This window comes from Falco cherrug, chromosome 6 (assembly GCF_023634085.1).
Source record: "Falco cherrug isolate bFalChe1 chromosome 6, bFalChe1.pri, whole genome shotgun sequence".
In the NCBI taxonomy this organism is placed as follows: domain Eukaryota; kingdom Metazoa; phylum Chordata; class Aves; order Falconiformes; family Falconidae; genus Falco; species Falco cherrug.
Genome location: NC_073702.1, coordinates 19,426,123 through 19,714,480, shown reverse-complemented (window position 1 = coordinate 19,714,480; position 288,358 = coordinate 19,426,123). Strand labels below are relative to the sequence as shown.

Genomic DNA, 288,358 nt, shown 5'->3' with positions numbered 1-288,358 from the left:
TTTTCTAAAGTTAATGAAGCATTCTTCTCCTTCCACAGCAGAAAACTATTCTGGTACAAAGAAAAGGGAGATGCATTCAGTCAAATGTTTAGAGCTTTCAGCTGAATCAGTTGTTAAATAAGCATAATCTGTAGTTTTCACACTCTGCTGGTTATTCTAGCTTAAAAAACAACCGACGCATTATAGTCCTTGGAGAAAATACACAGTAGAAAGGCCAGAGATGGTGCCAGAAGCTGCTTTTGGTTCTGAAGTAGATTCAGAAGCTGCCTTCTGGATTTTCAAAATGTGTGACAAAAGAGAGTTGGAGACTACAGCAGGATGGATTCTTTTAGCTACAGCTAAAAAGGGATCTGAGTCACTTTGTACCGTTTTGACTTCATAAAACCTGTAGCATGCTGTCAACCTACACAGAAGTACAGCCTTTCATCTAAGTAAATCTAGCTGCAGCAAATGAGCCAAGTCAAGGTCACAATGTAGAGGAGAAATCTTGGATTCAAGGTCCCACATGGAGCCTCTCTTTGGGAACACACAGAAGATTCCTCCTGTGCTAGATAGCACATACAAATGGGAGGTAAAGCAATACATGAAGGGTAGTGTTAACATCTGTAAAGACATTACAATTATGGAATATTTCATGCAGTACCATCAGCAGCCATTTATAGCTATAAAACCTTCACAGGCTGGGTTTGAACTTCCACCAAAAGGCTCCTTAGTATATGTACATCTACAGGACCTCCTAAAAAAGGGCAATTGACATAGGCATTAGTGCTGAAATATGGTACCTCCTTCACATCTAAGAATGGGTCATGTCACACAGACAGCCTACAGGATGGGGCTGACAAGTCAGCCAAAAAAGGACAGCGAAAGAAATAAGCATAACATGAAAGTTACATGAAGATATTTTTTTTTTTTGGCCTTGGATAAACAAAATGGAAATTGAACATAGACTGTTCTGGTTTTGGCTGGGACAGAGTTAATTTTCTTAGCAGCTGGTGCAGTGCTGTGTTTTGGATTTGGTGTGAGAACAGTGTTGACAGCACATGGATGGTTTTGGTTGTTGCTTGGGAATGTTTATTCTGATTCAAGGGCTTTTCAGTTTCTTGGGCCCTGCCAGCGAGAGGGCTGGAGGGGCACGGGGAATGGGAAGGGGACACAGCCAGGACAGCTGATCCAAACTAGCCAAAGGGGTATGCCATACCATGGGATGTCATGCTGAGTATATAAGCTGGGGGAAGAAGGAAGTGGAGGACATTTAAAGTGACGGCATTTATTTTCCCAAGTAATCGTTACACATGACAGAGCCCTGCTTTCCTGGGAATGGCTGAACACCTGCCTGCCCATGGGAAGCGGTGAATGAATTCCTTGTTTTGCTTTGCTTGCGTGTGCAGCTTTTGCTTTTCCTATTAAATTGTCTTTATCTCAACCCACAATTTTTCTGACTTTTACTCTTCCAATTCTCTCCCTCATCCCACTGTGGGGGGAGTGAGCCAGAGGCTGTGTGGGGCTTAGTTGGCAGCTGGGGTTAAACCACAACACGGACCTAGGAGTAGTGATCACAGGCAGGGAGCTGTTTCTGTGCTGCTCTTCAACAGCTTTCGTCATCATTTCAGAAACTCACTGCCACGTTTGTCCACCAGAAAGATGAACACTGGGTCCTACAACCTTAATGTCAACAGCTGAGTCAGTGCATTGCCAGGGAGGGAAGGCAAAGGAAATGGTGGGACCACAGTGAGTGGCTTGAGGCAACAAGCTTAGGAAAGGGAAGATGCCTGCCAGCATCCTTGAGATTTATGCTTTTACCGGTTGCAGGACCTGAGGAGTCCCAAAAGGGAATTTTGATAGTGATGAGGTAAAGAAAAAGCACTGGAATTTTGTCATGTTGTTATAAAACAGGGTGAGGCAGAACAGAGAGTGCTCTCCTGGCATGAAGGAAGCTGCACTCAACTCAGTTTGTCATTCAGACAGACTGGGAGACTGCAGCTATGTTTATTCTTTGGGACACAGCTAGTTCCCTGGGTCTAAAAGCAAGTGGCACAATGCAACATGTGTCCATATGGCCCATGTAATTGTGGCGGTATCCCCCCTGCCCCATCCTGCCCTAACAAGGAATGACTGTATTCAGCTCTAGGTGGAGTCAGCAGTTTGACCTGAGCAGCATGTCTATCTCACAAAACAGATTACAGATGTGGTCTAACAAGGAAACTGTGTGGTGCCCAGGGTGAAGGCCAGGAAGACTCCTGAACATCTGTAGCCGGAAATCTGTATCTCTTCCGAATCCTCCCTGCTCCACACTGAACCATCGGGCCCAACTGACCTTCCCGAACTGAGACCTTGTGAAGGGCCAATGGGTACACTTAGTCCCACCTCACCATGAGTATAAAATCCAGAATTTTAGAATCTTTTTTTTGGAGGACAAGAATCATAAATATGGGATGGGTCGACGGGCCTGGACCACTTTCCTTCCCAAGCAGGGATGCCTCTGTGGTAAGATTTGCACCTCCAACTAGGTTGTATGTTTCCCAGGACAATATTACTAACAAAAGTGCTGTACTCTTAACTCAATTTTTACAGTCAATGTATTTCTCAATAGCAATTCCAAACATGTTATGTGTCACCTTAATAAATCATCTATTTTTTCTATTTTTTTCAACTTTGCAAAATTATTTCAGTGAAGGTCCTTAAACTGGTCTCTGACAGGCAAAAGTTGACTCTGATGAGTGGCTGTACATATAATCCTTAGACTCAAAACCCCTGACCAAGTCTGAGACTAGGATTGGATCTAGCCACACCTAGACTCCTCTCTGAGGAGGAGTTTCAAAAGAAAGGGGGTCCTTTCCGAACCTCATGACTCAACAGGAGGGCTGTCTGCCCCCTGCCCCTGTCACTGGCCATTCATCAGACTCTTAACACGACAGTAATCTCCCAAACCGTGGCCGAATATGGTCTAGGAAAGAACAGGCTGGCACAGGTCAGAATTGTGCCAGGGAGCTTAGGGATAATGATACATCAGTGCACAAACTGTGCATTGGCACAGTGATTTTATTTACTATAGAAGCAGTTTGTGGGACTATCTTAGACAGTAGGAGGAAAACTGCTATTAAAGACAACATTATGTTATGACAGGGCAATGCAACATGTGAATATAACTATGAAATGCACTTGCAATTGCATAGCTGTAGTATTTGAAGTGTCTGAAAACTTATGAAAATAAATTCCTTTACTCATGGGAAAAAAATTCCCTTACACTGTATGCCAGGTGAGTGGTAAATAGCAGACCACTATAAAAACATAGTACTCCGTACTAGCATGGGAATTCATCATTGTATAATTGTCTAGAAGGGGCAACAGTTGGGCTTAATTTTGGTGTATATTATGAATATATAATATTGTGCATTATATAGTGAAAACACATTCCCATAAATTACTGGAATTATCATATGGGGATACAGTAATCTTCTACTGGATTAAAGTGATATATGCAGGCTTTGCAATAGGTTGCAGCAGGTTGAGGAGATTTGTAGCACCTTTTAGGAAGATGTGCTGGTGGCATGCTCTTCTGGGAATGCAGAAGAGCTATATCATTCAGATAAGTCACTGAGAATTGACTTTAAATTCTCAAGCAGTTTACTAAACCACAGGACATTATCCCTTGTTCTGACAATGAGTGATAGTAAATAGGAAAAGTGAGAAGGCAATAATAGTGTCTCTATCAGAGGGCATCCAAGACAAGCTCAAGCAGATTTTGATGAGCTTGTTTATGGGAATGTGCATGCTACTTCTGGAATTATAAGAGATGCATCAATAGAAGCCAGTCCATATTACCACTTCACCAGTGCAATTTCTAAGACAAATGTAACAGCACATCACAAGATGGTCATGAACTAGAAACAAGAATTGCCTTGCAGCAATTCAAAGCCAGACACATTACCTTTTCAGCTCCATGGTGACTATTTGGAGTTTATCTATTCTATGAGGGTCAGGTAAGCCCATAGCAGTTCTTAGTTCCTGGAGATGTTAATTGCGAATGTTTCACTTAATACCTACAGGTGGGTAAGCAATGACACTGTGAAGAAGAGAAGCTGTCAGTTATCTCTGTTGGAAAGGCTTTAGTGATGTTGAACTAAAGAACAAGAAGATCCATAGCTGTCATGGTCAGTTTGTGTTCAGGAGATGGTGGGAGCCACCCCAGCAGTACGCTGCCGTATGGGTTAGCAACATTTCCCTTTAGGTGCAGCTGATACGCTCAGACACAAAGATCAGTAGCACAGTTGTTTATTGTAGGTTATACAAGAGAAAAGTAAAAGTTTGCAAACACACAAAGTTGTCATCCTAATCATTTACCTCTGTCACATAAGGGTCAGCACCCCTTACCCCAGTCCTTCTTCCAGTGAAAGAAATGTGCTAGGGCCTGTAAGTGTTCTATTCCATGTTTCATTAGTTTTAACTGATATCCAACCTGCATATTTCTTTCTGCAATTTAGTGAAACATGTTTGGTTGTAATAAGATTGTCCTATTCATGGGTCCCTGGCTGCTTATACTAGTCCAATCAGCTGAAGGCCTTGAGGTTATACAACAGATCCCTGCAGGATGAGGGAGCGAATGGCACCGCATCAAACCCCAATTAAGCCTTGATTCCTGTACAGAACTTCACTTTTGTGAATTAAGCCAAATGCTACAAATTGTTCACAACTGATAACCCAGTTCTTGTTTTTAAATGCCATGCATTTAACTAGAAGGTATTCAGCAAAAACGTTACTAATTCTAGTATTGCCAATCAGCTTCCTACTCTAAGTATAAAACTTAGACCTTCCTGTTTCTGGAGGGACCTCAAAATTCTGGATTTTGTCAATACACTTCTACTTACATTAATTACATTATATTACATACAGAAATGATGGTGCTGCTCTAAGATATGTTGATGCTGTCTGTGGTGTTTACCTCTGTGGTTGTCTTCAGACTATATTTAAGCTCATGCCAAAAAGCCTTAGGAAATCAATGAAGCTGCTTCCATTTACATTATTTACCAGCTTGTCTAAAATTAATCTGAGTAGAATTTACATGGACTAACAAATGAAAGGGAATTAGTATAAATGTTAAATGAAACAATTAAAGTAAAAAGGAAATGTTTTTAATCACATACAGAGATTTGCAAGCAAGAAGTGCATTTGACTGAAGACAGAGATCAAATTTGTCAAATGTGAACACCTCAGATTTGGCATGGATATACATATTGGGCAAATAAGCAGATGCATATCTGATTTTCAGAACTGTTGAGCATGTGCAGTCTCCATTGATTCTCTGGGAGTTAAACAGATTTGGTATTTCAAAGAGATGAGAAGACATTTTTATTATGTGTTTGAGTAATACTATATTGTGCTGCTAAATTTATTATTTTAGTATCATCGGAAGTGGTTTAAATGATACTTCCTCACACACAGTCCCATAAGTGCTAGTGTGCTGTACTATCCCAAAATAACTGCATTTAAAGAACTTTGTATTTGAATGCTGCCTTGGTTCCTTCATATTTATTGTAGGGTTGCATCTGTTCATACTGGGTGAACACAGAGAATGATTACTGACATGATAAACTGGGCAGTTGCTCTTAAGACCTTCATTTTATGGCACAGTTCTAGATAAAACTAGATCAATTATATTGATATTTATTTATATTACAGGCCTTACAGGGACCACCCAGAGGTCTATCTGCTAAGGACTGAAGAAGCTGGGTTTTTAAACACTAGCACTTTCAGTGCTACTAAAAGGAAGGAAATAATAGAATAAAAATCCTAGGAAAAAACACCTAACAACTCAAGACTAACACTTCATTCCAGTAGTTATCTAGATATCTGATTTCCTTTGCTTTGTGTCAGGCACTTAGCATTATTTTTACAGTTAAGGGAACTTTATGAGAGTGATTAAAATAAAACTTCTTGGAGGAGAAATGTCACAAGAGACTGCAGCATCACCTGGGAAGTCATTTATCTACTGTGAAAACACAGGTCTCTTGCTTTATTAAACATCTCTGTACAAGCTCCACTTGATGTCAGGGGCCAGATATTCACCTGGCACAGTTCCACTGAAATCAATGGACCCATATTGATTTACACAAGCTGAAAACCTAAACCTCTGAGTTTATTACAGCATCACTAAATGGGGTGATTAATTGTAGCATAGCATCACAATATGATAATAATGCTCAGAAACCTCTCCAGAGTGGAATAGAAATACATTATGTCTTTCTGCAAAGCATTTGTTTCATGCAGGTTACCTCTGTTTAAGTTGTGGGGCTTTTTTTATTTTTAAAATACAGATGGTAATCTTGTTGCCATCTCAGGTTTACCCTGCAAAACAAATCATGACAAGGTAGTAGAATATATTTGCTGACATCCTGATTGTCACTGGGCTCCAGGTACACAGTGATCCTCTTTGAAGAAAAGTATGCATTCTCCATTTGACAACATCCTACAGAAAATGTGGCCTTCTTGTCCTGCAGGACAGATGAGTCTGGGCCCTGCCCGCACCTCCAGTCTCAACTTCTGCCCCCCACCCCAAGGTTCAGCTGCCTGTGCTGGTAGCCATCCTGAATACAGCACAGCCATCTAAGCTGGGATCAGGGTGCTGGGAAAAAAGCTGTGCAGGAGAGCCATAAGAAGCCCTGTCAGGGCCTCCTCCTGCATGCATTTAACCTGTAGCTGTTTCCCTTGCTCCTGGCCTGAGCCATGTTGGAGATATGCCTGTGCCTGCCCCTCGTCATGACCAGCTGACTGGACCTCAGACCTGCCCCATCACCAAGGATTTGCCGGGGTTGTGACTGACCCTGGTTACTGTCACTGGACCTACCCTGCTCTCCTTGCTCTGGCATGGTGGCCCTGTGACCTTGCTGGCGCAGACACTGCCCCTCCACCTTGCTGTCACCCTGGCTTCTGGCTCACCTTCCCTGGGGAGCAGCCTGCTCTTGTTTCCTGAGCAGGTATAAGTGAAAAAGCATATGCTGTTATTTGTTTTGAAAAACAAAAATGCAGAAATGTGCTTTACAGCACCACTCTCATTTCATGTTAAATTTAGCAGGAATGGTAAAAACTGAGCCTCCTTTTTTTTGGTTTTGCTACACAGAACTCTTCTGTTTACTAAGAACAGAGTTTATAATCTGAGAAGATGAATGGCAGAGAGAAAATTGCATCCAGAGCACCACAGTCCAAGCAAACCATTTTTCTGCATTTGCTTCATTTTAATAATAAAAGTGGGCATGGGCATGTTTCCCAAGCTATAGACCTGTCAGCTGTTCTGCAGAAGTGTGATACATGGTCAAGGGTTCACCGCAGGCTAAGGTCTCCTGCAGAGTCCTTGTAGTTCACATAGCTGCGATGCAGAAACCAAGTCTACTTTCCCCACTGAGAGACGTCATGTGTGAAGATACAGAAGGGCAGAGGAGATTGGACCCTGCACTGTAGAAAACATTGGGCCTCTTCATGCAGCATCCCACACAGAAGTTGCAAGAGAAGTCATGCTTACCCCACTGCAGTCTCACACCATTGCTCCTGTCCTGTCACAAACTCAGCACAGGGAAAGGAGCTGAGCTGGTGCAAAGGGCCAGGGATACGCCTATATAAGGATCCACCTTGCCATGTCTCATAGTCTAGGTCAGATAAAAAGTGGAGGTCTGAATCAAACCACCCTTGACCAGCTCATTTCCTAATTCCCTGCTTCATGGCAGATTTGGGTCAGGAGAGGGAAAAATGAAACAAAGCAAAGGTAATAAACTTAATGCATGAGGCTCCAGTCCTGTCTGCATAGTTTAATTCTGAAAGGACAAAGCCTGAAGCCCATTTATAGGTTTGTAAAAAGTCAATAGCAATGTAAAGTCAAAACACTTTCATCAGACAACTCTTCAAAGAATTAAACTGTTGAAAGGACAAATTCTCTTTTCACAGAGGAGTTTAGTACAGTGCTGCACGCTCACCTTAGCAGCTGCACTAAATGTTAGTAATGTGAAGAAATTAGGTGCTAGCCTGACATTTTGGTCTGAAGTGTCTCAGCATGAATAACTCCCTGAAATGGCAGTGGGTATGATACAGATTCAGCCTAATACAGCTACTGGCATGAAATGGTGCTGAGAAGTGTTCTGGGGAGCCAGGCTGGCAGCAAGGCTCCCATCAGAGGCACCCAGGTTCCACTGCGTGGCAGAGCCAGGGCACTACAGTTCAGCAGCTCATTAAGCATTTCAATCATGCCCAGTAGTTCTTTGAATTGTGGTCTTTTCAGTACATCATTTTTTTTTTTCTTTAATTATATTGATTTTAGCAAATTGCAGTGTCCTTCTGTTGATTTTCAGCTATGTACAGCAAAAACTTGGATTGTGAAAGGAAAAACAAAATCATTGTGCTCCAGCAAGTTATTTAATACCATTAGACCTTTCATGGGACGAAACAGAGATTTCAGAGCTAAGAACGTATGAAAATATTAGTTATTACAAAAATAAATAGCAGCTAAGTTTCTAAACGAATATAGGCTTTACATTCATCACCCAGAAAAATAAGACCACTCAACTGTCTGGAGCACCAGCTCTGTAATTACATGCCCGTTTATTTTCAGTGTGTGGAGGGTGTAATTGCCTGTGCCCAGTTTTATCTTTGGGTCATCACAACAGACCGACCATGCTGCATGCCAGCACCTGCCATCTGCAGGCTGTCCTCCCACACCAGAGACCTGAATGCTAGCCCACTCTGCTTCCTAAATCACATCTTAATAAGGCAGAGAGCTACTAAAATCTGCTCCATTAATTAAGGGCTGTCATACAACCTCTAGCAAACTAGCAACGCAATCCCTATTCTGTTTCTTCTCCTTGTAGATAAGCTATGATTCTCCCCTACACTTCCATTTTACAAAACATTTCAGTAATTGCATTGATGAATCATGCTAAAGGTAGGACATCTACATTGGTGTAAATGCAGTAAAGTCAGTGCAACTAAATATTATAGCACCAGTAATCTCATTCATGGTGGGAAGAAGAGAAGGGGTACTTGGGTGTTTGGGGAGTGTTTCTGTTCCTGCTTCTCTGGTCTTTTTACTCATTTTAGTGAATTATTTACTCATACAAAATACTTAGGCAGCTCTTAGAGCCAAGAGCAAAGCCCAGAGTGAGTGCTTTAACAATCCAGCCAGTACCAAGAGAATTTTAAAGGAGAGTTGAACCCTGGTCTGATCATTCAAGAATGCATGGGCTACATACAGCCGAGTGCTGCCTTTGTGAAAGTAACTCCCACATGGTGGGAGATACCTGGCTCATCACTGCAGTTAAATACCTTGGCTTTAGAGAAGAGTACAACACAAATCGCATCTTTCTGCAGTATTCCCTTCTGGTTAACTCTCTGATGCTTCTAGTTCAGTGCTTTTAGTTTAGTAAAACAGTAAACCAGTCCTTTACTAGATTTAGTTCACATACTTTACAAATTGTTTAGATTTTTCTTTCACCAATCAGTCATGATAATATATAAGAAAAGTTTATTCTTCTGTTTCTTTGTTGTGGGAGAATTAATACATGTTCACTTAACTGGGGTTAATCCAGCATGTAGCAGGCAATTTACTCTTACATTTTTCTGACCTTTTTATTAAATATAAAAAAAACCAGAAGGGTACAGTTTGTAGTTAGTTACATTTCACTATTGTCCTTGGTATGCTTAGCCCTTATCCCAAGACTTCTAGGTGTATACAAAGGGCAAAATAATTTACACAACACTTAGAAGCTTGAAATGACATGTTTAAGGGTATACCACATAATTTGCACTTCTTTGTGTTTGGAAATTCCTTTTCTCTGCAACTCAGTAGACACCTTTACAGGATTTATTAAAGGGTCGTACCAGCTTAATAAAAATCTGTAGCTTCAAAACTTAATTTAAAATCTCTTCAGGTAGTTGTTACCCACACTAAAAATCAATAGACCAAATCTCATACATCTCATATATATCACCAGAATTCCACTTAAATCAAGGAGTTGCCTTAATGTAAGTGAGAAAGGTATTTGCCCAGTGGGGATGTTCATTCAAGTAATCACTGCAGGTTTACGGCTATCCTTGTTAAGGCTCGTCAATCATCAATGTCAAGTTAATTAATTTATTTCCTTTCAAAAAATTTTCCCCATCAGTGAAAAAATTCCAGGAAATAAGTAAGGAAAAACTACTGGAAATCATTATCTTGTAAAGATAGGAAGGGTGTCTTACCTTCTGTTGTGGCCTGCACTCTACTGCCAAAGGGACTGAGAAAAACACATTAGTGGTATCAATTGGGGCATACCACCCAGTCTCATGAAAGCAGTGGTTAGGTCAGGTCCCTTAAAGAACTGCCAGCAAAGGGTTTAAGTGCAACAGGTTTAATATGAATTTGTGAAAATGCAACTGCACAAGACTCGATGGCAAGGTTCACTCTGTTACTTGTTACATGGAGTAAATGCACAGAGATAAATCAAATTGAAATCAAGTCAGAATAGAGTTGGAAACAGTTTTAAAAGATCAAAGGTATAAAAGGACATCCTTCCATTGAGTCACAAGGTATAGAGTAGATCCCCTTGCTTTCTGAACTATCACAGAGTTTAGGTGCAGCTGGATCCAGTCTTAGTCTCAGACTTGTTCAACATTTTATGTCTAAAAGGGAAAGACAGTAAGTGAGGTAAAGCATAAGGGAGACCCTTTTGCTGAGTCATGAGGCTCTTGCTTTCTAAACTTTCATGAATCCCTCTTGCTTCCTAAACTCTCACAGAATTTACGTGTGGCTGGATCTATACCTTGACTCAGACCTGGACAATGGATTAGTTCTAGAGAAATATAAAGGATAAGGGGGACTCTACCATCAAGTCGTGAGGTTCGGAATAGACTCCCTTGCTTTCTAAACTCTCATGGGGCTTAGGTGCATCTGGATCTATACCTATTATCAGACTTTGACAACAGATTAGATCTAAAGGGGAGAGAGAGAGAGAAAGAAAAAGTTTGTTCCCAGATCAAGATTATTTATGATTGTAGCATCAAATTAATTTGTTTTACATCACAAAATTACATAATTAAACTACTTGCTTCAAACTTGCAATATGTATTACAGCAAAGGTATACCTACTAAAAGTTTGCCCTCAAGTTCAGCGAAATACTTCTTATGCCTTTGCATTCCTCAACAGGTGAAGTGTTGAGACTTGAGGAGGAGGGATATCAGTCCAGGCCCCATCGCTGAGTTTCCATGAAGGTCTCCCTCGTATTACAAACTTGGTGGTTTGCAAGCTCTGAGCAGTGTCCTTCTCAGAGGGAGATGCTGGTCACAGCCTGCTGTGGTCCATGAAAGCACCAAAAGGTCTCACTGTGGGACCACTGTTTATAAAGCTGTGAGATTACTGGCTTTAGTCATCAGCAAATTTCCATTCTGACCACAACCCAACTTGGTAATCTTAAAAATTCAAGGAACAATATATCATTCCACTGGGTTACCACTCTGGCTATAAATATTCTGGCAGGAACATTCCAGGTTTGTCAGGGAGTAACTGATTGTTTCCACTCTTCTTCCCTGCTTTGACCAGTCAAAGGATTTGCAGCACAGGCAGTGCCATTCTCTGCCTTAGTGGAGTAGGAGATACTGGTACAGTCAAGGAGTGCTTAACCACCCAGCTCATTACTGAAGGCACCGAAGCCTAGCCAGAAGCTCCTGAGGTCATAGAACAGCCTGGAGAAGGGGGAGAAGTGCACCACCACAGTCAGCTGCCTTTGACTCCAGTTTGTATTGAAGTTCTAGCATGTCCAGGACAGCAGCACTCAGTGTGACTTCGTTCAGGCCACAACAGTCTACTGTTAGTCTCCACTCTCCACTAGACTTTCACACTGGATAATTAAGGGTGAGTGAGTCTTTCTGATCCCTCTGGGATCTCCAGTTAATGAATCAGTTTATGGACGGGAATCCAGGAGTCTCAACTGGTGCAATATTGCCACCAGTGTACTGTTGTAGTAGCCATTGGCACCTGTTGTTCTTCAGCCTTCAGCAACACCACAACAGAAGGGTCCTCATGTACACTTGACTTCATCTGGATCTTTGGATAACTGCCCATTGCCCAGGTCATCATAAATGACAGCATGGCTAATTCATCAGGTACTGGATACCTCTCTCCATGGTGGTCAACTTGCTTGGGTGACATAGGACATCTTTGTTGAAGGGATACCTTTCCCTCATGCCTGATAGGAGTTACCTCCAGGGCTGAGAGGTTTTTCAGTGCCCCCTTCCCTAGAAAAGGGTCATAGCTGCTTGGCTTCCCTACCCTCTAATTTCAGGCTACTGACCCCATTTATCCCAGCATCGGAGCAGCCAGGTGACAATGTGCTTGCCTGGACAACAACTGATTTTTTTTTGTATATCTAGCAGCTCACTGAGGGATAAGAATCGAGTAGCTACCACCTTGTTTATGAGTTCTGCCTCTTCCTCCTCTTTTCATTATGGCCCTGCTTCAGAGTAGCCTGCCTCATCCACTTCTTCTTCCTTCCCCTTCTTAGTATGAGTTTTCTCCCTTACTAAACAAGATGACATTCACATCCAGTGCTAATTCTTGTGTATAGGGGTGACTGACACCAGGCACAGGTGGGTTCTCTGGTTCAGCAATAGGGCCTGTTGCCAGAGCTGGAGTAGCCACAGTGCCCGTTACCAGGGTAGGAGTAGCTGCAATGCCTGTCATGGGAGTTGGAGTAGTCTCAGTGTCTGTCACCAGGGCTGGAGTAGACAGAGGCCTGTTGCAGGGGTTTGAATGGCTGCAGTGCCTATCATTTTGTCTCTGGATCTGATGAGACCTCTTCCCCTTAAGGGTAATGAATAATGTTGAACAGGAGTCAGTAGGCATGAGCCAAGTTGCAGTGATTTGTGTCCCTCTGGAATTGCCAAGGTGACAGCATTCTTTTCCCAAATATTTTACTAGTTTTTCAGGATCTGCACTAGTTCAGGAGTGAAGTTCCAAAATATCGGAAGTGCCCACTGTCCTAGGTACTTGCCCATACTATCCCACACACCCTGCCACTCATAACTATCCAGCCTTGGGGCAGATCTCTGGCAATATTCTTAAATAGTTGTTTAACCTTAAACAAGACCTGAAACACATTCAGGACACATAGCAATAGGAACATGCTGGTTTGAACATCCCAAGGATATTAAAAATTCTCAAGAGCTATTGTACCTAGCCTGGAGGAGAACGGGAAGTGGAAGGAGCAAGGAAAAGTGTGTCCCCCCCTTGACTCCCTCATAGACTGGCTCTCTGAGGAGAAAAGTCAAAGACTGTAATTACCAGTAGGTTCTAAGAGACGGCTCCTGAAGTACAGAGATGGTAGAAATGGTGAGTGCAAATACTACATTAATCTCACAAGCAGTAATTGTATTATAAGCCAGTGTCACATAGTACAGCAAAATGATCACCTTAATCCAGCCCCCCGAAATGTAAAAAAGTGCAAGAGGGAACATATGCAGGAAGTAAGGTATTACACAGCACATCTCTGAGAACAAGTGCAACAACACTGAGAGCAAATCAATCAACATTGTGACCAGCAACTATTAAAGTAATGTAATGAAAGCTTACAACAAATTTGTTTTAACATGCTCTGGTTAGATCTGTCATTATCTGAACACTTTGTGCTCCATGTTGGGTGCCAAAAAGGACTGTTGTGGTTTAACCCAGCAGGCAGATAAACACCACGAATGTTCGTTCACTCACTACCCCCACAGTGGGATGGGGAAAAGAATCAGAAAGAAAGATAAATTTTTTGGGTTGAGATAAAGAGAGTTTAAGACAGAAAAAAAAAGGGAAAATAAATAATAGTAATAATAATAACAACAATAATGACAATAATAATAATGATAATAAGTGTTAAGAGAATATAAAAAACAAGCAATGAGCCATGCAATTGTTCATCACCTACTGACCAATGCCCAGCCAGTCCCTGAGCAGCCAGCTGCCAGCCCCTGTCCAACTCCACCACAGTTTTATTGTTTGCCATGACATCATACGGTGTGGAATATCCCTTTGGCCAGCTGGGGTCAGCTGTCCTGGCTGTGTCCCCTCCCAGCTTCTTGTGCACCCCCAGCCTCCTTGCTGGCAGGGCAGTATGGGAAGCTGAAAAGCCCTTGACTCAGTGTAAGCACTGCCTGGCAACAACTAAAACATCACTGTCTTATCAATATTATTCTCATCCAAAACACAGCACTGTACCAGCTACAAGGAAGAAAATTAACTCTATGCTGGCCAAAACCAGGACACCTTAATTTCTTTCCCTCTTAACCTCCTAGCTGACAGCACTGAATTAGCAAGACTATACCTCTAAAGTTTAGGCTGTATCTTAGACTTGGTATTCATGAAGGGCTTTGGAGGCTAAGGAGCCATGTGCCTAGGAAGATGCTGTGGTAAAAAGCAGTAAAGCATGGCCAGCAGTAGAGAAGCAGAGGGAAGTAATCGCAAAGACTAACCAGTCCGGGAGACACCTGACCTTCTTCTCTAAACTTCTTTATGCTGAATGGAGGATAATTATATAACAGATAAGTCAAAGCAGAAACCTAACTTTAGGGTCTCTGAAACTTCACCTCCAGAGGAGCTTCTCTCCCCATCACAGACTTCCACATCCCCAGCTCCAATGTCCACATTTTAAAAAAGGATGTTTTAAAAGTAGATTGTGTGCTGAAGGGAGACACAGAAATTGTTTAAGGACTGGAGAAAATGCCTTTCAGCTTGGTTGGTTTATCTTATCAGAAAAGAAAATTAGGGTGTATAAGTGCTTTCATGAGTAAAAAATACTGGGTACTAAAGAGGACTCTAACAGAGAAATGCATAACAGGAACCAATTGGTTAGAAGCAGAAGTCAGATAATTCAAATTAGAGATTAAGCACACATTTTCAACAGTGAAAGTGAATAGCTACTGGAACAGACTACAGAGGAAAATTTTAGGTTTTCACCTTATTCAGGCTTTCAAATCAGGACTAGATGCTAGGCTGAAAGACAAGTTTTAGTTAAACTATGGGTCTCAATCTGGCATTACAGCCTGTTCCTGGCCCTGTGGCCTGTGATATTCAGGAGATTAAATAGTCTAATGGTCCTCACAACCTTAAACACTATGAAGCTAAACTCTACGAATCTGTAACAGCCTGCAAGGGGGTTCAGATGTAGGCTTTGTGCAAAAAGATCATCCACCACTTCTTTAACTCCAAAGTTTTGATAACTTCTGGTATCTCACAAAACTGACTGATTGCTGAAAGATTTCTGGCCATAACATCGCTGCTTCTGCTGAGAACTAAAAAGCTGAATGTAAACTGAATATAAGCTGGATACATTTGTTTTTTTATACCAATAACTGTTTATTAATAATGGGACTGTTTTCTATTCTATTATACCAGTTCTTAAAATCAATAAGGTGGCTGCAATTTTATGGCATACATTACCATATTTCTAGCAATAAATATGATGTTCAACAGCTGCAGCTCACCTAGAAATCAAGCTACAGAAAGGGATGCAGATGATTATACTGATGTGATTTTCAGATATTCATTAACTGAACGTCACCATAATACTGTGAAGTGAGTAACTATTATTACCTGGATTATCTTCTCTAGGTGAAGTGGCTTGTTCAAAACTATATAAAAAGGAGAAAAAAAAAAAAAAGAAAAAAAAGACAATGGGGAAAAGAGCATTTAAACCCATATGGGAAGCCCTGACCCTCTTGAATGTATTTGCAGGTTTGTATCTGACCTGAAAACTTGTGCCAAAAGAAGTATAGTGATCATCCCAGATTTATTTATTTTCTCCTTTTTCTGCACTATGTTTTGTTTGACAATACACTGAACTATCAGATGGAAAAAATCTTTACTCTTTTCCCACTTTATAATATTTTAAATATACTTCCCATGAGGGTAAATTGAACTGAGATTCAATTCTGCTAACAACAACATTTGAAAATCCATGAGAAAAATGTACACGGAGAATGTAATTAGGCCTTTATTCCTAGTACTACAGTTGACTTCAGCTGTATTCTTCAGCCAAGTTAGGCAATAACATTTTCTTTGTACTCAGAAAAAAAAAAACAACCTAAAAATCAAGACAAGGCTTATGAATTAAAAGTGATTAATGTTAAATGAAGAACCTAAATGATTTTGTGTGAAAAACAAAAATTCTATAACTTATATAAGCTCTTAATGCATTTTGTTCACAGTCTTACCAAGGATGGAGAGGTTATCCCAAATAATACAACATAGGCTGTTAAACATTTTTGGAGATGTTTTAAGTGATTTCCAACTCAATAATTTTGGCTACCTTTGACTTGAGCTACTGGGAGGAAGGACAAAGACACTGTGATTCAATGTCTCTTTTTTCTGCCATATGGCTGCACCCTCTCTGCCCACGTGCACCCTTGCACTACCCACACATCAGCGTGGCTTTTCCCCACCTTCATACTAAAGACAAGAAATGTCCAGGAAGTCATCACAAAACCATGATCTCCACCCTTTTGTCAGTGAAGACCTGCCCTACCCTGGCCCTCAATGTCACACGTTTCCTCCCCTTAGACCAGGATCACAGTGCCTTCCCTTCAGAGGCAAAACTACAGTAGCTGAGACAAATTATTCCTCGATTCAACAGGCCACAAAGCCTTCCTTCCTCTACCCTGGACTGTCCAAGCACAATTTCCCCATCATTTCTACAGCAACTCCTAAATGACTTTGTCTATGTCTTTTTGCTCAAGAACTATTCAGATTATCTGGGGCTCAGGAAAGTAAGCAGCAGTTTCCATTTTGGTTACTTGCAAGCCATCGGAAGTCTCTCTTCCCAAGGAAATGTCATGCAGAAAAGTGCCATGTCACCTGGAAGAAACAGACACTTTATCTTGATTTCCCTGCAAGGTCATTGTGTAAGGTATTCCTACATTTGCGCTACTTTCTTTATATCTAACAGTAATTATTTCACTTCACCATCTCCTTCCAGTTCTGTTTAATACCTTTATCAATGATCTGGATAAGGGGATTGAGTGCACCTTCAGTAGGTTTGTAGATGACACCAAGTTGGGTGGGAGTGTTCATCTGCTTGAGGGCCAGAAAGCTCTACAGAGGGATCTGGACAGGCTGGGTTGATGGGCTGAGGCCAACTGTATGAGGTTCAACAAGCAGAAATGCTGGGTCATGCACTTGGGTCACAACCTGTGACAGTGTTACAGGTTTGGGGAAGAGTTGCTGGAAGCTGCCTGGCAGAAAAGGGCCTGGGGGTATTGGTTGATGGCCAGCAGTGGCCCAGGTGGCCAAGAAGGCCAAGTGCTTCCTGCCTTGTGTCAGAAACAGTGTGGCCAGCAGGACTAGGGAAGCGATCATCCCCCTGTACTCGGCACTGGTGAGGCCGCACTTTGAATAATGTGCTCAGTTTTGGGCCCCTCACTACAGGAAAGACGTTGATGTGCTGGAGTGTGTCCAGAGAAGGGCAATGAAGCTGGTGAAGGGTCTGGAGCACAAGTCTTACGAGGAGTGGCTGAGGGAACGGGGGTTGTTTAGCCTGGAGAAAAGGAGGTTCAGGGGAGACCTTATTGCTCTCTACAACTACCTGAAAGGTGGTTGGTTGTACAGAAATGGGCGTCAGTCTCTTCTTCCAAGGAACAAGCAATAAGGCATGAAGAAATGGCCTCAAGTTGCACCAGGGCAGGTTTAGATTGGATATTAGGAAGAATTTCTTCCCCAAAAGGGCTGTCAAGCATTGGAACAGGCTGCCCATGGAAGTGGTTGAGTCACCATCCCTGGAGGTATTTAAAAGACATGTAGATGTGGCACTTAGGGACATCCATGGCTTAGTGGTGGACTTGGCAGTGCTGGGTTGATGACCGGACTCTATGATATTAAGGGTCTTTTCCAACCTAAATCATTCTGTGATCCCTCTTCAGGGTTTTCTTGCAATATTTCTCCAAGCAATCCCTTCACCTCAGGTGGGTATTGCCGGAGTCCACAAATGGGCAATACACTGTACAAAATGTGTCACAAAGGAAACTGAGAAAGTTGAAAATAAACAAGGCAAAAAGTTAGGAAATACCTACAAGGGAGGAGGTTAGCAAGAATGAGACTTTCCTTCTTCTGGCTGCAATATAGAAAAAGGACGTGAAGGCAATAAAACTTAGATAGTGTTCTTCCCAGTCCAAAAAGAAATGCACATTAAATTTAAAAATCAGCACCTAGAGTACAAATTAACAGTATCGCACAGAGAGAAAATAGAGTAAAAGTCAATCCCATACTACGATGTCAACTGGAAGGATATGGAAAGTATCCATCTGCACAGTTGTAAAATACAAAATTAAATGTGCTGTAAAATCTCTTGCCTTTATTTTTCCAGCATCATGTGACTATGATTCTGTAAAGCAGGTGGATAAACAAATGTGGGTAGAGAAAGTCTTTATATTTGTTAAACTTGGTAGCAGTCCTAATGCTAGTGGCATCCTTAGCAGCCCTGAAAGAAGTACAAAAAGGAATCAAGATAATTGCCAGTGACAAGCTGCAGATCCATCAGGGCTATTGGTGACAGAGCTGATGCTTTACCAGCCCATGAGACAGAACAATCAACACAACAATGCAGCCTCGCTCTTACTGCATACTGCTGAGAAGGTGGGCAGGTATAATCCCCTACATGTCTTCTGTAAATCCAAACCTGCCTGGTAACACCAAACGGAATAGGGACAAAAATCTATTAGGTCTTGTCCCAAAAATACAGAGCCTAAAACTGGTCAAAGGCCAAAGCACAGTAAAACACAAACAGTGTTAAGCACAGAAGCATCACCGGAGCATGATCCAACTATGATGAAAGTTATAAAGCAGTTAAACATTTTTGTATTTGGAATAACAATATACACTTACAAGTTTTGGATAAAACTTAACAGAAATAGAGTTTAAAACTTTACAGAAACAGAGGTTCTCTTCAGAAAGTAGGAAAAGTGAAGCAACCATTATTACAGGAATAGCAGTGCCAACAAAGCCATTCAGTATGTAAATGAACCCATTGTACCTGTACAAAAACTAAAGTACTACAATGAAAGACATTGACTTCAGGAAGACAACCTCACAAGCTGCTTTGCTTCCTTTCTGAAAGAACTCCTTTCAGCAAGCAAGAACACTGGGACCAATTCGCCAGAACTCTACTCAACAGAAAACCAAAGTATATGACATTATCAATGAGGGTCAAAGGCTGAATAAGTTCACATACACCCTGATAGATCAACAAATTTGTGAGAATGTCTTTCACAAACATGTAATTTCAGCACCACTGAGATTACACCCATGACTTTGAAGCCATTAGTGTTAGCGTTAGCATTAGTATTAGTAATGAAACTCAAGAAAACTATGCTTCATAAGAAAAACATCTAGATTACAGATTGTCAATATCCCCTGAGCCTGTGAGTGACACCTCCGAAATGCTAAGCAGAAGCACAGAATAGTAGACTTACGTGAATGCACATCATAGAAATATTCAGAATCACTGCTCTCCACAAATGTCTGATTGAAGGATACAGAGAAGACAGAGCCAGACTCTAAGCAGAGGTCCACAGCAGCAGAATGAGAGGCAATTACCACAAGTTGGAACACTTCCCTTCAGTTGGAGCTGAAGGCTTAGAACAGTTCATTGGTAAAACAGCTTCTCCTGAATTTCAGTGCTGCAAATGACAGCAAAATAAAATCAGGCAGATCCTTCCACAATAAAATCACTTAACTTATGGCTCAGAACTTCAACAAATTTCAGTCTTATGATAAAAAGACAAGATGAATGCTGGCACCTTAGCAAAGTGGTTGAATCAGTGAGATGACCTCCATTCCATGCAAAGAATAGCCAGTTACTTAAGCAAAAACAAAGTACTTGACAAAAGTCTGTAATAATCAAGCACGCATCATGGAAAACCCACACAGTGAGGTGAAAGCGTAGCTGAGAACACCCACTGTCATCACTATAGCCCTGAGAACCACCTGTTACACATAGAATCTTAGAATGGTTTGAGTTGGAAAGGACCTTAAAGATCATCTAGTTCCAACCCCCTACCATGGGCAGGGACACCTTCCACTAGACCTGATTGCTCAAAGCCCCATCCAACCTGGCCGTGAACACTTCCAGGGATGGAGTACTGAACCTCATGAGGTCTGCACGGGCCTGCCTTTCAAGCCTGTCAAGGTCCCTCAGGATGGCATCCATTCCCTCCAGCATGTGAACTGCACCACTCAGCCTGGTGTTTTCAGAAAATTTGCTGAGGGTACAATTACCAGGGGCAAAGATGTTGAACAGTACTGATTCCAGTATGGACCCTTGTGGAACATCACTCATCACTGCTCTCCACTTGGGCATCTCTTTCAGTGCAACCATCCAGCCAATTCCTTATCCACCAAGTGGTCTGCCCATCAAATCCATGCCTCTTCAGTTCAGAGTCAAGGATGTCATGTGGGACAGTGTCAAAAGCTTTGCACAAATCCAGGTAGATGATATCAGTTATTCTTCCCTCATCCACCAACACTGTAACCCTGTTGTAAAAGGCCACCAAATTTGCTAGGCACAATTTGACCTTAGTGAAGCCATGCTGGGTGTCACCAAACACCTCCTTATTTTCCATGTCCCTTAGCATAGTTTCCAGGAGGACTTGCTCCATGGTCTTTCTGGCACAGAGGTGAGGCTGACTGGCTTGTCATTCCCCAGGTCTTCTTTATTTCCCTTTTAAAAATGAAGGTTATGTTTCCCCTTTTCCAGTCCACAAGTACTTCACCAGATTGCCATGACTTCTCAAATATGATGGATAGTAGCTTAGCCATTTCCTCCACCAGTTCTCTCAGGACTCATGGATGTACCTCATCAGGTCCCATGGACTTATGTGCCTTCAGGTTCCTTAAATGGTCTCAAATCTCAGCTTCTCCTACAGTGGGAAGTTAATTTTCACTGTCCCTGCCTTTGCTTTTCATGACTTGGGCAGTGTGGCTGGAGCACTTACTGGTAAAGACTAATGCAAAAAAGTCATTGAGTACCTCTGCCTTCTCCACAACCCAGGTAACCAGGTCTCCTGTTTCCTTCTGGAGAGAGCCAATATTTTCTCTAGTCTTCCTTTTATCACCAATGTACCTATAGAAACTTTTATTGTTGCCCTTGACATCTCTGGCCAGATTTAATTCTATCCGGGCTTTAGCTTTCATAACCTGATCCCTGTCTGCCTGAACAATTTCTCTGTATTCCTCCCAAGCTACTTGTCCTTGCTCCCACACTCTGTAGGCTCTGGTTTTTGCATTTGAGTTTTGCAGGAGCTTCTTGTTCATCCAAAATGCCAAATATGACATCCAAACAGCAGAATGTTGTAGCAGTATCTGTAACTACACTCTCAGCTTCTCTGAATGATGCTTTTCATGCATAGTTAGGTAATTTCCTTAGAAAGAGGCTTTGGAGATGATATTAGGATGTTCTTTCTCCCTTTGTATCTACTCTTATAAAAGTACCTATAAAAGTACACATACTTTTACCTAAAAAGGTAAAAGTATGTGTATTCTAGGCTGAAGTGCCGTGACTTGATTTTTTTCAAAAGCATTGCTAGAATGTTTGCCTGATTTTACCCTACCTAAAGTGAGTCTTCATTTGGAAAAACAAGTTGAACATAAACAAAGCAAGAAAAATAATTTCTTAACAATAAGATTATGAATACACAGTGCCAAACATATTCACAATGCTCTCCTAATATGAGTCATACTAAACCACTTTCCTCAAAGCATGTTTTTCTAACACTAACTTTTATGTTGGCTCTGTGAGCTGTCTGAAGAACAGACTTAGTGATTTCTAGCAACATGAACCATGTTAGCTTACAAGTCATTTAATCAAATTGCTTTTCATTTTTGAAATGTGTAGACTTCCTTTGCTGAAGTACCTGTTGGCAAAAGAATGCATGTTTAAGGTGTATTAAATATGCTAGTTACAGAAAAGAGAATGATGCAATTGTTATATTTGTACATGTAGGCACAGAGGTGAGTGGAAATTTAATTCTCCAGAGTGATCAGTTAGGATTTTGTATACAAAATTTGACCCAAAATGTTAAGCTTAATATCTTTTCCATTTCAGAATAGAAAGCTTTATTAATCTATCATCAAATATCCAAATATATTATAAATAGCAGCCTTTAAAACAATTGAACTTTTGTTGTGACTCTTAAAGGATGGGTTAGATAAACTAAAATATTAAAATTCCTTTCACTTTTCACTGTCAAGTGCTCTTCCCAAATGACAATAAGTAACACATGCAGTTTCACCCTGCAGTAATCTGTGCTAGAGCTGATATATTTCCTGTCAACGATAAACTTCCTGTCAAACTGTTTTTGCAAGGATCTTTTTCATTAAACCATCAAGAAGGGAGCCTTGGTGCTTCAGGCCTAGTCACGAGACAGCCCTGTTGTAAAGACAGCTATGGGCTATGCCATCTGGTGGGGCAGTGACCAAGACCGCAATGCAGCTAAAGGAGCTCCATGAAGCAGAAGAGAAAGGTCATTGCAGCAACTTTTCTCTGGTTAACAATAACTTTGCATTCTCATTTAAAATTCCAGCCAATCTATTTTCATGCTACCAAGGATCCAGTGCCTGAAAAACATGCTTCAAAGGTATGAGTTTGTAGATCTTCAGCTCGTTATGGTAAGAGCAATGGAATGATCCTTCATTCATGCCCAGTAGGCAAGGAAGGTTGCTGCATTTTAAATAACTTCCTCAAATGATGGTGATCAGCACATGGCGACGTCCCTGCAGAAACTGTTTCAGCTTATGGGTATTTGCCCTTATCTGAATGTCATCATGGATGTTCTCCAGGAATTAGTTTGTATGGCTATTGCTCTTTCTAAATTCACTTTTGATGAGTGCCTTGGAGAAATCGGGCAACTACTAAGTTAAGTTGTGCAGCAGTTTATTTATTAAACTTCCAGATGGTTCAAGATCACCACGTTGTGCAAACAGCTAGCTTAAACGACTGCTCGCTTTTATTGTCATTACCCTCCAGTTTCCTTCTGCCATCATCCTCTCGTGTGTGCTATGCTTCCTTGCTTTGGCTTCAGTCCAAGCATTATACGTTATTTGATATATCAACTTTGCCTGCTTATAAGGCCTCTAGAAGCCTTTGGAACCAAAATGGTAAAACAAAAATGGTGACAATGGATCATCAAATCAGAATAAAACTGTCCCTATGACCAGAAATATAGAAGTCCAACCAATATTATTGTATACAACTATTAGTTTTGAAATTGCTTAGGAATTAGGTAGCTATGCTCCTTACAAAAGTGTGTAATTTGTCATATATATATCTAACCCTAAAAAGCAGGAAAATGTGAAGTTAATGTGTTAGTCACAGCCTGTTGTTCACACAGCATGTTTCCACACAGCAACAGCTTCTGAGTCTCCAGAAGAAATTTTCTTCTACCTCCAGCTGATAATGAAACACACTACACACCACACATTAATCTCCCTCACAGAACAGCGCAAAACCTTACCTATGACCTCAGCAAAATAACAAGTACTCAGCCCTGAGATGTTTGCCAGGATTAGTTGTGCAGTGTTTTACTGTAACACCTGTTACAGTATAAGACCCCAGCAAACATTTTGCATTCTAGTGTGAAGAAGACCTGCATGTAGTCAGTGTCCATGGAAGATATAAAGCCTCAGCACCTTGTCAAGTGCAGATCCACAAGGAAACTTGAGTGTAGCAAGCTCCTTGACTCAGTTTCTTGAATCCCCAGTTTCCCCATCAGATATAACACATCTATAACTCAGTCAGGTTCACACTGTCCTAAGAACAGCCTGAACTCAGACATGCCTCATACTTTAGTGAACTTTGTTGCATGCAGTTTTGGGACCTCCTTAGAAGGCCCAACTTCACCAATACTGAGTGCATGAGATGGTGGCCAAGCATTGGAACAGGCTGTCCAGGGAGGTGGTGGAATCTCCATCCCTGGAGGTGTTTAAAAAATGTGTAGATGTGGTGCTTAGGGACACGGTTTAGTGGTGGACTTGGCAGTCCTGGGTTAACAGTTGATCTTAATGGTCTTTTCCAAACTAATTGATTCTATGATTGACTTGAAGACTAGTGCCAGACTTGCTTGCCCCAATCAACTCTGGTAAGGGTAAACATTTTGTGCAGCGCATGCAAGAACCTTCATAATGCTTATACCTGCATATGGTCAAGGATACAATACGATTCAAAACTGAATGTAACCAGGGTTCATACTTAAAATGTTGCATGTATCCACCTGGTCCTATCCATTGTGCTTTTACATCTGTAAGATGTTGCTGCTCTTCAGAACAGTGCCGCTACAGTGTGCCTTGGTGCATTTAGGTACTATTAACTATGTCCACTGAAAACTGATTCAGGTATTCCTATGCCCTGGTGAGGTAAACACTTTAAAAGCACACAACAGTAAATAGTTGCAACCCTGTTAATATTTCAACAGGGTGAAAATTATCTCTGAAGATATTTTTCAGTGTTGAAATTTTTAACCGATTACTCAAGATAATGATTTAGAGCACTTTTTTATTATTATTATTTTGCTACCACTGCTGTAAGTGGTGGAAGAAAAGCTTATAATTCAGATGAGTTACTTCTCTGAAACTGTCTAACAGCAAGCAATTATAGATGGTTCAGACAGATGGGAATCTGCCCCAACTATGCAAGATCCCAGTTATCTCCCCTATAAACTGCCATGAGGAACAAAAGAAGAATTAGGAAGAATAAGAACTTTAACAGGTGGATTTGTGTAAGTCATTCTGGGCTTACACCTGAGTAATGGTGGCCTGGTTGCTCTAAAAGGATAAGCCAGCTCATTAGTGGCATTGGAGCACTCAGTCACTGAAACATGACCACATATACATATGATGCCAAAAATATGTGAAATGTTATTAGTACCTTCAGTGGGAGCAGAACAGTAACTTATCCCCACATAGCTGGATAGCCTAGAGATAACAAAGCGTGAAAAACAACTACTGTGTTGTCCAGGCAATGCATAGCCAATACAGTATATTTATCATTCAGGTCATTGTGAACAGAAATGAAAGAAACTATTTGTACCTCCTATCTTTAGTGCTGGAGGATACTACTTCATACAAAGAGTTTCCATTTCTTATTTTCACACATTAATCGTAGTCATGCCTGAGGGCTTAAAAGGAAGCATCAATGAACATGAAAGGGCTCCAGCAGACCTTGTCAAACAAGAGACCAAGAAGGGACTCACCACTCACATGTTGGAGATGCTCAGAATTCCTTCAATTTCTTCTTCTGTGTCCCACTTTGACCTCTTGGAAAATATACTTGTTATGAAGTAGTGCCCTCCTTTTTGATATATAGGCTTTGTATTTCCAAAGACCATTTTGTATGTAAGTATTTGAGCTAGCTGAATCACTCCCTGCCTACACTGTACATTTTCAAAGGGACTATAACCACAGAGAAAGAAAATTACAACTTTTAACTGTATTGGAAGTGCCGTATCTGGCTCTGCTTTGTTAGCTAAGTGAATAAATGAATGAGTGTACAAACAACTAAGAATGGCATTTCAGTTATAGTTGCTAGCTTGGAAGCTGTTAATCTTGTAATTAAAGGGTTTGAGATTCCAAATTCTATTACAGTATTTCTGACAATGAAATATTTCCACAATAGCTCTGGGACTGGAACTTAGACGGGTAAGAACCATCTTGATCATTTTCTTTTCAGCTAGAGATTCAAGCTGGGACCTGTGTGCCCTCAAGCACTCATCACAAGAAATTACCCTGCAAAAGGAACACAGCCAGAGAAATGTTACGGTATCACTGTTATTACTGTTTTTGATTAAGTAACAAATATTTAAGAGAGTAAAGCTAGCCTACATGAAATGACAAATGAGCACACACCAAAACCCCACCTACTCGGCTGTACACCTTAAGGCCTCTTCTACCTGAAATAATCAGCAAAAATAATACTCTTCCCACTACTGTGGGCTCTTATTTTCCTTAACATGCCAAACTCTCCTTCAAAGCTAAGCTTTATCATGATATTAGTTACTTTTATAAGTGTTTCTGGTCTATTTCTTTCAGAAAACCAGAGCGAGGTTAAAACATTAGACAGCACAACATGGAGTGATTTCCATTGTAAAGCTAAGGATGCTTCTCAATCTTTTTCACTTTTCAGATCTGCAGGCATGTCTGAGAGAGATATAGGTCTTTGTAGAACAGAGTTAACCCTTCTGAACACAGGATCACATTTTTTAGATGCTTTTGCACAGAATCTGAAGGTAATTCAGATTCACAAAGACTCACAGACTTAGGAGTGAAATCAACAATTCTGTTCTTTTTCCATTCCCATGTCATGCTTAGTCATTCACTTACTGCCCAATCAGCTGGTAATTCTCTCTCATATTATTATTTGTGCAAAATTTTCAAAAATAGATAGTAAAGACACAATAATGGACTGTGAGGTATTTATAAAATTCACTTCCAAGTGACCCCATTATTTGATCTTTCACTACACTTTTCCTTAATGCAGGGAAGCAATATAAGTTTAAAAGGATGGGTATCGTATGGATCTTGGGAAATATTTAAACTTCTTAGAAGTTATTTCTAGTTATTTTAATATTTCCTTGTTTTTTATAAACTATCAAAGTTCTGCAAATAAAAAATTGTGATTTTGAGGGTTAGGTGGATATATAGTGCTTTCTCAGTCCTAGCTTTACATACATTTCAAAACAAATTCTATTTTGTATGTAGTAATAATAAAACAGATCTCAAAAATCCCAAATATTTTTCATAGGTTAATCTGATTGATTTAGATTAAAAGCCTGTTTTATTAGCAGTTTTTAAAATATTGACAAAATAATTGATCACTTCTGAAATTAACCTATGGAAGGTGTAAACTCCACAGATTTTAAAGAAGGTCTTATTTGTTTGTCTATTTGTCATGCAGCGAGGGCAATCTACATATTTGGTGTATCTGAAATTCTTCTGGTCATGGACACAGGAACAAGGAAACCCGTGGTGTATTGCCAATATTTCTAAAATGCCAACACTGCAGACAATCCCCTGCATGCAGTTTAGCCCCATCTGAACTATGACAAATTTACCCCTTCATGAATCAGGGGTGTCTGTGCCATTGTTCCAAACATCGGCTTTTCATTTTGTAACTTCTGCTTCTTTAAAAACACCTGTAATATAATCCGTTTTTATGCCACATTTTTATACCTCTTTTTTTCATGCATTTATAACTAAAGAAAACTTTTTACAGACATAACAAAATCTTTAACTATTATAGAAAAAAAACCTAAGAAATAAGACAATGAACAAGTGTTTTCTTGTCTGTTTACTACCATTATTGTTTTGCTCTAGAAGATCCTGGGGAAATTCTTATTTCAAATATATATTTCTATAAGGAATCAGAACATGGCTTTCACATAGACTGATATCTGACTCGAACATTATGAGGAAGTTCAGGAGCAGTAAATCTAGGAATGCAATCATATAACTTATTTCTAACAAAGTGTGAAGTGTGGCATAGCAAAGCTGCTGATAAGGATATGCAGTATAACTGTAAAGTTCTGGAAAGCCAGGACTTTGCTTGATTTTGACTCCACTCTGCAAAGGCAAATGCACATCTCTTTTGAGAGATCCAGCTGAAGCCCACCAAGAAAACTTGAGTGGCTAGAGGCAGACCCTACAGCTCATTTTTATAAAAGACGATTCCTTAGAGACTCTTGCCTTCAGAGGTATTGAATGAAAGACACATTAAACAGGGAACTTGCTTACTCCTTGAAAAATACAATCTTACAAGATCAGACTAAAAGAGCTTCTAGTAAAAAAAATAAATTCCTGTCTCTTTAGTTTGCTAGAGGTGGGCTGGATTCTGGCGGTGAGGTTAATAAACCAGGATGTAATGGTAACTGTGAGGTCATTTCCAAGCATAGAAAAACACTGGGACATTGATCAGATTCTTTCTTCTCAGGGTACAATTCCTATCTCCTTATAAAACAAAAGTTAACAAAATGCCAGATGTCACTTAAAATAGTTTCCAGTTTCAGGTTTCTAACCTGGACACAAGGCTCTGGGATCAGCCTGTTCATCCCTGTGGTGTTATCTGCCTGTGTAAGGTAGGTAGCTGCTCAACACAGCATACCTTCTCCCAGAGCACCTGTCACGGCCAGCACTGCCTCCCTGAGCTGTCCTACAGAGGGCTGCTGCTCTCTCTTCCTAATACTGTTTCAGGGCTCTCTGCAGCAATATGTAGACCAAAAAAAAAACGAACCCAAAAAAACAAAAAAAAATCCAAAAAGACAAGGAAAAAAAAAAAAAAAAAAGAAGCAGCTAAATAAAAGCACCAGGTACTTGTTTTTATCATACAGAAACTAAAAGTAAATTTTGACAAGTAGATACAAGATTTTATATATAATTTTATATTTACTTTATTTTTTAGTCTTGCCTTCTTATTGGCAAGGACTAAGTTTTCTCATAAGGGACCTTCCAGGTCCTGAGCAGACTCAAGCCAGCTGGGTACTATGGTAACATAAATATTAGACAATAGCTCGTACCTCCTTGTTCCCACAGGAATGAATCTTGGCCCAGACGTTTCCCTTGCAGGAAAGTTCTTTAAAATGTATTGCAATTGTAATCCATATTTACTTAATTCTCCCCCTCCAATATCATGTGATCTATAAAACTAAATAAAGCTTGAGGGTTTTTCTATATTCTTAATCTCATACTATGTAAAGCTAAAGCTGGTGCATACTGGGAACCATCTAATCAATAGTTTAGTGTGAATCTGAGCAACTGTGGAAAAAATGTAACATTTTCAGGCTAGTTCTGTGGAACTTTTCTTCAAAACTTAAGACAAAACCCACCAGAAATAATATTAAAAAATACATCAAGGAACTGACATCCAGTCATTTTTTTTCCAAACAACCAACATAGCTTCTGAGGTCCAACGCATGTGCTAAAAATGAAGACTTTTTTCTTTTAAACAATAGTCATACCTATTTAATTAAAACTAGATTGAAAAGTAATTTATGTAATGTGATAGAAACTTCTTGGTGGTTACTCTTGTGGTGATTCGGATACAGTTTATAATTTTTACTTGAAAGTTCATAAATTTAACCAAACCAACACAATCTGACCTAATTTGAATTTGGACTCCACAGAGGAATTGTACCAAGCCACCAAAATACTCACTTGTTTCAGATGTAAAAGGGTACAGCTTTGTGCATAGATATGATCTAAGGTGCCTAGAATTTTAGTCAGTACTTTGACCCACAGCCTTCTATGAATTAATTTTTATGACCTCCATATGCCAGAAGAGCGTGCTGTAAGATCTCTGTGTGATAGAGAGGCCAGAGGGAAAGGTACCCCATTGGTTTAGATCTATTGCTTATGGCTTATTTTTTCACCTCTTCTGTACAAAGACCCATGAAAGTAAGTCTGACCCAGAGTTCAGCATAGCTCTCTTCTGTACAATTAAGATCTGAAACTTTATTCAGGTTTTAAGGCATTTTTTTTAATAACTTTAAATATTTAGGTTATATTGAAGACTTAATGATGAGACTAACGGGAGTTAATAAGAGATAAGCAAAGAGATTTCAATTCAACCAGAGAAGAAAGCTCTTAGCTGTGATTGACAAAATAGAGATGCAGCATTATTATTGGTGGCATTAACTCATCAAAACAGAGGAGAGCCTGAAATTTCTATTGACCAGCTACTAAATCCAGGAATATTAATACAAGCAGAAATAAAAAGAACATAAGCTAAAATTCAAATTAATTCTGACATTCATAAAAAGTCTAGCCATAATACCTTGCCAGGAAAGAAAGAGTTTGCATTCTGTGGAGTATCAATGCAAAAAGCTTGCCCTTAGAGGAACTCATTTAAATTATTAGGTTTTTACTATTACTTTAAACTTGTTGTTTACTATTCAAACATTACTGTATTTTTATCTCTGTACTGTTTTGAATTTGATGTTTATGGTTTCAAATTCAATAATCAAACTGGAAGAAAACCAAGATGATAAACAAAACATAGCTCAATAAATGAAGAAAATTTGCAATATTTCTCTTGCAAAAACAAACTTTGGAGGGGGGAAGGAATAATGTGCCATGGAAAAAAGACTTTTCCTAACTACGAAAACTTCAATTTTAAATATGAACCTTTGTACACATTGAGACACCAAACAGGAATATTGTGTATTGCTCCAGTATTAGCATAGCATTAATACATGCCCAGAGCACTGTAAGTTGAGTTCTATATGCATAAAGCTAGTTGACATTTTTAGCAACACTTTGTTCAGAGAGCATCCCCGTTTCATCTGGGAAATTTCACAGCCTAATGTTTAATATTTCTGCTAAATTTTAGGACAAATGAGGTGGAAGAAAGGCTGTGGAAACTCCCAGTTTGTAGAAAGCATAACATATCATCTGCTCCCAGTAGCAACCTTGGGCTTTTTCTGTTTCACTCAAAACATACAGTCAATCCCTGAGTAGATGAGATTTTCTCTCAAAGGTCTCTCTGCTTTTCTCAAAGAAAAGGTGATAAGGAAAAAAGATACAGGGACAGTTAGGGGACAGATAGATTTTCATTTCTTTCATTTACTTCATCTCTAAAACTTCTGTCTAGTGGTATAGAAACTGGGAGATTTGACTTTTTCCAAGTGGTCAGAGAGGAGAGGTAGACAAGGGGTAGGTTTCAACAGATGTAACTGTAGTATTTCTGGGCTTAGCTCTCTCCTTGATGAAAAACCCAATTTGGAAAAAAAAAAAAAAAAAGAAACAGGGAAACTCAATACCAGAAACACTTAGAAGTATTTCACACTGGCAGTACCTGGTATATGCTACCATAACACCAACAACTCCTCTGTTGCAGATTATTAACATAGGGATTAACCTAGACCTTTCCCTATTAGAGTTTGTTGCCTAGTTTAGCTAGTCCCTTATGCTTTTCTTTGGTCACTGGAAGGACACACGCACCTCCTGAGATGGTTGTTTCCATTGCAAACAGGTACTTAAGATATGCAGGATGAATTACCTGGGGCAACTCCAGCACAGACTCCACCATGATGGGCCATCAAGATCCCTCAGCGACTGCAACAGTGACCATCAGGATTCTCCATCTCTTCCCAAGGAAATCTAGAAAGTGTACAATAGACAGTCTACTCTTTAGCCAGCTAATAGATGAAATGGAGCCTGCTCCATTTGAACTGATACTCAGTGGATACATCTCTCATGCAGTGATTCCTCCAAACAAAAATAAAAAAAACCACTCAAATGCAGGAGGCCTCTTGGAGGGACAGGCAATCCTGTTCTCGTTCCAAGCTTCTTTATTGTACACCTAGTGCCTGCCCTGTACACACAAAAAGACAGGCAGCCAGTGCTAAGGGACAGGAGCAGAGGTCACTGTGGTGACCCTGCATACCAGTAACACCCAAAGGCAACAGATCACAATTGACTGCACTGCTGGGAACTTACCTGTCCCCTGTATGCTTTACAGCTATGAGCCTGTGGGACATGGTTTCCTTTCTTTTTCTATTCCAAGCCATACAACAGCACATAGCAACCTTTGCATTCACATGAAGGAAATGAGCTCAGATTGTCACCAGCAGTTCTTCAGTTTCTGTGCCATCTCTGTTTTCCTGTCACCTCTAGGACTCTGGCCAAGGATGAAAGGCTTACAGTTTGATTTGACCACTGCCTCTAAGATCCCAGCTTGACTGGTTATCATGACAATGAGTAGATAGTGGTAACAAGTTACAGAAAGAAATCCATGTTTCCACCACTGAGCACTGGCTGCCATTAATAATAATTAAAACTGCTTTGGAAGCTACTGTCTCTGTCCAGCTGAGAGCTCTTGCCCAGAACTTTTGCCAGTTGTGTCCAGCTTGGCTTCCTCTGAGTTTTTTAAGAATTAACATGCTCAGAGTAATCTCCATCAATGGATTAAAATATTTGCATTAGAACAGCAAGCGTCTATTCTACCTATTCTGGAAGTATGTGGGAGCTTTATAGCCTGGTTTCCACAGTGTAAACACTTACAGAAAGCCCTGAAAAACTTGAGAGTTAAATCTAACAGGACTAAGGAAAGGTGACAAGCAGACAGAATAAGCACAAGGAAATAATGAAATAGTAGAGGTCAGCAAGAGAGTGCCATAACAACACACACAGCACAAGCAGCCACAGCTTAAAGGGACAGAGTTTAAAGAGTTGCAAATATCTAAGCAGCAGGAGTCACCTAGGAAGAGGTGGCTGAGTCCAAGAGTGGCATTTTTTTATTTGCCAAGGTCTTGGAAAAAAAATATCACAGATCTCAATTTATAGTAACAAGTAACATTTCCCTATGGGATAAATTTGCATTTTGGGTGAAGAAAAAGAAGAAAATGGAGGGAAGGGAGAACTATCACAACCGAGTACAATAAGCACTACAATGAGTAAATGGCCATCTTACTTGGGCTGTGCAGAAAGTCCTAATAGAGACAAATAGCACTGCTGCCTGGCATGATACATGAAAAAGAACTGCAGCATTTCCCTGAATCATAACAGTTCACCTAATGTAATGACTGTAGAGAAATGTTATCTGATCTAAAGGAGCATTTTATCTATGTGGGATACTTTTTTCATCCTGAGAACTGTCAGAATCACCAGCCACCTGAATCCCATAACCTATTCATTTGAGTTGAAGAACCAAGAATCATAAGTGTCTTGCCTGTCCTTTGTGTTCAACATGAAAAAGTGTCTTGCCCAAAAAACAAGCAAAGTGCCAATTTTGCAAGTCAAACCAAGCTTGACTTAATTTGAGGCTTTCAGTAGGATTTTGATCAGTTGCAGGTTTAACCCTACACATATTTCACAGGCACTTTTAGGACAGAAGTAATAAATTAACTGAATCCCTTTCAGACACATCTAGCTCAGTCCCTGCACCAGGATGGAAAGAGTGGATCTTCTTCTTCTGTCCAAAGAGCAGAAGCATTTCAATATAAAAAAAAAAAAAAAAAAAAAAAAAAAGAAATCCCTTGGCACACCTACCACATGAGTCTGTCCAGCGGTCTGCAAGAACAGCTACTAAGTGGGCTGGTTTTTGTGTCAAGGCAATTCTTGCCACTGACAACATACAACATGGTGGAAAATATAATCATTGTAAAAATTCCTGAAGTGAAATACACAAATATGTTAATAGAAGACACAGTGTTTAAAGGGTACTCAGGGGCTTCTCTCCTTTTTGTGTGTGTGTTAGAAAATTAGTCATGTTATCCTTTTTCAAAGATCCAAGTCACTGGTTTTCTTTTAATAGCAGTTCTACAGGTACAATGAACTGAATCAGTACATAAAGTTACCAGTATTCCCCTGGGAAGACAGCTGAAATCACATGCCAATTAAAATCTTTCAGTGTGTTCACCTAATAGCAAAATATTACAGCAGCCTACACAGCCCCATAGTGTTCCTTATATAAAAATAGCTTTCCAGAAATAACTACTCTGCTGTATTGGAATTTCCCAGAGGACCAGTTACTGTTGTTTTATACGTTAACACTCTTGCTGCAGAGTGAAAGTACTGAACCCAAATACATTAGCAGTAGTTTGCTTATTGCCTACAAATGGCATTTAAGCAACAGAAATACTGCTTTAGACTTGAAAGGCTTTTGCTTTCAGAATTTTGGCAAGTTGTTGGAATAATTCTGTGCTCCATTCCCAGTGCATAAATCTTAACACAGTGGGTATATATTCTCAGTCAAATTACTGTGAGGGGAGGAAGCCTTGTAGTTGTCTGAATGCAATGAGTTTGGCAAGATAGCTCTATTATTGCACTTTTTAATCTGACATATTTTTTTCACCGTTCAGCAAGAGCAAGTAATCAGAACAGAAAGTGATTCCAAAATGTAAATTAAGGTATCTGACAGAGGGATCCAGTGCATGTAAAATGTCTTGTATCAAAAACATTTCCTTTTCTAGTTCACTACTACTTTGAAATAAAAGAACTGCTTTTTTAACCCTAGTGTTATTTTAGTGTTTCTTTTAACAATGCAGCACATGGTCACATACATATCATGTATCTTTGTTTAGATGTTGTAGTTTATATTAACTTTAATTTCTTCTTTTTGTGACTTTAAATCTAGGGTAGCTTGAAAGCAAGAGTAGTTTCTATAAATGCCATACCTTTCTACAGATAAATACATGTTAAAGATGTCTGGAAGAGGTGTGGCTACAAAAAGAAGCCTTTTGTTAAGGCACAGCACTCCTAAATGAAAATAAATGGAACATCACTACTGTTGAGGCATCTTAATGTTAACAGTTTAGTCTTTTAGTCTAGTGAAGCACATATTCAAGACAGCTAAGACCAGAGATCCTTCAATCACCGCATCTTGAAAATGTCATTACAATTACTCTAATGAATGTGTTAAGAGTTCAGAATCTTCAGGGTCAAACCTTATAGTAATATTGACAGGCATTGCTTGAAATTCTGTTCAGACCTCTTCAATATTTATTCTGGCATAGAAATTTCAGGTTATGGTATTTAAATAAAATGGAATTAAGAATAGGAGTTAAGAATATACTATTAAAAATTCAGAATACATCATTTAGAAGATGTCTCACAATGTTGCTTAATCATTAATTTATAGAAAAGATAGTAGTTAATGTGTATGTAGCATCACTGAAGTATACAGACTACAAAGGATAAAAGCATTTCACTCAAATATGGAAGAGTGGATCAGTATGCTCACAGAGATTCATTGAACTCAGTAAAGATTCAAATATAGATCTGATTGCAGAAGTTGAGCTACAATTCGTGTTTTGACACAGTGCCATGTGATACAGGGAAAAATTTTGACCCCTATCCAATATATTATTGGAATCACTGTATATCCAGGAACATGTATTGCTTCACTGACTTTGTTGTAGCTACGTACAGATATTATTATTATTTATTATTTGCATTATGGTAGCTGCCATCAAGGACCAGGGCTTCAGTAAGCTAGTCATTATAGAGACATTTATAGAGCTCACAGTTTTCATGAGAGGCAGTATATCAGAAGAGACAAGTATGATTGGGAAGGATGAGATTACAAATGAATGAATCAAGCAGGGAAGTCTGCTGAAGTCACACTCTTTGTTTCTGTGTGTAAAGTTACAATCATCCTAAAGCATATTTCAAAACAGGGTTCTGTATTAGGCAGAAAGGAAAGAGGCATATCTACACAATAGAAGATTCTTAGTATTCTTGTTAAAGCAAAGTGCACATAATTTCTAAGACTTTTTTCACATTTCTGCATGCCTGTCATGCTTATATGGAGGGTTTTTTCTAAACTCATTTCAGTTTTAACAAATTGTGTTATGTATTTGGGTTGTGGACAGAATGAACCAATCATAGTCACCTAAATCAATTTTTGTATGTGGCATTTTTCCTTGATTTATTGTGATTATGTTCATAACAGTTTTGAAAAGAAAGTAACATTAGATCATTGAGATAAATAAATTCCAAACACCATAGATGAAACATCTATTTCCTGTTTGTGTTTAAATGAAAGTAGATGCCAAATAAAAAGATATTTAGCCTTGAATCAAACAATGCTTCTGGGAACAGCTGATCATTATTCTGTTCAACTGATTTTGAAAGTGAGGTGTTTGCCCTGAATGCAAGGCAAAGCAGAAAGGATGTCTTTCAAGTGAAAAAACAGCATGCTTCTGTAACAAAATTGTCAACAATAAGGACTAGAATCATGGAAAGACTGGAGCTCTGCATTTGGTAGCATGTCAGCATAAGGAAAAAAAATTAAACTTGAGAATTTTTTTATTAGAATTAGTAATGCTCTTTGACTATATTTTCAGCTATGCTTTAAGATGGTTAAAGAAGTTGAGGGTAAATCCCCAGATTTAAATTCTCTGAAGTATTAAGTATTTTGAAAAGAAATTTTTTATCCAGAACATCATTTCTGAAGTTAGCACTTTAAATCAATAGAGTAAGCCTATATCTTCAATCCAGGCACTAATGTACCAGTATAACCTTGACCTGATTTGAATTTTGCAGGTTTTGCTAAACACCAACTCCTATAAACTGTTCCAAGTATGATCTTCATAACTTACTACCCTCTTAGTTTTGAAAACTAAAAATCAAGCTTCAAAAGTTATTTGAAATTGGCTTTACTGCAAGTATTCACTGTGCAATGTAGCTAAAGTTATTCAAATCACCAAAAGTATCATTTGTTTATTCTCTTTTACCTCCTCTTTCAGATATTGCAATTATGCTTCATACAATTTGGAAAATTCAAGAATAGATCTGTTTTAACTGTCTCCATAGCTAAAGAAATTTTTTCATTCCATAAAAAACCTGTAGCAGGCAGAAAACCAAGCAAAATGAAGGGGAAAAGAAACCAAAGTCAAACAGTGCTTGGTAATATTTCTGATTTTACAGTGAAACTCCTTATATTAGATAGCTAAGCTTTAAACATACTTCCTTGGTTATATGAAAAGCCTAGCTTTCCTATTTTTCTTTAAATAAAAAAAAACCCAAAGAAATTTTTGTGTTGCTAACTTCTACTTGTGTAAAAATGATTAAAAATATATCCTAAAAGGCTCAAATCCTGCACATCCTTCAAAATAGCTCCAAATATTTTCTACAATCCCATTGCTTTAAAGCTAATGAGAATGGAAGTAAATTTTAGAGAGAAAACCAAGGCTGATTTCAGTGGTTTGGTGATATCCCAGGACTTGGGTGTTTGAAAACATAAAAAATTATAAAGTAGGAAGACCCACCCTGTTCTCTGACACAGCAAATACTCATCTTTTTACTTCATTGCTATGTCTTCACTGCAGACAAAACTTAACAGAAATTTACTGATGGGTTATGCACAAAAAGTTCTTACAAATATTCCTGTTGTAGTATCTGCAGCAAAGCTGAAAGGTTTTCCAAAAATCATAGAGTCATAGGATCATTTAGGTTGGAAAACAACTTTGAGATCATCAAGTCCAACTGTTAACCCAGGACTGTCACATCCATCCCTAAACCATATTGCTAAGTTGCTAAAAAATACTTGTACATATGAAGCAATACAGGAAGCTTTGTCTTAGAGCTTCAGTTTCAACACTGCCTGCGTAACTAAAACATCTGAACTTTCTCTGGACATCTTAACAAAAATATTATTGTAAATGCACCTGAATTTCAAGGTAAAAGGCAGAAAACAGATTGAGGGTGATTAACTAACACATCTTTACGCAACAAACTACATAGTAAGGCAATATCTGCAGGTAAGGGGAAACTCTAATATAAAGATACATTCTGCTATGGGCTTACACAATACATGAGGAAGAACTCCAAAATTTCAGCCTTCCTAACACTGATAATAGTAATGTTTTAAAAAAAAATAAGGAAAGGCATATTTCCTCCTACTTGGAATTTATTTTCTAGAATGGTTTCTACATCTAGTTGAACTACAATACATCTAAGCATGTTCTGGTGCAAGGCTGAGAATCTTTGAAGAGGATGACCAGATTACATGTTTTGCACTCAACAAAACTGTAAATATTTCCAGAATGGACAGTTTTGAAAACTGAAATGCTGTTAAAGGTTCTATAAACACTATGCTAAATAAATGTTGAATTTCTATTTCTAGAAAATGAAACATATCCTGTCACATTAAATACTATTAGCACAGTTACTTAGAGGTTATATCAGGGAAACATTTCTTGAGATCAGCAGTAAATTAAATCAAAGAAAACATGCAACTGATATTTTTAAAAGAGATCTTGAGCACTTTTCATTTTTATGATGGGAACAGACAATGCTTTTGAAGAGTCCGAGGCATAGAGCTGCCTGGAACCTTACCAGCCAGACGAATCAGAGGACCTCTCATGAATAAACAAAAACCATTTCTTTTGACTCTTCAGCAAAACATGTTATAGAAGCATTCAGGCTTCCTGTACAACTATAGGGTTAGGTAATTACATACATTGGTCACTAATTCATTTCTAACTACTTCCAGGAACAAACGCCTATCAGGATTGGCCTAAAACTTGAAGGAAGTAGATCAGGTAAATGACTTTCTGTGATTAGGTGATCATTGTCACATAGGATCATAGCCAAAGTAAAACATGTATTAATTTCTTGGGACATGCTTGCGCAGGCTTCCCCATGAATCTGAATACCGTGTATTCACTGACATGTAACGAGAACCTCAAGATATTTCACAATAACAAATCATTGTTATTTTTATGGACCTACAAACTGACATCTAAAACTGTATTTGTGCAGATCAGAGCAGAATAAGCATCTTTAGCATTGGCTAAACCTCTGCTGAATTACTTTCAGTCACGTTCATCTCTGCTATAACTTAATCGATAAGAATTTTTCTACAGCTAGAATGCATGTTGGTCTTAGAATAGCACCTAAATTTAAATGCACCAACTTAATATTATGTACTGTTTTTAATGCAGTACTAGACAAAGAAGGAAATGACAAGAAGAATTATTCTCAAGTTTGCCAGTCTTTTGCTTGTAACATTGCTGGTTGGTGAGAGAAACCTTTTCAGCTGTGACCAAAGGCAGAGAGCACTACTGAAGAGTCAGTTGCTAGCTTTCAGTAATTGAGAGGCTTAGCTGTAAATGGGCAAAACACATATTCTTGGACTTCTTCCTAGTATCATGTATTCCAAATCCCAAAATACAAATTCTGGTGTGGGATCTGAAAAAGTAATCTAAAATCAAGTACCAGGTTCCAGCCTAGTTTGAATCACTCATTATTTTATCTTTGTGATTATTAACTGTATTGAACCTACATACCTTTGTACTGAATCTACACACATCAGCTCAGAATCTCACAAGAGCATTCCTATTGCGTTTCTTTTGCTAATGCTTGCTTCTCACAGGTCTCACAGAATACCCTCTGTTACTTACTAAGGAACACAGACTGACACATCAAGTCTGTTAGTGATAACCTTACACTTTCTCTGCACTTGAGAATGTGCATGGCCTATCCAGAAATTTTTCATAGGTTTCACTACCTTTGCCAATCTCTGCACTGGTTTTACTAAGAGCACTGGAGTCAGGTGTGAACCAATAAACGTTTTTAAACAAATGCTTTTCTCCATGTCTCTTCTCCTCTGGGCCTGTACTCAGACTGTTGTATGAATTGCTGGGTATATCCTGCTGTTATTACCCTCTATGGAAGTACTGTCATTTACTTCCCTGCAACCTCGATCAGACTACAGGTTATATAGATGAAAGTTTCTGCAGGGAGGAGAATATTTTATTGCTTGCAAATACAACCTCATCACATAGTTCAAAGAAAAGCTAGGTATTAGCAAAGAACAACAAATATTTGACATTTACTATAACTCCTTGTCCTCATCATAGGGACACCACTAATAGCCACTTACCGTTGTCTTAGAACACAAAAAATGCAAAAATTACTCCCCATAACTCTAGGAAATGCCATAAAACATGAGTTCCCACATTAGAGTAGAAACTTAAACGTCTCTCTGTACTGCTCTTCATCTCTAATAATTCCCAAATTCTGGCAGGAAAAGAATTAATAATATGACTTGTTTTCAAGTCCCTCTAGATTGCCATGTTGTTGGGTGGTTGGCCCAACATCACAGCATTTTGCTACAGTTTTAAGCCTGCCATTTAGTCATTCTATGCAGTGTAGGAGCCTAGGGTTACTTCCTCCAGTAAAATCTTTTCCTCAGTGGACTTCTGGCACCAGCAAGTTGGAGATACACAAGTGCTGTAATGGAAAACATCTGGTTCATTTGATATGAAAAAAAAGTAAAATTAATTTATATGAAGATCCTCTTGAAACTTTGAACTGCAAAATAGCATTTATGTTCTGTTGAGAATTGCAGCAACCTTCTAATTTTTGCATTTATTTGAGGTCTTAAAACTCATGTCATAAAGCATTTAAATAAAATTCCTGTTGACATGATATCTCATTTACTAGGAAGACATATTTGTCAAGAAAAAGGATTATAACATTTTTTCATTTCACTTTCTTTGTTTGGCAGATATGTTATCACTGGTGCAAGAACAATTTCAAAGAGAAGGGTGGAAGCTGGCTTACCAAAGATGTAAGTGAGCTCCAGGAGGAAAATATAAATATCAAAAACCAAAGAGAGCATTTAAATGGTGCTGGATTAAGGCAACTGAGACTGTATGAAAGCAAGGAGAAGTCAGAGGCTGGAATATGAGAAAATTGAACCCAACTGGAAATGCAGAAGAAGTTACCAAAGGGATTCAACAATGAAGGTAATGGGGGACAGATAAGATAATTTTATGGCAGCTTTTCAGAGGCTGAATTCTGAAAGGCAAGAAATTGCTGTAATGTGGGACCAGAATAAGTCCATGTAGTAAGGGTAATGAATGCAGGGATATTTTTATGAGTAATCAAGTGTAACACATAATTCAAATGCTTTGGCAGACTTCATTTTGCACTTAAATTACAATTCTCATACATGCTAGGGAAGATTGCATATTACCTTTAAGCAGATATAAAGGCAAGTATTTTATTTGTTGTGAATCTTAGGCATTAGTATTTTGTTTAACAACTTAACCATTAAACTTTTCATTATTCAGAGAAAAATACTGTTTTCCAATTTACTTTTAAAAAATACCAGGAATGGAAGTGATGGGTCCACAACTAATACGAATATGTTCATGCATCAGAAATTTCTGAGGACTGCCCTAAAAAGCATTTAAGAATCAAGCAACCATGTAACTGAAGGCTTACACGAGGCAAGTAGATTACAGGAAGATACATAACACTATACTCCAAGCAAATGACTCATAAATGGTACACAAGCAATATTACAATAAAACAATATAAATTAGTGAGCAAAAGCAAAACTTATTCACACAGAAAAATAACTTTACTGAGCAACTTGTACCAGTCTAGTGGGTTATCTGTTTGTTTGTATTTGCATTAATGAAAATCTAACATCTCTACCTTTTCTTTCTCCTTTATGAGGGACAAACAGCTACAGATCTGCTGCAAGAGAATTTTCTGAGGGCCCAGCATAAGTAGGAAAAGCCCAAGAGAAAGAGGTGGGAGTCCACAGTGACTCATTGCTGCAACACAGAGAAATAATGAGGTGGATCAAGAGAACACAGAAAGAAGAAAGGTAAGAGAGCCTGCAGCTTCTAAATAGGCAGTATCACAGGTAGTGGCAATGTGAGATGGAGAGGAGATGATAAGTAAAGCAGAAGACGCCATAGCAGCATTCAGAGGTCTTGAATAAATGGCTGACAAGGAACTGCACAGAAAGCAGAAGCATGAACACGTGAATGAGGGAGAGTCTAAATAAACAGTGAAATAATGTAGGCAAAAAATGCAGAAATGGTGTGGTTTAAAATCTACTTACCAAAACACAAAGAAAGCAATATGAAAAGATAGCACATTATTTTTCATTAGGAGTAAGCTGAGGGAAAATATTGATCAATTAGGTAGGATGGAATGTGACTAAATAATGAATAACGCTAATAAAGTCAAAATATTTACTGTCTTTTTGGTCTGAGCCTTTGCATAAAAAGTTTAATAGCAAGCATGCATGTAATGCAAACTTTGTAATAGGGTAGCTCAGGCCAGCAGAGGAAAGAACAGGTTACAGAATGTAGAACAATGAGACGTATTCAAGACAATAAATGGGACGGATTTCACACAGTTTTAAAGAAAGCAGAAAAAGTGATCCCTGAATCATTTGCAGTTATCTAAAAGAACTTGTGGGGAGAGAAACAGAGGTGACGGTAAACACTAGAGGACTGGAGAACAGTAAATAGTCTTCTTTATTCAGAATGAGGAAAAAGTAGGACTGTACATAATGAACCCAGAAAGATATTGTGGGAAAATATTAAACAATCATTTAATTAGTCCCTGAAGGAACTATGATAGGAAACAGCTCAAAAGGAAGTATAAAAGCATAGCCTGTCAAAATCTTCTCATCTTCTTTGACAGTGCAGAGTCAATAGGGAAAGCAAAAGATATTTCATAGCTTTACTATGGAAATGCACTGCAGCTAAAATTATCTTAGAATGGTGAAAAGACTGGACGAAAAAATCCTGATCAAAGTGTAGTGTTCAGTAGTTTCTGGCTACCTTGGAGGCTGTACCTACCGAATTATTTTATAGGCCTGTTCTTGGTTTTCATTAATAGTTTGAATGCTGGAGGAAAGAGCACACAAAATATCTGCACTAACAGCAAGCTGGGTGAGTAGGAAGCACTTTAGGAAAGTCACATAACTACCTTCAGAATTATTTTGCTCAATTGACAAATAATCTGAAGTTCCTAAGGTAAGACAAAACTAAAAAGGAAAAAAAAAAAGACAAAATGGGGACTGATGGCTGGGAAGGAGCTCTACAGGAAAAGCTTGCAGCTAATAATGGTTTGTAAGTATAACAGGAGGCTAAATGGAGTTCAGTAAATATTTTAATCTAACATAAAACAGTCATGCCACTGTAAGGAAGAGTCTTGCTCTCCTGCTGCCACATCCTCCTTTTTGCAATGGAAAAATATTGGTATAGCTATCCTGTAAACCATATCAAAGATGCAATGCAGCTGACAAATAACTTCTTTTGGCAGGTTAGTTTTCAGCTCAGAGGAGAGAGATGTGGACAGAGAGAGAACAAGGCTGCAGCAGGATGGGTTTATTGCAAGTTAAAGTTTTTTTGCATTTTAAGCTGGGTTGGCATTGTGACACTTTTTAGAAAAAGTGATGTGGGATGTCCTAAGAGGAACACTGGATATAGGACAACAGAGGCAGCAAATCCCATGCGTGAGCACCTGCTTTCTAGCCCTCCACTGCAGTTCAGGAAAGCACAGGATGGCCCATCTAAGAAAGGGGTAGATGGTGTTGAAGGAGTCCAGAACAGTGCAGGGAAAATAAGTCCTTGAAAGGACTAGAATCTTCTAGCATTTATGGGGTTGTGGCTGGATCAGCATCTTACAGTCCTGGTACGCTGGATCCTATTTCAAGTTCTTGAGGTTCCTTCTAGGCATTTATTTTATAACCTTAAAATGTTTTGGGTTTTTTTGAAAAATACTTTCCATTTTTTAATTTACAAAAACTATATATATGCTTTATTTGAATGCTGGAGGAGTTACTCTTAAACCTGTTATCTCCATTCCGTCTAACACAGCAATGTCCACCAACTGTCCAGGTAGCTATGAGTTACATTCCAGTAGTCTGTAGAAATAATTTAATCTTATATAACTTTCTTCATTTCCTGAATGCTTTTGCAAAGGTTTCAAGATAAAAAACCTAATTACTTTATTACAGAATTTAAGCTATTTTCAAATCAGGCTATTTTTAATCATTTTTAACAACAGAGGTGCTGGCAAAATTTCCATAACTAAGACTTGAAAATGACAGAGTTTAATGGCAGAGTTACCAGAAAGCTTCAGGGAAGACAGCAATATGGGCAGAATTGTGACATTTTGACTTTTGCAGCTGCTAAGAGTAAATTCAAAAGGCTGTTGAAATAATGGCTCCAAAATTCCACTGAAAAGTAGTCTGCTGCCACCACATAAACTTCTTGGGTAAAAAAAGACTAGCAGCTGCCTGGAAAGAATCTTCCTGTGAAATCCATGTAATTAATTTTTAGTTCACTATTCTTAGTCTATTTACGGGACATATGGGAAAGACAAAAAGAAGGAAAAGGCCTTTAACATGGTCCCTCACAACATCCTTCCCTCTACATTGCAGAGATACAGGTTTGATGGATGAACTGTTTCCTGGATGAGGAACTGGTTGGATGGTCACATCCAGAGGTGGTCAATGGCTCAATGTCCAGATGGAGTTCAGTGGCAAGTGGTGTCCCCCAGGGGTCTGTACTGGGACCAGTACTGTTTAATATTTTCATCAATGACATAAACAGTGGGATCGAGTATACCCTCAGTGAGTTTGCAGACAACTCTGCAGACAAAGCTGAGTGGTGAGGTTGACATGCTGGAGGGAAGGGATGCCATCCTGAGGGACCCGGACAAGCTCAAGAAGTGGGCCCATGTGAACCTCATGAAGTTCAACAAGGCCAAGTGCAAAGTCCTGCACGGGGGTCAGGGCAACTGTCAGTATCAGTATAGGCTGGGGGATGAATGGATTGAGAGAAGCCCTGTGGAGAAGGACCTGGAGGTACTGGTGGGTGAAAAGCTGGACACAAGCTGGTAATGTGCAGTCGCAGCCTAGAAAGCCAACCGTATCCCGAGCCGCATCAAAAGAAGCATGACCAGCAGGTCAAGGAAGGTGATTCTGCCCCTCTGCTCTCATGACACCCCCATCTGGAGTACTGCATTCATTTGTGGAGCCCCAAGCATAAGAAGGACATGGACCTGTTGTAGCAGAACCAGAGGAGGGCCACAACAATTATCAGAGGGATGAAACATCTCTCCTATGAGGACAGGCTGAGGGAGCTGGGATTGTTTGGCCTGGAAAAGAGAAGGCTCCAGGGAGACCTTATTGCATATTTGCAATACTTAAAGGTGGCTTATAAGAAAGATGGGGATAAACTTTTTAGTAGTGCATGTTGCGATAGGACAAGGGGTAAAGATTTTAAATTAGAAGAGGATAGATTTAGATTAGCTATAAGGAAGACAGTTTTTACAACGAGGGTGGTGAAACACTGGCACAGGCTGCCCAGAGAGAGGGTAGATGCCCCATCCCTGGAAACATTGAAGGACAGGCTGGACGGGGCTCTGAGCAACCTGATCTAGCTGAAGATGTCCCTGCTCATTGCAGGGGTCTTTGGACTAGTTGACCTTTAAAAGTCCCTTCCAACGCAAACCATTCTATGATTTTATGGTTCTATGAGAATACTATAGGGCCTCCTGGGAATGAGATGTGGAAGGGAGCGCTGGAAGGAGCAGTCTGTGGTCTTGGGAAAAATTATCCTGTCATTTCCTCATGCATACTGTAAAACCTAGGCTGATTCACATAAGGACCACATACAAGTGACAGATGATTCTCAAGTGCAAATGAGTGGTTGCACGCTATGGAAGAGATTCCCTGCAAATGTCACTGTTTTAACAGTACATGGACATTATGGTTCAGGTATGCCCAAAACCAAAGTACAATCTTTTTGTACTTCAGAATGAAGAGACTGGAAAACATTTAAATTAATGATGTGGCGTACATTTGTCTCATGTGATTACCATGCCATCTCAGCAGTAAGAGTGTGGAGGGTGCCGTAAATGATGCTTGTTCTGGATTGCAAAGGTATTGTTAACTTTCTTAAGGTCCCAAAGAAACCCTTTCTCTTTTTAAGGGAGTATTACAGTTTTAATTTCAAACAGAAAAAAAACCAAACTTATTCCTTGCTGGTTTTACTTGAAAGAATGATTTAGGCCACTGTAAACATAGAAAATGCCTATCATCTCCCCTAATCCTCAAAGAATATTAATTTTAAATGTTGGGCTTGCTCTTTCAGAGACTCATCACTGTAAAAAACTTGTACTTTTAGAGCTGCCTATATGTGGAATACGTTATTATGCATCTTAGCTGAGTCCTGATAGACTCTACTGATGTCTATTTGACACTTTGCTATAGAATTAGTAGAAAATGCAAATGAAACAATAATTTAATACTTCAATATTTCATACCAGCCTGCATGCAGCAATCCTAGAAAAGGTTCCTACCAGTCCTGGTTCCAATTTCACAATTTAATTTACCCGCACTAGGACCAAAAGTTTTGCATCACAGGGTGGAAAAAAAGGTTTTCCCAAATTTGTTGATTCAGACAAATGTCCTTACCTCACAGGGATTAACAGATTTGCAAAAAAACGTAACTTTTACTTTGACCCAGCTCTTTTCAAATTAACTAATTCATTAATTTGTAATTTTTGGCATATTTTAATATATATTTTTTACAGCTAGTAGTAATTTTCCCACTCTACACTATTGGATAAGTACTAAGTAAGTTTGTATTTTCTTGGTGTATGCAAGAATCAGCAATGCATTTTCAGTGAAGTCTCTGAGGAGTACTACTCCAGCAGAGGAGATCCAGAGCAGATGATCATGCTGTGGGACCATGGGGATCTTTCCGTTAACTGGTAAAACTGAGAAGCAAGTGCAGAAAAAGAGAGGGTGCCCCAGCCCCACCCCCCAGAAGGGGAAGCTTGACACCCTGATGCATGGCAGCTCTGACTCTGTGGGCAGGGCCAGGAGTGAAGGTGGCCAGACCCCACACACACAAAAGCAGCCCCTGGGGTGCAGGAGCAGCCAGGAGACCAGCACAGCAGCTGGCACAGGGAGGGCATGCAGGAAGAGCACCCTCCCCGTAATGGATCAAAGAGGTGAGCTCCAATACTGGTCATTGTCCCCCAGAAGAAACCTAGCCATGATTTCCACTTGGCCAAAAGCCAGAGCCAGAAGGCATGGGTGACCCAGATGGAGCTCCCACATAACCATGCAGCTGTCCACATCACAGGCTGCAGGGTGTGCCTGAGCCTGTCACTGCTACCAGAGGGCAGCAGAGATAACACCTGTGTGAAGTGCCACCAGGTGGACGATCTGCCCAGCCTGGTGGCAAAGCCAAAAGGGAAAGTAGAAAGGTTAAAGGAACATCAGGGAGTGTGACAGGGAGACAGACTGGTGGAGCCACCTCCTACCACCACTGAGACAAACACACTGGACAGACACATCACAAGAAGTGGAGGATGCCCTGCCTACTCACCACCAGGCAGCAGGAGGAGACCTAAGTGATGGGGAGGAATGGGAACAGGTCTCTGCTTGGGGCAGCGGGTGAGTCACCCCCTGGCCTCCTTCACCTTCCCAGGTGCCCCTACACAAGAGGTACATGGCCCTGGAACCTGAAGGCCAGGAAAATTATGATCTGGACAAAAGTCTGTCCAGGTTGGAGGAGTTGCCTAGGGAGAGTCGGTCAACCCCACACATCAAGACCAGCTCTGCTAGGAAAAAACAGAAAGGTGGTCACCATTGGTGACTCCATTCTGAGAGGAGCAGAGGGCTCAAATACTGACCGGCCCCATCCCACAGGGAAGCCACCGGGGCCCAGGTAAGGGACGTTACTAGAAAACTGCTTTGTCTGGTACAGCCCTCTGATTGTTACCCGTTACTGGTCTTCCAAGTGGGCAACGATGTAGTCCAAACAACAAGAAGTCTGAGGGCAATCAAAAGAGACCTCGGAGCCTTGGAGTGACTGGTTGAGGAATCAGGAGCTCAAGTAGTGTTTTCTTCTATCCTGCCAGTTGCAGGGAAAATTGGGACATGTAATCAGAAGGTCACACATGAATACCTGGCTCCAGGCCTGGTGTCACTGGCTGAATTTTTTTTTTTTTTTTTGTTCATGGGTCAGTTTACACAGCACCAGACCTGGTGGCAACAGATGGGGTTCACCTGACTCAAAAGGGGGGAAAGGATTCTAGGTCAGGAGTTAGAAGGGCTCACTAATAGATTTAATCTATATTCAAAGGGGGAAGAGGATAAAACCAGGGTCACTAGAGATAAGCCTGGGGGCACCGTGGCAGGGGTGGAGGTGAGACTGACAGCACAGCTGAAGTGCATCTACACCAATGCCTGAAGTATGGGCAACAAACAGGAGCTGAAAGCCATCATGAAAGCAGGAGAACTATGACATTGTCGCTATCACAGAAACATGATGGGATAAGTCTCATGACTGGAGTTCTGCAATGGATGGCTACAAACTCTTCAGGAGGGATAGACAAGGAAGGAGAGGCAGTGGGGTAGCCTTCTATGATAGGGAGTGTTTTGACTGTTTGGAGCTTAATGATGGTTAAAACAAGGTTGAAAGTTTATGGGTAAGGATCAGGGGGAAGGCCAATAAAGTGAGTATCCTTGGGTTCTGTTATAGACCATCCAGCCAGGATGAAGTGACAGATGAAACATTCTACAAGCAACTGGAAGAAGTCTCACAATCACTAGCCCTTGTTCTCATGGAGGACTTCAACCTACCAGATGTTTTCTGGAAATACAAGACAGCAGACAGGGAACAAACAGTCTAGGAAGTTCCTGGAGTGTGTGGAACACAACTTCCTGACACAGCGGGTCAGGGAGCCAGCGAGGGGAGACATCCTGCTGGAACTGCTGTTTGTGAACAAACAAGGACTGGTGGGCGATGTTGTGGTCAGAGGCAGTCTTAGGCATAGCAGTGATGAACTGATAAGAGGTTTTGATTCTCAGAAGGAAGGAGGGGGTTCAGCGGAACTGCTGCCTTGAACTTCTGGAGAGCTGAATTTGGCCTGTTTAGGAGACTTGTTGAAAGAGTCCTGAAGGGCAAAAGAGTCCAGGAAGGCTGGACATTCCACCTAAGAAGGAAATCTTATAGGTGCATTAGCAGGCCATCCTCATGTGTCAAAAAGATAAGCCAGGGGGAAGAAGACCAGCCTGGCTGAACAGACAGCTTTGGCTGGAACTCAGGGGAAAAAGAAGATTTTACAACCTTTGGAAAAAAGGGGCAGGCAACTCTGGAGAACTGTAAGGATTCCATGAGGTTATGCAGTGTGAAGATTAGTGAGGTGAAAGCCCAGCTGGAACTCAGACTGGCCACCACCATAAAAAAGAACAAAAAATGTTTTTACAAATAAATTAGAAACAAAAGGAGGGCCAAAGATTATCTGCATCCTTTGTTGTTTGTGGCAGTTTGCTGCCACAAAGGATGAGGAAAAGGCTGAGGTACTTAATGGCTTCTTTGCCTCAGTCTTTAATAGTAAGACCAGCTTCCCTCTATGTACTCAGCCCCCTGAGCTGGAAGACAGGGGTGAGGAAGAGAAGAATGTAGTCACCACAGTCCAGGAGAAGATATTTGGTGACCAGCTTCTCCACTTAGACTTGCACAAGCCTATGGGGTAAGATGGGATTTACCCAAGGGTACTGACTGAGCTGGCAGAATTGCTCGCCAAGCCACTGTCCATCATTTATCAAAAGTCCTGGCTAACTGGGGAGGTCCCAGAAGACTGGAGGTTAGCCAATGTGATGCCCATCTACAAGAAGGGCAGGAAGGAGGATCTGGGGAAGTACAGGCCTGTCAGCCTGACCTTGGTGCTGGGGAAGGTTATGGAGCAGATCAGCCTGACAACCACCATGTGGCACATACAGAATAACTGGGGGATCAGGCCCAATCAGTATGAGTTTATGAAAGGCAGGTCCTGCTTGATGGGCCTGATTATGACAAGACAACCCACTTAGTGCATGAGGGAAAGGCTGTAGATGTTGTTTACCCATACCTTAGTAAAGCCTTTGACCCCATCTCCCACAGCATTTGTGCAATGCTCCAGATGTATGGAATGAATGGACTATGAAGTCCCAGTAGTACAGGATTCTAGTTTTGATCATCCTTAACTGCTTTGTTTTTTCTTCTCCTCAAACTTTAAAAATTAAAATAAGGATCTACTAACATTGTCCTTGGAAGTGTCCTCTATGGATCATATGAAAATTCTGAAATTTTCTAAAATTTTAAGATAGCTCTTATACCCACTATATCCTATGAATTTTCACAATAAATTTGAATTCCACTTTCCACACTATCAGTAGCCATTTATTCTGGGATGGTAAGCAGTCAAGTCTTTTACATAAAACATGTCAGAAGTCATAAGCAAATGGACGCCTATCCTTACCAGTTAGTCTTTATTATACCTCTTAATATGAGGGAGACTGTGAGGCAGTTCAGAAATGTTCAAAGGAACTGCAAACCTCCCTGGTTATCAGCTGAACGGAGCTCTTACTATCTGTTCCTCTTACATACTCTGCTAACAAAAAAAAAATAATCCGTGCACTCCCCTCTTTGGTAAATCTTAAACGAAAACATGCCATAATGGAATTACTTCTCTATCTCAGCATCCCACTTCAGCATAACATAGTCATGTTCAATTTACTGGTTTTGATGGCTAAAATTCTGGGAAATTTGCACTCTTTTGTGAGGGGAAGAAAAGGGAAAGGAGGGGGAAAAAAGGAAAGGGAAAAAAAAAAGTAAAGGAAAAAGAAGAGAGAGAAAGAAGAAAAGAAAGGCTTAGAAGTTTCCCTAAGGAAAAAAAGACAGAAAAGTAGTGAATTACATCTCCCGCTTTTACTATGAAGTGCAGTGGGTAAGTGTATTTTGAGGGTTCAGTCTCCAGTTCCCATTTCTGTAATCTTAACTTCAAAGTACATGAAAAGTAACTTCAGTGATGCCAAATATAAAATGCATGCTCAATCACAGGAGGTAGTTCAATGCTTTTGCAGCTATTGTTGACAACTTTGCAACAAGCTATTCCACTGGCAACTGTTAGGGCTGGATCAATAATTATCTTTATACTAAATGCTTTGCTTAGATGGAAGCAGAATGAAGAGTCATTCATGCTTCTTTAGTGAAGAAAACAGCTAAACAAATTGAAGGAAAACCAGAAATTTTATTAATTGTAAATATTTCTCAAGATGGTGATCACTGTCAACTGTTATAATAGTATTAAATATTCTTACTGGTGGGTTGCTGGGGTTTTGGAGCCCTGTTGATAGGGAGGAAGGTTTCACATTCCTCACCTCGAAACAACTTGCAGCCTGGCTGATCTCACTGGGGGTGCCCTGTCTCTGACAGTAAAGGAAGCTACATGAAGGAAGTTACAGAGCGAGTTGTTTATGGATCCCAGAAACACCCCCGCTCCCTGCTGCGAGCGCCAAACCACCCGTAACCTCATTAGCGGGAAAGCTCTGCTCCACCATCTCATGCTGGTGCTTTCAGTGAGGGCAGGAAGAAGAGCTGGGAAAATGGGGGGAAGAAAGGTGAAAGCACATGGCAGCTAATAAGTATTTTGCACTAAAAGAAGGTTGCTTTGGATCTGTGCAGGTAGCTCACAAGTCCACTCTTTTTACTAAAGGGGGTGCGAGTGATTTTAAGTTAGTACTTCTGCATAATTTCTTTGTGACTGCTTTGACTTGAGCTGCAAAAAGTAAAACAGAGCTCAAATGCTCATGAGCTTGAAATGTTTTGCAGCCCCCAAAGGCAATAATGGGCCTGACTGCCCCTGCTGACCTCCCCAGGGATCTCCCCCACACTCTGCCCATGGCCCAGGACACACATCAGCCCCGCGGGGCCATCAGCCCCTGCCCCAGTGACACCACAGTAGGGCCAGTCTCCAGTCTCCATCTTCCCACAGCTCTACCCTGCCTGGCCATGGTCCCTGTCGAGCCGGGCTCATCTGCAGGCCCGTGTGCTGGTCCAGCCTCAGCCCAGCCTTATCGCCAGGGAGGTGCCCCGTGCCTGAGGCTGGGGTTACCCCGGTGCCCTCAGCTGCCCCGCTCCTGCCTGGGTGGTGGGACGGGGCCCGGCTGCTGGGCCCTGCCTGTCCTGATCAGGTCTCCACTGAGTCCAAAGGAAACTTAGACCATTAGCTTACATGTATGTAGACACCTACATTGCAGACACATAAATACAGATGTCTTAATATGAAACTAACTCCCATCCCTGGAGGTTATTCCAAGAAAATGTCTAGTATGAGGTTTCCTGGGAAAAAGGTAGCTCTGACTTTGACTAATGTGAAGTTTTCATTGCTGATAAGGAACTTGATCTTGCACAGTACTACTTCATAAAACCCTCCTGTTTTCTTCTGGGTGAAATACCCAGGCTTCTGGAATCATTCAGCAAGATGAGTAATGACCCTGTCAATCAGCTTGATATCTTTTAAAAATCCATAGAAGTTTATTAAACTTGTGAAAGGCAATAGCTGCTCTCTAATTCTAGGAGAGCCTTTGTTGCTCTGAAGTGACCAGCAAGAATACTGGAGCAGAGGTATCTTAGAGATACAGCTGAAGTAATAAATGGATAATGATGACTTTTGCATGATCTCCCACGTTTTCCAACAAGTTTCTGCAACGTTCTTCTTTAAGACTGTATGAGCTCTGTATTTCAGTTGATACTGTTTGTGTTCCTTTGCATGGAATTGTTTTATAAACTAAAGATCTTACTTGAGTACCACAGTCTGCTCTCAAAATGAATTGACTCTTGGGCAGAAATAGACCTAACATATATTCTACAGTCTGATTGACAAGGGCTTTGCTAGCATTTTATTAGGAACAGGTAAAAGACAACATTGACAATTTTCAGTCTGACATGTCACCTTTTTTCTTGTGTAGGAGAATAGTAATTGTACCACTATAATCAACTGGTGTGATCTCATATTCCCAAATGGATACAAATCACAGTTTACGCCTGTGAATAAAAGCTGCAGCACCATAATTAAGAGGAGCAAGAGGCAATGCCTTCATGGTCTGGTGAGTGGTGACTTGAGCTGATGTACAGCTTTTTGATTTCTTCAGAAGATGGTGGTGCTGCTAGCACTTCAATTTTTTCTGCTTGTGGGGTTTTTTTTTTCTCAATTGCCCTCTGTAGAAGGTTAATAGTAGGTTTACAATGCCAAAGTTTTCTAGCCAGTGAATCACAATTTCAGATTTGTCAGTTAGTGATGTGAAACCAGCTGCTATTTTAAGTGGAACACTTACACTTCCCCCCTTCAAACCCCCCGTCCCCCCCCTGCCTCGGCCTCGCTCCACAGATGCTCTTCAGTTGTATGAAGAAATTGATCATTTTGTCTCTTCTGCAAGTCTTCAGAATGTCACTAATTTCTTATTTACCATGAATTTTTCATTTTGTGTAAGTTACACTGTAGAAGCATTACAGCTATCCTATATGCTCTGCACTGATCTCACAGCTGGATAATGAAAGAATGAATGATATCCAGCACAGAATTAAAATTCATAAGTATGGAACTTGTCATAAACATGAAACTGCATCCTGTCTGTAAATATCTTGTAATGATGCTGTGATTTAGTATACTTAAGTTATTTCCAGGTTAAAAATTCATTACTCCTGCTATGAAGAACAATTTACAGACAGATTAGTAAAACCAAGCTGATTTTACAATTATTATTTTCTTCTGACAGTCATGCTATTTACGTTTTGTGTTTCCCTCGACCTAGACAACTTTTATTACCAAATGTCAGCCCGAAGCAGCTGCACAGAGTCAGCAGCTCAGATCTGCACTGGTTTCCTTACATCTTCTGGGGTTTTTCTGCTCTCTGCTGCACATTACAAATATTAGCATAAGGGAGAAAGATGAAGTTTTAGAATTTTGATCATCCTCAGGAGGAGTCACTGTCAACAGAATTTGGCCAAAACCTTTCTATTCTCAGACCAAAGAGGGAAAAGCCTGTCACTACAGAATACTGACATTTTTAAGCCTGCTTGCTCATCTTTCTTTTTTTTTCACTCCTATCATTATGATACTACATCATACATGCTTCTCTGATCTCCAGCCTCCCTCTGCTCACAGATCATCCTACATTCAGCTTTTGACAGGTCATTGCAAGTGTGGAACATGGCCATAGTTCAGCAACTACAAAAGTGTCATTTTTATAAGTAATGGAAACACAGCTACTTTAAAATAAGATCTGACTCCACAAAAAGAGCTATGATTTAACTCATTAATTAAGGAAAATGTGAAAACGCGTTCCCAAAATTCTAATTAAAAAACTGTGGCTTTAAGTTAGCTTCTTCATGCTTCAGGAAGAACATTATAACCAGTTAATAAGCTTGAAATATGTCTCTGCACTGTGTCAGGAAAAAAACATCTCATAAGTGGTGAGATCCATGTACTCTGTTTCCAGTGTTGCTACCTCTTACCTTGTGTTCCAAACTGAGTATCAGTAGCAAGTAGTTGAAGCCCATCAGTTTAGATATTTTAAAGTATCTTTCAAAATACAGGCCAGATTTCAAGGATCCACTGCCAATGCCCTGCAAATCAATAGAAGAGCTAGGGAATATACATTTCTATCTTATATCCATCACTGTGGTACCTAATATCGTAGTTAAAATTTCTAATTCAACCTGAAGACACCTTCGCTAAATTTTAAATGCTTAACACCACCATATAATAATATAAAATAACACGGAATTAAGCTTCTCCCCCTTTCAGGCAAAATTAACTCTAATAAAGACTAGTTAAAAAATAATCAAACTAGTATTAGCTACTTCCCACTGTATATTTATATATTCTGTTTATGAAGACTGACACATCTTTGAGCTCTGGATAAAATTTTATTGAGACATAATATTAGCACAGGAATACAAATTGCCCCAGTTAAAGACCATTTTCTAGAGAAAGAGTTAAGCTAGTCATTCCATGAAGCTTGAGAATTTCCCAAGAAGTCCTACATACTTTTTAAGAGTAGACAGAACCACCAGATATATCATAGTTGTCCTGGCTTCAGCTGGCATAGAGTTAATTTTCTTCTCAGTAACTGGTACAGTGCTGTCTTTGGGATTTAGTATGAGAACATTGTTGATAACGCACCGATATTTGTAGTTGTTGCTAAGTAGTGTTTATACTAAGTCAAGGACTTTTCAGTTCCTCAGGTCCTGCCAGCAGAAAGGCTGGAGGGGCATAAGAAATTGAGAGGGGACACAGCCAGGACAGCTGACCCAAACTGGCCAAAGGGATATTCCATACCATACAACATGGTGTGCAGCATATGAACTGGGGGGAGTTGCACAGGGCCTGCTGATCACTCCTCAGGGACTGGCTGGGCATCGGTCAGCAAGTGGTGAGCAGTTGTATTGTGCACCACTTGTTTGTTTTTCCCTTTCCTTTGGATTTTATTCCTCTCCTTTTCTCTCCTTTTCATTATTATAATTATTGCTGTTGTTATAGTTAATATTATTTTATTTCAATTATTAAATTATATTAACCCTTGAGTTTTACCTTGTTCCTAATTCTCCTCCCTATCCTCCTGGGGGGGGATGGGGGCAGTGTCAGGGAAGTAAGCAAGCAGCTGCATGATACTTAGTTGCTGGTTGAGGTTAAATCATGACAGTAGTATTTGAGCAAAATAAAACAAGTATCTGATTTCTTTTTAAACCTGGCATAGACTAACTCTGTACAGGAATCATTGTCACTGGTATGGATGAAGGATAGATATCCAAAAGCCACTGGATTGATTCTTCATTTGAGTACCAGCATTTCTAGTGCTTTTTCATCATTTCTTCAGTTTCCCAGATTGGACTGGTCAGGAAGTATTATTAAAAACAGACCTTTGGAGAAAGTCTCACCTATACATCATCTTTTTTTTTTTTTTTTTTTTCCCTTCCGCTTCCCATCTTCATAGATCCTCAAAGTACAGAAGTAGATAAAATAGCCAAGAATAAAGTTTTCTGAACCTTAAGAATGTTTTGTCTGGATTTGATTCAAGGTTAGAATTGATTCTTGTTTCACACAAATGAGTTCATTCTTCTCAATATATCATGTCTGGCAATGTAACACGCATCCTAACAGAGACATGCACTTTAAAAATATTGAAGTTCAAATTAGTAATATGCTTTACGGAAATAGCTGTTTTGGGGAAGAGGAGCGAATATTATGCATCACCTATCAGAAGCATCTGAGATACAGTCTGAAGAACATGTGGCTGATCTGCAATGATTTATTAATACACTATATTGCCTAGCTGTGAAACGGCATAGCTGTATTAGCTTGCTAGAATGTTTAATACATGCATATGTTGATTTACTTTTATAAGAGAGCAGCTAGAAAACTGCCAAGAAGGCAAAATAAAGATTCTCAGTACCTTGCTTGTAAACATTTCAATGGCACTGTGAAATAATACCCAAATTATTAAGCTATTCCAGGGACAGACCAGGTCATTTCTTTTGCTAAGAATAAAAGCAGTAAGATTAGAACAAGAGTAACATGGTAAAATAGTCATTCTAGAAGGAGCGTTGAAGCTTAATAATGCAAGATTAAACTTCAAGCTTCTGACAGTGATAAAAAGAGGGAAAATTTCTAGACAAAAACTTTCTACTAAGCATTTTAACTCCAGTGAGGATGTAACCGACTGTAATTAGCTTTTCCATGGTTAAATTAACACTGTGGAATGTGCTGAATCCTGACCTTATTTGGTATAGACACTGAAGAAAAAATATCACTTCCAAACTGCCCTTTTACAAATCAAAGCCATTTTTAAATGAAGGTCAGACACATCAGTATATGCAGACAATGGCCTTTGGAAACCATTTTGTTCTTTGTAACTTAAGTGATCAAAGACTTATGACCAGTAAAAATAAATTGCATGGCAATACGAAAGGAGACATATTTTTTCTGGGTTTGCATTGTTACTTTTTCTCCTCCCTGCTGTTTATAGTACACTCTCCAAAGCTTAAGAAGGAAAACTGCTGTCATGGATTTAATGTCTTTCCATGCTCAGACTTCCCCCTTCATGAAGCATATTGCCAAACAACATCACTGCCCTCAAACTTTGATACAATGGAACTGAATTTTATTGAGTTAGCATTCACAAGCTTTTTTTCTCAACACACAGTTCTAACAGAAGCATGGACTATAGTTAAAATACAGGGATAGGAGCCACTCAAAATCCTTTAATTAGCAGTCACAGCATCTTTGTAAACAGATAATGTCAAAGGAATCAGAGGCAAGCAAGCATGAAATAGTAAAAACAAGTGGCTTCAGTGACAAGTAATCAGCATCACAATAGGGAATATTCAGGAAACAAACAGAATTAATTTTGAAAGCTCCAGACCTTTAACCCAACAAAATAAGGCACCACTTCTGCATACGCTTATACCTACTTGTATGAGTAGCAGCAAGTTGACTAGAAAAGTGCAGAAAGTTAAAGGAAACTTGCAGACATTTCCAGGAGCTGCACTGACATTCCAGTGGCAACAAGATCAAGCAAGCATGCAAATTCTGGGAACAAAGTCTAGCACAGTTAGATGGATACACTTCAAATCACAAGGAGTCTCTATTAATTCCACAGGAACAGAAACCAGGTTCAGTACATAGTACAGTCAAAACAAAGGAAATTAAAAGACCTAATACTCTACAGTGACTTTCCGAAGTGCTGTGTAGCTCTGTCTCAGGAGGTATGCACAACCCTGCATAAAAGAACAAAAAGGCAAAAAGAGTCCCAAACCCCAAAATATTGCTCAGTAAGTTGTTTCTGGCCACAGGGCAGAAATCAAAGCTCTATGAAGGCAACCAACAAGAAAGTAGCTGATAGGTCATGAGGTGTCAAAATACATACATTAATGAAACACTTTGTAAGCTTGAGAGAAAACTGGGTATAGCAAAGATAGACCCGAAAGTCCTTTGGGGTTTTACAGGAGACTCAGTATTCTGATCTCTCAACATTAGTGCTGCTGGTTTTACAAGTGAACAAATAGTAGGAAACTCACATTGATGATAACTTCATGAGAGTAGGGTCTCATCACTGAGAAAGAGAGGGACTTTGCAAAAGCAGAATTATCTGAAAGCATATAAGCAAGGCAATTTAAAACTCAAAGGGAGATACCTGACTAAGCAAAGCATATCTAAAAGGTTCAGCTGAGACTGTCATGCTGTATTTCAGCAGCTTTCTATACCGTATATTGTACTGACCTGCATTAACTTTGGTTTTTACTCTGTCCTGTATGATTTCTCCTGAGGAAGCATGACACACATACAGAATAAGCAGTTGCTTCTATATGAAAAAATTGAGCAAGGTCACCCCATACTGTGTTGGAAGAGGCATTAATGGCATCTCAGTATCTTCCAATAACAAGCCCATTTATGTATGTCATCACAGTAAAGTACTAAGCAGTCACAGCGCTACAGCGAAATTAATCAATATGCAATGTATTGGACCCTGAGCAAAATTTTAGTACTGTTTTTAAAGGTACCTTGAGGTATGCTTTGGTAAATGGTTACTTACTAAAGGTAGCCTGAAACCATAACAATGGGATAAGCACGCTTGCTTAATTTTCTTTTCAAAAGACTAAAGTATAAAATAGAAAAACATATATCATGCTTTACCTAAGCAACAATATCTTTTTGCGGCTGACAAAATACATGGAAGGTGTTTCTTAAACTCAAATTGCCTGCAGTCAAATATACATAGAAAATAAATTGTCTGTAGCTTGCGCACAAAGGGAATAATTTCCATTAGGTCAGCCTAATGTGATGCCCCTGATGACTTACAGGTTATACTTTAAGCATACCTCCTATTTCTTCAACTAATTTCAGGCTCTTGAATGCAAACACATAGGGAGGGCAAGTGTGAGGACATTGACTAGAGGACACAGCAACTTTTTGCAGGAATGCCACTTTTTAGTAATACTGCATAGGATCCAAACAGGACAAGTGTTCAGGGTAGACTGAGTACTTGATCCCAGTCTGACCGTGCATGTAGATATAGTGCACATAAATACACACTACAGTGCATATAAATATATAAATATATATATATATATAGTATATATCTAAATGTCCACTATACTGCCTTTAAACATGACACCAGTACTATTAAAACCAATGGAGTTACCAGTACACCTAATGACTGTACTGTATGGGACACAGAGCAGTCCTTTTTTCCCAATAGTTGACAACCTCCTGCAATTTTCTGAGGGTCAAATGCAACATACATAGAGGTACATAGAGTTCTTCTGCCAGACTTCTGCCAGGACTTGCTTCACATTTAGCTTTGACCTATGTTTTGTATGGGTTGCTCGTGCTACAAATTTCTTTAGCAGACATGAAAAGTGTTGCACAATTCAACTTCCTTATGTCCCATTCTCCTTTTCTCTAAACACCCAGAAGAATCCTACTGGTTCTTCAATAGGTTTAAACAAGGATGTTTCAGGACACTGTTTCTGTCACACAGCCCCATGAAGTTTTTGAATGGGCATTGATAAGCATGTGTTTTACTGAAGAAGAACAGGCCTTTGCTTCAAGTTCAGTATCATACTTAGACCCTTTGAGTAAGTATGACTTAATGATTTCTTCACTGACAATTACTGATTTATTTACTGATAATTGCTCCTCATGAGTTTCTCTGCAGTAATTTTCTATCTTCCATTCTTCTTTCCCTTTTCCCTACTCCCAGGAGTTTGGTTTTCCATTCTTTCTGTATGATATCCAAAACCCTTCTCTCAGAGTCCTAGGATATCCCTGAGCCATAGGAAACACAGATGGGCAGGTATTTCTCCCAACATTAGACTGGAGAGTCAGGGCTTCAGGAGACAACTCCATCCAGACAGAATCCATGTTCTGGGATCTTCCCTGGGATTGGGTAAAGAGGCTCTTCAGTTAGGTCTCTGGCTTTAGTAATTACTATAAATAGTATGTTAGATGACACCACTGTCATCATGTCCTGGTTTCAGCTGGGATAGAGTTAATTTTCTTCTTAGTAGTTAGTACAGTGCTGTGTTTTGGCTCTGATGTGAGAACAATGTTGATAGCACACTGATGTTTTTAGTTGTTGCTGGGTGATGTTCATACTAAATCAAGGACTTTTCAGTTCCTTGGGCCCTGCCAGTGTGAGGGCTGGAGGGGCACGGGAAATGGGGAGGGGACACAGCCAGGACAGCTGACCTGAGCCAGCCAAAGGGATATTCCATACCATATGATGTCATGCTGAGTATATAAACTGGGGGGAGAAGAAGGAAGGGGGTACATCTGGCATTATGGTGTTTGTCTTCCCAAGTAACTGTTATGCGTGATGGAGCCCTGCTTTCCCGGGGATGGCTGAACACCTGCCTGCCCATGGGAAGTGGTGAATGAATTCCTTGCTTTGTTTTGCTTTGCTTGCATGCGCGGCTTTTGCTTTACCTATTAAATTGTTCTTATCTCAATCCCTGAGTTTAACACTCCTTTCTGATTTTCCTCCTCATCCCTCTGGGTGAGGGGGAGTGAGCAAGGGGCTGCATGGTGCTTGGTTGCCAGCTGGGGTTAAACCATGACACATTGAAAAACAAGCAAATAAAAAAAATTCTCTTTGAAAGAATAATGGCAGATACCTATTGATAAGGTATTGTAGTTGACAACTGGAACAGAGAGAACAGCTTGGCTTTTCTTGAACTCTGAAAAAGGACGTCAGAAAGAACTGTGCTTTCGGGAGACACTGACACCTTTGGGCAGGATGTTGGGGTGTTTTGCCCATTGCTTAGTATTCCCTGCATACTTAATTGGACACAAGAAGCCGAAGTCTGAGGCACAGGTTCCTTTCAGGAAGCCACAATAGTCTCTGAATTCTGGTACACTTAGATCTTTCACTTGATCAACTTGCTAACCTGTAGATAATATCATGAAAATTATCCAAAATAGAAAGGCAAATAACCTCTCTTGTGTCCTTGTTTATGTGAAAAGTGTGGGGGCCTTTAAATCTTACTTAATTGTATTTTATTAATTAAAAATCTGAAACAGTAGCTTTACCCTGCCAATTCATGTCATGTACACTGGACACAGCACATTTAAACACCTTCAGGGGTTTATTGGATAAAAAGAAACAATGTCAATATAGTCATGATATTCTTACAATTTAAATTCATCTAAACTTGGGAAATAAAGGCAGGCAAGTAAGACAAAATGGGAACAATTACAACAGCAGACAAACAAGCAGCAAACTCTACTTAGGGGGAGCTGCTCGGCTGCTTTCTCTCACTTTCTGCACATTCCTTTCTTCAAGGACTTACTATCTAGGCAGCTTCCCTCAATGTGTCAGCAAGCTCACTTAGCTCTTCAGGGCTTTCCATCCTCTCTTCAGCAAAATACTTACCTTTTTTTTGTTTATTTAATTTTTATTTTGTTTTGGGGTATTTTTGCTTATTAGATTTTCAAGGACTAATAACTTAAGCAGAGTTTTTCTGTTTAAACAACAGAAACTACTTAATCTGGTATGGCAGAAACTAGGTCCCCAGCTAAATTTCAAAATCTGACTAATAAAGAGATAAAGGATTCACCTTTATCAAATAAAAGGTTTGTTTGACCGTTAGGGATTAGAGAAAAAAGTTAAGAATCTAAGCTAAACGTACATAAAAGGAAGAGAAAAGATGGAAGAAAAGAAAAGGGAGGTGAGAGAAACATAACTTTGCAAATGTTCTGGCTTCTTTCTGAAGCAAACACAGTATAAAACACTGTATGCGTTTGGGCCCCATCAATTTGAATAACCCAACTGTGATCAAAATCATTATTCACAAGAATTAAGTCAAATGCACACAGAAGTGTTTGCAGCACAAGAGCTGTTGTTGCAGCAAGATGACAGAAAGTACTAGCCAGAGTCAAGAAAAGCAGAACTTCAGCAACTGTTTGAATTCTTAAAAGGAAAATTTGTACTGAAAACTTGAAACTAGTGAGGAATCAATATTTTCCTCATTGATTCTTTCCTTTGCAATTTTGCGTGTGTTATATCACCAACATTTCCTTTTAACACAATAAATGGTGCAAACTTTCAACTGTAATTTTAATGTCATTGACTCTGTCATGAGTAGGGGGGAAAGATCAAATATTAGTTCACAAAAAAATTAATAAACTTGCAGTCAAAATCATTAAAACAAATATTGGAGCCTGACAAATTCCATGAGGAAAAGATATGATGTCCTGCTCTCCCTGACAGAATAATTGCAATGGCAGGTCAGTACATGTGTCTCTGAGTAGCTTAAGAAATGTCACCAATAACTTTTAAATTTAATATTAAATTTAAAATGAAAACACTGAGGGATCTAGAGAGAAGCAGTACTGTGGTTTAGTAATTTGGAATAAATTAATAAATTGTGAGGAAGCATTTGGACTAAGAGTGCTCCTAACATCTGCATAAGCACATTCTTTGAATACGTTAAGATTAACATTGTCAGTGACTAAAACATCATCACTCTGGCAATAGAATAAAATGGTTTCTCTCCAGCAGGATTATTTAAGTGATAAACCCATCTCTTGTCAGAATATATATATTACTTAGTTTTTAAAATAAAGACATTGATCTAAAAATAATATTGATATCTTTAAGTGCACAGAGAACACTGGACTATAAAATTACATGGTTGCAGAAGGGGTTGTTGCAAGCTTGTGCCATGAGATAATTAGTTTTACTTCCATCTTGTTCAAATTCACTTTGAAATTAAGGTGTTCAGTTCTGAATTTCTGCCAAACACTGCGACAAAACATAGGCTGCAGCTGAAGCATCAGAAAAGAGAGAGAGGGAGCTGGGAGCGATCAGGAAAGAAAAGAACATCATACTGCGATGGTGAAGAACTGAAGTAGGAGACAGCATATATAAAAAGAAGAAAATATAATAGTTGTTATGCAGAACCCTGAGATGAAGCCATTCGACATCAAGCAGAATAAAAAGGAAAAAGAGAAAGGAAGAATTTGGTTAACAATCTGATGATAGTTTCAAAGATTTTAACATACCCTGGCTAAGGCTACAAACAGTTGCCAAAGTGGCAATGAAACACAGTTCAGCAGCACAGAATATTAATTATGGCACTGACTGGAAGGTCTGGCTTAAAGTAGAGATGCATAAGCCATACAATGAGAAATACAATGGGAAAAAAGATAAGTAGGACCTCCAGGACAGTATAAACAATGTCTCAGCAATGATCTGGAAATGAAAGGAATGGTCATTTTCTCTTTCTTTATTGGCATGGAAAGGATCTGTCCCATTTACAGATACAGAATGGAAAACAAGGAAGAAAGACAGCATATAACATCAGAAAAGTTAGCCTAAGGTGGCAGTACCCATTGGTATATGAGCTACGTTGACATAAATTCCTAAGGGTCATGAGGCAACATCCCAAAGTCAACACAGGAATTGTACTTACTAGTTCTTTATGCTTGTAGTCAGGGTCAGAAAAGAATGAAGGCTAAACGGACATGGAAAATTGAGCGGCCCTTTCACTCTTGCAGGCAGTGTGTGTGAAAGAAGAATGCAGCATGTGGACAAAAGCAATATGAGGAATCCAACACTCCTGTTGACTGCAAGATTCTCACTTGTGCATAACGCAGGATGGATGGTCAGGCAAGCACCCTTCAAAATACTGCTTTTTTATTATTATTTTGCAAATACATTTTAAAGGGGTTGCAAAGCACTTGATAGTAAAATTAACAAATACCCGCTACCAACACTGAAATCATCTCATCAGCAAGCAACTGAAGGGTAAGTGTGATTCTTGCCAAATCCTACTAGGAGGCAGAGAGCTGTGAGGTCCTTGAAGGAATTTTTATTCAGATCCAGCAGAGGACTTGCAGGAAGGTCGGTTAGATATCACACACATTTGCCCTGAGAACAGTACCCTGAGCCAGTAAGTGTCATGCTGGTTCCCCTATGTAGCCCACACTGAGCAGGACTCACTCTTCTGATTGTTCACTGGGGCACTTGATGGCTGCATATTGCACTTAATATAACTGTCCAAAGGCTGGGGTGCTCAACTGGGGTAGGAAACACTAAATTTGGCATCATTTTATCCGGCTGTCCTACTCTTTTAAAAAATTACTTGTTGTGTGCACATGCTCCTCCGGATTGTGAGGGCAGTCCCATCAAAAAGAAGCTAAAGCAAAACAACTGTGTGCAGTATCACTGTAGGGAATGGTTGGAGGAGAGAGAGATACTTTGTACCCTGGGGAATGAACTGCAAGATGTGGGCTTTTTCCTTTCACTTAGCAGTTTTCTGTAGGTTTTAATTTGGGCTTTTTGGATTTGGGTTTTCTTTTCCCCAAAAACAATTGGAGAAAATCCAGTTATAAGCATCCAATGATGAAAATCCTATGATAAACACTGCTGTAGGGAAATAGGACATGTGGAGTTAGTGCCACCTTCAAAGCAAGAGAAAATTAGGGGTCAGGTTAATGGGATGGAACTCTAATCACGAAGCTATCACATGAGGTAGGGGCTGCTATTCATACGCTGATAGTGCATGACATAAAGGCTTTACAAATGCCTGTCAAACCAGGTCCTTTGACAATTTTGCAACCTGTTCAACCCATTTCTGGATCCTAATCACACTTAGTGCTAAAGCATGTGCTGATCTGCTCAGCACAGTGCAGTTGTACCCATGCTCAGATGAATCATCAGTGCCTAAAGAACTACAGGTATGAGCACAGAATGCACAGTGCATTTAAAATTTTGTAGGGACTGCATCTTACAGCAAGAACAAACATACGGCAAATGCATAGTAACACAGCCCAGGTTACTATAGAATTAAATAACTCATCAGCTAGTTTGTTTTCTTTGGTTTGTTATAAATCACCCCAAAACCTTTAACATCAGCACTTCAAAAATAGTAGGCATATAAAGCAAATTTTGAGTGTCTCTTGAAGTTAAATAAAATCATCAAGCAAATGTGTGTCTTCTCTAAAAGAACATAGAAATAAATATGTTATATAGATATATAAAAACCAAAGCTGACAGCTGCACAAAAGACTGATAACAGAGTAAGACCTGCTTTAATAAGTCGTATGTTGCAGGGCATATAAACTAGAATGGAATTTAGAGGGAATGTGTTCTCCAGTTCAGGTGAAGAAACATAATAAAAATTATTTTACCTGGGTCAAAAAATGTCTGCACTTTAACATCCAGAGCAACAAGCATGGATTAAATGGAATCAGTTGTCTCTTGAAATAATATACTTGCATGTTCCCACAGATATGGTTACTATTAACAAATGGAACGGTAGGATTTCATGAGCTGTCAAAAGTATATATATCTTGTTAGAAGATCTTGAAGGTGACCTAACCAAACTTTATTCTGTACTTTTCAGCACATATAAATTAGAACAGATTCCAGAATCATATCTTTAACTAAAGAATAAAGAAAAAAATGAAGCATTTGCCTAGTCAATGCTTGTTTTACAGCACTAATGTTCATATCTTTATATTTTCATTAACAATAATAATTATTATAATAAAAATATTATTTTCATTGGGTTTGTTATTGTTATCATTATTATCACTTATTCTGAAAATGCACTGGAAAATTTGGCCTCAGAATATCCTAAATCATTGCTTGGAGAAACAGGGCTAAGACATGCATATGCTGATACCATATGAAGCATAAGCAATGCACATTCTGCAAGTAGGGTGTCTAACCTGACTGAAAGCAATAAACTTTAAAAAGGATACATCAGAGTTACAGAAGGAGTTATCCAAATGTCAAAATTTCATTTTACTACATTTTACTACTACTGATCAAAATTAAATAGAATTTAATTTGTATTTAAAATGTCTTTTGTGAAAACAAATTCTAATAAGAAACTGGGCAGCTGACTTTTAGGGTAGAATTTATTTTCTGTAAGTTTAAATAGCTACAGTGTGGACATTTACCTCTGAGCTTCTCACTCTGGCCTTCCCATATAATCGATATAGAGCAACAGGCACACTCACGGAGTCATTCATCTGCTCTATTTCCAGTGTGTACTGTAGGATAACACACATCACACCCTGGGGAGGCCTATTTCTTTGCAATGACTATAAAGGGAGCTTCAGGTGACTAATTCATGAAGTACTATAGGTATCTACTTTTTTTCAGATGAAACCCACCTTAAATGTGTTCTTAAAGAGGAATGTGATGTATCTTAAGGCAAAGAGAATTATGCAGAAAAAGAAGAACATATTGAGGAAGTAGGTTAGAAGGAGAATGTAAATTTCCAAGATCAGTTGCTAAGAAATTACCATAATCATATCTCCCAGAAGTTCTGAACTATGTCTCGCTATATTATCAAAAACCAACTTTTAAAATGAGCTTATTAGCTTACACTGGCAGCCATGACCTGGTAAAATGTATGGAGACAACATGGAATGGTGAGACAGGATCTATAAGGAGCAGCTGGAGTAACCATTGCTCATCCAGGTATGAAAAATAGACCAGAAAGGGCAGGGATACTTGCTTCTTGATTTCTATTTGAAGACTGTGTAAAGAAGGGCTTTTACATTGCTAAAGATATCAAATGCATTCCTTTGACTTTCCCTTGCTCTGTTAGGCCAGCATAAACCAATCCTGAAACTTTCAATAACATAAATGTGAATTTTACTGAAATACTTCAGGACAATGTAAATAAATTTGTTTGCCTTATTTCTTAAATCAAATGGTTCACACATACTTAGTAAAAGGTAGGCAGTGCATGAATGCTGCTGGTTAGGATCTATTCACCTGCTGTGGGTGGGATATTCAGTTAGCTGGTATGGAAAGAGGAGCTATGATGACAGCCAAGTAGTAGAGAAAGTTGCCCAGAGGAGTTGTCCTTTCTCTGGTTTTCAAGGATTTCAGGACCTGATGGGATTAAATAAGTTTCCACAGTCCCTTCCAACCTATATGATCCTGTGCAAATGTGAGTTTCTCAAATATACACAGATATATATAAAACTATTCTGATTTACAAAATGTGCCAAAATAAATGTCTGATTTTCAAGGAACAATACAAATCTTCTAAATGAAAGAGGGACAAAAATTTAATCAACTATAGGTAAATTAATATAAAAATTCTCTTTGACACTGTACCTTTCTTTTTGTCTAACACTAAAAGTGATATTGCCAAAAAGGACTAAAAAAATCACACAAACACGCTTTTGTTGCATGTCCACACACAAAGGCGAGATATAAGACTCATCTCAACTACTTACAAGCTGTGAGTAATCGTTTTGTTCATGCAAATAGACGGTCCTCAAGTCAGCATTTAATTTATAGCTACTTTTCTTGGAACTAATAACATTTTGTAAGAATTGTCCTGATTAGGTTTATTCCTCTTCTTTTCTACTTACTTCTTTTAGGTCATTGTTCTTGCCATTCTTCCAAAAGGACAGTTCAGAAAAATGCAAAGAAAAAGCTATATCAAATTTACATTAGTATACACAAATGCTACTTATTCAAAAAGTAAAAACTTGATCTTAGGCTAATTAGTCATCTGAAGACTTTAGAAAAAGGTTATGAGCCACAAATCTTGTAAGTACACTAAAAATCTGCCAGTAAATTCATTCAAGAGGAGCAATATTTTGTATCATAAAGGTTATAGATTATACATAGACAATCTCTAACACACTTGTCTATATTTAATTTGGTAGTCTAGGATTAATGAAACAATGCTTTTCTCAATTGGTAAACTTGAATATATAGTGTAAATAATGATATGAAATGACAGCAATGAAATCAAAGTACATCTTTAAACGTATTTGATCAATTAAGGTTTTTTATGAGAACAGTAATAACAGTAGTAGTTTTTTGGGGTTTCTTTTTAATGTATATAATTTCATGGACCGTTGCTCTGTACTAACAAATAGTAAGCCATAAACTTCTGTAAACTCATAGAAACAAATTTGCATTTTATCATTGGAGTTGTGAATATTTTCTGTGGGATCCGATTCTGACTTCACACAAGCCACTACCGCTGTAGTTAAACTAATTTCAGTGTTATTGTACTTGATATTTTTTAGTGTGCCAACAAAATCAGCCCCTGAACTGTTGCATTCATTATGTAATGGCGGTCCATTAGTTAAATCTGACAGCCAGATTCCACTGACCATTTATCTCAAAGGTAAGTCTTTCCGAGGCAACTGGTTTAACCCCTAAAGATAATTTTGATCATTGTGGGTAGAATTCATCCACTTCATTTTAAATCTCTCAGAAGTAATCCAGGTGTCTAAACATGGGGTGTCTAGAGCCATTTGAGATCTTCTAGGGTATCTAAGCCACCTATATGGAGTTAGCAGGAATGACACAGAACCTACTTAAGACTGATATCTTTGCTGGTAATTGGAGGTGGGGATGTCTGGCACCCTTGAAATGACATTCAACACCTAAGTTTAAGCAACAGAATTCCATTTTGAAAAATATTTATTAGCATTAGTTTCAGCATTAGTATTATTGAAGTCTGAACTAGTTTCATTAGTGTCCCTTTATAGTCAATGTGAAGAACTAAACACTTCAGGATAAATTCTTATTAATTATTTTGCATATCTACACCTAGGTCAAATCATATGCCAGAAGCAGTCATTTCTTTCCAGTGAGTAGAAAGAAAACCCCAGTAATTGCCTACCCCTCTGTGCTTTCAAGCACTTACATATATTGAATATGTAAATACTGAAAACATTATCATAACTTATGATTTCTCCTATCTGAGCTAAGTGGCCAGGCCATTAGTTACTTCAGCACTGCATGATGAACACAGAGGAAGAGAGTAGAAAGAGTTAAGAGATGTCTGTTTTACACTGATAGCACACTTGAAGAGACAGAGAGAAGATTCATAACAAGGATGAAGGATGTCTTTATACTGTTTCACCATGTGTTGTGTTACACAGAAGCCTAATCACAATGATATTACCAAATTAAATACATCAACAAACATAGAGTATCTCCAGGTGCAGAATCAACATAAGAGTGTGACACATGAGACAAATGATAGTCTCAGTTGCCCCTTTCAAAAGGGGTTATTTCAGATATTCTGCTCCTAGATGAACCGTTTGTGATCACATGCTGGTTTGCAAATGGTTTACATTGAAAGATTTGTACATTGGGATTTTAATACAATACCTATTTTCCATCAAACACCTTCATTCAAATCTTGGTTTAAATAAATTGTGTTTAGTATGTCACCCTAACCCTCTGTGGATACTGACTACATCACACGTGCTAGAAAATTGACACCACTGACAATCCGATACGGGAAGTCGAGCTCTGCTGGTGAGTCAGGGATGAGGTTCGGCAAGATAAAATGAACAGTACAGGCTCAGCTCAGGTCACTGATTCCATTCTGCCATCAGATGTAGGTTATTGATCTCAGCAGTTTAAAAGAAGAGCATGTATTTGATGTAGCTGGCAGCAGCCTTCCAGTTAAATTGCTCTTCAGCTCGCAGACTATTCTATGAGCTTTGTTACAGGGCAGATCAGTAAATGCACACATTTTTTGTATTTCTCACAGTAGCTAAGACAGTGAGTAATCTGAACAACTATTTGAACATTTTCAGTGACCGCCTTAAACAGGTGTAAATGGAGCCTGCATGCATGGATCTTGCTGCTTGTCAACAACTGCTCAGGAAGGATTGATTCCCCATGCCAAGTGTGGTCTTCCATGCAGCCCAATAACATGTGCCAGAGAACACACTATAGAGAAACTCAGTGAGTCCATCACAGATTCGGGCCTAAAGTGCTTGGGAAAAAAAAGTCTTTGGTGCTAGCATATTGTTGATATGTGATATACATTGGCCCAGATGGTTCATAAATAGATTTCCACTATTAAAGATGCAGTCTTCCTTTCTTTTTCTTGTCACTCAAGAAAATTAAGGAGAAGAAAGGGGAGGAGAGAGAAGAAAGTTTTTCCTCAAAAAGCTGAAATGTAACATATTTCCAGGAAAGGATTATGAATGAGTTAGATCTCAAAAGGAAAATTCTGTGTATCTATCTGTATCTACTTCTTACAGAACCACTCCTGTCTCACATGTTGTTAATATAATACGTGTACAGAAATTAATGTATAGGCTTGTATGAAATTATCCCATTATTCCCTGCAAGAATTTCCAGCTGAGGTCTGAAGAACGAGAACACAAACAGCTAAAATCTGAGGGAAAGCTGAGAAGAGAAATACAAGGGCTATGCAGAAAAGGTAGTTGTCCAAGGAGAGACAGGGAGTGAGAAGAGGCTCAGAAGAAAAGTGACAGTTAGGAGTAGCCTCTGAGAAGGAAAAGCCCCAAAGACAGAAATAGCTCTTAGAAAACAAAATCGGAGTCTAGGAGGAGGAACAGCACTTGTACGAGCTCTCTAATGAGGGCATTCTTCAGATGTCTGTAAGAGATTTTCTTGCAGGAAGAGCTTAATGGATAGAGAAGGAATCCATTGATGGAGACAAATACAGGTAGTGTCAGATGAATCTTGCAGGCATAACACTACTGCCCCTATGAAGAACTCCCTTTGAAGTTGTAGGTGCATTTGTTAACACAAACTACATGGTTATCTGAGCAGAGACCACGTTTTATTTTGTGTATATGTAACAGCCCACACAGGGGCTTTGATCACCCAGTATCAACTCTTGGTGTTGACATGATACCAGTGATAACTAACAGGATCAAATGCAGGCAGCAAGTGAACAGCAGGAGAAAGGGGGAGAACTAGATGGCTGTGCAGACATTCTCCACCCAAGCACACCATGACAAAGAAGGACTAAATAGGAGGAGTTTTACTGTCTCCCCTTACGGCTCTTTCCTGGTCCAGGGAAGCCACACCTGAAGAACAGCAAATGTTATTGCAATAGCAGAAGAGTCTATCCTACCTGCTTCACCTGTTGTGTAGGAATTAGCACAGTGATATGCCACGTGTTTGTAAATGCTCATAAGATGATTATAAATATAAGAAAGTAAACAGCATGATTATGTGATAAATTACTGTAGTTTGCAGAAAAGGAAGCTGAACTCAGCTAACTTAGGAGTCAATTTTCATGTATGCTTATCCCTGTAAGTACATTGTGTCGCATCTTTCAACTGTTCCTGTGCAGAAGGCTGAAACCTTCGTGAGCAGGTCTAAAAGTTTGGCCTGTTCTGATTATATCGTTCCCAAATCTATTGTGCAGCCACTGCTGCTAACTGGCTGACATGATGCATGACCCCACCAGAGGATAATAGCTCAGCATGCTGCATGAAGCCCACTTGAACTGTACTGGCAAGAACAAGTGAGTCATTAATTATCCCACAGTTGAATCTATTGAAGACTTATTAACACTAATTCACAAGAAAGGGGCTTGTTTGATTCCCAGCAGGGATGGAGAAGTTGAATTAGACTGTTATTAAAATGCACCTAATACTAAGGCAGTACCTCCCGAAGTAATACAATTTTAAAGTGATATTAGTAAAATCATCTGAAATATCCTTGACTTCTCTATAAATATTACTATTGTATTACTATGCAATTACTGCTTATTGCCAAACCAAACTTCCCTTAACTATGACATTTAGGATAACCTTTAGAGCACCAAAATTTATCTGAACTTATTCCAGTTGTTCACAGCCAAAAGCTAAATCTTCCTGTTAGGATTTCTTTAATACTTATTTTAGATATTCAAACATTACCATATAGAAATCTGTCGTGAATTTATTCAGAAGGAATTAAAGAACATTTGCAAAGTAATTCAAGGAATAATCAGCTACTCTAAAAAATTACTATCACTGGTAATTTGAAAATTGCTGCCATAGGAAACCAGAAAGCAGAACTGATATTAATTACATTGATGATAGTGAAGAATTCTTCTGGATTATGAAAACCAACAGTAAATAAAAGCTCAAGGTTGAAACTGGAAAAAGAAGCTGGAAAAAATATTTTTTATTCCTTTAGGAAGTTTGAAAACCCAACAAAACACTACAAATGTAGGTTTATTTGTATATTTGCATTACAATAGCAGCTTCCATTCAAGCTGCACCAGTTTCACCTGTGTAAATCTACATGCAGACATTATTTTGCATCATAAAAACATAAAAAGCACCTTTAAATATTTTTTTCAATCAATAAAAAGGAATCAACAAGAATGATATAGCAACTTGAAAGTCTATAATGAGCTACATTTTCAATTTTTTAAAATACATCTTTAGACCATTAATTTAAAATAAATTTCAAAATATGTAATAATAAAAATAACTTAATTTTACTTTTAAAGTTAGTCATTGCTTAAACAAACTTTGTACTTTTAACTGAAATATTCCTTACCATGATTGTTTAATACAGTTTCGTGCCTGTTGGGATGGTTTGAGAAAAGCTGAAGCATCTAAAATAGTTAGCTGAAAGCTGCAGTCCTGAAAACTGTGTGGATGATGCAGAATCATAAAATTGAAAGTCCTAAAGAAACTGTTAATGCACCTCACTTTTTACTTAAAAGTTTCCCAAATCACTTTTCTGGCCGTAGTCTTTAGTATTCCAGTCTTATGAGCAGCCTGGTACAAAGCTGACACTGCCAATGAAGCATTCCTTTGCTTATATTCATTAACAAAGTATTCTCAGGGTGTCCTTAAATGTTGTTTAGGATAACAGTATCTATCTACATGCAGTGCAGGTTGGGGGTGGGGGTGGGGGGTGTTTCTTTCTCAAAATCCCAAAGGAAAAATAAAAGCCCCCAGAAGAAGATGGGATTCAGACACTTAAACTCTTTTGGTTTCTCCTAGTTCTTGTGCTCCTTCGAACAAGCTGGAAGCATTAGAATACTAAGCACACTATTTCCTGGAATCCTGTCCTGTGATGCCTAACCCCTGCCCTGCTCTGCCTCCATGTCTGACACACGGCTCTGGGGTCCACTTCAGGGAGCAGGCTAAAAGTCCGGCTCTTCAAAACTCACTGACTCAGTTCCTTTTGTTTCTAAATGAGATCGTTTGCCTGACAAAAAGAGAAAATGTTCCTTGTAGGATGAAATGACTTTGTCATTTGAATCACGGGTTTTTTTCACATCCGGATGAAAAGATTTCATAAGGCTCTTAATCATGCCAAAAATGTGGACAAACACTGCAGTTGGCAGCTGGAATGACATAATGCTGTATTATGATATGTGGAGTCAATACTCTGTAACACTCAAAGCACTATTTATACAGTGGAAGGCTGTGGTTCTTTAAGAGAGACAGAATGATCACTTTTAAAATGTGAATATATGGTTAGAGAACAACAAAGCTTTCTCTGAGCTGTTAAAAGCACCTCATAATAAAGTGATTATGTCTGGTTGTCTATTACAAAATCTTCCTGTTACTGAACCACTTTTAACATCCCACACTGAAGCTGCACGCTCAGGCTCTGCAAGCATTTCCAAAAGTGGCCATGATTTTCAAACTGATTATAGCACCCTGACAGAAACATTTTTAAAAGCTTGACCCAGCAAAGTGCTAAGCAGTTTTCTAAGGTGTTGGGCAGCCTCAAACCCAATTGGCTTTAGGGAGAGCTGTGGATACTCACTGAATTTTAGAAATACTCAGCGTTTTGCAAGATTTAACTCTGAAGATCCTAATTGAAAGTCAATGAGAGTTAGTTTCCTAAAACTTGGTGTCTCTAAAGAATTTCAGTACTTGAAATCAATGGAGCCAGCTCCCTAAGTGCCTTTGAAGCTCAGTTTTCACCTTGCAGAGCGGCAGTGCCATGATGCCTGGCTCTAACGTAAGTGCCCATAACATCTGAAGGATACACTGATGGATTTCCATGTCTGCCACCTTCTGCAACATTTTTATAAGTGCCAAGGAAACAGTAAATTTGGGGGGGGGGGGGGGGGGGGGGGGGGGCGCAGCTTAGTAATAACTCCAGACAATCTTTTATGTGTGCCACTTGTAGCAGAGATGCCACAATCTTGCAGTCTTAAAGGGAAGTAGAATGGAGAAAAGGAAAAAAAAGTTGACATTGGAAGATGACAAAGGAAACCTGGTTTAGCCATCCAAGTGTGTTCGTACTCCTTCTAAAAGCAATACAGATGCATTCCAGTTATTTCATATGGAAATAGTATGCTACTGTTAAAAATCTGAGATTTACTTTGAAAAAAAACAAGCATCGCTCCAGCACTTTTTCATAGGTAATACCAGAACTGGGCATTCAGCAGATACCGATCATTGGTCCAAAAGGAGTAAGCATATGAAATCTCTGTACCATTTGGCAGTAGTCAAAACTACCCAAAAAATACCAAAAATACACCATTATCATGTTTGAAGAGCCTGATAAAGCATTCTCTGATGGTCCCAGCTTTGAGTCCCTCATCCTCCATGACTCTCCTCTTCAGCACTTTACCAAGCTGAAGCACTTTACCACTTTACAAAAGGAGAAAAGGAAGAGGCCACCATCAACACGGTATACAATACCTGGAGAAATCTGAAGTCTCTCCAAGATACAGTCTTTAAGGGTCTACTGGGCCAAGCTTTGTCCAGAAGCTTCCTCAAGAACTTCCTCCTCTACTTACACTCCCAGCAGCATAGGCTCCCCCTCACTTCTCTCAAACAAGCGAAAAGGATTCCTTTTCCAAGCATGGGTAACTCCAGCAGTTTCGCCCCCAGGAAGATCGTTATTACTGAGAATATTTTCGAAAATCCTTGTTAGCATGTGCTAATAATCCATGTCATACATGTGCCAAGCCTTAGATAAACAGTTTGTTGTTGCCCCACACTGAGGCACCAAGAGCACTAGCCTTGCTGGAGCTCCAGCGTGGTGGGGCTGCCCTCCTCAGCTTTATCCTTCTGGAGAACCTGTTCAGGAACAAGAAGCACACAGGGAAGCCAGCTGAAGTGATGAGTTTGCAATGCGGTTTTTTTTCTCTACAAAAGCAGAGTTTAGCATTACAGATTTGGACTAATTTGGGGTAGGCGTTTTGTCATGCAATTAAAATACAATTAGACTACTGTCCTCTTGCAACATTGATTTTGTTTATAATCTGCTGCTTAAGTAAAATTGTTTTAATAGGATCTCTCTCTTGACTTTTTCTTCAGATACTACTTTTTATTACCACACGTATTTTAGGAAACATTTAATCTCATTTTAAATAAAAGGAAAAGCAACTGCAATACATATAAAAGCAGGCATTAACCATTTACACGGGAAAACCAATCAAGGTACAATCAGGATGACCTCAATAGCTATATTAGGACCATATCAAGGTTTGTCCTACATGGTTAAGTGTGGTTTATTTCTGTCCCATCAATCTTAGCATCTGGACAAAAATGAAAATAGTCTATGCTCTCAGCAGATAAACCCCAGAGCACTCAAAAACAGAAGAAATACTTGGACACCCTAAGCAAAGGAGTGAAGCTATGGTTCCACCTGCCCTACCTCATCAGCCTGCAGAGCATGGGGTTCGCTGTGAAGCGTTCTGGCAGCTGTCAGTGCTCTGTTCTTTCCTTCAAGGACATTGCATTTGATTTCAGATAATGCTTCCATCAGCTGCCACAAGAGCTTCTCTTCACACGATGCATAGCAACCTGGGAAAGTTGTAAAGCTACAATTTATTACTAAGTATTTGTGAGCTTAGGTCTCAGCTGAAGATGATGAGTCAAACGAACCCTAATGGGTGAATCACACCGTTTAATAATTCCAGCCTATATCTAGGTCTGCTGCATATGCTTGGGATTCACCACAGAAGCCTCACTAGCTCAAGCCATACCTCATCTTGCAGCCTCATGTGGTTAGAAATTAGGACAAGAAAGAACTCAAATCTTCAGCCTAATTATCTGAAGTTTAATCTCAGCTAGCTTTAGTTCCCTTTCACTTTCAAAACCAGGAACAAATCTTTTCTAACTAATTTAGAGATACTGTTGAGGATTTTCCTTCTCCAGTATAAACAAATCCTGGTGGAACAGGTAGTTTTGTACTGAAGTAATATTTTTAATATGTCTACTATCTTTTTATATGCACAGTTGAAAATATTTATGTAATATAGAGACAATTTAAAAAAATCCAGTTTACCTCTGAACAATATCATCTTTAAATAAGCATACATATTTGTGCATATGCAACTAAGAAAAGCTAAATCTGAAAAGCTTACTGTTTAGGGGGATGACACAGTAATTTTTTATTGCTTTTTCGTATTTTTTGAAATGATTTGAAAAAACAGTTCTCTTGTCAGTATTTATTTACACAGTGCCCAAAACTGTGCTATCTGCTCTTCAGTTGCTTGTCAATATGTTTATTTATTTAAAAATCAATTTTTCACCATTAAATCTACTGATGATGACAGATTTTTGTACATGTAATAGTGTAGTTTGTGTTGCTTACATATTTTTCAGGAAAAAATGGCCATCTCATATTGTTGCAACCATGTTAGTGTCATCTTCTACATAAAGTATTTTTAATAAAACACATTTTAAGTATGGTTTGAATCACATGGGATCAGCAAGTAGTTCATAGTGATGTCTGTGAAGAGATAGCTAGCACACATTGATTTTAACTTCTGCAGTAATAAACATAGTAAAGATCTCGATTGTTAAAAGCCAGGGTACTACAGAAAAAAAGCAAATAAAGTTTAAAAACTATTTACAGATTTTTCAAGGGTAGAGTTCATTGCTTCTGGCATCAAACACATTTCACCATCCAAAGAAGTTTCACTCCTACTTTACTGTTAGCAAAAATCACGTCTAATAGCCTCTACAGACTGAGGTAACAAATGTAAAACTGCATTCCTAAACAAGTACAGCACATTACAGGAAGGAGTAGTGAACGTTGATTTAGCCGTGACTGAGGCTGAGGTAGGTGCAGAGAAACAGAAAGGAAAAATTCAAGGAAATAACATGCTCATCCCTCTGAAAGTGGAGGTTGGTGTTAAATGAAAGGAGAATACCTTCAGAAATGCCCTTGATAGATGGAGGCCCATGCTTTCAATAAAGCCATAAAACATATTATACAGTGAAAAGTGTTGAGGGGGCATCTGCAAGAGCAAAATATTCCCAGTGTTGCTCATGAGAAATACATTTTCAGAATTGAACACAGAAGGCTCAAAATGTTATACATGCCTTTTTGTACTGGCAAGTGATATCTGGTGTTAGATTTACCCCTATACTATGTCAAGTAATTTCACAGATTTTTGAAGGATTACCTGATAAAATCCTAATTGATAACAAAGACAAATTTTGAAGGGAGCTAGAAGTCACATAGCACAACAGTCTGAAAACCGGTCTAACAGAATATATTTATCTCGGGCATAATATGAGCTGTGGAAGCCGACAATCAGATCACCAAATTAGATGCCAGGGTTAGAGCTGCTGTCAAAGATTGCAAATATTGGCCTTTGTCTGCAGTACCACCTAGTGTCAAAATCTCTTCTCTCTGAGCTGAAAAGAACTGGATTAAACTTCACCTATTGTCCTGTATTTCCTCAGTCCAAAACACCGTCAGACTATGTAGGAAGGGTGCCCCAAGGGCTGCTTCCATGTCGGTGACCCCCAGGAAGTGTCTTTCATACCTTGCTTTATGGAAACAGAATTTGGGGACTAAAAAGGAGTACACAGTTTTGGCACATCAGCTGAAAATTCCCCCAATTCTATGCACAATTTTAAGTATGGTTAATTTTTTCCGCAGTATAAAGCAGAAATGCTGTAGGGCTTCTCTGCACTGTACATGAGAGAAACCCTACAGCGAGCTAGGCTGGGGTGGCACAGTCCACGCACTGCTGTGCATTTCTGGGCAAGCCCCAAAGTGGAATCAGAAAACTTGCAAAGAGCGGCACTCTGCCTGCACACCGGGGGAGTCCTCATGCAGAACAAAACAGAGCCAGAAGCACACTGAAAGTTCATCCTCCTGCTGTCCGCATGGTAATTGCCCTGTGTAAACTTCCTTTCAAAACCAGAATGTTCTCCCAGAGATCCAAGTTCCCAGATTGCCTCGGGAGGTGGCCATGCAAGGAGCCTGCCCATCTGGCAGGGAAGCTTGTGCAGCACAGGAGCGGGCAAGCTGGGCCACCCCAGAGCCAAAGCACCTGCCTGCCTGCAAGAACCTGCGTGCCAAAGCTGGGCACCCAGCATTCCCTCTGGAGCAGACAGCTCCCAGGCAGCTGACAGGTTGTGGGAGCAGGGCAGCCCCATGTCCCCAGAACCCTGGGGCTGGAGAAGTGGCAAGTGGAGGGAGCTAGACTTGGTGGCCACCCACTCTGGGGGCTGCCAAGGAGTTGGGCAGCTCCTGAGCCTGGCAGCTGGGAACCAGCCAGGTGGGCAAGGTGGCAGGTTGCACATTAGCCAACCTAACCAGGGCTTTTTGGATCTGTCCCCTCAAACCCTTGCTAGTGGAAAATGGTTTTGCCCCAGAATTTCTTACCTGCTCTGTTTGGGACTTGCCAAAACATGGTATCTAGAAGAAGACAAGATCATGAAGTGACTGTAGGCACAGAAAGCTCACAACGTGAATTCAAATTAAGCTAGAACAGATACAGCAAATGTGAAAGGATACACAGGAGGCACGTTTACTGAACCAGAATGGAGTATGTCGACTGTGAATTCCCTGGAGATGCAGCCAGCCTGTGTACATGGGACTCGTGACTAATGAGTAACTGCCATAGCAGCTCCATGTATAGTTTGTAGAGTTACTTATAAATTTAATACAAGAGCAGTCCAGAGAAACAAGATAAAGATTAAATATATAACAAAAATTTGTAGCAACATCAGCTAATTGCCTAGTTGAGGCAGGAGGTGTTAATTACAATTATAGATGAGCCAGCTAGTAATTCACATTAGTGAGCATAGAGCAATTATCAACCTGCTGGTTTTCTTGCTACTCATAATATACATGTTTTCCCATTTTTGATGGAACATAATTGAACAATGTAGAAGAACAGTAATGGATATAATGCCCATTTAGGTAACTACAGCTGTGATGTGCAATATTATCACAAATATATTCTGTTTCATTTGGAATAAGTCACTACTCAGAAAGCTAAGTATTTCTACTGATAGGCTTGAGTAGAAAAAATGTCATGGGTATTTCACACATGGACAGAAACACTTTGTTTCTTGCATTAAGACTTACAAATACAAATTAACCTTGACTGGACTTGAGGCAAAAGTACAGTTTAAATTATGCACCAGAAAAAAATAAATCTAAGAGTATCAGCATCAGTACATCTGTTTCTAATTGGAAGAATTTCACTAATATTTGATTTAAGAAATACAGTCTCCAAGTCTGGCAAATGTATTATTCCTATGAGCTTCCAACTGACTTGGTTTAACATGGCTCACCCAGGAAAGACCACATCATCGTCGTGTTAGCAGCCTCATCATATAACACATCACTGTATGGGGCACTAGAAAGAAGGCATTAAAGACAAGGTGATCTTCTCAGGAATAGGTCACTTAGTGCTTACAAATCATACCCATATTCTTCACCATGCATCAATCCCATTGTCAAGGCACTGGACACACTGTTAGTGCAGAGCTTCCCAGGGGAAGGCAGAATGTTGGTATAGCCCAAGAGTCCTATAGATAGAGGATGGGTAAAACTATCCTTTCTCCATTTACAAAGAAACAAGGCTCTGTTTTACTCTACTGAAAGTTTGTGCTTTGTTCTATGTATACACTGCAGTGAAAATCCTTTTCAGTCCAAGGGGAGTTACGCATCTGTAACTAGACTTCTTTGGGATGAACTCTGCACATTTGTACTTACAAGATGTTCCACTGGTATGTTCCTCACAATGCCTTAGACTTGATCACACAAGCCTTAAACATATGGTAAAAAAACAGTATTTGCTTCATACTGAAGCAGAATAAGTCACAATCTGAAGATATAACACTGTAATTTCACATGCTTTTCATATATTTATGCCATTAGTTCAGTCACATTGAAATTCAATACAAGGATTTCAAGCAACTGTGCAATTTTTGTCTGAAAACTAGTATCTTTCTGGGCAGATGTTTATCAATCAACAGGTACAACTGGGATATTATAACTAAGCTACACATTTTCTGCTTGTTTAACAATAATTGAAGCTGAATTGAGTATTGTATGTGCATAGAGAACAAATGAAATCCCTCCTAGGTTCATTTACAAAACAAAACTTCACAGTATTAGCAACATTATTTTCTTACTCGTCATGATTAAGTATTTGTAAACTTCAATGGAAGGAATAATGGCTGGAACCAACAAAATATTTTGAACAAATTTCATGACTATTTGCTCAAATTTTAAAAGAAATTTGTTTTGAGTTGCATCTGTACCACTTCCGTGTTTCATTTCTGGATTATATTCAGCAAAACCACCTGCCCAACAGATTTATGTATTACATAAGTCAACATAGCTGCTATTTTGAGAGCTTAGCTGAGATATAAAGGGAGCATACCCTTAATACTTTCTATGCAGCAATAAATATACCTAGAAATATGATATATCTATGTGTGCTTCTTCCTCCAAGTATATGTAAGTTATCACCCTGTCTTAATCTGGGATTTTCTGATCAGCATGACTGAAAGGAACTGACCAAATAGTTCTGACATTATGTATTGTCCTGGACTTCCTAGATCCCTGAAGGTCTGACAGTGGAATCGGGATCACATTAGTGCCATAAACTGATAAATACTTATGGACAACAGTTAAATATCCAGCAAGACTTTGACACCAAAATTTTCTGTTAACCTGAAAAATAACTGTTCATAGACACACTGTATTTTTCTTAAGAAATTTCCAGATGAGGCACTAGCATTTTCAAACCTTTGAGTCTGAATGTGATTCAAAGCATGTTTCCATCATCCCTGTGCTGAAATTCTCAGTATCTCCGTGATGGCACAGGATTTGTGTGTTGCCAGAGCAGAGGGCAGGACTACAAATGGATTATGATTTTCATCTTTACTTCTTCCTTCTCTAACACTCAGATTTAGCAATGTTTTTACTTTCTTTGTTGTTGTTGAAAGATGTTTTTCTTGACCATAACTATAACTCATACATCTCAAGCCTTTCTGATATTACACTCTTAATCCAAGGAATAATTTCAAGTGTAACCTCACTCTATCAACCCACATAAATCAAGCCCCTCTACATTACATTGCACCTCAGATGAGTGATCTGTTAGCAAATGTTAGTGAAATTCAAGTACTGTTGTTGCTAGAAATGATAAAGGCATGGAGACCCTGAGCCACTAAAGCAAAAACTCATCATTGCCTGAGAACCACTTTCACTGGAGATGGACGAAGGCAGAGGAGTTGTCTTACTCCTAGTTAACCCCAGGTATCTCAAGCTTGCAGTAAGGACAAGTCTAAAGTTTAGAGGAACGTGAGAAGTATCCTGGCTGGCCAGAAGTAAACAAGAAATTTGCCAAATGTAACAACTGCCTCAGGATAACTAAACAGATATTCAATACTCTAAAATACTGAAGAGGACTTTACAGAGTTGAAGTGTGAAGTGCTGTCCCTACACGGGTCACTAGTAAAATCTTCATTGACTTCAGTAGAAGCAATATTTTATCTTCTCTGCTCATGCTTGATATGGACATAACTACATGTCCTATAGAGGCTCATGAACAACTAAAATATAAGGGAACAGTTTCAAATTTAAAATGTCATTGAGACAGAATGAAGTTTTAAAGTAATATTTCGGGCTAGTTACTATTGACAGTCAAGCATAAGAAATGATAAAATATAGTAGAGCTTAGAGATTAGTATTGACTATAGCTCAGATGTAAGTACCTTCCTCTGTAACTAAGCATCAACACTGCCAGTCACTGGAAATCAAACCCCCATCAATATATGTAAGAAAGCAATCATTTATCACTTTTTCCTTAGTGCCTGTTCAGATAGAAGCTACAATTTCCAAGGTATTTAATAGTGAATGAGGTTAACCTTAGCATCCTTGGATGACTCCCTTGATGAAGTTTTGATGTGTATAACTATGCTAAGCTGAGTCCACTCCAGCCATGAGTTCCTTAATGACATTCCCAACAGCTTCTTGTTCCCCTGTCTTTCAGTCCTGTGTAAAATTTTGCCTCTTGTTCCCCTGAAGCTGACAGGCACTTCATATTGCTATGTTCTGTTCCCAGTTCTATTTAGTTTTGCAGACCACCAGATGGTCCTAATTCTGCCCAGCTGAGAATGTGACCCCAAATACAGCTTTTAAGACCACTGCACTCACATACTAGCAGGTACTTGGAAGGGAATAGTCCAAAAGCCATGAGATTGATACACAATTATAAAGCTATCCTAGGACAACAACTAAGTAGATCATCTAATGAGTCCTTAGTTTTGCCACGTAGCACAAAGCCTTTGAGGAACTTATGGAGCAAAAAATCAGTAATGGAGCCACTAAAGAAAAGGCAGTTGTCCAGCAATGCATAATAAACAAATTCCTAAAAGCTATCCTGTGATTCAGTTCCAGAAATTCAAGGTGTAAATTCCAGAGCAAGCGTAGATGTCATCAGAGGGTGATGCGTGAGAGGCGAGTGGTGCAGAGTCACAGGGAACTTTTCACACAGGCTCTGAGTCATAACACATAGGTATCTTTCACTTGTGAACACACATAAAAACTAGAAAAATTATTGGTGCTTTTTTAAATCAATGCTGCTTTTTGGGAGGTAAGAAGATATCCATTGTTAAGGATAGGTCCAGTGTAATTCTCACGCTGTGAATGATGGATCACCCCAACCTATGTGAGATTATAGAAACCATCTATAGAGACCAGAGAAGACATCTTTGGCATTTTGTTTTTCTGGGCACAGTAGCATTTGGCTTGGCACTGCTAAATGTTACAAAAAGCAGTCGTCCAAGGGCAAAAGCCATACTTGAGGTGATCTGAGGTAGCTGAAACACTGAGCACAACCCACTGCCAAACAGGAATTGCCTGTGTTGAGGAAGTTTTACAGTACCCCTTGAGGCAAACTAAACACATTTGTGCTTAAATATAAAAGAGAAATCTAATGAACAATGCATTGGGCAGAGTCCTACCACAACATGAAGTTCTATGTAGAGTGCAAAGATGCAACACAAGCAGATTCCTTGTATACACTTGCACAAGCACCAACCCCAAGAGTGGTTGCATGGGGCATTTCAGCTCACGTGGGTACATCCCCAGCACAGCTCTGCTACCCAAAGGTGGCCCCTGAGTTTGGGCCCCTGAGCTTTCCTATTCCAGGATGGCAACAAGATGATGGTGAGGCTATTGCTTATCACCAAGAGAAACTTCACTCCCTTTCGAGGAGTCCTATCTCTGGCATTCCTGCCTCCAGCCAGCCTAACCCCATCTTGCAGTTAGGCCTTCTTCCCGTCCATGCCAGACCATTCCTCAGACAAATTACCACTGCTGAGCAGTTACAATTACTATTTCCCCTTCACCTGAATGTGCCAGGAAAGCACATTCTGAGACACAAAGCAAAACTCTAGGTAGGTTTTAGGTAACCCCTCCTAATTCTGACTCTCTGCTTTATTTAGTTCGTTTGTACTAGCACTCAAATTTAACTTTCCCAGGAGACATCTGTAGATTGAAATCAAGCTCCATGTAAAGATAAAGCATAAAAATATCATACAAAAATTGTCTGTAAATCATCATAGTAGCATTCACTCAAAACAGAAGACCTACTGTCTTCCAAACCTAGAAGACAGAAACAAATGACAAATTAAAGCTGCCCAGAAACCTATATAGCTACAATCAGATCATGCAGAACATGCCTCTTGTTTAAGCATAAAAAGGTTTTGACGTTTTTGAATCCATGTCTTGACAAAGGCATAGTACTGCAAGCACGTATCAGGCAGCACAGCAGTTCAGTGTTGTTTAGATGAACGGAAAAAGAGGAACACAAAATGCGTTAACAGAGAAAATTAGGGCAGACTACACCTGAAAGCTTTTAAATAAATTAGTGGAAAAACCTGATCACAAAACAACAAAAGGGGTAATTTTAAGACTTATTTATACATCCTAGTTACAAAATACATCTCAAACTCAGAGTTACTTACCAGCCTTTTGAAGCCCTTGGTGGTTGAGATTACAAGTGCATCCCTGTAGTGATCCTGCCCAGAAGACCACCGTACCTTGAGGAATTAGTGATCCCACCAACAGTTAATCCAAGTGGGCACCGGCCTGTGCTGTGCTATCATGCAGGTAGAGCCTGACCTTCAGGCCTGTGCTGTGCTGCACATACCCCTTGGCCGCAGGATAACTTCATCGTAACAGGGGAGCCTGTGGGCAGCTCCCACACAGTACCAGCCATTACATCAACTGTGTGACTCTGCCTTTAAAAAGCACAGCAAAACGTTCTCATGTTAACTTTCTTTTTTTTTTCTGACAGCAGAAATGAATAATTTTATTTTTTTTTTCTTTTAAGAAAGACCTATAAGATCTCAAATGACCAAAAAGGAATGTCCTTTCCACGGATGGCATCTGCACAGTGTGCTGTGCCCTAGCTGGAGACCTGCTTGATGACGTGCAACTAGCAGGTCCCAGCATCAGAAGGGACACTGAAATTATTTACACTATCTTCTTTTCATCTGTAGTGTTAACACCAAAAAATGAGATTTTAAGTAATACTTTACAGACTCTGAGTGCCTTTCTTTCTCAGATCATAAGAAATGAGCGCCTTCTGGTGCAAAAATACCACACTCTCTTTCTATAGCCTGCAGTAGGAAAGTAGGATTGCCTTTCATTTGTTTATGGGGCTTCATTTTGCTTTATTTTCGAACCTTGTAAGATGTATCAGAAGCTAATTCCTGGAATAAGTCAGGTATTAAGGGAGACAGTGGTCCTCAGTGTTTTCTGAGCATCCAAACTTCAGTTTTGTCAGCACTAGGAAATAGAAATCTCATTTTATTTTAGCTCCTTGGCACTTATGATCTCAGCATGTCCAACTGCTGGCAGAAAGACAAGCAACTGAAAAGCCCTGACACGTTGCAGTACAGGCATCCATCATTATGTCACCTTTCACTTTCACCTTTTATTAAAAACTAAATTAGAAGACTGACTTAAATGTTATCAAATTTTGTCAAAAGCTAACCTCTGGCCACAGATCTAGCATGCAAATTTTGAAGTAGAAAGAACAATTTCTAAGGATTTCTTAGGATAGGACATGGAAGGTAGGCTTATAATGAAAAAATACCCCTCTTCAGTAAATGACAGTGGTGTGAAGCATTATTAACAGCTCTATTTATACTATGGGGAAAAAATAGACCAAAAAAAAAAGAAGATGCAGGAAGTTTCAAATAAAAGCTAACATGAGATTTGTACCTAGGATAATTCTATTTCACTCTAAAAGTTTAAAAGTTTAAGTTAAAAGTGGCTGCTAAAATAGGCATTCTTTTGATATAAGACAGGGTGAGAGAAAAGATCTGAAGTAAAACATATTTTCAGATTTTCTGGAGCTTACCATGGTATCATTTTTGCTATTAATAACTATTCAGAGATGCACAGCACAGACACAGAAGCCCTAAGCACTTGACTGAGTGTGCAGAAGAGCATAAACACCATGTCTCAAGTTATTCTCTTTCCTTCTCTCCTAGTTCATGGGAGAAAGAAAATTAGATTTACTCTGGACCATCATTGGTAGCAGACTATTAGCCCTTTATATTCTTGCTCAGCTGTTCCAGGTAGGACTTAACAGGTAGAGATAAGACTGACTTGTAAGACAGAGCCCCTGCCCCTACCACTGTGCTTACAATACTCACATAAAACTCCGTGATCATTAGCGTAAGTCCAATAGTTTGACCAGGTAGTTTTACAAAGCAGGTCTGAAAAAGCAGCAATTTCATTTTTTTATTTTATCCATTTCCTTTTAGAAAAGTCTGAGTATGACATAAAATACTCAAGAGAGGTAAAGAAACGGTTTCCTTCTATCATTAGTGTTTGATGGGGGGTGTTTTTTTCCAGGTTTTTTTAAATTATTATTTTACATTTTTCTATTTCTATTTGTATTTATAAATATATTTAAAAATATATTTATATTTAATTTTACTGGTTTTAAAAGAATTTAAAACATTAGAAATCAAAACACTTGTGCTCTTGACTCTTTTGATGCTCTGCAAAATCAGTGAGAGAGGCAGTGACAGAATGGATGCCATCACATGTCTTTGGGGTGTGTGACATCTAACTAAGGGAAGAACAAAGGATCTGCAGTCTGGTTATTTTCCTTGTACTCACGGTGTATTTACATGCTTACCTGTGTGGTTAACTATTACCTTTGACTAACATTAGTTCATCACGCTTTTACATGCAAAGTTACCTGTGCTTTGAAGTGGATTACTGGACCACAGCCTAAGATTCTGTACCTTTAAATGAAAGCAGAGTAGGGACCACATATGCCCTGGAAATGACAGCCATTACCCAGTACCAAGAAATCACTTTGGCTTGCTAGCAATATAAGTTAATAATAAAGAACAGAAAAAATATCTTTTCACTAATATGCTCCTTCCAAATAATGAAATCCACCTTCTTGGGAAAGAAAAATAATGAAATTTTATCTACAAAAATTCAGCCAAATTTTATAGGCACTTATTAGTTTTCCTTAGTCTCTGGAAGCACACAAAGTGTAAGGACCTGTGAAACATTCAGCAACAGGAAAAGTTGAAAGACGAAATCCATAGTCTTCATTACTCCCATCTCCTCAAATATAATGCACACACTTTAGGTAATACAATTAATAGTTATCTCTTCCTCCAAAGGTCCTAATGACAGCAAGAGAAAATGTGCTATTCCCAGATCTTATGTTGCTATAAGTAACTGTTCAATCACTTAAGCAACTCTAAAATCGGTCTGCTTAAAGAAACTGCTCCTAGCATTTAGTAGTATGTATTACGCACAGGTCCTGCCCCTATCTGAAATGCTACAAATCAGGAATGAGGCTGTGTGCTTTTTTTTTCTAAATTGAGCACAGAAAGCAAAAAAAGTCACTAAAGGCAATCTATATTGTCCCAGTGCTAACACAAACAGCACTTTCAAAATAACCCATTCAGAAAGCTAATGTTCCCTCTAGTACAGGGAAGAGAAAACACAATGAATTGGAACCCTATAAAAAAATCTGATAAATATCTTATTTATTAGACTACTTCAGCAGGATCAATCTTGCCAGAAATCTGAGTGCTTTCAGAATTGGCTGGAACTGCCATTACCTGGCCACCAAGCAGTGAGAAGCAGACCATGTTCGTTTAAGCATGAAGTGTCTATCGGCTTCCCTGTAGTTCACTACAAATATGACCCGAGCTTTCCAAAAGGTCTTCAACCGTTGTTTCACTAAGAAAAACGCAAGCAGATCAGTTCTTAAATGGCTGATGACACTAGTGAAGGGCCTGTTATGTGGCTTGCACTTGACCTGTAATGGGCAATAAGCAGCTGCTTCTTACAGCAGCAATGCCTCCAGATCACGTTTTAGGATAGCTTTTTCTTGCTGAAGGCTGCCCTGTTTTACAGACTCTGTACCATCATATTGGCACAACAGCATTGGAAACAGATCCCCTTCCAGAGGAGGTGATATAAAAACTATCAGGAAGTCTTTAAGACAAATAGAGGAAGACTGTAGAGTAGAGCGGTTAGTGGTAGGGACTGGATATGTGTGACTTTTGTATTAGAATTGCCTTATACCGGTTCCATAGCCTGCATGCGCCTTTGCAGCTGGACCTCATCTTCCAGGTTTTATTTCATCTAAGCCCAATTCATGTGTACTAAGGACACCCTACAGTGTGAACTGAAGAAAGTAGCTGGGGGATGCCAGGAGGTTAACTTCAGAAGTTCACTCCTGACCTGAAATAAAACACTATGTCCGTATTGTCCATAAAAACAGGTATTTTCCTGATGGTGTAAATTTACTTCCCTTTAAATGATGTAAAGGCCATTATGTTCTTTTCTGCTCAGCTGAGATTTTTCATGCTCATATTCAAAGCCAGCTTGCTTGTATTGGCAGAAGTCTAAGTTTCATAAACCTGGTACATGAGTAGCATCAAAGGCAAATCAGCACAAAGTATTTCTAAACATGAGACAAAGATTCCTTCACGTACATCACTCTTGTAAAAATTATAGATATATTCATCATGTCACAGACAAGCAGAGCTGCTGACATGCAATGCTGTTTCTGTATTTTCTGAATTTATTAACATCATGTAAAATAGAGCATCAACAATTCAATGCATAAAATTTTTATTTGTTGGACATTCAGAAGAAAAAATAGAGAAGACAAAGCCTCTATAGGTATGTGTATGTACATAATTCTTTAAACTATGGCTTGCACAGCAACTATCATTAATTTTAAAGTGATCCTGTCATATTCTTCCACAAAGCTTTAAGAGTGTAAGGGTAAACTCACATTTACACAAGAATGATAAATGTATTCCTCTGCTTCACAGATTTTATATTCACCAGTGCAGTGCCCATTATTTTTATGTAATGCAATGCACTGTAATGACTTCTAAGTAAATAAATACTTTAAAATAAAATAAATCAGAGAACTTCAGGCAATAGCTTGTTGGGATTTTTCAGTTAAACTTTTATTATTTGGGAAAGCCCATTTATCAAAGGTTTTTGTGGGATTAGCAGGAATGATACTGAGAAAGGTTTCTGGTATCTAATATGGACATGCTAAAAATACAGAAAGAATTGTGAGCAACAGAAGCATGAGCAATTGCAGGAGGTCTTTCTATCTACCAGACTCTTAAAAGCCCTTCTTTCTCATGTCTTAAAAGCCCTTCTTTCTCATGATACTTTGTGGTACTTTTCTTACATCTGCAATTAACTATTTATTAGTCCAAAAAGAAAGAAAGGCTACCACACTGTTGTGGCTTAACCCCAGCCAGCAACTACATACCACACAGCCACCAGCTCAGTGTCCCTCCTCCTGCCTCCAGTGGCATAGGGAGGAAAATCAGAAAAAGGTAAAACCCTTGGATGGACAGTAAGAAGGGTTTAATAATTGAAATATAAAAAATAAAAGTAGTAACAGCAACAGCAATAATAATTGTAGTGAAGAGGAGAGGGAGAGGAACAAAACCCAAGGGAAAAAAATAAGTGATGCACAATACAACTGCTCACCACCTGATGACAAATGCCCAGCCAGTCTCTGGTCAGCAACAGGCAACCCCCAGTCAGCTCCCCCCAGTTTATATAAAGAGCAGGACGATCTACGATATGGAATATCCCTTTGACTAGTCCAGGTCAGTTGTCCTGGGTATGCTCCCTTCAGGCTTCTTGTGCACGTCTTCACTGGCAGAGCATGGGAAATTGAAAAGTCCTTGACTTAGAGTAAGTGTGACTTAGCAACACCTAAAATATCAGTGTTTTTAAATTTAATTTAATTAATTATTTTAATACAGCAATTAACATCATACAATTTAATTAATTGGCTGTTGTCACCCAAAATCAAATTGCATTGAGGTATACATCAGGTTTCTCAGTCCTCCCACATTACCCACCAAGTGCACTCGGGTCCCTGAGCAAAAGCAATCCCACAAATGAGTTTGCCTTTGCCTGAGACAGAAATAACCCAGACTGTTTTCGCCAGCATATCTTTGATGTGCACTACAGGAACTTTAACCCCACTACAGCAGTGGTCTCCAAATTGTCTTGATTGTGCAACCTTATCAGTAAAAAAAAAATATATATATATATATATACACACACACACACCCCCAATATGTGTTTATTTAATCATTTATAGATTATATACATTTACTCCTGTACTAGTATATTACATATATTATAAAACATACACACAAATAGAAATTAAAAAGGATGAGCTAAAGATAAAATAAACATTTTTTACAAAAATATTTTACTTTCTTTATTAATAGTACAAAGTAAGTTTTTTTCCTGCACCCCAATGGGTTGTCTTGAGCACCCCTGAGGTGTGCACACACCCTACTTTGGAGACCACTGAACTAGAGTAACCACCTCGACAACATGAGTCCAGCTCCCTCATCTGAATCTAAAAGAGTGGGGACTTGGTTTCCCACAGAAACTTTTGAGGATTCTTGACTGTGCTATGACACTGAAGATGCTAGTACCACATTCCTTCTGTCCAAATTCTTCTCTCACCACTAGAAGGAACGTGCCTTGTCCTTTCAGCTGTCATGAGTCCCGATCATTTGCAAGACAACTCACTAGATTTTCAGTATTAAATAGTAATGACATGTCTATATTCAGTAAAATGCCATTTTCCAACAGGAGGACTCTAAAAGTTATCTGTCTATACTTCTGTAAGAGCATCAGAATTACTCTCAAATTATTCTTATTACCCAGCCACCATTTACACATATTCAAATAACTCTCAGACACAGATAAAGTTGAACACAAGAGCTTGTTCAGTCTTGTTTAAGCTTAGACATAATTGCTTAATACCCATTTCTAAGCCCCAAACAGAAAGTCCCCAAAAGCATACATGTCTTTCTTCACTGGATGCCTGTCTCTGCTTGCTTGATTTCCTAGACGTGCCATTCAGGTTACTAATACATGTGCAGAGTGCCTTTTTCAAAGAGATATGCACCTCTTTTTTCCTTAATGGGCCACTGCTAACCTGGTTTAGTACGTGGGAACACAACCTCTGTCCATGTTATGAGAAATCTGAAAAATCAGTTGCAGCCAACAATACAATTAATTTCGTCTGCTGTGATGGTAGGTTGTACACCATTTGTATAATGACTAGCTGTTAGATGACTCAGCTAATGGTTAGAAAATAAAGCAGTCTGAGCTCATCCCAGGAGATGTGGGATTACCATCTGGCTTTCGGTTATTGTGAAGTGGAAGATATGCCATCTGCCTTCAGAACTGATCTTCTGAGAAGAGAAAATAGTCAGAAGGTGGGGTAGGCTAGGCTTGCTCTCTAATAGCTAGACAATTCATGGAACAGAAACATTTAAAGCTTTGATTATGGTCTGGACCCATGACTCAAAAGTCTCTTTTTTTTAATAACAAGTGTTCTCACTGCTACAACCAGATTTACCCCTGCTGGGTCTTCATCTGGTTCTGTGATACTTTTCACTACGCAACAGTTCAAGATCCAAGAGAAGACATGGAAAGTTCATTTATTCATATTGGAAAAGAAAATAATGTTACTTTTAGTCACTAAATTTTAAGTCACATAATACTTGAATACAAAAAACTACTGATGAGACCATAGCTATAGCTACCTCTTCAATACATAGTTGTGAAATCCCAGATATGATGCAAAGTCATAATTTAATCACGGCAGTAATAACATTACCTTTTTAATAAATCAACACAATGAATTTTACATTGCTGGTACAAAATCGTTAATATATCTTGTCATTCCAGTGCATCAGCAAATAGTTCATTTTGCTATAGAGTCATCCTACACACCAGCTAAGAGGAAGCTCACACCAGGACTGTATTGTGCACACTGGGTTCTTGCTCCCAACAGAGAGGCTGGTTCCAGGCAGGTATTGAGTACTCTGCCTTCCTCTTAGGTATGTAAACTGTAGAGTTTTCGCTCGAAATACAGAAAAATGGTGCTATTTAGAAATTAAATTCTGCTTCACATAAGTTCACACTGTGTTTACAATTGCCTATGCTAAACATTTGGGTAAGCAAAGCTTCATCTATACAAAGTGTCCACAGAAAGCCATTTCTGAATCCATAATATCCAGGTATCTTAGTTTGGTGCCAAAACAATAATTGTCTTAAGTAGAAATCAAAATGGAGACTGGTTATATGCTTCAGAGTGAATCAGAAACAGTAAGATAGGGTTTGGCTGACCAGTCATTGCCTGCATATGAGATTTGTGTTCATGAATTCCTAAAAGAAGAAAACACTATTTTTAGTCCTACACAAACTGATCTGATCACATGATCTTTGACCACTCTGAAATACTAAGAATTATGTTGAAAAACACTGGTACGTATAATGGATAAATCATGAACAGGCAAACTGTGCCCTCCCAATAATAAATAATCCAGAATTCACTCTCTGCCACAGAATCTTGTTTAGAATATTATTGTGCAGAAAAACCCTGGAGATATATTTTCAAAATAAGAACTATGGATCACTTTTCTCCCATACCTGACTTCCTGAAGCACCATGAAAGTAAGAGGAGACATGGCCAAAGGCCGGTTGTATCATACAGCTCTTCCAATCCAAAAGCACTTAATAAACATAAATTAATCCCTTCAGACACCATCAGAGTGTAGCAGTGACAGGCCAAAGTCTGGGGTAAGCATTTAAGTGTTTGCGTATTGTCTACCTACAATATTGCAATTAACCACAGTATATTCTTATATATGGATACTTACACAAATTTGCATATGAAGCTATTGCTTATCCTGCTTGCATTGATTCTATGTATTTATTCAATGTAACTCATTTATCATTCACTGAACACTCAGTTTCAATAAATAAAAGCTTTCTTCCACTGACACAATATGTATATATGTTTTCTTGCCACAACTGTCTCTAACTGCTTATCCCATTCACTCCATCTCTCCCATCCACATGTCCCTTGAAGCTAGACTCTGTCTCTGATCTTCCTCACGCCTGTCTCTGATCCTTTTTAAATAATTGAAGTTCTGGTTCCTTCCTACCCAAGGGTTGTGGGGCAGGTGATGAACATGGGATTTACAAATGTTGGAGGTAGAGAAGAGCAGCAAGAAGAAAATAAAAAAAAAAATAAATGCCAAGGATTTAGAAGATCGCAGGAAGGAAGACAGTCCATCAGGTAAACTGCAAAGTATCAAGGATAATCATGAGTTTATTTTCTAAGCATTCAAATTTTCAGAAATAAAAGTTATGTATTAGTTGCTTTCAGAGTGGATCTCTCAGACTATTGTTCAAAATACATATACATTCCTTTATTCAGGGCAAGAAGCACATTTGCTTTACAGTCTGTGAAGCTCAAAGAAATCCTCAGTGCTGAAAAAAATAAAAGTACCTATTGACACAATCGTGTCTAGTTGATCTCTAGGAATTACCATGACACTTGGTCTCACTGACTGCAGCAGCAGCCTTTATTGAAGAACTAAGAATTCTAAATGTAAGACAAAACCCTGGTTTGTCAAAAATGAGCATGGAGGGAACAGGGGGAAACAGAGCAGGCACAAGCAGCAGACCATTGTTTTAAAACTCTCCTGAGCACTCAGAAATACAGCTAATGACCTTGCCAGTACACACCTCAGGCCTCGACTTGAAAACATCTGAGGCCCCTGTATTGTGTCAGTGCAGATACTGGTGATGTTTTTTTGAACCTGTTCAGGGATATGTCTTCTAATATGGTCTCATCAAACTTTCATGCTTAAAATATCTCATAATACTAAAGTCAGAATATGTTACACGTTATTTCCATTTGTAATGTCACAGTTACACAATAAACCAAAATGACATTTTTCTGTTTTAAAATATTTCTCCAGTAGCAACCCACAGATCTGCAACAGTAACTGGCACTGTGATTTATTTTTAGATCCATTTGCAGAAAATTAACTATGTTTTTTATATCCACTTTTATGCTTAACATAAAGGCAGCTACATCAAAAAGTTAGTACAGCTCTGGTCCAAGCTTTCATACATTAATCTCCAGATGACAGAACCAAGCCCCACAGAAATGTTTTTAAATAAATATAAACATTTATTTAAAGTAGTTACTCACAGGACAGGTTTTTTCCCAGAAATATTACCTGCAGTCTGTTTTTGGAAGCAACATCTTTCCTTTAAGTGGTTTCTGTAGTGTTTGCAAACTCTCCAAACATACAGTCCATTGAGAATACAACTGAAACTGCATGTTGTCTCACCCTACACCAGTTTGTAATATTGCCTACAAAAGTAAAAGTCAGACCAATTATGGCTTGAACACTACCTGTGTCACACTGATAACTGACTACCCTTCTTCATTCTTGTATTTTTCTAACACCTCAAGCATAGGAAATGCTTCCCTTTCAAGCTACAGCCCATTCCCAAGCTAACAGCTCTCATTCAGTTTGACAGTGCTCTCACTCCAATTTGTTCCATGAGTTCCACTGTCCAGTTATTCAATTTTCTAACATTTTCACCTTGTCCCATGCCAAATTCATGTAGAATTTTCACTAAGCATTTGCAAAGACTTTCTCCTCCAAGTCACTTCTTGAAACTTTGAGTTACAGCTAAGATCACTGTCAATCTTACTAATATCTCACTGTGTCTTTATGCTTATCTACTTCAAGCATCCTTCCCCCTGTCCTGTGTATAGATTGTAAACTGCTTGGGAACTAAATTTTTGTACCAGGTTTCTACACTACCTGACACACAGATTATGACTAGCATTGCTATGTGCACATATGAAGATAAAATATGATAAAAAAATAGTAAATTTTGTGAGGAACATTGAGAAGATAGGCATTCATAGAAGAGCAGTACTTCATAATGTCCTACTGAGGCTTTTTATCAGTGTCTACCCAAAAAGAAGAATGCCATCACCTAAGCTGGTAATACAGATGAGTCATTAAAAGCATCCAGGAGTTTTTTAACGGTAGTCATTTGAATTGTCAGGCAAATCTATAGAAGGAGGGGGGGGGGGGGGGGGGGAGTTCAAGGCAGAAGACACAAAAGGGTGGAGATTTTTGTTGAAAAAAAGAATTCTTTTGTTTATCTAACGTAGAGCTACAGCATACAAATCTGAATTCTTCGACAATAGTTATTCTACATTCATATCGAATGACCTGGAACATAAAGAGCTCATTTAATAGTCACTGTTGTTTGCAGTGTTTAAAAATCCATGAGCTCACTGTATAAGCCCACTTGCCGAGATTCATGCTCAATTTTCTTCCCTGAAAACAGTGCCACAGCTGCATGAAAGAAAACTGGGTATAAACTGGGAAAAAAAGGCAAGAAAAATGATGTGCAGAACTATTTCTGTACAATATTTATGTGTCTCAACTTGCACTGAAGAAAATAATTTAATTAAATAACTATGGAGCTTATCAGAGCAATTTATTTTATAACATTAATGTATATCAGACATATGGTGATACATAAGAAGAAGCAGGATGTGCCACAATGCTTATTTCCCATGAGTCTTGGTTAGTATGTATGTTATACAGATTGTTCTGCAGAAAAAATAAAATAGATTCACTGTTTGTTTTCTTCTAAATGGAACACTCCAGATATCAAGCATTCTTTATAGAAAGCACAAAGTTAAAATAATGTTTGAGGGCAGCTCTAGAGTATAATGGTCAATGGGAAGAATAAAAGTTTTTCTCTTTTATTTGTTATTGTAGCATTTGGGGACCCCACACTTGGACAAGAAAATCATTGTACTTGGAACTGTGCAAGAATATATAAAAAAAAAAAAAAAAGAAAGAAAGAGAAGAAAACACTGTTGATCCTGTAACCCCAACTTCATCATTACTTGTTTTTTGATTTTATTAAACATAGATATACTGAGCTTTGGGCTCCACTCAGAATGCAAAGCACAGATGCACTTTGCAGTCAAGTGCAATTTTTTTGCTTTATTCAACCTATAATAGGAAAGGTCTGCTTATATGTACAAGCACTTCCAAAAGGTTCAGATAAAAGCATCTCTCTCAGGTAATTCATAATACTTTTTACACAGCAAGATGAAGATAAAAGAAGTTTGCTTCCTAAAATTGGGACAGAATATCAAGAAAGCATGTAGATTTGGTTCTACATGCAACCCAAACAATTTTTCAGTGTTAAAAGTCACTAAAATCTTTAAAATCTCTGAAACTTTCAAAATATCAGGATACCTCAACACTATTTATTTGGGACATGATAAGAAAGTCCAGCCGTGGTAGATCTTCAACTTTGTGATGACATAGCAAAAATATTGAATAAGTAATAGTATGGCACCAACCTCAATGTATTCTTGTCTATGTACAACAAACATTTTAAATACAACTAAGCCTGGGGTTTTCATGATGGCAGAAATATTTGAGAAAAGAAGAATGTAAACAAGATAAGTTCGTCATTGTGTTAGACTGAAAAAGTCCTCCAGAACTTTCATCAGGAATGCTGTTTGCTAAAACATCTGCCAAAGTGAGAATTTTCATATCCTTGGCATCCTCTATGCCTGAATGACTCCAGGAAAACAAGATTCTCTGCTTATATCTCAGATATCTCAGAATGCAGAAATCATGCAAAAAAGTTATTTTAATTACCATTCCATAAAAATTAATATTCAATTTTGTTGAGGTTTTATTCATGCTCACAATATTCTGATTGCAAATACTGCTCTATCTTACTTACCAAATGTCTCCTTGTCTGTATAAATGCTATTTTCAGTCTGGCCACAAAGAGGAACTGACATTAACTTCAGTAAATAACTTGCCACCAATAAAATAGTTGCTTTCTGGAATTTGGCAGAGCAAAACATTGAAACTATAATCCTCTGCAGTGGTCATAACCTGAATCAGAAAAATCACCATATAGATGTAAACATCCACATGAAATTTATGGCATGTATATCATTTTATTTGCATACTCAGCATAGTAAGCCATGCACTGTTATTAAGTTCCCTTCTTGTATGTGATCAGGCAAAACTATTAACCTGAACTTGTGATATTATACGTTATTTTAATGATCATGTTAACAGAGTCATGATTAGAACATTATTTAACTGAATATAATCTGTTCTACTCACTAACTGGGGGAAATGATAAAGGTAATTGTGGTGAAAAGTATCACAGATGAAGAAGAATAGAAGGCTACCTCAAAATCATGGAAGTTCCAATAGTCAAAAGTTATTGCTTCTGAGATACTGATTTCCAAAAGCAGTGTTTGTGTCGCATGATGCTGCAATACTGTCTCCTTAAGGGTTAGGAGAGCGGTAATTATTTTTCTGGTCAAATCAACCAGTCAAGTCTGCAAACCAAATATTTCTTGCTGCTGGTGTCCCTTGTCACCTTATCTTGGCACATTTCCCTTTCCTTTCCTAGCCAGCAGCTATTTGAATAGCACACTATTGCAAATGCCAATGAGGGTTGTTTTAAACTTTTCCGAAGGTGTTTCTCATTTTTATTTTGCTGGTCAGACAAGTTAATTTGCAAATTTGTAATAAACTATTTAAGTAAGATGGGAGAATAACTGAAAAAGAAATCAAGTGCTAATAGCGTAATTAGCTCTGATACACAGTAATCAAGACAAACCAACTTCTTTCTTCCCACTCTGTGGGACTGATTGGACATTGAGAAGGTTAAGATACTGTTACAGCTGTCTTGTTCGCAACTCCTCCTTTGGAGCTGGTAATGATGCTCACTGATACATTCCCAACATCAGCTGGGATGGCTCCCAAGAAATCAGGAAAAAGGTTGCAACACACTCTGTGCTGGCTTCATTCCACTAACAAATGGGAGCTTCTGTCACACACCTTTCTCTCTACTATGAAACCCAAGTGAAGCTGTGCTAGCACTGCTTCTTAGCAAGGTACTTCTCTGGGGTACTGGAAAAGGAAATTTTTGCCTTACGAATGGACTATGTCATCTTTTCCAAACTGAGTTATCTAGGTTTAGCTGAGAAACCCTCCAATGTCTCCCTTATAGATGCCGTGACCCAAGGCAGGGTGAGAAGGCAGGCACATGCACAGCAGAATCCTCTTCTTACCCAGAAAGCCATCTCCAATGGCTCCCCCTTTGCACTTGCATAAAAAGAGGCAGAATGGCTGGGTCACTTATAGTTACATACTTTGACAAAATTATCCAGGCAATGAAATGCAAAAAAATGCCTCTAAGAACTGTGTGGACAACAGTGGGTAAGTTAACATTCTGGATGAATCAAAGCTATGCTTTCTCTGTAAGCTGCTCAGTGAATGCAGGCTGAACACAAGCTGAATACTCAGTAAGAACGTCAGTTAGTTAACTGATGTTTCACTTCAAATGTGTATTCCTTAACTGGTCTATCATTATCAAAGGATTTTGTGAATACTTTTCTTAAATGTCTTGTGAAAGTATCCCTTCCTCTTCTGAATTACTTCTCATCCTTGATTTACATCTTTTGTAGCTGCTAACCAAAATAACTCTGTGATGTTTTAAATATTGCAAAGATATTTTTAAGTCAGACTTACCGGTGTCTCTCTTTCCTTTCTCCTTTGTCTGTAAGACCCTTTCACTATTATGTATCAAATATCCGTTGTGACCATTTACACAAAACTTGTATTTTAAAATATTTATTAATTTAATAAATTATTTTATTATATATTATATAAAAATATAAAAATAAATTAAATATATTTCAAAATATTTTATAATATTTAAAATTTAAGGAAAAAAACATTTACAAAAAACCCCTGTACTTTATGAATTTACAAAGAAAGATGTGTTAGGCAGCAGACAAAAGCATGTATCTGGCATATCTATTTCTCTCTAGCTCATGTTAAGAGTGAAGAGCCAGGAACTCAGTGATAAGCATTAGAAGTACTGCATCTGAAATAATTTTGAAAGCAGAAAATTAAAAACTTCAGCTGGAGTTGTGAAGCTTTTAAATTGGTGTCAGAAATCAGACCAGCAGCCCTCACTCGTACTTTGTTTTGTTCTTTTTAAAGATATGCTGCTCAATCCATCTTCCCATGCACAATCACACACACAGAAAAAAAAAATACTCTGCTCCAATGATGGAGTAAATCCCATGGCTAAAAAACCCAATATACAGCTGTGAGCAAGTGCTAAAGCTACCTGCCAGCTCAGCTGTAAAGGCATGTAGGGTGGGTTTTTTTCCCTCCCTCTGGAAAAATGTGAATAGGCTTGTGATTGCTACCTGTGGAGTTTTATCACACAAAGCAAAAAGCCCATGTTGTGTTGCAACATTTCATCAGGGTCTCATCACTCTTTATTGGACATGTAATGACAGTTCAAAACTGCATGGCAACCTTCCTTTGAAATATGATGATGTCAGGAAGCCTGAAACCATGTTGATTCCCTCCCTTTGTTTAAACTGAAAACCCAGTCTGCAGATCTTTCACGGGAAAAACTCTGAATCCAAAGCAAGGGTTTTGTCAAAAAATGTTGATGCACTGAAACAAAAATATTTTGAATGAACATCTTACATTCAGCAATGCATAGCAAAAACATAGACATGCTTTTATTCACAAAAAAAGTCTGGTTCTGTTATCCAATCTCTTCCTAGGTAACTTGGAAGGCAACCTTCGGTCACAAGTTTAATGACTTCAAGATGTTAGTAATATGTGTGCGAAAACTGGAGATCCTAAGGTTTCCAGGCCTGGATCTGAAGAAGGCCCCATTATGTACACAGGACTGGAGTCAGAGATTATGACAATTAATTTCTATTGCAACTGGACTCCTGAAGTCAGTGAGTTCCAATTCACAGCACATAGCTCTATTTTTGTTGCTATTTATTCCGTTTGGTGTTACCAGGCAGGTTTGGATTTACAGAAGACATGTAGGGGATTATACCTGCCCACCTTCTCAGCAGTATGCAGTAAGAGCGAGGCTGCATTGTTGTGTTGATTGTTCTGTCTCATGGGCTGGTAAAGCATCAGCTCTGTCACCAATAGCCCTGATGGATCTGCAGCTTGTCACTGGCAATTATCTTGATTCCTTTTTGTACTTCTTTCAGGGCTGCTAAGGATGCCACTAGCATTAGGACTGCTACCAAGTTTAACAAATATAAAGACTTTCTCTACCCACATTTGTTTATCCACCTGCTTTACAGAATCATAGTCACATGATGCTGGAAAAATAAAGGCAAGAGATTTTACAGCACATTTAATTTTGTATTTTACAACTGTGCAGACGGATACTTTCCGTATCCTTCCAGTTGACATCGTAGTATGGGATTGACTTTTACTCTATTTTCTCTCTGTGCGATACTGTTAATTTGTACTCTAGGTGCTGATTTTTAAATTTAATGTGCATTTCTTTTTGGACTGGGAAGAACACTATCTAAGTTTTATTGCATTCACGTCCTTTTTCTATATTGCAGCCAGAAGAAGGAAAGTCTCATTCTTGCTAACCTCCTCCCTTGTAGGTATTTCCTAACTTTTTGCCTTGTTTATTTTCAACTTTCTCAGTTTCCTTTGTGACACATTTTGTACAGTGTATTGCCCATTTGTGGACTCCGGCAATACCCACCTGAGGTGAAGGGATTGCTTGGAGAAATATTGCAAGAAAACCCTGAAGAGGGATCACAGAATGATTTAGGTTGGAAAAGACGCTTAATATCATAGAGTCCGGTCATCAACCCAGCACTGCCAAGTCCACCACTAAGCCATGGATGTCCCTAAGTGCCACATCTACATGTCTTTTAAATACCTCCAGGGATGGTGACTCAACCACTTCCATGGGCAGCCTGTTCCAATGCTTGACAGCCCTTTTGGGGAAGAAATTCTTCCTAATATCCAATCTAAACCTGCCCTAGCACAACTTGAGTCCATTCCCTCTTGTCCTATTGCTTGTTATTTGGGAGAAAAAAACTGACATGCACCTCACTATAACCTGCTTTCAGGTAGTTGTAGAGAGCAATAAGGTCTCCCCTGAACCTCCTTTTCTCCAGGCTAAACAACCCCCGTTCCCTCAGCCACTCCTCGTAAGACTTGTGCTCCAGACCCTTCACCAGTTTTGTTGCCCTTCTCTGGACACGCTCCAGCGCATCAACGTCTTTCCTGTAGTGAGGGGCCCAAAACTGAGCACATTATTCAAAGTGCGGCCTCACCAGTGCCGAGTACAGGGGGATGATCGCTTCCCTAGTCCTGCTGGCCACACTGTTTCTGACACAAGGCAGGAAGCACTTGGCCTTCTTGGCCACCTGGGCCACTGCTGGCCATCAACCAATACCCCCAGGCCCTTTTCTGCCAGGCAGCTTCCAGCAACTCTTCCCCAAACCTGTAACACTGTCACAGGTTGTGACCCAAGTGCATGCCCCAACACTCAGCCTTGTTGAACTTTGCACAGTTGGCCTCAGCCCATCAATCCAGCCTGTCCAGATCCCTCTGTAGAGCTTTCTGGCCCTCAAGCAGATGAACACTCCCACCCAACTTGGTGTCATCTGCAAACTTACTGAGGGTACACTCAATCCCCTTATCCAGATCATTGATAAAGATATTAAACTGAACTGGCCCCAATACAGAGCCCTGTGGAATACCACTTGTGATCAGCTGCCAACTGCGTTTAACCCTGTTCACCTGGACTGCTCTTTGGGCCTGGACATCCAGCCAGTTTTATACTCAGCGAACAGTATGCTCATGTAAGCCATGAGCAGCCAGTTTCTCAAGGAGAATGCTGTAGGAAAATGTGTCAAAGGCTTTACTGAAGTCTAGGTAGACAACACCCACAGCCTTTTCCTCATGCACTAAGCAGGTCACCTTGAAATAGAAGGAGCTCAGGTGAGTCAAGCAGAATCTACCTTTCATAAAGCCATGCTGACTAGGACTGATCACCCGGTTGTCCTGTACATGCTGTGTGATGGCACTAAATATGACCTGCTCCTTAACATTCCCCAGGACCAAGGTCAGGCTGACAAGCCTGTAGTTCCCCAGGTCTTCCTTCTTGCCCTTCTTGTCAACAGGCATCACATTGGCTAACCTCCAGTCAACTGGGACCTCCCCAGTTAGCCAGAACTGCTCATAAACGATTGAAAGTGGCTCGGTAAGCACTTCTGTCCGCTCCCTCAGGACCCTTGGGTGGATCCCATCCAGTCCCATGGACTTGTGTGTGTTGAGTTGGTGTAGCAGGTCACTGACCATCTCCCCTCGGATTATGGGGGCTTCATTCTGTTCCCTGTCTTCCAGCCTGGGGGGCTGAGTACCTGGAGAACAACTGGTCTTACTATTAGAGACTGAGACAAAGAAGGCATTAAGTACCTCAGCCTTTGTCTCTATGTTTCCCCCTGTGTTGCAGCACAAACAAACTAGTAGACTGCTACAAGGCTTTACCGTCAGTCAAATTCTGCTCTGTGCTGTTTCACCTTCCTCCAGAGGTCAAGCCACACTGCTCCTCGTCCATACAACCCCCTCTCCAACCATCCTCAGGGCTATTTAACTACTTAGCAGGAATGAGCTACAGCTGCACATCATCCATGTCAATCAACCCACTGCCTCTGAGGCAAGGCCACAGCTGTATATTATCAATGCTAATCAACTCACTGCCTTTATTCCTCTACAACCCTGCATCCAATAAAGGATGGAGATTCTCCTTGGCCCTCATTTTGTTGTTCTTTATACTCTCTAGGGATATGGTTAATAATTATCAGTCATGATTGTGCAAGGATAAAGATTTTACAGGGTGGAACCTATCTAAATATAAATAATATGCTGAATTTCATCAGCACAACTGCATATAAAAGTGTACATAGGCCCCAAAGAGAGTAAAATTCATCACGCAGCAGCATACCACCTTATGATGGATACAAATAAATTAATTCTTACACTGTGAATAGGTTGCTTAGCAACAGGCAAACACAAGATAGACTGAGCTGGTATATTATATCCAGTGCTTCAGAAAGGCTGATTTTACAAAGCTCAGGAAAATCTGAACACAAATAGAACTGTTTAAAAGGATTCCAAAAGAGGGTCTCACCTGTGCAGTGAACAATGGCACTAATACTCACCTTTCTCTACTGGAAATACTTTACCAGATACATTCTTGGGTTATGTGCCCTTTTCACAGTGTTGCCCTAATATCACACCCTGGCTGACCCGAATCATTCTCCTTTGTTGTTATTATCAACTGATCAGCCCCGTTTCTGGAAGAAATTCTTGTTATTTGTCCCTAAATGCATGACCTGGCACTTTTCATTATTAAATGTAATCTTATTCTATTACTGCAGTCTTTGAGGTCATCCAATTTTGTCTTTGTATTGATAATACTTCCCAAATCTTGTCAGCAAATTTCATTACCACGCTCCTACTATTGCTGCCAAGATCATCAATTAAACTATTATATGAGATCAACCTCCAAAAACAATCCTTGAGGAACTCTACAGGCAATCTCTCTCCATCACAATTCTTTCAACGAATGTGTTGTCATATTGTCTTTAGCCAGTTCTCCTGTTCTATCCATTTTCACTGTTCTTCATTTTAACTATTTTCCCAAATGATGGTGTTGAACGCTCAGATGAAGATCAGATAGCATGTATTGAATTTTCATTACTTTTCAAGTCATCTAAGAGTGATAAAGAGCTTTACATTGGTGTGACTCATAGTCAGGAGTCTTAAACTGGTTAGTTGACAAACCTAGTATGATTTACATTTGTGTAACAAACAAACAGACAGTAGGGAAATTTCAGAAGAATGGATATGTGATCATCTCAGGTAATATCTTTAAGGAAATAAATGGTTTAGACATTTGAATATCTTGGTTGTCATCAAACCCAAGTGAAATAGTGGAGAAACACACAAATTTAAGATAGGAAAACAATTAATGTCTAGAATTTTTATTTTATGGAAAACAGATCGAATGAAACAAAAGTGATTTAATTCTTTCATAAGACTTCTGGATGGTTATATACACTTTATATATACTTGGAAAGCATTTTATGCGCACTGCATTACACTGTGATTAATAAATGAGCATTGTACAGTATCAATAAAGCACATAGCAAACAGGTTAAAAGCTACCATGGATAGTATATATACTGAATCTTAGGCTGACCTTGGAGTCACCCAAAAGGATGTACACTGCCCTCCCTGGTCTGCATTATACATTGTGCTTTTTTATACATATATCATATTCCATGGAGTGGAAACAGAGAGATGAAGTAGGGTGCAAAAATGCCAGAAATCATTGTTACATGGAAACTTTTAATACTCAAAGACTGCATATGCATGTGAGCTTGAAATACCTTTTGAGAATGTATGAACTTACGAAGTACGCAAAGTCAGATTCGTCGTGGAAATTCAAGACAGTCTCTGAAATGGGGTGAACCATCTCTGTGATCAAGCTAAAAGACTGACAGACAAGGCAAAGAGCTTGGCCTCAAGGGTGATATGTTGAGAATATGGTGTAAGATGCTACCTTACTGAAATACCTTCAAGAACTGTCATCACTGAAAAGTTTTCCATTGACTGGGAGTGTTTTTCAGGCACTCCCAAAGGAAGTGGTTCAAAGCCTGATTCTATTCAGCATTTTCATTAGTGAGCTAGTTAAAAATTATTACACATGACCATACAGTTAGCAGAGTAATAAATAATGACGAGGAAAAGGAATAATGCAAAACAATCTGTCTCACTTGCTAAGTCTGGCCTCTATTTAAACAGCATGTAATTTAGCAATACAAAATGCAGAGTTATATTTGTAGAAATCAAGAATAGAGTTAAAACCTACAAGTATAACAGACTGTACCCTGAAAAGCAGTTACTAAAAAGGATCTAAGAATCACAGTAGACTAGCAACCCAACATAAACGCCTGGTGCATTATCACTGTGCTGTATACAGTACTGGTGAGAGTAATCCAAGGAGATTGCATCTAGGTCTAGGAGTTATGTCTAGAAAAAGTTGTTGAAAATTCAGGAGTATAGAAAAAATACAGAATAATTTGACGATTGTAAAAATGCCTTTCAGTGATGGACAATATAGATCCCTCCAGTTTTATCAAAAAGATGAAGCTATGAGATGATTACTGAATATAAGCGCATTTGCAGGGAGAAAACACCAGGTGCTAAGGCTATTTGATTTAGCAGGAGAAAGCAAAGCAGGAACCACTGGCTTGAAGTTCAATCCACAGAAACTCATGTGAAACCTAAGGCACAAAATTTCAGTAATAAGAATGTGTAACCATTGAATTTTCCCATTACTGACAAAAAGCTTCAATTACAGAATTGATCTATTTTCAAAATATGTGCCTTTGAAAAACAATGCAAAATGCAATGACCTGTTATGAGCAAACAGATGATCTAGCAATTTTGGCCTTATATTTATGCACGCCAAGTAAATGACAATGTAATCTCTCTATCATCTGTCAGACATTCTCTGTATTTCTTAGACTTAACCATAAAAGACTATGCAAATATTTTTTGTATTTAAGAAATAATATTAGTGTCATTTTCATCTTACTCCAGCAACAAAATAAATCCTCTAATATCAGGAGTATAACTGTGCAGACTTCTAAAGAAGAGTGAAATGATCACTAACACATTGTAGAAAAGTAATAATTAAATATAACTTGATTTTTCACAAATAATATGACAAGTGCAAGGTCTGATATTTCAGCAATGACATGATTGATAGAAAGTACTGCACACATTCCATTTCCTTTCCAATGATCTGCCCTTCCAATGGTATACAGCTCCCATTTCTACACTGATGGATCACAAAATACTAGATCTTAATCCTGTCACTGGTACATTACAGAATATTGCCTATCCTGGGCTTCAGGCCATATTGAAAGAAATTCAGCATTTGTGGTGGAAGCAGAAAGAATGAAATATTTCTCTAGCAAGATTTTTATTTCCCCTGCTTTTCAAAAGAGAAAGTGCATCTTGAAACTAATCAGTAGCTTAGAATGTTAAAAGAAAACACAGCAGAACTTTATGCATAAAGTGGAGTAACAGAAATAGGTATCAGATGAATATTACAACCACAACATCATCATCTGTGGTATGTAGCAGACTTATGAAAGCATGTGTTTAGACCTTAAAAGAAAGCCTGGGGAGACATCTGAAGTGTAAATGAAGTACAGAATTACTATTGGTTGCAACATTTAGAACAGAACAGAACAGAACAGAATAGAAAAGAATAGAGTAGAATAGAATAGTTTCAGTTGGAAGGAGCCTACAATGATCATTTAGTACCACTGTCTGATTGCCTCAGGGCTGACCAAAAGTTAATTTTTATTTTTATATTATATATATATATTATATTATTATATATATATAATATATATATATATAATAATATATATATATATATATATTATATATATATATAAATAAAAGTATATTTTTAAGGGCATCGTCCAAATGCCTCAGACTCTGACAGGCTTGGGGCATTGACCGCCTGTCTAGGAAGCTTGTTCCAGTGTCTGACCATCCTCGGTAAAGAAATGCTTCCAAATGTCCAGTCTAAACCTCCCCTGGTGCAGCTTTGAACAATTACGTGTCCTATCACTGGATACCAGGGAGAAGAGCTCAGCACCTCGCTCTCCACTTCCCCTCAGGAAGCTGCAGAGACCCATGAGGTCGTACCTCAGCCTCCTTTTCTCCAAACTAGACAAGCCCAAAGTCCTTAGCCACTCCTCACAGGACATTCTTTCCAGCTCTGTCACGGCTTTCTTGCCTTCCTGTGGATGCATTCAGGGACCTTCACATCCTTCTTAAATTGTGGGGCCCAGAACTGCACACACTATTCAAGGTGAAGCCTCACCAGTGCTGAATACAGTGGGATAATCAATTCACCTCTTTTGACTGGCTGATTACACTGTTTAATGCACCCCATCCTACTTGTTAAATGACGCAAAAAATTACACAGATTGTGTGATTTATGCTAGATGCAGGATAAAATCATACAAGTTATTTAAAAAAAAAAAAGCAACAGATTGTGATGGGATCCACTTCTGAGTGAGATGGCAAACAAACAGTACAAAGGACTGCTTTACTAATCTCTCAAAAATACTTAGGTCTGTCCTTGACACTGTGCCTGCACGGACAGATAATGTTTGGAAGCAAATGACATTAACGGTTATTTTGCAGCCACTCTAGGAAGCTAGAACTAGTTGTAGAAAGCACTTGCCACTGGTTAGAGATCTTCAGGACTCGTGTTCAAGGAATACTTTATATCAAATATTGATAGTCCACAAAAAAGCATATCGGTCTTGAGCTTGTGTTGGAATAGATTAAAGATGTTAAGACATTGTGAAAATGTATAGGTGTACTTTTATGTTTCTCATGAAAATTCCTCTTCAGTTAAATGCTTTATAATGGGTAAATTAAAGACTAATTTGATTCTTTTTCTAAAGTTAATGTTTGGGGTTTTTTTCTGACAGGTTCACATGTGCAAAGATTAGCAGGGTCTGTATGAAAGGCATATAGCAAAATTAACATCAAAAGTTACTTTTGGGGAACAATGAAAACAAAAAGAGGCACAGGTGAGGCAAAGAGGGGGAAGGGGAAGGGGAAGGGGAAGGGGAAGGGGAAGGGGAAGGGGAAGGGGAAGGGGAAGGGGAAGGGGAAGGGGAAGGGGAAGGGGAAGGGGAAGGGGAAGGGGAAGGGGAAGGGGAAGGGGAAGGGGAAGGGGAAGGGGAAGGGGAAGGGGAAGGGGAAGGGGAAGGGGAAGGGGAAGGGGAGACTCCCTAGTGGCCAACTGAGAAGTGATGGGAGTTTCCAGGCAACTGTCCTCCCCTAAGAGATGTTCAGCAGCTTGGTTGAAAGCTTACAGAGTTGCAGGCAAAAAGCAGACTATAGAAATGGGAAGAGAAGGCCCTTAGCACTACAGAGGCTAAGGGACCTAAGGCACTGTGCAATATCACCAACACATACCAATATTAAATTATAAAAAAAAAAACTCAGTAATTGTGAGGAGCAACAGAATTTGAACTCAAAGAATGATTCTTGGTTTTATCAATTAATTCAACCATTCCAGTCATGGGGGGAAACGTCTCTTTTCATTTGGCTTCTCAAGGGCTAATCAGTTCTTTAATTGTCCTTAACTGTATTGACTTGCTCCCACTATTTGTGCCATATTAATTTTGTGCCAGATTAATGAATGGCATTCTAAAGAACACAATATCACACTTGGAGAGTGAGGGATTCATGTATTATTCACTCTATATAAATATATACTGTTACCCCTTTTTGACCTAAGCAGTTAGCCAGACTTTGGGGCTGGCAGGCAGTTTGTGTGAGGAGATGCTGATGACACAATCTTGTTAATTTACATCAACATTAAAAAATATAAAAACCTTTTATTGTGAACACAGAAAGAAATAAGTCCCTTAATGTACAGCTCTGCTCTGGAGTTCTTGGTCCCAAAAGCTGCCTTTCTCAGGACCACATTCCCAAGACTTGTTCAGGCTATGCCTTGTACTTCATGGGTACTTCCTCTCTTTTCCCCTCTGAGTTTTCTGCCTTAACAACACAGCTCAAAAAACCTCACCAGCCTTTCATCTGCTTTTCTTTCATACCCAGAAATATGTACCCGGGTTTGAGACTGAGGCTTCAGTCTAGTTCTTTGAAGAACTAGCTGGTTGGTTTTTTTCCCCAGTGGTTGTGCTCCTCTCTCTTGATGCAGAAACAATACATTTGGAGGAGGTGAGGGGCTTGAGAGGTCAAAGCACAAAACATAAGAAGGAAAATGCTGTTGTGTAGACAGTGTAGGGAAGAGGACAGAAGGAGTCACTGTAATAAAGAAAAAATATATGCCTCAGGAAAATCCAGGAAAAAAAGAACATAGACTTGAAGAGATGAAACTAAAACTGGATATTCATTTGAGCACTTACTCATGTTCACAAGCCTTTTCCTCCCATGGTGCCCACAGCCAAGTGCAACAAGCTTGCGGAACACAATTCTTTCTAATATGCTATGCTGAAAAAAAAAAATTCTTAATTTTGCTTGTAGTGCTCAGAAAATGGGGAAGGATATTCTGAATTTGTGCTTTGTTCAGCAGAAGATATAAGTGCCTTTCTGTTTTCTGCAGTCCTTTGTCTAAGCTAAACTAATTTCTCCTGATCAGAGATTGAGTGATTTATTCTGGCTTCTGCCAAATGTCATGGCAGCCAACAATCTGTCAGGGCCTAGCCTCGCTTCTTCCATGCTCTGCTATTCCTATGAGGGCAGCTGGGACAGGTGCTTGGAAAAGGATATTCTGACTCTATGGAAGGAAAAGGTTGAGGTCCTTAAGTCACATTTTTTTCTGCAGCTTTAATGGTTTCATACCAAACAGGAATCTGGCTTCAGAATTATGATGGATGAGTCCTTTGTCTAACTCGCTGATCTGGACAGGAGTGAGGTAAGTGAAAACTGGTCTAGCATTTTAAACCAAGGTCTGTAAAACAAAGAAGCAATTTTTTTTCTGTTGATGTAAATTAAAAAGGTTACATGGAGACACACCAGGTACACAGAATCTTCAGTGATACACCTATAAACGTGCACAGAACGAAAACAACCCCTGCACACAGAAACAAAAAAAAAAAACAACACCATCGTCTAACCTTTATAACTCATTTAGAGCCTGTTTTGATAGATGAGGTGGGATTTGAGTGGGTACTTAAATTCGGTGCATATCCTCTCCTGAGGTCTACTCTAAAAGCGCAGTTACTCTAGTTCTGAGAAGAGTACAAGTGCCGTAACACCTTTCAAAGGCTGCCAGGTAATAATATCGTGCCAGGAGACATGTCACAAATAAAACACTGAATTGAAAGAGCACTTGTAGCATCTTGCTGTATCAAGCATTGATCCAAGTACTTCTCACAGTTTAGAAGTTTAATCCTGAACTGTATATATTTTCAGAATGTAATACTTTCAAAGGGATAAATCCTTCATCAACTGTTGCTTTATTCAAAACCTTGGACTTTTCCAAGGGTAGAAACATATCTTTGTGTGTAGCAACATGAACAGTTTATAAATCCCTCTCCAAAGCAGATATTCTATTCCTTACTATGGATTTTCCAATGTTTTAAGTGTCTTCAGATACTCTGCACCATACAGTCAAATTCCTTACAGGAATATGTCTGCTTATGTAACTTTCTGCATCAGGGTCCATATGCTTGCTATACCTCATGGAAGCAATAATGTACTATTTTAATTCTCTCTCTACTGCTTTCATCTAAAGAACAATATTTTCACCTTCTGATCCATGGCTAAATACGTAACTAGAGTTACTAAAACCTGAACAGAAGTGAAAGCCATGGGGAAGATGAGGATGTGTCCAGCAGAAAACAAGAAGCACGAGGTTCTAACACTCTGCCACTAAGTACAGCATGAGTGGGGGCCTCTATCAAGTGCCTCTACACAAACAGACACAATGTGGGAATTAGAACTGCTTGCCTATTTGCAGAGAAGTGATAACACTGGGACAGAGAAATACGGTGGGACAGCTCCCATGACTAAGTGCTGCAACAGCTTTTTGTCCAATTTTTTTGCACCAGAGGACAGACCAACTTGGGTGACATTGTGGTAGGTATCTGTTACATATAACCTGATCAGGAATACAAGAAGATGAAAGCTTCTTTAGACACATCACTTTCATATGCCCTGGGACGCATGGTGCATTGACAACAAGTTGAGTTCTTCCTGATGAAGAGGACCAACTGACTAGGGGGATGTTCTGCTGGACCTATTACTCTCGTGTAACTAAGAAATGGCCAAGGATGTGAAGGTCAAGGGCAGCCTTAGCTGCAGTGACCTTAAGGTCATGGAGTTTAAAATTCATAGGAAAGTGAGTAAAAATCACAACCCTAGACCTAAGGACAGCAAATTTCAGCTTGGCAGGAACCTGCTTGGCAGGATCCCATAGGAAATATTTTCAAACAAAACGCAAAAACTAGGGGAAGCAGCTACTTGCTTTTTTAAATACTTAAAACATTTATGCAACTTCTACTAGGCAATGTCCCTATTTTCATTATAGTGATAAAAGTACAGAGTAGAGATAGAACCATTAATCACAATCTACTCAGCTCTTCAAAAATGTGACCTGAAATTAAAGACTATGCTTGTCTAAATATGAAGATTCAGTGGTTGTTAACATTTGCGTAAGAGATGTAATATAGGCAATATAGACAATATGGATTATATAATGCATATATTTATTATAATGAACAGATATGACATATATAAAATATATATGCCATTTTTTAAAAAATCCATCTATCATACAAGGGCCCTAAATGTATATACAATTGTGTATACCAAGGCAGGAAGGCTGTTAAAATTTAACACCTGTAAATGTTCATCAAAGTGAATTTTGGGTTTTCATGATTTCTGAAAGTCTAGCCCTTGTTAAAGTATAGATTAGGAAACACAATCTCAAACAACCAAGAGGGGACAGAAGGTGTGGCAGCCTATACAGAAGTCACAAGAATGTTACTTCTCTAGGCTTGTTGTATACTGTAGAGGGACAACATTTTTCCCTAGAAGTCACCTCACAGCAAACCAAACTAGGCTGCTACTCTGAAGTATTTCATAAAGGGATCTCTACCAAACATTGAGGAAGCCTAGAGAAATTAGCCTCCTGTGTCTGAAGTTAGGCATTGTAAATACCCCCTGATGTCCTGCTTTATACTGTGTCTTTATACAAAAGTAGATCAAATAACTGGACTGTCATAAAATTATGGCAAAGGTACTTGTGCAGATAAGGAAGACTTCTTTGATGTAAATTTGAATTTTGAACTTTAGGAGATGCATGATGAAATCAAACTAAATCAGAAAGAAACCCTGTGGTTGGGAAGACAAAGATAAAAGCAGAGTATGGATTTATTCTGTCTCCATTTCACTCTCTTTGACCATTAGTTGGAATCCTAAACTAATGAGTAAAGGAAAAAAACCTAATGTTAAAATATTAATTCTTTCTTACTTTAAAAAGTGGAGTCTTTTTTTCTTACTTTTATTTACCATTTAATAATTCCATTTGTGTAGGGAACATTCAGACCCTCATTCTAGGATAATTATGAAGACAAGAAATACACATTTAAAATGTGTTTGGGTGCAAACTGCAGGATCCCATTCTTTATGAGTCAGAATTTAAAGTAGAAAAAAAAATTCTGTTGGACTGTAAGACAAGTTATCCAAATGCCTAATGAAACTTGTTTACACAGCACTATAATAAAAATATAGAAGTTATGTATGTGCATACTAAGCACGTCATATCACTAGTCTAAAATACTTTATATCACCCTGAAGGTCCTTTAAACAACGGTTTGAAGCTAAATTTTTGCTTAGTCTGGGTTTTTTCTTAGGGTTTTTTTTTCCTATTTACATGCCTTGAATATGTACAAAGTCAACTTTGAAAGAGGTAATGCATTCCCTCTGTGCTTTCCATATCGGGAAAGATATTTTGGATATGGACCTGTTTTATCTTTATTTGAAAGGATTTCACAAATAGATTGTTTTATACTTCTCTTCATGATCAAAAGAGAAAAAGACCTGGATAAGCCATGATCAAAAGAAATTTAAAAACAATCCCATAATAATTCCTTTGAGCATAAATAAATAAATAAATGCAAGTCAGATAAGACTGAACAGACAAATGGCAAATAAAAATCATAAATAAGTAACAATGAACTTATGCCTGTGCATAAGACCTTTCACGCAGTACAAAGAATCTACAAAGACAAAATCAGCAGCAAATAGTGTTTTTACTTTCTCTATGTAAAATAAAATTTTCTACTTAGAATTGAAAAGATGTTTAGTAAAGATACCTTGTTTCTGCAATTTTGCATGGACTATTGCATATCTATTATAGCTTGATATGCAGAACAATTTTTACAAAGGAAAACCATCAGAATAACCAGCAACTATGTGATAGGGATGTCCTTGGATTCAAAAAAGAAAGGCAAAAAAAGAAATGTTAAAATGTCAGTATCTTTAGTGCAATATTTGGTATAAAATCATTGAAATTAAAATATTGGTAGGTGTTTAAGTTCAGCAATTGTTTCAATATTGAATACTGCTTCAAAGGCTGTGCTTTCTTTGTAGCTTTCTCTGTAGGAAGTATGACAGTGCAGTAGTTTTCAAACCTGTGAAGATTTAGGGATACTTTTTCAGTGAGTAATTGCACAGAATTCCATGGAATTTACAGGATAGAAAAGTTTATTTTACCTACTATGCATGCTCTAAGGCAATTCAATGCTGTAAATATTCTGTAACTTACCACTGGGGCAGAACAATAATTAAGACAACTAATATGAGGTAACAAACTCATTGCCCAGTATTTACTTTCTATTTTAAATAATCTCTGATATGCCCTAGAAAACCTATGATGACATAGAAATCACTCAATATCAAATAGGGATGACTTACTCATAAGAGATTAATTTAAAAACTGTGAGAAAAATCCCTATGGATTTTTTCTAAAATCAATAGAGGAAAGAAGTTCTCAAGTGAAAAAACAGAGTAGTTTAATTTGGGTCCAACTCTGAACCATCCATAGAAGGAGGCTTTCAATTAGCTGTAACAAAAGCCTAGGGAAATTAGGGAAAGACACATGTTATGCACACCGTTGTCCTTCAGTAGAAAATTGGAACCATGGCTGCTGAATGGTTATTACAGCTTAGGGTATGAAACCTTAAATTATTATTATTAATTACTATAGGTTTGAAAAAGAGAGGGAAAAAAAACCTAAGATTATATCCAAATGGATTAAAGTAGAATGGACAATGAGTGGTTACTCCTACCTTCTAGTCCCAAACTTCAAAACCATGACTAGGGAATGCCTTTCCTGGGATATCCCAAGTGATTTACAAATCATTCTTTTCCAATATTAATATTACCAGCAAACCCTGAGGCCACTGTCAGACAACATCTTCAACGGTTTAAAGACAAGGAAGACAAGTAACATTAGAGTGGGGGTGAAGAAGACTAAAGTCATATATATGTATGCTAAATTACTTATCTACATCCGGTGATCTCTTGCATTTTTATAGATAAGATTTGTGGGACTGCCTGTTGTTTGGGTTGGTTGACTTTTCCCATTACAGTATTCTGCACTTAGCTGCATATAATCTTGCAAAATTGTATTGGTTTCAAATGAAACTTTTTAATTCAGAGGCCAAACTCTTTGGGAAAATCTTTGCTAAACTGATTTAGCTCCTCCTGAGGGTCAATATAGGGTAAGTTATATTGTAAACTCAAAGGAAAAGTACTCTGAGGACTATTTGCCCTGTAAGGATCTGGCAGTCAAATGCTCTGACTTAAAGCATATTTCTAAAACTTGCCTTATCTAACTTCATGCAAATATATCTAAAATTCTCCAGGTCAGAGAACTCGGGATGATGCCATTTACACATTCTTTGTAGAAAAGAAACTTTTGATCTTAACAGGTTTGGCTTGATGTAGATGCTTTTTTTACTGGGTGAGCCTGCTTCAGCCAGTGCACAGTAATACTTTCTATGTAGCTGCCAGTTTGGGTGGCTGCAGGCCACGAGGAGTCCAGGAGCAAATTCTGGACACAGAGGAAATTCTGGACAGAAAGCAGGAGCACTCTCCTCTGCATTCACTGACCACTGAGGAACTGTGAACATTCAAAGCTGGAAAAGAAGCAAGCTGAGCCTAAACAGGTATGAGAGAGTGAATTAGTGTTAAAAAAAGAAAATGCGAGGGAAGGTAGTAAGTAATTGGAACTAGGAGTGCTGTGGGTATCCACTATTGCACAACAGAAACTAGAAAGTGAAACCACAACTGGGTTGGCAAATACACAGCAAGACAGACAGAAAAACAAGAACCAAGGAACAGGATGCAAACAAGTACAAAGAAAGAATCAGAGGGGTTAGTCTCCAAAATTAACTGGCAAGGCATTGGGGATGAGATTGGAAAGGGCATGCGTGAGGCAGTGGCACAGATCTAGATCTCAGGAAGATCTGGGGTACTGCAGGGAACCAAGGCAAGGTACATACCCTGCTGTGGCTGCAGGAATGCCGGCACAGGAAGAATAGGAAGACTAATTGACAAGCAAAGACACACAGATCTTGGACTAACAAAGAAACTCGGGAACAGATAGGGTCTGACTGCACCAGAAGATTAAGAGTGGGGTGGAGAGTATAGCAGAAGTCTCGAGTGAGGGGGATAGCTGGATAATGCCCTGCTACATCCTGTCACCATGGAAAAGGCAGAGGAAGAGTTCTGGGTAAAGCCTACCTAGTCAGTTGAATAGTATCCTAGTTATTCAATAAATTACTTAATAAAGAAGTCATTTGATCACCAGGTAATGTAGTCAAGTGGGCAGAGAAGGAATGTCTGTTCTTTATGTGCTAATTTCAAAGCTCTAAGCATAATATCTCAGATCATTAACATAAAAAAATGCTGGACCCCAGTGCCAAGATAGGGCTCTATTAAGATTGAAATTAACTTTATTCTCCACATCTGGCAGTGACAAATGACCAGTATGACTAGAAAAACTTAATGTACTACTTAATCACAAATTGCTATAAACCATTACTGTGGGGTCACTAAGGAAAAGATGATAGTTTGAGTTTGATTGGTATATGAGCATGATTACTTGACATGGTCGTCGGTAAAAACAGGAAGCGCCTTAGTAGCAGCTTGAAAAATTTGCTATTTCTATCTTCTGCTTTTAGTGAATTACACAGAGCTACACTTTTCCTTTGGAAAATAACACACTTCTCAAGCACATGCAGCAATACAGTAGCATTTTCTCATTCTCCTGTTTATACTGGGGACACATTTATCTTTTGGTATGATAAATAACAAATTCTACACAACTGTGCACATTAAATGATGCCAGAGCATAAAAGTGGCAATGCTGCTTCATATTGCAAGAATATAAATAGATAAAATGTACGATACTTCAAAGTATTTTCAGGAACTTTAAATTTTATTATTGATATGTAAATAAGTGGTAAAACATGACAAAGATAAGATAGTGTTCAGTGCTATAAAATTTATACAAACTAAATTATTTTCATGTCAGTGAGAGGAGGAAAAGGCAATGCCTCACAGATCACACGCATTACCATAATTTTCTCCATGCCCTAAGATACCTACACTGACACAGTAACTTTCATTCACTTGCTCAAAACATTTCATCTTTCTGACAAAACAGCTCAGAAATGCATTCCAAATTTCTTTGCAAGATTTCCTTTCTAACCCTGCAAAATACTTTATCTTTCTACTATGAAAAAAGTGGGGTCTGTACATAACTAAGACAATAACGTGAACCTCTGGCCCTTTCTATCAGTCTTCTGCCTTCCACCAGTCTGTCTGAGTATCTCTGGTTTTCATCCAGGTGTCCTGGGGTGCATTAGGAGAAGCGTGGCCAGCAGGTGGAGGGAGGTGATCCTGCCCCTCTGCTCTGCCCTGGTGAGGCTGCATCTGGGCTGCTGTGTCCAGTGCTGGGCTCCCCAGTTCAAGAGAGACTGGGAACTGCTGGAGAGGGCCCAGCGGAGGGCTACACAGATGATGAGGGGACTGGAGCATCTCCCTTATGAGGGAAGGCTGAGAGAGCTGGGCCTGTTTAGCCTGGAGAAGACAAGACTGAGAGGGGACCTTACCAATGTCTACAAATACCTTAAGAACAGGTGTCAAGAGGCTGGGGCCGGGCTCTTTTCAGTGGTGCCCAGAGACAGGAAAAGGGGCAACGGGCACAAACTGCATCACAAGAAGTTCCACCTGAATATGAGGAAAAATTTCTTTACTGAGGGTGACAGAGCACTGGAACAGGCTGCCCAGAGGGGTTGTAGTCTCCTCCTTTCTCTGGAGACATTCAAAACCTGACTGGATGCGATTCTGTGCAACCTGCTCTGGGTGAACCTGCTTTAGCAGGGGGTTGGGCTAGATAATCTCCAGAGGTCCCTCCCAACCCCAACCATTCTGTAATTCTGTGATTCTGTGATCTTGCCTGTTAATGTTGCCACTAAATACCATGCCTAGCGAAATCTGAGAAAGCAAGCACAACCTCCCAAGTCATAACATATATTTCACATAACATATAACCAGGAGCACATAGTAAATGTTCAGAAAATAGGGAAAAAAAGTTCTCTCATCATACAATGGCCTAGCATTTCAGGAGATACTTGGGAATTGCATAATTTTAAATTGAAATTGTGATTGTCAAGTTAATGGCATACTTTTGCATTTGCTATTTCACTAAAAGATAGTTTAAATTTGGGGCCTTATTCAGATATTGGCACTGTTGCAGGATTTCCCCCCAATTTGTGACTGTCATTGCAACAAGGATTGCTTTATTTGCTAGAACCTGTTAAAGAAAATACTTAAAAGAATGTTTTTAATGTATTTTTAAAAGGAACACTATGAAGTATTATACCTGTGTTCCAATACATATATGTGGGGAGAATTACCCTGCTAAGCACTCAATTTACAATAAGAAAAGGCTGTAACATTTTGCAAAGCAATTATTCTATCTTTGCTAAATTACAATCTTAATTGTAACTCAGCAAATGTTTCTAGGCATCTGTAACAAACATTATAAACAGGATGATTCTTATTACACATTTTTTTTCTAGAGATTATATCTTCCTTCTCTAGTTCACCTGTCTTGCAGCTCTGACAAATTCCAAAGCAGAGGAGCACCATCTAGTTGTTTCTATACCAAAGCTGCTGCCCTTTTCTTTAAAAGAATGTAATGGTTTTGATAGCATTCTTTTCAGACGTTATTAAAAATAAGATGTTAAACAATCATAATTGATTTCAGTATATTTAAGCATGAACTCATTTGCACTGTTTAATATTTATTTCTATATGAATGCAAGAAGACAGTCAAACAAGGAAGAACTTTGCATATTTGATTTGCTTGGCTTCATTGTGTGTGTTTGCAAGTAGGATTTGGTGGATAGACAGAGGTCATCTCAGCATCACACGCTGGCAGGAACAATCTCAGGAATTCCTTTGTCCTGTTCTGAGAGATGTGAGCAAGATGTGACCTGCTAGCACAGTCAGCATCTCTCAAAGTCCTCGGCGAAGGGGAAAGTAGCAGATGTCTAACAGCTAGCTAATGTGGGATCCACCCCCATGGCTCTTCAGCCTTTCCTAAAGCAAACACCTATCACTTAGGTAGGTTTACCTTTTTTACTTTTAAATTTAACTGTAATATTTTTTTACAGTGTTTGGGGCAACACAATCATGATTTTTAGTTCTAATTTTAGCATTATTCTCCTTATTGTACAGCATAGTTATTTTATGCGGACTGCAGAAAAGTACAGTTAAGATCTTTGTTTTAATCAGCTCACCCACAGACTAATACTGCAGACTATCCACTAAAAACTAAAATGGATAATTTTACCTATGAATTTTATAGTTTGCCAGCATGCTTGCATGAAGTATGTGTATTAATACCAGAAGAAAAGAAGGACTTGGCAAAAATGTAATACCTAAAGAGATCTATATAAGTCTGCCTATAAAAGTCCGGCAGGAGAACTAAGAAGGTCATTGTATCATTTTTACAGTTTCCCAAGCGAAAATTATCTTTGTACTGAAAAAATTCCTAAGGCTGCATATCTGAAGGCACCTGGAGACCTACACTATATTCTAGACATTAATTTAAGAAATCCAAAAAGACTGTAATACAGAGAAGAAAAACTGTCTTTTCCTAGGCATATTTCTTTGCCCTTGGTTGTTAAAAAAAAAACCAAACAACAAAAACCAAACAAAAAAAAAACAAACCCACAAAACCAAACATCTCCAAGTTACAAACTAAACAGGCTCAATTGTTGGTCTGGGATGAATAAAATCAGCTATGTACTGACCTATTCTCAGAGACAACAGAATACAAGTAAACCTAAGATAGAGAACTGATCTACAGACTTAATGAGGAAGCTGGTATGGGACAGCAAGGAAATGCACAAAGCACATTCATGTATGTCTTCAATGTTACAGTAGAGCTTGTAAAGAATCATTGACTGAAGAAAAAAAGGACTAAAGTGCCTGAGAAACAACACTCTAAGTCATTCAAGGTAGAAGTTTGTCTTCACCTGTTACATAATTCACTTTATAAAAGTTGGTACCTTGGGAAACAGATGGATGCTACAAATTCAGTGCTTTGAATGAACTGTTAAAAGCAGCTTTCCATGACTCCTAATGAGATCAAGGCTTACTATGAAATGAGCTAAAGCATTCCAATATTGGAAAAAAACATTTAAAGTTAAAATCTCCAAAAATGTATTTTCTTGAACTAGGGCTAATGACAGGTATGTTGTCCTTCGGCTTTGTTTCTCTAGGAACCACTAAGCTAAAAAGACTGCAGAGACTGAAAGAAAAAAATCCTTTAAAAGAGCAGATGGCATCTCATTTTCTATTCAGACCCTGGAACCCTGCTGAACTTCATAATCTGGATCCTGAAAATTATCCTGACCTGTCAGATAAACATGAATTATAATAAATAAACAAACCAAATAATAATAGTAAGCAAAAATATAGAAGAGTTGGTAATTTCACATTTAGCAAAAGTTTAAACACCCAATACATTTTATAGAACACTATTAGGACCATTATGCCAACACCTACTATGCTTCTCAAATCAAAGCCTGGCAACCCTGAATTAGTTAGAAAGAGCCAGAAAAATAAACAGAGGAAATACTTCAATATCTGTATCAGTCATCTACCCCCACTGAAAGTGGAACAGTGTGTCAGAATATTAAAACAAAGTCACTGGCAAATATCCAAGATAACAGCTGTACCATACCCAGCAAAGTCATACATCATAACAAACAATCTCTGTAGGAACAGAGACCATCCAAATAAAACCTAAAATGGTTCCGATTCTCTGCTTCTTGGGAAGAACACAATGTTAGCCAACACTTTGCTAGATTGCTCTTGACGATCAGCCCAGCCATGGTGCCCCAGATCATGATGTGCTTTCTGTATCCATGCAGCAAGTCCTTTGAACATCTTAAACCCTAAGGAGTGGGGTGTCCTTGTATAAGCAAACTCTTCCACAAATATCTGTAAGATGCAGCAGGGTCTTCCTACTGCTTTGTCAATGCCTTTTTGTCTTTGCTACACAAATTAGTTGATTCACCTCACTGTCCCAGATGATGCTACCTCTCACCAATTATATCTGACCACATTGTGTCAGTATGTAAAAAGAAGAGGTCATTTGTGAGACTGGGGAAAGTTGAGAGAGTCTGAGCCCCAAGAGAGCTCTAGAGAGAAGCAAAATCCAGCATGGTAATGTCCCATTTCATCCCACTCCAAGTCTTTATTCACAGTGGAAGGTATGAATTGTCCCATGCATCTCCAGTGGGGTGTTAATTCCACATCTACTGTCAAGCTCAGGAATTAATATCAACCTTGTTGCAGGCAAGAGAAGTACCAACACCTCAAGCACTCAGAAATGCCACAGACACTAGAAAAACATTCAAGCCCTCTCTATGGGCAGCAGGTTCTTACCATGGCACAGGGTTGTATTTATTTTGAGGAGGAGAGCTGTCACTCCAGAACTGTGAGACCAGAAAGCCTACTGCTGAGCTGTGCCTATGGCTCCAATTTTTTACCTAAGCTGTGGGCACACCTACCACAAGTGTCTCACTTTTTGTTCACATGACGCAGACTGCTGCAAACTGCTGTTTACTCTTTGGTCCACAGAAGCAGCCTGGGCAAGGAGAATGAATGCTCTAGAACGGACCTCCTCCCTCCCACACCTTCCTCTGACCACCCCCAGTGTGCTGCTGGCCAAGAACCAAGGGACAGGAATCTGCAGAGGAACTGGCATTGCTCCAGCTGCTGTTCCTCATCCAAGATGATGTTTCTGGGCTTTTTTGTTTGCTGGTTTGTTTTTCAGGAGGGAAAAGGCAAGACAATGGTGAGGACAAAAGAGCAGCAAGGGAAATGTTATGAGTGTGTCAAAGGAAAGTAGACACCACATTCTGGCAGTGGGGGATAGTCAGATCTACTCTGTTAGGGAGTAACACTACATTTTTTGGTTGATTTTGGGTTTGGGTAGGGGTTTTTTTCTGGTCTGTACAAATCCTCTGTTAGCTCGGCTTACTGCTACAATGTTTGTTTACAGAAAGATTCAGTTTAGACCTACAGTAGCCGCTATAGCGAGCAGAGACTGATTTCCTTCAGGTGAGAGAGAGAGATGGTGTTGTGGTTGGCAGGAAGCATCAAGGACATCACTGGTGGTGCCAGGCAATATTAGCACGCACAGTTTAACACTTCATTTCCAGTACTGAGGAAAGTCCTTTTTTCTTTCCTTTGTGTAACAGGAATTTAGATGAGAACTCATGCAGTCAGTAAGTAGCGCTGTTGCTTTGTAAATGCAGTTGGCCAATTTGGTAAGTGTACTACACAGCTGATGATTCTAGTAACATACTTTTTTCCCTAAAGATTTTTTTTTTAATGTTTGTGAATAAGCGTGGTAGCCAACAGCCACTGCCAATGACTTGCTTCCTTACTAACAATCTCACCTGGCCTTCAGCCATGTTCCTTCCCTGCTACTCTCTCATTTCCCTGAAACCATCTTGCACTCTCTGTTTCCTTTTTCTCTGTTGCAAATACTGTTGATGAGAGAGCGAAGCATTCTCTCCTTAAAGAATATGTACAACTCCATCCTGTTTACTCCACATTCAGACTGACCTCCTGGTCAAAACAGCAGAGCTGCACCATTTTATCACAATAAATTACAGCCTCTTGAAACAACGAAACTTGAGTTGTAACACTTCTGCTGAGTTTAACAGGACATAAGGAAAACAGCAATGAACAACGATTAATTAATTCTTATAGTATTTCTATGCTACAAGGAAGTAGGAATGATTAAATCAGACTGAGAAAACAGATGTATCTCCTGACGTCTTGAAAATATATCATTGCAGATCTCTCACTAAAAAGTAAAAACGTTTACATGAACTCCCCACACACTACTTTGTTGGTACCTGTTTGTATTCAGAAATGAACCCATTTGGTCATTATCTATGAATCACTTTGGTTATCCTTGAATTTAGTAAATAATATCTTTATCTCTGTTGGTCAGATAGCCTGCTTTCAGAGCAGGAGAGCAAAAGCAATACTCCTATGATGTAAAACAAATCTACTGCAAAAATTGCTACCTATGTTTCCTTTTTAGTTTCTAGGTGACTTCCGAAACTCAACTGAAGTTGAAAAGTTATGTAAGAATAGTTTTAAAAAATGAAGAAACTGCGTTCCCTGCAGCATTTCAGATTAATGATGCTCCTGATTTTCTCTTTGCAACCAGAAGCATTGATCAGCTTTGATTCATGTAAAGATCATCTTCTGGCGTGCTTTTTTCTTGTGATGTGATGACTATAACCTAATTCTCTAAGACTCAGTATGCTTGTTTTACTAGCAGAAGGGTTTTTTTCCTTGATTCTTGCTCTTATCCCCCCCAAATTACATACATTTCCTGTCATCACCAATCAAACATAACTTTTGCAGCAATACTTTCTATATCCTGGCTTCATGATCCTGATGTTATGCTCACAGACAGGTCTGCGACAAGAACATGATTTCCCTTTTTATCTCTGGGGCCAGATATGAAAAAGTCCTCAATTTTCTTCCCATACAACCCAGGGTCACAGTCTGGTGAAAGCAAGGATCACCACTGAATAATGCAAAAAAGAGAGGCCATGTATAACGCAGCTGTCAAGAATGAGGCTTTAGTTCATAAAATGCTGTCTTTAACAATTAACACGCTTAAGAAGTTTCTCACCCTCAAGAAAAAATGAAGTAACATTGTTCAAGAAATGGGTCTTGGAGGAGAAGACACTACCTTCAACCTGAACACAGCCAACAATGCATCAGGAACATCTAACAGCTTACTGTCACTAAAAGGGGAGAGTAAACAATGGTATTACTGTGTGTGTATGGAAGGGATAATTTCTTAAGCCTGTTTCACCTTCAAAGATATTTTATCATGGATGTACTGCATGAAAATTGTGTGCCCAACTACTTAAGGTCTCTGCATTTAAAACAAGAGGATTCAAATGTTATCCTTGGTGTTGTTCAAAATCCTCCCTGACATTTATCATACTGAGAATTACGATGAGCCTAATTTGTAGTAGATTTGTTAAACTTCTGGAAAACATACATCATCACAGTAATATTTTCTTCTTGCTTCTAATAAGACATACATATACTACATCCAAAGTTCTCCCCTAACTGGGAGACAAAAAGAAGTAGACGTCACTCAAAAAGACATAGACCTCACTCATCCTATTGTTTCTCCTGAGCTTTGCTGCTCCTGAAGTTTCCCTCTGTAAGAACAATTGGCTCTTCCTCAGACTCAAGAGACATGCAAATCCTTTTTACAACCCAATATATTTCCAGTAAGAACTCCTTGTTCCTACAGGAAGGCAAAGCAGATGAATTCCACATCACTGACTATATTCCTAGAGCATGAATCCTTTTACAATCCTATTTCAGACTTTATATACTACTTTTTATTTGAGCAAGTATAGTGATACAACTTCTTTCCTAATAAATACATTCCCTTCCTTTTTGTCTGACACAATTTTGCTGCTATCTGCAAGTCCTACACAACAATGCAATGAACTATTTCTTTGCCTCAATGGTCTGCTATTTTTGAGAATGTTAGGTTTAGACCTATTTTTTCCAAACCAATTAGCAGTTTTAGATGCTGAATCCAAACGTTTCTACAAGTCTTGTTTCAGAGGAAGGCAGATGATATTTTCTAAGATATTAACAACTTATCAAGATAAAAGAAGTGAACATGCAAGAACATGCAATGAATTTGTCATTCCACTGCAACAATTCCTGTACATACTTTGCCTCTTGTAAACATTTTCTCGCTAGTCAGTGAGAAAGGGTTATCAGTTATTCACTTGCTTCTAGGTAAGAGCAGTTACTTTTTGGCAATTATTGGACACGCTGCTGTGCTGTAAATTAACAGATGAATTCCACGGTGACTTCCCTATAAGCCTGTACCTTAACAACAAGAGTGTTCTATACAGTAGCCACACTGAAATTTAGGCACCCAAAATTATCATAAAAAATCTAATCACGGGTCTGGAGCTTACCACTCATGCCCAAAGTGCTTTCACTGCTAGCCATATCCTTGTGAGCCTCAGGCCTTTTTGCTAGACAACAAAAAGTGATGTGAAATTTTCAACAATATGAACGGAAATCAACTTCAGAAAAGTTTAAGGCTGCTGGGCTACATGAAAGAATATCACAGGCATGCAGAAATGTAACATGTGTAGCAAATTAACATGATACAGCAAGAACAAGGTAATCTTTCAGTTTATATGGTGTCTAGCTTTGTGTAACACAATATATCTGAACTGCATTATGTGAAAGAATACAGAAACTAAAGTAGCTAGATAACCACCTCAACATTACCTCATTCTTGGACCTTGTCCAAAACAATCTTTGCTTTAAAACTTTGGGATGCCTTATAAAAGTCAAATTACAGTCCTGTTATCATTCTGTGGCTTTCACTATTTTCCAGTCTGTGTATCACTACAGCTCTTCCAGTAGATCTATATGTCACTTTACATTTTCACATCCATTGGATTATTGCATAACAAATACTGTTCATATTGCAAATCCCTAATAAGTAACCTATGTATCTGTAGTTCACAGGGTAGAAACACTAGCATAATAAACATAGTTCATGTAAGTGTTCTGCAAGCATTACATAATGACACTGATCACTCCTAACTGGGGAGCACGCTTTTAGCTTGTTTTGTTATGTTTTGAACAGTCTGACAAAGTTGCTTGCTCTTCTGATGGTTTTGTTGTATTCTGACGATCCAAATATATTCCACCTCTGCCTTGCTGAAACAGAAATTTGAATCCAACTTCAAAAAGCTGAAAAGCAAATGGGCTAATCTTTAGCCATCCCAAGTCTCCCATCTGCCATTTACCTTCTTCCTTGTAATTAATTTCTGAATTTTATTACATTTAATATTAGATGAGCCATATTATTTACTGGCTTCACTAGAATTGCATAAAAGATTAGTTTGATTCCTGATGACTAAAAACATACAATGAGCAACAGAAAAAACCAAAATGGGTTTGTTCTACTTGAACATAAATGGATGTTTATCTAACATTTTTCATTTGTTCTTTTTCTACTTGCCTAGAGTCTGCTTGCACATGTAACAATACTGAGAGTTATACTTAGTTCTGTTGCACTTCTTCCATCCAATTACTGTGATAACAGATTCACTAAGCAGAGTTAGAGGCATGCAAAACAATTTTGGAGCTCTTATTCTAGATACGGTTTAAACATATTTGAACAGGAGGGGGGAAATGGACAAACAGAATAATAAAATAAAAAAAGCAAACCAATAAACCTGCCAGATCAATCATTTTATTAGAATCTACATCACGGTAGATGGATTAGATAATGAGTCATATAGACTCCATCAATAATTTCTATAAATACTGCGTTAAAAAGTGTTCCATAATATCCTGGAAGACAGCATTCCCAATGGTGATCTGTTCATGGAAGCACAGAATATCTCAAGTTGGAAGGGACCCATAAGGATCACCAAGTTCAACGCCCTGCTCCTCGCAGGACTACCTGAAACCAAACCATATGACTAAGAGTGTCATTCAGACACTCCATGAACTCTTGACAGGCTTAGTGCTGTGACCACTTCAATGGGGAGCCTGTTCCAGCGACCAACCACTCTCTCAGTGAAGAACCTTTCCAATCTGAGCTTCCCCTGATGCAGCTTCATTCCATTTCCTTGCATCCTATCACTGGTCACCCGAGAGAGGAGATCAGCACCTCCCCCACCACTGTCCCCCTTAAGGAAGCTGTAGACTGCAGTGAGGTCACCCCTCAGCCTTCCCTTCTCCAAGCTGAACAAAGCAAGTGACCTCAGCTGCTGCCTGTAAGTCTTGCCCTTGAGACCTTTCAGTATCCTGGTTGCCCTCCTCTGGACACACTGTAATAGTTTGATGTCACTCTATAGTGAGGTACCCAAAACCACGCACAGTACTCGAGGTGGAGCTGCACCAGTGCAGTGTAGAGTGGGACAACAAAGTCCCTCGACCAGCCAACTGTGCTGTGCTTGATGCACCCCAGGACACGGTTGGCCCTTTTGGCTGCCAGGGCACACTGTTGACTCATATGCAACTTGCCTTCAACCCAAACCCCCAGATGTCTTTCCACGGGGCTGTTTTCCAGCCTCTCATCCCCCAGTTTGTATGTGTAAGTAGGATCACCTCACTGCAGAATCCAGCACTTGCTCTTGTTACATTTTGTGTTTGGTGATTGCTCGGTTCTCTAGTATATCCAGATCTCTCTGTAAAGGCCTCTTTACCCTCAAGGGAGTTCACAGCTCCTCCTAGTTTAGTATTGTTGGAAAACTTACTTAATATACATGCAAATCTTGCATCCAGAGCACTTTATAAAAACATTAAAAGGCACTGGCCCTAAAATTGAGCACTGGGGAACACCACTGGTGACTGGCTGCCAGCCTGATGGTTAACCCCCTTTATAACACCTGTAACACCTTGAGCCTGACCGATCAGTCAATCGCTCACCCAACATATTAGGACTTGTCTAGCTGTTTGCTGGACATTTTATCCAGAAGGATACAGTGTGAGCCACTATGAAAAGCTTTGCTAAAGTCCAAACCACCACATCTACTGGCTTTCCTTGGTCAACTACATGGCTGACATAAAAGGAAATTAATTTGGTTAAGCAGGACTTTCCCCTCATGAACCCATGCTGGCTATGACCAGTGAAGGCATTCTCTCAAGTGTTTTTCAATAACTCCCAGAATAACCTTCTCCATAATTTTACCAGGCACTGAAGTGACACTGCCAAGCCTGTAATTACCAGGGTCTTTCTTCTTTCCCTTCCTGAAAACTGGGACAAGATTTGCCAGCTTCCAGTTGACTGGGACCTCTCCAGACTCCCAAGACCACTGGAAAATAACAGAGATACTCTGCGATAACATCGGCCAGCTCATTTAGTACCCTGGGATGAATCCCATTGGGCCCAATAGATTCATGCACATCCAGCTGGAGCAGCAGGTTTTGAGCAAGTTCAGGGTGAGCTGGGAGTTTATCATCCCCCGAGTCACAGTCTTCTAACACAGGGCTCTGGGGGTCCCAGGGCCCTTCATCAATGTTGAAGACAGAGGCAAAGAAGGCATTAAAATGCTTTGTCTACATTCCTGTTTGTGAGGTGACCAAACCCATCAAGCAACAGACCAATGTTCACCCTGATTCTCCTTTTGCTATTAACGTATCTTGAAAAAGCACTTTTTGTTGTCCTTCACAGTGCTGGCCAGCTTGAACTCTAATTAAGCTTTGGCCACAAGAATTTTCTCCCTAGAGTGGCGAACAGCATCTCTGTAGCTGTCCCATGTCACCTGTCCTTGCTTCCAGTGTCCATACACTCCCCTTTTCTACCTAAGCTCTAGAAGAAAGTCCTTGCTCAGCCAAGCCAGCCTTTTGCACCACTTGCTCTTCCAACACTTTGGAATTGCCTGCTCCTGCACTCTTAAGAGATAGCTGTTAAAAAGTGACCAGCATTCATGGACCCCAATACCTTCAAAAGCAGATTCTAAGGTGGCCTTATTAACTAGCTCCTTCAGCAGCCCCAAGTCCTTTCTCCCCATATCCAGGGTTGAAGTTTTGCTGGCAGTTTTTCTCCTATTGCCAACAATTTGAAACTCAACTACTTCATGGTCACTGTCACCAAGACAGCCACCAACTACCACTTCACCCACAGTCCCTCTCTGTTTACAAACAACAAATATAGGAGGGCACCTTTCCTAGTCAGCTGCCTTAGTACCTGCACCAAGAAGTTACCTTCAACATGCTTCAGAAATTTCCTGGTCCTGTTTGTGTCAGCTGTATATTTCAAGTTGATGTCTGGGAAGTTAAAATCACCCATAAGGACAAGGGCAGTTGATCTAGAGATATCTCTTAATTCCTTGTAGAACAATTCATTGGTGCTGTCATCCTGGCTGAGTGGTCAATAGCAGACTCCCACAACAACATCCACTTTATGTGCTTTCTACTTCACCCTTACCTCAAAGGCTGTGAGCACCATAGAGTCGAACCCCTCCCTCACAGCACCACCCACTTGCCTCGCCTGCTCTGCCCATCCATCCTGAAGAGCCTATAACTATCCATCACAGCACACCAGTCACAGGACTCATCCCACCAAGTTTTGCTTATGCCAGTGATGTCAAATCTCTGGGACTGGGCCAAGGCTTCTAGCTCCTCTTGCTTATTCCTTATGCTGTGTGAATCAGTATAAAGACATTTCAAATGTGCTCCAGTGTACTGAGTACACTATGGACCTCGCTGGCACACCATCCCTCAAACATTGGCATGCCACCCCCAAGGCTTATCTCTAGTGAGCCTGGTTTTATCCCTTTCCCCCTTCAAATCTAGTTTAAAGCCCTTTCAATGAACCCTGCTAACCTCTGTGCAAAGCTGCTTTTCTCCCTTTGAGACAGGTGTACCCCATCTGTTGCCAGCAGGTGTCATGTAAAGCACCCCATGATCAAAAAACCAAAAATTCTGCCAGTGACACCAGGCTTGGAGACAGGTATTGATCTGCTGATTAGATGTGCTTCATCCCCTCCCTCAATCATATGGCTCTGTCCCCTGCTTCGCACAGACTCTGTTGCTCAGAAATCATGTGGTGACCTAGCTCCGGGGGGGATATAGCTCAAAATTCATAGAATTAAAGAATAAATCCACTTGGAAGGGATCTTGGGGGGTTATTTAGTCAGGCGCAACACTGAACCGAGACAATGTTTACTTGGGTCTTTGTTCATTTGGCTCTTGAAAACCTCCAAGAACTGGTATTCCACAACCCCTCTGGGCAACCTGCTCCATTGCTCAGCTGCACAGCTCCCTCAGTCTCTCCTCAAAGGACACATGCTCTAGCCTTCCTAATGGCCCTTAACTGAGCATGCTCCAGTTTACCTATGTCTTTCTTCTACAGAAAGAACCCAAGCCAGCCTTATTACTGCCAGAGATTCTTCCTGTCCAGGTGTAGGACTTTGGATATACCTTGTTGAATTTAATGAGGTTCCCATCAGCCCATTCAGGTCCCTCTGAATGGCAGTCCTACGCTCCGGAATACTACCCCACTCCCCAGTTGGAATAATTCACAAACATAATGGATTCCTTCCTTAACGGCATCAAGGCTCTCACAAACTGGAACTTTAGAAACTAAGTGCTCTGTGTCAGTTTACATAACCCAGTAGCCTGTCTCAGATGGAGTCTCAGCCTATTTATGGCTTCAGGATTTCCTGAACTAGGCATATTTGTGATGCATTTAGTAGCCCCCAGCGTATTTTCCTTCTAGCCTCCATCTGAATTCTGTGACTGCTTCTGTCATTCACAACACCTGGCTGCCAGGAGTTCTACAGTTTAAGTTCTTCTTGTGTGGAAAAAAACCACTTTTGTTATGAATCTGCCTTCTGCTGATTTCTTTTGATGCCCCTACTTCTTTATTGGGGAAAAAAAAAGAGTAAACAGCCTCTCCCCAGCTGCCCTCTCCAGGCCACTCATCATTTTGCACACCCCTTTTTATAACCCACCCCCCTCAGCTGATTGTTCTCCAATCCATTACGAGGCCCACTTACTTATAAGAATCTGTTGCATACATTTGATCACACCAGTCACACTTGTCTGGACCAGAACTCTACTGTACTCTAATTAACTTGGGAGGCAAGATCTCCTGACAGGATGTGGGCAAACTATAGTCAAAAGTGTAGCAGCATTCTGTGTTTTGCTGTCTATTCCTGAAGAAATAGTAACAGAGAGCTCCTTTCCTGTGTGTACCACTTCATCCTTAATACATGTCAGAAGCTCTGGTCAGCAAGTAAAGCACTTCAGATGCCCTCAAATGAGCTTTGGTCATTCATGTCAGGGAGAGATAAGAAGTTTACACACACCTTTGTTCCCATTGCCACTTGCACTGCTTCAGGAGCTGAGTCAGCTGTAGCAAATGTGATTAGCACCTTTCTTGCCTAAGTTCACAGCCTAAACTCCAAATTAACCCTACTGTTAACTTTTCCTGAGACTCACATAAACTGCGGAGCTCACAGCAGGAGCCAGAAACTTCTTAAATTGCTCTCACATGTATCACCAAGACCTGCCTGAACACACACAACAGGACACTGTTTATAAACAGTATCTTTTGGGCTGCTTTACCAAGTGAGAATAGGATCACGAAGCAATTTGGACACTATTTCTTCCATAGTCCAGATATGCATCTCCATGAAGAGCTGTATGAAAAGCAAGCAGCCTGTATTCAGTATTCCAGTTCTGCATTGCTTGGGAAAATCACAAATTTTCAGCACAGAATTTTAGTACAGAGGTCAGATAAACTGGCTTTCCCACCCCTCCACAGCTGCAGTCATAGCCCAAACTGCAAGCACTGAAAACTATTCAGAGGGCAGATATATGAACCTTCCGCACCAGCATGAAAAACACAAGACACCTGCTTATTAGCATGTTGTCCAGTTATGCTCTCAATTACATGATGGGCTGTTATTTCTCAGCATGGTGCTGAGTTTTTCTTCCGTGATAGGCCTTTGGGGTCAGAGTATGCCAAAGTTATTGTCTTATTGGGTGAGTTAAAACTTAACAAGGGTAAGTCTCTATCCTATTATCAGTGTTTCACAAACTCAAAATAAAGCTACTTCTGTGTCAGCAGATTAGCTGTGGATCTAAACGGTGTGTTTTCTTAAATTACAGGGTAGAAAGAGAAAATAAAATTGGTGTCACTGCCTCAGCTGAAAGAAAAAAATTAACTGCTTTTTCCTTTCCTGAAGAAGGTCTCATAATTACTTCATGTTATTTTCTTGATCATGAACATCAGCATTGGAAAATGAACGGTCATCTCACTGTTGAGAACATTTAACAATTTTGTAAGACTACATGATCCATAATATTATGTTTTCCTTTTGACAAGAAAGAAATGTCCCTCATAATTTTTTCCATATTCCATCAAGCACAAATAGAGACTATCAGTAAAGATTTTTGACAATGATAAATACACATCCATCTGACAAGTTTATGCAACTTTTTTCCCAATATTGCTAACAATGGCTATTAAAAAAACTCTAATTTTTTTCTTTGCTTGTTTTACTAATATATACTAATAGTCTACGTAACATATACTAAAATAAACAGAGGAAATATGAGATAAGAATTTCCCCTTGTCTCTTTAGAGTGAATTACTCTGCAAAACAGAAAAGCTTTCATTGTTCTGTGGAACAGAAGTAGAAGGCTAAAACATGCCTTTTTAAGCATCAGTCAAAGGAGGAAAACAGAAAAACAAACAAGCCACTGCTAGTAATCTCAGGAGGCATTCTGCTTGTGGAGAAGCAATGAGACTAGAATGCCTCTGAGACTACTGAGGCGTGACTCCTATATCTTATTTACAACAGTTCAACACAAACAACTGCCAGCATGTGTGTCAGATTACTATGTGGCACAAAAAATGGCTGCTTCAGTTTCCTTTAACTAGTATGGTCCCAATTCTGGGCTATATTAGCACCACTTTCAGCTGGTTTCCTGGCCTGTTAATTCCACTGTGTGTCATCAAAATTCAGTTCTAACCAGCTGGAGGTGGCCATTCCTGGCATCAAAGATGGCTTCCTGGTGCTAACTGCTCAGAAACTATTGTGATGACTTTTATACCAACTAGGATAGAAGAAAAGGCATTTAGGGGCAATGTATGGCACAGGGAAAGGACAGTAACTCTCAGTTGCACAAATCAGGATTCCTGAGATCATGCTAGCATATATCTCTTTTTCATTAGAAAACTGTTTTCTAGACAAGGTAGCAAAGATCAAATCTATGTTGCTTTAATAAACCATTTGATATATGCTATTACTGCACATGAAGAAGAAGGGTTTTTTCTAAGAAGTCCTAAGTAGGGAAGGTATATAGGGATAATAAGAGAGGTCACAGCAGAAGGAGAAGTAAGATTCTAATGGAGATCCTGAATGAGCAGTTAAGACCCAGTTGTAGCTCCCGTTAAGTCTCATCCCATCTTACTTGCTATTTTAATTATGAGCTTGGAAATAAAGAAAGTGTGTGCTAATGAAATTTGCAGATTGCCTGAACAGAGGCTCTATTAAAACAGAGGCAGACCAGAATACAGAAACAATTGGATGAGCTCACACATTGGATGGAATGCAATGAAATTAGAAACTAATAAACAAGCAGCCACAATGTTAAGAGTGCATCACCTGGAAATACTAGTCTATAGCAGAATAATTATGTAGCTCTGAGAAAAGGCACAAACGATCCTAGGGTGGATTATATTAAAGTATATCTAGAAGTCCACTATTAATGTCATGGTACATGGCAGCTGAAACACTGTACAATTTTCTACACTAGTTAAGAAAGCAACATTCAAACCGAATCAGGCACAGACAAGAACTGTTAGGGTTACTGGGAAAATGAGAAGTCTACTTTGTCAGAGGAGACTATGATGGTTGACATGGACAATCAGAGCTGCTTTCTGGGGCTTCCTCCATGAACACCACACAAGTCTGCATCTCCTCCAAGCACTTCTTTCCATCTCTACACCTGTAATGGCCAAGTAGCATTGCAGAGAAGATAACTCCAAGTATGTTTTGGTATGTAAGTATTCAGGTGTTAAATACACAGATTGACTGACTGGGATTTACTGCTTGAGGAGAAGTAATGCACCCCAACATTTTAAGTTTAGCTGGGATTCATGGCTCACACTTGGAAATTTAAAAACGAAAAAAAAAAATAATACAGAAGGTTAAAACTGTTGTTTGTCCAAACTAGAAATAGGTCCGCAAAGCCAACCAATCAATGACAAACCCAAACATCTACCAATAATCAATACACAAAATTAGACTATACTTAACAACAAACCTCCTTCATTTTTCTAGGTGTCTTCCACATGCTTAGTCAAGTTTGAGGGAGTAATTCATAGCTCACCACCTGAACTCTGTTTCTGAGAAATTAACCTTGCCTCTGTTACAGCCTTACAAAATAGCACCTCAAAGATCCCTTCCATTTTATATGAATCAGTTAAGGATTTCTCTCAGATGGCTGAGAGAAAATCTTTTGTATTGCCAAATAAATACTTGAGAATACAGCTCCTTTTTATATTTACTTAATTTTGGAAAACTACTGCATTGTACAGTTTTTCAAGATTGTTTGGATGACTAGGAAACACTTTGGTGTTCATAGGACTCTTACTTCGTTGGGACAACTACTTCTTTGGGACAATTACTTATTTGGGAGTATTACTTCTTTTTGATTAGGAGGTTAACTGAAATCTAAGTTTCACTGGTCTTCCTTTTTCAACACAATATAACCTTAAAATTCTTTCTTCCCAGTGCAGCACCTGTATTTCCTAGTAAGTACTGACTGTACAGAAACCGTGTCAATCTAACAGTTTATGCTATAGTCTTAGCTTTATAGACACCATGAAATTGCATATCATCAAGCCAAACAACAAGGCTATGAAGAAGGCATTTACATTAAGTTTGCTTCCACCCTATTTGTTGTCATTTTCAGCAGTTCATTACGTCACAAAAGTTAAAACAGTATTCAAAATGTATTCAAACTGGTAAAATAGCAGCTGTAAAAATATATTGCTGCTTTCTGCAACTACTACAGGGCAATAAATGCTACAAAGGAACTGACAGCAAGACAATGCTGGCACAAGAACAGACAGTTATTAACTACCATTGGAATGTTGAAGTTTTGTCACCATCTGAGAATTAAGTTCTTGTAAAGCTTGCAGTAACTGTGAGGTCAAAATTCAACAGTTTAAGACAAAATTGTAAATTTATGAGACACTTTTGGTATTGTGTGTATGTCTTTCAGTAATTAAAAAGGTGGGTATCCCAAGTCCAATCTTCTCACGAGCAGTCCTAGTCTGCTCCGATAATGAGCTGTACCATCTTCTTGCAGCTACTACTCGACATTGTCCCTACCAGTGTAGAATCAGAGCACACATGTATAACTGTACATTTAGCATACTTCCTTTTAGTGTCTATAAAATGTGCTACTACTTTTCAGTTAAAGGCTCAAACAGAGCCTGTGGTTTTCTTACTGAAGGTCTTCAGTCTCGTATCCTAGATTAAGTATTATGCCTGGACACGCACGTACAGATTGATGGATTTTAATTATGCTGAAATTTCCCTCTCTCTGGATTTTACTATTATTAGAACCGCTGGCTGCAGGATCCTGTTGTTTTGTGTCAGCTTGGGTGATGTGGATTGAGTTGAATTATCCCACTGACACAGCTGGAAACCATTCACAAAAACATGTAGTTTTCATGGATATGGTGAATATAGCACCACCAATTTCCTATGGTGGTACTATCTTAGCTGTCTCACGTTAGACAGTTTCCTACCCCATACCAAGCCAAAGAGATTGCGCTGAGCAGAATTTGATCTGCTTGCTAATTTCCTGAGCATCCCAGTTTCAGTATGTGTGTTTCCAAACTCCACTGAAAGCTCACAGCTACTTTTTCTACCCATAATCACTAATTTAGAAATGGGTCTGAATCTAAGGAAGCACTAACTCAGTGACAAGACTCCCATTGCAGTGGGGCCAGAGTTTCAGAGATTAAATGCTGCCTCTTCAATGTTACCATTTCTAAATCCCCATACACGACAGAACTCTCACCAAGCAGAAGGTTATCTCCAAGACAGCTGAGAACTGAATCTCTCTGGCAGTATACATTTAAATCTCCTCTTCTCCTCCACCTCTGGAATTGCCTTCAGACCAATGTTCACATGGACACTGAATTAAGGCTAGACTCCCTTTTCCTTGACCCAAGGTTGAGAACCCTTGTAAAAATATTTCCCTATTGCCTACCAATGAGCTGTGTAACACAATGACCGAAATACAAAAGATAAATACATAAAATAATATATATGTAGATTGACTGGTCGCTTTATTCACATAGCAAATACATAAATGATAGGAAGTCTGCCACAGGTTCAGAAGATGGAGGACCCAAGAGCATGTGCTCAACACACTCTAGGGTCATATTAAACTCTGGAAATTAAACAAACTGTATCATTGCTAAAATATTAAATACTATATTAAGATATCTTAAATAGCATTGGTACAGCCATCTACATGGCTATACCAATGGCTCAGTAGACTCCTAGAGGTCAAGACTTAAGTTTCAAGCCTGTACATGAAAGTCAGAATGGGCATAATGGATCACACCAAAGACTTTTAGGTCAGCACTATCTCTGCAGTGGAAGATGACTGAAGAAAATCTGAAAGAAAATAAAAACTCCAAAGTGTTCGCTATACCTTCACAAGAGCCCAGAAATCTGCAATTCAGGGCTTTACTGAGGTAAAGGTAGATTTCTACATTTTTGACCGTCCTAAGATGAGTTTCACAAATCTGCAGAATTTGCTTCTAGAAACAATGTGGTTTGCCAGTGCTCAGAACAACTTCCACACCCTGATAAGGCACAATGTGGAAACAGAAAACCCTACCTGCTAGTTTCATTGGTACCCACTAGCTCTCACTGGGAACACACCACCCCACATTCAACTTCTCCACACTCTTGTGATTTTAGAGACCTCTAGCACATCCACTTCTACCATTCCTTTTCCAGGCTGACAAGCCTTTGTCTAAATAGCTAATTCTAATATGGAAATCATGCAGTACCCTTGGTTTGCATCTCCATTGTTTCTCCATTTCTGCTGCATTATTTTTCAGACAAACAAATGAGAATTGCATGTTAGAGATTTCAGAACAGCACTGATTTATACAACCATATAGCAATGCCTGTGTGTCTGAGCTGTGTTGCTGTACTGTATGCAGGTTCATTACCCAGTGCACAGCACCAATTCACACAGAGTCAAGGTATTTCTATTCTTTTATTCCAGTTTGTTAAAATAATAGGGAGCTAGGTGGTAACCCAGAAAAGCCCAGCTCCCCAACTGTCAAAACTTAACAATATGATACAATTTAGCAAGCAAAGACAGCAGCCTTCATTGCTTACAAGTTACATAACTCTTTCATTACTTAGTACCCAGTTTGTTAAGCTATCTGTTAAGCAATTATCTTCCTGCTTCTGTTCATTAGTCCGCATGCTCAGTCTCTGCCTCTCTTTGGGTTAGGTTTGTGTTGTGTTTCTTGAGTCGGTGGCTGTGATCTCCCCCTGCCAGAATTACCTTTCCCCTAGTTAGTGCTCAGTTTTACTGATCTCATTACTTGTGGTAAACAGCCAGTCAGCCGATCTATATTCTAGTGGTATTTCCTTTAAACAAAGGATTTTCTGGTGCTTAACAGAGTATATAAAACTACTTATAACCTGAACGAACTATTAACAGATAGTTTGTCCTGTTTTCCTAAAGATAAGCTACTAACGATCTTTTTAGATGAGTAATAAAGCTGTGCAACATCATTTTACTTTAAAGAAAGATGTGCTCTTTCTTCCTCACTATAGATCTCCTTATACTTACTAATTCCATTATTTTATTATATCTTTTATCAGTTTTTCCTGGGGAAGACACCAAGTGTATATTCTCTCGGGTATTGCATTTGCTACACCCCAGGCTTCTAGCACACAGCTATTTCACATAAAGGTGAGCTTGCTGTAGTTAATACTACAATGGCCCTCAAGTGATTTTCGATGCTTTCGTAAAAGCCACCTGGCTGTGTCCATTTCCCAAGCCCCGTTTTGTGGCTTTCTCTGTTGTCTGGTTTTTTCACTTCAGACACTGCAGTTTGAGCCATTGGAGTTCAGAACACTGGCTCTGAGATGCCTTCCTACAAATTCTTCAGAGAAGCCTCCTTGAGGACTCCTCATGGCGAACACTAACCCAGAACACTGACTTATTGTTTGGCTTTTCAAGACCCTCTTCAGCAGTATTCAGCTGCCCCAAGACTCCCCAGCGCTAGGCTCGGCTAGAGCTAGCTAGACAGAGCGCGTCTACTCCTGAAAAAGGCCTCAAGGCGCCAGAACTGCTTCTACAGCCACGACACCAGCGACGCTCGAGCACCGTGCCTCACGCTTCCCGCCTCACGCCCGGCTCCGCGTGCAGGCTGCCGCCCCCCGCCCGCCACAGCCGCCCAAGCGCCGCACAACCAACGCGCTCCTGCGCCACAGGCGGCGCCCGGGCACAACGCGCAGGCGCGGTGGGGGCCAGGCGCAGCGCGCAGGTCTGACGCTGGTGCGTGGAGGCGGGTTTGAACGGTGGCGGGTACCGGAGCCTCTCTGTGCTGCGCCGCGCCACGCCGCTAATGGAGCCTATCCTGAAAGGTACTGGCTCGTTTGCTGTGCGGGGGTAGGGCTCACAGCCGGGCGTCGCTTCTCCCGGCGCGGCCGAGGGGAGCCACCGAGCTGGAGCCGGCCCTGTTTACAACGCAGCCCTTGCACCCTGTCGCCTTGTGGCCCTTTCCCTGCAGCTTCCTGGCTGGTCCGCCTGCGGAGAGCGGTCGGGCCTGGCGGGTGAGGGGCCGCTGGGAGGTGGCTAGCCCCGGGGGCTGCTCGCCTCCTTCCCGTCCGGTTCTCTCTTCTGAGGGGCGGCCCACCGCCGGGTCCGGCGTGGGGCACGGCTCTCGGGGCGTGTCGGTTTCCAGCTCGATGCGGTGTCCCCGCGGGTGGGAAGCCCTCCGTGGGCGCGGGAGTGGGGCGGGACGAAGCTTGGCTGCGGGGCTGCTCTGGCTAATGGCGAATCCGCTTGAAACGGGTGGTGCGGCCCGGCGGCCCTCGGCCTGCCCTGGCGACAGCTTATGGCCGGCCTCAGGCCCGCCGGCGGCGTGTCACTGCAGCTGGGGCGGGCAGGGCTGGAGGCCTCCCTCAGGCAGGGGAGGGAGCCACGGCCCCCCGAGGTGGCTCGGTACGGCCCTGGGCGCTGCCACTGCCGCCGTGCATCGGTGCCCGCTGGGCTCCTGCTTTCCTCGTCAGTCATGGCTTGATCTTGCCTGGTTTCTTCTTAATCATTCTAAATGTCTGCCTTCCTAGGTTGCCCTCTGATGTCTCTTTTTCCCTGTTATCACTGCCTTCTCTGAGACCTGGCATAAGTTGGCCTTTACAAGAATCAAACTTTACTCAGAGCCTTTCTAGTTCAAACAAGCTCCAAACCCTTTCACACTTTCCTTTCCGTCAACTGTTTCAAAACTGCAGAGTGCCTTGTCTTTTATTAGAATATATTTGATTAGCTGAAAATGGCTAATTATTGTAAAATATACCTTAGATCCTACTGCAGGTGCATGCAGCTTTGAATGTTCCTCCGAGTTCGTAATTTGACCTTCACTGAAATCCTCCAACCCGTTTTTCTAAGATAATTATAACTATGGAAGCTCTAAAATATTTGATGTAAGAGGAAAGGTTGTTTTTTGGTGGTGTTTGGTTTTTTTTAATGCAAGTGCAGTATTTTTCACAATAGAACAATCAAGAAAAAAAGCAACTCTGGCAAAAGCTGCCCTGATCCAGTAGTAGGATGAGCACAATTAAAAGCATGTTGGAGTAGACTTATATTAGGCTCTTATCTGTATCTGAAGTCATAGGACTGTTACTGAAATCTCGGAATGAAACCAACACCAATGTGATGTAGATAAGCAGACACTTCTTTATTGACGGCCGGGTGCATGAGTGAGTCCTCTCACGATCAACGCACACCAAGTTTCAAAATCGTACACCTCATATAGAACTTATTCATACATATTCATGCATAAACATAGTATTTCCCGAAAATCAAATCATTAACATACTCTCGCTTCGTATGTTAATCAGCTTATCAGTCCTTTGCGCCTGCGCAAACCCTTCCAATAATTGTGGGCAGGGGTCTTTGGGAGGAAGATCGTAGGTCTTCCTCATGGTGTGCTTTTCACCTTTTGTCTGGAATGTGATGGTCTTGCAAGTTTGCAGTGTTCTTACCGTCTGAGCTAATTTATGTCCTTGTCGACCATCTGTGTCTTCTGCTTGTTTCTTTTAGTCGCTCCCTCTAGATAACTTATAAACAGGCCCCTTGTTAGAGAAAGTTAACGAAAGAGAAACAGACTACTTCTTTCATCAGTTATTTCATTAATTATTTCTTTCAAACTATGGTTACATGACCTAATTACTATACTTGCATTCTTTGAGTAAATTTGTGTATTGTGTGTCTACAGACACCTTGTGAGGCTGTGGACATCCTGTTATCTGATGGCATCTTAACACCCAAGGAGGAAAGACAGATAGCAAAAGCTGATTGAAAACAGCCAGCTCAGCATTTTCTGGCAAAAGGTGAAAAGCACACCTTGAGGAAGACCTACGGCCTTCCTCCCAAAGACCACCACCCACGTCCCGAGGACCCCTGCCCACAGTTCTTGGAAGAATTTGGGCAGGCAAAGGACTGATAAGCTAATTAACATACGAAGCGAGAGTAGGCGGGTTTAGGTAATGACTATATATAGGCGTTAATTGAATAGTCATTGTTTTATGGTATAAATATAAGATAGTTAGTTACTTCAGACATGCACGTTAGGCGGAAGGATCCCCCGTGCATCCAGCGCTGCCAGTAAAGGATACTTAGTCACCAAGAAATTTTGACTTCGTTCTTTAAATCACAATGCAGAGTTTCATCTGTGCATTCCATTACAAGTCACTGTCATGGTAAAACACACATATTTACATGAGTAGAACTACTACAGAGTGTATTTTATTTTAGAAGCTCAACATTTTAATTAATTGATCATTTTTAACTTTTGGTTTCATTTCCCCTTCTTTAAACGTCTAGATGGTCTAATAAATCTCATCCCAACAAAGATTTTGGTGAATTTGGCATTATTATTTGTTTTGTTAGTTTGTACTTTAAAGGTTTCAGGATGTTTTCCTGGTGGCCAGCAGTCCCCACAACTGTAACAAGTTCTTTTCACTGAAGTTTTAACACCAAATAAGTTGTTTTTGTATTCACCAACTTTTCTACATCACAATTACCTAGTAACAATCAACTCGAATCTTTATCCAGTCCTATTCACAACCAGCTTTCAAACATCTAAATTTCGCCATCAAAGATTCACCTTTATTCTGCTCAGACCCACTGCCTGCCCTAAAGGGGCCGTTATCGGTCCTGTTGTACTGCAAATGCTGCAGCAATTGGGGTGACGTTGTCAGGTCCTTCTGCTCAATTGTCAGCAACAGCAACCCCCTCCTCACCATCAGAAGGATTGGAGCAGGAGGTGCTCTTCCTGCTCTGTAGGTTACAAATACCTGCCTCTGCAACAGCACTTCTGTTTTAACTCGTTCTTACCCTGAATGCAAATCTGCTACTTGTTGCTTGTTGTTTTGTTTCTTATTCCTCTATATTTCTATTAAAATGATTTTAGCAAATCTGTAACAGGACTGCTAAGATTTTTCCCTGTGGTTTGACTAAGAAGGTGTTTTATGTATCAAGTTTCTCTTTTATGTTAAGAGTATTTCTAGCAATTATGAAAATACGCTAATCTTCATAAAAGTACTACTGTTAAGAGTGTTAGGATTTTCATTTAGAAAGAAGACAGGTGATGCTACATAATAATTAAACGGAAGGACACACGTAGTAACTAAGATAATTAAGCAGTGTTTGCCAAGGATGACCCTCTTAAATTGACACTTTCAATTTTATTTATGAGTTCTGGGAGTTGTCTGGCCTGCAGAGAGTTTGTGTAAAGTTGTTTTTGGTGAAATAGCATTTCTCCAGATTTTTGGGACTTTACTGATTCATCATTCAAATTTTGAAATTGTCATAGTGGAGCTGTAGGTCTTTTTAGTGCTTGTCCTAAGTAAAATTAATGCAGGAATTGTTACGAGTTTCATTTACTTATCCCTCCTTGTCAATATTTCTGGGTTGGTTTGTTTAAAGACCTTCTCACCCATGGCTGATTTCATTCCTTGGAGAGATTATTAATCTGGTTGGTAAAGGAAGCTACTTAAATGTGATATACCTAGAGTTTCATAAACCACCTGGCATGAGATTGTATTAGCCCCTGTGATATGTATTCAGTTTGGGGTGATTCAGTGTAAATAAAGTGGAATTTGAAGTCAACTGGAAATTGTTAAGTAATATTTCTGCAGTTTTCTGGGCTTTTGGGGAAGGAATAATTCTGTTTATTTCGTTATGTTCTGTAACTTGTGTTACATCAACTTGTCTTAACATTTTTATTAGCCTGAAGATTAGCAGTGATTAAATAATGATAAAGGCAAGCAGTCATGTAAAGATGCTGCATTACTTGTAAGCTGGTAGTGTGTTTTAAACTGACAGTAGTTAAACAACTTTTCACTTTGTCTAACTTCTAAGGTTGTTCCACTACAGCAATATAAGGGATAGAAATACTCTAAAAAGAACATCTGATACTCAGTTTATTAAAAGCTGTATTTGCTACTGAATGCAGTATGTATAAAAGCAAAATTTTGCTGGAAAGTCAGTCTAACCAGTTTTACCGTACTATATACTTAATTAGCTGCTTGTTGTTTTCTGATCAAGGTATTTCTGCATTTGTAGAAGTTTGGTCATCTAACAGAACAGAAAATTATTCAAACACATTTGAACAGCAACTTCTTGATATGGGAGCAAAAGTAAGTAAGCTATTTTGAAATAAATACAATAGGAAAGCTATTAGTGCTATTAGTTACGAACTAGCTTGCTTGTTCTGCTTGTCATGCGTATTTGTTCGTAGTATGAGTTTTTAAGGTACAGGAAGGAAGATAAACACAGGCCTGAGAAAAGACAGATATGCTGTAAAATTCATGCTAGTGACAGGTGGAAGATGTATTTAAAGCCTCCTTATATCTCTAAACATCTTTGTATATTAATATGATAGCATGCACTTGTGTATGGGGCTTGCCACATAGTGTGGGCAAGCCAAATCTCAGTGTTAAAAACCTTTGGTGTACAAGTATGTACCTTATGGGTTTTATGTTTTTTTTCTTGAACTTGTAGGCAGCTTAACTTGTAGGCAGCTGCTCTGTTGTTATTACAGTATTTTCTAACCCAGGTACCATGAAATTTTATTCTTCCATTCACTCTGCCACAAATGTGGTTAAACTCCAGAAAGTGTTAGTAGAAATACATCTGTCTTTGTATAAGTATCAGTGATTTTTTTCTGTATCAAGTATAGTTGACTTGTAGGTGCAAAGTATGTTTAATTGCCAGCTGTAAAATTTCCGCCAGAGATGAAAGTCAAACTGGCATCTTCCCTTCTTGTACATTATTACTGGTTAATGGAGATTTTTACAACCCACATCATGCTCTAAACATTTGTGTGAACTCCCAGTGCTTTTTAAGTGGGCATGTGTAGGTCTCCCCAAAGCCTCTTCTTGTATGAATTTAGCTGAGATAGTGTGACAGAACAGTAAATTAACTGTTTTTACTATAAAGCAAATACAGCTCTCACTAAGTACAGCACAAAAGAACAAGAAATATTTCTTACTTGAGTTATTATCAGATCTATGTAATTCTGTTCTGTTGGTACTAGATTTTTCTCACAGAAAATAGGAAAAAGCATAAGGCTCCAAAATACTTCAAGTTGATGAAAAACTAGCTGGATATGGTAGAAGGTGCAGGCAGATGATACAGATGAGCCTATTTAGAAAATCCCTGTGACTGAAAAGGTGTGGTCCTGCCTCTTCACTATTCCAGATGCTTCCCTTTTTATTGCATTGAGCACATGATAATAAGCTGGCTTGGCTCACTGTGTCAGGAAATAAAATTCTAAGTTAGTTTTTCACTAGATTTTTGATTCAGACATCTCAAGTGAGCTGAGCAGCAGAGGACATCCAGGGTAAGGGAGGAGATGTGAGGTTAGAAAGAGGTGTAAGGTAGTGCTCCTGCATCATTTGGAGGCAAAGCTCTATCAAGCATCTGTCTCCTTAGGACATGGGCTGTGAGTGGGATACTAGCATAAGTGAGTAAGCAACTGTATCTGGAGTCATAATACCAAAAGAGATTCATTGGTCTCTATACCTAGACACTTAAATATCATGGCTTTTTGTCTTCCAAGAAGTAATAAATCAGCTCACCACCATAAATTTTTGGAAAAGCTGAATAGTTTTCTTAAAGCCAAATACAGATCCAATATGTTGGGAGCCAAGTATAGTGGTGCAATTGAGAGCACAACAGAAAGCTACAGAGCTGTTTCCATTTGCTGTGCTGAGAAGATGCTGCTGTAAAATGAGTTGTATTGATCTCACCATGTCAACAGTCAAAACAGCTGATAAGTTTTATGTGTAGGATGTTGAGTCTTCACAAAAGGAACCTTTGGTTGTGAAGAATGGGGTATCTAGAACTAAAAAAATTATTGCTTAGTTGTCAATAGAGGCTGATAACTGAAAATTTGATCAGTTGTACAACATAATGAAAACATTAGGTATGATGTTTGTTGTACTGACTTAAGTTTTCTGTATTTCTCACTTTTTAAAATGTTTCCATGGGGATTTTTTTTTAGTACCTTCAGCCTTACCTCAAAACTAGAAGTGATCATCTTTATTGATGAGAATTAGTTTAAAGGATGAGGTTAATTGTACTCTTTAAGCCTGTGAGTTTTTTGCAAAATAAAAGACGTCATTTGGGCATTTCTTTGAATAGTGGCATCTACTCTTACTAGCTGTTGCATAAAAAATTAAGTTGGGCTACATAAATAAAAATGTGGTAAGATGAATGATGCAGCTAGAGTAGGGAGATGAAAATGTTAACTTAAGAGAAAAGAAGTTTGAAAACAAAAGGCTAGTCTAGCCTTCTAGCATACTTGCATTGGCTTGATCAATGATCCTTGAGTTTCTATTGCTTGAGGCTTCTTGCAAAGGTGGGAAAGGTCAAAAGAGTCCTTGACATAATGTTTAGAATGTGTTTTTATGCTAATGGTTAATACATTGTAAAAGGACTATGCTAACTAGTTTCATTAGGTTTCTTCTGATTATCAGACTTAAAGATGAGCTCTTTGTGTATTTTGCAGGTTTCAAAAACTTTGAACAAGCATGTGACCCATGTAGTCTTCAAAGATGGACATCTGGCCACATGGAGAAAAGCACAGAAGATGGGTGTAAAAACAGTTTCTGTACTCTGGGTGGAGAAGTGAGTGCTCATGGATATAATGAATGTGACCTGTTCCAGAGAGAATGGATTGTAGTAGTGTTATTTCAAAACTAAAGTACAGTACTTTTTGGGTGGTTTTTTTAATGTACTTGTGATAGTGATTAATCTAAGTAAATGATAACTTTTCTATGACTGTTCCTATTACAAAGAATGTTACTTGCATAAAAAGGTAAAATGTTAACTCTTGAAAAATGAATGTGTTGAAGTAGTTCTGTAGTATATTTGTTAACCATCCAGTGTTCCACTCCTTTGCTCTCAGATGGCATGCATAGGCAAGTGAAGACAAGATATTTATGTTGAATAGAGTTCTTCCATTTTCATATGGAAAAACACATTTCATCAGGGACATTGTACTGTTTCTGTACTTAACTCCTGTAGTCAGAATATCTCCTTTCCAGAAAGAAAAAGATCTATATGTAGTCTGGTTTTGAAGACATTTGGCAGGTTCAGAACAGCACTGCTTGAAGAGTCTCAACTACCATATGGAAAAAGTTAAATTAAAAAAAAAAAAGAAAAAGAAAAAAAACCCCACAAATTTCAGCTGTGCAGCCAGTCCATAAGAATTTGCTAGTCCATAGCTGCTTCTCTGAGTTTACAAAGTGCTTTTGAGGTCTAACTCAGATTTCAGATGAAGCGCAAAATGCAGTGTTAAGAATATGCATGTGTTATACTTGAACACTCCAACTGATAGATTGCTGTGATGATAGAAATTAGAATATAAGTCAAGTAAAGAGGTCCTTTCCTATACCAGTTGTAATATACATGGAGAGATAAAGTCTGCTAAGTGCAAAAGTAAAAAAAAAAAGGGGGGGAGGGGGAGGGGGGGAAGAGGTAAAAACTGAGCTCAGCCACCGCTTCAATGTAAGCCAGTACAACTGCAAAACTTGTGATGCAAGGCTGTTAGCCAGGCAAGAAGTTCATGCAGTTCTGCAGAAGGAGGATTTTTCTTTTTTTTTTTTATTTTTAAAAAGAATGTCGTATATAGAAGTTACCGCTGCACAACCAGCCAGCTTTAATACCAAGGGAGAAATACCTTAACCTCTCAAAAATGAGGGTCATGCAAAATTTTATTCATATAAACAGATCTTTCTGGGACCTGGTGCTATCTGAGTGTCTAGTAATGATGGTCATTTCAGTAGGAATTTTTGGTTATAAAACTAAATATGCTCTTCAGGTGGCTAAGTATATTAATATGGAATTTGAAACCTTAGTCACAGGAACTATAAGCTATTTGAGGACTTGGATGTGCTGTAGTACAAAGGAACCCAGAAAATTCCAGGTGAGTAACATCTGCAATGGAAGAAGAATGAGAGCCTTACAGCGTAGGGTGTAGGACGTTATCATGCAGAAATGCATTGTGATAGCACTTCGACCACAGGAGTCTCTTCTGCAATACTAGAAGGTATTGAGTGAATGAACACAGTGGAAAGCTCAGACAGAGAAACAGCTGGATATGTGATAATGTAGGGGACATCATGGAGCTTTGAGACCCAGGTATAAAAGCCTCAAGAAACTAACGGTTGCTGGATACCAGCAGCAAAGGAAAAGAAAAGAGAAAGGTTTGGGAGGGAGAACTTAAGCTGTTTGGTAGGAAAGAGAAGGCTAGAATCTTCGTGGTATTTTTTTAAAGTGTTCCTAGTGTCATGCTCTGGACAAGGCAAGGTCTTGGTATATGGCTTAGAAGATGAGGTTTGTGGGAACTGTGGGAATCATTTGAAGTAGAGATGTATGTTTTTGCAGAGGGGGACCCAAGCTTCAAGCTTTGGAACAGGCTGCCCAGGGAGATGATGAAATCGTTATCCCTGGAAGTGTAAAAAATGCATAATGTGGTGCTTAGGGACATGGTTTAATGGTGGACTTGGCAGTCCTGGGTTAACGGTTGGACTTGATGATCTCAAAGGTCTTCTCCAACCTAAATGACTCTATGATTCAGAGCTGTGAAGTATGATTGAAGTTCTCTGTAATCTTTTTCTTCTGCCTTTCAGTTTAAAGTTAATGCCAAAAGGTGCACAAGAACATACAACTTAAATTTATGTATACTCTAGGCAGAATTCATAGGAATGTGATATCCTTGAGCAAAGGTCAGGAGCGGGGGAAGCTCTATGTAAGAGATAGTAATGAATAGTCTCACTAGTCATAGGGTTATTCAAATGAGGCACAGACAATACAAAATTAAAATGAGTCTGTGCTAGCCTACGTGCTAAAACTTTTTGTAATAAGATGAGGGAACTGGAGTGCCTGACTTTGAATTACAGTATATCAGTATCTCATAGATGTGGCAGGCAGAAGACAGGCTGTTGAACCCTGGAACAATTTAAACCTGAAGGACTGAATAGTATGTGCCATTAAAATAGTGGTTCTGTATGAGTGAAAGCTTAGTTTGAACCCAATAACTGTGGAAGCAAATAATACAGAGTTTGTATGAGTTGAAGTTTTAGAGTTACTAAAACAAGATGGCTTGAATAACCAGCTCCTCCATTCAGTTCAGTAGCAAGTGGAGCATTCTCAGAATGGTCAGAAATGCTGGGAAATGTCATTTCAGGAAATGTAATAATAAAGGGCAACTTTCTAGTGTAGACTGGGGATTGGGTGACTCTTTCTGGAGTGCAGCGCAAAGCCAAATATTTTAGTTATTTCTTGGTCTTAATTGCTTTGTTGATGGTTGTTCAAATTCATAAAAACTTCTTGTAATTATGGCTACAGTATAAAACCAGCATTCATACTGGAACTCCAGAACCCAAGAAGTTCTGTGACAGTGCTCAAATTGAAAAAGAAGTTTACTTTAAATGGAAGAAGTTCTGTTAAGAAGCTAAGACAGTGAAGGGAGTAAGATTCTTGCAGGTGTCAAGGAGACTGAAGTGTAAGTCTTCTCTAAGTGTATCAGAAAGAAAATTATCATCATACTGCGTGAGGGGAGAATTGAAGATTTGGGGACTTAAGTAACTTTTCATAGCAGTTACCTCAACAGTAGTCAAAAATCAAATTAAATAGAACATAAAGCCTCATGTAGTGGAATGACAGAATTTTATCATGGTTACTTTTGGAATGTTGCCAGAGGATGGCAATGAGCATGACTGAAGTTACTGTTTTCTCACAAGATGTGATTGAAGAGACAAGAATACTTCAGCCTGGAAAAGAAGTGGGAGTGGAGGGGGAGAGACTCTTGTGAACACAAAGTTTGATATGTAAAGGCTGAATAAGGAAGAATGAGTATTTTCCTCTCCAGTAGAAGAATTGGAAAGCATCACATGAATATATCTGAGTGCACTTTCAGAGAAAACAATAAATGATGGTTTTTAGCAAAAGATGGTTAGGCTGTAGAACTGCTTGTTGCAGAATCATAGTCAGCAAAGATTTATGTGGGTTCAAAAAAATGCTGAAGCAATGAAACATGCAGTTTTATCAAAAACCAAATACAGTATTGCACCTGACCATCTCTAAACCAGAAACCTAGGAACATAACAAAGTAAACTGGGAATGTTTGGATGTGTTTTCGTGTGTTATCATTCCCTGAGCAGTGCTTGAGCCTCTGAGGAGCATGGCCTATGATCTGAAAAATGCTGACTTTTCTCCATAAAAGGCAGCACAAATTACAAGGGTTTGTGCAGTATTTAGTGAACATTGCCTTGCTGAACTTTTACTGGATTTCCAGTGTTCTCTACAATGATCTGCCTCAAACTTTTATTGGAAGCTTCTGTTTTATACTATGAGCATCTATTTTAATGCAGTTCTACAGTTTAATAGGAAGTAATTTGATTGGGAAGAAGACTCTTTAAAAAAAATTACAGTTGAAATTCTAAAAAAGTCATTACTCCATAGTAAATGTATTTTTAATTTTTTAAAAAGTGTTCCTTTTTTTTGTTTTCCAAGAATGGCAGATATGTCTGACTTTAAAAACAGTGCACAAAATTGTGGACTTGCTATAAGATTCATGTAAACAAATTGTAAGTTTAATGCAAAATAAGTGACAACTTTGGGATCACTGAAAAAAAAAATCTTGCTTCTTCAACTCAATTACCTTAGTAAGCAACCCAAAAAAACCCCAACCCAAAACCCAACAACAGAAAGAACCCTGCATAAGACAAAATTGCTACAATCTGTGTCCAAATTACGAACACTTAATGCTTCCAAATGAAACCCAGAATTGGGAAATGCTACCCATATATTCTTGGTACAGTAACTCATGTCACAAATAAGATAGATAGATAATTTACATTCAGATTTGTCTGCAAAGTAAAAAATTCTTGTAGGATATTTAATGGTCAATTTTTTCTCTGTTTAGCTTCTCTGAATGAATGTAAATTTTAATGTCATCTATATCTATGCTGATTATTATCCAGAATTTATATATAATAACAGCCACTGAAGTCCAGTGTGCTGGATATCTCTGTATGCTACTCCAGCGAACTCTAAACTCAGCGGGTTTGGCAAATACATGTAGTAGTTTGGCTCTTTTCTTTGTTAAAACTGAGTAACTAAACAGTTTTTAATTCTCCAGATAAAAACTTTATAGCAGTTAGATCACTAGGTGTCACTAGAATCACAGTTTTGAACGGCTTCTTGGGGAATCTAGTGTAGTCTATTACAGTTCCATACTCTTTCCCAAACTTGGAATGTTTTATTTATTTTCATAGAATCATTTAGGTTGGAAAAGACCTTTAAGATAATTAAGTCCAACTGTTAACCTTAGTGTACACAAGACTGCATCATATTTCAAGATAACTTTAGCTCCACTGTTCTAACATCAGTCTTCGAAATGGAAAGACAGGAAAAACTAGGGGTAAGGTATCAGCTGGATTTTTGGTTTTGTAATTAAAAAAAGTTTGCATAAGTGTAGATTGCTTCTCAATAAGGCGCTGTTTTTAGCATTGTATATACAAAGATAAGGCAGAAAACTGAGACTGATGGGTAAGATGTAAAAGCCAGGTCAGATGAAGCCTTCTTCCTCATTTGCCTGAAGAAAGAATTCTTTGTTGCCCCAACCATGACATTCTGTAGATCGGAGTTAGGAGTTTACTGTGGTTACAGTGATGAAGTTGACCTTAAGTTCATTAGGTAGTGAACAATGAAAGCCTACAGTCCTCACAAAAATCAGGGCAAGATTTGAGATTCGTGAGAATCTGGCCAGAAGGACTTAATGCAGTGATTTTTTTTTAATGTATGAAAAATAATATATGAGTAGGAATATTTGAGTTTCTTAATGGCAATTTAGAGGGCATCATTGGGGAAAAAAAACATCCTATATTTGGTGTGTAATAGAGGTTTTGTGTATTTTTAGCATTACAGTAATTAGGCTAAAGATACATACTTAGGAAGGGTTGGTGCTTCATTATTACAGGGCTCAGGCAACTCTCTTTGCAATAAAGGTTCTTATTCTTAAAAAGAAAAGCACCAGACCTGCTCTAATTTATTATACAGGTGTCAAGAAGCTGGAGTACGTGTTGATGAATCCTTATTCCCTGCAGTAGATGCTGATGAAGCATTACCACTACTGATCAAAAAAGTGAGTATGTGATTATTTGTGTTTGTTTTAGTTTTTTTAAATAGGCCTAGAGTATTAAACTTTAAAGTTTGAACTTGACTTCCTGACCTCAGGCATTTGAACTATTTGTTTTCAGAACATTCTGTAAATTCTACCTATCCATCTCAGTAGATTTTTAAAGGTAGGCTGTGTCTGTGCTTATGTGACATTTTGTCTGAAGAAAGGATAATAAAAATGGTTTATATATATTGGTGAATAAAGAAATGAAGATTTTAATTAAAATGACCTAATGACTAACTAATCAAAAAAGCTTGACTGTCATGTGGCTTATGTTTCGTGGAGTTATGACAAGCCCTCAAATCCTGATATTAAAAAAAAAATAAATCCTTCAAATCTTAGCTTTGCTGCAAGCAAAAAAGACAAGATAGGAAGTTAATCTCCTTTTTACTAAAATGTAACCTAAAAAAAAAATCTGCTACATTCTTTATTATTTCGTGTTAAAGTTCACTTGTAAACTTCTGCAATTACATGTTATTCTCAAGGAGGTGATAAGTAGCATAGAGTTAAACACTGATAATAAATGCTGTCATAAAGTGGTAGGTAAACAGAAAGCGTAGTTACTTCTTGCATTTTTATACCATATAATTAATAGTTTTGTGTGTCTTGTAGCACAAATGTATGCAGCCAAAAGGCTTTGTTGAAAAAAGTCCAGAAAATGATAGAAAGCTGCAGAGAAGACTGGACCAGATGGCTAAAGAATTAGATTTACAAAAGATAGCTGTTAATGCTGGTAAGAACTACTTTGGACTAAGATTCAAATATCTTAAGTTATTTCTTTAAAGCACTTCATGAGGTTTTTCTGGGGTTTTTTTACTTGTATGCATGTCAGCGTGAAAAATAGCTGACTTTTTATTGCAAGTTTGTGGTATTAAGGCATCTGTAGTGATGTCAGGTATAAGGAACCTATTTTTTACTAGGGTTTTTTTTTGAAAAAGAAACCCAAAACTTCAACTGAAGCTGTTATAGCATGTAAATATTAATGTATGAATGTAATTTCTTTGTGTAGAAACTGATGTGCCAGTTTTACTATTTGAAGACAATGGCTCGCTTGTATACAGCTCTCTTAAGATAAAAGATCAATATAGTGCAATGGAAAGAAGAATAAAGAAGGAAAACGGAGAAAATGTTTCTCCTACGGGTAAGAAGTTAAATTGTGCTTATCCATGAACATGCACAAATGGCTACTATTTTGGAGTGCTTCTCTTGCTCAGGCCTTCAGAATTTATTTCATCACTTACTTGATTGCATGTCCTCTCTTCTCAGGTTTCAAGTAGGTGTGAATGCTTTAGCTTTTAGTTGCTTTGTATTGAAGGTGACCAGAAGTCACAGAAGACAATGATTCTTAAATCACTAGACTGCTCAAGAGGACTAATGTTTAAGCTAGACTTCTGAAGCTTGTAAATTGGTTAAACTTCACAGGAAGACTTTAGATCTTATTTCCTGTTAACTTTTCATATGAACGCTGTACTTGACAGAGTTTGTAATGTTATTGCTCTGAAGCCAACAGTTTAAAAAAAAAAAAAAAAAAAAAGAGTCCAAAATTGATGAGGCATGTGTCCAGGTACTGAAGAACAGGATTAAAAAAAAATAACATTAGAATGACCAAATTGAATAAATCAGTTGATTTCAAAATGCAGATCCTGGTGAACCTGGTGAATTAAATCTAGATTGCAGTTTTCAAATAATTTTTTACTGGTTGATTTACCTTACTATGAAAATACTGAGATCTAAGTCATTACGTTTTGCGAGTGGTTATAAAAACTGTTGAAATGTGGAACATCTTTTGAGGGGAGAGGAATCTGTAGTATTTGCTACATTGACTGCATTGTCAGTTTATAATTTCAAAAATTATTGTGGGGGGGAAGTAAAGAACCAGTGACACATTGATGAAAAATTAAATCTTAATTTATTTTTATATGGCTTGTATTTGTTTTCTCTTTGAGTTTTAAAGTAATACCTTGAACCATTTTGAAAAGCAATGCTGCCATGTCAAGGCTTTGCTGCTAATTGCAGAATTTGACAGATACTTTAGTAAAATGCCTCAACTGCCTTAGAAAGGTCTATAATATTGCCATCATTCTTTAGGTTCAGAAAAAATGTGGTGCTGAGTTATCTAGAAAAAATTGCTTAAAATTGTAGAATATCTAATAGCTTTCTTGTTACTATGTAAATTTGAGATGCTGCTGGGCAGTCTATAATAATTTATATGGTTATAGTTAATTGGCAGAGTAATGCGTTTTCTCTTGCAATAGAGCTGTTCTGAAGTATGTATAGATGGTGTGGAAATCTGTATGTTTGCATAGGGCTAACTAGTTTATTATTTACAAATTCCTAGCTTCACAAGCATCTCAAATACCTCCAAGCAGTTCACCAGGAGACTGTCCGCTGTCTACTTGTGTGTTAACTAATTCAGAAGATATATCATTACCAGGTAACTAACACAACTTTTTTTATACATATGCGTGTGTGTGTGTGTGTATACACACACATACTCTAAAACATGGCCTGCTAACTTACTTTGTGAAGTACTGCATACTGAAATGGTAACTGTACATCATCGTTCATATTTAAAGCTGAATTATTTTAGTTTTTCTTAACTGGCAAAGTATGTAGAAGATTTCAAGGAAAATGGAGCATGAGGAATCACATTGGGCGAGTGCTCTGCCTTACTGCTGTGTTGCTTGCCTCACTTCCTCCTCTTTCCTCACACCACTGATGGTTTCTTGTCCTGTCATGGTGTCAGGCTTCTCTGCTCTTACAGTGGTCATGTAAAGAATACAGAGTGAGTGCTAAACAGTGTGATGTGGGAAGCAAAAAAAACCAACATAACTGAGAGAGACAGCTCAGAGAACTGAAATGTCTTCCAAATTTTCAATTGAAAAACTTGCATTTAAAAGGAAACCTAATGTATTTTCCAGCTCAAGTATTCAGGTTTCAAAGAAATTAAGAGTAAAAATAAATCAGCTTTAAAATGTTGTACGGGTGCAGATGAATTCAAGTAGTTTATTATCAAGATTCTTATTCTCATAAAGTTAGGGGTTTGTTCCTGTGTTTTGGCATAGTAGCAGGATATAAGGGAAAAAATTGTGACAGCTGTTGAGCTGTGTCAGTGGGCATCTAAAGAGCATTGATCATGTATGCAATGGGTACGTACTTCAGACCTCATGTCTTCTGTCAGTCACATGAGCAAAAAGCTGAAGTGAGACGCTGGTGTTTGATCTCGGTAGAAAAATAAGGAGAAGATAGTCTTTAGAATTCATAATGAGGGCCACCTGAGCAGTTCTCTGAGTACTCTCTGTTCTACCTCAACAGTAAGCTATACCTCATGCTGTTTACAGGTGTTGTATTTTGTTGACATCCTACAGGAATTCTGTCATGCTGGCTTACTTGAGAACAGGGCCGGTATCTTGTAGGCTGAGACAGCTTAGTATATCTTCATGCAGTGTTAGGGAAAAGTAACAGCTTAATACTGGAATTAGCATAGCTATGCCAATAAACTTTATTTTGGTAAATTACTTCTGTGCCGATGAGATTGAACATCATGATTTGAGAGCTTTGCAACTGCACAGTGTAATCATGTTGAGAATAGACTTCCACATCTCATGACAATATTAGCTTCCATCTGATGCTCTGTGACAGTGGCCCTTATATTTGTGTTTGCAAGATAGTGAATAGAGTATATGGTGTGTATATATGAATATATATATGATAGAATATGTTGGTTAATAATGGTTAATGCTCAAGAATCCAGTTTAATTTGAGGATTTAAGTTAAGACTTTTTCAACTGTCAGTATGGGAGTCTGATTGCATCATGTCATTGTCTTAATTTAGGTAGCTACACCATGTGTTTAAAAATATTTATGTTTACTAAGGAAATAACTTCAAGATTTCCCCTAAAACCTACAGGAGCACTTACAGGAATATTCCTGAAACATTGCACTCAATGTGTATTTAAACAAAAGCATCTATTGCAATAATCAGATTAGAACAGGATTTTTAAAAGTGTATTCTGAATAATTAGAGATACTAGCCTGTTTCAGAGCGATTTATTGGGAAGAGTTAAGAATAAATTCTGTGTATCACCTCCCCCAAAATAATTTCATAAGAATAGCTACAAGAAATGACATATTTTTCCACATTCTAACTATTTTTAATACATTGTGTAATGTATGTGGTATGATACTGTGATGTTGTATTTAATTTCATCTTAACTGCAGAAACTACAAGGTGGTGATAATGCTGTGGTAGTAAAAATTTTCACTGCATTTCCAGTATTACTACAGCTTGCTTTACCAGTGTAAAATCTTGCTGATTTTCTCCACAAGTGCAAGAGTGAGAGGGAGTTTCTCTGCTGTTTTGTTTCCAGAAAGCAGAACAGGACTTACGGGTACTTACTACCATGTAAGAAGACATGATAGCTAAAGCTTTTGTAGCTTCTTGTCAACACAGAATGTGCTTTGTTTCTAATCTGTTTTCAGTTTAGTTTTTGATGACTTGCCATGTAATATCCAGAGAAGTGGCTAAATCCTTGTTTTCTTCTTTCAGTAATTTCATTCATATTTTTCTAAGAAATTGGTACTGTCTGTTCTGTTAAATACATTAATATTGCCACTCTTTCTATTTTGCAGGAGAGCAAATGGAAGACTGCTTGAACACAAGTTATGATTTTCTTCGGGTAACTGATAAATTAGAGAGACTGCAAGCAGAAGTAGTAAAACACGCCTGTGATACGTGGACTAATATTCATGTATCCATGAGTACATCAGTAAATTCTCCCTCATGTAGCTATGAGCAGAAGAGCTTAACACCAAAAATACGTAGCAGAAGATGCTTAAGAAAGAAAGAGATGTTGCAGCACACTTTGATTGATAAATTGTCTTTAGAAAAGAAAGATCTACAAAACTTTCCAAAGAAAAATCAGAAGGATGAAAATAGCATGACTACTTCAGTTGCAAATGGAAGTTCTCTTCTCCAAATCAAAGGCTTGGGTCATGTTACTTCTTCCAAAAAAAAAGTCAAGTTAAATACTCTTCCTGCTTTGATTGATGATCTCTCTAATTCATCTATGAATAGTGAAGACTTAAATACATGTTCATTGGATAGAAGCTTCCCTGTTCACAGAAATGATTGTATTCTTAAAAACAGGAGGAGGAAGAAACTACAAGCACTACCTAGTCTGAAACTGGCTACCTCAGAACTGTGTTCATCAGGGTCTAAAGAGTTCTTGCAAGCAGTTACTACATATAGCAAGTCTTATTTCACTGAAGAGGCTTCTTATGAAGACTTCTTTTCATCAAATTACTTGAATGAAAATAAAGTACAGGTACGAGTACCAAAGGAATCACAGAATTCTCCTGAGTTTTGTTGCAAAGACTCTCTTACATGCATGGACTCACTTTATTTGAATTTCTGTATGCCACATGCTACTTCCAAAAAAAGGAGGAAAAAGTCTATTTCAGCAAGTGATGTTTCAGTAAAGAAAAACTTCACACCAGCTGAACATCCTGGAAGTGTACCATTAAATTATGTGTCAGATGGTGAACATGCTGACACTGCAGAAGCTCTAGATTCTGATGATGTAAATAAGCTGCCTCAGCATGCTCATGGAAAACCTACAGAAAAAATGTGAATTATTGTACTCATACTACCGGTAAGTTGCTACACAGAGCTGGAAAATGAAAAGATGTCATACTGTATTGGATATACATACTCACGCAACTAAATTGCAAAATGAACTGCAAAAATGAAAAGTATTTCAGAATTACACTAAAAGAAAATGCTGCAGTACTGACTTGATTTCTGAGTAAAATTAATCATAGAATAATAGAATCATTTAATTTTTTACCTTTGAGATCATCAAGGCCAACCATTAACCTGGGACTGCCAAGTACATCACTAGGCCATGTCCCTAAGCACCAGATCTACTCATTTTTTAAACACCTTCAGGGATGGTGATTCCACCACATCCCTGAGCAGCCTGTTCCAACATGTGACCACACTGTCAGTGAAGAAATTTTCCTAATACCTAATCTAAACTTCCCCTGCCATAACTTAAGGCTATTTCCTTTTGTCTCGTTTCTAATTATCTGGGAAGAGAGACCTACCCCCACCTGCCTACAGCCTCCTTTCAGGTAGTTGTAGAGAGCAATAAGATGCCCCTCTGAGTCTCCTTTTCTCCAGACTAAACAACCCCAGTTTCCTCAGCTGCTTCTCATAAGGCTTGCTCTCCAGACCCTTCAACGGCTTAATTGCCCTTCTCTGGACACTCTGCAGCACCTCTGGTAGGGAGTTGCCCAAAATGAACAAAGTATTTGAGGTGCAGCCTCACCACTGCTGAGTATAAGGGGACAATCACTTACCTTGTCCTGCTGGCCACACTGTTTTGGAAACAAGCCAATATGCACTTGGCCTTCTTGGCCACCTGGGCACGCTGCTGGCTCATGTTCAGCTGCTGTCAACCAGCACCCCCAGGCCCTTTCCCACCAGGCAGCTTCCCAGCCACTCTTCCCCAAGCCTGTAGCGTTGCATGGGCTTGTTGTGACCCAAGGGCAGGACCCGGCACTTCTTGTTGGACCTCATACAATTGGCCTCAGACCATTGACCCAGCGTGTCTGGATCCTTCTGTAAAGCCTTCGTCTCCTCAAGCAGGTTAACAGTCCTGCCCAACTTGGTGTCATCTGCAAACTCACTGAGGGAACACTCAATCCCCTCATCCAGATCGTTGATAAAGATATTAACCGGAACTGGCCCTGATACTGAGCCCTGAGGAACATCACTTGTGACTGGCTGTCAGCTGGATGTGACTCCATTTACAACCACTCTTTGGGCTTGGCTGTACAGCCAGCTTGTAACCCAGTGTAGAGTACACCCATCCAAGCTAAAAGCTGCCAGTTTCTCCTAGAGAATGCTGTGGAAGACAGTGTCAAAGGCTTCATCAAAGTCCAAGTAGATGACATCCAGAGCCTTTTCCTCATCCACTTATCAGGTCATCTTGCCATAGGAAGAGATCAGGTTAGTCAACCAGGACCTGCCTTTCATAAAGCCATGCTGGCTTGGCCTGATCCCCCAGCTGTCCTGTATGTGCCACGTGATGGTGCTCAGGTTAATCTGTTCCATAACCTTCCCTGGTACTGAGGTCAGACACAGGCCTGTAGCTTTCCAGATCCTCCTTCCTGCCCTTCTTGTAGATGGGCATCAAGTGCTTAGGATCCAAAATAATACCCATTTGTTTTCCCCATACGTTACAAACACGAAGTCACCAAGAGATACGGAAAGTGCTCATAAAATGCAACAAAAGTAACGTGAGCCTGCTTTTTCCCTAGTGCTTGGTATTCGTAAACTTTCTGCTGCTATTCAAAATCTGTTAAGAAACCAGGCTTTTTCTGTTTTAAATATTATGGTGCTATTGTAAATTGTTTTATCAGTAACTCATCATCACAGGGTCACTTGTTCAAATACTTTTATTTCACAAGTTAAAATTGCTACTTTAGATTAATTGCAGTTAAGGGCATAAAATCTCTAGTGAAAAAAAATTCAATTAGCAATTTCCAACTTGTGCTATGATGAAGATTGAGTAAGACATTTCACAGCACATGCAAGAGTTGCAATGTAATCATCTTTTTCAATCATTTCTTTTTTGTATGGTACTGATCTTATTTTTTACTAATAATTTTCAGAGTATATTTTGTATTTGAATGTTGGGTTAGCCCAAGTTATTTTGAGGTAAATGCAATAACATATATTATGTACATGTATATTACATTTGCTACAATATAAAATCTCAGGAACTTCCCTGAACAGTTCTCCTAACTTGCATTGCCGTAGTCATTTTCAGATGTTGATATTTTGAGCTCAGTTTGTCAAGCTTTACATAGGATGAAATATTTGTAATTATAATTGTATATTTTAGTCACTTGTTTTCCCTAGAAAATTCTGTAGTAGTCCATCAATGAATTATACAAAATTAATTATTAATTTAAAGGGCTCAACAGACTTAGTATCGTGCTTATGAAATCGTCCAGTGGAAAGAACAGTGACTATGCCTGTATCTGTGGGTAGTCTTGCTGAACTGTGTGCTGTTATCTTGGGTTCACTACATCTGTATTTTAATACCTGGAGTGCCATTAGGATAGCACAATTAAGGAAAAAAAAAGTTGATGCAGGTGAACGTGCTCCAAGTATAAATGTATACCCATAGATGTGTGAACCCTCTCTATGTTTTTTTGCCGTGTTGCAGGGCACCAAAAGATGGTCCTTAAATTATGTGGGTTTTAATGTCAAAGAACAGTATGCTTTTCACTAAATAATAACAAAAACAAATGGGGAAGGAGGAAATGCTTACTACTTTTAAACTTAGGTATGCCAGTTAATTTTAGGGTTAATTCTAACTTAAATTCTAGTGATTAAATTATGATCAGTGTTCTAGCATGTTACGCTTTTATTTTCTTGCTGGAAAACTTAACCAATTTTGAAGCAGGGGAAAAAGGAACAGTATTCAGCAAACAAGTTCTGATGTTTATACTTTTTTACCCTTTTTGTTAGGAACTTCTGTAAGTTTTAGTTTTTGTTTCCAGTGATTTTAATAGTATTTGCAGTTTATCAGTGATGGCCATTTCCCCCCCAAGTTAATGTATTCAGCTTTGTTCATCTATCATATAGTCAAGTAGAACCTCAAGTCTGACAGCTCAAATAAGCTGACTTAGAAATGGAAGGAATCAATAATGAAAGATGCGGTATATTTTCCCTAATGCAAGTTCTGTGGAAGAAAATGAAAATGGAGTTTTAAACTTACTACTGTGACACTGTGTGATGTAATGATTTATTTTTATTAGGTACAGGTTTAACATGTCCTTTTTTTTTTTTTTTTTTTTTGCTTGATTGTAAGTTATTTCTTATCCCTGTTAATTATTAAATAAATATGAATGGCTTTGTTTTTCTGTGTGGTGTACATGATTTGAAACCTGGTAAATACAATATATTATTTTTTAAAAGCTAAACAATTTTTTTCACTCATTATATATATAGTTAGGAGTAATAATATCCACATGAAATTTAATTCTAGCTGTATATTTTTTAATATCGAGCATTTTTCTTGCCCATTTTTTTTCCTTGTGATTTTTAGGTCAATGGTGCTCTTACCCAGTGTCTTTAATGACAAGTGTTAAGATTTGGTAAGATTTCTTTCCACAGACTACTTGGAACATTTGATTTTAAAGTGGAAGTGTAATATGCAGGCTAATCCAAAACTAACTTTTCAAGTTCTAATGCTTGTATTGTAGCAAATGTCAGGTTCATTTCTAGGGTATGATCAAGGCAGCCCAGTTGTTCTGCTGAACAGCAGTCATAAACATGGGTACTTATTTTTCATATTACTCCAAGTCAAAAATAGAGAACTGTCACAAGTAACACAGCTGAAATTAATTAGGTGTTACAGGAACATTAAAAGATGCTTTCCTATTCAAATTCACTTTTTTCTTTCTCAGCTTTGTTTCTGGAGATTAAGTAAGTTTTCTGTCCTTCTGATTAAACCAGCCATACCTGATAAATTTCATTGGTCTTGTAATCAGTAAGTGCTGTATAACTGAGTTTTGTGTGTCAGTGCCTAAATTTTTAGCAGTTACAAAGTGAGGAAAATGGTGGCTTTTATCTATCATGAATATAAATTTATGGAAATGCAGTAATACTGTCTTTTATGAAAGTTAATGATCCATGTTACTAGGAGAGTCTTAAGAGCTTTGTCATTCATGTTGTAAATTATTTTACTTTGAAATCTTGTCCATCTGCTTACCCTACCATCAGCCCTACTAAAAAAGTTGGCACTTGAACCATATGGTTTAGATAGCCGGTATTTGCTCAGATTTGATGAATACCTATGACTTTTCATCTGAAAGTTTCAATAAATAATACTGGGCAAGGAATGCAAGAGTAAGCTCTTCCAAGCTTTTATCATCCTAAAGTCATTTAGAAATTTCAACTCAGATTTAGCATTATTTCCAGTCTTAAAAATAAATTTAAAGCTTAGCTGAGTGAATTTTAGATATTTATGCTGAATGTGGGAGGCAAATATTATCTTAGTTGGCCAAAACCCCATGATAATGTAATTAATGTAGTCCAATATTAATACAAGGAATCTGAAATACAGTTATTTGGTGCAAAAACGATTAAGTTTAATTTAGATTAATGTCTCTTACCTAGGTGCTAGGTGCTTAATGCTGCTAAAATAGATCATAGAATTATTTAGGTTGGAAAAGACCTTTGAGATCATCAAGTCTAACCATTAAATAAATACTTTTTATGTCTTCAAAAGCACACGTGAAAACTTCCTTTGATGTGCTACCCCCACCCCTTCAGTTTTCAAAAAAGACAAGCTCACTAAAAATAATGTATGATGCCCTGTATTGATATTTTATATTGTCCTTTTAAAAAACAATTGAGGAATGAAAGAGACCTATTTTTTCCTTGATTCCTTGTTTATGTATTCAAAAAGTTTAATTGTAACTAATTATTAAAACAAAAAAAGGAGAAGTATTTCTGAATAGAAGAAAAGGTTAAGGATAATTTTGATGTAATCAAATTTATGAAGCCTGATGACACTTGTCCTGGAGTGCATAACAAACTAGGTAAAATTGTTCTAAGCCATTAATAGGTCCTTTGAGAACCTGGTGGGCACATAAGCTTTCAGAAGACTTGAAAAAACTGTTGTCAATAGCAAAAACTTAGTATTTGCCCATGGTAAAATAATAACTACAATAATAACACAAGTTATTAAATATTCAGTGCATATGCACCTAAAGGATTACTAATGATGAGAAATTCAGACTGACTTCATAGCTGGGATAAATAACTCTGTGGGTAAGTACAAAATAGTAGATACAGTACAGCTTAATTTCAGTGACACTTCATTATAGTACTACAGATAAAATCTTTATTAGATAGACATGACTGATTTGTTCAATCAAAACTAGCTCATTGTGCCTAATCATTACTTTGTTTTTAACTCAAAGGAAAAATCAAATGGGATTTTGAAGATAATACTCTGTTTCAAAACTACTTACTGGTGATTAATGATCATGAATGAGTAGAAGCTTAAATTCCAAATTAAGATCACTCTAATTTGTTCTAGTACTTCAGAGGGCTATCAGAGTTGTTGATTTTTATACCAGTCATTGAGCAATGTTTTAGAAGAGAATTTAGGGGATCTAATGGACCACAGTGACATGAGTTATTTGCGTATTTGAACTAAATTTAGGGGTGGAATTGCTTCAGAAAATTCTGTTGACTTATCTGAAATAGCCTAGAAAAAACTACTAAAGATGAAAACTTTTTACTTGTGACTGAGCAACTGCTATAAAAAGAAGCAGTTGGGAAAAACAGACAATAGGCAGTGAAGCTTGAGACCTACAGGATGGAAAAGCTGGAAAGTGCTTGAGAAGTCCTGATAGAGAAGCAGCAGGAACTGGATTGCAAAGAGTAGTCCTTATTTATGTAATACATAAGATCCCCAAGCTGATAGAGATGATGGACATCGTCCCCTGCTTCTGCTTTCCTATAAATATGAAGAACCAATGGGGGTGAACCCAAACTTGAAAGAAGTCCAAGAATACAGGTCTTGAGACTAATTCCAAGTGGAACAAGAGCTGTGGAGCTTGACCACTCAAGCCAAGACTGGCAAAAGGAGTATTACACCACTTCTCACTGCCCTCCACAAGCCACCCCTCCAAAAAAACCTAAAACAGTGGATCATCCTTTTATAGTGACTGAAACAACTTACTGGAAATTAACACAGACATACCTTGCTTTACCCTCATCTGCTTGGGTTAAAGCAATAGAGTAGATGATCTCCTGACATCTTTTGCAGTCCTCTGGTGGTTGGGTTTTTTTGAGATTGAAAATACATGTTTAAAAATCCTGTTTTCTATGTGAAGGGAGTTAAATTTAATAGCTTTATCGTGTGGCAAGATCTTTCCTCCTACTTGCTATCAGTCTTGCTCAGCGATTGAAGATGAGGGGCCTCAGTTACTTAACATAAGTAACTAGTTCTCCCTTTGTTAAATGACACTTTGTATTTAAATATTGAGTTTATATTAACAATTATACCTGAAAGCTGAGTCTTCTTGTATTACACAAAAATTACTGTAATACTGTGTAAATTCACATGAAACTTGAAACTTTAGCGTGAAGTGATCAAGTTTAAGGGTTATAATTTTAAAGTAAGTAATCAGTAATGGTAAATGGTTGTCACTTTTTTGTGTTGTAATTTGAGTTGTTCTGTCACCTCAGAGATTAATAGTCTAAGTAACTGATGGAGGAAGAAAAAATGCTTCTTAGTTATATGTGTAGTTGGATTAGTAAATACGGATAGTACCCTATAAGTATTTTCCAAAAGTAATCAGAAAAAGCTTATTTGGGAGGAGCTGAATTTAGGCCACTTCAATTACTAATCATTAAACTTTCTTTAACTGGTCTCATGTATTTCTTTAAAATGCAGAATTAATGAATGTCCTAAAGTAGACTTCATTGAATTAAATGTGGGGGGAAATGATCTAAATCTTCAGTATGAAAACTTCATTGATAAAAAGATAGATCAAAGCTTTTCATCTTATGAAAGCAAGCTAATTCCTCAAATTATTCAAAAGTTTATTATTCAGTGCTTAGAAAAATCATCCTGACCGTGTTGAAGAATAAAATACATGTTAATTCACAAAATACACGATGAAAAATCCTGCTTTTTGGCAGGCCACATTAAGAGTACATTCTGACGGATGGTGCTTTCTTATAAATAATAGGACTGATATTCCTGCATGCATATGCAATTCCTGGCTTCTAACAGCTTGCTAGATTTGCTTGCAAAGTGTTTGAAGACATTTCAGACCTTCAGGTCATTTCAGATAAAACACAGTGTGTACTAAGAGTATCGACATTTCATTAAGAAAGGAAAAATCTAGCCAGCACTGCTTGAAACTCTCAAATATCTCTGTATTCAGAGAAACTGCAAATTTTGTAACAAATAGAAAGCAATGTAGCTGATTCTCTTCTTGTAGTTAATATATGGTTTTCAAAATGTTGGGAGTTTTACAACTAGGTCATTTACAAGATCAGATGCTGAACAATGAAGTCAGATGCTTGAGCGTCATTCTTTATTTCATAACTGAAATACAATGGAAAAACAACTGGTACAAATGTTTATCTTTGGTATCTTAATACATACACACAATGTACTGCGTGCTATAATAAAACAATAGCAGTTTCACTTCACAAGATTGAATTTTTCATTTCAAGTTTCTAAATTTGGTTTCTAGGTGATGAAGTTTCAGAGTGTCATGTTACTGATGTCTCTTGCAAAGTTTTTAATGAACAAAAGAATAAGCACAATGGGGGGTTAAGAAAAACTAGAAGACTCCAAAAGGTCAGGTTAACTGGACATACTGTTTTTTAATCTCTTTTTCTTGGAGAATCACAAAATGCCTTTGTATGTACCAAAAAGAAATGTATTCTCTTGCACTATCAATTTAAAAACTTTCCTGAATCTCACTTTCCTTGAAATGTCGTGCAAATGATGTTCAAAAACAACACGAATAACCATGGAACTCAGCTTTCTGATAACCTGTGGTGGCAGAATCTGAGCCAAGTTGACATCATAAAGGAGGTTGGCAAGCCAGCTCAAGTTGAAAAGCTGCTGAAGTAAGCTGAAAAGATGCCTATCCTTTTTGGAGGTGTTACTAAAAAGAGTAGGGGGGGTTGTTTGTTTTATAGTGGATCATCCCCAGTATATGTTTCTGGAGGATAAAGATTTATGCAGTATTTTCTTCTAGGTTCAGGTAAAGAAAAATTTCTAAAGTTGAGCTCAGTTTGGATGTAAGAAAAGAAGATTGGGTCAGCACTGAATCTTTATTCAACGTTTTTTCCTTGTAAAAGCTTTTTCTAAGTAAATCTAAAATTGATCAGGAAAATAAGTAGTACTTTTTATGAGTAACTAGCACTTCATACAATTTAAATGAGCACTGAATTGTTTTCAGAATGGGAGGTCCTAAAGCATTAAAAGATGTCTGAGTTAATTACATGAAATAAAATGGGTGTTTTACTGGTAGCTATTGGTGGAGTTTCAAAGAGATTGTTCACAGATTTTGATCTTGTTTTATGTAAGAGCTCTTAGCAGGTGCAATTACTAGGCTGTTTAACCTTTTAAATGTGCTGAAGATGAGATCATAATCTCCATGGACCAGTGATCTCTGGGTTAAAATTATTATTTGATGTCTTGCCTGTATCTTGCTGGATGTTACTTTTTTAAAGTACTTGTTTGCTTTCTGTTCATATATATATGTATATAATTTGTATAACTAATCAGTGTTATGTAGAATGTATAAATCAACTTCACTCTAGATCCATGTCCTATAGAAACATTATAAGATAGTTTACTTTTTAGGCTAAAGTATCTATCCAGAACAGTTTCATTTTCTGCCACAGAAATCTGACTAAAGCTGCTAAATATTTATCCACAAACAACAGTCCGTGGCTCTTCCTAAAGCCATCTGCTGAAATGGTGCTTGGAAATCTATCAGATTTGTTGGCACTGATTCCTTCTGTATGATTACACTGCAAGAACATTATACAGTAGTGAGAGTTATGATTCATTCCTCTTAAGAAAAGATTCTAACTTAACTATTATGTTATGTTTTATATATATATATACTGAAGAGGAAAAAAAAAACCAATATGAAGTTCTTTTTTATTGTTCCCCTTTTTCAGACCTGGCCTTGCAGTCTTTGATGCAAAGATGGTGTCTTTGAATGGTTCTGCTTGGTATCTGCTTGCTGAGCATGCTCTGTAGGGTGTTTAACAGTAGCAAAAGCTAAGCAGTAGCTGGGGATAATTCCTAGTCAGTGGTTAGAGATGGCTTCTTTCATCCATCCTTTTCAGCCAGGTGATACTACAGTTTGACTCAACTATCAGTACAATAGCAGCACGTGCCTGCTTTCATGTCATGAATGCTTTTTTTAATAATTGAAAATGTTTCCAGTTGCAGATTCACTGTGCAAATTCATATAGAGACAATGTTGTGGGGTTTTTTTGACTGAACAGTAAAAAGAACTTAACCAAATATTTTAGGTGGTTTAACCAGACATAATTAACAACCATACTGTTGCACTGAAAAGTATTACTCCATATTTTTGTCAAGCAATTGTCTGTTAATACATCATATAAGTTTATGAATATGTCTATTTAAGATTGATTTTCCATTGTTTGTATGCATACATACATGCAAAATTTATAAAGCCAATGTTGGAGATCCCTAGGAAATTCTTAGTGAAGCAATTTTAAGAGAATATTGTTTTGAACAAATTAGACTGTCTAAATTTTTGTAAAGAATTAAGTTGCAATGCTTCTCTAGTGCCAGTCACAATATGTTCTTGAAGCTTTGTAAATCAACCAAACTTTATACATATTTTTATTATTTTTTTTCTTTTTTCTAATGGCTGCAGCTTAAGCATTGTAACATTTTGCTGTTTGACAACATGAAAGTGAAGCTAAGTTATAAAATTTACATTTGTTTCCTCCGTCCAAAGCAAAAAGTGTATGAGAGGAAATGGCACAAATCATTTGTCAAAAATATTATTTTATTGAATCATACCATTATGAATAATATTCTAATGTTTACTTAAATCTTAAAGGAAAGTTTGTTAAAAATACAAGTACAAAAGAAATGTCATTTCCTAGGTATTTTAATGGACTAATGTTTCCAGAAACATGGCTATGTGAATCTCCAGACCTTTTATATCTCATTTAAAAATAATAATTAATTAAAAAAAAAGCACCTTTAAATTATAGTCACTGTAGAACATGCGTGGGTTTGTCCTGAATAGCTCCAATATGAGGCTTCAGATGGTATTGCTGGTGTTCTGGGAATCTGTTGTAAGTGTAAGCTGTTAATTTCATTACTTAGCAGGAAGTCTCTTAGTTTGGGAAGCGATGTAAATTGCAGTTAGTTTTCCTCATAGAAAAAGAGTTTGAAGTCTAATACCTCTCTAAAAAAGATTTTTATGTGTTCACTGAATATAATTCCTACACAATGCCCGAACTGAATCTTTTTAGAGTACTTCAGTTATAACTCATTCACTACAGTGAATATGTGTCAGTAAGCATTTCAGGTTCGTTATGTGATGGTAAATATTTAAAAAGCCATACAAAAATTTCTTCATGAAACATGACCAGGCATAAGTGTTAACATTATTTACTTCTGTGGTTTTTTCAATTTGTCATTTGTAGTTCCTTTAATATAAATCAAACTGTAGATCTGTACTTCTCTGCTGTGTTATTGTGTTACCGATTTGCTTTCTTCAAAACCTAATGCAGGTTGAGTTTTTTGTATTTTGTTTTAGCTGAATAAGAATGACTTTGTTCAGGAACTTTTATATCACAATTTTCGAGTACAAGTACTCGTATTATCTTTATCTTTATATAAGCATGCTTACCGTACTCTTAACAGGAAAGACTTCTAATCAAAGTTATCTAAAATGATACTGTCAACTAACAAAAGCCATGAAGACAGAGCACTTTATAATGGCAGCTGCAGGCACGTAGTGGGAAGATAAGTAAGATTTTTCAGGAATCTTTACTGGCTTCAGGAACAAGCTTTTTGATTGAAAACGCTACCACCACACCAGAAACCCCAGCAGTTTTTGTGTGTTGCACATATTTAAGTGTAGCGCATAAAGATAGATTTATAAAACCATCCTATAGGTTTGAACTTCTTGGTTTTGAGACATGACAACTCATAACTGAGGATAGTTCCAGATTCTTCTCATACAGAGTTGGTAAGGATAAGCACTGTGGATTAATGCCTATGAATGTCAGCAGGTGGCTTCCCTGGTCTAGAAATCTAAAGTTCATGATACTGGATTGCAGGGATAAAATAAAGCTTTCATGTATTATGATGCATTCTTCAATTATTTCATGGAATTCAATACATAATTCTTCGTTGCTTTGCATAAGGAGGATAAATTAAATAACTAAAAATCATGAAGCCAAAAATGTATTCAAACAACTTGATTACAGTGGTGTTAGTCTGTTGGTATGAGGGTTGATAGCTCATTCAATTGCTTAATGTCACAAAAATGTTTACATTTATCACAACACCTGTTCTGTGTCACAAGTGTAAACATTTTGTACTTTAGAGAAGGACTCATTGTGAGTAACCAGTTAACTGCCACTGTTATTCAAAGAACAAGTTTTTTCATATTTTTAGAGGCATATGAGAGGTGATACATTTTTTTAAAGGATCTAATAGTATCCCATCACTAAAAATGCAATTGGAATGAACTTTGCACTCAAAAAAAACTTAAAATACAGTCTTCTGACTAAATAGAAGAAACTGTTCAATGATGTGAAAAAAAAACAGTTAAGCATCATGAGGCATGATTAAAACCATATTTTCACAGGGAAGACAATATGGATGTAATTGAAATTTCTTCAGTTTTTGTTTTTAAACAAATTCATCTTGGCTTGTATTTCTGTAGCTTTTGGATTTGGATGAAGGTAAAGTTATCAACACTGAATTTAAGAGATTTTTGAGAGAACAGAAATTTTTTACAAAGAATCTAAGGTCATGCTGTGGAATGATTAGTGTGAAGCAGGTCATCATTAGATCCCGTTACCAAAATCCTTCTCTGAGAAGATTTTATTCATGACAAAACAAATTTTAACATCCTGAAAAATCTGTAACTATAAAACATGAAGCATCTTGCCAGATACTCAGGAAAGTAACTTTATGTCTATATTTGATATGTGCATTTGTAGAGTGTCTTAAACAGATTGTATCTGTTTAGGAGACAATATCTTTTTATGTTTTCCTTCCAATTTTGATTTTGCAGTTTCTATGAATAGGTACATATTTTAAACACTTACTTGAAATGTTACTGACTTCAAGCCAAAAAATAATATTAAACTAGTGTGAATTAGACAAGGTGGAAGCATGCAAGCTCATTGACAGTTAACACTGAAGAAACTGCAACTACCTACATGTTTATGGTCTGGGGAAAATACTTGGTGTAATTAGGGTGGTGGACAAATGGTCACTGAAAATTATTCAGATTGCTTCTGGGTGTACTAATGAGACGAGTGACTGAAGCTACAAATTCTTAAGAGTGCTTGCATGGTACCATTGAGAAACGTTTATGGTATTGACCAAATGTCTGGTGGTGTGATTTTATGCATATCTGATTTGTAAACAAGAAACATTGTAGGATCAAGATGTTTCATCATACATGAAGTAATCCTGAAAGTGTCTGACCAGCTCTAGCCAATGACAGCTGAATAGTTGATTACAGTTAAACTGTAGCGATCTAGCTGACTCAACATTAAGTTGAAGAAACAAGTTGTTGGGAAACAAGATTTTGAGCAGACTGCATTGTAGGACAAGTAACTTTGAAAGTGTCAGTGATAAAAGGATCTAATGTTACACATCACTGCAGAAAATTTGCTTCATTGGAGTTTCTGAAATATGCCACTGAATGGGACATTGAAACCTAACATGAAAGTTTATTTTTACTGGCAACACACAGTTTACGCTCTTGCTATATCCCAAATATAGCTGTGGTCATTTGTTCCAAGTGTCCAGGTTTTGTAATAATATTAGTATTTGAGAACAAAATGTTCTATCAATAAGTAGTATTAGTATTTGTTTCATATAAGTGGAATATGTAGATACTCATTTGCTAAAATACTACTTTTTCTTTTGGTAAAATTAAGTAATGAAAAAATCTAAGCACTACATATTGGCCTAATGGATTTTTAAAATATTGAGTAAGTGTGATGTATAGCAAAAGCCGAATGAGTATCAGCAAGGTTAGTATGAGATAGCAAAAATCACTGAAACATGTTCTCAGTCAATATTTAAAAAGCAGAGTCTCAAAATACTGCCTGTGACTTAGTACTTTCTGGTTGTGCTCAAGGTCTTCAGAGGATAGCACTGGAAAGGATGCCTGTGTATCACATGGTTTGAGAGTTTTGTAAGTCCTCTTGTCTATGTTTAATCCCATGAGTATTTTCACTCAACCTTTGCAAGGCAGTTCTGGTTCTGGACTTGGTCCAGCTAGTGAATTTGTCCCTCACACTTTTCCCACATCTAATTAAGGGCTTCCAGAACAGAAGCCATGTTCTTGGCATTTGCTGCTGTGCCTTACAGTGCATGCTTTGGGCCATGTCCTAGTGGCAGCAGCTTTGTTATCACTGCTTCAGGATGCTGCTGTTCCTGCCAGTAAAATCTCTTAAGTGGACCTCGTGGGCTGATTCATGGTCTTCAGGCCCTAGAAATCACTCTCTTTATGGTAGGTTTCATGCTTGCTATTCTGGACTACCTACTGAAGTTCTGTGGTCTGTTTCTTAACTTTAAAAGTTGTCTTTTCAAGTCAGTACTTTTCTATGTCAAAAGGCACAGCCTTCTCTCAACTCAAGCTTAGGGTGTTTCCTGTTGTTAACATTTAACACTAAGGTCATAACTGCCATGCTAGAAAACTAAACAATCTGGACTGCAGTCGGTTTGGCAAAGAAATCGGTGTAAAACTGAAACTATTTTCCCTCTTGGCATCAGAAACTACCAAGAGGAAAAGCAGCTCCTGGTTAGGTCCTTTTTGGGGGTGGAAATTTAACTCTTGGAAAAATGAATGCCCTATGTAAACCTACTGGTATCTGGCACGACTCTACAGGCCAGAAATCCTTTAGTTGATGGAACTGCTTTCTAAATGATAGCCACACAGCTCTTGAAAATTGTTGAAATTCAATCGTAACAAGACTGCCTAAACTCCATTTCATCAGCATTTGACATGTCTTCATTAACAATTTTTTTTTAACTAAACCCACCGTTCTTTTCTACACTGAAATTAAGCATTTTAATTTCATTTAAAATTAGTGGTGTGATCTTTGTAGAATTGAATTATGAGCTCAAAACAAGTCTGCATGAAACGGGAATATAAATATACAATCAGTTAAATAGGAAAAAATCTTGCACTGCATTACTTCTTAATAGATGTACTACATCCTACTAGTATAAAGAATCAGAAATGCTGAAAACAGTGGCTGTTGATCATAGGTACCACTACAGAAAATCTTTTTTGAAAAATTTGTGTGCATGTATGTTTAATTCATTATCCTTCAAGATCCTAAAAATAAAAAAAATCTGGGTTTATTTGGGTTTTTATTATTATTCTACCCATCATAATATTGCTGTTGCACTTCAAAACCTGAAATAAGTATTGTTTGGCTGTCTACCATATTGTCTAGAGGGCCGTAAAGCTTTAACTCAGGTAGTTAACTGTCATCAACAAATGGGTTACAATCTTGTCAGCAGGGCATTTACTGAATTTTACAGTTTTGCATCTTAACACAAACTTAACATAAATCTAGGCTTGACTTTTTTGGACTGCAGACATGTTCAGGAGTATCTTCACCTGAAATTACACCCATTGCTTCATAGTTGACAATCTCCAGAAGATTTCAATTATCAAAATTAACATCAAGATGCTAATAATTGTCCAAACCCAGTATTTAACAGTTGGGGTGATGGAAAATGGTTCTTTCCCTCTTAATATGGTTCCATGCCAACAGCCTGTGCAATGGAAGTGTGTCTCTGCCTCAGTTGCTTCTGCCCAATGTGTGACCCATTGTGAGCAGTGTTAACTGAGGCACTGACATCTGCAATGAAGTAGTTGAGACATTATTTCTAACGAACCTTCCATGATGGGTAGCAACCACCTTTACCAAAAATTGAATGTATGACTGATGAGGGCTTAAAAATCAAATCATTAATTTCACTGAAGCTACTCTACTGTTGCCCACTACTTTTGTGGCTTGATTTTTATTTTACAGTTAGGGCTTAGGCGCAGGGGTCCTCAAACTACGGCCCACAGGCCAGATACGGCCCCCCAGGGTCCTTAGTGTGGCCCCTGGTATTTACAGAACCCCCCACCGGGGGTTGGGGGGGAAACCAAGCAGCCACAGATGACTGCCTGCCACTTCATCCACGCGCCGGCCCCCTGGTTAGAAAGTTTGAGGACCCCTGGCTTAGGATATCTCAGCTGAAGGTTTATAAAGTGCTTTTAGTTGGTCATAAGTCAGCTGTCCAAATAAATTGTTCACTTCATTGGATAATTATGAAAGCATAAACAGTTCTTAATGTCTGAACAGATGAAACAGATTCACTTCTACATCATGCTTAAGTTTTGCTTAAATTATTCACAGGAAAGTACAAACTTTTTGTTAACCTTGGTTAAGCTGGGAGGTAGGGGGAGAAGTTCATGTTACTTAAAATTTCAGCAGAAGAAAAGTTAACTGTGCCTTTCTCACAGATCATTTGGGAAGGTGAGTATACCCTGGTATACATTATTTGGTGCTAATGACAGAATTAACTGATGCCTTAGTGTGGTCTTTAAAGATTTTCTGCTTGCATGTATGAGTTTTCTCTGTAATGTAGTGTTGCCCCACAATAGTCCTTGTTCCTCTTTCTCCTGTCTTGTGACTTTTTTGAGGTGAGGGAGTGTCCTTCCTTCACCTGAGCTTTCATTTTCTGTTAGAATCTGAACTATAAAGAAGCTTTGTCCTCCCCTTAGCATCCCACTTCTTGAGATTTGCTTCTGTCACATTGGCAGTCTCTCCCTGTCTCCCTAGGTTTCACATCATAGGGTCTAGAGGTGAAACTCTCCTAGTAAAAGACAGTTGAGAACTGGGTTGCTTCTTTTCCTGAGTGATACTGACCTGGAAGTCAACCCCTAATTTGTACCTGTTGGAAAGGCTTGAGCTTTCCATCAGAATGGGAATTGCTGCTGCCTGTGCTTGCAGAAATGATAATCTTGCTTCTTGGCTGTTTTTTTCACATTATGTTGATTGACTTGGAAATTTCTGGTTGTATTCAAAGGCGTGGGAAGGAGCATCTGCTCTCCCCTTAATCTTTGTCCTATCAGAAAAAGTCTGTCTCTAGTTTTGGTAATAGTCACAGGTAGATAAGCCTGTCTTTTAAAGTTGCAGAATGCCATGAAAGCTGTCCCTTGCTATAGAGTTCTGTATCCCTCATGGTTGATATTATTACTTTAATTTAGTTGTTAGCTATAATGGTCTATAATGGTTGCATGTGGAAAACTGAAAATTTTAAACTGACACTGCTAGTCAGAAAAGTCTGAAGCTATTCATCATTCTTAACCTTGCCAACAAGTTCTAGGGGTTCCTATGTCTGTAATTACAGGATTTCTCATTTTTTCTCATCTTTGGCGGTAAAGGAAAGCTGATGTCCAGGCACCTGTCATGTCATCTTATTTTTCTGTCTTATAGCCTACTTTGTTTTTTCACCTTTCCCCATGGTTGTATTGATTTAGTTAGGATGGGTGCACTTTTTACATCTTTCTAGGACCAAAGCAGAGGTACTAATTTGGGCAGGAAATCACAGTCAAAATTGAGTTTGCAGCCAGAGGAAACTGGAAAAATATCAGTATCAAAGGACTGATAAGAGGAGAAAGGCCAGCCAGAATGTAAATTATAGTTTTAAATAATTGCTGTTTAAAACTACTGAATAGTAATCATTCATTACAATTACCAATTATTTTCAGCTATAAGCTACAATTACTTGAATAGAATAAATTAATGTAGCACAATATATAGATTGTTTCTAAAAACAGCCTTGAAGTTTTGGATCCTCATTACAACCTTCCTAGATAAAAGCAGAGAAATTAACCTGATTCTTGAATATTCCCATGCTATATAAGGCTCTGGTTTTTGGCTCGTGTACTAGTAGGACTGAAGATTGTTACTTGTGAAATACAGCTGTAAAGATCAAAAGTGAGTCTATGAGTTGGAAGCAACTTCAGAACCATCTGATGGCCCTACAATAGCCTGAGAAAAAAGGGACCGGAATAGTACAAAACAGATAGCATAATAATATTGTACTCTCCCTTACACTTCATTTGCACATGCATGCACTGCTTTCCCCTGCCTCCCTCCCACCCCCCAAAAAACATCCTATATCCCTTCTATATTGGCCAGGCCACAAAGGGTAAGTATCTTGTTGAGTCCTAAGTGAAGGTCTTTTTTTACTCTATCACAGCATACATACAGGTTTGAAAGTACACTGAAGCTTATTCCTTTCAGAACTTCTGTCAACTCTTAAGGCATAGGAGCATTCGGACTAAGTAACATACAACTCAAAAGCGGTATTTATTGGTTGAAATCCTTTCTTGAAAAGTATCTAAGGCCTGGATTCTAGACCCAAAGACAAAATGAGAGCTAATATACTTAGGCTGGAATTTAACCAGTTGCAAATGTAAAACTGTTCCTATCGAGTCAATTCTTAGCATGAATGCACTTTATTCTTGAAAACTAGCCTGGAAAAACATATTTTATCGTCACATTTTAAATAATGTGTCACAACATTCTTAAGAAAACAAAGTCTGAGTTCACTTACTTGAAAAGCAGCTCATACAAAACAGGACTTTGCTCTTACTGTCCTTCAGCTCCAAGAAGCACCTGCTCAAACTTAGAAGAAAGAATATGTTTTGAGGTTGGATGCCTCTTTTACGGTGTAGTTCAGTTAATGTACAGGAAGTATCATGTCTTTAAAGTACCGGGAATATTTACAAATACTATTTCCTTTGAGTTACCGAAATACATGTTTTATATTTCAGATGACTTAGAAAAATCTTATTGGCAGACTATAAAGAAATACTTAATGCAACTGGGCTCCTAAAAATATATGTATAGGAACACTGAAGCATGTCATTTATAACACAGCCTGTATTCCAGACCTAAAAAAAGTTCAGAAAGTGTGTTCTATTTTAGAGCACAGCTATGCAACTCTTCAGGATTCAGAGATTAATGATAAATAAAAGGACCAGTTAACTTAATACCACCTTTCCCAGTGTTTTATTAATAATAATGCTGCTGCAAATGTGTATTAGAACTCACACTGATGCTCACCAGATGTCTTTTTGCTGGTCAGAAAAGAAAACGCTAACTCAAAAAGATTTTTTGCAATAAAAGCAACCTGTAAAATAAAACAGGCACAAAAAGCATAGAAGAAAAATTGCACAGCAAGGAGGGGAGGCAATTAACTTGAAAAATGTACAACTGAAAATTAAAACATAGTTTGGCTGTTTTCTGCTTGGTAACGGTAATTAAAGAGGACTGCTTGTCTTACTGAAGCAATAAAACAAAATATTGTCTGCTTAGCAAATGATCTCTAACTTGCAAAACTATGCAGTTCTGAATGCAAATGAAATACATTTAATTTCTCCCAAACTATTTTTTTCAGTTTCTACATTTTGTACGCATCCTTCTGCATTCTTGAGTCTTTGAATCTCTTTGAAGTGCATGGACAGAACATTTGCCCAGAATACTCACTGGACCATCTTGTATGCTATGTGTTGCACCATAAAAGCTACAATTCAAAAGCTGGCTTTGCAGGGTAATATCAGGACAAGCTGCAGGTTTCCCAGTTTGTGTGGATCCAGTATTTTCACTTCTTTATAGATAAGGTATTAAGGAACTGTTAACAACATTTCTGATCTGAAGCTGAAGAAGCAGTAGGATCTTGGGTTTCTTTGGCCTTGGTTTACAGTAAGTTTTTTTTCTTAACCCAACTTTGGCAAAAGTAGTGGTCTGATTAGTTTTTGTATTAAAAATTATAATTTTTTTAATAAAAAATCGTGAGGAAGGGTAATTTTCTGCACATTCTGAACAGGAAAATCAGGATCTGGCTTTGGATCTAGTACGATACAAGGACCCAAAAAATATAGTGCAATTCTTTTGTGTGGATTTGACTCCAGACTTTTAGCCAAAGAGCTTAATTCTGATGGCAGTGAGGCTTGGCTTCAGATACTGGAGAACATCATGACCATGCTGAAGCATACATATTTGACATAGACGAGGTTTTCTGCCCAGGGAGATTGGACTGAAAAGAGTACAACCTTGCTTTTAAAGGATGTTTTGTGCCTTCCCAGGGTGTCACATCCCAGGGTCTTTAATGTTCAGAAATTTATGCAAATCCAGCAAACTGTATCAAAACAGTACGAGGTATGTCCTCACTGTTGTGAGGCCACATACAATGTGGGCCCATGTCTGATTTCAATCATCCAACATAACCTGCGCAGTAGAGTGCCTAATAGTGGTGTCCTTCCACCATGAGAACCCTTACTGAATGTCTTACTAAATGTTTTTTTGAGTCAATGTATTCAACTTTTGAGTTTATATTACTTTAATAATAAATCTATTCATGTTATGGTAGTTATATTTAATAAATCTTGTGTTGTTACTATTTTTGCTCAAACTCTGTGTATAAAACTCAAATGTAGAATTGAAGCTGTGAAGTTCTTGGAACTTCCAAGAGCAATTAAGTGTGACTGCTTATTTGGAGTTGAAAATAATGCAGTAGAAAGTCTTTTGGCTAAGAATACAACAAATTTTGATTACAGATAAGGGCATGTTATCTTCTTTTCAACTGTAAGGCTAGCAGTAGGCTTAGGCATAGAATTTCTCTCGGATAAATGTTTCAATATAAAAATTTCATCCTTTCCTCATTTGAAGTAATGCAATTCTATTATTGATTGGTTATGTATTCACATTGTGTATATCTTCTATTCCAAAGTATTACATAGCTTATATAATGTTGTCTGAGTGTATCTTCATCATGAATTTTAAAAATTATTGAATATGCTACATTACGTTGCTTCTGAAGACTAAAATAGTAGCTGGGTTTTAAGTTTTTCAAATTTACCCAGATACAGACTGCTTCTTGTTATCTTTGATATCTAGCTTGTCAATGGTATCTAAATTGTGTTTTATTTATACAAAGATTGTTCATATAATGAACAGGCATGGGTCTTTTAGTCTAATAGTCTACACTCTACAGAGACAATTCCAAGGAACTCCATTCTTAAATGTGATTAATTGCTTGAACACTTAATGGAGAACAGTTCTGTACTGATAAGAGAGGACAGATGGAGTTGCATCAGAGTATGTTCTCTCTTCTGTTCTATGATTCATTACTGAATCATTACTGAATGAGTTACTCTTGGGTCTTCTTTGGCCAGTGCTACCAGCTGTAATCCAATTCAAAATGTTTTTGTGGCCTTAGCTCAGCACATTACTCAAAGGAAACTGAATTTTAGCAGACTTTGTGAGCTTACCACTTGTGGTTATGGTAATATATTGGAGGGGCAGAAATGGGAATGATTATTTCTTAGGAGCTGTAGGTGTCTAGAGAAATAATTAGAAATTCATATGCTGATTTTGAAAATCAGGAGGAGTTAAAAATAATGTATAAAAGTCATTCAGTCTACTTTTTCTACAAAATTGAATTCCTTATGTATACATACTTGTCCATGTTTGTGTAGCTACAAGTAATTCTCAGCTAAGATTTTTCCAACCCTCTTTTTACATGTATTTTTTTATGACCATGTTATGTTACGTATTTGTCTGATATTGCTAAAATTCATGTTCAGTCCTACCTTTGTGCATGCTGGAGGCTTTCACAGTCATTGCTGATAAGCAAAGGATACTTCTTCCTCTTCTAACTTCTGTCATACTAATTCTCAAAAAGCTTGTTTAAATTCTGTATGGGGCAGACACTCATACTTTGCACATAAGCTGTGGAGGGTATTGCAGGGGAATGGAGGGGTGCTTTTTTAAGGTATCTCAAAATTGCTGGTTTGAGGACTGCTGTACTTTTTGAGTATACCTTGTGTGTTACGTTACTCGGACAACTTCTTTTCACTAGACAAGATTTAAGAGTAAAAGAATGTTTAATTAAAAACCTGGACTTAAAATACTGAAATTGTTCCCAAAAAAAAAGCTACACTATCAAAATAAAATTATTAAAGTTATACTTTACAATAAATATACCCTTATTTCGTCAGCATTTCAGCTAGTTTCTGCCTTTCTTTTGGAAGAAACTGGAATAATTTTAAATTACAGTTTTTCTTTGCTGCAGGTAAGCTGCCATTTCCTTTCTACCTGATCAGAAGGAAAAGGCAAAAGACAAGTACTATCCTTTTTTCTGTGGCGTCCTCGATTGCAAATCCTTTCCTTTTCATTTTTAAAATGAAAACTTACATTCCTGTCTTCTGTTATATTGGATGCTTTGATATCAGACATGATGAAGGCATTTCCTTGCTTCCTTGTCCTCAAAGTTTAATATTTCTAGTATATGTGTTAATTAGTACAGCCTTTTCCCTGGTGATACTGTAATTATGAAGTTGTTTAGTCCTTTTAATGGAACAGTTTCTAATTTAAGGGTATTTTCAAAGGGAAAAAACTTTTCTAATCTTTGATGTTTTCTTCTCTCTTCCAGATTTCTAGCCCACAAGGACACTAGTTATGACGAGCATGTCTTCTGGGTAAGTATTAAATATTTTGATTCTGTAGTCAGCACACCATTGAAACCTGAATGTTAATAATCATTTTATGCCTATACAAAATGAAATTTATCTTGGGGTCATGTGTTAAAATATTTTATTACGTTCTGTATCCTAGGTAGGAACACACGCATACATATGTATGTCATGGCTATTTACACTGTATGTGTATATTTGTGTTGTTCCATAGGTGAGCTTAACCTGGATTCAGAGCAATAAAACTAAAATCTTAAGCAAGTTTTGAATTTTTTTGAAAGAAGCGTAAAAAGTAGTTTTATTTAGTGAATTGTTCAGACTTTCAGCACAAGACAGCTTTTTTTCCCCATACACTTTAATAATTTCTGTTTAAAAAGTCATAATCTGAAACATCAGTTTAAAATGTTTTCTTTCATACAAATAGTTGCTGAATAAATATCAGTTGTAGGTCTTTTTAGCCACTTAGTTTCAAAGCATTAGAAGCAGCTGCCACTGCATATTTTGGGAGAGAGTTTATAAATTTTTGGCATGCTTTTATCATTCTCTTTAAAGTCTTACAGCATAAAGAACATCCAACAAAAACACAATTCCATATTTTATGCTACACTCGCTTACAGTTTTTTAATTCTTTTGCAAAACTCAAGATATTTTTACTACCTACAAATCTGTTTCAGGTTTAAAGGAATTAAATCTTGACAGTTACATAGATAAAAGTAGTCAGAAACAGCACTTAGTGGCTATCCCTTTAGAAGTTCTTTGTAAATGGTTGTCAATAGCTATTAAGTATGCTAATACATGTCAGAGACATAAAATAGAATTAATACTTTTCTTGTATTTAATATGACTGGATGCTAGTAACACCAAGACTACAAAATGTACTTCGCAAATCATATAATACAGGATCACTGTGGGGGAGGTAAAGATAATAGCTAAAGTGTAGATAGCAGTAGCAGAAAACAGAGGCTGTGATCTGCCTAAAAGAGAACAAATCCTGGCAGAGCTGGGGAATAAGTTATTTTACTGAAAGAGGTAATTCATATATTATTTCTTTTATGTTGCTTGTATGTTGATTTTTTCCCACTAGCCAATTACTAATTCGTTAGATAAACAATATATTGTGACAACAATTGCTTTTCATCAGAACTTCATCAAGATTGTGCTTTTTGTCTCTCTACAATTGTAAAAGGATGAAGGGAAAGGAACTGCTTCTGAAAGAACCAAAGCACTGAAAACAGTCCTCCTAAATACAACCCAATGGCCAAAAAGCCAATTCTACTACCCAGTAGCTACAGCCTCAAAAAGTGGTTCATTAGAATTTAAATTTTAAGATATATGATTTCAGTGGGTTTATGGCATCGAGATTTGAGATTGTATTAAATGCTGCTCACAGATTCACAGCCAGCAACTACCTTTTTTTCTGAATCACAAATTCAGTGAAATTTTGCTGTAAATTTGCATTTGTCACTTTTTACAGCTGACTGGAGTATAAATTAGCGAGTTTTCACTGCAATTTATAATATATCTTAGAATCAGTTTTTTCTTGTACAACAGGACTTTTTTTTTTTTTTACGGAATTTTGTGTAGACACAAGAAAGAACTAAGAAAAGGTTCAGGTAGAGCATGGAAATGCATCCCCTGAGCATGCAGTCTAGGCAGGGCCAGCCCATATGGGTTGCAATGTTACAAAAACATTCACTTGTAGGCTATATATAAAGCTTATAAAATACAAAGGGAATACTAAATATTCTAGTAACATTCAAAGCCATATAGCCAAGGCCATGATTCATACTGAAGTGAGGGTCAGTGGTTTGGGGTTTTTTAAGTGTCTCCACACACAATATCACCTTTTGAGTTAAGTGTGAAGTTAACTTGCTATATATACTTGTTTTATATATATATATATATATATATATATAATATATATATATAACTTGTTATATATGCATAATGATCTGTTTTTATTATTCATTTATTTGTTAGAAAATTATTAAAAATAGATTGCTGCATTCTCTGTGAAGAATTTTTTGCAATTTTGTTAGAGTTCCTGTGACTAGTATTTGTTTTAGATGGGATATTTTGGGAGTTTTAATTCAGTTACTTTCTGCGGAGTGAAAGATACTGAGAACGAAGTAGCCCCAGAGACTTCTGAGGATGCTTTGAGTGTGCTCACATTATGTCAGTGATTAACTTAAATGTTTTACCCAAGAGAATCCAGGGAGACCTTATAGCAGCCTTCCAGTACCTAAAGAGGGCCTACAGGAAAGCTAAAGAGGGACTTTCTACAAGGGCATGGAGTGATAAAACAAGGGGCAATGGCTTTAAACTGAAAGAGGGTAGAATGAGATTAGATATTAGGAAGAAATTCTTTACTATGAGGGTGGTAAGACACTGGAACAGGTTGCCCAGAGAAGCTGTAGATGCCCCATCCCTGGGAGTGTTCAAGGCCAGGTTGGATGGGGCTTTGAGCAACTGGTCTAGTGGAAGGTGTCCCTGCCCATGGCAGGGGGGTTGGAACTAGATGATCTTTGAAGGTCCCTTCCAACCCAAACCATTTTACGATATTCTATGTGACTGTGTTCAACATTCTGCTTCTTTTATCTTGTGTAGCATGTCATGGACATTTCCAAGTCAGCCAGGGGAGCAGAGAAGGCACTGGAACTGAGCTTTCATTTACAGATCTTTAATGATCATTTATAATAATGATATATAAAAATAATCATTAATAAGAACAGTAAATTGTTCTCATGCAATAGCTTTTCTCTAGAGATACCAAGATCTCACTGTTTTCACAATGATGTATTTATGTACTTCAGCGTAGCCATGTTGAGAACTCAAGTTAGAATTCCAGTTATAGGTGGCCATTCTGGATTTTATATTTAATTTCATATATTCAACTATAATTATATTTAAGGGTAAGTGAATTTTTAATTGAAACATTGGCTCAGATATATAGGTAGCAAGCCACAACTTTAGGACTTCTCTCAAATTTAGACACAGCATTTTATTCAGATGCCAAAAAAATGGTTCTTCCTAGTGAAAACCTCTTAAGGGTGTTGTGTCTAAATGTTTACGTTTCCTGGTAATACTTTTTTGATAGTACTACAAAAACAACAAAGAATGAGGCTCTACTGTACTAGGCATTGTACACAAACAGTATGATAGATAATTCCTGACTCCAAAGCTTCTATTTAAAAATATAACATAGATGTTGGGGGACAAAAGAGGTTTGATGCGCAAGTAGATATGATCATGTGCTGTTTGGACTCTGTGGGAAGGCTGAGTTTAGCGCTAGCAAGTGGGTAGAGGTTCAGTGAGGGAAAGATAAATTATAGTGAGGAAAGAAATGAGATGAATTTGTGTTGTGCATATATGCTTTTATAATTCTGCATAGTCATTCAACATTGTATGGTGGGGGGTTTTTTCCTTTTCTTCTTGTTAGGGAGCAAAATACGGTAATTCAGGTGGTGAATAAACTTGGAAACTTTTTATTCTCAGATGACGTATGTGAAACAACAAGTCAAGTAGTTACAGGGAGTCCTCGTCGTACCTTGAATGTTATGCTGGGAATTGCTTGTGGGTGTTGGATTGTTTCTTATGAATGGGTAAGAAATATTTTTTTAATTTCACTACCCGGTAAATTAAACTTTTTTTGTATAGCTGAAATATCAACCATATAACCATGTCTGTGTCCATGGTATATACAATTGTACAATGTGCAGATATTCAGGCTTACCTAGAGTTAGTTCAATTAGAGGAAGTTTGTCTGTGTGAAGCTGTTACCATGACTTTGTCTTTTAGTATTTAATCTAACCAAAGTATTCCTATATTTTACCTTCGTATGTACTTCAGAAGTGTCTGAAGTCTCATCTCGTGGATGAGAAATTCATGTCACATGCATTGGGTTTGGACAGATTGAAAGCTAAACAAACCATTTCTGCTCAATGTTAGCCAAGCTGCATTAATCGGTTTGAATTTTTTAATATATGATTCTGTTCTGAAACATGTATTGTGTTCAGCATTGGTAAAAATGAAGGGGAGTTGTTACGTATTTTGCTACATAGTGCGAAAACTGTAAAATAGAAAAAAAAATACGTAAAGCTATTTGTAACATTTGGAGACTTTGTAATTTACAGAAATGGTTCCCAAACATCCAAATCAAATAATCACTGTATATCCTCAAAATTTCTTGTGGACTAGCATATAGAGTTAAAAGGCTGTTACCATAAAGATAAGATTATCATGAACTGCTGTACTGAACCCAGATGGGATGGAGTTAATTTTCTTCATCATAGCCTGGATGGTGCTTAGACTGGTGACCAAAAGAGTGGTGGTAAGCCACTCGTGTTTTAGCTGTTGTTCAACATTGCTTACACAGTATCGTTATTCTCTTTTTTTGTCAGCCCCCTGCAGCAAGTAGGCTGGGGATGCACAAGAAGTTGGGAGGGGACTCAGCTGGGACAGTTGACCCCAACTGATCCAAGATTTTCCATACCGTATGATATCACATTCAGCTATAAAACTGGGAGGGTTTTTTTCCAAAGCAGCCATTGCTTGTAGACTGGCTGAGCATTAGTCTGCTGGTGGGAATGATTACTTTTACATTACTTGGGGGTGTTAGAACTTTTTTCTTCCCCCTTCACTTATTAGTGGCCTTTATCTTAACCCACAAGGTGGGGCGGGGAGTGGGGGAGGGGGGAGTTGTTCTTGCTTTTGCCTATCCAGTTCTCTCCCCAATCCTGCTGGGGTAGGGAGTGAGTAGTGACCAGGTAAAGATTTTACCTGTCAGCCCAGGATTAAACACCTCAGTTGTTCACTGTGATAATACAGATTAACTACTTGATCTGACAGTGCAAATGACAGTTTTTCAGCTTTCCTCATGTTTCCAGAGCTCTAAAACATAGCTGGAATTTATATGGAAATAGCTCTTCATTTTATACTGAAAAGGGTTGTAGAATAACTTTAAATTTCATGGTTTCCTTTTTCTTATAAATACTTCAGAATTTAGTTATTGGGCTGAAAACAAACTCTTTTTGCTTGTTTGTTTTCAAGCTGTCTGGCACTTAACCAGTGTGAAGCTTGTCCTACATGATGTACATGTTGTTATCTGAAGATGCTATTATGGTACACCTTGGGGGTTTCAGAAGTTCATGGGGATTAATTTCCCTTGGAATAAAGGGCTTTGCATCTTTAGTCACATTAACGGTCCAGTAATGTGTCTTTGTGGCAAAAAAAAAAAAACAACCGAAAAACAATAGCACCCTTGGCTGCATTAAGAGGAACATATTTGAGGAGGGGCTTTGGACAAGACAAACTGCACAGATCTATTCCAGCCTCGACTATTACATGATTCTTTGTGTCTGTGAATGAAATACATTGAAATATCTGTCTCACACTTAGTTTTGTATGCAGTTTTAAACAAGTAATAACATATTTGGTGTAAGTTCCTTTCTCCTAATATTGTAGGTAAACACAAAAGCTGTATAATTCCTTGAGAAGAAGCTTCAAATAACTACTAAAATAGCTAAAGATGTAGACAGCTAGTACAAAAGTCCAGTAAAATAGTTTCCTATCTTTGTTCATAAGGCAGTATTTGGATAATCAGTATTCTGACAATTGCTGTCCTGAAATTTCATTGCCCATGTTACGCGCTGCACTTTTATGAACCAATCCATGGTGAAAACATCAACACATACTCTTTATAGACCAGTACTGACTAGTAGCAATGCCAGATTTTCTTGCTGCCTTACAGTCTACCTTTTAGACTTATCACAGGATCATATCTATCCCTCTTATAATACCAGTAAGTTAAATGGAATTGTTCCAAGGATTAGTTAGTTCTTGTAAATATTATTGGATCAAATGCTGAAGTTGTCTTCACTCGTTTTATTGAGCCGCTGCTTAGACAAAGTTCTGAAGTTACTAGGAGAGCTGCATGAGAAGGAACTAGAGAAAAATTTCAGAATTCAGTTCTCCAAATCAAAGTTTGTTCAGTGTTATAATATCTGTTTATCTGTGAATATTGCTATTTTTAATTTTTTTTAGAACTGTGCCTAAACCTTTCATGAGGCTGGATATAGCTTTGTCCATAAATGTCTAATTCCTCAAGTAATTAAGTAATCTGTTGCACTGAAATAAAATAGTGCTTTGACCTTCTTACAAAAATATTTCTTGATCTGGTTAAATGTATGTATTTTATCACATAGGCGCATTATTGTCTTACTTCTAATTGTGCCACTGGCATAATTTTGCCATCTTTTTACTCAGTTTTTTTAACTGAATAATTTAACTAGAGAAGAGAAAGCTGAAGCCTTACTTAACCATCATGAGGAATTTCATAGAAGATTAGTCTGGAGAATTTCATTTAAGCAAAATAATCTTTTCCTTTTATTAATGCTACAATACTGAGTCTTTTAAATGCCTTTCTATATGGTAGTCAATCCTGCCATAGTACTTTCATTGGTAAAATACCAATGGTATTGATTTTGAGCAGTGATAATTGTCTTTTGGAAGATATTTCTTAATGTTTTAAAAAGCTAAAATATCACTTACCTCTACCTTTTTGCTTGTAACTTGGAGAGATAATTTAGGCTGCAATGGTTTTTTTTCTTCTGACAAAAGGGTAAAACTTACAAAGATAGATGTTGGAGAAATATCAAACTTACTGTTTAAGGTTTAATCTTCATAGCACTCTGTTTATATATTTCAGGATGAGTTAGTCAAGCATAAATCCCGTATGATCAGTATGCTAGCTGGATGGGTAAGAGGCCTTAAATTATGTCTAGTCAAGGAGTGTGTTTTCAGACCCTTGAGAACTTGATGTGTGACATAAATTTTCCTATATGGTGTGAATAAAAGAACACAACTAATATGGATATGCAAAGGAAAACTTTGCACACAGGCTAACCTTATATAGCTGTATAATCTGCAGGACACTTGTTGGAGCTCCATGCCATACAGGTTGCCTGCTGCTGAATTAGATAAAATAGTCCATACTTTGGAACTATTATATAGTAACATAAGATCGATCAACTTGAATCTTGAGTTCAAACCCAAAGGAAAACATTCTTTAAGGCTGTAAGAATGCCACAGAAAAACTATGCATTTCTCTCTTCCCTCTTCCTATTTCCTCCTTTCTTGGTCCTCCATGACCAGCAAGACTGCATCCTACTAGAACTGGATACATTCTTAATATCTCAGTGTTATCAGTTGTATTTTGCCAACTTCTGATACTCCTATACTCAGTATTCATGCTTGATCCATACTGTACTGCTTTATCACAACATTTTAAGCTAGATCTTTTGTAACTGCACATTTGAAAACTTCTAGATAGCTCTTCTCAATATGAACACATATTCTGAAGTATTTCAGCTTTTCGTAGCCCTTTTTCACATTCTAAGGAACTGTTGAATATGAAGATATTACTGACAACAATAAAACACAGTTTACTCAAGGATAATATTGCAAATCATAACTTGTTTTCGTCCTAGATTAATTTGAACCATTTTGTTAGTGTTGCTATGAAAATATACTGGTTGAAAATTTGTCTCTGCCAAAGTCAGAAGCAAAATTTCAGTTACTTAGAATGGAGAGCTTTTGCCTTTCTGTTCATGAAAACTGAATGTTTTGGTGACTGGTAACCTAATTATTTACTGCAGGACCTGTTCATGAACTCTGTATCTAATTTTCTTTTTATGTAGGAAAGTAGATATGATGCCTTTGTACTCAATTCCAGAACCATGATGGACAAGCATTAATCCATCTTTTGTGAAGATAAACAAAATTAAATTCTAAACAAAATTCTGTAAATACTACAAGGATTAACAGAGGCTGTTACCATATAATTGGCCTGGAAAATGCAATGGGATTGCTTAAACCCAAGAGATTAGTTATGATTATGTCTTAATAATTTGCATTGTTTGCCTGCTACTCTTGGTACAAACATCATTTTGGTACTATAAGGACATGATGTACACATTTTACAGCATGGTACATCTGTTCCTCCTCAAAGTTATTTACAAAGAAGTTATTTTCATGCAGCTTGTGTCTAAGAATTGTATTAGGCATTACAGTTTTCTTGGTTCAGTTAAAGTCAGTTCATACTGTCATTAAAAGAAAAATGGCTTGGATTTACACGTTTCTATTATTTGCAATAAATATATACGACTATAAGTATAAAGCTAACAGATTTCAGTATTCTTGTAAAAAGTAACTATTTTAAGGTACTACCTTAAAATCCTAAGCTGCAGTCTTAACTATGTTTTTAAGAAGTTACTATGCTTTTCTTCACTAAACACAGCAATGCATTACTGTGTTTTGAATAGTTTTTAAAGGTCATTGACTTATTAATGTGCTTATCTCTTATTTTTAGATTTAATATGATAGAATTATTTTCTCCTTTTTGTACAGCTGTTGCATTTTCAAATATTTGGTTGTGTGTTTTCTGAAAGTAAACATAATATTCTTTGGATTTTAGTCAAAGTTCAACAGTAAGTTTGAAGATGTGCTGGTTTTCATTATTAACAAATAAAAATGATCACTGTTCACTTCCAATAGCCTGCAAAACTGGACGCCTCCCCTCCCACGTAAAACACCACTTGCCACATCATGCAAAGCACCACCTTTTGTATCAGTTGATACTACAGGTTGCTAGCTCCTCTGAAAGTCATCAAGCATAAACTACTTTGCACTAAAGACTATAGAACTTGTTTTTAATAACAAAATTACTTTCTAAATTCAGTTTGCATTTGCTTCTTGCAGCAACAGGTTCAGCGCAAAACAGCCCTTTGCAGAAAGGTTTTTTTTTTCCTAAATACAATTAGGCCATTTTATAAGATTTACTTTACTAGTTTATCATCAGACTGTTCAGTTTAGAACCTTGTTTAGTTAGTGAGCTGTAACAGTGTAAAGGATAACTTTATCATGCTTGATACCTATTATGCCAGTTTTTGCCTAAGGGGAACATTTCATAGCACTGGTTCCCAAATTTCATGAGGTAAAGTTTTATAATGTACATTAAAACTAGGCATATATGGATTTGTACGGCATCTTCCAAAAGAATAAAAAAATACAGAATATTTCAGTTAATTGTGAGTCAAGCATGGTAATAATTTCATGCACTGATGAAATTCAGCTTGTTCCAAGGTGAGTAATGACAACAATTTAATGGTGCATGGCTGTGCTAACAGTAAGAAACAGACATCATCTATTTGAAATGGCTAGAGAACTATGTAGGGAAAATGTGACTGCCAGGGGTAGAAGAATTATCCTGAACACAGGGATTTATGTTCTAATAAATTCCATATATCTCATTTTGGGGGTATAGGTACACTCCTCGTTCACTTACTACCTGTTGCTGTAGGAGCAGCCAAGGTATTGAGGGTTGCTGTGCTTTTTAAGGTTGCATGTATGAATCGTGCTGTCTCTCACTAGTGGGTAACAATGCTTTTTGGAACTCATGTTTAAGGTGTGCCAGATGGCACCTACAGAAAGGATGCTGTGAAGCTCAGTTATCTGTAAAAGGGGAAAGTTGTTGAACTGTGTGACAGTGGACAAACATGGTAAAGAACTTGCCAGCCAATGTGAGAGGCTTTATTGCTCCAATCACATTGATGAAGCCAATGAGAAGAATAAACCCCTCTTCCACCAGTGTGCTTCAGAATTTAGACTGTGTGGAAATTAGTAGCAAAATGTCCTTTGTACAACTCAAGGGCAGAGCCATGGTAGGAGCTTCAGTCTTTTTCCATTTTCCCATAAAGATGATGCTTTTACCACTTGAGGCATAGTCTCTGAACACTGTGAGGCTTTTAGTATTGGAGTCTTAACAGTTGCAACTTATAATGATAAATTGTTTTGAAGAATGGTTTAGAAAATCAGCCCAGGAAAAATACTGGATAGAGTAGTTTGGGGAAAGTTTTATATATAAAAAAAAAAAAAATAAAACCAGCATATTTAGAAATTGAAAATACAACCATTTCAAGTAGTTTTATTTCTGTTAACCGTTTTGTGGTGGCCCTGATGGGAACAGAAGTCTGGAAGTAATCTGAAGTGTTAGGATTGCTAGTCTCCAAGAATCATATTGATCCAATGTTTCAGAGCTCAGTTGAACACAACGGATTATGTATTTTCCAGACAGTTGGTACTCTGCACTGTTAGCATCCTTTTTTTGTACTCTACCACATGTCATTGACAAAGGAGGATAATAAAGAGAATGAATTGAACTTTTCTTCTTTGCAAGCTATTTATATATGTAATTTGGATTATATACAATAGTTGCATAATCCCAGTCAGTAGAAGGGATTGATACTGGTCCATTATTTTTTAACATCTTCATATGTGATTTGGATGATGGGGAGGAGTGCAACCTCAGCAAGTTTGTGGATGTTACAAAACTGTGAGGAGCGTTTGATACACCAGATAGGTGTTCCCATTCAGAGGGACCTTGACAGGCTGGAGAAATGGGTCAACAGAAACTTCATGAAGTTCAATGATTAACTGAACCAAGAGAACAGAACTTATACAGTGTGACTTCCCTTTTCAAATCTTTAATTTTATGTATCATGATGCAGAAAGTTGAATTTTCTAACATTCTCACAAGGTTTTCAAATTTAATGTAGCCATGCATAGAAACAGGACTTCGGTATTTTAATGATTTCTTTCACTTGTAAAATTTTTATCTTTCTGATTGCTTGATTTTTCAGTGAATCATTTGATTTGGGTAAATGAAATATCAAACCAACTATTACAACTGCACTGTTACTTCTAATTACACATTCAAAGAGTTTGCTATTTTAGAAACTGGAAGACTTCTAGTTACCTCTTAATTTATTTTAGGTTCTGTCGTCTTTGGAATTGGGCCATTGGATCTCAGAGGAACCGTATGAGCTTTCATCCAGCTTCCCTGCAGCTCCTGTAAGTTTAATGGCCCTTTAAGCCTGTGACCTTTCTATTGTTTATCTGGGAAATGACTGGCCCTTTAAATAGGCTTTGTCAACAAGGCAGCGTACTAGAAAAAATATTTTTCTAAAGCAAATACTGTAAGGTGTTATTTTCTCCTTTCTCCACTACTTTTTTAAATGCATGCAAAAACTTTTGGTTTGCATGGAAAATGCAAAAAATTGATTCACCAGTTAGCTTCTGAATAAACTAGCTTTTTTTTAAAGTATAAACATCCTTTTATTTCTTTTGGTGTATTTTATATTTGTGTTTGTATATAAGCTGGAGAGACACATTATCACCTAACAGAAAGAATATTCAGATCATGGATTCAGTATTTTCAGTCCAGAAATTACTTTGGCAAAGGAAAGTTTATGTGGGCTTCTAAAACTACTATGTGGATAAAATGAAGCATTTTTCTTGCCTTTAGTGATCATTCCCAAGTACTGAATTGTGCATTTGTGCGAAAGTGTGTATGTAGGGGCATGGTGTGTCTGTGCCCTAGTGTATCTGCACTCCATGTGTTGTAATTGATTAAACAGTAATTTTATTTTGGTTTTAAAACAAGTAGAACTCCAGCAGGTTACTAGTCAATAATAGTTTTAATAGTTTTTCCAAAAAAGGTTTCACAATTTCTCTTACACATTGTAGCAGCTAGTTAAATATATTATCATCTGCTACTCGGTTCTCAAAGTTTCATATAAGCTTTGAGGAAAGAACATTTAAAGGGGTTTGAACTTTACTATAATATTAACTGTTAATTTTAACATTCTTTCTAAATCTGTATGTAAGTTTATGTGTTCAAGGTGAAGATTTTATTTCATGAGTATATGCTGTATGTTCTCAAAGTGTAGGAAAACTGTAGTAGTTATTCTGAAATAAGCCCAAAGAACCAAATCATCCATTGTAATGTAGTATTTTTTCTAAAAGGAGAAACTCATTTTTTTATATATAGCAAATACATTAAGAATGGTAAAAATGCGAAAAATAAGCAGCATGCTCTTTTTTCCCCTCTTTTCTGTTATTTGTACGAAAAAAGAACACAGTACTTCAGATTAAGCTGGTTTGAATTTTGTTTCTTCTTAGACTACTTTGTTTAATAACCAAGTGTACCATCAGTAACAACATACATAACATTCTTTGAAAGTCGTTCCTGCTGGGGTTGTAGATTCCGTTTACAGTCTTTATTCCTAAAGCAGAAATATGGAGGAGGAGGATGAGATTGAGAGATGGTGACAAGATAAAATTAAGGGACGTTATGGTTGTGCTGAGAACCTAAATCACTTGTTTTGCCATGTGCTCCTCTTGCAGAGGAACGTAGTGTCCAAGGTGGTATTTCCATCACTTTTCCAATCATTCCCTGAGTCATTCTGGTTTCTTACTGTAACAGATACCATATTTTTAAAGATATAATAATTATTTGAGCATGAATTATGTTCATATTCCTTTCCTTGTGTATTTAGAGAAAATGGAAGTGCATTCCACTTTTAAATACTGTTTATTTGATTACAGGAGGGAATTAAAAGAAGGGACTATCTTGCTGTTACATTTTAATTGTTTGTGTCAGGTCCAAAGCAGTTGTTGCAGCCTTCTTTTTCCAGTAATGGCATTCCTTCTGAAAGGTCCTCTCACTTCACTTTGATGGTTGCAGTTTAAGCCATGCAATCTCATTTAAAACGTCATTTAAAAGCATTCACTTTGAAATTCTACATTCTTGTTGATGAGTTACTCCATTTTCCCAAAAAATGAAAAAGTGTCATTAAACAATTGATCCATTCAATGTCTACACCACTATCTTTGATCACTTTCCCAGAATAGTCATCAAAAGGCCTTAAGCCTCATAAAGACTTTTTTTCAGCAAATCAAAACTAACCATGCAATATGTAACTATTCCTGTCATATAGTGTTTTCTTACTAAAATAATGAAAGGTAAAGTCAACCAAAACTTAGCACTATTTTCCTTTGCCAGGTTGAGCACTCATACTGTCCCAGATTCAATCATGGTTTTTAAGAAGCTTTTCTTGGTTTTGGTTTTGGGTTTTTTTAGACTATTGGGCTGGATATGCATACAATCTCAAATATTGGGGGTATTTTCTTTAGTTGCCTAATTAAATGCAATGAAACACTACAGTAATCTAGACTCAGAATTTCTATTAAATTTCATAGAATCACAAAGTATTTTAGATCAGAAGGGACCTCTGAAGGTTGTCTGGTTCAGTGCTGTGCTCCAAGGGATTCTCCAGTCCACCCTCATGGTCATAAATGAATAAATTAAAAAGAAAATGCATTTCCCCAATTCCAACTTGTGTTTGCTGCCTCTTGTTCCATTGCAGCGCACCGCCAAGAAGGTCTGTCTCCATCTTCCCTGTGTCCTCAGTCAGGTAGTTGTAGACAGCAGTAAGGTCTCCCCTTCCCCTTCCCTTCTCCAGGCCGAGAAAAGCCAGCTCTCTAGGCCTCTCTTGGTATGTCATGTGCTTCTTGGTTTGTCTAGCTTGTTTACTAGCTTGCTGGCCACCTGCTAGTCTTGCTCTTTAAGACATTTCTTAGAAATTCATGAAAGCAATTTTTGAACTAATTTTTTTAGTTTGGGATAAGTATATCCTTACAAGTTTTTGAGGAGAAAGAATAAAATATTAAATAGTAATCTTTAAATACATTATTTTATGCTCTTCAGATGATGACTGTTAATTTACATTTGTTAGGTTTATTTAACATCAGATCATGAAGTAATATAAGAAGTATTTCTTGTCTCTGCTACCCTTTAGTAATGCTGACACATTTTCAGTGAAAAAGAGTGGTGGTGGGGTACTCTGACCAGCTTTAATGACTGTCTGTATAAAATGAAGAGTTTCTTCCATCTTTCTCAAAATCTTTTACTGTTTTTAAGATGGAATACCTTTAGTTAAGTAAGCCTCCAGAAACATTGTGTCTGGGGTTTTCGTTCTGATATGAGAGATGCTCTTGCCTTGTAACTAATTCAGTCATCCACTGAAATTAAAAGTTTACAAAAATATTACTTCAAGGCAAAGACTAAGCATGAGAATTAAAACCTAAAGTTAATTTGGGGAAAAATCTCCACAAAACTATTTTGTGTGATTTATGAAGAAATATCTTCTTAATGTGAACTTTAGTGTACAGTACACAATTTTAAAGCATACAGTACTTAAATTTTAAAAAAAGTAAACATCACCTAGTAGAGTAATTTACTCACATTGTTGCATACGTTAAGGGCCCACCTAGGGAGAAGTCCTAACCTTACTGAAAAAAGCCAACAGAATTAATTTAGATAAATTTCAGATTTCTTTTTTTACTGTTTTTAACATGTAGTAATTTGCATCTTAAGTCATAAGCATGAATTTAATGGTATCAAAGAACCTGCATATGTTTTTCAGTTAGGTCATTTTTACAAAACTTATAGATGTACTACAGCACCAGGTGATAACAGATTGTCATAGACAACCGGACACCTGGTGGTAATGCCGTTGTCTCAGTTTATAAAATACAGATCAGTTATTTTACAGGTAAATAACAAGGAAAGAAAAAAAGTGCAATCTTCACAAAAATACAAAGAAATACACACTATATTGTAATTTGCAGGGATTTTTGTAACTTAAAGATCGTGACAGCAGTACGTACAAACTGAAAGAAATGGTGATTTTCGTACATGGTATTTCCCAAGAATAAATGCAAAGTACTTAAATGTTATTTGTCATCTGTTAAATAAAGTAATACAGGCTATTGGAAAAAAATCCCTGAATAAGTGTAAGAACTTGTTTAGGACACTATGAGGGGAAAGAACATATTCATTAACTACAGTATTGAGCTAATTACAGGACAGTAGTTTTTTATGTACACAGAAGGCAAACATGACACAGAGAGATAAATAGTTACTGGTTAAGTGTTTTATATTAGAGTAATGTTTAATGTTCAGTGATGAGGCAAAATGCGTATTTCTAAAACTATTTTAGGTATTTTTCACAGTTCCAGTTATTTACTAACACATACGTAACATAAATGATCAGTAAAACAGTCCTTAATGTGTCTTGACAGTTTCTTGGATGTTCTTTTTATTCAGTCATTTCACCAAATCACTATTATATCAATCAGGTTGATGCTTTAGACTTTGTGTCTGGTTGAACAATATGAGCTTTAGCTGATCAAGGCTACTGCAATTCAGGAATTGTACTGAACTGATCCCTTCAGAACACTAGCGTATTTTTCTGGACTTGAAAATGAGACAAGTTGCAGATGTGTGTTTATAAGCTCAGCAAATGAAGTCTTTGAAGACTATACAAATACATAATTCACATAATGCAAAAGCATTTAGAAATCTGCTGGTCGAATCATCATAGTCGTGGCTTTGAGAGAGTATCCGGAGCCTTTCCAATAGTACCACTTGATACCGTTGAACTTGTTGTTGTTTTGTCGTAATGGGTAATACATTCCGTTGAGGTTAGAAGGGCCACATGCATCAAACCACCATCCTGCAAGACAGAAAACAAAGAAAAACATCAGCAGAGGTGATTTTCAAAATAGTGTATAAGCACACTTTGTTGTCCTGAAATGAGAAAGAAATCTAAACCCAGTTTTTCATTCTTATAATTTGGAAGTGTCAGTATAAAATACTTCCCTCATACTCAGAAAAGAAACATATTTATGTATTAACTACATATTTTTGAAGCTTATTTAATACATTGTAGTTTGAGAAGGGAAGGTCTTCAATCAAGCTTAACTTATTGATATAAAATGTTATTGTTGACAGTCTGAGGGCAGAACTTGACTTGAGCTATAATGATACTGAGTTGTCTTTGGTTTTCATCTGCTCTTTGGTAAATTATTGTTCTTCACAGATCTGAGTTCCTTTCTTAATTCTTCTTAGAGTATTAATTCAGTTATCTGTTTCAGTTCTCTGTGCAGATCAGTTTGAAACCTCCGTGCTGAAACTTGGTAAGAAAGAAAAGGAGAAGAAAAGCAGCCCAAACTTATTTTGTATCCTTGTGGTCCTGACCTGTTAGTGGGTCATAAGGAAAATTTATTTTTATTAAGAAGATAATATTTTTCTACTTTTGTTACGGTGGTGATAATGTGTGTGTTCTGTTTTGCAGGGCAGTAATCCAATTATCCTTTTGGATAAACTGAAGCTGTTTGTCTTGCAACTTGTGCTATAGGGAAACAAACCATTGCTTAAGAGGTAACAGGAACAGAAGTCAAATTTACAAAGCAGTTGCCCACATTTCAGAATGTGGAATTCTAGACTAACAAATTACAGAATGGCTTGTGTGGTTCAAGGTAAAAATACCACCTAAAACTCCACTACTGAACAATCATGAGAAAACTACAGCTATCTCATATATGTGGTGTATTTTTGCCATTTCATAATAATATCGAAATATGGAATTAAATACTCATACCTTTCTGTGACATGTATGGTATACAACAGTTTTGGGGGGCTTTCTTCTCCTCAATAGTTGGGGAAAGAATTTGTGCCTAAAGAATCAGGAGCCATTTCACTAACTAACTGAATCTCTACAAGGGTAGAGGGTTTTTTGGGGGGGAGTTAAGTGTTTTGACCTCTGAATGTTATTTCTTTCCTTGGAAGAAGACTCTGCTCTCTCTGATTAGATCCACAATTACAGGCTTATTGTACCCCAACTTCAGAGACTTTTTTCCTCCAGTTTTAACTTCTCATGTTTTACTTCAACTAACTTCTGTCAAATGTTAAAATATTTCATTTGGAGTCACTGTACTAGTGTTTCTATCTGTGAGTTTTGGACTTCTTCAATAGTCAAAATTTACCAAGTTGAAATTATAATTTATCTCCTAGACAATTTCAGTGCCAATAAAAATAGGAAGACGGAGAAACAAAAAAACATTCCTACCTCCTGTTAGCATTTGTGAACATTTGCAAATACATTTGTCATTGTCTGCATCCTTTGTGCTAAAATCATTTCCTGGTTGGCTTATACTACTTATTTTGCCCGCTGTCCCAGTAAGTCCTTTAAGGTAGATCCTGTAGAAAGTGAGGAATGGAAAAACAATTATTACATGGAAGTTAGTGGTAGCTGATCTGCAAAATAATAATGGAATCATTTGCAATAAATATCCTGTTCAAACAGTTAAGTTCTCTTCTGGCCAATGTACTGTTGTGAGCTGTTTTGCAGCATGGTGTTTTCATATGAGCAGAAATGGTGAGCGTAATATTCTAATGAATAGCCTCTACATTTGTAGAAATGACTGTTTTGTTCATGTCATATTAGAAGAAAAAAATTTCAAATACATCATGCATTTCTTAGTACTGTAAGTATATTGTGTGCAGTTATTTTTTTAATCAAGTTCAAAAGTTTAAACCAGAACTTTTTTGATTCCTATTTTGTTGTTAGCACAACACGGCAAGGTAGTGTTACAACTTTGCATCTACAAGACATAATAGCATGACCTGGATTACTAATTACCTACTAGTATCTGGTACTTTAGGAGTTGCTCAGTATTTCCCTTTCCACTTTCCTAATTACTTCTCCTTTTCACACCCTCATAGATTTATTTTTGTTAAATCGTCACAGGTATTTAAGTGTACTTCAATTTCCTGGCAAGATAAGCTTTCAGCGAGGCTGGTGTTGTTTGGATGGGCTTACACAGGTGCAGATGCAGTCTCAGTGGGGAGACGCACAGGGCACCAAACTGGAGAGGCAATTACACAGCTATTACTGTGTTACCCTGAATTGGAAGGACTTGAGCCCTCTGCTCCCACAGTCTCTCTTTGGTGATTTCATTTCTGTATCAAATAGTTCATCCTTCTCAGAAGCGTTCTGTTTGTTTAAGGAAGAGATCTGACTCTGTGTGGAGAAGTAATTTGTCCCCAGATCAGTCTTCATCTTTCACGTAATCCTCTGCTTATGATAGATGCTGTCTTTGGTAGTTTAACAGATAATTTTAACCCATTTTATATGTTCTATTTGAAAATATTATTAATAAATGAATTTTTATTCATTTAGGTTTTAAAAGATCTGTTCGTTACAGATTTTCTCAAAAATCTCTTTCACAAAGTTAAATATTCTGTCTTCAGATGATTTCAAAATTCTGTCAGCCAGTTTCTAACAAAAATGGTATTAAAGGTTCCAAATATAATGTGTGAGCCTAGGTTTGATTTTCAATTATCATTTGAAGTCTAATGTAAGCAGACTTTTGGTCTATTATTATTATTATTATTATTGTTATTGTTGTTGTTGCTATTATTATTATTATTAAATTTTTTAAAGTATGGCTTAGTATATCAGTTGGTGTGAGGCAGTGGATGTAAATTGTTCTGACTGGGTAACAGGAAAACCTTCTTCACCATGAGGACAGATAAGCAGTGGAACAGGTTGCACAGTCTCCACCTTTGGAAGGTTATCAAGACCCAGCCAGATAAAGCCTTGAGCATCCCGGTCTGACCTCAGACCTTTGAAATCAGGAATTTTGACTCAAAGTCCATTCTTATCTCAATTTTTCTATGAATCTATGAAATTTGAGTTTTATGGCCCAACTCGTAATCCTTCCAGCATTAAGAATATATTGTCATTTTTAATGCAATGGAAGACGCTCTTAATTGATACTTTGCAAGGTTTTTTCTTTTTTATAATATAATTATTAATGTAAATATATTTAAACCACTGCATTTTATGATGCATTCCATGTTTGGTTGCATATTAAAGTATGTATTTGCAGTCAATCATCTTAGTTTTCAGTAATTAATTTTTAATACTTTAAATGAACAAAGGTAATGAGCCGTTTTGCAAAGGTTGCCTTATAAGTATTTTAAAGCATTACTTACAAAATTCTCTGCTGTAGATTCTAACTGTTTCCAGATGAAAAAATATTTGCTTTGGAGTTCAGACAACTGTATACTGCTAAGGCAGTAAGATCTAATGGGAGAGATGCTGATAGTTTTGGATTGCTTTGCATGTAAGACCTGAGTTGAAATAACAGCATCAGTTCTCTCAGGTGTCAGACTGACTTGTTTACAACAAATAGTTGCTAGAAAACTTGGAAAAATTCATCTAAATTTAGACAATTTTTCTGTCCAGTCACCTGAAGCTCCGTGAATCTTTAAGACTCTTAGATAAAAATTTCATGGGCCATGTAGTAGGAAAGTATCTGTTATACACTGCAGAGTCTCTAGTTTCTTCTATAATCAACAATACCTATCTACTGCATTTACAGAGAGCCTGGAGACTATAGTATGAACTGCCTGTATATTTCACGCAGCTGATACTATTTCAAAATGTGTGATACTATACTATTTAAAATGTATAATACTATGATATTTATTTATATATAAAGTACTTATTTAAAATATATATTATTTCCTATTTAAACCACATATGTAAGAAGAAATTGAGAAGCTTTACATTTTACAGAATGATGGGAGCGTAAGTAATAGGTTCATTAAAATCTTGTGTTTAAATTTACAAGTTTGACAGTGTGTGAGACTGGACATCTGCTCTTAACTTCATTTTCACAGGTAGTGGGTCACAAGCCAGTGGGTCACAGAAAGTGGCAGCATTACCTCAGTGTGCTCTTCATGACATCAGACCAGCTCATACTAGCCACTGACTTAAGGGGAATCTCCTTGTAGTATTATTCTTAGTCATCTACCTTCCGGAAATCTATTTCTTGCATGGAATCAAGATGTGGTAGCAACTGCAGACAGGTTGATGTTGTCTGAAGACTGTGCACTGCCAGCTGCTGTACTGGCACCTATCCTATACCATACCATCTCTTCATCTTTGCACATCTTGTGTGTTACATTCACCATATGCACTAGTAAACTACACGTTTTCTCCCTTGCAAAAAAAAATTGTTTCAGGCAATAGGTGAAAAATGGAGCAACTGTTATGAGTGAACTGAAAAACCATCATCATTTTATGAAATGAGATCATGCATGTACACAATCTAGAATGCTTATTATCAGATTTTTTTATTCAGATCTGATTTTTCTGCTTACCTGTATTTTAGTTCTTCACTTGCTAGAGAGAAGTGATCATACAATGAATATGCCTCACTTCCTTCCCAGTCTTTCAGGTGTATTTTAAGAACGTAACGCTTCTGATTAGTCAGTTGAGAAACGAACTCATTTCCCAGCCAGTACTCCCCAGCAGGATCACCAAATCCCTGTAATTCAAGTTGTTTATTTAAATAGCTTTGCTTTGTTTTTTGAAGTGATCACTTTATCAGTTTTTAAGTTTAAAAGTTTTCAGTCTGTCAACTAAAATTTTACTGTGTCTGTTAGGGTTATTGATCTGTGATATTTCAAGAAGTTAATTTCAGCAAAGGCAAACTCGGGAATCTGAAATGTGAATCAACATTACTCAGTAGATTTGGAGCAGCTTCTACTGTTGCCACTAGAAACACAAATATAAATAACTGAAAAAATGTGGACGTATCACAGAACAGTTGATTAAAGAGATATGAAGCTTCTCTTTAAAAGCAAACATCACACTTTGCAAGTCTGCTTAGGCAAACAATTATACTACTCTGACGCTTTCTAAATGAACATCTAAGGACAAAGCCAACTTTTAAAACCTGCTTACATTCTAAGTATGATATTAATGTTACTTTACTATATTAGATTTCAGACAATAATGACTAATAATAAGACTTCAAAACAAAAGACATTGTTTACCATCTTGTACTCTTTCCATGTCCGGTGAAAGTCCACACTGCCATCTTCACGTCTCTGAATGACTGTCCAACCTCCCCCACCAGTTTCCATGTCACAGTAGGCCTACCAGAGTAAGCATGTTAACAGTGTAAGTGCATGTAGTCATGCCAAAAAAAAAAAAAGACATATCATGTATTCTGCATAGTTCTACATAGTGGCAAGTTTTAAAGTGTACAAATGCAAAATGTGTATTAACCTAAAACCGCTTTTTTCATAGCTTTCATACAAAGCAGCTGTGACTGTCCACACATAAATGTGATTCCTCAGTATATATCATGCTTAACAGAATACAAATGATGCCTTAAAAACAGCTGATTGCTGGTGTTAAAGGAAGAAAAAAGAAATCATTGTAGCTTGTGATTCTGTACTTCCCTCTTGCACTGATATTTTTGTGACTTTCCTGATGACAAATTTCTCCTTAAAGATGTTTTCACTTCTCCATCTTTTTTGTGAGAGATTAATTCAAATTGCCCATGGCTTGTCAGAGTATACATACTGTTAAATTCAGGCAGTGAGCAAAGTGAAACGTTTTTATTTCCACTGTCATTGTTCAATGTCTTTGCAGATGGTCTGACCCCAAAACTAAATCTAAGTGTAGAAAAATTATTATCTGAAAGTTAAATCTTGAAGCCATGTTATTATACAGACCACAATGAATAAATATCTTACATTCTAGAACAAAAAAGTAAGAACTGTAAGACATTTCCAAATATTCACACACCATCTTTAATTTTACCATGTTATTGCTTAACATTTGAAAGGATTGACACATAACAGGCAGTTCACTGAACTGTTTTAGAATGCCAATAAATGCACAGTAAAATTCAAGTTTATAGGTGACTTGTTCAGTCAGTCTCCTTCTAGATTAAAATAGAAAGTGACTGAGTTACACAGAATTCTGGTGCATGTGCACTGCAGTGTCAGAGACAAAAGGTATTACTGAAGGTGCCAATATACTGGGGAGATACTGATGCAAAAAAATCTTTTGAAAATTTAGAGGTAATTTTGGATTCATGTTTGGGAGAAATAGGGGATACATTAAGAAGAAAATCTGGTGAATATATGAATATTTAGGACCATTTCTCTTGAGAAAGAATTTTAAACTGTTGCATCTAATTCTGGTTTTCTGAAACTAGCAGAACTTAAAAGTAGATGTGTGAAGTCAGTGGAGTTAAGCTGGTGTAGAACAGCATAATGAAAGTCAAACTGAAATCAGTATCTATTTAAATCACATGTTATTACCAGTATTTAAGGAAAATCTTAAATTTCTTGTACAAGTATTTCTGTTAGGAGAGTTCACAGTTAGTGCTCTAGGCAGTCTCATTTGGAAGTTTAGTATTTTTGTTTGCCACTTTCTGCCAAGATACTGAAACTCGTAAGTCTTCTTCATAATTGTTTCACATCTTTGAAAAGTTTTGAAATTATAGTTTCAGTACTAAACTACTTCATTTCTAGTCTATATTCGAGAGCTTTCATCAATTAAGTGAAGTTGTACCTTCCCATTTATAGTAGTGGAGCCAAGATTTGGCTTCTTACACTTTGATAGGATATTAATTACAAAGAAATAAAAATCCCACCACCTAGACCCGAGCATTTCATTATGAATCTGCATGTTTCCTTCTTTGTTTAAAAAAGTCTCTCAGTGGTCTTCCTTCTCACCTAACTTATTACTGCTGCTTGTCACGGTGTGCCTATAAATGCCCCAAATCATGACTGAATGACACTGAAGCTGTGTATCTGTTTCATCCTCTTCTATGGAAGGCTGTCTAATCAGTGTTAGCAGTTAGCAGATTTGAGTTCTTTGAACTGTTAAACATCCTGGAAATTCACTGAAAAAGCATTACTTCAGAGAAGCCAGATTTTCCTTCTGTCTTGTGGCAGTGTTTTGTCTGTCATCTTAGGAAGTAAAAGTGTGTTCCTTACCAAGTTGTCAATATAGCTGGCTCTTTTAGGGTATTATGTATTACATGTATGTTCTACACACACGTTTATATAAAGCAAAGAGTATTTACAGTGCAAGCAGTAGCATACATACTGTTCAAAGGCATCAGACCTCAAGGGAACAAAAGCCTTTAGAGCTGCAAATAGTAGTGTTTCAATAGGCTGTAACACATTGGAAATCCAAAGCAGATACTGTATTTTAAGTTTCTATCTAGACTCTTTGTTCAACATCTGAGGTTCACGAGATGCTGGATTTTTAGGAAAACTGGAGATTTTTAGGAAAGATAAGAGAAATAAGGGAAAAGAGTTGGATTAGGGATTACTTGTTAAAAGTATGTCAACGTGAATGGAATTTAACTGAAAGCAGCAACTTTAATTTGTACTGATGTATGCAATTCCTTGTATCTCAAAGCCTGTTTTTTGTTTGTTTTTACTAGCCTGGGTATTTAATGACTGCAAAAATTCAGTAATATTATATAAATTAAATCTAGTAAAACTTAAAATTGCCTTGAAAAGGAAAGGCTGAAGATAAGGTATTATAAAATATGATAATCTCTTTTAGAAAGCTAACTCATGTAACATGTAATGCCTGTGTGAAAACTTATTTCCACAGGAGGCTATGAAGAGGGACACTGGGCATCGGCTAAAGCAGACACAGATACTTTTATTGAGCTTCGATATGACTCAAAATGCTGATTTAACAGCAGTCAAAAAATCATTGGTTGTAGAGAAGGTTGTTGACTCTGTAGTTTCACCCCACTGAAAGGACAGTATAAGCAGCCAGACTGAGAACAGAACTCTTTCACTCTTCCCTGAAACATGTAGTTTTTAACTACTTACAGAAGGAGGCTGGGTATGAATTTACATGGGCCATTGGTCCAGTCTGATACTGCTATTGTAAATGTCAACTGATGGTTTTGAATGCTACATGCAATTTCCTTGATGCCTGCCACCTAAACTTCTATTCACCTGGAATTAGTACTCTGAAGACATAAATGCCTTAAAATAACACTTCATTCAGTTCTAGTGAGATTAAAATATTCTCAAACAGTAATGACTGAATGTTTTACATAAAATATTCCTGTTACAGACAGTATCCATTAAGACAACTAGCTTTACAGACACTGTTAGACTCTTCAGGATAAATACTGGTGTACTTCAAATTTCTTCCAAAAGCCAGAAGCAGTTTCAGCAGAACTGAAACACATAATGAAAAATTAAAGAAGTAAGTCCATAAAAACTGCATGTAGATTTTTCTTACCAGTAACAATTTTATTAACTTTATGTAAATTTGGGGTCATAATTTTTCCATACCAAAAAATCTCATGTCAGTCATCTGTAAGTGCTTCTAAAAGATGCCAGTTTTATGGCCTTGAATAAAGGGAAAATCCTTTTCTTTCTTGAGTAGGAAGCGTCACACAGGCAAAGGGAATGTACTGGTTACATCACCTCCTTCTAGTATTACAGTAACTATTAAAAGCTGAGAAGATGATTGCTGTTTTAGATTTCAGTTTGTGGTTTCTTAACTGCTGTATAACATGGTTGCACACTTGCTCCCTTGAACTAGCTATAAAGTGAAAATTCTTTGTACCATCTATTAAGTAAGCATCATACAGGGAAATGTTTTGCTTTCAGCCTTGACTGGCAACCCAGAGCCCTGTCTTTCAAGCCCTCACATAGGCAGCTTTGCTTACAAAACCATTGCTTTGTTTTCCTGATCATATCCCTAGAAATCAAATCCCTGACTAAAGATGAAAATACTTACTGTAAAACTTGGAACTTCAAATTTACATACACACTTGTTTGGCAAAAAATGAAGCCAATGAAGAGAAATGGTAGTAAAGATTGCAGAAAGAAAATTAATGAAATAAGTTGGATCTATTTTTATTACTTTTTACTATGAATACCTAAGTGAATGATGTATATTCATAAGTAATTTTAAGGATGGAGATAGGCTATCCAGTAAAAGGAAGACTGAGGAAAGGATTTGCCTAGTTTAAAGTAAACACAATAAATTGCTGTATCAGTCTGCAGAGGGAACAATTTCTTCATGATGTATGTGAAAGATGAAGGGAAAGGAAGCATTTATTTGGATTATAACTTCTTTTTTAAAAAAAATCTTCATTCTCCAGTAAAATGATATGTGTATGAGGCTTTCTCTAACACTCGTTACTAGAAGAGAACTCTTCTGACCTTTCAGCCTAGCCTAGGTTTTATATTCAAAAGGAAGAAATGTAACCTTTCGTAAAACTAGTAAAAACAGATACCAAGATTAGGCAGGCAGCAGGAGTCTTCAAGCAGATGCCAAAAAGAATAAAGAGTTTAGCCTCTCAAATTACAACAAATTGGCAGGGGGAATATTAGATTTATCTTATTAACTGTTTCAGTACTTAAAAGTTCTAGCAGCTGTAGCGCTGGGAGAGGTAAGATCAGCTGTTTGTGCTTTTCACCTTCAGCTAAAGAGCAGTGCTGTATTTTTGAAAATGCTGTAATATATGTGTAACCAGAAGTAGTCCCCTTTCCAAAGATGATAAGCATGTAAACTGTGAGAAGTCAACTGGATGCCTTCACTGTCTAGGAAGCTGACTTTCAGAGAAAGTAGGTTTTCTTCCTTTTTAATTGTACATTAGGAGATTTTGGGTGTAAGTGTTTTCAGACCTACTTTCTGAGGTAAGGCTCTGGCTGGGTCATCAGGATGAAGATCCACTACAGTTTTTATGCTTATAAAGCAAGTGCAGTTGCCACATCTGCGCAGTGTCCCTTTGCATCACTTTTGGCTGTTGTCTGAACACTTTTGAGTCATGATGCTCAATGATGTTCTATTCTGCTTTCTCTAACTCCTAGAGATGTGACTAGGTAAGAGCTGCAGTCTTAGTTTCCTTGTTCTGGAAAAAATAACTGCATGCATAGTTTATAATGTAATTTAACTTAGTAACAGTTCCCTGTGAAAAAGATGGATGATGACACTTCTAAAATTATGAAAAAACAATCCCATGTGACCTCTTACTGTATCAGAGAAGCTACACATACGTCTTTTTTAATGCTTGTGGTTGGAAACAATTTGTGTATGTGTATTTCAGATGTAAGGTCCATGGCATGGGCTCCTTTTGAAAAGGCTAGTTAGTTGTCTGGATGATCATTTTTTAGGAGTTACGCAAAACCATTTTGTTGGTAAATTCATACTTGCCCAAATCACCTTCTGCTAGGAAGTTCTGGTTAAAAAGGCCTTGGCTTGGAATATGTGTCAGTTCTAGGATGAAAATTCAGCTCAACAGAGGTCAAAATGGGGAACATCTTAGCCACTGCTTCAATAGGTGTGGTAAACCATTGAGCTAATACATAAGGATCATCCAGACTCAACTATTCTGCCTGGTTAAGACCAGGAGGTTAACTGGTTCAGGTGACTGCTGTAAACATGAAGCTACTAGCTTTCCATGACCTTGCCTCTCCCATTTTTCCTTGTGTCAGCAGACTTCTGCTGTTTTTCCTCCGTGTTTTTAAAAGAACTTAGCTTTTGTCCTGGTGCAGAACAGGAAAGCTTGAAAGCTTGAAAATATTAATGGAATGAAATAATTGTTTTCCTCTCAGCTCTTGTATGCAGTTCTATAGTTTTGGATTATAACAGGAGACAAATTAGTAAAGTGGGATCAGTTACAGATTACACAGAAGTTGTTTATAAGCCTGTTGGGAGGTCAGAAGGTGTTACAAGAGGAAAAGATGAAAACATAAACAGCAGTGCAGCACTTTTGGCAAATAAAAAAGGTCATTCTGTTTCCTGGTCTGAGTGGCCATCCACATCATAAACAGTTGAAAATGGTGTAACGTGTTGATTATCCCTAAACGTTCACTTCCCTTGACAACTCTTCTTCTGCATTTGTATTTATATAAAGAAAATACGCTTCAGAATAAAATTTTTTAGTCTCTTATTCTTCATGTCATATAGTAAGTAAAACTTTGGCTGTCTCTTTCAGTGTCTTTTTCACTCTCTCTGAAGTGGGCAGATTAAGATTAAAACATAATATTATTATATTCATTACTAATTTAATTGTATTATTACATTTTAACTACTTTTTTTAACCTAGTCAATTACCACAATGGGTATTTTTGTTAAGTGTTTTAAGCCTCCATGTTCAGACCTGAAGCATTTAATAATTTATAGTCTAGGAAATTTGTGATTGTACTTTTATTTCAAGGACAGAATATTTTAGTGGGTTTTAATTTTGTAGAAATGTGCATTACTCTGGCTCTTCAGATCATATAAATTGCCTAAACATTTGTAGCTTTCAAAATGCAGTGTTAAAAGCTTATGACAGAAATTTTCATTCCGTAATATGGCATGGACTTGTGTCTGCTTTTAGGAAATATGCATGCTCTGTATATTTGATAGTAAAATTATAACCAAAGGTAAAACTCGAGACAAGTAATACTAAGAGACTTAAGGAATGTAACCCTTCCTGAGATATCTAACAAAGACTGATGCAATCTATGACTTTAGTGATGCAGTAGCTTGCATCTCCTTTAGCATTAAAAATTGTGATTGCAGATATCTATGCTATTTAAACACTCTTCTGCTTCATGTGTAATAAAACACTTTATTGTACCTTATGTAACTAATTTTCCTGTGAAACAGATGTATTGACTATAGACTAGACTATTTCAAAGGAAAAACAGTCTTTTTCTTCCTTTTTTATCTTTTTACTCTCCAAGACAAGCAGACCACAGATAAAATTTCACTAGATGATCTCTGCAAAAATTGCAGGTTTGATGTGTTGTATTTTATAGGTTTTACCCAAACAAATTGGATATTTCCTTTAGTTGAGAGCTTTTAAGTGTAAAGATCACAAAGTCTGGCTTGGGCTAGATGAAGTTCTAGCATTTCAAAGACTAGTCACTCGTGAACTTAACTTCTAAATCTTTTCTATGAAAACTTTGGGGAAAAAAAATGCTTTCTCTGGCAGAGTTTTACTCGTTGCTTTTCCACATGTGCCCTCATTTTCCTCTGTTTTTGTACATTTTCTGTTAGGGTTTTTTTTCCCCAAGTATTTCTGATATTATTAGTAGAGCTTTAGGAATTCCATAAAATACTTCCTTCTTGTAAGGAAATGTCTACAATATGAAATTATAGAATTTGTACTTATATTTATAAGATTAGAAAATTATTTAGTGTTTGTCTAAGAAATATATTAAGCATTTTTATTTATATTCAGATGTCCCTTAGCTGCCTCAGACTGCTGTGTCTGAAAATTTGGAAACAAACGTTCATCATTTGAGCCCCTCTCCTCAGAATGCTCACTGGAATTTTTTATTCGTTATCCTCACAATCCACCTGGGACTTTTCTCCCTTTCAGAGTCTATTGATTGTTTCAACTGAATTACAATATCTGAAGCTTTATCATTTTATTTACTTCAGTAGATGGAGCATCTCCATCAGACATCGTGTTTCATCCACTGAGGGCCATTTTTAGCTCAAGGTCTCTTCTATTGAGGTATGGTGTATTACGGTAATTTAAATTGACATTGAAGTTCATTTCAGTTGGACACACAGGGGAAAAAGATATCCATAAAGAATTCAAACTGATCTAGTGAAACCACTGCAAACTCTCAACTTTTATTTAAATCTGGGCAGTATTTTCCAGGAAAGTCCTCTGTTACCCAGTGTCAGCTGTGCTGATGTAAGTGCTAATCTAATTGTTACATAAATGCCCTTAAAACTCTGTGTAACAAAGCACTGGCACCCACACATGAGTCCAGTACTAGCAGACTGCTTACGTGAGTACACATCCATGAGTACTCTTCTATGGCCCTGATTATACATCCTTGCACCACCTGAAGGGACTTGGGCATATGGAGGAACTATGAACTTAGAGGAGACAGGAGACTGCTGATCATGCAGAGCAACTGTGTTGGAGTTACGAGATTTTATAAAGAAATTGCAGTACTATATTGCTTTAATTGAGTTAATTATGTGGAAATAAAGAATGAAATTCTGGCATGCTGAAATGAACAATAAATGCTCATTCATTTCAACTGAGTCAAGATTTCACCTTTAGGACTTTCTTCTTCTTGTGAGATACTCAGGTCTGTAAGTGATGAAATGCTTATAAAAAAACATGGTAAGTAATAAACTTCACTATTAACTAGCTTTTAAAATAGCCTATTTACCAGATCAAATAACTGTTTAACACACGCTATGCCTAGGTAGCACTTTATAGCTATCCTACCTTCTTTTCTTGTACAGTGTTGGGAACTGTTAAAGTATAGATTCCACTCGTCGTCAGTCCAGATTTGTAAGCTTCAGCACAGTCTTTGAAGCTGATTTGCTCCTCTTTAGCTATGAAGTTGTTCTTAGCTGTTAAAAATGTAACAGAAATTGAAGGCATTAATAGTGTAATCAGCTTAAAGCTTTGCGGTTCTGAAAAATATGCCTGGGTCTGAAAAAAATGACAAATCAAGGTATTAATTATGTGTGTTGTTACTTTATATTATTTAGAGACATTATTCTGATACGACTGTGGTTGCTTGACAGGTTGAAAAGTGCTGACACTTATTAATATGTTGAATAAGAAAACTTAGGCTATAGCACTTCATCCAGTTGAACAGTTTCTGCTTTCATTCATTTCATGGCCTTTGGTATGCTCCTACGTGCATCACAACCTCTGCATGCATTAACTACTATTACAAACATCTAACTAGCAACTGATTATATTAATAATGACCTTTTGCCAGAATTATGGAATCTTTTACAATACAGCTGCCTGGAATAACTACTCTTACGAAGTTCTGGGTGGTTTTTTTTTTCCCCTGTGTTGAGCAGGAACAGTTTTGTATATATCAGCCTGAAGCCTGGTATCTCAGCCCGACCCACTAAGGATATATCCCTTCTGGAATTCATTTGTGTAAAAAGTGTATTTTAATATGGCTAAGCCTTCTTATTTTACAGAACAATCTGAGGCTCATCTTTTTGTTCAGTTCTTTATTAACTATGGAGATTGGAATTTCCTGGCATTTTGCCTGCTGACTGATATTTCATATTTGACCCTTTTGGGGTTGGTCCTGTGTATTTTCCCTTTTAATTTAATCTAACAAGCACAGCCAGTTAGTACAAAGTTCTAGGTGCCATATAAATACATGCTTATATTACAGTTGCTTATTATGTTCTTTTTAGCTTGCTTATTCATGATTTACCTGTTTACGTGCTTTGCCTTAAATATAAAAATAACACATTCAGTGTTTTAATTGCTTTTCCACACTCTATTGTTTGTATACTGTCTTAGAAGCTTTCCCTGCTAATTTTGTCTTTTTGGCAAACACTCATTATTTTTTCCACTCTGGGTTTAACAGTGTTGTAGCCAACATTACTTTGACTTGTTTACTTATTTGTGCACTAGCATAGCAGATAACATCAGCAGGAACATGTACAGCCTTGGTAATGGTATTTAAGGGGGTAGTGTCAGTTACTAAGACAAAAAACTTGGGATTTGCTTTGTTTAGAAAAACCTACATTGTATTATTTAGGACACTCCTGAAAGTGAGGACTTCCAAACACCCTTTTCCTTTTCTGTGATCCAACACATTATAGTGATGTAGCATAGTCCGTCTATACTGTCTTTTCAGTTGTAATGACAACTATTTTTAAATTCTCCTAGTATTTAATTTTAAAACCTTTATTAGATGTTCCATATGCTTGTGCATTTCCAGCCCTGAGAATTTTATAGGCAAACATGGCAGATTCTTTACTCTTTTATAAAGAGTAGCCATACCTTCTTACTTTGTCAGAGTTCTGTATCAGACATGAAATTCAAGATAAGGAATTTGTTCATTTGTTGAAATCCTGTTTAGCCATAACTTTCAGTTTATGGTTTGTGTGGATTTTTTTATGGAGCATGTGAATCTGCATAAATTTGGAAGCTATGCTCCGTGGCTATGATTTGTTGCAGGGCTGTCAGGCATTTAGGGGTGAGATTATTGCCTATAAAATTTGCTAGGCTGAAGGATATTTAAGATGAACAGGGAAGCTTCAGTGAAAGACTGGAGGACTTTGGGGACTACCTGCTGCCCTGCGCTGGTGCTTTGTGTTGTTTAGGGCTGCTGAAAACTGGGCTGGTACTGATTCCTTTGCCTTTAATAGCCACTATGATTTGTCCTTTCTTTGATCAACTCTGTGTGCATAGAGCAATTAAGAGGCAGCAGAAGCAACCTCTGCAAGCCAGGAAGAAAAGCTACAGGCCTACATCATGCAGTCTAACCTAGACATATGGTCAAGGGAATGTGTATTGCCAGATCAATGAATGCCACGTGAGACGAATGATTCTTGGCATCTCTGTGTTTTGTTGAACCACTGGACAAGTGGGCAGGCAAGCCAATACAAACCACAGAATATGAATAAAATGTGGAAAAGAAATGACATAGATGTTGCGGTTGTTCTCCCCCACCCCTGAAAACCAGGTTAATTAACTCGTATGCAGAATTTAAGGCAAAAAAAATATATTTATACAGTTTTGGAAAAGCAGAAGTGTGGCGAAACTGGTTCTAAGACTTTATAGGTAATAATGTACACAAGTTAGGGAATGTCACTTAAATGATATAAGCACGTCTGCTTTTACTTACAGTTTGGTGTAGATATCATAGTAAGCAAGTTATGAACAGTCTCCATCAGATCATGTTGCTGTTTTTGCAGAACTGAGTTGTTTACTGTAGCTGTAACTAACTGTTTTTCTAGTTCTTCTATTATAGAATTCTGTCTGGCTACCAGGACTTGAAGCTGATCTTTTTCATCTTTTATTGACTTCAGCTGAAGTGTGTGCTTGTCTTCCATCTCAAGAACTCTTTTCTCTAGAAAGCTAAATAAAAGATTACCATTAGGCTCCCCATAAACAATTTTGAGCTGATGTAAAGACAGTCATGACTGTTACAGAAGTTTCTTTCTTCATAAGTACTCAACTGCATTCTCTGATGCCGTGCATGCAGTAGAAAGCTAAACAAAAGATGAGTTTAGTTTGATACATATGCTTTAATTTATGTTATTAATACATTAATTAACTTTATTTACTATAGTCTGTATTGCAGGCTTTTAAAGCATAACAGTTGGGTGGTTTAAAATTCAGCATTATGAAAGGAAACATATTGTGGAAGATTTCATGGTTTTATCCTATTAAAAAATGAAACTTATTTAAAGATGAGCCTATGAACTTTTCAAATGTCTTGTAATTATAGTAAAATACACACTTAAATAAATGTTATGGCCGTAAGACAGGGAAACATGCAAATAGTTCCTTGAAGATGTGTTACCCATCTCCAGTTCTGGAGCTGGAGTAAGTAGGTGGCTGCCTGGAGCACTGTTTCATTGGTAATTATTCTGATGTAGACTCTGAGAAAGCTGATTAAAAGGTGCATGGCCAGAAGGGAGAAGTTCACCTCAAATCCACTGCTGTTATTGAAAAAAAAATCTTGAACTTTATAATTAAGTCTCAAGCAGATTAGCTCGATTTCAGATTGTCTTTTGTTAGGTGAAGAAACAATGCTTTGTATTTATGTTGGTTTTACAAGGGTAGTCTAATGTTTGCTGAGTTCAACACAAAAAATAGTGGTATTTTAAAATTCAGTATTTGCTTTTTGATAAGGATGCTTGTTCTTATTAAGCTGGCAGATAAAACCTTTAGGGAGCATGTATAAACGTAGTAGAGTAGTGAACAAAAATGTCAAAACATGTCTCCTGGGTTTAAGATAATTCTTTCAAAATAAAAAGCACTTTGCACATATGGTTCTCATTGGAAAACACGGCTTTGAAGGAGAAAACTTACTGTTATTGTTGCTTTTAGATTTCTCTGTAAATTATTTATTGCCAGAAGTAAAATAAGACCCCTGTGATACAAAAATGAAACTAGCTGAAAAAAAGGTATGAGCCTTTGGACAACAGCTGAGTACAGAAACGGACAGGAGTAATAGCTGAATATCGGTCTGAATTTCAAAAGATTGACTAGTAAGGAACATTGAGTATTGAGTAGATTTGACTTTTCTCATCAGAAAAAACTGTGGCAATGACCTGATTATGTATTAGGATAGCTATGTACTATGTGGAAATAAAAGTTTTACAGATGTGGTCGCACTGGATTAGTTTGAGTCAGATTACATAATCCGTAACTTCATCTGGATAAACCTGAAGAAGACTATAAATGGGCTACAATTGAAGTATTTCAGGTTTAAGCTGAAGTTCATCATATAAAGGAGAACTTTCAGTAGCGAAGAATGTATATGAATAGAACACAAGAAGAATAAGCCTGCATGATTCTAGGCCTTAAATAATACATGACCTTCGTAATGAGCACAGCTGGGTGTGTGGAGCTTCTGTACAAGGCCTTTTTTTCCTACTCGAGTACATTTGTTTCTAAAACCTTTAGAAGACTCCTTCAGGGAATAGCATTTTATCAGGTTGATTGGCAAACTTACCTGTTTTTTTCTTGTAATTTAGTTATCTCATTGGTCTGATCTGAAATCTGTCTTTCTAGTTTGTTTGTTGAAAGAGAGTGTTCCAAAAGCTGAAGTTCAAGTCTGGTTGTCTGGTTTAATACCTAAATAAAATTGATAAAAATATTTTAAAATTGTGATACTTCTTTTAAATAGATTGTAATTTATGTTATGACATCATGCAAATCTCTACTCAAGCCTATAACGAAGAAAATATCTTTGCTTAATTTGGGCACAAATGCTCATAGAGTTAGAATGGAGAAGAATACACAGAGTTGTAATGACTGTTGTTACACCACCATATATCATTGGGAAAATTTCAGTAGTATGTTATCTTTCTGATCAATGTCTGAGAGTTACTGTGTACTTTAGTTTTTCTGTCATACATTCCCCTCTGTTATGACATGCTTATTTCATTACTGGAAATCTTATGGTGGTTATTCAAAGAATAATTTGAGTTGTTTTCTCAGTCTGGTGTAGAAACAACCATATCTCTCAGTGGTTGAAATCTTGGCCCAGTCCTGGAATTATTAGATAGTTCTGTCTTTGGCCCAGTCCTGGAATTATTAGATAGTTCTGTTTTAGCTATTTTCCTTAATCCCAAATTGTATTTTAAAGCGTTTATCATGTGAACCACACTTTTATTGATTCATTCCTTACATTTTAATGTTACCTCTTCTATATGTACTGTTTACAGTCTAAATTTATTTGCATCCTTAAATGAAGAAATGCAGGTATTAGGAAGCATGAAAGATATTTTTTTTTGTTTGTATCGGATTACATTACTTTGAGGCATGTTTTCTAGAAATATTTTCTCATTGTTTTAGAACAGGTTTTTTTAATTCAGCAGAATTTGGCTTTTCTTGGCAGGAAGAATTGATTACTCATGTCCTTCACGTTAAACAGTCATTCAGGACATGATTTCACACTTAAGTGTAATTGAAAACTATTGCCAAAAGTAAGTGTCCTTGAGAGAGCAATTGTTTGGTTAATTTCCTTATGTTGTTAATTAAGCCCTTAACCCAGTCACCAGTAATTTCAAGCAGAGAAAGAAAGTTACAGTGATGATTTTCCTTTAAGCGGAAAATAATTGAATAATTTCCATAAAGACATTACTGTGAATGAATAAATACATTTTCTCAGCATGTGCAAAATACTGGGCTCCTGAATAATGCAGTCAGAGAGCTGAATTCAGTACATCTGTGAGCTATGAACTATCACTTTATTAAAGAGTTCACAAAGGCTTGGTTTAGATTAAAAAATGTAATTTAATTCATTGGATGAATTCTACAGCTAGTAAAACGTTTACCAAAGATTTTAGGGTTTGCATGCTATTTACATTATATAAAATGTTATGTGCTGCATGCTATGTTCATTATTTGTTTTGGCAATTATATATCTGAATTTTCCTACCAAGTCAGCAAAACTACAAATACATACCATTCTACATTGATTGGGCTTGCCCTTATAACATACTAAAATCTGCATTCTGTTTTCACAGAATGTCTTGTAGTTAACGCTTTTTAATTCAAGCAGTAATAAAAGGTAAACACATTAAATTTTTTGTTTGAAATAATTTAGAGAATAATAGCAATGGTAGACAAGTTTACATCTGTATGGATATACTTTTCTAGCCTCTTCCTAATTCCTTTTTTCTCAATTCACCTCTGATGTGTTTACTTATACCTCTGTTAAAGAACAGTAATACAGTGCATTGCACTGGAACTTAATTGTTATCCCACTTACAGTATATGTGAAAACATTCATTAAAAAGACACATTTTTCTTGATAAGTTATAAAAAATACAAAAGAAAATGTAAATGTAAAAAAGCAATTAGACTGGTAAATGGAACAAAGGTAGTCTGAAGGAACTCTCTTTTAGCAAAGATCTGGTGGTGACATGTGAATAATCAACAGAGATACACAACCAGGGTTGTATAAAAGCACACTAGTACCCAACTGATGCTTGGATATAGTATAGTAGTTTTAAGTACATTATCTTTAAAGATTAATGTAACAATTGCCCTGCTAGACATACTTCAAATCCTGCTGTAATGGAAATCTTTCAAGTGACAACAGTGGGCTTGACATGGAACTATGTATTACCAAATAGTAGTGTTTCCTTAAGCTGGGTAGAGCTGTTGATTGTAATGATTGATTTCTAATTGTTGAACTGAATAATGTAACACTAAACTGTGTTAAACGTATAGTCGCAAATGTTTAGGAAGCAGAAGCATTTTTAGGTTGAAATTCATTACTTACTTGTGCTTCAACATCTGTTAATTTGCGGGTCTGTTCAGCTGTTTGATTTAGTAAGTTTGTGCCTATTTCAATCATTACTGCAGTCTGGTTCTGCACTGCAGTTTGCTGGATCTCTACCATTTCTTTCTTCATACTGTCTTGGATGTAATTCTCAAGCTACATGGGAAAGGAAAGAGAAGATAGTTGCATTCTTTAAATGGGGGGGTGGGGGGTGGTAGTACAGCAAGCCTGCTGGCTGCCTTGCTAAACAAATTTGTTCCTTGTCTGTTATGCATTTAAGTGAGGTTTCCCAACGTTAAGCTCTGTGAAAGGAAGGACAAATACGATAAGGAATGTGTGGCCATGCATTTTCTGAGGCACAAACACAGATTTGCAGGAGGTAGGTAGAAGGCACGGTGGCAAGAATGCTTGCAAGGGCTTGGAAGCTTTCCTGCCTTAGTGCTCTCAGTACTGTAACCATCAGAGGAGCTTCACCAGCTTTGGCAGTGATGGGAATTTTTTAGAAGACAAAACTTTAGGATTTTAGTCATCTAGAAGTCAGAGATGAGGTCAGATACCATTTTACACTGTCATATGTGCATTTTTATCAGAGAGAATTTCAAATAAAGACATGAAACAGTAAGAAAACTTATAAATACTTCAAATGCTTAATATTTAGGAATGCAAAAACTTTTAAATACTTGATTCTGAAGTAATTTCTGTGTTTAATAAGGCTTTTTTTGTTAGTCATTTTATAAGAGTACACTGCTTTCAAGGAAAGCAAGGGGAAGATAAGTAGCATGGAGAAAATTCAAGTAACCTTCCATGAAGTCTGTCTTTCCATGTGTCTGGATTATCCAAAAGTAGTCTGACTCTTCTCCATGCTCCTTTAATATCATTTTCTCAATAAGTCTGCAAATATTTCATATTTCTTTCATGAGTCACTGCTCATGTTTGAACTCTTAAAAATCCAGGCCACTTGGATTTCTTGTTTTTTCATTGACTGGAGAAATTTCTAGAATCAAACTTCTACTTCACTCCAACACTGCTGTAGCAAAAGAACAATTATCATTTCTGATCTTCATGCTGTACCTACAAGAAGGATACTAGCTAGTAACAAATAGCTAGTGTCATTGGGCACAAATTATAAAACGTCACAAATTCCTGATCTATGGAAAATGGTCAAACAGGTTGCTATCTTTTTTCTTTTTTAAAAAAAAAAGTATTATTTTGCTAATGCTATCTTGATATGAATAATGGCTTGGAGTGAGGAGGAGCTTTGAACATTATTGTATGGCTCCTTTCTGTATCAGTGAGGAAAAAGCAGCTTATTATTTAATACTCTCATCAAACCACTGTTCAGATGGAGCCATTCCACTTCTGACCAGCTAAAGATCAAGCAGCAGATCCACCAGCTTGGAATGTCTCCCCCTTAAATATTACTTAGGCAAGGACTGGATTTTTTTTTTCTTTCTGCTTTCACAGTTGTTTTTTTACAGTGGTAAGTGAAGAAAACAGGATGTATTAGGAAGTTAGAACCTTTAAAACTGGAAGTATATCCTTAGTTTGAGGCAAGCATCACTTCTTTTTGTCCAGCGTGACCAAACTTTCAAAGCAGTATTTGTTTGTTCATTCCATTCTCCCCATGCAGCTGGTGAACTGCAATGCACAACAGAGATCGCAGCCTGGCACGAGCTTTGACTATCTACTATACCGCTGCATAAGTGTACTTACTTCTCAGATGTACCACAAGGATTTAACAGTAGCCTTTAGACAGCCTTGCCATGCTCTTTGCCTAATAACCTTTTTGAATACTAAAAGTAAACATACAATCATCTGGGTTTTGGCATGATAATTTAACATGGGTATCTTTGATCGCCATCACACCGTGGCAGATTTGTTCCCTATTCACAGGATCAGTTCTCAAGTGATACCTTTTGCTTCTGGATTTTTCTCACTTTCAAAAGCTTCCTCACACATAGATAAATCTACTTCGACCAAACATGTTGGAATTTTTTTAAAACTTTGGTGACATCTTTTAGGTCAGCTGCTTCTTTTCTGCTGACCTAAGATCAGTGGCTTTTAATTGTGTCCTTGATGATTAGGATATGAGATGTTGGAGTATAGTGATAATTAATTTAAAAAGCAGTGCAAGATGGTATTTAGTACACCATGGTCCAAGGAGATGTGCAAAATTCTGAAGGCTTGTATATAGACAAAAATAAGTAATTTTTCACTAAAGTTAGATGCTGCTCCATGAAGGCTGAGAACAGCAATTAAAATGTGTCCCTCTGAAAACATCTGCATCTGGGGATTAAACAATTTGAGTCCAAATTAACTTTAGCTACTGAAACTGGAGAACTGAACATCATTATAGACAACCTGGAAAAGACCTTTGCTGAAATGCACCTCTGTTAAAAGAAAACGGAGATCTTCAGAAAGCATTTTGCCTCAGTATCACAGTCAAGCATGGTAATATCTTTATAAAGATCAAGGATATGGCCTCGCCTGGTGGACTCAGTGTGTATCTGCATTTCGAAGGGACATTGCGGGGGGGAAGGACATATACAAAAAGAAAAATAAGTGTGACATCTCAGGTATCAGACAGGTACCATGTAAGAAAGCATGGAAAATATTGCGTCTTCTTGAATTCAGAAAAAAAGGCCCACAAATGAAAGAAAGAAGGCAATAAATAGATGAACAAAGAAAGATTCGTCAAGAACTTTGATCTTTCATAAAATAACTGTGGATATAAAACCCTCATTCTTCAAGGTTGGTTCCTTGTTCGCTAGAGAGAGATCAGAATGAGAATCTCAGCAAGGTCATCTCTGCAAGTAAGATCAAAGAACTGCATGATTTCTTTGAGAATGTTATCACTGGGTTATTCCAAAACACACTACTAGAAAATTAGTTAATTCTGGGCTTAAAGGTAAGGTAAACATTTTACAGTAGGCTTAGGCAATTGCTCAGTTAAAACACAGAGCTGTTAAGGTTGCTCTGATTACGGTACGCAAAACCTGTGATTACAGCTTCAGGCATCTGGTGGTTCTGGTTGCCAGATTTTTATACCCCTTGTCACTGTGCTTGCAACCTTAGAAAGCAGTTTTGTTTGGACACACAGACCTGCAGTTTCATAATTTTTCTTATTTGAATAGCTGTAAATGTAAGCCTATCTCCAAGTATCTAACCTCTTTCCAATAATCTCATTTATGTGATGTATTCTAAATTATTGAAATATTCTCTTGACTCTGGTTTAACAGTTTGTCTTCACATCTGTTTTTCAACTTAAAAATATTAAATAAGTAACTTAGGGAATATGGTATTTGTTCTTCCTTGAAAGCATGATATGAACATGAAAAAGGATTTATTTTAGAGATCAAAAGCCAGTTTCATAACCTGGCTCATTTATTCTAATTTAGAGCAACACGAAGCATCAAAATGATACTGACCTATTAAGTGGCTTTGGAGCTTCTTGTGGGTTTTTTTGTTCCCTAAAAATCCTACAAAGCATGATTACATAAACCCCTTCTGTTCCTTCCGTAGTATTCACTAATCCTCTCCCACTTTTGTGCATTCTCTGCGTGTACACATCATGAAATCCTTTTTCCTGACCTGAACCAAGATACACACGCATCCCGCTTTGCTTATATATCGTACAATGCAAAACCATAGAAAGTAGGCCTTTTTACAACTACTTTTTTTCCTCCCCCCACCCCCACCCCCCACCCCGCCCTAGTGGCAGGTGCTTACTCTCTTAAAAAAAAATAATTACTTTCAATCCAAAACGCCTATTGTCTCCCACTAAGCTTAGCAAGAGCAGAACGTATTCCCATTACATACTTTGAGAAAGCAAGGCCCGTGGGTCTCCCTGAGGGGGAGGTGGAAGAACTTGATTTCAATACAGGCTCCAGTTAAGGCAGCCAAGGCTGAGCTTCATCGACAACACTGAGGATTAGCAGCCATTTCGCAGGACTGCCATTCTTTGTGGCACGCTTTGTAGCGTACTATTCATCAGTTCCTGCCAAGGAGCCTCCTTCCTTTATAAGCAGTAGCACACTCAGAATTTCTGAAGAGGGGAGAATAGCTTGCATCATTTACAAGAGGGAAGGGCACAGGAATGAAATACTTCGGTCCCCGTCCATGAGTTCAGAAGCTTGGCAGTTTAAGCAATATGTCTATCTTCTCCAGTACTTTGCTCAAAAGCGGAAGGTCCAGCAGGGATTATTTGCCACCATTTCTCCTTTGCACATGCCTAGTTATGGGAAGATAATTTTTAATCTCTTTTTTGAAAATCAATTAATAGCTGGCATAGAAGACTTGTGTTGATAAATGTTAACCTTGATTACATGATGGTTATTTTGGACAAAGTAATTGTCAAAACCTGATAGCTGACTATTAGTGATGCATTTTCTTTCAGAAATTCTGCTTTTGAGGAGTCAGCCAATCAATCTGAAGAAAATTGCAGGGAGAGGGAAAGAGGTATTAATACGTTCAGATTTGAAAAAAGAAATAATTGATAGCATTTCAGTGATTCTTCGTGGGATGTTATCATGACACGTTCTATTTTTTGTGTAAGACTTTGCCTGGCATATATTCCTGAAGAAAGTAAATATAAAAATGAAAGCAGAGATGGGAAGAAGCATGTCTCTTAAAGTACGCTTAAACTGCAAAAACAGCTGGGAAAATTAAAAAAATTACAATTAAGGTTTGTAATATGGTGATGCGTTTTTAGAGACAAAATTCTCTAAGGTCATCAGTTTAGGGCTGTCATGCTTTATTACTTAAAATCATGTAAAATAATAAAATCTGATGAAAATGCTTTAAGTTGCCAAAAGAATGAGGACAGATCAATCATATTGGAGCACATTCTAAAATATTGCTTTTATAGCCAAGATTGTCTTTTTTTAAGCAAGCTTAAAACTGGCAAGAAATAAAAGTCAACATGTAAAGCATTTGTTAAAAGAAATTTGTTTTCTAACCATTGGCAGATAATAGTATTAATCCTTTTTGAAGGGTTGCCAATACTTATTTAAACGAAGAGCCTTCCTGATTGCTATTGTATAGTTCTGTAATATGGCCACAACAATTTTCCAAAGTATCAGTAACTTATTTGTGCATTTTGTAGACACTTCAACTTAACACCTTAACCATTTTTTCATTTAAAGTTATAAATGAGGTCTTGCTTTTATTCTTTGCTGCCAAATGGTTAGTCTATACAAATTGAACGGTCATGTTCCTGGCAGCACTTATAGCTATATGAATACATACATCCCTTCTTTGCCAAATGCTACCCCATATAAATACTACAAATAGTACTGGCTGCTAGTTTCATTTTACAGAATTTGTCAGTTATTGGAGCAGTCCTTCCAAGTAAAGTTTGGTGATTTTCTTTATGTTTATAATCTGATTCTGTCAACTGTAAAACTGGAATGTTAATTTTCAGAGAGAGCTAATGTTAATTGTTGAGTTTCTATGTAGTGCTGTGTCCCCTAGAAGAAGTAGGTAGATGGCTGGAGTACGCACGATCCTTTGTATTCACCCCTAAGATCATCAAACTCTATCAGGACCTTTTTCCTTGAATCAAATACGGATTCCTAGACTAAGCAATTTACCAGTTTCAGGGAATTCATCTATAAGTTTGAGAAAATCCCAAAATCACTCTCTTTAGGCTTTCTTACAACTTGTCTACTGAAATCTGAAGATAATCTTTATTCTTACAATAAAGCATCCATTCTAAAACTGTACCTGCTAGGAGAAATAGCAAAGAGGTCAAAGTTTATCTGCAGTCGTATCTCTATAGCCCTGTATTTAGATCAGCAGATTCATTGCATGAAAAATGTCACTAGCTCCATGGACTCAGCAACTGCTATGTGATATACTGTATGAAGCTCAGCTGCATTTGGGTTGGTCATTCCATCTAACAGCTGACCGCTAGCCAAATGGAGAGGTCATACGCCTCCATGCCCCAGCCACATCTTCCTGCTGCTGTCCTTGCACCAGCTCTCTGTTGTTGGATTATTGACCAAACCTGAAGGCACTAACCTAAAAGAAAACAAGGGGCAATTTCTTGTTAAGTTTGAGGATTGTGGATCTCTTCTAGATGTCAAAACTTACTAAGATAACTGGTGGCTGCTGATAGCATAGAAAAGTTATTTTAAGAAGTAACATGACTTAAAATTATATGCTAAAGTTTTAAATACAGACTTTGCCTAATGTTCTCCTAAAGATATCTGTGCATATGAGGGTCATTAGCTTCCTGATTGCAGTGACAAGTGATTGTTTTCCTGCCGTTAATTTGAAGTTACAGATCCTTCATATTCTTGGCAGCAGCAGGCTGATAAATAAGGAATGATTTAACTAAAACTATTTTCAAGGGGGAAAACCAAAGAATATGCATAAGGTCCCCATGAGAAACAGCTATTTCTATTCAGACCTTGACTGTGCTTAGGAGTTAATTTACAAAATAGTTCAAAAGAACTTGCAGAAATATTGAACAGGTGGTATTACAACACATATTGCATGCTCAGTCATCTAATATAGATACGGTGAAAATTGCAGGGATAATGACATGCCTGTAGTGCTCTTCCACTATTTTTTGTTTTGAATTTCTGAAAGTGGAGTAGATACAGTAGAAAACCTAGCAACAGAAAATACAACATTTACAGCTAGGCATTTTTTAAATATGCATTGAAGCTACAGCGTTTGACATATTGAGCTGTCAAAAGCTTTCTGAATTACTGTTCTTGCATCCCTACTAAAAATGTCTTGTGCTTTATTCAAAACCTATCTTTGTGAATTTTAAATTAATTTAATCAGCCCTTTCAGCACTTGTGACCATCACCCTGACATTTTGTTCCCCAAGATGTTTATTTTATACAGAAAAGTGAGCAAGATGGAAAATGAACTTAAGCATCCGTAATCCATTTTGCTTTGTTCTAGTGACAGGGCAAAGTAAGAAATTCGCTGATGAGTCTCATCAGTTCTTTTTCTGAATGCTTTTCCAGAGTACAGATGAGACCTTCCTACTTCGCATACTCCCTGAGTTATCTTTAAGCCAGTAGTGCTTGGTCTTGGCTGCCTTTACCCTTGTTTCAGACGTGGCAGTGTTCTTTGGATTGTGGCCATGTCTGTTTTCTTCATGAGTTGTCTGAAGTAGAATTTAGCCCATAATTTGAAACATTTTTTTCAAAATCCATCCCAATGTGCAACTGTCTCACTGTAGGAAGTCATAGATATATGCCACATAATCCTTAAATTTCTGATTCACAGATGTATTTTTGGACAGAAAGACAGAAAGTACAGTTTTATCAGAGTATTTTAAAAGACTTCACTTTCAATTAAAATACTAAATATGTAAATTGTTTATTTGAAGTGTAAATTGTCTGAACACTAGGGTTTATTGGGAACTTTTTTTGGATCCTACTGAACATGGATAACAGTGAAATGTAATGTAAGCTTTATAAAAAGAAGAAAACACTGTCATGATTTCATCACAGCACTTCATATAGGCAATATAAACTATTTTACCTATCTATCTATATACGCCACACATGCTGCTTAATGTGCATATATGTAATGAAAGGAGTACCGTATTGCTAGGTGCTCCAGGTATGCTTGTATTTGTATTTCCACATCACTGCAACATACTGGTGTTATGAAGACAAAATACTAAAAATTTGAATTTTGCAGACAGTTTTATTCTCTTTAAAATATTTTTCTTACTTGTTTTCACAGTCTATCAGTGTTGCTACTGCATAAGGTTAGAATAAAAATGGAAAAATGACTATCCCTTCCAAGATCCATTTATCTTGACAGACCTAAAGGAACACATTTTTAAGGGCACTGCATCAATCTCTATCAATCAGACGTTAAGCTATTTTAAATCGGCTTTTAATAAAATATTTCTCTATGTTTTCTGAAGGTCAGTTATCAATTTCAGTAGCTTGCAACTTCTGGAAAAAAAAATTACTACACTGCAGAAGAAAAAAGTGATCATGTCTGGAGAGACATATTGCTGATGCCTTTTATTTTTTTTCCCCCTTTTCGTGGGGCAGGAAGTCCCGATGGACTATGTGTTGTTTCTCAAGGGAGAGGAAAAAATCTTTGGGGAATGTACATGGGAATGCTTGAGATGTCTCTATGCTATTAGGTTCTTACATGCTCCATCGAGCATGTCTGCCTGTCCAGACCTCCAGCTAAGATTTTTCTCTTATCTCATTTTCCTGTCAGCAAACACAAGGTGAAAGTAACATAAATGAATACTAGCTGAAAGTGAGCTGTGATTTATTGGAAAATATTCAAGCTAAAATTGTGTAATAAGTTGCTGAATGTTTAAATGCTAACTCTTAAAATAGTAAATACAGACTTTAAAGTAAATTATATGCGGGAGATGATTCAGTTAATGGCACCTGTGCACTAAATGAAAGCTTACCAACTTATTTTCATGTCTGATTACACCTCATTTAGAGGAAGCTGTTTGTTATAGCTTTATAATTTATACTTTCTAATAGAAGGAAAAAACTCCCCCCCTTCCTTCACTGAAAGTAATCTACTTGAATAAAAAACAAATACTTCATTAATATAACATGAAATTAAATGCATGAAATGCCCTCATTGTCTGGGCAAGTATTTATGAAGAATTACTTTCACTCTTTCTTCTTGACTGGAAGTATTTTGTACCTAATACTAAAAGGTATTACAGCATGATAATACTTTCTACCATATGTTTTGAACCAATTACAAAAGTTACCATCAAAATGTGATGACCTAGAAAAAGCAGAAAAGTGCATAGGAAAATGGAAGAGACTTACAGCTGAAACTGTCTTGAAGGAAATCTTAGAGCTGAGCTCCCACTGTTCCAGACACTGAGCTTGTTTTGTACACGTGACATTGCTTTCCTAACTGTGTGCATTTTCACGTAGTTTGTTACTTGGAGGACGACATACGTTCATTATACTATATATGATACATATATGTTTTATGGTGCATTTTTTTAGGAGATGTAAATAAAATTGCGAATGAAAAATATTCTTGAAATTTAAAAAAAACCTGTTAAATAGAAACTAGTCAACTTGACAAACCTTTTAACAGTGTGAATTTTTGTATGGGTGAAGAAATAATTTACAATCAGAATTTAACAACAGTATCTTCAGAACTAAAATCAACTATTTGGTGATTAACTGTTCTCATTAAGAGTTAAGGATATTCATTAAGGCAGTAATCTAAGATTCTGAATCACTGTTTTTCAGGATCACAGCTAAGTGGTATTTGTCTTAGAAATCAGGGAAGGAATTCATAAAGTTCCCATTAGTCTAAAAATAAAGAATAAATAAATAAATAGTGTGAGTCATGAATGGCATTTTGCCGAAGTTCAGTAGCACTGAAGCCAGGAAGACAAGAAGCCAACGATGCTTCTACCATTCACTGAAATGACTATACATATTCCTTGTTTTGTGCAACCAGCCACCAATATTCAAAATTAGGATTCCTTATTTATTAACGGTATAAGAAATACTGCCAATCAATATTTAGTGTTTAAATTCCAGGTTGTAGCAGTGGGCTATAATTTCACAAATTGAATATTCAAACTTTTTGGAGACAAGCCTACATGTTTTCAGTTGTACTTTGTACTTCCATGCCACCATCAGGAAACTGGGACTTCACCGCACTGCTGTAAAAATGAGATTCTGCACTAAAAAGCCCACATCTGAATAAACACTTCCTATCCCAGATCTAAAGTGATCCTTTCCCATTTGCCTATTTTTTTCCATTCCACTAAGCAATAGGCAGCTGAAATAAACTTACTATTAGGTATGCTGGTGGGTGTACTTACGATGTTTTTCATGAAAGACATTGGCTATGTAGCCTTACAAACGTTATGACATTTTTAGCGAATTTTTATGTCACGGATTTTTCACAATATAAAACCATTTATTATTACCTCAACTTACAATATCAAGTGAACTTTTTTATGAATTTCTCTATCAACACAAAAGCCTATTTTAGCGAACAGCTCACGATTTAGTGGAGCAAATCATACTGCAATTTTTTGAGGAGATATGAAGCAAATTCCTCTTTTCAAAATACGTCATTGGGAAAGTGAAAAAGAGCTAGGCATTCACAGTTCATTCTCTGCATTGCTTTCTAGGGAAGCAGTCATCTTGCATTCCACTTCCAACCAGAAGGAAGAATGATTCGGAGTTCAAGGATCAAACTAGTTAGGAAGCTGTGGAATACAATTAGTCCCTTTTGTAAGCTATAAAACTGGGTGTCTCCTGTTTCAAAGCTGTGTTCACAGAGCATCTTTCAGCATGAAAAATCATTAGATTTTTTTTAAAAAAACTTCACAGATAAAGGAGACTGAAAGCATTTTGAGTAGTTCTTAAACTTTGCAACATAGTGGTTTCTAAATATAGTTTATGGAACTTTTATAAGATTTCTTTTCTTGAAGAAGAAGCCTCAATGATGATGCTACCAAGACAGACCCAGTCATTTGAGCTGAAGGCCTGCCAATTTCTGAATGCTCAAGACTTTGAGACAGTACACGTCAGCTGCTGATTTCAGTTTTGAAGGACTATGTTTCTCTACTAAGAACTTGCACTGATTTTCCTGTACATTTGCAGGGGGAGGGAGGTGATTTCCCCTCTGAAGTGCTGTAGTTCTTTTTTTTTTTTAAGACACACTGCATCTTTCTGTCCTCTGTTTCTGTTGCTAATATGCTGGATGGACAGTGGAGGTGGTGTGTCTGAAGAGCTGCTACATCTTCACCGGACTGAAAATTCCTCCCTTGCCAGACCAGACCTGTCAGAGAGCTTCCCTGAGGTTTCCGAAACACTGGGCAGGGGAAACAGGACCCCAACACCAAAATGGACTTGACTGATTACAGAAAGCACTAAGGGCTACCCTGAGTAAGGGAAGCTCAGGTGGTCACCTCTGCTTAGTTTAAAAAAAATCGAGCATCTTTGTATGTTCTTGTCAAATGCCATCTATTTATTTCCTTTTGCTGTTCCGTTAGCAGTTAAGAGTGTTTAAAGCAAAAGCTTCTGAGGAATTCCATGCTTGAAAGATAACAGGAAGCTACTGTGTTAAGAGTGGACAAACACAAATATTTGGAAGTAAGATCAGCACGTATAGACAGCATACTGCAGAAACAACATGTAGCATGTGATGCAGACAAAAAAAAGTATTTAAAATCAGGTAATCCTGATTAGAAAAAATACATTTTTTGCCTCAATAGCCAGGATTATCCCTTCAAAAGCAGGCAGTTTAGTCTGTTGGCACAGAATGAAGAAGCAAAGTCTATCTATCCATTGCTTCCAAAAGTTCCTCTTCGTCTCTGGTGCCCCACTGAGCACTCAGGCAGTGATGGAAAGTCACCTCTTGAGCTGAGCTCGTCAGTGCTCCTGGAAGCCTCTGAAGCCTTGCAGCTGCTAGTTGGTGCCCTTCTATGAAGACCAGAAACTGGAGCCAGATCCTCTGGAAACAAATGATGCTGTTGGCATTGATTATAATAGAAGAGGAGGAACTCTCAGCAAAAACGGCTAAGAACCAAAGCTATGCACTACAGGATAGACATTTTATGAGGAAACTGTCCCTGTCTGTCAAGATCTGATGGGATGGGCCACTGAAGAGGGAGACTTAAATGCACTTTCCAGAGACTCCCTTGGATTCAAAACTCTGCTCTGAAGATGACTAACCAAAGTACCGTGACACTGATACTGCATGCAGCTAGCCAGACACAGAAGCTATCTGTCTTAATACCCAGGAAAGTATGCATGCAGGTGAGGGTTAAGAAATTTAACGAGGACTGAGCTGAGAATCCAGAGCTGAGAATCCTGAATGACAAGGGATGCACAGAAAAGGGATTTCAGACTGGACAGCTGGGAAGCTGAATGGTCTTAGCAAAGGGAAAGAAGGAGAAAAAAAGAAAAAAGGAATTGAATCTGTGTGAGCAGAATTTTAAAAATTGATATGGCAGGGATAGGAATTCATAAAGGTAATGGAAAAAAAGGGCCTGGAAATATGATCTTAAAAGCAGCTGAGGGAAGGAATTGACTAGTTGGCTTGAAGGTTAAAAAACATTGTGAAATTGAAAGGAAACTTCACTGAGGAAAATGGTGAGTGTGATAGACTTGACTGGATGAGACTCTTGGGAAATGTTACTCCCACATGAACTTGAGAGGGACAAGCAAAGGAAAATGTCTATCTCCATGTCACTAAAATTATCACTCTCTTTTTCTAGTCCAGTAACATCCCAACTGGTCAGAGGTGGTCCACAGGAAGTAAGCCTTAAAGCACATGTATGATTTACTGGTTTACACCATTATCAACTTCAAATAATTAAAAAAAAAAAAAGTTTCACCTTTTGAGTCAAATGAGTTTTTAGATACATCAGATGAAATCTCAGTTTCACTAAGAAGTCAGTAGGAATTTTTCTATTAGCTTAAGAGCAGAACTAGGTTTTTGTATACTGTCCTCTGAGCCTTTTTAAACTAATAAAAGTTTACCATAACAAAGAAGCTGAACTCAAGACATGGATAAGTTTTCTCTAGATTCAAGTCAAATAAACTTATGTGTCAGGGGAAAAAAATCAGGGTATTGTTAACTATATTTAAACTTTCTTCCATAGCTGGTAAACTGTAGTTGTCAGAATCCTTGCTTGCATGTGGTAAGATTTCAGCAGATTATTTATATTTGTTGCAGTTTATATTCTTTCTAAGGGTTAGGTTATTAGTCTTGGGGTTTACCTTCTAGTTATTTGAACTTTCATCATGTCAAGAGTAGTTTTCAGAAAACATTCCCAGTAAGGCTCCAGTAGCAGTTACGACAGGATTTTTTAATTTACTATTACTTTATAGGCAATCATTGTATCTAACAGAAAACCTGGCATCAGCATAAAAATTTAACATAAGTGAAAACACAGGGATAGTTAATATATTCAAAGTTCAGACCTCATGCAAGGAAGCTTAGTTTTATTTAAGTTGATTCCTTAGAAGCAGAAAAATACAAGATTTTGTCTGGGTTTACTCATTCACTTAAGCAGTCTTTTGCCTATGTTATCCATTCTTTTAAAGTTGTATTAAGCAACTGGAAGCTGGTGTTCCCTTTGAATAGCTGAATTAACCTGTTTATAGAAAAGCTTTCTGGAAAGAAAAGCAGAAACATGGAAATTGTTTCATTAAGTCTTCACTAGGGAATTTTCTTGAGTATTGAACTGTCTGAATGGACAGGATATTTGTTAATGCGATAGGAAATTATGGCAAGCGTGTTTTCCATTGCTACATATATTTCAGTCCTGATCTGCAGCTTTTTTGATGTTTGGATGTTGACTTTTTGCACATCTGAGATTGTCAGCTGACAGACGATACTCTGGAAAAATGAGGCGACTGCTTCTTGACTGATTGGCACCTTCTCCTTAAGGGGCTGGTTTATATTTTGACTTTGAAACTGGGGGTTTGAACTGGTATCTCGCAGTTGCTTACACCTAGCAAATGGAAAACAGAGAAGAAAATTGTTGCACAGAACATAATGTTGTAGTCCAAAGGAAGGGACCTAAAGGAAGTATATGAAGCAACATAGTAGGATGTCTACAATTCTGTGGAGGAAGACAAAACTAACATGATTTTTAGGTACCAGCTATCAAAATTTGATCTCTCAGCTTACTCAAATACCTCTAGTGTAAGACATCAGGTCATATGATGACCAGCATGCCTCCAGCACGCTGATGTCACATCACATGCAGGGGAGCTGCTGGTGGGGCAGGGGCTATAGCTACTGCCCAGGAAATGTCCTTTCCACTGAGCTGGGTGTCTCCTCATTCCCACACCCTGACAGAATGGAACAAAAAGGCTTTTTCCTTCCAGGATCAGACACGTCAGGTGCAGGCCCAAACTAAAAAGCAAGCATAGCGATGAAGCCGATACCGTGGGTGCATGAGGTGAATGACTCTTAATGCTCGCGGTGTGAGAATGAACAGGTCTGCCGGGCTGTTGTTTGGATGGGGTTTAATACACTGCTCAGTCAATTTTATACTAGAGATTTGAGGAAGATCCTACCATTTCTAAACAGATACCATTCTTTCTCCAAAGATGAGAAGTTTTAGATTTTCTCCCTGTCAGAAAGTTCTGTTATGCAGAGCAATAACTAAAGATCAAACATTTGCCTACTGTGTTTTCATGTGCTTTTGACAAACACTTTATTCAAAAAGCATACTAAAGCATTGCTTCTGAAGTATCTCAAATGATGACAGTTGTGCGACTGATTATGCTGCAGCACACCAGAATGCTCTAATTATGCTAGTTTTGACTTTATACTGAGTTACTCTGGTCCTCATGTATGCTTTAGCACAGCTTTTGCAATGCACGTAGCTATTTTCAACTTCTTGGTAATTACATTATTAAAAGGTACTACAGAGTCTAAAAATTGAATATGTTTTAAAGAATTTCAGTTCCTAACATTGAGAAACATGATGTCATGTATCAAGCAAGGGTTTTTTTTTCCCCAGAAACTTAAAACGATAAGATGTCATAGCTAGCTATTCAATAACATAGTCTGTTAAACAATCAGCTGTTACCACAACATGATTTTAATCCCTGACCAAAATCAGTGATAGAAAGTTGGTATGTTGCTCCTCAGAGGGTGAAGGAACCCTATATAGTTTCCTTTTTTCTTAAGCTCTATCATGATGCTTGAGACCTGAATACCAATACAAAACTGAAAAGGTGGGGGTTTTTTTCCCTACAGCATTAAAGGGAGTTTGAGCAAAGTTAGGACACTATATGCCACTTGGGTTTAACAGGAATCTCCAGAGACAGCTGAATTGGAAAGAAAGTTGCTGCCATCTAAGAATTCTGAAGTATTTGCTCATCTGGAGACGGAAATGTTTCACTCCTTACAGCTTCTGTGAAGAATACCAGATTTCCATCCATACTTTTAGTAAGAGAAAAAGGCTAATAGAGAGAAGGTTGCATATTCTAGCAGCCTTCTCTTTTTAGCAGTAAAATCTTGTTACAACCTTAGTAAGCTCCTGGAAGATTATTAAATAAACTGATAAAGCTTCATATGGGCAGTATAAAGACAGCAGAAAAGTTCCTGCAGCTTCCCTCTTTCTGTCCAGGCTAAGACATAATGTGCTGCAATTTGGAATGAGAACAGACAGGTATCTCCATATCATACAAACTGCAGGATACATTTGCTGAGCTTTGTAAACAACATCTTAATTTTAGGGTTAACCTTTTCCACAAACAGATAAAAATGAAAAGGATTTTCAGTACTTATTTGGAACATAATAAGCTTTTTTTTTTCTTTTTTTAAGGAATTTAAGGAGTAGTAATGTATTTTTCTAGGCAGCTTGAAAACTGACACAGTGAGTGTTTGCAGAACTATTTAGGTGTGGGATTTTTTTTATACAAAACATGGATCTGGCTTTTGTAACTTAAAGAATTCTTTAACATTTCCTCTGAGCTTGGTTTACTTGGAATACACTTTAGGTTCACCAAACAGTATTTCACTTATTCTCAGTAAAGAATAACTACAATTCTTTTTTCCTCTGTACCATTTCCTAGAGATATGTCTGTTAAAGGAAATTAAATTATCACATATTTCCAGTTGTAGAGCACTTTTTAACCTTTTGTTTGTGTGTGAGGTTATTTGGCTCAACACTGTGGAATGTGCCATATCTCTAAGGCATTTCTAAGTATTAAATTACTGTGCCATCCCTTTTTTCTTTCCCCCAGATGCTTTGCCCTATGAAATTACCTGATGCTCCTATTATTTTTTTCACCTGTAATTTGTATGTGGCTAGTCTGAGAAATTCAAAGAATAAAACAGCAAATAGAATTGTGTGTGCTTATTTCTGAAACTTCTTATTCAGTGCCATAGAAACTCTCCTTTTCTTGAAGGTTATATTGGTCTTATGGACTTATGTCAGCAGACTTGTGGTCCACTCACAAATTGTTTTCTCAGTGGTTTAGCTGTTATTACCAGTAAGAGATTTCCTAGGATGCATTTGGACCACCAAAATGTTTTCTCTGTGTGACATCCTTGTTTCATATACCAGTAAATACATGAAATACTATTTTATTCAAGAGCCATCTTATCCCATCTTCCCTTCTGTAGTCTGTACGGGCATCCTTAAGGTTCCCATCAGTATTTTATTGCTAACTAGATGCCAGAACCCTTTTTTTCTGAAGTAAAACTTGCCTCTTCTGTTCCAGGAATATTTTTTTTTTTTTTTATTGCAAGAGTGAGACACTGGAACAGGCTGCCTAGAGAAGTTGTGGATGCCCAGTTACTGGAAGTTTTCAAGGCCAGGTTAGATGGGGCTTTGACCTTGTCTAGTGGATCCCAGTGGCAGGGAGGTTGGACAGGATGATCTTTGAAGGTCCCTTCCAACCCAAACCATTCTGTATTTCAGTGATTCTGTCAGAATATGGGAATGGGGACACAAACTCCATGGAAAGGCCATCAGTCCTCATTTGACTTTTGTACCTAAGCTGTTTTAACAAGTGGGAAGTGGGAAATAGGCTTATGTATATATATATGTATCTTATTTGCAGCCTAGTCCACATTTCTACTTTCTACCTATTGTCTCTTGATTCTGAGGCTTACAAAGTTCAGTGCCAAAGTAGCATGCCAGGATGAGGACCCTGTAGCATGCTACCTTCTGCACCTTCTTCAGCAATGCTGACACATCTGCCAATTCAAGGAGGATTTCTCCCAAGCTTTCCATTCCTCTATTTCTCTCTTCCAGGCTGAAGAGACAGGCTGAACTTAATCTAGGGAGATAATTAAGATGGACAGAGTCATCTGATGAAACTTTGGGTTTGCTAAGCTCCAGAGAAGGATCCAAGAGTGGCACCTCTCTTCTGTAGACCCTAATCTAAGATATCACACTGTTTTCTTACTCAGTCGGCATCATTTTGCATGTCTAGCCCTATAATACTGGTAATGGTGGGCTGCCCTCTATAGTAATGGCAATAGTGGAGGGAGACAGTCTTACTTTGCCCACATCCTGGCTTTCAGCTGAAGCTATGTAAAATCCCATGAAGCAACATATGCAACAGCAGGTTCTTGCATTAAAGTATGTAAAAAGTTGTTAAATAAATAGTGGTTTACTAAGCTGCCTTAGTTTACTGTAAGAAGTATTATGAATCAATTAATTTTATATTTTTAATATAAATATTGTATATTTTTAGAAACACAAATACTGCAGTATAAAAAAAGACAGTATAATACAGTCACTGAACATACTAGATGTCATATCTTGAAGATTAGAAATGGGTATCTTTGTCTTCTAGCCAAAATTCTGTCTAGGCAAAACATGCATGATTGCTTGGTTCCCAATCACAAGAAACAAGCTCACTATGTCAGCTGTTTCCCTTGGTAAATTATGGGGAGATGCTCATTATTGAATTTATTCATAATTAACAACAGAAAAGGAGCAATAACAAGATAATTGTCTGTAAAAGAAAGATCACTCTGAACCTCAGTCTCTTTCTGTAAAAGTTTCAAAGAAATTCTAAAGGTTATGCTGTTAATTGGGTATGTAAAACAAAAAGGACTGGCAACTGTTAATTCAGGCAAGAAAGAGAAAAAAAGAAGAAAAATAACGTACTTGATGGTAATAATTAGTGGATTAAGTCTCCCAATTTGCTGTTTGGACCAGTCAAAGATGATAAGTTTATGATCATACTAGTAACAAACAAAGCACATGAAAATATATCTTGAATGCTAGCAAGAGACTGGTTCAGTAAAACAAGCCTCTGTTTATCACAGTTTTTACTGATAACATCTTGGACATGGTGAGCCCTCAACTTTGTTTTTTTCTTGTAGTTCTGTACAAGAAAATCTCTAATTGTCTTTGTCGACTTGGTACGATTTCATACCTGTATCACCAATTCGCTATTTGTGGAATGATGCAGAAAATAGTCTTTACAACATAGTTTTTAAACACGTGCAAAAATTTCATTTCAAATGCTTTCACAGAAATTTACCTACAGGAGATATAACAATAAACAGCATAGTCATATCATTTAAGTAGCACGGAAACTTTATCTGGTGACACATACTAATCTGAAAGTAAAAAAAGTATTTTCTTCTGGGTCCTGCCACTACTTTTTTGCTTAGCAAATACATAGCTGATAGACAGAAACAAGCACTTTCCACAATAAGTAAAAACAGATGCATTACTTAGGAAAGGAATGTAGCTCTTGATTCAGAGTCAGAATCATCGCTTGCGTACTTCTACTTCAAAATCTAACACTACACAAGGTATTTGTCCTTGTCCATTGTGTGCAGATGTTTTTGGATGATGGCATGTCAGAGTATCTTTTCATATTTGAGATAGGAAGTTCAGTATGACAACAATTATAACATTTCATTGGTAATTACTTATCAAAAGTTGCAAGCATTCATCTGATTTTGTGGTGCTTAAGGAAGAAGAAATGACAAAGTTACAAGTGACAAAGGGTTTTTAACTTCCAGGATATCACAACAAGGAAAAAGAAATCTCAGTTCAGAGTACCCAAAGATACTGCATCTCTGTCAGCAAAGTGTCCCCCGCCTAGTCTGCTGGGTGGTTCAGCATGAAGTTCTCGTCTTAAGTTTAAATGTTGATTCCTGCCACAGGTTTTTATTTTCTAGTCTTCTGATCTGCTGACAGACTACAAATAAATTATCTGTGTTCCATATGCTACAATCAATTTGATCATACGTGGTTTTCAGCTGTTTATAACAGGGAAGACTAAGAAAATATGACCTGTTTCTTCTACAGTATTGCTTTGGACAGAGTCATACCTCCTATGTCATAGGATCTAGTTTCTGTACTAAGAAGCAAATTCAAGTCAGCATTCAGTTATTTCAATGTCTTAATACCTGAAAAAATTCCGTTCCATCAGTAGAAGTGCCATGACCCAAATGGTAACATTGCCATTTATTCAGATAGAGATTTAATTGTGGGACTTAAGGGAACTGCCTGTCTTCTAAGACTATCTGAAAATGTTATGTTGGTTTTATATTTTAAAAAATCCAAAGTATAATGGGCAACATGTATGTCTACATTTAAAATTTCCAGTCTTGTATCTCAGCTGTATACCAATCTGCTATCCTCTCAAATTAATTTAGGATCTTGTTATTGAGAGGTTTCTCCCTGCAGGCTCTCCCTGCCCACACACCTATTAGAAAAAATCCTACATTTCAATATACAAACTGATCCCAAGGTAGGGAAAGTCAAGGAAGAAAGTCCATTTCAGGTATATTGCTGCACAGCTGATCTAGAGTTTTGGCCTTTGCTCTACAGCATTGCTTACCGGCTTACTGCTAAACACTGGATTAGGTGGAATAGCTGTTTGTTCTAGTATGTCATCTGGACACCTAATCTACTTTTGAAAAGATGCTCTCCAGTTTTATGTATGGTACGTACAGTGGTGGCATAAGGCACTAATACAGTGCAGACCACAAAGAAATGTGTTTTCATGAAGCACCAATTTGTAGCAATTGTAGGAATAAAGTCTTCTGCTCTCCACGTAGGAGCAGATCAGAAAAGAACATGGACCTACGTAACTCATTTTCTTCCCATTGTGTTTGTCCATCAGCCAGATGAAGCGCGCACTTCCCATGCTGTTCCATTCATACAGCCTCGTGTTCATTCAGAAACAGAATGTTTCCTTTAGTTGATGGATTAAAGGCAGGAGGGGGGAGGAGTGTAAAAATGTTTTGGGATGTGCAGTACTTCAGGAACAACGTTTCACACCAAAAATTTGTGATTTTTTTTTTTTTTACACAACTTCAAAACAAAACAGGTACTGCCTCTTAAATGAGCAAAAATAACTTTTTACAAAAAGCAAGACCTAAAGCAGTTTTTTGTGCAGTTGCTGAGATGTTAATGTCAGGTTATTTTTAAAATCAATCTTCTATTACACCTTCAATATGGTATAAAAACTAAGTGAACAATTTTTTTTTTCCCCCTGCCTTGACTAATCTAGCATTATATTTTGGTAGGCTGAAATATGAACCTAGAAATGGGTATGTGACCTTAAAAAAAAACAGCAAGTAAACTCTGTAAGCAACTTTACAGGTTATTGTTTGTTTTCATCTTCACTTGCAGACCAGGTGTCTCTAGCAAAGCAAATCTGAGGAAAAGCTACTTTTGTTGGAATCTCTTTGTGAACACAACAGATGACATAAAGAGCAGGTGTTAAAAAAGTGAAAAAGACAAACAGCAGTTATTTTACAGGATGTTTAGCTGCGGAACAGCTTGGGGGTGAGGGGAAATCAGGCTATTCTAAAGCATCTTATCTGGAAATATTTGCTCAAATAAAAGAAACATTTCTGTGTCTTGTAAAACATGATCTGCCTTTTCTTCCCCAAAGAATGGCTTAGATATACTTATCCCATTCCTCTTGTAACTGATTTCCCAGGGACTGACAGGAAAAAGCACAGTTTTTACTAAATAAGGATGCTGGAATTCTGTTTACTGGTTTCTGTTTACCTGATGCCACTTCTGTTACTGTGTTTGCCTACTTAAGTGGCATTTAGCACTGGAGTCTTGTGTGTTATTTTACTATTTGTGTTAGGAAATTACTTAGCAGCTGGGTAGATTAGACTGGTTTACTTTGTGTGTTTTTCATCCTGCACTGCACATCTGTTCATGTTGGTCTTAACATTACAATAGTGAGCACTGTAAATTAGTAAGTAGAAAGGTAAGTATGTAGAGGCAAGTATGTTTGCCTATGAGATTAAAAACCCAAAAGCTACTGACATTTCTTGGGTGTCTAAACTGAGCACCCTAAACACCAGAATGAGAGATTTAGAGGCCCATGCTGCACCCTTCAAGTGCATGCATTTTGGATTTAAGCTTCAAGGTCCATTTTCAGGTAGATGAAAACACTGCTTTCTGCTTTGAAGTGTGACTTCTGTTTCTTACACACACAAACCTGCCAGCAGATACCTTTAGGTGTATCATGCTAGTTCTGTAACTTTGTGACTGATGAGAGAAGTGAACCCTAATGCAAATTTTTTTTATAGTCATGTAAGAAGCAGCTATTCATTGTAGCGAACTGCAAATTCTCTCCATTTGCAACAAGTACTTCTTTAAACCCATATGACACCACTGGAATACTAACTTGAAGATGTAATGTCAACTGCTCAGTTAAGTCCTCAAAATACTGCTTAGAAGACAGGCATCTCGGTATGAAACATAAACACTCATAAATTTACTAAGCAACTATCACACTTTTTCAGGTACCAGTCAAATAAAGGTTTGTTCAAAATCTATTGAACTGTATAGCATTTAGAATCAAATGAGTTTCTATGAAAATGTGGAACAATGATCAGGTTTATTCTCCGGTAATACTAAGAATGTACACAGTTTGCATTTTTTTCTTCTGCTTCAGGTATAATTTTACAAATGTTGCCACTTTGGCAATAAACATGTCATTTTCCTTTTATTGCAATGGAGTTGCATTAAAGGAAGCTATGTGGCATCTGCAGCACCTTTTCCAGAACAGTTTTCCCTTTGAATATTGTATATTTGAGTGGAAATGTTACAGGATGCAAAGGACATCCGCTAATGAACTTTCTTGAAATTCTATCACCTCACTAGGCTAATTTTGCTGCAAGTGAGACTCCCAGTCTTTGTTCAGAATTACAGTTCTTGATCAGCAGAGCTTAATATGATAAATTTTGCACGAAAGTTTTGAAATCATGTTTCAAATAACATTTTTCAAACATGCCTTGGGTAAGGTACATTCTATATTCTTTGAACAGAGATAAAATAGCCCTTGTCAGTGAATTCTGAATTAGTAGCTGAGTCTTTCATGTCAAAAATGTCAGGCACGCTGGCAGTCTGCCTGCACATGGAATTATTGTTTGTCCAAGCAACTCAGATGTGGTGACAAACTTTAAAGCACGAGCCCTGCAGGACAGTGCAGTTGTCTGTTCTAGTCAGTAGAGTTACGGTTAGACTTCAAAACAACTCTGTGATTGAAAGGTAACGCAGAAATTTGGTTCAGCTAATGCATTTTGTGAATTTAGAAGGAGAAAATAAACCCAAACAAACAAAACAACCACAATGAAACAGATAACAGGATGTTGTAAACAAGACTTTTAGAATAGAAATGGTATTAGCCTACCTTCATTAGCCACTGAGTGTTGTTTTCCATGATGTTTTCAAGCAGTTGCAGTCTCTGAACAGAATCATCGTAGTCTAGAGGTGCATCCCTTTGCACCGCGTTGGACACGTAGGACGCCGAGGAGCGGCAGTTGTCCGCCTCGGGCAGGAGGAAGGTGTAGCTGCAGGACCCGTGCTGGACCTGGTACTGCTTCTTGCCTATCGTCTCCATGCTCTTGCTAAAGGAGTCGTATCCTGAAGCTAAGAAGATACTGCAGCCCAAAAAGAAGCCAACAGTCAGCTGCATTTTTAATTCCTGCGGTAAGGCGGCAAGCCTGGAGTGCCGGACTGCGCTAGGAGAGCCCAGACCTAGTTAACCTGCGGCGAACCCCGGCGCTCTGCTGCCATGTGCCGTCAGGACGAGGGCTGGGCTCTCTCACTGTCCCAGCCGCAAACTGGAAACGTGCCGTGCTCTCCCCCGCGCCGTGCCCTGAGCTGTCAGCCGCGGAAAGCACCAGCAGTCCCCTCGCAGCCGGGGGATCCGGCCCCGCCGGGCCCACCAGCCGCCAGGCTTCCTCCCCCGCCTCGCCCCTGCCAAGAGACGCGGCCCGGCCGCCCGAATCGATCGCTTCCCCCCCCTTATAGCGAAGGCGACCAGCGCCGGCAGCATGTGGAGCGGGGCCGGCCCGCCCTCCGGCTCGGCCAGCGCCTTCCTGCGGGGCGGGGGGGAACCCCAGGGAGGAGCCAGCGGCGGCGGGACCCCCCGCGAGGGCCTGCAGCACGGTTCTCCTTACGACTTTCCTAGACAGAGCAGTCGGTTCCGATGGCCTCCAACCATGCTTGGAAATTGCTGGCGGTGGTAGTCATTTTTACACGCTGTCCAAAAAGAAAGAAAGAAAAAAAAAAAAAAAAAAGGGGGGGGGGGGGGGGGAGTTCCAGGGCTTGTTTGTTCGTCTTAAAGGATTTATTTATTTAAAATGTACCGCACCAAGATGTCATTCCGTTTGTGCCTAACGCATTGTGCGGCCCCAGAGAAGGGCACTGGCCGGAGCACACAAAAGCAGGCTTGGGCACGTCCCCGGCAGAGAACGAGGGGGTGGTAATTAAACGTTTCACTTGAGCACAGACTTTGTATTTCATTTCATCTCCCAGACAAATACCCATTTTCAAGCGTGTCTTTCAAGCGTTAAGCGTTTTCGAGCTGCTTTTTTTTTTTTTTTCTTTCCTTTTCCCCCCAGGCTTTTTTGCCTGTATGAAGGGTTAGCTGCGGGAGCGGCGGGGCGCACGGGCGCTGCAGACCCCGACCCGCTGGGCGGGCAGAGGGCAGCCCAGTCCTGTGCCCTTGGAGGTGGGAAATACTCGGGAACGGTGAGGGCAAGTCTAGTATAAAGTATTGGAAACGTATATGTAAGAGTAAAAAGGAGCATCCCCCTACTTCCCACGCCCGTGTTCTCTGCAATGGTCACTGGTCTTGAAAAAGCGGAGAATCACAAACCAACTTAACGAACCCTGGGAAAGAGTTGATTCCACTGAAATTTTGAAAAAGTTTACTTCTGCTTTAGAAAATGTCTTCTTGAAACCAGCAGGCTAGCATACTGACTCCTGCAGACAAAACTGTGTGAGAGTTTTGCTGGGTCTGGATCTGGAAGCTATAGATTTTTCTTCATTAAAATAAACAAAGGTAATGCCATGCTAGTCAAACTAACATGAATTACAGATCAAAGTTTCTCTTCTATGAGAAAAATCCTGGCGTGCCTCAGGATCTCTTAGGACAGACTTTCTTACACAACTTGCTGTATTTCATGTAGCGTGTTAATGTGGCTTTTACTTTTTAAATCATGGAAGCTGTGTTCAGGGGTTGTCAAAAATAGTCGTAGCAGCTGAAATGCATGCCTTACATTGTTGGAGGCTGTTGGGATTTCTTCATAGACTACATAGTTACCTCTGGAAGGGAAAATCTCTAGAATTAAATTCTGGAGACTTCCAGAAAGGTTCTAGTTATACTTGGACTGTGACCTGCAGAACCATTTGTCAGATATTTTTTTTCCTGTGGAATACTCATCTGCTGTTGCTCATCCTTCCAGCCAGAGGAAATGGAGCAATGTGTTTGGAACTTGGGATACAGTCAAGATTACTTTCTACAAAATTTCTACAAATTTGGGGGGGTTGGCATATAAATTATGCGTTCTCCATCCCTTCAACTTTGTATTGCAACAGCAAGGCAAGTTAATGTGACAGCTACCTGCATTGTTAATGAAGTTTCAAAAAGCTTTTTGTATACTGATTTCTACTTTTCAATGCATTGAAGTCTTTGAAAGAATGTTTCATTCCATGTGAATAACAATCTTTTGCAATGTAGTTGAGAAGCCTACTGTTATCTAATGAAGACAGCGTGTAGGATTAGATTTATACACTAGACTGTGTGAAGCATTTCTAGGTATCGAACCAGACATTCATATTCAGTATTTTCTGTTATTTGAGGTTTTTTGATTAATTTGCTAAGTGAGAATTTCCTAGTGTGACTTGTACTTGTCCTTAAATTGGTCTGTTCTCTGCTTTCTTTTCCTCTCACAGCTAGCCCAAAGAAAATATAGGGCCCTCAGTAGAGCAGTGCTGACAGTAAGATTGCTCCAGCCCTTAAAGTATCTGTTTCCTAATGAGGAACAACTAGAGGGTAATGATTAATTTTCTGATTACATTTTTATGTATTTTTTATTGCTTTAGTTGGACAAGAAAGGTAAAGATGACACTGACCAGTGTAGTCTTTTAGAAGATTTCTTTTTAATTATTAGACCTATCTCAAGGAACTGTACATATATAAAAGATTTAAGGGATGCTGAGGATTCATTACACGGGATCTCCATGAGAGGCTTGATTAAATCAATAGTTTCTGAGTTGTTATAAAGCCTGCCATCTGTATGCCACACTAGTGAGTCAGATCACCAACATAATCTGGCAGCTCAGTTTAGCTGGGTTTTTGAGGAGAGACTGGAGTGTCTCTAAAGGTTTGAACCGTAGTCTGTTTTCCTTTAGGAAAGGCTGATGCATGACCCCAGGAGGCCCTGGAACAGAACTGAACTTGGGAGTCTGCCTAGCAAGGCTTGCTGTATCTTGGACCTCCACTAGGGAGAACTGTGGTTGTAGGAATACTGGAGATAGAAACTGGTTCATCTTTTACTGTTTTTTTTGGCTGGGTTTGGGTTTTTGTGGGGGTTTTTGTTTTGGTTTTGGGGTTTGGGGTTTTTTTTTGGAATGAATGAGTGAATGGCCAGTTGCTGTGGCAGCTGTCAGCAGTTCAGGGAAAAGGTATGGAAAGTGGAGGTGTTAGTCTGAGAAGTGACGATGACTTACTAATGGCATACCCTTACCAGCACAGCAGGCACCACCAGTTAGCTGCTTCATTGTGCTTCTCATCTAGCTCTTGGAGCAACACCCTGAGGTTCACCATGGGAATGTTTTCCTCAACGTTTCCTTGATACTTCCAGGCTGTAGGGTTGATAACTGGAATACAACTCCCAACGCAAACACGCATTTGAGGGAGGATTTTGCTATTTCCCCATCTGGGTCCAATGGACTCATACTGCTTTAACGAAGCACTCTTTCCCACTGCCCGGGAAAGTCAGCGAGTGTTCACCTTGCCAACAAAATAAATATACATCCCTTTAACCCTTCACTACAGGATAGCGCTGTATTTGGTGCATCTTTTGGAGCACTTGATTGTGATCCTTCACCCTTTCTGTTCCTTTGGGAGCAGCTTTCCCAGCTGTGGAGGAGGAAGTGGTCTTCTCTGCCTCCCCAGGGAGTCAAGCCAGTCAGAGTTCAGGGGGGAAGAAAGTAGTAACAGCTAAATTTAGAAAACTGGTGTGAAAAGTAAAGGCAAGTTAAATACCTTTTTGTCCTTGAAAACTGAGCAGGAGGAAGGAAGATGCCTGAATACAGCCTTTTTACTGAGCCTCAGAAGCTGCTTGCAGGGCAGGGCTGGGCTTAGTACCGAAAAGCTGAATGACGGAGATCTGTCTCCCATCAGTTATGAGAAGGAACATCTCACTGTTAGATATGTCCAAGTAGGAAAGAATTTAAATAATTTGGCATGGAATCTTACATATGACAGTATGAAATTGAATAAAAAGTTGTAATTCAGAGCAGTTGCTTCCTCTGTGTTTTGGTTTGGTTTTTTTTCATGTTCAGTATTCTCTTCATCTTTTATTTCTGCTGTCGATATGGAGTGGCATGTTTGCATTCGTAGTACATTTATTCTGCAGACTGAAATATAGCTGCTTAGCCTGTGATTTCCTGCTTGGGTTATAGCTGGAGTGTACATAGTATTTGACATAAAATAGCAAATAGTGGCTTAGTATGTTTAAAGTACAAATTAGATCTTTCCCTTTTTAGAAAGAAGATACCCACTTGACAGAAGTCACCTTATAAGAGCTGAAATGTATATTTTGTTAAAACTAAACGTTTAGAACATTTTGCCAGATGTGTTGCAGGCAATTTCCTTCCCTGGGAAACAGTAAATTCCCTTACTCAGCCAAACCTGGTTTTATTCCATACAGCATATGACTAAGCTGCTTTGAGAAAGATGCCTGAATACTACTAACATTATCTTTCCAACTATCATTTTACTTACAGCTGCACAGCTTCTGTTTGACAGGCAAATACAGAGATTGTGTGAGATCTGTGATAGAAAAGAAAGCATAAAAGTTTTTGGGGTAATGAAAGAAAATGTTGACTTGGCTTTAGTCTGCTATATGCAGACTTTGCCACCTAAAACTTTCAAGATGTTGATTTAGTAGATAAGTGAGCTCTCATTTCAGCAGTTTTCTTGTTTTAGCAAGGGAAAAATACGTAATAAGATATGTGCAAAACAAAGGCAGAACAATGTAAGCAAGTAGGTTTTGGTGCTGCATTCTTCCAGGGATATTTGATCTACATACATAAATGAAAATGCTGTAGTGTGAGAATATGTAACTTCGAAATCAAATGCGATGAAAAATTATCTGAAACTTGGAATAAATTAATGAAGTATTTTATATATTTCTGGTATTTACATTCCTCACATTTTGACACTCAGTGTTAAGTCCCCACCTTTGGTTCCTGGTCCTTTAATATTAGTTTATGGTAGTTCTATTTGCTGGCTTCAAAATATTTTCTTTCACTGGGAGTATTTTAGCATGTTTCTCAGGAACAAATGTCAACAAGGACAAGACTCATGAACTTGTAACTTTAAAAACAGGGAACAGGATCTTGGACCTTACTAGATTTTTAGTCTGCTGAAAATCTTATCTGTTTTGAGATCTTACTCTCTTTGAAAGAGAGGAGTGCCAGGTTATTATGTTTTCCGATAAGCAAAAACAAGTTGTTTTCAACAAGACCCATAGTTCAGTTCTTTAGCGCTTCTAAAATTATCTTACCAATAGTTCCTCCTTCCCTCACCATTTGCCTATTATCCTTTTTATTCAATCTGAACTTCTCCACCAGTCTCCCACAACTTCTTTAACAAAATCTCTGAATTACGCTCACTTTCTCAGCTGCTGCTTATTTCTAGTCAGTCAGAACATCTGGTGTAACATCTTGTGAATTCCTGGTCATCTTTATGTTCCTTCTCTGACATTCCCTGGCGTCTCCTTTGAGTGTTCTTCCTTTCAAGGGAAGGCATTTACCCAGTAATTCTCATATTGTATTTTTGCTGAAGGGACACGAGGTCAATAATCGGATCCCCTGAAAATTTCAGTTACCACTCTGTCTTGGTGACTCAGTCTGTCTGTTCCCATCTTGCCTTGTAGCATCCAATCCATCATTTCAGTACATGGTATTTTTCTGAGATGTCATGCCATTAGCGGAAGCATAATGTGGCCAAAACCAGACTTGGTGTCTTCCCTCGGAAATGCTTGCGTGCTAGCCCCTTTTTCTCTTTCACAGTTGATACTGCCTCCATCCTTCAATGCATTTGAATCTATAACCTATGAGCTATGTTTATATCCCTTTGTTTCTTTGGTATTTTATTCTCTCCCTTTTTTGATGCTATGCATTCATTAATGTCTCAAACTCCTGTGTTGATCCTCATGAGCAGCACATTGAATTTTGTTTCATATTCTGACTCCTCCATAACATTTGAAATGTGATTTGCTTATGAATCTTATGTTAGTTCTGCCTCTTTTAGTAAATTACATTCAACTTTATTTTCATAAGAATTGTTAGACAGCTGTGAGAGCTTCATGCAAGTAGACTATCCACTTCATTCCATCTAATTTGTTTTCATTTCTGGAAGCTCTAAATTCAGCACCTCTTCTACCAAATGTGTCAGCTTCATTGCTTACTTCGTAGGCACTGACAGAAGTGGCTTTCTTGGACCATCTTGATTAAATTTGGGATCTTTTTCTCAGTTAACATGACCATATTTTCCACTTCTAGACTCATTTTTATATCCCACTGATGTTATACAACATCTGCTTAGGGCTTTTTGCCTGAGATTATATTAACATTAAAAAATATATCTTTTTATATATACATAGTTATATCTGTAGATATGTACGTGCTTAGTATGTTGTAGATGCCACTGTACCTAAAATAACATGACCAATGATATTTTAGTTTGGGACATTATGATATCCCATATTGAGCAGTAAAAGTAATATGCATGTTTGTTGAAATTCCTGTCATTATGACTTCCACAATCCAAAAACCTTCTTAAATGCAAAATTCTTCTTGGTTTTTACTGTTTCCTTACTTTTGTAGTGATTTCCTTTATCAATCCAAATTTTCAAGGGATATATAAAGTAGAATAGTAGAATACACTAATATCTATAAAACTGTAATCTATACAAATAAAGTATGTGGATATCTAAGAAGATTCTCAGTACATTAATGAAGTTCCTATTTGTAGGACAGGTGGTAGTTTCTTTCACTGTGAGCATTTTTTAATAATGACTATTATTTTAATCTTTGAAGGATGAGTCATCCACATACAGAAGTAGGAAGTGAGTCCCAGGATTAGGAAGATTACTTGCTACATGTCCTTCCTCCTTAGTTTTTTTATATTGTTTGGCTATAGGGCCCAAAGGCTATGCTCATTCTCATCAGTTACGTGATGACAGCAAACTTTAGCTGGTAACAAGTGTAATGGCATCTTAAACTCAAATAGCACGACTTCAAAATTTACATGGAAATTACAGCTAACGTTAAGGATCTTACAACTGGACTGCTGAATATCTTTGACAGCATGAAGTGCCATGCCCCATCTATCTCCTGCACTGGGCAAAACATACTACAGCACTTGTTTAAACAGCTTACCCTTGGTTTGAAACTGAATGAAGTAAGTTGTGTGCTAATGCATAGGAACTAGCTCTAGTAAGGCCTTTAAAACTTACTTTCAAAAATTTTTGTAGCACATGCATATTTACTCTTCATTATTGAACTAAATGTGAAAAAACTAACAGGTATTCTTACTCTATATGCTCATATACTGTTTATATGCTCTTTGAAAAATGTCTTTTTAATTACAGTTTTGTGCATTTGGGCCATTTAAACCAAAAATCTTTATGTAAGGTTTTGACTTTTATTGCGTTATGTGAATGTCATATTATGTTGATGTGAAAAGGCAGCAGACTGTGAAAGAATCCAGAAGGCTTTTGGAAAATGAGAAACCTGCCTTACTGACATCTTAAAGAAAAATGTATATGCTGTTTGTTTAAAGGAATGTATTTTTAAAACATCTAAGCAGTTGACAGTAATCTAGCCTTACAAATCACCCCACTCCCTTTGATTTAAGCCCTTCCTCTTGTAAGCAGTCATTCAGGTTAGCGGAAGGTTCTCTCATCTGGTAACAGGACACTTACTTGATAATAACAGCGTGCCACACTTCCGAAGAGCATGTTCAAGTTAAGAATCTGAATTCAAAGATAAACTGATGTCAAAGAGAGAATGAAAAGGAAGTGAGAAACTGTGTAAGAGGAATAAACAACGCTTTCAGAGAGAGAGAGGACATTTATGGCAACAGTAAGGTACCTAGTTCCTGACATCTGTTTCCCTCAAGAAAAAAAAATACAGCGCATATGCTAACCTTTTTGTGGAGAGCGCAAGAAAAATATTTGCAGCGTATTTTCATATATTCATATTTGTTGAACTGTTATGGATATGTAATTTGAAGAGGACAGAACAACTGCAAACTATTTTTGCAATCTGTAAAGATAAATCTTGGTTTTTTCAGTACTAATAAACATAGTTCAGTAATTGTTCTCAAAAACAGTGCCCACCCTCTTGCTGATTCTGCCATAAAAACTGGGCATTCTCTTTATCCTTGGCTATACTGCTGTACAAGCAAAGGAAGGAACTGACATTTTTTTTTCCCTGGTTAGTGAGGCATCAGGACTTGTGATGGGACAGGAGAAAGATTACCTGCATACTGATACTAAGATTAGGGCTCCTTTGAGCTCAGACTCCTTGCCTCCATCCAACCATCTAATGAAACTCCTATTGCTGTGTAAATATTAACATAAGCACCTCACGGGCCGAGTAACAGTCCGTTCTTCATCTCTCCAAATAAATAAATTGCTGAGAAGATAATCCTCCATCTCCAGTGGAATGTGTACAAAAGATCAAATCTCTTATGAGTATCCTATCATCAAAAAGTTATATTTTCTTTCCAACACAAACCAATTAGAAAGTCCTTTTACCAGCCTGAATTATTACCCGAGTAGTTTCACTACACAGAGGAAATTCAAATCTTTGAAAATCTTTAATTTGTCCCACTATAAATACATGTATAAGAAATTTGGAGACTGTCATTGGTGATGTCCATAGTGTTTGAAAGTGAACCCCCATTCAGGCTAGCCACAGCCAAACTGACTTATATTTACAAAACCCCATCAAATAGTTCCATCTTAGCTTACTAGCTTTGGTTTAAACTTGACTATAGAAGGTCTTGCTTGTAGTTGTATGTTCTGACTTGATTTTTAAGTCAATATCTTCAGTCAAATCTGTGATCAAAATCTATTTTAAATAATAAGGCTTCACCTTTAGTGTTAGTTGATATGTTATCAGTTGGTACTGCTTCAGCCATAGCCTGTGGGATGTTACTAAGAGCAACATCCAGTGAATAGCATTTTCTTGAACATAAATAATTATTTATCTAATTCACCAAACTAACAATCAGTTGATGGTATTCTGCTAATTTCTGCCTGCCTTTACCTTTTTGCCTATCACAGCACTCTCCAAACTAGCCAGTTGCAACAAGTTCTTTACCATCACATACCACCATGCTCTTCAGGCCAGTCCCTCTGCCGCCTTCTCCTCGTCCTGCCTCATCCAGGGCACACACCCACCGTCCCCCTTTTTCCTCCTCTCTCTCCCTCGGCTGCTCTCTCTTCATTGGCTCTCAACCCCTTACCAGAACCAGCCACACCTGCACCTTGTCTACACCAGCCAACCCGCCGCACCTGAAGCCAGCCCACAACTGTATGTTATCAACAATAATTAACCCAGCTTCATTTCTCTATATTTGCCCACTCAAGTATCATTTTTAAGAACAAAAATGCATACATTAAAGTTAAAATATTTACTAGATGATGCCATGACAATTAGAAGAATATCTCCTAACTTGGCCAGCTTAGAATATTTTCCTTTTCTATTAGTGAAGAGTGTATCCTTGCATAGGGTGTGAAGGTGGCTGCCTTTGGTTAAACACAAAGATCAGGTCACCCAAGACTTCTTTGTAGAGCCAGAGAGATTGCTTTCTGTTGAGCAGAAGGGGACTTTTGAGTAACAGGCTCAGATGGATGCACTTGAAGTCAGGGAAAGTGAAAATCATGACGTTCACTAGACAGTACAAATGATGGCTTCATTATTCTTCTAAAAACCTCCTTTTCTGTAAACTGTATGGGAAGGCCAGGAGCCTTTTCAAAACCACTTTTCTGCAGAAGGTGGTGAGAACTGAGGATAAAACCACCTGATTTCTTGTCTTTTGCTGAAAGTTCTCATTTGACTTACTGAAAGAAGTGATGGTTATTTCAGATTTCAGATGTGTTTCATTGTCTCAACTTAAAGTGTTGTTGTTAGTATATTATCAGTATTTTTTTCATTTTATTACAATTTTCAGACTATTATATCCAAACTTTATTGCTTCCACTCTCCTCTCTTTTAGTAACGCATTCAACTGGACTATGAATTAATTAAAAAGCAGTCCACAAAGAAATTTGGTCTAAATACATTATTCACCCTAGAAAGATAATTCTTTTACACTGTAGGTACATTTTTCAAGTTTAAGAGCCCTATACCTTTGGTAAATGTCAGCTGAAATGTTTAAGCAGTGCCTGTTCTGGCCCCCACTGCAGCCCATGGCAAGGAAGGGTGGTCTAGCAAGGGACTGAGTTTTGGAAGGGTGAGCTAGCAAGGAACTAAGTTTTGGAAGGGTGGGCTAGGAAGACACTGAGTTTTGGAAGGGTGGGCTAGCAAGGGACTGGGTTTTGGAAGGGTGGGCTAGGAAGGGATAGAGTTTTCAGCCAGCTGTGAAGTGTTCCAGGCAGCGTGACAGTAGGCAGGGAAACAGTTAGGAGTCACGGCCTAAACTTTGCTTTAATTTCATACCAAGTATAAAGAAATATTTTCTGAGGTGAAGATCTATGAGGCTGTAGAAAAGCCTCTCATGAGAAGCGGTGGAATCCCTGTTGCATGAGTAATTTAATATAGATGGGCAAAACACTGAAATATGTAAAGGAAAATCCTGTACTGGCAGCAGTAAGAATTCAGTGACCTAATAAGCTTTTTCATCTTTTAATTTCTCTCATTAAACCTCATCACTTTGCTGAAAGAAAGAAAAATGTTTATGTTGGACTTCCATGTGAAAAGTGCTTATAGAAAAAAGTACCCCTCTTCAGATGATAAAAATATAATTAATATATATGAAATAATTCTTACGTTTTCTCACAGCCATAAAATTAAACCTGTCAGCCACAGGCTAATATTAATGCCTGCAAACTGCTAAACACAATTATTGCAATGTAATGCAGCAGTGGTTTTAATTTTGGAAATGATTATGTTTTTAGATTTCATTGCAATATTAGAGCAACTTCATTTCATATTATTCATTCTACCTGTGACATGTGAAAGTATATAGTTACTCCTGTTACTAAAAGCATCAGAGTGGTGCTCCATAGGCTATTATTGCCCACATGCGAACCTGCTTGGCTAACTGAGAAGTTTACAACCAGCTAAATTATTCTCAGCTATCAATAGCTTAATTGCTACTTTTGTTTTCAGACTTTTTTTAAAATACTTCTTTAAACATGTTTACAATGAATAATTTAAAAAATGCACTTCATAGACATCATGAACATAACAAGCCAGAAATTTTCCATCAAAATCAGACTGCTCTTCATTTTTATTAACTTGAGACAGATTTGTTTCTGACTTAAAACCTCTAATTTGGAACATTTTTTCTATGTGAAGCAGGCTCCTTTGTATTCGTGTTTTTTACCTTGCTGGTTCTGCAATGGAGTGGAGAACATCTGCACTCACCTACCTCTTACCTCACTCTGCTGGCCCACAATTTTAGACTGCAGTACACCCAATAAAGAAAAATAACACATACTTTCAAAATAACAATTTCAGTAAACTGATAGCCTGGAGGAGTAAGAAAAAAGTGATGCTTTAAGGGCAAACTGTGGGCCTCTCGTTTAGAAGGCTTTTCTAGTATCAGTCAGAGCCTTTCTCTGACATGTCTAGCATGCACAGTGGTCAGAAGCTGCTGAAGTAAACAAAATGTGGGTCTGTTCTCCATTATTATAATTTGCAGATACCCTGTGTCTGCTCACAGAGGATGGCCCAAGGCTTTTAAAGCTGTTAATGACATGAACAGTGGCCAAGAACTGTCTTTATTTGAAATACAAGTGTATTTTAAAAGTAAACCAGAACATGTGAATCCTCCAGCAGTTGCCATTTGCATTAACTTTAAACAGTGAGGATTTTTTTTTTAAGATACAGACTTCTCACCAAATATTCACTGGACTAGTTAAAACAATTAGAAGTATTTTCAAGAGGTGTCGTTACTTACTAGTTAAAATATTGGCTTTCATGGCTGAATGAGAATCAGGCTTTACAGTAAGTGATACTTGGTTCCCTCTCATTGTTTTTTCAATGTTCATAAATTCATTAAATGCTCATTCATCAAATTCCATCTCTTTGCTGGCTCCTCCATGTCAGAATAAGGCATCTTCTTCCAAAAACTGAAGTGGCAGATGGTTTAATAAGTATTGCCTCATATTACAGCTGGGGGAATGAAGTAATTTCAATGAACAGAAGACGAACAGAAATGTAAGTGTTCAGTTTTAGAAATAAGGGAGAGATGGTTTCTTATCTTGTCGTTGTGTCCCCGTCCTATGTCACCATTCCCTGTCCCCCATTCCCATTAATCCTTTCTTATAAAAGTAGAGTTGCGGCTCCTAGATACTAAATGTTGAAATTCAGCACGGTTTGGGACTGTGTAACAGCTCTGCAGATGGACATCAGATACACTGTAGTTGGTACTGCATCTGTGGTACATGCAGGTATTACCCATGTATGCACCGTGTCATTTTTCCAGTCTACAGAGCAGCTGAAAAACAGCCCGGTTTCTATAAAAATATGTGGAAAGCCATGTCCCATATGCTTTTCATATGAGACACGAGACTTGACTGTGTACTACAGGACATCCCCTGCTATGTGGGACATCTGCCAAGCCCAGCAGGAAAAAAAAAAAAAGATAGAGGCAAGAGAACAAATCAGAGGAATAAATTATTACTAAATCCTTGTTCTGTTTTTAATGTTTATATTCTGCTCTGGTCTCAGCTGTTATAATCCACTTTTAACAACATCTCTGAGCTGGAATAGTCATGTATTCTGTACTTTCTCGTCTGTTTAATGCTTTATGGTTACAACTCTAAAATGTTCAGTTTTCTTAAGTGAATGACAGATTTTCAATGGTAATAATATAGGCTTTGAGTCTTCAAAAAAATCCTAGTATGCCCCTCTTTTCATCTTCAGGTAACAAAGCATCTTTGATCCATAAGCAGGGAAAAGCATAAAAGCCTTTTAATATGTTACGGGCATGAGTACTTTAGGTTATATTTGAAAGCTGAACTGCAGCCGTTACAAATTTTATCAACAGTTTTGGGGCAAAAACAAATGTTAGCTTGATTTGGGGCATACCAGTCGTGACAGTGATTATGTTACTCAGCTATTTTGGTCTGTTACATCTTGGATTGTGAACTATTTAGATTAAGAAAAAACAGTAATTTAACTTTAGGGTAAATAATGCTTTTATTATTACAGAAGCATCAAAATGTTACTCTGCAAAATGGCAATAGAGGGCAACAAATAAAGAAACATAATTTTGGTTTTAGCATGATTTTGAAAGCCAGTATCCTGATTTCTGGGTAGTTCAGTTAGCAGTCCTGGACATGTAAATTCTGCCGAAAGTCTCACTGTAAGCCTTTTCTTTCACATTTCCAAAATGTGAAAGTAAAACCTGATAATATTCTACAGATTTGACGTTGCTTTTGAGACTTCTTTTCTTATATCTGTTTATACATCTACTGTTGACATCTACTGTTGTTCAGCCCCTCTTTTATTGGCACGTGTGTGTTTATTATACCTAACGAGAAGCAAGTCCTCTCAGTACCTTTGAAACTGTTGAAAACTTTGAATTAAACTGGAATTGGGTGTCCTGCCTACAGGAGCACAATACAATCCACAGCTGAATGCAGGTTCCACTGACTAAAACTTACTCTTGTGGCTGCAGGTAGAAATGTTATGATGTGCAACCTAAGGCATATGGAGGTTTTTCTAAGTATATCAACTGCCAGTCTAACAGAAGGAATCCTGAGAATATTTACCTTCATTTATCACGTTTGCAGCAGAGGTGGCAGAAACCACCTGCCTGGCATCGTCTTGCTTTGAATACTAGGTCAAAGAAGGCGCTACCAGGCCATTGCTTTCTGCAATTCATATACTGCTTCTCTGTCTTATATTCTACTGCTATTAGTTTGTCTGTTACATCTGTGAAAGCTGGAATAATCCCTATATTCATTTGATACATTGCTACAGACAAGAAAGGAACTTCTATATATTCAGGATGAGAATGCAAATGACTATTTTTATTTAATAAAGACAGATTGTTGAGCCTGGCACTAATTTTATCCTTTATTACCAGTGAAGACATGAGAACTTGAAGTACATCCTGCTTCCATACCAGGGAAATTGGCTCAAACTGAAGGAGGAAGACAGCGCGTAGTTTTTTGTGGACTGTGTCCTTTAAATGTTAGTTTACAAAGGCATTCTGAGTCAAAAGGCCAATTTTATCCAAAAGATGTTTTTTAAGACATACATAGCATACTCAGACATACATAGCATTTTCAGACAAAACAGCCAAGATGAGACAGTTTCAGAAACCTGTTGGACTTTATGGATCCATGTGATTATTGCTCAGGAACACATTCTGGGAAGGATGCCCACCTGCCTGTGTGGCTTCTCTGGCTGATGGACTTGATTTATGCACTTGCGACATGATTATGTCCTGTAATGATTTACAAGTAGCTTGTGACACCCCAACTAGCTGCTAAAAAGAGCTGTTTTAGCTACATAGCTAATTCTCCAGGATAAAGCCCAGTGTCTGTAATTCCTTTTTACCACTTTGTAGTCCTTGCTTACAGCACAATGGACTCATATGTCTCACTAATAGGATCCCAATGCCTTGCTACACTATGTTCACAAAAACTTTTCATCGGTTACTTTGCTTCTAATTTTAATGTATCTGCATTCAACTGGTGTGGACTAACATGGAAATGAAAAATGAGAAAATGTAAATTTTTTGCTAAATGAAGGCGCTAAGTGTTGACAGGATGGCCCATTCCAGCCCAGAATTTTCTCTGCATATAAACATAGAATACATTTTGTAAATGAAAACTGCATTTTATGTTTGATTGCCTTTGGGTTTTGTTCCAAGTTTCTTGAGAGGAGATGATCCTTAAATGAGAAGAAACACTAGCATGTGTTTCCATAAACTTAGATGGGAAATACTGTGATAACAAGGCATCAGAAGAGCAAGCAAAACCTGGAATGAGGAAGCTGACATTAACATATAGATATTAAGAAGAACAGAGCCAGGCCTAGTCATCTTTGCAGCCAGTATTGCTAGGCAGAAATAGAGGTTTATATCATTCTATTTATACAATGTTGGTATATTTCTGGCTTGCTGCAATTTTAACACTTTCTACTTTCACATTATTGTCTGAACTGTAACCTCGCACTTCCAGAAAATCAGCATCTGGGGAAGCTGTGTTGCCATATAAAAAGGCAATCAAAGTTTTATTCTGTTTTTTCTTCCACAGTAGCAGAAGCCTGGTTAATTTTATGTGCCTTTGTCTGTTTTTTTCTTCTCTGTGGTGTTGCACTGTGATTGTGTTTGCCTGTATGAATCATTACAAGCTAGCTGGCAGATGGTCACGTACACTTTGCCAGAGTGCTTGATGCTAATAACAGGCAGCTTTTAGCTTTTATATAATTTTTCCTAGAGTAAGTAATGTGTGTTATCCTAATGACTAGAAAATCATGCTTGTTTTCAGTCACTGCCATCTAAATACTTTTATCCTTCAGTAAAAAAGGTTTCTCTGTGCATGTTCAGCATTTCATGAGTGAAAGTTAAGTTGCATGGATGGATGGTAGTGACAGAAGAATTAGTGTTCCGTCTTCTTTATATGAACAAAGTGGAAGTATAAGGGTTTCATGAGACCACTATGTGCTAGAAAATCTCCTGGCTCCAGCATATGAATGATTTTTTGTTGGTTAAGCCATTGGAACCCCACAGGGGCTATATAGCTAAAGCTTCAGAAATCCTGCTTTGTCTCGCTTGATCCCCACACTTGTTACGGTACAAGGAAATTGTCCATGTATATTTTATTGCATAACAGTAAATCACACTTATATGCCAGCGTTTATCTGTAATGGTTAAAATGCTATCGGTCCAAAATACATTCCATTTATTTAAATGGTGAAATTGTAAAGAACTACTTCTGTGTAGAGCAGTAAAATGTGTATATCAAGTAACATTGTTTTATAAGAGGAAAAATGTGTTGAATTATGTGCTCTTATCATTATAATATGCCATAGACACATTTCATCATTTCATGTTTTTTTTAATACCAAGACTAACGTTTATTTAACAGTAGGTCTAGATGAAATAGCTGAAGAAGCCAAAATATGGTGGAAGAACTTTGTGGGGACGTTTATAGCTATCTTTATGTTGGAATAGGAAAATTTCTAGTCTAACGGTTTTAGTGGAGACAGCTGTTGAGATGCTCTTGTTGGCTTTTCCTTATCATAATTGCAGTACACTATATCCAGGCAATAAAATTAGTTATAAATCTGACTCCTTCAAAATTCAATGTCATGCAATGGTTCCAGCAGTAGTGAATCTTAGTAATTTAATTAAAGTTTCCTTATTTTTAACTAATTCCTTGCTCTGCTTCTCTATTTAGTCATAATCAAAAGATTATATTGCAACTCCACTTATGTTTTTGCAGGAGCATATGACACTAAAGTCCATGACAAGGTCTCTAGAGTGTAGGATCATGGCCTACAGACCTGATAAGATATTTTTTCTGAATGTATTTCTGAGTTACAAAGTCTTACTCATCTCCTGAGAATATTAGAATGTACATTTTAGCTGATACAGCTCCTCTTCTCAGACTCTTTCATAAGCATGTCTTAGGTTCTTAGGTACAGTCTTAACTGCTGCATTCTGTCCTCCAAAATCAAGGCTGAATTTACAGCTAATATGAAGAAAATACTCCATGAGCCTGTGCCAAATTCTGTCATGCTAGTCTTAGTTGCACTGATATAGAAGTCGTAACAGACTGCTTTGATTCCTAACCCCTATACCTTTTGCTCCAACCACATGGGGAAAAAAAAATCACTTTTAAAATTTATTTGTAAGATAGTTGCAGAACCAAATTCCAGCTTCAGCTGATTTATTTTGCATTGTTTTTGATTTATTGGGCTTATGATTGTATGCATTTATATAGACATACTTCTGTTCTTGTTCTTACTAGTTTGTGATTTATTATGTGTTGATGAGATTCTGTTGTAGACCTTGGAGGCTTTTTCAAAGACAAGAAGTTCCATTGTCATGCTTTTCTTACAATGATTTATGTCTTATGTATTGAAGTTATTTATCAGAATTATTTAAAATATTGCCTAAATTCATAATTTTTAAAAACATTGTTATTTGATATTTGCCTAAAGTTGGTCCCAGAGGCTGAAATCAAAAAAGGGCCTCACTTTGATAGTCAGTATATTATTATTATAAAGGTAGTTTTTCTTTGTTATTTTCCTCTGAACAGAAAACTGGACTTTGGATCTTAATGAATTGTACAAATCCAAAACAAAAGATGGAGTCTGCCCCAGGGACCTTTTGATCTACAGAAGAATATTTCCATCCTTTATTTTCCCCAATCTGGCTGAAAGGTCACACTTTACACATATTCTATTTTACCAGATTTATTTGTGGCCCGGAGGCTTTATCAGCTTCATCTCAAGTGGAAGGCTGGAAATAGTTGACATGAGGGACTTTTACCTGTGGAGCTGATTCCAGGCATCCTGATTCGGCTGACTTTCAATAGTCTTTGCTGCATGGCATGACTATTTTTAAAGCTATTGTAGAGAGAGAAGTTTAATGGGAGTATGTTTGCCCGAGGGAGGGGAGTTTTATGGGTAGTCTGAACATGGTAGAATTTTGTTGGCTGTTTTAACAGTAACTGTTAATTAGTATCTTTTAAACTAATGCATTTTGGACAATCTGGGGAAAAAGTGTAAAAATTCTGTTTAATACTAACTTCCTAAAATCAAAGGAAATAAACATTGAAGAATCAGCTTAAAAGGGTCCTCACTAGCATGTTAAAACTGAAAAACTTGTCCTTAATCTTCAGTGGTCTACCAAAAGTTTTGCCTCGCCTCAGAGTTTCCTGCCTGAATCAAGGTAAGTTTTAAGGGCCTGAAAGAGCTGCAGCTTCCATGCAAGGAAGGTCAGACTCTCCATGTTTGTTATTATTGTGTTATTATTGACATTCTGGGTTTAGTCTAACATGAAGGAAATAAACACCGATGATGCTGATTAAGAAGTTTTGCACAAAACTTTGTCATATGAAATTATATAGCTGAATTGAAGGTGGCTTAGAAGAAAAACTATATAATAGGAATGGCATAAATAATTGAAAGCTCTGTTTGTCCCATCCCGCTGAGTTTTCAGTGTGCCTTACACACACAGCTTAAAAAACAAAAGGTGTGCCTTCTTGAAGCTGTAGCACAGTGTGATCACGTTGTCATCTCTATGCTGTGTGGATCAGGCTGGTTGCTGCTTACTTATGTAGAAGATGCCTGAAGGAAATACATTTGTTCATCTGACTTGCAATTAAATTATGTTTTTTCTTGATTTTTTGGGTTGCTTTTTTCTGGAGGTTAGTGAAATCACTTCTCAAATTTTGGATTTTTTCAGGATTAACTGGACCATTTCTATTTTAATGCTGTCTTTGGAGGATGTTGCAGACATGGTAGTGGCCATTTCTGTTATCAGAAATCTTCAACACCCTCTACTAGCTTCAACCATTTACAGTGCATGTTTCTTCCACTGCATTCTGGATTTGTCTAGAACACAGCCCGGAGTAGCTGACTGGGGTTGTAACTAAATTTGCCTGAGAAATTACCTTTGGTTTATAAGTGAAAGAAGCAACACTCTCCACAAAGATACAGTGTGCATATGGACACCTTTTAGCAATATTTACTTTACTTATCCAAAATGGCATTTGTCTGAGTAATTATCCTGTTGTAATGTCATTTTAAGTTGGAATTTCTGCCTTGGTGAATCAGCACTTCCAATTCCGCAGTTAAATAAATTTAGAAATAAATAAATTTAGAAAAGAAACCACATATGTTGTAAAATATAGACTGTATTGTACTTAACCAGACAATTACGTTATGTTATGTTTGCAGGTCTGGTGTTTAACTTCTCATGGGAAGTTGTCTTTCTCATGGTAACTGCAAATGAAATAAAGGTCTTTCATCTGGAATCTAAACATTTTTAAAAGTGTGGAAATTAAGAAAAGAGGGCATTGTAAATGATTCTTATTACTCTGATCTCATAGATCATGCTGAGGAAAACACGGAATCATTTCCAATTAAAAAAGATATTTTCCAATGATATGTTAAAGGAGCTAGCAAGTTATAATAGTAGGTGAATTTTGCTGTACAGAATAGTGTACTTCGAGTATTCTGGTGTTCTTCACAGCGATGGTATTATGTTTGTGCAGCAGCAGGGGATTTGATTACTACTTTTAATAGCTTTCATGAGGCACTATTAGTGAAAACCCTGTAACCTGTGTTTCATCTCAGAGAACTGCATGCCATAAGTAAGTGCACTTCAAAAGCCAAATTGAACTGAATGAACAAAGTAACCAGTAAGGATGTTCTCTTGAGCATTCATTCTTACCATGATGAATGATGCTTGTTTTTCTCTTCTCTTTAATTAGAATGTTTCTACATTTGCCAAAGAAAATGTTGGAATGCGGACAAAAACTGGAATTATAGGAACAGGGCTTGATGTAATAGCTTATTTGTAAAGGAAACACAACTTGTTTGGTATTTTATTGAAACAGGAAGTTCAGAACCTCAGTACACACAAGCACAACAAATTCTCAGGTGCTAGTTGAGTCATCTGTTGTTGGAAGTAGTCTCATAGAAGGCTTCCCCTTTATTTAGTTTTAATCTTCAATTAACAAAGGGAAGGAAATTACATACAGATTTAGTTTTAGATTATGTGCAAAGCTCTCTGTTGCTTTTTGGCTGTCACCCTGATGTGCATGCTTTGTGAGTATACCATGTTGACTCAACAGGAGTGTGTCTCAGTGAATGTATTCAGCTTATAACAAGCATAAGAAACCTGATGTATTGATTTCATTTATGAAATAATGTAAAGCTTGCTTAATCAAAATATTCTGATTTTTCCTTCTTCTAATACCTGATTTCAGCTTTACTGCAAACTGTAGAAGTAATCATCTGTGACAAGGTGATAATTGATGAAACTACTGTTTTAAGTTTAGCATGGGATTATTTATTTTTTAATTGTCATGTTTATTGGTAATGAGAGGTCTGTTAGAAAGCAGAGAAGAGCATGACAGTACCGTGTAGTTTTGTTTAGCAGTGAAGTCTTTAAAAGGCACTTGGAAACGTATATGTGTTTCTTCTCTGTGGAAGACTGCTTTTCCCTTCCTTCGAGGTCTGTATGACACTTGCCTGCTTTGAATGAGAAGGATTTTATTGAATTCCCTCCAAATCCCATCATTACTGTTCCTCTGTTTAACCCCAGGAGTACTCCAGTGTTGTGCAGTGAGTTCTCCTTTCCTCCATCAACAGTCTGAGCAGTGATGGCTTTGTAGCTCTCCCAGTACCAGTCCATAGCGTAAGGATAAATGCATTAGCACTGTAATTGGTAATGTCATTTAAAAAAAAAAATAGCATTAGAGCTATGACATCAGCTCCTAAATTCTAAAATTAATATAATTTTAAAACAAATGTAGACTTTTTTTTTCCTGCAGCATTTGATAAGGTTACTGACAGTGTCCACTTCACCTCCTGTAGACTCAGGAGAAGAAAGCAGTGAGGTGATAGGCTGCAAATGTGTTCAGTGTGTTAGTTCACATGCTGGTAAGTGTCACCTCCTCAAAACAGACACTGGAATCAGTTATTTTTAGAATGGTTTAATTTGGTACCACACACAAATTGTCATTGTGGTTTGTAAATTATTTTTTCACCTTATTAAAATAAGTCTGTTTCAAGTGCTTATCATTAACCTGAAAAATGCTGTTTTGTTTTGGGTTTTTTTTTAAGAAAGAAGTAGAGCAAAAAAGAATAAATTTAGCCTTTGCCCTACCAACTTTCATATCTTTAAAATTACTCTGTATTCACAACATAAATTGTTCTCCCTCAGCTACAGAGAAGACCATCCCAGCTTGCTGTCACAATATAGTCAAAGTTCTTTCTTCTATAATCTTATATTATTGTCATGCTAAAAGGTACAAGAGGTCATGAGAAGAGCCTTCAAATAGAACATGTTAATCATGTCCTTTGTTTAGCACCTATGAAGAAAATGGTGCTCCCAAAGAAAATTTTTGAGTAATTGTAATTCAAAAATATGATTGATGAAAAGCACCTGCTCAAATATTTAAACACCTGGAGGTTTGTTTTTTTTTTTACTGTGTGTGTTGGCAGCTCCACTGGCTACTCTTGGTGCTGGAGGATTAAATGTCTTTGCTCTCCATACTTCACATAGTGTCTTTTCTTCTAATTTGTGACATAGATGAAGTGAAGAAGCGATGTTGTTACACATAAAGTACAGCTGCCAAGGAGTACTAATGAGGGAAATTGTAGACCAGAGGTGATTGTAATAGTAGTTCTGTCAGGAGTTTCTGAAAGCAATATGGTCTACTTTTGCAGCTGGCAGTGTCCAACAGCAGTGGCGTCCAGTTGTGTGATACCAGCTAATCTCTTTGAGTGGGCTTATTTCAGTAGTTCTCAGACAGTTTTAAAGACTTTTCTCTGTTGAACATTGATGTAGTTTCAACGGACCCTTTAGTTCATATATTTAAGAACCAAGTGTTCCCTGCTAATTCTCGTTGTGATGCACATTTCACAGTTTGCATGTAAGTACAGAGGTTTGCATGTAACTTCTGAATGCAGCTCTCTGGGTTTCTGCTGTGCTCAGTCATTAGCATGCATCTTTTTTAAAAAAAAATTTAAGAAAAAAACAGCTTTTAATTATAAATCACTTTTTCATTAATATGTGGTCTGTTACGTTGTAATAGACTGGGTGCTGAACAGAAGCTTTTTATATTTTTATTGACAAGGGAATACTTTAGGCTGCCCTACTTAGAGGGTGCATTTTTCCTCTGTTGATTAAAAAAAATAAATTAAAAGAACAAAGAAACTTTTTTTAAGTAATTTGCTGATGCCTGTTATTTTAAAGCCAAGTCAAGTTTTATTTGTCTCGCTGAAGCATATAAAAAAAAAGATTGAGAAAAGTCAATCCTAAGAAATTTGAAGGAAAACAAACTCACTGTGTTCAAGCTTTGACATATTTCATAAAGCTGTTGAAAACCAAGCCATGAAAGCCAGATTTATGAGCTTTTTTAAAGTTATTTGTAGATTCCCAAGACGATTGTGTTCCCATCACTTACTGTAGCCTTTAAAACTCAAATGACGCTTAAAAATATTCATGTTTGGCACACACTGAGTTACTGCTGGGCGTTGCAATGGCATTCAGCTAAAACTGAAGCATAGAGAGAAGAGTAGAAGAAGCCTTCACTTAATTAATTTCAGTTTGTTGAAATAGAGCAAAAGGCCTCACATATTCACATTTTAAGATAAAATTAGGAAGTATTTCTAATGTTAAGATTACTTTTAATGTGGATTAATACAACTGTTTGGGGAACGAGCCTTTTGGGAGCATCTGTGTAACCCTTCACATTTGCCAGGCTTTTCCTTTCAACAAGACCACTCACTTTGTTATTACTGGAATAGAAAACTCTTTTATTTATCAAAGCATTATACAACTGCACTTTGCCAGGTATAGCAAATCTGTTGACAGCACTGGATTTATCATTTACTGTTAAAGGAGAATGGAAGGATTCCCCACGTCCCTAATCCAGCAAAACAAATATCATTCTTTAAGCTTGCTGCACAATATCCTGTGTTGATTAAAAATGTAAGTTGGACTATCCAAAATGATTCAGTATCTAAAAAGTCCAAGGTAGTTGAAATGAGCTTATAACTTTTTATGTATTTTATGCAAATGCTAGGCTTCCATGCCATGTATCTTCATTATGTGTAGTATTTAACCAGGGGGGATATCAAGTATTTTTCCATGAACTGCAGCACGTTATTAGCTCATGGAATTTTTGTTTCAGTGTGTCCTTTCATCGGTGAAATATACTTAGCTGGAAATTTATTCAGTCTGAGTAAATGCAGATGTGTTTTCTCCCATATGATTAAACATTGCTATTTACTTCATTAATACTTCATTCCTTAAGCCACTCTGCTGACATTAATGACCTATTTCATACTACTTCTGCAATAGGTATTAGTCTGCTCAAAAAAACCCAACAAACAATTGGCCTTATGTGAGTTCAGTAAGCCTAGAGGATACTATATATAAAATATGGGTAAATGGTTGCAATATGAGGGGATAAACGCCAAGATGCAACTAATGTTCCTCCTTCTTTTTGCCATGTGAGAATGCACTATGAGATAACAATAAGGGCAAGCTGCAACTGTTATAAAAATCATAGGCTAGATTTAGTTAAGGTCATTATTTTTGTGCAGGTAATAATTAGGTTTGAAAGAAGCACCCCATACCTATATCACTACCCCACTACAACCGCCAGAAGTCACTCCATGTTCCCTTGTGCCTACTGATCTGAAGAGTGTGTGAGCTAGTGCCGAGAGGTCTGGGCTCGGCCCAACCCAGCTCCCTGAACTGAGCACATCTTCCAACGCTATTTCATCCAAATGGAGTACAGTCTGTGCCCTTGATGGCTGCTCCACAGTGGGAACCAAAAGTACACTCAGTAGGAATGGCCAAGAGATTAGCTTCAAAAGTGTACTAAACTAAATTAGTAAGGATGTAAGTGACTTTTTTGCCACAGGTCTTGTGAGGATATATCCAGAAAGACTAGATCTTTGTCAGCTGTGAGGAGAAACATGTCCATGTATATATATTACATACCTTTTGAAGTCATGGCTGGTTGTCTGAAGCAAATTATTTGGAATCTGAGATGTTCTTGGTGTGTACATTGGCTCAGTTGCATTTATTCAAGTCAGCAGAGGTAAGGGAAAATACTTTCTGAATTTACTTCCCTTCCCTTATGTTTTTGAGACATCAACTTGCATGCATTTAAAAACTGAGTTAGATGGAGAGTCCTACCGATAATGCCAGATACAAAATGGTGGATTCAACATGACTCGCTTAGTTCTGCTCCACAGAGGACCCATATATAGTCAGATCAGCTCTTTGTCATACACATAACGAGGCCACCACACCAGCACACATAGGGATTGTTGACATAAAATGTACAGCTATCCCATCCATACATTGCACTTGTGCTAAGCTACCAGGCTGGAAAACCTGATCAATCATGACCTAAAGGAGTAGAACTATAGGCTGACTGTCAGTTTTTTAATTACTAAACTGTCTTCATCTCAACCCATGATTTTTCTTGCTTTCACCCTTCTGAATTTTCCCTCCATCCTGCTGAGGAGGGTGCAGGCGGCTGTGTGGTGCTTAGCTGCCTACCAGGACTAAATCACAGTAGACTGGAATTGAAATAACCTCGAGACATATAAGGAATGATCAGAAATAAGTATGATGGAGTTCAGTAAGGACAAGTGCAAAGGAGAGAGAAATAATCACCTGCAGATTAACAATGCAATATTTCTGCCAAAAGAGCAGTTCAATATTTTAGAGAATCCAAACCAATATACGTCACCTATGTCATACTCTGATAACAGAAGCAGGCGTACTAGGATGTGTTAACAGGCATGTTGTGCATAAAATGCATTAATTGTCTGCAGTGTGCAGAGCAGTGGTGGGGCCTGAGCTGGAACACTCTGTCTGGCTTTGGGCACTGCACTTCAGGAAAGATGTGGATCCATTGGAGAGAATCCAGGGAAGAATAACAAAATGATCAGAGGTCTAAAAAATATGACCCATGAGCAAAGAAAGACTGAAAGAACTGTGTTTGTTTAGTCTAGAGAAGAGAAGACTGAGGGGAGACATGATAACTGTCTTCAAGTATTTAAAAGGTTGCTGCAAATAGGAAGAGAAGTGGCACTAGGACAAGAAGTAATGGGCTGAAAATGCAGCAGAGGCAGTTTAGGTTATATTATTAAGAAAAGCTTTCTAACTGCAAGAGAAGATAAGCATTGGACTAGCTTGTGTACAGGGATGGAGAATGTCTGTCTTTGAATTTTACTGGGATTCTTGGGGGCTTGTCACATGTAGCATATGTACCCCTCACGGTATACCAGTGATGCAGGGCTCAGAGTCCTATGTGCCACAGTTGCATACTGCTTTGAAGCGATGCATGGCACAGTGCTGCTTTATTGGTATTCAGGTAAGGAAGACACTTCCCAATTGTAATTGGTAATTATTTGCAGAATTTTGACATGAATTTGCAATTGCAGTTTGCAGTCTTATCACTGCTTCATAGTCACTTGAGTTTAACTCTCCTGAAATAAGACAAGAACAAGGATGGACAGGTTCTTGAGGTATTTCTGAAGCAAGGTTTAAGTTTCTAATCCTGAAAAACCCTTCCTTTGCTAGCAAATTTTTAATGGAAGGATTTTTTTAAATTTCAAAAATAATTAGTTTGTGTTGAAACCAAATATGTTTAATTCAGAATCTTTTTGAAGTTATTAATAAATAGTTACAGTAAAGTGACCACATCTTACAATCTTAGCAGAGTGGTTTTAAGTGATGTATATTAGAAAAACAGCTCCTTGATTTAGAAATCATACTTACTCTCAAAAAGTGAAAAGACTTATTGTTTTACCCTAATTTCAGTTTTATTAATCTATAGTTGATAATGTTGATATTAAATAGTATTTAAAAATAGTCCTACCTCTGGAAAATAAGGAAATTAAACTAAAAATAAGTGAATTTGTTATCTTTTTTCCTGCAAAAATTTGCTATGCCGGAAAAAATGGTTCAAACGTCTTCCAGCATAATTTTGAATATCCGCCAAACAGTAGATTTATTTGCCAAACATTTTAATACAATATTCCCATTGGGACTCAGTCTTTCAGAGAATAAATTGGTGAAATTAACTTTTCTTATCAGTCTACGGGATTTGAGAGAAGCAAGGTTGTCTGCCAACACGCAGTGGAAAGAAACAATATCAGCTAAATTGTCTGGATTCAAGTGTTCTTCCCTTCGCCCTCATCTTGGCCAGGAAACACATGAAGGACTATAAAGAGGAGGGGAAGAAACTGTGTTTTGAAGAATTTTCCAGATAATATAATCTTGACTGTATGCCATTTCTGCTTCTTTTACTTTCTTTTTCATTTTTCAAGACCAGACACTGAAGGTTTCTTTTTTTCTAAACCAAATTTTCCACTCTACCTTCCTCCACTTCTGGCTCCTGGCTTTGTGCACCAGTTGTCTTCTGTCACACAAACATATACAAAGTGTGCTTGTATGTAATCTCCATTTGTGTGCGTGTGCTTGGGTGCTAATGTAGCCTTATCAAGCATTCAAAAAGTATGTTCTCACTCCTGTCTGTCTGAAGGCCTATGCTTCTGTAATTTGGCAGAAAGAGAGCTTCTGTTTTAGCCAAATTATATTGATTGCCAATGAGAAAGTGCTGTTTCAATAAATATTCAAAAATAAGGATGCAATATTTGTAAATAAATCGCATGAATGTAGCAATCTGAGTTTTGCTCTGAGAATGAAAAACATCGCTAGCAATAACAAATGCATCTCATGCCAAAGGGTGGAATAAGGTTCTGGGTGCTGTTAAAATAATAGTATGATGGTACAGCTGGAACCACCGGGGGTCTTGCATCTACGTGATGTTCCATTCACTTAGGTAAGATTCTTCAAAGCTGAGGATCTATTTCTTTGTGAAACACACTGCTGAAGGAAGTTGTTTCCAGCTTTTAACGTGCTCTTTTATAAAGGAGAGCACCAATTTATTTCTGTAGTACAGCATTCCAATGTGATTTTTAAGTGTTTAGTGAATACTATTTCAATTCCAGTATTCTCAAGGTATTAAAAAAATCAGAAAACTACTAAAATAAATCATAAGGAATCAAACTAAAACTATGAGCTTTTAATTGAAGTAGAAAATACATGTCACACATTGTTCCTACAAAAATAGAATTGCTGTTTGGTTGGTTTCTTCTGTTCTCCTATTAAACCTGGTATTTAGAAAGATGAAAAAGAAAGAATTTCTTCTTTGTCCTGCAGGAATACTGCATTGTTAACACAAACTTCCTTGATCCCTGTAAACTTCTGCAGATTCTGCAGATTCCTCACCGCAGGATAACTGTACTGTCAGAAGCCTGCACACTGCAACACTCTCCTCTTTATCAGAAGCAGGCTGATGTTCCACTTGTGTGGATGTGTGTGAGCCCTTGATCTTTACGTGTACATGGGGTTCCACATATGTATTTTTCTTTTAAATTGTTACTAAATGATGGACTGTCAGAAAATGCATATAACCATGCAAGTGTAGTATTTCCTTACAGTGTTGTAGTTTTGAGTGTGTTCTTCACAAAGTCTTTGTACAGAATTACAGTAACTGAAAATGTAAACATTGCTTGGCCATTTATCCATACTGAAATCATATGAATATTAAAATCTTAGAGCTTAATGTTTCCCCAGCAACATCACCCAACTATATTAAATGAATGTGCTATTTTATGTGTCTCTTTTTGTTAAACTTGTACATTATCGAACCATAAAGTCGGAGTTGGGGTGGGGTGAGGTGTGTTTTATCAGTTTTATGGTTTTCTGTCGTTTAATAGTTGCAGAGTGATGAACTAATTCATAGGACTTCAACAATCAGATCCTTTTCTTTTTAGTGAAAATGAGCAATTTCTCATCAACTGCAAATAAAACAATACTTGGGTTTTGGATGGATATAAACTATAAAATATACAATCTTCTCTCTTCAAAATGTTATGTTCAGTTTTTCCTTCTGCTGTTTGCATTTAATAAAATGTATTTATTATTTTTGCAAGTAACAATAACCAAGATATTATTACAGCTTTCCGTAAGTTCAGTAAATACTTCATTAAATATAGCCTTTTCATATATGTGTTGGTAAGTTTTCCAATCCTATATTAAATGTTCAAATAGTAATGATAAAATAAATAGTAAGTTTATTTTTTTAGATTTATTTATCTCTGGTGAATGAATGAAATTAAGATTAAAGATTTACCGTAATGCATACGCTGATTGTGTAATGCAAGCACAAATATTCAAACATGTATGATTATTACAGATGGCTACATTTTATATATTTTTGAAGCTAGTACTTCACATTTTCAATTCTAGCCTAGAAATACATCAATTGTAATAAATCATAACCATATTCTGCATTTAGTTTTTGTGAAGTATTATTATTCTAATAGCATTTTAGACTGGAAATTTCTTCATGTCATTATCTGGAAGTACACTGAAAATTGTGTGCTGTATAAAGGACATTAGTAGTTTCAATGCTGAAAAATTTCCAAGTACATCCAGAAAAATTATTTTCTTACATTTTCTATTGCATGAATTCAGGTATCCATTCAGAGATTATACTTTTGTGGGACTTGATGGCTCTCTCCTAAGCCTCATGAAAAGATCACATTTTTGCACTTTTATGGGGTTTTGTGTTTGTTCCCGCACCCCACCCAGCATGAGCTATTTTAATAATGTTCTAGGCAAAGATACAAAGTTTTGGATTTTTTTATAATATATGTTTTTTTGGATTGTGGGGCTTGAAAATCAGTCACAGGAGGGACAATAGTTGGTGAAATGTTTTTTTTTTTGGGGGGGGGAAATGTGTGCGTATAATGAAGAAAGGCTCTATTTCTTTATCATACATTCTCCCTAAGTTTTACTTCTGTCAAGACTGATTTTTCTTTCCCTTTCAAAACTTAGGTTTAAACAAATGGTCCATTTATGAGAAATGCATACGTATAAGAGGCATCTTCCTGCCGTCCATTCAGCTAGTGAAAGAATGGAGTACTTAGGTTCTCACCAAGAAGGGTACATAGATGCTTTTACAACATTCTGTTCTTCTGTCCATCTGCTAATGAATATAATTTGAAAGGAAAACTGGTGCTGTCTGTTATAATAGAGACTGACACAATTGTAACCGTAACTACTGATACATACACAATTTGTGGAAACAGTCACTTTTGGGGTCTGATATTTTCCCAGGCTTGGTCTCTGCTGAGGAATTATTTATTTATTTGTAAAAGCTTACACGAAATGTGTATGGTTTCAAAGGGCTGGGAGCACCCCTGGAGTGCCGTGAAGGCTTTGATGTTGCAAAGGCAGCTGAGTCAATTCAGGGCTAATAGCTAGATTGTGCCCTCTCATCCCACCGCCAAAGCCTCCGTGGTCAGCGAGCTGCCTTTTCAGCAGCTGGCTAGTGGTGGTTCTTTCAGGTTAGTGGGCTGGAAAGCAATGTTAGCCTTTCAGACTACTCCCTGAGCTCTGAGCATAAATGCTGTGGTTTTTCGCTGTCTCTAAGACCTGTGCATGGACCCAGTGTGCTTGAGCAAATCCAAGCACAGCCTGTCGGGAAAGCTGCGGTGGTGGTGGTGGTGATCCAGACAACAGCTCGTACATAAATGTGGCATTCCATGCTGAAGCATTCCTTTGATGATACCACCGAGACGTACTGTGTTCTTACCCTGTCCTCCTCTCAAATGCACCGAGCTGGAATTCTAAAGGCAGTTTAAGGAAATCCTTTCTATAGCATGTCAGCTTTTCACTTGCCTGGGTTCTCTTAATATGTACTAAATGTATAGAATGAACCATGCTGTTTATGGACATCAGCTGAATTGAGTGCTGTTGGGTCCTTAAAATTTCCATTTCCTGATCTAACGATTAGCTGTGTACACATTTGCTTTTGATATTAATTTAATCCAACAATTATTTCTATAGGCGGATATATCATATAAATGAGTTTCCATTACAGTGGCAGCAAATCCTTTCAAGGGAAACATTTGAAGAAGGGGGTATACAATAAGCCCTTTTAAATCATATTCCCTAAAATGTGTGAAATAGCAGATTGCAACAATTTATATTTGGTGTTTTCTATCTAACACAAGTCCTATTGCATTTTTTAAATAAAATCTTCTCAATCCTAGTAATTTTCATTTTTAAAATCTTAGAGTTCCGGGTTTACAAAAACAGTATAAATTCTGTCTTTTCTAGTTAAATCTTATTTATTTTAGATAAACTAGCATTAAAGTCTCATGATAATTCTCTCTCTTCTGTCAGTTGCAACTTATTTGTGCTAATAAACAATTAGAGAGCACTCTGTGTCAGATCATCTAAGATGGCATTGCATCTGTCATGAGGCTGTTCTGAGGCTGATTGTTATTTTTCACTGTAGTGCATTCTTTAATTTGCTGACCTTGCTTACTACAAGCACTTCTGTAGTTTCACAATTGCAGTTTTTTAATTCATTAAAATGAATGATTGCCATCCAAGTAATACCAAAATCACAACACTGCTCTGTACATCGGAGATTGCAAAGTACTCGGTTTACATTCTTGAGCTAGTCCCATTTTAAGACACCGATCATGGCCTCTAAGCCTCACAAGATCCATCAGCAAGTGGGACTCTTAGAAAATTCCAAATCTGATACCATATATTAAAACTGTGCAATGATTAGTTTTCTGGTTTTCATGACATCAAGATGCCCAGCAGACAGATATTCATAGAAGAGAATTCTGCTCAGGTGGAGGTAGGGAGTATTCTGCTGAGTCCAAAACCAGATCTTCTGCATGTGTAAAGTATCAGGTGCCAACTTAAGTACAAGAAGGGACATAAAATATATTTAATGAGTTTGGGTCCTCCAAAACCTGCAATATAGCTCTGCTTTGATACTGTGATCAACAAAATTATTTAGCAGCTCTTTTGACTTCCGTGAGACAGGATTAGGTACTCTGTCATTCATAAACCTAAATTCACAGAAGAATAGAAAATAAAGGGTATTTCTTAGATTGTGCTTGAGTCTTTTTGGCCTGCTTCATCCATAACAGTCACTGTCTTTATAACTTGCCAAATTCAGAACACAAAGAGTCAACTTCATTTTATTCTCAGGAGAGCAGCCATGGAATTAACTGTCAGAGAAAGGTGAATTATTTATTGATGGAGGAGATATCAAAATTCAGATTGGGATTGACTTGTCCAATAATAGCAGAGGGCAGGGGCACAGAATCAGAGCTATGAAGTGTCATGTCAGCGTGGGCTTCACACTTTTCAGGTGCTTCATTTAGCTAATTGATCAGAAGTGCTAAGGCAGTTCACTTTATCTAGGGATCTGTGAACATGCTGTGGAACTGTTTGGTTTTAGAAAGCCCTGTAAACCAGGGGAAGACTCTTACTTTGGCTGCACATCTGCCAAGCACATATATTATTGTATTAAATTCTTAAGTGCCTATGGTTTCACAGCAGGTTTGTGGCAGGACTGGAGGAAAGAATCCACTCAGCAAGTGATTTCTTCCCCTGTTCCTCCTCACTGACTACAGTTTCACATTCAGATGTCTCATATAAACCAGATATATACCGAGCGACCTTTCCTTTATGGAATGTGCTCATGTTGATCATCTGTAATATGAAACATTTATTCTTGTTCTCATCTTACTGTTAACTCCGGTCTCATTATAAATTTTCCAAACTTTTACAAGAGATACGGAATCAGACTTGTTACATACATGAATTTGGCAGGTCAATAGCAACCTCGCTCTAAGAAACAGAAGATCAGTTGGGGTTTTTTATTATTTTAGTGTTAAAACTTTGTATTGCATATTTTGATGCGTACACTTGTATGCACTACTTTTATGCACATTATAGCTAAAGGACGTGGCTTTAAGTGCTGAACCACTGTCCTGCCTGTTATATACGGAGAAGAAAATTTGCCTCATATAGATCACACAGGTTTTTATTATAGTGATGCAGTGCTACAGGCTGCACAGCCTTCACACAGGATTTATTTTTATGTTTTTGTGGAGACAAAAGGGTTTCTATGAAATGCTTTGCTCTGACTTCTGATGTATTTGTGTCACTTCATACATCTGCGAGAAAATGCAGTTTGTGTCTGTGAAGCACAGGAGGGAAAGAAGAGGTTCTAAAGCAGTTTAAACTCTGAATTAGATACATTTGTAAAGCTCCCCAATACAAACTGATGAACACTATTTATTGTGAAGGCTTTCACAGTTTGTATTTGTGCTGCAAGACTATAATTATTTATAATACCCTTTAATATATCGGTGTGATGGCCAGTGTTATAAATGTAATAGAGGTGAAAAATAATATTGTCACGTGCTTTGAGAAGTTTTGTAGATAAACCATCTGAGCTATAACAAAATAGTCTCAGTTCTGGTTTGGGAATTATATTGGTCAAGTACAGCAAACTGTTTTTATAGTTTACCCAAGAGTTTCTGATACACCTGAAAAAGTCAAGTTCATACTCATATACTATAATTCTTCTTTTCTGAATTAAAGAATACAAGGATTTGTTTTACTTTGGGTAGAAATGCAACATATTGGTTAATTAATTTCCTTGTTTCCTCAAACACAGATCTGCAGACTTCAGCGTCACTTATCAAGAGGAAAATACCAACAGAATGTCTTTTCCAATCAGCCTGTCATGTTTGTGTCTCCTACCAGTCAGCCACCCTGCAAAAAGCTAATTGAACTTATACAGCTGTCAGGAGGGAAAACATGCAAAGCCTTACATCGGGCAAAAATCTGTATAGGACAAAATACAGGAAAGAAGTACCGGGAAATAAAATGTTTATCAGAAAAATGGGTATTAGGTAAGACACTGAATTTCAAGTCATATAAAATATTGTGTAATATGTATTAAAAATTGACTGTAAATAGTTCACTAAACTGAGGTTATGGAGAGAAGAAAATGGAACAGACTGCTACGGTTAGGTTTTCAGGAAGGTTATCTCCATGGTGAAGACTTTCTCTTACAACTGAGAGTGCTTCATGGTGGTCCTGGTACTCACCATTGTAATTTTACCAAGGACAAATTTCATGCAAAGATTTTCAAATTTATCTTTTTTATGATTGTTTCATTTAAGAGCAAACTAAATTGTGGGGAAATCCCCATAGAATAATTTCTTTTCTAAATAGCGTTTCAATTTTAGATGTAGTGAGGAAGATTTTTAACTGGTATAAACTGGCACACCAGTACTGAAATATGGTACTTGGCGCCCTCTGATAATCTGTCCTGAATTATATTATTTATCTTATGTCTGAAAGTCAGTTTTCTGCAGTCACTATTTCACTTGTGAAAAGTTTCTTTTTAAAATCTGCTGTTAATTTTCTAAGGGTTGTTAGTCCATTGCCTTTCCATTATGGACACCACCGTGCTAACAGTTACCTGTCTGCAGGGAATCAGACGTAAAACTGCAATGTCCACACCCTCAGAGAAAAGCTTTTGATAATCCATGTAGGATTCACAGCTTCCAGGCTGACACTCAGTCTCTCTTTCAGACAAGATAAGGATGTTTTTCAAAAAGGGACCTTTTACATGCTGGAAGTAAAAAGATTACATTTTCAGCACACGCTATGTCAAACTCCTCTCGATAGTGTCTCACCCAAACTCCAGCAATAAATGTACTACATGAATTGATATTACATGGGACTAGCCAAGCAAGTCCTAATCTCTTGACCATTAATGCTATCAGATCATAACAACTTAAAACCTGAAAGAAAATACTACTAAAGAAAGGAAAAGTGAGCCATAAAGGAGAAATACTCATCTAAATGCAACGGCTGTTTGATACTTTCTTAAAGTATAAGATAAAATGTGAGGATTTGAGAGAGGGGCGTAAGAAGGCAGCACTGTTATTGTGCCTTTCTGTGGCTTCAAAGAAGACTGAAAGAGCAAGTGTGGCCCAAAAAATGTAACCAGATGAGGAAAAGAGAGGTTTGTGCAAGACGTAAAATATGAGGTAGTAAATGAAACACAAAAGGCTCACATAGTAGTACTCCAGTCATAAATTCCAGATGGACAAAGGTAATGATCTAAAGTGGTATGCAACTTATGTGGCACGTCCCACTCTTTTACTGGTCTCACCGAGTTCTGCCTCAACCCAGCTCCAGCATCTCATGAGGTACCTGCAGCTGGACAGGCCACGCACAGCCTGTATCTTGTGTATCTGGCTGCTAATCAAAAAGGACTTTGAATTCTTGGTGCCCTTTACAAATTTCTCAGTTCTCTTTTGCAGTCTGATGGTGCCTTTTCTGATTGTTATGTCCTGCTCATGAGGCACAGTTAAGCAAGCTCCAGGTAATTTTACTGATTAATATTAAAATGAAGGATTTTATCATCAAAACTCAGAGAAAAAGAAGTATTTCTATATGGTACTTTAAAGGAAGGATACAGGCCTTTGAAGCTCAGCCCCTTTCTCAGCAACTCTTTATGTAATAGTATGAACAGTGTCACCTATAAATTGCCATCATAATCAAATAAATCAAACCAGATCTGAAATTTTGTCTGTTCTTTGACAATTCACTGTTGCAACCCAGTTGGTTTGTGGCTGCTTTCTGCTGCTAATACCAGCTGCCAATTAATTTTCTCAAAGCTGACCACAATAAAAAGCATATAGGCAGACACTACAGCACCTTTGTTAAACCTATGTAAACGGTAAGTGCTTGCGGTAATATCATTTGACTGCATGTATTGTCTCTTTCTCTGGGTTCTCAGCTTCACCAATTCTGTTTTATACCAGAAAATGCTCTGAAGTATATTGTTGCTTTATAATCTGTTTCTTTTACATTTTATCTTAAATAATCCTGGTTTTCTATTTCTTGTAGATTCAATCACTCAGCATACAATATGTCCCACAGAAAACTACATTTTTCAGCTGTGAGGTAACTCAGGAGCTTCCATATGGTTGTAAGGCAACAAGCCTAGTTTGGAGTCAACAAAAAAAAATAAGCTGCGAACAAAATTTTGAAGAAAATGCAAGTTAGATATTTATAAATACAGGGAAATGTTTTCTACATTTTTATTATTTGTACAAGTGTTCACCTTGTGAAATCTTAAAGCTTTTTTAATAATGCATTTCCCTAATAAAAGTCATCTTGGTTTTATTTATTTGGTGAAGACCTTTGGACCTAAAAGTTGATTGAATTATTCACTGGGAAGAGATGGAAAAATATTTTCTAGTCTCTAAGCAAAGTTGATTGTGTTGCAGTGCAATTAAAAGATGTGGATTCAGTGTGGCTGAGGGTGCCTGAGCTAGATCTGGTGTAGCCAGCAGGAGCTGTGATACCAGTGCAGATGCAGGGATCCTGTCTTGGAGGGCAGCTGAAGGCCCATGTTGCCACATCTTCATGACCATTGCTAATTACGTTTCTTTGGTAAAAGGATAAGGTTGTCCATCATGCTCAACTCATCTCCTGGTGTAAACTTGCACTTCTAAATTGGGTTTTCAAAGGTAATTGAAGCTCAGTAATTATGCTCAGATGCATAGTTAAGGTATTTATTTCAATGCCTTTAATTGAATTTCAGTCCGTGTCTACCTTACATCTAGGCTGATATCATAAACAGTTACTGATTCTGACTCAAATGAATTAAGACAGCACATCACTTAAGTGGTAAAATCTGTTGAAAATGAAACATCTAATTAAATCCTTTAGGTATGCTTGAAAAATGTATGCAAATGTCTTCAATGTTAAATTCCTCTTCAACCTCTGGTTTTGTTTTTAGCAGGTACCAAGTAAGATTTGTATGTAAAGTATGTTGTGTAACACTTGTTCATCTATAAATGTACAACCTACTTTAAATATCTGCAAGGTCCATCAAAATGATGTGTCATCCTCATAGAGATTAACATATTATCATGTAACTTAGTGGCAGCACGTAACTCACACCTTTCAAACTCAGCGCTCCCCTCAGAGTACTGTCAGTGTAAGGCAATGGAAACTCTACTAAAAATAATGACTTCAAGTTAATATTATGGAACAATCAAGGTACAATGGTTTATAAATATTGCCGTTCTGTTGCATTGTTCTAACTCTTGGGCTTTTAGGGATTTGGATGTACTATTTCTGTAAACTTGAGGTTTATACAAATCTTTTCCTCAAAACAAGTTCAGCAATATCTGGGTGGCAGGCTTGTTTCAGGCATGCATTGCATTTGTATAGTTGCTCTGTAAAATGTTAAACGTACTTAATGGAAAAGCTCCAAGTTATGGTTATTTTATGGAAAATTAACTGAGCTTATTTTCAGAAATATGAGCACCTGTGACTCAAAAGCTTAAGATCTCATTCTCAATATCTAAGTGCTATATACCTGGTTTTAGTATATTAATTAGAAAATATAATTTACTGAGGTCTTTTCCTTGCTTAGTTTTCTGACATGCACATTTTTAACAGCTTCTTGGCTAGAAAAAGTATGTTTGATACAAAAATTTTTATGTTTGTAGAAAAGTTGGTAATCAGGTCTATCTACAAATTGTACAGTTTATAATTGAAATTATTTACCTATTTACTGCAGAGCACTGGTAACATGGTATCACTCTTCATCCTTAACCTCATGAGCCCTTTTATTAAGAAACTGGTTTCCAAGTAGTATGGACTAAAATATAAATACTTAAATAGGTTGTGACATGTGAACATATGCTTCTCAGTAGATAACAGAGTAATTTATTTGCCTTATATTTCTTAACTTTGAATATTACAGCCTCCTAGTTTCTTTTGTAGTCATTTCCTAAGCGTACTACCCATAAAAATCTGTCATTATTGATTTATATAATATAAGACTCCAAATCAGCTTTCTCATAAAGCTTCTTAAAATTAATCTCAGCTATTAAAATTGCAAAATCTTGGATCAACTTGTTGGTCTTTATTAGTCACACGTGTAACAGACTTGAAAATGAAAAGTCTAATATACGTTTTTCTAAATTAAAATGTTTCAGACAAAACAATCTGTCAGTTTAGGTAATTTCATCTGAAATTATATGGTTTGATAGAAATCCCTGTCTATCGGCTGTTCTTGCAAAATTTATAATACACAGGTAGATACAGCCAGCAGGAAATTAAATGCCTAATTTTGGTCTGAGATTAAGGGCAATAGGAGCGCTGTCCATCCGTACTGACTGTTGCTTTGTAATAGTACATAGTGAATACAGGAGAGGTTAAAACGAAATCCAAAGCCTAGCATGTTGTACAGGCAGCAAAAAAGAAATACTATTTCAGGTTTATAGCCTGGAGTCTTTCACATGAACAGCTTCTGACCTACGTACCCTAGTGCAGGTTCTCAGCCCCCTCGGCTCGGAAGTTGGAAGGCACCTTTCTACCCAAGACCTCAACAGGAAAAGGCGCCAGCTCTGGTCATCCCCTCAGTAAACCAGCACCAGGGGGAGAAGGATGAAAAGTCATCAAATGATTCATTTGTCGGAAGAAATGTGCCAACCAAAAAAACACTTGTACTTGATACGAAGGTCCTAAGGACAGGAACACTCAGAAGAAAATGCAGAACACTCAGCAACATGAAGCATCAGTGATTCGTGGGTAGTTTCAAGTCAATCAGCGCTAAGATCTTTGCAACATACAGCGCTTCACAGGTGTTCTGCCACAGAACAGCAGAGCCGCGTGCTCTCTCCTCTGCAAAACAGTACTTTGCTCACCTTATCAGGAATCTACGTTTTTTATTAATTCCTTTTTTTCTCTTAATCTTTTTTTTGTGGAGGAGAGATTGTCTTAACCTTACCTTTTTTATCCTGCGTAAATATTTTTGCCACTCATTTGTAAAAATTACTTACCTTAGCTGCTGTCTCTCCTTTTCAGACTGCTCCTGCACCCCTGCTAAAGGCTACCTCTAACAAAATCACATTAGCATGATCTTTCTAAATTAGCTTCATTTGATTAGGGATCTGTTTAAACCAAAATAAATTGAGATCCCCAAATAAGTATCATTCCTTCCTTAGATTCACATTAGCTGAGTTACTTTTAAAAAGCCATTTAACTCCCAGTGCACATCCTATTTTAACTCATTTTACTTGCATCAGCAGTATAGGTGATATCGCTCGGATGCCCAGACCACCAATATCCTTCCCCTCTTTCCTCTCCCAGAGATAAGAAGAGGTTTTACCACCCTCTGCATAATTTACTGGGGATTCACATTAGCAAATGCAGAAATACTGAGGACAAATGCAAGCATGACCTTGGAGAATATGTTGCTTAAGCTGTGTCAGAATGGTGGCAGAATTGGTGTCCTCTTCAAGGGGTATATCCTTAAAAATAAAATGGGATCCCAAATAATTTCTGTATAGTGACTAATAATGTGAGATTGGCTAAGGATGTGTTGGAAAGCAAGACTGCCAGAAACTTGTAAGTGCGTGAATCTCTTTTTTGCCCTTTCTCTGCTTTTGTAATCACTTTTGGATTGCAGCTGCATTTGGGGTGTGTACACCTAGTGAGTAAAAAGCCTCTAAAACTTTACAGTGATTCTAGTATATCAGCCACCTGGTATTGAATTTTTAAACTATAGATTTCTTGAGCTGGTTTTATATTTCTGGATATTCTCCTGACTCAACAATAGGCAACTTTTTGGAGATTGTTACTTTTTAAATAAAAATAACTGGTAAAAAGTATTGCATCACTTGATTTTTTGTGTTTATAGTTCCACTATAATAAACTTGTGTTATCTTAATTGATCTGTATAGAATGTAGTTTAGGCATGACTGCATTATGTGGTAAAGTGTTATCAGCACACACAGCACTGGGAAGCTGCTAGCACACATGCATTTTTTTTGGTGAAAACTATAATCAGCTGAGGGATGGTAAGGCAAAGGTGCTTTAAATTAGTATTTCTGAGCAGGAACTGTAGCTATGTGGAGCTATGTTTCTAATACCTCTAGAGCAAAAAATGGAGGTATCCCAGAAACAATGTCTAGAAAGCTGATTAAACTAATTTTGTGCTCAAGAATGCCATACAACCCTGGGAAAAAAAGTGAGTATTTGCTCAGACTGAAAACTGAAAAGCATAAAGAAGCCTGTGTTTGTGCCAGCAGTCTGAACTTCTTTAATGACACATCTAATAACAGAAAACCAAATAGATGTAGTCCTACTGCATTAAGCAGCTTTACCTCCCATCTCCTTTTATTTCTGATCTCCTTTTATTGCTGTATTTCAGAATGAGCTCTTTGCTTGATACAACCAAATAGTGGGCTCTGGAACAGCATCACCTTTACTACAGCATCATACAGCAGCTGACAATAAGGTAGTTTAAAACTGCCAGTAGTAAATAAATAACAGCTGGTGTTGAGGTTATCAGCACAAGTGCTTGCTATGAGCTTTTGCTGGGAGCTAGCAAAGCAGTTTTTCTTCTGTTGATACAGATGTTAAGCAACCCTTTAAGCACCCAGGAGTGGCTCAAACTCCTGTGCAGGGCTGAGGTGTTGATAGGTAGCAGCCAGGTATGGTGCAGGACTGCAACTTTCTTTGAACCACCTGAGTCAGCATCCTTCAGAGGGTGATTTGTGGCATAGTGCTGAATGCAAACCTCTCCCAGCCTGCCGACATGCCCACCCCTTCCTCGCCCCTGGGAATCACGAGGTCATGCTAGCTGAACCTTCCTACGACTTTTCCGTGCCAGCTTGTCTTGTTTGCCTAGTTGCTTCTGTTGTCTGGAAAGCACCAACTATCACTACAGACAGAACCACCCTGGCAGGTTTATTTCCCAAGGGGATTTATCAATGCCCACAATGTCTTTCATGTTGTTCTTCGATACTAAAAAAAAAAGTGCAGCTACATGTGAGGCGGGGAAAGGATTGATACTACCAGTCCAGGCAGGTTTGGGGTTTGCTTGGGGTTTGCTTTTTCCTTCTTCATGACCGATTTTATGGAACTATGTAAGGCTTTTAAGAAAAAGAAAACTAGGTCTTTAGGGAGGAGTGTGCAAAGGAAGGTGGTTTCACAATATTATTGCTGTGACACAATCTTTTGGTAACAGGCAAAGCAGCTGAAGCTGAAACCTGGAAAGTCTTTTGTAAGTGGTTACTTTCTGCAGTACATAGGTCTCTCTTAAGACCCTAATAGTTCAAAACATTGGATAATTAAATAAATATACTTTAAAAATTGCAGGAGGAGATAGCTTTACAATTGAAAACTGTTACAGACATTATCTCATGTCTAAATTACAATGCAGGATGTTTACACACAAAAATCAAAAGCATGCAGCCTGGAGCGTGGTGTAAGTAAGGATGAAATAGCCTTGTCAAAGATGGAAAAAATTTCCTTGATAAGGACCTTGCTACTAGGCAGTAAAGTACTGTCTTCTGATGAACAGAAACAAGAAAAATCCCTTCATTCAAATCAAGAAGCAGCACACCTTTCATAATACACAGTGACTGGGCATCATCTTTTCCTCTTTCCTAGTCTTCAGAAATAACTATTTCTTATATAGTGCCTACAGATTCCTTAGTCTTATGTCAATCAAGTTCATAAAACATTGTCTGTCTAACAGAAACTTCAAGATGTATCCTTCCCTCTCTGCCGGAACTGCTGCCCAAGCCCAGAATTAGTTTTCATCTTGACTGCTGTTAACCTTCCCTCAGTCAACACTTGCAATATCAGTTCCTCTTATCCACCAAACTCCTTTTCGAAGATTATTTGTGCAGTTCTTTGTCATCTTTCCTATTTCATTCCCCTCGTTTCCTGCCCCTTGTTTCATTCTTCCAGTTCATCAACCAAAACCTTCCTTTCTCTTCTGAGCAATCATCACTGTAATCCCAGCTTCCCTATCAGATCTGACATGTACCTGCTTTTTTATTCTAACTCTTTTTTAATTAAAGGATACCAGCCTTAAACATTAAATCTTGGGAGAAGACAATGGGATGGGATGGGTAATAACCATTTCATGTTTCTTTTTTTCAGACATCCCTTTTACAAGTTACTGTAGGTATCCATTGTGCAGTCCTTCATCCTCTGCTTGTCCTACTTCAAAGCTCTCCTCTTCTTTACCACATGTAGTACACTGCAACTACCTGGCTAGGGCTAGGCAGGTAGAAAGCTATACTATGAGCTTCTGATGGGTCAAGAACTGTATATTTGCTGTTGTATTTAGATGATATTACATCTATTCCAGCCCTCTGGTTTATCTGCCTCCTTCACATCTTCCCAGAGGAAGCTCTCCAGCACACTGATGTATTTGTGACTGGACAAGTGCCTGGGACCACCAGGCTCTGCCTTGCCATCAAAATGGAAGAAGAGTCATAACAGAAGTGATTCCCATCATATTAAGGTAAGACACAGGATACGTACTTTGCACAGCCCTGTGCCTCTTTTCAACAAACAGCAAACACTACGTGTTATGCCAGAAAGACTATGTAGACTCAAGCTGTATGCAACATACGTTACATGCTTGAGCCTTAAGTTACTTTTCAGGCTTTCTTTCAATTCAGGTAAGGCTGTTTTTTTCTTTAGATCATTTTTAGTTGTTAACTTGGCTACAAGTATGGGGAGAAGTAAAGAAAAAACACTTTCCAGATTTTCTGATCTGGGGTAAAGCATTCCAGCTCATTCACTCACAAACCAGAAGTTCAGTCAGGGAAAGTTTTGCTAAGTAAGTAGTCCCTGAGATCTGGAGGTAAGCCTAAAGCCAAGGTGGCAGTATGGAAGGTGGCATGAACTTAAATGTTCTGTGCAACACGTGGGTAAAAATAAACCAGCATCCGAAGTGCTGCATTATACCCTTTAAATGTTAATTGAGCAAACCCAGGGTTTTTCATTTTAACAGCTGCAGGGAGGATAAAGGTTTTAGTTCAATAAATGAGAAAATATGGACCTGCTCTGATTATAGCCTAATTTGTCAATTCATATGAAAATTCAGGCACTTGGAAACAGTACTACAAGCTCGCAGATACTTGACCTCTGTGAAGAGTCTGACTGGTCCCTCTGCCACTTTTAATGTGCACTTGAAATCTGGTGCTCCTCTTCCCCCCCCCCCCCCCCCCCCCCCACTGATGACTGGATATTTCTGAATAACTTGAAATTCACACCCACTTGAAATGCTGACTTGGGAATACACTTTTTTGGACACATGCTTCATCATATTTCAGCTGTACACAAAGATAAGCATTTTAGAAGTTTGGAGGCAGAGCATTTCCTCCTACAGAAGAGAATTTATATTTTCCCTGACATTGCCCAGGCAACACAGGCTTGAATAAAAAATTGACGCTAAAAGCAGAGTTCTCTAGTCTGGGAATCAACACTGTTGTTTTATTCCCAGCTACATTCAGTATCCTACTTGACGAAGAGAAGAATGTCCTTCATAACTGCAGGGATGTTGATTATATTTTGATGACCCATACAAATGCTAGTAGAGGGCATGAAGATGCAAATTAAAGAATCTGGAGTTACAGAGTGATCCAACTTGAGATTCACTTTTCCCTGACTTTATCCAGCCTTTTCTCCTTCTGTGCATTCTCGTCCTCCCCACCTCACACCCACCCCGACACACACCCGCACCCCCTGCTCTGTTATGAGTAGTGGCATTTCATGTCTATTATATTAAAAAATTGTATGAGAGACTGGAACTCACAGTCTCTAAACAGTACTGTCCTGAACAGTATCATGGTCACTTAGCTACAGAATCAGATCTCCTCTTCTGCCTTCCCATTTGAAATCTTTTGTATACATAGAACAGCAGTGATGAGCCACACACAAACTACAAAGCTATAGAAATCTCATGGGAGATATAAGCTTGAATCTGCCCAGGCTAACAAGGGCTTGGTACCCCAGCCTTCAGTTCTTAGATGCCTTTATGAGAGTTACTCATACCATCTACTTTGCTATCTGACGTGCAATTTAGAGCACCTAAATTAAAAGCCTAGGTGAGCATGAAGACAGAAGAAGCAGGAAGACTCCTAATAAAGGTTGTCTGAATATCCAACTGAAGTTTTCCAGGAGATTATACCAATGAAGAGAAGTGTGTATCTCTGAAAGCTTCCCCATAGTGTGTATCTCTGAAAGCTTCCCCATGTGCCTAAGTTAGAGAGCTAAAGGTACAAGTAACCCAAAAGGTATCTGCCCATAGAATTCAAGAAAAGTTCTTTACTTCCTGTCGGACCAGCAGCAGCTTCCTTTGCATTTCCAAGCATGCAGATATGCAGTTCTGATCTCCCTGTATCTTAAATGGGTACAATACATGTTGAAAAGGCTTAGAGAGGGGCAGCAAAGTCAAACACACAAAGTGGTCTCTGTATGAGAAGCCATTGCATAGACTGGGATTCTCCTGCCTTGAAAAGAGATGGCTGAGAGGGTGATGTTGCTCTTCACACAAAATATAATCAAGCTACGGAACATACTGGCTGTTAAAGGTTTATACAGATTTAAAAACAACTGGTCACATTTAAATCAAAATATTCTAGCTCAGGAAGTTCCTGAGTTAGGATTTGTTGGAGGGTGAACAACTCTGATGAATGGCATGGTGACTCCCTTGATCTTGATGGGACCAGTTCCAGGTGCAGCAGCTATACAAGATATTATGCACCTTCCAAAACTAGTTGGAAGCGATGCATATGATGAGCTACAATGGTTTGCAATACTGCAGAAAGACAATATCCTTCCTGATTATGAAGCATTACATCTGGTCAGGGCAGCGATGTATTGTGCATCTGTGACTATGACACAGTTCAAGGAAGCTAATGATTGCTAAGTCTGCTATGGCTTTGTTTGTGACTGTCACCCTGAAATAGCACGGGTAGAATCTTATGAATGTCATACTACCAACCCTGGATGTGGAAGTCAGCATCCAAATAATCTTTGCAAGCTATATTTGTGGTCTTATCATTACTGCATGAAGTAAGGGGTGCCTTCCCTTTCTTGCAGTTCTTCCCACACTGCTGAAAGACCATGCCTTCTCATATCCCGGGCACAAACCTGTCACCCTTCATGGACCAGAGACTAATGCAATGGGTGTATAACCATAGGAAATGACTAGCAAAGTAGTCACCTCTGCCTCCTCTAACTCTCCCGGCACAGATGCCATGAGCTGTTCTTTGTGGCATACAATGAGTAGGAAAGCTTGCTCACTTACAAGGACTCCCAATACAGTTGCCAACCATCTCCATGTCTTTAGTCAGAAAGGGGTATGTGCTGCTGCTGCAACTACAGCTGTCCCAGGGAAAGCGGAAAATGGCATATTGCTCTCACTGTGCTCAGAGGCAAACAGCAGCCTGGCACATTCTGCAATGCTGTTCCTTGCAGTGGCTGATTTTAGCCCAGACTTACCTGTAGTGTAAGCCATTCCACAGCACACGGGCTCAGGCTGAGCACATGTGCAGTCCTGCAACACGAGCAAGAAGCATCTGGCTGAGAAATCACTATCAGGTGCTTTTTTGATTTGCTGCTGTTCACTGGTAGTGTTTCCCTTATAGCTGAGCCTCTGCTATGAAGTGCTCAGATTCAGTGCTACAGCTTGAGGAATTGCACCCACAATGAATCAGCTTTGGAAAGAACAGTTTTCCTGTCTACATGGCTTCTTAGTTATTTACACATTCCTAGTAATGGCTAGGAACCATTCAGTGCTTGAATTACAGTTCTTCACCACACCACCCACCACCCCCAGAGCCATTTTCTCAGTAGTTAATGGTAGCTACTGATTAATACTGCTCCTTATATCTAAAATAGTATCAGAATTCTTTCCAATTAATCGAAGAATATTGTTCTAGGTACCTTTAGGCAGCAGAAATGCTTGAACTTATCAATAAATAACTGAAGCCAGGTTTATCAACTTGATAACTTTTTGCTTTTGTATTTTTGGCAGAATTAGCTTCAGTTACTGAGGTAAGAAAATCCTTTCTTTTTGCAAATCAGGATCAAGTGCTCAGTGGCCTTAATTGTTTTTCCAATTCTATCTTAGTAGCTGGGCTCTGTAAAACCAGCAATTCACTAAGGTGGTTACTACTTTACTCCCTAGTAAGACAGGATAGATATTCTTAAGCTACACTCCGAATGCAGACTTTCAACTTCCAATGCAGAGAAAAAATTGTGTACAAATTATGATCCCAAGTTATACAAGGAAAGTACAAATACAGGGGTCTCTCTGGAAGTCTGGATCGTGCAAATCAAGTGTGGGAAAATGCTAAGAGCTTCAGGTCATGGCTGACATTTAAACTCAACACCTCTGCTTCTGTGCTGCTATTACTGGTAGTCAGTGACGTAAAACACTGCTTTGCTGTGGGCTTGATATTGAGATAATTTGTAAAATGAGCTATGAATACAGCTATATTTACAGACTTAATAAACTCTGCAGAATATCAATATGAGTACCTAGAAGCAATGTTTCTTTCAAACTAGCAGAGCTGTGCTTTTTTGTATGACTTGCGCAAGGGAAGTTCTAATACCTGCCTCTTCACAGGTATGTTCTATCCCATTGTTACTGCTCATGGTTCAGGTAACTGAACATAGCTACATTTTTCAAGTCAGAAAGTTCCAAAATAAATTCGTGAGGTGACTTCCCTCCATACTTTATTTTGTTGCACCAGAGAGGGTCAGACATGCTTCATCCTTGGCCATTGCCTATGGTCTCCTTACTAAGGGGAAAGACCAACATCTGAACTGGATCAGCACAGGCTCTGTCAGTCCACAGCTCCTGCAAAACAGGCTGGTGGTCGGCTTATGGACAAATGATGCTATTTATTGTCCATTCTGTTTTTTAAACATGTTGCTGTAAAACATTTTCCTGTCTTTTCAGGGGGAAAAAAATGATCTCAACTCTTGATGAATTTAAAGTTTCAAAAAAAGGAGGCACACTGCAATAGGAGAAATGAGTTTGAAAATACCCTTTAAAAACACCTAACGTTGTCTTAGAGAATGCTTGGAGTAATATACATATGGCTGCTAATAAGACTGTAAATGGCTGCATTACTGCCAATAAAAGATGCCATCTGGTAGGTCTGCTTATTAAAACAGGTTTGTCTGCAACCTTTTAAGTCTGTTTTTTCTTGCTGTGGGAGGTTGCTGAATCATTTAAAGAATCATGGCAGTGTTAATAAAATTATTTATGAAGTTATCAAAAGGCCAGTTGTGATAGATTAGATCCTAAACTCAAGCCACTCCTAAACTGGGCTTTGACTTTGTCAAACTTTCACCCCAGCTTTGGTCACCAGCCCTTCATACCATGAAGGGTAGTAGAAGCATGAATGCATCAAGTCAGGCTCTGATGGCTTTCTTCTTCCAACAATGAAGGCTGGGGTCTGACCTGGGGGAGTTATTCTGTGCATACATCAGCATGTGATTGCAATTGCATCTGTGAAGCCTGTTATACCTGAAGAAGGGGAAGGTGGGGGGGAAAAAGGATACCTTACTTCAAAGAGTACTTTTTACCCCAGGAAACCTCTTTGTCCACTCCAGTGTGGGTTGCTACAGAAATATAGCCAAGTTGTGGGAAGTAAGGTAAGATAACAGAGAAAGAGGCAGGTAGTTTGTACATGCACATACCCACCCCATGTTGCTATTCAAAAAGATTGCAAGCACAAGGTAAGACAATCTTGACACCCAGTGCAAACATGCTTCTACCAAAGGCTGGAAGGACCCACAAAAGCACCAGCAAGCAAAAATCCATTTTAAGTAAGAGATTATCACTTACCTGAGTAGTGGCATCACCATGCAGCAGCTCTTTGCTGACGCTAAAACCATGGCAAACTGCAAATCATACAACATTTAAAGACACTTGCACAAATTTCAGTATTAGGCAGGACCAAGGAGAAGCTTGGCCTACAGCAAAAATAATAGACAACTCTCATTTGAAACAAGACATTTAAATCCACTATTCAAAGGACAAAAAGTGAGTATTTCTGAAGATTTAACTAAAAGATAGCTCTTTCAATACTTGAAATAATCCATTTTTCAGTGATATTAATTGGAAGATATTCTAGTCAGGCAGAGTAGTAAGTGTTGGAAGATAGCAAAGGGGGTTTTAATAATAATAGTAATACTTTATGAGGTTTGGGTTTGGGGATTTTTAAAGAGACAGAGTTGATTTTGCACACTGACTTCATCAATGAAGCACAGCAGTGGGAAAGCATGCATCACAGTGATTTCATGTTTGACATTTTGCAGGTTACAGTAGGAAAAGCTTCCCCTTAAATGTTTACTTACATTGTGTTCTTTGATATGATGTTTTTGTAGTAATGAGCTGCATTTCATTGACTTTCTCAGGTTGTACAGGACCTTTATGTTTAGATGTCAGCTTGCATCTGCTGGTTGTGTTCAACTGTCAGTAGATTGGTAAAGAGACGTAGCAGTGATCTTTAATTACTATGGCAAATCCAGGCTTGTTCCAGACAATTTTGACAAAAGCATGAAAAGCTTTAGACATGATTTATTTCTGAAATGTTAGTCACACAGGTGCTGTGAGGATAGGGGGTGCCAGCCCATCCAAGGAACCACCACTGCAACCCAGCCCACTGCTATCCACGTGCAGTCAATCCCAGCTGCTGGAGCTTCAGGGGAATCCCTGCCACAAAGCACAGCTGGGAATGTACAAAATAACACTCCTGGTGATACCCGGCTCCTGCTGATGCCTAGGGGAGCTCACTGAAGAAAAGGCTCATGCACAGACTTCCAAGGAGTGAAAGTGTAAAAAGGCTCGATACACCAAAACAGGTAAAGATATGGCTCTAACACAGTGGCAGCTGGTGTGGGTTTCCTCTAACAGCCAGTATGGATAAGCCTCTGTGGAAGACACTAACTCGCTGTCAACATCCACAGCTGAAGAGCAAGCGTGCGGGGCCTGACCACCCTCTGGCATCAGGAGAAGTCGGCAGGTGCTAAGGGGCAGCCTCGGCTGCCACAGGGCCCCGCACGGGAGGCCTTTCCTGCTCGCACAACATGGCACGTGAATTTTGCCCAGTAAGTGTCTTTACCTCGTCTTTGACTTCACCAATCTCAGCTAGCTCCATCCCACACCCAAAAGTCACGTTTAATGTAACCAAAGGATAAAAAGCGTATGTAACTTTTTCAATAAGATTTCTGACTTCACCCTTTTAACCCAAAGAATAACTATAAATAGTTTATAATGTCTGGGATTTCCACAGCCTAAGTGCAGCTATAAATAGTTCTAAACATTTTCCCACTTCATGCTTTTGAAAAGAACATTCTCCACTTCCTTTCTTGGAGAACCCCTGGGAATAAGGCTAGATCACAGCTCAGAAAATATGTATATTAGGAGAGTTTAGCAAAACAGAGCTAACAAAGTTGCTAACGGCAGCTCTCAAACTAATTTCGCATAAGGAAAGGGTCAGGCGTCCTTTGCAGCAAGTTCATATTCATAATTCACCCCAGGGCGCTCAAGCCAGCCATTTGTGGTATGTCTCTATTCACTCAGCCCATCAGGGTATTTTGAGGGGTTGTTTGTTTTTGCAAGGAATTCGTTGTTCTCCAAGCCTCGCAAGCAATGGCAGGATTTATTTGTATTTACTTGAAGTACGTGTGTGTTCAGCGTTTGGTATTTCAGACGCTAAAAGCAGGACACGTCCCTTCGGCTTATTTTTACGCACGACTTCAGCAGCCCCCCGCAGACGCCTGCCTGCTCGGCGCGGCGCGGCCCGAGCCCCACGGCCCGGCAAGGGCCGGTACCAGCCGATCGCGGCTCCGCGGAGCCTTTCCCAGGGCGGCCGCGGGCGGGCGGCGGTGGCAGGGCCGGCTGCCCGCGCTGCGCCCCCCGCCCGCGCTGCGCCCCCCGCCCGCGCTGCCCGCGCTGCGCCCCCCGCCCGCGCTGCGCCCCCTGCCCGCGCTGCCCGCGCTGCGCCCCCCGCCCGCGCTGCGCCCCCCGCCCGCGCTGCCCGCGCTGCGCCCCCCGCCCGCGCTGCGCCCCCTGCCCGCGCTGCCCGCGCTGAGCCCCCCGCCCGCGCTGCGCCCCCCGCCCGCGCTGCGCCCCCCGCCCGCGCTGCCCGCGCTGAGCCCCCCGCCCGCGCTGCGCCCCCCGCCCGCGCTGCGCCCCCAGCCCGCTCTGCGCCCCCTGCCCGCGCTGCCCGCGCTGCGCCCCCCGCCCGCGCTGCGCCCCCTGCTGGCGCGCCGCGGCGGCCCCCGGCCTGCAAGGCTGCCGATCCGGGGCCGCTGCACCCGGCCAAGCCGCTGCACCGAGGGGCGGCGAGAACGAATAGGAATCCCCTTTTTGCGAAGAGTAAGGCAGTTCTGGAACGAGCTAGGAGCGGGAAAGCCGGTCAGCCTGCAGCTCGGGAGCGGAGGTTTCCGAAGGAGAAGGAAAAAAGGAGAAAAAAAAGGGCCTGACCTAGTGGCAAATTATGTCCTTCTGCCAGTCTGTCCTTCGTTTCTGCCATGTTGCCTTTTTTATCTTGCCTTAAGTCCCCACAGTCCTTTCCCTTAGAAAGCTCTAAAACCTCAGATATCTATTTTACCCTTGATGTGAGGATCGTTGAAGTTGATGATCAGAAAAGACTGGAAGTTGTCACTACCAAGGATAACAAGTTACTTGCTCAGTGGCAGCAGATCATGTGTCTCCTAATGAGCAGGTATTTGCAAGATGCAGCTACAGGGAATGGCTTCACACAAGAAATTTAGGAAGCACAGACCAGTAGAACACTCAGTTCAGAGACCCAGACCATTCATTCTGAGTAGCACAGAAAAATGTTTGTGTAAAACCAGAAAAATCCCATTACAGCATTGTATCTTTCCAAAATACAGAGCGGTTTGTTGAGACCATTTTATGCATGGCTTACACATATACCAAAATCTAGATGAGCAGTAATGAAAGACCTGATTCAAAACAAACATTTTTAAATCGGGCCTAGGAACTGGCAGGGATGCTGAGTTCCTAATATTAGATGGCAATGACTTCTGTAAACAAGGAGCATGAGAAGAGAAAGTCCTAACCCCATAGGACTCCAGCAACTCAGAGAACCTTGTAGTGTAAGGTGTAAAGCGTGGGATGGCTAATACTAAGAGCAGGTTTAGCATAGATAAAATCAAGCTGAGATGCCTCCAGGAATTCAAACTTGCTTTATTTTGATGCTTTAAATCAAAATAGTTTTGAATGTCTATCAATGCAGTGGAAAAGTTGTATACAAAATAAATGCAAATTGTCTGTGATGTAAGCAAAACCAAGATGCTGATTCCTTAAAAAGAGCCAAAGCTTCCACAAGTGTTACTACCGCAGCCTATTCACTGGTTTGTTACATGGTATGCATGTATGCAAAATGGTGTGCAAACTCTGCACCCACTTACATGCTCAAGCACTGAACAAAGTAAGGCTCACTTCAAAAATACCTCCTTTTTTCATTGACTCACTTTTAGTTGGCCCAGATAAAAAAAAATGTTGAGATAATGAAAAATTCCTCATAATGGAGGAGATCTGACTGCACGCAGGAGCAGAGAGCTCTCCGCATGGCCACCTTTCACAACATTGTTGAAGACTTTGGCAATTGCACATTGTGGAGGGGACTGGATATTTCTTTCTTTAATCCATTGCTGATAGAACATAGGAACATAACAAACCTTTCTGTCACAGCTGATCAACCAAAAAGAAATCATCCAGTCACTGAGTGCTCTGTAGTGCACTTAGAAACACTCTGCTCATCACAGATTACCTCTATATTAAGCTAATTGTGAGAAAAAAGAAGCAACAGCTCCATGGCTAATGATGAAAGACAAGCCTGATCTCTTGATCAGGGAGAGTAGGTGATGGCCAGGATATACACTCATTCAGGGTATTTTTGAATCAGAAATGAGATGCCTATACCAGCAGACCAGTAAAATTATTCTACTGTTATGACAGCAGAACCGTAAGCCCCAAAGAAAGCTAGAGAAATAGCCACAACTTTGATACACAACACTCGTTTCTTCTCGGAAAGAGCACTGAGAATGCACCAAGCAGCATGTTGCACTTGCAGTTACATGGAATAATCCCAGTAATTTCTTTAAATATTTTTTTTTTAAAAAAAAGAAATGTTATAGCTCTGTCTTATTGTCACAAAGTACTCTGTAAACACTCATGTTCCTTAGCCCAGTTTCTTTTCCTTCCAATCCTGTTTTTCAAGTGGAACTCCTTTACTAGTAAGCATTCATTTAAATAGTCATAGTATGAGCCATGGCCTCTGAACTAGCAATTTCATTCATCTCCCTTCTGTGCAGTGTTTTTCTTTTGCATGTCCCTATCTCTGTAGGGTACAATGCAATTCACTTTAATGGATTCAATCCAAAATACTGCTCCCGTTTGGCATGGAATAAGTTCTTACAGAACCCGAAAGCCAAACACATGTTTTTGGAAGAGAAGTAATATGCTGGAAGGGCTTGGTTCGAGGTTTAAGCCTTAACACTATTCTAGGTAAGCTCTGCTATGCAACTGAATGAGCTAGGAAAGTGTTAAATGATCAAGCTGAAATGTTATTTAAATATCATGAATTAAAAGTTCCAGCCTAGCTGCAAAGAATAAAAAAGGGCACAAGCTTGGCAATGTTCCTAAGGCAGTAAAAGCAATGTTTAGAGAGAAAGAAATCTTTGTCTGAATGCAAAAAGGAAACTCAAATTGGCAAAATGGGGCAAGGAAAATGAATCTGGGTGATAGCAAACTGACGGAATACAAATTTCCCTTAATACAAGGAGAATCTCCATGAATTTCAGCATGGGCACTGTCAAAGATCTCATCTTACAATACAGTCAAGGTGAAACCCCAGCAATTTCATAGTATTTTTTTAAAATTGCTGTAATTTGTATTCATTTTTTATTTAATTTGTAATGCTTTCTGTCACGTCTCACTCTCCTGTTTCGCACTCCAAGGGAGGAAGGTCAGTCACTTCTTCCTCACTCATCTGTGTTATAAGAAATGCTGTCTGAGAACTCAAATCCTTTCCTATCGTCACCAGTGGGGATTTTGTTGATGCTTTCATTAAAATGGGAACATGGACACCAGCCTCCCTGGAAAATCTGCAGCAAGTGGGAAGGAACCTAAACCTCTTGCCTCTTCAAAGGAAACCATGAACCAGAGGAATGAGACTACACCGAGCTGCTGTGATTGCTGACTGTTGCCAAAAAGGGCGACTCCACCACCTCCTCCGCAGGGGACCCAAACCAGCATGGGCACACTGAGATGGATCAGTTTGCTGATTTGGGAGAATGATTACCCTGTGTTTCTTGCTTCGATGGGTTAGTTTGCTGTAGAGTCATCTGCTTGATCAAGTTCAACTTCTTGTCACACAACATCTAAATCCCACCTCAAGGGAAGCAGTGTGTGAGCATAGGGCTGTGAGGAGTGGGCGCGCTCCACGCCCCAGTGAGCTATGCTGTGAATTTGTCCTGTAAGTAAAGTATGATCAGAAGCCTCAGCACTAGACTGTGAAGGACTAGGGTGGGAGTTTCTATGGGGTGCAATTAATGACACCACTGAACATCCTTTCTCCTAAGTGGCAAGCCTGCTATTGAAAACTGGATGGGGAAAATTAATTCAATTTCTTGGAGGTTTGTATTGCTTCAGAGTGCATTTGTCCTCCCACCTCACCTTGGCAGTGAGAAAGTCTCCATGAAAGACTCTGGAGGAGGGATGTGTGCTGGCTGCCCTGGAGCTGCAAAGTTCTTGAAACCTGCCAGACTGGGTAGACCAGGCAGGGAGGCAAGGTAAGCCTTCTCAGTCAGCATGGTGGCTGACATGATGATCCATCTGACTCCACAAAACCCACGGAAAGGTTGCTCTGTCTGCATTTTTTCAATGAGTTTACTCGACCTGCCACATCCTTGCCACCCAGCTCACATGGAGGACTAATAAGTGAACTACAGCAAATGCCACCACTTCCCACTGCCACTTCCCCTCTGAGCCAGGCATTCAGAGCTTCAACCCACCAGGGGGAAAAGGGGCATTCCTCACCCAGTGTGAACACAATCAAAACATGTCACAGTACTTCTAACCAAATCCTTCTTAGAATGATTGCCTCAGTAGAATTGCTTGCAAGGAAACCCCCCAGAATAACTCAGTCAACATCTAGTTCAATTCATCATCGGTGTCTGTGACAGCGCCAAACACATCCGAGAAAAGGCCATCACTGACATAAATTCCTGCAATCATATGAACAAGTAGAAGTGTCTTCCTGACTGTACATGGGATTTGGCCAAAAATACGTTAATAGCCTTTGTCATTTTCTCGTAGCTAGTGTAACCACAGAGGCTCTCTACACTGAAATAATTAGGACTTTGGAGATTCCCTAAACAAGTTCCCCACGAGAAAAGGGTTTCTGGGTAAGGTTTCAGGACTCGTAAATTGTTCAGGCTGGAATATGATGACAATATTCCTTGCAGTGACAGAAAGTAAGAAATCACAAGATAATACTGGAAATGGATCCTTCCAGCTGGAAACGTGATATTACGTTATCTGCAAATATTTGTTTCTTTCTTTATATTTTCAAAGCAAAGTTGGATGAATTGTACCTATCTGCTGTGCTAGCACTGACGAAACATTTTGGAAATTATCTGCTCGTATACCTATATGCTTACTGCAAGAGAAGGATGGAAATTTAACTGTGTTCAGACTTATATAGCCATTCTGTTTCTTATGATTCTAACTTTAGTTTTACAGGACTGTGTTCTGTGAAACTAAGGAGTACACTTGTGCTGCTGCATGGGAAATGTCTTGTTTTTAATGAGTTGCCAACTTAATGACCTGTGGGATTTCAAAGTTCCTTTTTGGTTTTAAAGGAAATGATTAATATATATTCTGTCTTTAATTACGGTGCTATAATTGTGTGAAAGGAATTCCATTCATTCTTTTCTTCATTTAAATGTTTTACATTTGTGAATGTTAGGCAATGTATTCTCCTAAAAGGTCTGTCTGTAAAAGAGATATATAATACTATTCGCTTTCAAATGGGAGAGTGAGAGTTATAGTATTCCTCAGTTTTGAGGCAGAGTATTTTGATTCTTACTTTAAAAGGATACCCAAGTTGTTTAAATGATTGCTTGACTAAAATAAGGTGGATTTATATAGAAATAAATGCCTGGCTTCAGATATCTATTAATGTAATACTGTCCTTTATTTTTTACATCAAAAAATATTTTATAAAACAGGAAATCTCATGTGTATATTTTTGTCGATACTGTAGTTGGCTATGACAGCCCACTAGCAAATGTCCTAGGATAAATTTGGATAAATGGTGGTTATACTTCAGAAAGCAGATCTTAATCCTACTGTTCTGTCTGCATGTTAGGATTTTCTAGTTCTGAATGTGATTCCTGACTTCCTTCTCCTGTTTTTGCCCCAAGTAATTAGGAGATTGAGTTTCTGGGTTTTTAAGAGCTTATATATGTGCCACATACAACTCCCATCCCTGTGACCCAGACATTTTGATCCCTTGGTTGTCACTCAGACATTTTTTAACTACCTGTGTATCTCTGGAAATAGACTCTTTGATCTCACTATCCCTTTTACCTAAGGAGAGCCTGATTTTGCAAAAACTTGATTTAGAAAAACCTTTAAGTGTGCACAACACCACAGAGATGCAGAACACGGTTCTCCCACTACCCACTCAGCTTTCCTGTAGCAAGCACCACACCAGGTGCTCATCACCAAGGATCGCTAATTTGCTTTCCCAGATAGTTTGGCCTAAGGACCAAGACCCACTCCTTAACATGGGTCACAAGCACAACATAGACCTAATTTATAAGACTGGAAAGCTTTTCTTTCGCATGTCTGAAAACTTTGTTTCTTTGAGGTTTTGAGTAGTCCCCAGTCCTTTAGAAAAACATGTGAAACCTGTATTTGCTAGTGTAATTTGCAGCTTCCCATATGCACCTCTCCATCTTACTGGAGCCAACTGGCTCTTCCCTCAGCAGCAGCAGCACCAAAAAAGGAGCACAGACTAGGACAGGACTACCTGGGTCATCAAATCCCAGTCATCTGCTATCTCAGAACCATGTCATGTAATCCATTTATAAAGTTATCAAGCTCCATCTTAAAATGACTTGGGCTTTGTTGCCTCTGTACACCTGTTGGGAAGCTCTCATTTCCAAGAGATAAACTTCTGTCATCTAACAGAATTACCTAGTATTAATCCTTCAGCACATTGACTTGCATTTTGCACAATCACATTTAATCCCACTTCAGTTTCTTCTTTTCTTACCTGCTCTATTAACCTTCCGTGTTTTGCCTTTACAGACTACATTGGGAATTATGTAAGTTTATTTGATACGCAAGAACTGCATTATTCTGCTGATAAACAGAAAATGCGCTACTATCCTAGCAAGATTACAGTGATCTTGCTTTTTAGTTCAAAAAGGAAAATATGCACATTCATTCCATTAAGTGAGTGTGTCGGCATCTTCTGCTAGAAGTGAAGTGGAAAGTTAAACTGCAATAATACATCACTACAGAATTACAAAAGGAGTGTTAAGATAATTTTCACAAATGTAATTGCATAGCCAAAGAGAATTGCACTATATTAAGTGATATAATTATAACCTATATATTAATGTAAGAATCAGTATGTTTATGAAATACTTAGAAGAAGAACTGGCAAGGCAGATAACAGATAAAAACATAAGTAAGGCTAATTTTCTGCAGCCTTCCCTCTGCCATGTTTCTGGAACATCTGCCTCTAGCTTAACTGTCAGCCATGTGAAAATGAACAAGGTAAGCAACTTAGAAAAACAGGAGTAGTAACTTTATTTCCTTTTAAGTAGGCCTGTAGCGTTGATAATAATTTCATCATGT

At 38.1% G+C, this 288,358-nt stretch overlaps 2 protein-coding genes across 3 annotated transcripts; one reads left to right on the top strand and one right to left on the bottom strand.

Annotated features, from left to right (window-relative positions):
* The first annotated feature begins 135,691 nt into the window (after nucleotides 1–135,691).
* Nucleotides 135,692–271,276, top strand: MCPH1 (microcephalin 1). Its single transcript, XM_055713904.1, is given in 15 exon segments — nucleotides 135,692–135,784; nucleotides 139,971–140,062; nucleotides 142,438–142,556; nucleotides 147,996–148,080; nucleotides 148,729–148,849; nucleotides 149,126–149,257; nucleotides 150,455–150,550; nucleotides 152,749–153,734; nucleotides 153,737–153,770; nucleotides 161,419–161,525; nucleotides 175,451–175,488; nucleotides 178,922–179,084; nucleotides 186,313–186,390; nucleotides 265,256–265,493; nucleotides 267,508–271,276. Coding segments are annotated over 15 exon segments (2,364 nt in total). The 5' UTR covers nucleotides 135,692–135,765; the 3' UTR covers nucleotides 267,564–271,276.
* ANGPT2 (angiopoietin 2) lies at nucleotides 186,998–233,525 on the bottom strand. 2 transcript variants are annotated; one of them, XM_005441875.3, is made up of 9 exons: nucleotides 232,891–233,525; nucleotides 210,782–210,937; nucleotides 208,502–208,623; nucleotides 206,663–206,895; nucleotides 204,277–204,404; nucleotides 196,076–196,177; nucleotides 195,398–195,564; nucleotides 192,294–192,424; nucleotides 186,998–190,898 (listed from the first exon to the last, which is right to left on the bottom strand). In XM_005441875.3, exons 1-9 carry the CDS (start codon nucleotides 233,173–233,175, stop codon nucleotides 190,738–190,740), a joined length of 1,485 nt encoding a protein of 494 aa, XP_005441932.1. In that variant the 5' UTR covers nucleotides 233,176–233,525; the 3' UTR covers nucleotides 186,998–190,737. The 2 variants fall into 2 exon arrangements, with proteins under 2 accessions (XP_005441932.1, XP_027664936.1); XM_027809135.2 differs by lacking the exon at nucleotides 210,782–210,937.
* Nucleotides 271,277–288,358: the final 17,082 nt, after the last annotated feature.

Bases quoted from the DNA above. Each gene is read 5' to 3' on its own strand.
- ANGPT2 (XM_005441875.3), bottom strand. From the start codon at position 233,175: ATGCAGCTGACTGTTGGCTTCTTTTTGGGCTGCAGTATCTTCTTAGCT. The intron at 196,178-204,276 runs GTAGGATAGCTA...TTACTCTGGTAG, and splicing joins ACACTGTACAAGAAAAGAAG to GCCTACTGTGACATGGAAAC. The intron at 192,425-195,397 runs GTAAGCAGAAAA...CACTTTCTACAG, and splicing joins AGTGAAGAACTAAAATACAG to GATCTACCTTAAAGGACTTA.